Here is a 263350-nt window from a genome sequence, read left to right as displayed (position 1 = left end):
ACTCAGATTATTTTAGAAGTACCTTTATGAGTGTTTTGAAGGGTTTTATCTTTTTTTGGGAGGGGGAGGGAATACCCCAAAATACACAACCAATCATTTCCCAGACTAGAGTTGCCATCTGGTTTGTATTGTTTTGTTTCTCCTATAGCCCTTTATGTTGTTATTTATCTAGACATAAAATTTATGAAAATATTAATGGTGTGCAGAGATATGTTTGTACTGTGTATCTTTTTCCTTTCACTCTTGTGTTTCTGGTACAAGAACTACACTGCATGTACACCAGTGTTGGCAGGTTCTATGGCCAGCTGGTCCCTTAACATGAGAAAAAAAAATTTGTGTATTTATGGAAGAAGAACTGCTCAGTGCAATTATAATCCTGAGAAAACAAGAAAAAGGTACGATATTTCTAATAGCAATGTGAAACACAGGTTGCATTTGTAGTACAAACCTACACTACAAAGTATCTTACCAAAATCCAAGGCCTGTCTGGCTTAGGTTTTCTAGTATTGTTTTTCACTTTTGGTGATAATGGCAGATGCTATTAAGTTTGGATTGTGGCAGAACAAGTAGGAAACGTGTTTTGAAATAAGCAAATTCTTTGATCATCACTGACTCTTCTTTTGAAAGAAGAGGGTTTTATTTGTAGCTGGGGTCTGTTCCTAATGCTTTCACTGTGCCCTCAGCAGAGTGTGTGATCCTGGTGTGCATGCCTTAACACGTTCTGCTGTACAGAACAAACTTCTAAGAACGTTTGCTACCATCAACTGGTGCCTAGTTTGGTATTGGCTGGCTTGAGTAGGTAAGTAACTCATTTTTTATGACTTTTATGGATATTCCTACAGGTTGGAAGTATATTTAATGTGTGCATCAGATTTCCAAATTAGTGATTAAATCTGTAGGTGCACTTGGAAGGCAGTGGTATGCTACTTGGAATAAGGCCTAAATGTTTGTACAACACATAGAAGATGGGAGATAGGTAGAACCTTTTTTTTTTTCATGTTAGGTACATGTCAGATGTAAAGGAAAGATACGTCGTAAATAAATATTCATTGGGCCACAGTCTTCAAACTTATAGAAATAAACCACCTCTTTTTCACAGAAACCATTGGTATATGTAGGGTTTGCTTCTGTTACACAAGTTATTACTCAGCAGACGGGATGTGGGGAAAGGAGAGAAGTAAAAATGGAAAGTCAGTTTGTCAGATCCCTTTTTTCAACACCTATGAACCGTTGCTTTTCTCAGCAGTTCGTAGTTCTTACTGGTGATTCCCATCATAGAGAGAAGCCCATTTTACAGGTTTTACTCTTCCTGTTGTAGGAACGAGCTTATAAGAATCCCAGACTTCTGCAGCAATTCTGAATCACCAAATCACTAGCATGTCCCCACCGACACCAGAGTCTGAGCTTTATGCTCACAACACAGATAGCTTATCTAGGTCTAATGTTATAGAGTTTTACCATGGTGTTTTTATCTTTTAGGATGGAGGAATGTAATTAATCTAACTATATAATAGCCTCTGTAAATGTTAGACATATTATATAGACTGTTTAACGGTTACAAGCATAACTTTGCTAATACAAACTGCATGATAGTAGACAACTATTCCAAAGGTTTTACCAAGTTGCTATAGCAGCATTGCCACATAACCCAATTTGTTGACAGAAGCACTGCAAGTTACTGCTCAACTTTCCATCCTGCAGAACTGTAGACGTGACTCATTTCCACTGAGATGCCTTCTTGCACTTTCTACTTTTGCTCTGAGACTCTCAGTTGTTATTTTCTCTAAAATTTATGCAAATCTTCACCACTGTCATGCTGACTATCCAGACTTTCATCAACTCAGTAAAAGACAGCACATGTCCCTCAAAACCTTGCCACAACAAGAAGGGCTAGTGGATAAAACCAGGCAGAGATTCTTATCTGTGCTGTTACAGCTATTGCCTGTCTGTGTTAGTGCTGGGGTTAATTCTCTCCTCATTAATCAACCAAAACTCTGGTAAAACAAAACAAAACTTACATTCAAGATTAGTCCCTGTATCCGCTGCCTTCTCCCTTTCTCCCTACTATATTTGTGTGCTGTCTGTGGGTATGATTGTTGCAGACTCTTGCACCACAGACTATCACCTGTATTATCTTCTTTTCACTTTCTCCTCACCACAGAAGGCAGCAGACTTGACTTCTCTGAGACATCTCAGGCCCAGCCACCATGGGTTTATGAAAGGCAGGACCTGCTTGACAAACCCGATCTCCTTCTGCAACAAGATGACCTGCCTAGTGGATGAGGGAAAGGCTGTGGATGTTGTCTACCTGGACCTTAGTAAAGCCTTTGACGCTGTCTCCCACAGCGTTCTCCTGGAGAAACTGGCTGCTCATGGCTTGGACGGGTGTACTGTTTGCTGGGTAAAAAACTGGCTGGATGGCCAGGCCCAAAGAGTGGTGGTGAATGGAGTTAAATCCAGTTGGTGGCTGGTCACAAGTGGTGTTCCCCAGGGCTCGGTACTGGGGCCAGTCCTGTTGAATATCTTTATTGACAATCTGGACAAGGGGACTGAGTGCACCCTCAGTAAGTTTGCAGACGACACCAAGTTGGGCTGGAGTGTTGATCTGCTGGAGGGTAGGAAGGCTCTGCAGAGGGATCTGGACAGGCTGGACCGATGGGCCGAGGCCAATTGTATGAGGTTCAACAAGGAGAAGTGCCGGGTCCTGCGCTTGGGTCACAACAACTCCACGCAATGCTACAGGCTTGGGGAAGAGTGGCTGGAAAGCTGCCTGGAAGAAAAGGACCTGGGGGTGCTGGTTGACAGCCAGCTGAACATGAGGCAGCAGTGTGCCCAGGTGGCCAAGGTGGCCAATAGCATCCTGGCTTGTATCAGAAATAGCGTGGCCAGCAGGGAAGCAATTGTCCCCCTGTATTCGTCACTGGTGAGGCCGCACCTCAAGTACTGCGTTCATTTTTGGGCCCCTCACTACAAGAAAGCCAATGAGGTGCTGGAGTGTGTCCAAAGAAGGGCAATGAAGCTGGTGGAGGGTCTAGAGCACAAGTCTTATGAGGAGCGGCTGAGGGAACTGGGGTTGTTTAGTCTGGAGGAAAGGAGTCTCAGGGGAGACCTTATTGCTCTCTACAACTACCTGAAAGGAAGTTGTAGGCAGGTGGGGTAGGTCTCTTCTCCCAAGTACCAAGTGAGACGACAAGAGGAAATGGCCTCAAGGTTTGCCAGGGGAGGTTTAGATTGGATATTAGGAAAAATTTCTTCACTGTAAGGATTATCAAGCATTGGAACAGGCTGCCCAGCTCCTAAGAAGAAAGTTAACTCCATCCCAGCGAAAACCAGGACACCAGTGAAGTGGTTGAGTCACCACCGTGGAGGTATTTAAAAGACACATAGATATGGCACTTAGGGACATGGTTTAGTGGTGGACTTGGTGTGCTAGGTTAACGGTTGGACTTGATGATTGATCCTAAGGGTCTTTTCCAACCTAAATGATTCTATGATTCTATCTCACTGTCCCACATTGCATATATAAGGCCAAGCACATTCATGGTCTTTCAAACATATTCACTTTTTACGTCATTCTTTTGTATTAAACTTCTCTAATTTGCATCACACTCCCTCTGTATATTATGATTGAAATTCACAGGAATAAGAAAAAATTGAAGAATCATGCAATTCATGCAAAACATTTGTATTAACTATAATTTTTCTTCCTCAGTACTTCATTTTAATCCCATTAAATTTCAGCAGAAATGTAACTGGTCTCTTAGTGTACAAAATCATCAATGCATGCTCAAATTGCCATGCATGTTAACTGCACAATTCACACAACAGATGTTTTATGAATCAACTTTGTATGAAGCATCGTAAAGTGATGTCCTCCCCCCTCCACTTGCCTGAATGGACAGAGCCCTGCAAAAACCATTTGACAAATTAGCCATTGCACTCTACTCTTTGTTTCTAATGATTTGTTAAAAAAAAAAAAAAAAGAAATAAAAAAAAGTCTTGAGTAAGCATTAAAAAATAAAAATCACATAGCTTATCCCTTTCTTGCAGAAGCAGGTATGTCATTACCAAAATAGTTTCTTAAGGGCTTCTACTGATGGAATGTCACAGCCTCTCTAAGTGATCCTTTGCAGTGCCTACTGAAGGCTTCTCTTAATATCTGAAACATAAGGTCATTACTTCTTGTCCTGCCCACTGTATCTGTCTGAACAAATTATTTCCACCCTCTCTGCAACAGCCTTTTCTGTGTCCCATCATCTCCCATCCCACCCTGCCTTGCTCTGTCACTCATTTTTAAATTAAACCCCACTCAGTGGGTCATCTTGACACAGGCCATGCTGTGCTGTGCTGTGCTATTGGATCTGCCTTTGGGAGGTCTGGCCATTTGGCTGCTTCCTTTGGTGCTCATGGCCATCAGACAGGATCAAGAAAAGCATATGCTAGCAAGTGACACTTCACAGCATGTCTACTTTCATTTAATCCTTTCCTGGAAAAGATGGGAGAAGGGAAGAGTGCAGGACTTGTCCTCAGTAAAAGGTAGCATTAGTTAAATATGCTTGATTGATAGAGCAAATTTCTGTTTGGGAAAGTTTGTCATTTTTCTAAAAGAATGTGTCTACTCAGGCTACTTTTTCAGGGAAAACATTATCTGCAAGTTGCCTACCATGACATGCTTTGCTTAGCTTTGCATACAACCTAACGTATATTACATCTAAAATACATTTAAATAATCAAAAGCAGTTATAGTCCCAAGTCAATATTGTCCATTTTCACAGAAAAAACCCAACCCTTCGAGACTTTAGCTTTTAATCTCAATTTGTGATAAGAAACTTTAAATGAAAATTCGGTGTCCCAACCAGCATTTGTCAAGACTGTACTATCAGCCATTTGGGATAAACCTGGGTTCTCTTCCAGCCATCAACTACCCAACAGGTCTAAAGTCTTTCTGCTTTATGAAGCCCAGATACATTAATTTGCTGAAATTCTTAGTGGATACTCGGTTTCAGAGATGCATCTGAATAAGAAAGCATTTGGTACTGCCAGTACCAGTTTGGTTAAATGATTGAATGCAAAATTTAGCTCCTGCTCCCTTTGGAGCTCAACTAGTGGAAGGGGCCTAGGTGTTTCCACAGACTACACTAAGATGTTTTCTGTTAGCCCATCAACATGTCATTGCGATAATAAGTCAAGGAGTTTCCTTAAAAAAAAAAAATCTCATAAAGATACTGAAATACTGTAAATGAGAATTTCTTCACTCATATCTGCCAAGACCTTCCAGATGATGAAGACCTGATCCCTTGAAACACCACTGTCACTACTGCTGCCAGTTAAGTATTTTCCAAGTAGCCATACCCCAGCTTTTGTCCAATATAAGACACAGAGATAGTCTTACGGGGGTCATGAAGGTCAGCTTGCTTACAACTTCCTCAAATAGTGGCTTCCTTTTCTGGAGCAGCACATTGAAAGAGTGATTTACAGTGTCATGGTGAATTCCACAGCCACCTAGTAGCTATTCCTGAACTGTAAATTCAGCTTCGATGGAAGGTTAATCTGTTGGTGTTTTATCCTATAAGTTAAAACCCTGCTCTCTGCCAGGGTTATAGAGGTGATCTCATATGTCTGGACATACTGAGAGTCCCTAGTGTGGTTGCTTGCTCAGCCACAGAGTTGACTTCTGCTGTGATGCCTTCATTCCTTTCTGAATTTTATTTTTAGATACGTATGTCCTTGTTACAGCTTCATTGCTACACTTTGGCTAAAGTGTCACAATTTCCTTAAAAAAGCTCAGTTGGAAAGGATTCTGTGGGAAGCCTCCATGGAGGATAAAGGAGTTAGCAAGTGCTGGGGGGGGTGTTTCAAGAATACTCTCCTGGAAGCACACCACCAGTTCATCCCCTTTAAAGGTAAGGGCTTTTGACACTGTCCCACACAGACAAGGAGTCTCTAAACTGGAGAGACATGGATTTGACAGGTAGACCACTCAGCCGATAAGGAATTGGATGGATGGTTGCACTCAAAGAGTTATCTTCAATGGCTCAATGTCCAAGTGGAGACCGGTGACAAGTGGCATTCCTCAGAGGTCCGTACTGGGACCAGTGCTGTTTAACATCTTTGTTGGCAACATGGACAGTGGGATTGAGTGCACTCTCAGCAAGTTTGCCAACGACCACAAGCTATGCGGTACGGTCAACATGCTGGGGGGAAGGGATGCCATCCAAAGGGACCTTGACAGGCTTGAGAGGTGCACCTGTGTGAACCTCATGATGTTCAACAAGTCCAAGTGCAAGGTCTTGCACATGGGTCAGGGCAATCCCAAGCACAAATACAGGCTGGGAGGAGAATGGATTGAGAGCAGCCCTGAGGAGAAGGACTTGGGGGTGCTGGTGAATGAAAAGCTCAACATGGCTTGACAATGTGTGCTTGCAGCCCAGAAAGTCAACTGTATCCTGGGCTGCATCAAAAGAAGAGTGATGAGCAGGTCAAAGGAAGTGCTTGTCCCCCTCTGCTCTGGTGAGACTCTACCTGCAGTACTGCATTCAGCTCTGGAGCCCCCAACATAAGAAGGACATGGACCTGCTGGAATGAGTCCAGAGGAGGGCCATGAAGATGATCAGAGGGCTGGATCACCTTCCTATGAAGACAGGCTGAGAGAGTTGGGGTGGTTCAGCCTGGAGAAGGGAAGGCTCCAAGAAGACCTTAGAGCAGCCTTCCAGTGTCTTAAAGGGAGCCTACAAGAAAGCTGGAGAGGGATTTTTTACAAGGGCATGTAGCAATAGGAAAAGGAGGAATGGTTTTAAACTGAAAGAGGACAGATTTAGATTAGATATAAGGAAGAAATTCTTTACTGTGAGAGTGGTGAGGCACTGGAACAGGTTGCCCAGAGAAGCTGTGGATGCCCCATCCCTGGGAGTGTTCAAGGCCGGGTTGGATGGGGCTTTGAGCAACCTGTTCTAGTGGAAGGTGTCCCTGCCTGTAGAGGGATTTTTAAAGGACTGAGGACATATGTTACCATTGTCTGGGTTGTGTTTCAAAGAACGTCTTCAGAATTTCTTAGTGATTAAGTATTCTTTATTGTCGGCGCCGGGTGTACGGGGGATCCTTCCACCAATCGTACACACCCAGAGGGGCAGATTATCTTATATTTATATAATGAAACAATGAATATTCCATTAACGCCTATACATATTCATCACCTGAACCCGCCTACCCTCGCTTCGTATGCTAATTAGCTTATCAGTCCTTCACGCTTGCGCAGATTCTTCCAAAAATTGTGGGCCGGGGTCTTTAGAATGTGGGCAGTGGTCTATGGGAGGAAGGCCGTAGGTCTTCCTCACGGTGTACTTTTCACCTTAGGTCTCAAAAGTGATGAGTTGGCAGACTTGTAGAAATCTTTCCTGGGGTTTTTACAATACTCCTTGTTAATTTGACTCAAGGCCATCCTGCTGTCCCGTTATCTCCTTGGTAGGGCAGCTTGCTTTGCAGATAGGGAGGACAGCTCCCCTTTCAGAGATTTGCAACTTTCTTGCCAGAACAGTCTATATGATCTTTCAGACATTTTAACCCCTTTGTTGCTATACAATTACAAGCTTATTTATGCATTAAAATGAATATTGATTTATGAGTACAAACTTGACCATATTATTTACAACTTATTCACATCAGTTGGACAACCCAGGCCTGTTAGTTGAAGCTGCAGAGCAACTTTAAATTGTCCTGGGAACAAGCAGTGTGAGAAAGAAAACAAGCTATGCACAAACAAGAAGCCAGGTGCAGAGCAAGTCCTGGGAACCACGAAATCAACACACTCTCATCGGCACACTCTGATCAGGCGCCTGCAGCATGCTCACCGATCAGCGACACGGACGCCCACGTGGCCAGAAACCTTTATCCAATCACCTGTGTGTAAAGTCGTGTGAGCGGTCGGTTTAAGTTATAAATATGACCTGTTTGTTTAATAAAGGGAGCACGGCTCCCTTTATACGGAGCCATATTGGTGTGACTGTCGTGACTTGGCCGACTCTCCACTCAGGACCCTCTTCATCTGGTGCCCGAACAGGGACCCATTTATTCGCTTAAATGCTATTCGCTTAAATGCGGTTTAGCTTAAATGCTGTTCCCTTAAATGCAGAAGTCTCCATGCATCGGACCCGAAGGGAAGTTGTCCGATTAGGGAGCTGGAGGTCGGAGGCGGGCGGAACCTGGAAGGCGAAAAGCGGAGTCCAGAGTTCGGTGTAGAGCTGCAGATTGCACCCCCGCCGGTGGTAAGACCGCATCAAGTAAAACGCGTCAGGACTCTCCGCTAAATTCCTTTCTTTGAGGGGGGAGGGGGCATTAAGGAAGACCGCTTCGAGTAAATCGCGGTGGGGCTCCCCGCTGAATTCCTCTCGCGGGGGGGGGGGGGGGGGGGGGGGGCACTACGGAAGACCGCAACAAGTGCGGCGGAGCTCCCCATTGATATCCTTTATGTGAGAGGGGAGAGCTCTGAGAAGACCACGATGGAATTAAACGCGGCAATTAAACTGTTAACTAGCATCCTCTTTGAGAGAGGGGAGGGCGTTAAAGAGACAGAAGTGGAGACTAGTTCGCTGGAAACGAAAAAAGATTAAGATCCCCGAGCCCGCGTTATTGTTTAGTATTGCGGAATGGAGAGAAGTGGGAAACTGCCTCTGGGATACTACGATCGAGGGAGGCAAAGAAGGAAAAGAAGCTAAAGCGTTAGGAGCTACGTGGCGGTCTATAATTAACACCCTGGAAATTCTGAAGGCGAAAAAAAAAGTAGCAGCAGCAGCAGCTATAGAAGCATTGGGAGGAGATGTGGTAGAAAAGCCAATAGAGCAGAAGGGTGATTCACCTAAGCCTTCTCTCTTGGCTACATTTTTCAGAGTTGGGCATACTCATCCTATGAAGAGTATATCCACCCCTGCGTGTTCAACAGTGCAGGAGCTTTTAGATAAGACAGCGGACAAACCGGAAGTTACTCTCTGGGATCTGTTGTAACTGAGCCAAAACCGGAAGAGGCTGCTGAGCCTCCCCAGGAAGGAGGAGCAATGAGTCATGCTGCACCAATTGGAGCTGTGGGTGGAGCAAGGTCAAAATGGAGGGTGGCTACAGCTCATAGGTCATATCAGGGGGGGCAAAAGCGCTGTCTGATGTCATATCCTCCTCTTCCTGAAACAACATCAAACGAATTTGAAGAGGAAGGCGGGGAGAAACTTTGTGATAACAATACAGAGAAATCTTTACAGGAGGTAATAGATAAATTAAGAAACCTGGAAAAGCGAGTTGAAATGAACCTGCCTACTACTTCAATACCTGTAGTTCCTCCAGTTAGCCCAACTGCCCCTCCGATGCTGAACTTGGGAAAAGATCCAATTCTACAGCGTTGGTCTGGTGGTGTTCGTGATGCTATTTTGGAGGGTGACTGGCAGGTGACTAGCTCGTTAGCTTGTCCAGTTAATAATCTTGGTCCATATACTTGGGAGCCACATGATTGGAAAATATTACAACAGGCAAAGCAAACTGTCACTGCTCGTGGTCTGCATTCAGAGGCTGCGCAACAGATCATACAGTTTATTTTCACAGCAGACGTTCTTTCACCTGCTGATTGTGCTGGACTTGCTTCTTCGTTATTGACTCCTCAATATCTAATGTTTGATAGGGAGTGGAAGAGACTAGCCGTAGAGGAAGCAAATAGACATCAAGATCCAGATATAGGAGATCCGCTTTATGGTATACAGGCAGATATGTTAACTGGGCAAGGACCTTATTCTACTACGCAGGTTCAGTTGCAGTATCCTGTACAAATGCATCAACTTGTTCAAACTTTAGCCCATCGAGCCCTTTTGTCTGTGCCAGACAAGAAGAAACCTGCTTCCTATACCCCTGTTTGTCAGGGGACAACAGAGCCCTATGGACAATTTGTAGACGGTTTGTCTGCAGCATTAAAGGACAATTCTGATTTACCTTTGGACCTGCAGGAACATTTGTTCTGCACCCTCGCCTGTGAAGGGGTTAACCCAAGAACAAGGGCGATCTTAGCAACACTACCCCAAGGAAGTCCTGTCGATGAAATGTTGATTAGAGCTACTCGAGCCGAACGAAATAATCAAGCTGCTGCCTTTACTGCTGCATTGAGGGAGCAAGGGCATATAATCGCAGCAGCCTTAACAAATCATATAGGTGGACATCGAAAGGGGAATAATGGTAAATCAGGATTTGGTATTTGTTATCGTTGTGGTGAATCTGGACACATGAGGCGTACTTGTTCAAAGATAGTTTGGTGTAACAAATGTAACTTAGATACACATGCTACTGCTGTATGTAGATATAACAGGTTGGGAAACATGCAGCACAGCGCATCGGGTCTACGTGCAAAGACACAAGTACAGGCCCCAACAACGCAGATGAGAAATGTGGTTTCTTATACCAGCGCATCCCACCCACCCAGGGTGGGTGCCAGGACGTGGCAACCACAGTAGACGTAACTTTGAATAATAAAAAAGTGACTTTAATTCCAACTGAAGTGAAAGGACCTTTGTCTAACGTGAATTCTCCAGTTGGAGGAGTTTTATTAGGGAGATCTTCCACAGGAAGGCAAGGAGTAATTGATTTACCTGGAGTAATTGATGCAGATTTTACGGGACACGTACAAGTTATGGCTTATGCATTACAACCACCTGTTACTATTCCAAAAGGAAGTAAAATTGCTCAAATACTTCCCTATGAGAGTCTTGTTGAGCATCGACAGTCTTATGAGCAACTCAGATAACAAGGCCAGACATCTAAGATAGGAGGAGCAGACAATATTGGATCTACCAGACCTGGGGTGTGTTTCACATTAGACCTTAATCAAACACCATATCAGAAGATTCAGCTGAAGAAAGGCAGTCAGCAAATTAGTCTGGAACCTCTATTAGACTCCGGGGCAGATGTCACCATCATTAATCAACATCTATGGCCCCAGACTTGGGAACGGCAAGCTCCAATCACCCAAGTGGTAGGAGTAGGAGGTGCAAAAGTCCCAAAACAGAGTAAAGACTTGATTACATTGCAGTTTGAAGATGGCCAGGCTATTGTAACTCGGCTATACGTAATGCAACTCCCACCCACATTATCTGGGTTGATTGGGGCGGATGTTTTGTCACATTTGGGACTAGTTATGACAACTGATCAGCATTTTGCACCACAGCCACTGATCGGCAGCCACCCATACTGAAGATTACATGGTTAACAGAAAAGCCAATTTGGGTAGACCAGTGGCCTATAACAAAAGAACGGCTGCGCATTGCTGAGGAATTGGTGCAGGAACAACTGAGAATAGGTCATATTCGAATTTCTACAAGTACTTGGAATGCTCCTATTTTTGTGATACCAAAGAAAACTGGGAAATGGCGACTCTTACATGATTTACAGAAGGTTAATGATCAGATGTTAGCGATGGGAGCGTTGCAGCCTGGTCTTCCAACTCCTAAGATGATCCCTCAGAATTGGCAAATTGTTGTGATAGACTTGAAAAACTGTTTCTTTATGATTCCCTTACATCCTGATGACACGCAAAGAGTTGCATTCACTCTGCTATCAATAAACTGTGCCGCTCCGGTCAAACATTATGAATGGGTTGTTTTACCACAAGGAATGAAGAACTCTCCTATGATGTGTCAGACTTTTGTAGATTGGGCACTTGTTCCAGTATGACTGTGTTGGCCTCATGTCCTGATCTACCATTATATGGACAATATTTTATTGGCTGCTGAACAAGGGATTTAAGATGATCAACTGAAATGGCTTGTTGACCACCTTCTATCATGTGGTATGATTTTTGCGCCTGAGAAGGTTCAGCGTTCAGCCCCATGGAAATATTTGGGCTGGCTCATCTAGGATGCTCAGATCCGACCACAGAAGGTAACTCTTACTACGCAAATAACAAATCTGCATGATGCGCAAAGGCTTTTAGGAGACCTACAGTGGGTTTGTAATATAGTTGGCCTCACTAATGCTGATTTGCAACCGTTCCGATCCTGGTTGCATGGCACAGAAGCCAACAGTCCTTGAACTTGTTCACCAGAACAGCGGGCTGCCCTGGAAGTTGTGTCCCGCAAGATTCAGACTGGCTGGTGTGGTCGCCGAATGGCGAATCATCCATTATCTTTTTTGGTTTGTAATGTTGCCACTTCACCTTTTGCCCTTATTTTACAATGGCAAAAGAAAAAGGGGGAAAATACGGTGATCATTTTAGAGTGGTTATTTTTGCCGCTGCAACCCAGGCATCGTATTTTAAGTTGTCCTGAAGCAGTAGCGGCCTTGGTGAGAAAAGGAAGAGACAGGATTGTTGAAATTGATGGGACTGAACCAGCAGATATCAGTTTTCCAGTCCGTGGGGATGATTATGAGTGGCTCCTGAGACATTCAACAGCCATACAAGAAATCTTGATGGGTTATACAGGTGTTGTACACAACAACCGGCCAAAAGGACCTCTCTGGAAGATGTTGGAACATTACCAGTGGATTGCGAGACCGTTATGCTCAAAAAGACCAGTTGAAGGGCCAACGGTGTTTACAGATGCAGGACGAAAGATGAAGAAGGCTGCGTGTGTTTGGCAATCCGATAATCAGTGGCAGAAACACGTGATCACCAGGTGTGAATCAGGGGACAACCTTCAAACCTTAGAACTGAAAGCAGTGTGTTGGGCATTGGGAAGCTGGAACAATACACCTGTAAACATAGTATCAGACTCATTGTACGTAGTTGGTGTAGCACAGCGCATTGAAGATGCCTTGTTGAGAGAGACAAAGAACCAACATCTTGGTGAAATGTTTATACAACTGCATAGTACTCTTCGACAGAGAAAACATGAATTTTGTATTATGCATATTAGAAGTCATCAGTGGATCATTGGGTTGGGCGAAGGTAATGCTAGAGCTAATGAAGCAGTCAGCTGTCTGGCAATAACTCCTCCAACAAAGAAGTTTGAAGAAGCTCGTAACAGCCACGAGATGTTCCATCAAAATGCAAAGTCTTTACATCAACAGTATCAAATACCCATAGCAGATGCAAAGGGTATTGTCCGCTCCTGTCCTCAATGTAGTCATCATGGACCAGGTTTAGGGGTGGGCACTAACCCAAAAGGTCTGAAGGCACTTCAGGTTTGGCAAATGGATGTAACACATGTACCTGACTTTGGGAAGCTTAAGTATGTGCATGTCACAATTGACACCTATTCTCATTTTATATGGGCCACTGCACAAACCGGTGAAAAGGCATTACATGTGGAGAGACACTTAATGTCTTGTTTTGCTGTCATGGGAGTTCCTGTAGAAATAAAGACAGACAATGGTCCGGCGTATAGTAGCCAATGAGTCGCTAGGTTTATGACAACTTGGGGAATTAAACACGTTAAAGGGATTCCTCACTCCCCAATGGGGCAAGCAGTTGTTGAAAGGGCAAACCGTACCCTGAAGGATTATCTTCAGAGACAGAAAGCATCGCAAGACATAGATGTAACTAAACGGTTGACTAAGGTGTTGTTTACCTTAAACTCTCTCTCCCTTACGGAGGATAGAGAGGGACCACCTGTTGTTATACATCACCAAACAGCACGAGGGAACCAAACAACTACAGTTCCTGGTTTGAGTGTTCTGTATAAAAATATGGCTTCAGGTGTATGGGAAGGACCTAATCCGGTGTTATTTATCAATAGAGGTTATTTTTGTATCTCAACGGATAAAGGACCTATATGGGTCCCTAGCAAGTTTGTGCGACCTGCATGTCAAGATCAGAAGGCGGAAGAGAAGACTCAGAGCGAGCAGACAGAATAAACTGTCTATGTTGTATGGGATGTAAACTGCGGGTATTATGCCAATGTATGCTATGTGGGGTAAAACGGTGCCGTAAGCCAAAGCTTACATGTAAATGGTGTAAAGAGTGTATGTGTTTGATTAGTAACTGGGTATGAAGCAAGAGAAAACATATGACTAGTGTAATACCATGCTGATTGGAGACAGTATACAACATCATCAGAATCTGTGAAGGCACAGATTTGTGGGGTGGAATGTAAAAACAAACAAACAAAAAAAAAACAAACAGAAAAAAAAGTGGCAATATTAGGACTAAACATGTTTGAGTGGTGGACTTGGTTTGCGGTTTTGATGAATTTTTTACCCATTGGCCAAAGCATTTTTGACATCTTGCCTAGGACAAACATATGGGTGACATGGGCAAATATCACGGGAGTAACAAACTTTTGTTTAAGTCTGCAACAGGCAGAGAACCCCTTTAGAACTTGTTTAATTGGTATTCCCCTGCAAGAGAATGAAACAAATTCTGATGGTTTTTTGGAATGTTAAAACAGTGGATCTGACTTCCAATGAGAATGGTACATGTATGAGTCCAAATGGGCAATTTGTTTGGCCTTCTATGCGTAATGCAGCATGGCAGAAGACGGTTATTGAGAATTTAAATCAGCCACATCATTTACCTTTGCAGGAATTAGACCCATTGGCTAGCATTGTACCTGTTGAATATGTTTATGTTACTGCAACTGATATGGCAGATGTACCCACATGTCATCACCACTTCAACCCGTGAATGGCACTGGAGTAATTTGGTTTGGTGACCCATGGCAGTTATGGCTAACACGTCAAGGTGAACGGGGGTTTTATACAGGCTTTTAAAATCTAACCGGTTCACTTATTTGGGGTTAATTAAAAACTGGGGGTTTCCATATAGATGTATCAGGGGGCTATCAGTTGTCACTGGGAGTCTTTTTGATATGTGGGGACAGAGCGTGGCCAGGGATTCCTTTGTATCCTGTCGGTGGACCATGTTATTTAGGGCGTTTCACTTTCTTTGCTCCACATATGAAAGACTTAGTAAAGATGACTCAATAATCTTATAGATCACGGAGGGCACTGCGCACCTTTGATAAAACATGTAATGACCGAGTCAATCTGCAGTCTGTAACAACAAATGTCTTAGCCTTCATATTTATGCCAGGGGCAATGGCAGCATTAAGTGCTAAGAATATACAAAGGTTAGCGTGCTGGGGAAATAAAATATTTAATCTTACATTACAGATTTTAAGTTCATTATTGTTTGATGTAGATAGTGTTAGGCATGCTACGTTACAAAATAGAGCTGCAATAGATTTTTTTATTATTAGCACATGGACACGGTTGTGAGGATTTTGAAGGGATGTGTTGTATGAACCATTCTGATCATTCCATATCGATGCACAAGAAGTTGTCACAACTGCAGGGAAACATGAAGCATATTCTTGCTGATGATAATCCCTTTGAGGAATGGTTGAGAGGACTGGGCATAATAGGTTGGTTAAAGACGTTATTGACGGAAGGAATACGCTTTGTTATAATCATTGTTGTAATGTTTTTAGTTTTTAGCTGTTTATTTTCTTGTTTGAAGAAAGTTTTAACTTCTATTGTGAAACAGACATGGGTTTTCCAAAAAGCAAAAGTGGGATATGTAGAGGGATTTTTAAAAGACCGAGGACATATGTTACCATTGTCTGGGTTGGACAACCCAGGCCTGTTAGTTGAAGCTGCAGAGCAACTATAAATTGTCCTAGGAACAAGCAGTGTGAGAAAGAAAACAAGCTATGCACAAACAAGAAGCCAGGTGCAGAGCAAGTCCTGGGAACCACGAAATCAACACACTCTCATCGGCACACTCTGGTCAGGCGCCTGCAGCATGCTCACCAATCAGTGGCACAGACGCCCACGTGGCCGGAAACCTTTATCCAATCACCTGTGTGTAGAGTCATGTGAGCGGTCGGTTTAAGTTATAAATATGACCTGTTTGTTTAATAAAGGGTAGCTTTGTAGCTTGTAGCCATATTGGTGTGATTGTCGTGACTTGGCCGACTCTCCACGGGGGACCCTCTTTGCCTGCCCATGGCAGGGGTGTTGGAACTAGATGACCTTTAAGGTCCCTTCCAACCCAAACCATTCTATTATTCTAACGGAAGTAGGCAGATCAAGAGACCCCCCTTGGTTTAACTTCAAGCTTCTGAGTCTGCTCAAAACCAAGAGAAGCATAACAGAGATGGAAAAGCAGCCAAATACCCATTGAGAATAACAAGGGAATTGCCAGATTGTGCAAAGATGCAGTTAGAAAAGCAAAAGCTCAGCTTGAATTGAAATTGGCTAGAGATGACAAAAACTACAAGGAAGTGTTCTGTGCGTACATAAACAAGCAGAAGGAAAATATTTGCCTGCTGTTAAACAGGAGAGGTGAATTAGTCACCTACAATGCTGAAAAGGCATAGGTTCTCAACACTTTCTTCATCTGTCTTTACCAGCACTGTTGGGCCCCAGGCCTTGGGAACAAAATTCCAGGTTAATGCAGGTTAATGCAAACACTGACCCACCGTCAGTGAATGAAAAGTTGGGTTGTGAACTCTTACGGGAGCTTGACCCCTACAAATTGATGGGCCCTGATATTATCCACCCTAGGGTAAGAGAGCTGGCCAATGTCATTGAGAGGCTGCACGCCATAATCTTTGAGAAGTCATGGAGATCAGGAGACATCCCAGAAGACTGGAAGAAGGCTAATGTCACCCCCATCTACAAGAAGGGTTTAAAGGAGGATCCAGGAAATTATATGCCCATCAGTCTTATTTCAGTCCCTGGTAAAGTTAGGGAATGAATCCTTCTGGGGGCTAGCACAAGTCAAATGAAGCACGTGATTGGGAAAAGCCAGCATAGATTCTCCAAGGCCAAATCGTGCTTGACAGTCCTGATTGCCTTCTACAACAAACTAACCTTCTCAGTTGATGTGGGGTGAGTGGTGCACATTGTCTACCTGGATTTCTCCAAGGCTTTCAATATGGTTTCCCACAGCCTCCTCCTAGAGAAACTGATGTGTTACAGTCTAGACAAGTGGTCTGTGTGGTGGGTGGGGAACTGTCTGACAGGCCGCACCCAGAGGATGGTGGTAAATAGCTCCTTTTCAAACTGGCAACCTGTCACAAGTGGGGTCCCCTAAGGATCAATATTGGGCCCAACACTGTTTAATATCTTCATAAGTGATCTGGATGATGGGATCAAGTGTACCCTGATGAAATTTGCCAATGATACCAAACTGAGTGGGGAAGTGGACACTTTGGAAGGGAGAGCCACCCTGAAAGAAGACCTGAATAGGCTGGATGAGTGAGCTAACAAGAACCTTATGAAGTGCAACAAGGAAAAATTTAAGGTCTTGCACCTAGGAAAACATAATCACAGAATCACAAGATGGTCAGGGTTGGAGAGGACCTCTGGAGATCATCTAGTCCAACACCCCTACTAAAGCAGGTTCACCTAGAGCAGGTTGCACAGTTGCATCCAGGTGGGTTTTGAATATGTCCAGAGAAGGAGACACCACAACCTCTCTGGGCAGCCTGTTCCAGTGCTCTGTCACCCTCAAAGTAAAAAAGTTCTTCCTCATATTCAGATGGAACTTCCTGTGTTGCAGTTTGTGCCCATTGCCCCTTGTCCTGTTGCTTGGCACTACTGAAAATTGCCTAGCCACATCCTCTTGAAATTCGCCCTTAAGATGTTTGTAGACATTGATAAGATCCCCTCTCAGTCTTCTCCAGGCTAAACAGGCCCAGCTCTGTCAGTCTTCCTCATAAGGGAGATGTTCCAGTTCCCTAATCATCTTCATAGCCCTCTGCTGGACCCTCTCCAGTAGTTCCCTGTCTCTCTTGAACTGGGGAGCCCAGAACTGGACACAGTACTCCAGATGCGGCCTCACCAGGGCAGAGTAGAGGGGGAGGATAACCTTCCTCAACCTGCTGGACACACTCCTCCTCATGCACCCCAGTCTCTCCACCAGAACTCCCAGGACCTTCTCTGCAAAGCTGCCTTCTAACATATCAACCCCTAGCCTGTATTGGTGTATGGGATTATTCCTCCCTAGGTGCAGGACCTTACGCTTGCCTTTGTTGAACTTCACGAGGTTCCTCTCCACCCAACTCTCTAGTCTAGCCTGTCCAGATCTCTCTGAATGGCAGTGCAGCCTTCTGGTGAATCAGCCACTCCTCCCAGTTTAGTATCATCAGCAAGCTTGCTGAGGGAACACTCTGTCCCTTCATCCAGGTCACTGATGAATAAGTTGAATAGGACTGGACCCAGTACTGACCCCTGGGGAACACCACTAGCTACAGGTCTCCAGCTAGACTCTGCCATTGATCACAACCCTCTGAGCTCTGCCATTCAGCCAGTTCTTAATCCACCTCACTGTCCACTCATCTAACCCACACTGCCTGAGCTTACCTATGAGGATGTTGTGGGAGACACTATCAAAAGCCTTGCTGAGGTCAAGGTAGACAACATCCACCACTCTCCCCTTGTCTACCCAGACAGTCATTCCATCATAGAAGGCTATTAGTTTGGTCAGGCATGATTTCCCCTTGGTGAATCCATGTTGACTACTCCTTATAGCTGCCTTTTCCTCCACATGCTTAAAGATGACCTCCTGGATGAGCTGTTCCATCACCTGGAGGTGAAGCTGACTGGCCTGTAGTTTCCTGGGTCCTCCTTCTTGCCCTTTTGGAAGACTGGAGTGACATTGGCTTTCCTCCAGTCCTCAGGCACCTCTCCTGCCCTCCATGACCTTTCAAAGATGATGGAGACTAACTTAGCAATAACATCTGCCAGCTCCCTCAGCACTTGGGGGTGCAGCACAGGCTGGGATCTACCCAGCTAGGGAGCAAGCAGCTCTGTGGAAAGGGACCTGCAGGTCCTAGTGGACAGCAAGCTCAATATGAGTGAACAGTGTGCTGCTGCAGCAAAGTAAGCCAACAGGATGCTGGGTTGCATCAACAAGGGCATCACCAGCAGAGATAAAGAAGTCATTACCCCACTCTACTCAGCGCTTGTCAGGCCACACCTGGAATACTGTGTTCAGTTTTGGTCCCTGCTACGCAAAAAGAGATGTGGACAGGCTGGAGAGGATCCAGAGAAGGGCCACAAAGATAATCAAAGGACTGGAAAGTCTGCCACATGAGGAAAGGCTGAGAGAACTGGGTTTGTTCAGCCTTGAGAAAAGAAGGCTTAGGGGAGCCCTTATCAATATTCCAGTATTTAAAGGGTGACTACAAAGATGGAGACTCCCTTTTTACAAGGAGTCATATGGAAAAGAGGAGGGGTAATGGGTACAAGTTACTTCTGGGGAGATTCCAGTTGGACACAAGAGGAAAAATTTTCACAATGAGAACAATTAGCCATTGGAATAATCTCCTCAGTGAAGTGGTGAATTCCTCAACATTGGACACTTTTAAAATTCAGCTGGACAGGGTGCTGGGCTATCTTGTCTAGACTGTGCTTTTGCCAAGAAAGGTTGGATCAGATGATCCTTGAAGTCCCTTCCAACTTGGCATTCTATAATTCTATGAACCTTTGAACCTACAGCACAGTTTGCTACCTACCCATCCTGCCAGTCCAGATTGGAAGTCTTGTAGGTAAATTTCCTAGTCAGACTCAGGCACATTGCAGCTGCTGTACAGAGCTCCGTGCTCATCTTTTTCTGGTTCTCTCAGGGAAGTTTCCAAATATTGCTCTAATTCCTTTGAAATATACCAGTCTCCTACCCTAGGTGATGATTGAAATCCTCCGGCTTGACAGGAAGTTTTGCTGCCTGGTATATGATCCCTTTGTTTTAGCAGGAAAATCAGCTTAATTTCTTTTGAAAACAGCCTGACAGTCCTGACACATTACTGTATTTTGACTTTAGGAGTTTAACACACATTATAGGAATTTTCTATTTCTGAAAAACAGTCATCATCAATAAAAAGCATACAGACTCCTGACTTCTGAAAATACTTGCATTGCTCACTGTTTTAGCCAGCTTTGACTCAAAATACTTCCTGATGCTTCCTTGTTGCCTCTTCTCTCAGCTTCTTTGGTTGTCTGACTCCTTAGCTGAGGCTAAGAAAAGTTCAGACACAACAGGCAGCACCCCATACCTACAGCTATCTTTTCTGTGCTTTTCATTTGGGTTGCTGATGTGCCTGCCTGGTAAGCAGGGCACTGGATTTTTATGTATTTGGTTCCATAAGCAGTTTATTATATTTATTGTAAATATGTGCTTAGCTGTTCCATGTTATGCAGGCAAAAAGAACATAGACACAAAAAAGGAAAAATACATGAAAAATAGGGTAAAAAAGTTTTGACTTTGTAGGTTTAAATTAAAATAAGAACCGCCCCAAATAATGCTTTTTTTTTCCTTCTTTCAAAGAGGTGGGGAAAAGGTGCTTATATCAACCCAGCACATTATTCTGCTTCTCTCAGATCTGTTGAACAAAATTTCCCCTCTGTTTTCATCTCCTGCATGCAAATCAGCAAATGTGCAGAATGCTCTGGAGCAAAAGGGCTACAACACAACCAGCAGCTTCTGAACAAAGGACAACAAATCCTCTAGGGATGCCTCTGGGACAGACAGCAAGTGCAGCCACATTTGAGCAAGCTTCCACATAGCTATCAGGGTGTAGCAGTGAGGCTGAGCAGTAGGGACTTTGGTGCAGGATGTTCACACTAGATACTACTTGAGTTGCGCACATTACTGTTCTGGCTCCTCTCACTAAGTGAAAGTTGAAGAGAACACTGTGCCTTTCACTGCTTTTTAAGTCATATTTCTGGTTCCTGAGAAACACTGCTAGAATTACAAAAAAGAACTGTATATTCAGATGCAGAGAAAGATTTAAATTTTCACATTTCCATCCACAGTTAAGGGCTATGATAGCTCTCTTGCAGGGAAGTACAAAATCATTTTGCTTCCCATTTCCTTTGTTTTTTTTAGAGAAAATTCCTGTCATTATTTAACAAAATACAATACAGACTCAGAGAATTTCAAAGGTCTTGTTCTCTCTCTGAAAAACTTAAGTTTGCAAATATCTGCATGACCTTATTTAATATAACTCAAAAGGGGAAATCCATACATGCAGATTACACTTATATCTTGTCAGTGTAGGTCTTCTCCCCTTAGCATTTAGATGCACGTACTGTTTATGAAGGTCCATGTAAGGCAATCTTTTTGACAGCTCTACATTTCCCCCCCAAAAATCTAAAACATCTTTGATGGTTACTACTTCTTCCCATGCCTGCATTTGAAAAATAACAGAAACTGTCAGAGGTATTGTTGCAGCTGAGCTTTGCTTGTGCAAGACCAGGCAATGAGGAAGAAAGTGTGTATAAATTACACTTGTGTTTCTTTGGTCCTAGGATGAGCTGCCAACAGCACAGAGGCAGTACCGGCAGCTACAAGTCCCTGAGAGGTTGTGGCAGACAAGCAACAAGATCTCATGTGGTGTGAGAACCCATACTATCTAGCGGTATTGCAGGTCTTTAGATATAAACGGTTGCACCTGCTTTTTGGCTATGTTGCATAGCCAGAACAGTGGAGATGAGCTGAACAGGATCTAACATAAAACTGTTCATCATTCCCAAACATTTAACATAATGGGGGAAATTAATCCTACTTGTCTGAAGTAAGTGGAGTATAACAAGAAACTAATGCTAATAAGCAAAAATAGAGATTTTTTAAAAAAAATACCTATTATTCTGTGGTATGTTCTCTGCTTAGCACCATTCAGACGTGGTGCACATATACAGCATTATTAAGAAATTGTAAACAAGACAAATTGAACATAGCTTTGCAATGTATTTGGATGGGGTTTCTTGATGGTTGGTTGTGGATTTTTTTAATTGCCTTTTGACATTCAGACCTAATCTTTAATCAGATTTATATTTGGCCTCAAGATCCAAGATTTCTGTAATCAACTAAATTAAGTGCTTTTATTGACATCCACAGTTCTGCAGAGTTAAGGTCTGCAACAGTTTTCCATTCCTTTTTCCATGCAGTATTTCTGTAAAGGCTTTGATTTTTTTTACCTTTGAAATGAACCTCCTAATGAATGTGGTGTTCAGAGCCACTTCAGTACAGCATATAAAAGATGATAAAACAAACTGAGGTTTAGACCCTTGCTGAAGATAAACATTAAGTTAGTCCCTAACTGGTAGAAAAATGAGCAGAAATCAGAAACCTTCCACAACTAAACAACTGAAAAAACACATCCCAAAATATTAATCTTTGACACATTGCTCATTCTTGCAGGGTTTTCTTTAAAGGGATTATCCTGGGAATGCCACCAATAGCATTAAATGATACTTATTTGTGTTACATCTAGTTTAGCCCTTCATATATTTATTATACCTGAAAATGTATTTTCTTAGAGACCTTATAACAGCATTTCTGCATTATCAGTTCATTTTGTTCTCCTTCTTCCTGGATATATTAACCAGGAAAAGGAATTCCCAGTCTGTAACAGACAGATTAATTCACACATTTTACTTTGTCCACATAGAAAAATGCAATTTCTGGATCATTGAGGCATATAGATTATGAACAAGACACTCTAAAAACTAACTATCCAGATGGGGATATACTTACAAAAATCTTTTATGTCAAATTCAGGATTCCAAAACATAACATGTTAATGCAAATTCCAGTATCATCTGAAAGATTAAGGTAGCTGCTGCGATCATTTGCACATGCTTCAAAAAGATTTAAGAAAAAAAAAAGCGTAAAAGTGCATTCTCCAGGGAACAGAAAGTGTATTTAAAAATAAAAAGTGTATTTTTGATTTTTCTTTTGGATTTTTTGGGGGGCAATGCTTTTTTTTTTTTTTTACAAGACACTAGTTGCCATATAACAAGTTATACGTGATGTGACTGCTTTCCCTTCCTGTGCAAGTTCACAGTCATGTTTTCAGGCTATAGTACTCAACACTGTTTTCTGATATACATATTCCCATAGTTTCATCAAAGATATATACAATGCATAACATCTGTCTCTGGGAAAAGTAATGTTTCAAACAGGCAAACTTTTATCTTAAAACAGAAGTGGAGAGGCTACAGTAGGTTTAACCACCTAAGTATGAACTTTAGGTCGCAATTTCTAAACACTCACCTACTGTAAATAAACATTAAAAATACTCTTAGCAATAGGATTTTATTTATATGTGCACATATGTTCACTTTATTCCATATTAATGTTTGACAACTATTTGGGAATTCAAAGGTGCAGCAGCCCTCAGTAATTATATTATTTTTAAAAAGAAAAGGAAGCATATCTACTGAGAAAATAAATTCTCAAATATCAATTTCCAATTTAAAATTTAATTTCAATAGGAAAATATTAAAAATGTGCACATCTAAATTTTTCCATATTCTGTATCTACATATGTACTAATGTACTACACATATTCACAAAATTTAAGTGGCAATATTTCTGTCCACTATTTTCCCACATGTAAATGACATCATATCTTTAAAAATGTCAATAATAATATCATTTAAAATAATATTACATTTATTCCATCATCAACTTTCTGTGGTTTTATTCTTACTTCATCCTTTTTATGTCCACTGAGCATTAACAGGACAGATTCTCCTTGCACTTCCACAGATGTTATGCCAACTGAATGTTGCTGATATCACATCAGGGACACATCTGGTTTACAGCAGCATAAGTGACAAGAGAATCAGGCCAAACATCCCCAGGTAAATTAAAAACTGGTTACATCTGCTCATCTGGACCTGATGAAGATATACACACCACTGTCTACAATCCACTGAATGAAAAACATGTAGCTCACCCCAGAGTTTTCAACCAGTAGCACACTGAACCAAGCTGCCTCCATCCCTTTAATGAATTAGCTGAGAAAATACCCTAAAAATATGGAGAAAACTTAAACATTGTGTACATTACATACAGTATAATACATGATGGTTTAGCATTTGACCTAAACCATTTTCCTGACTAGTCAGAGGACACCTGATAAATTACTGGTAAAGAAAAAACCCCAGTATTTTAGAAATAAAGCTTGTATTTCTGATATAAATGAGAACCGATGTGTTATATGGTATGTACACGCATAAAAACAAACATATTTTCTAGTTTTGAATAGCAGTCTCTAGAGTGGAGAAAATTGTGTTGTACAAATTTAATAAGCAGCTAGATTTCATGTTTAACATTCAGATTAATTTGGGGAGCAAACAAAGGTCAGTGCATCTTTTGACTTTGAAGTCTGACACTCATTCATACTTTTAAAAAAATCCTTCAACGTTACAAGCAATTGATGGCAAGAATGTACTTTGATGCAAGACACATGACACTTGGCTTACCTTCAAAGAGTTGGGGTTTTTTAAATAAATCTATTATATAAATAAATGCATGTTTGTCAAAAGTCTTTTAAAATTACATCAAAACAACTTTAAAACCTGCTCACTGAGGATAATTGAATTCAGTTTCCTGTTTTTAAATATTTAGTTAACAGTTCAGAATATTGCCTGGTGTAGTTTCAATAAAGATGTGTTATGAAGACCCATAAAAGAGTAAATGTCTCCATTTCAATTTATGACAACAAAATTTTTAGAAACAGCTTTCTTGTCTGGACAAGTTCAGTGTATGAGTAATTCCTTGCAATAGCTCTATGCTCTTAATGCAATCTGTAATAAACAATAATCCCCATAAAACATTATTCACAAAACCTGACATTCATGTGACATTCTGAAAAAATCTCCTGCAGAACAGGTTAGCAGTTAATTGAACATAGCCAGTTGATATATCAACTGGCTATTTCTTGTTATCTGTGCATGTCAAATTTTACATTTAAAATTCTCAGGATTTTTTTTTTTAATTTTTTTTTTTCCCCTGGGGGACTCACCTGCCATCATTGGTTGGCTTCAAAGTACAGTTAATTGGAAGATAGTAACTCACTGTAATTAGATGGAATTCATATGAAAAAGTAAACACTACATTGGACAATTTTGTAGAACACCAGAGTAAGCTCCATAAAGAAATACCAATAAAACTCCAAAAAGAACAACTTTATACAAGCAGTTATAGTAACTTTGTTTCAATTAAAGATGCAACTCTCTCTCATTCCTGGCAAGAATAAATTGGTAACAGCACTGCTGCTCCACAGTGGAAAGTATCCTGAGAAATCAAGAACGGCAGAATACAGGGCTGTCATCACTAAGTTCTTGCACAAAACACAGCAATATCTTAAATAAATAAAACAGCAGATAACCTATATTGTATTTATCACAAAAAGGGGATGTGACTTGGGACACTACTGATTCTTCCATCACTGATAATTAGAAAAGGATTGCATTTAGTTACTGTTAACATCTTTCAAGTTGTCTATGGCCAATAATGTACAAGGAGGTAATTTGTAATTCAAGTTTGTCATTTTTTTCAGCTAGCTACAAGCTGACTTCTAAATTTTACATTGAAATATGACTCAAATTTTAAACAAGCCCTCTCAGAGGAGCATTTTCTAATTTTGTGCAACTTTGATGCAGAGCCCAACATAGTCTTATGAAGAGAGACAGTGCATCTTTAAGCTGATTGGCACAGAAATCTCATTTCTTTAGCTGCATTCTATTAGCTTGGCCAAGTTATCTCGTAACTCTGTTAGTTCAAATATTTTTCCATCAAGAATTTCTAAAAGTGTCTTCAAGTTATTGTGAAAAGCTTCTTGCTCATTCTGACTTTTCTCCAGACGTTGCTCTAGATCAGACAGCTGGCCTTCCAGGTCTTTGTTTCGAATTTCTACTTCCTTCAAAGAAAATACATAACATGTTAATGCATTGTCTGCAAACGGAAAGCAGTTTAACATCTTGCTGGTATTCATGTGCTATTTTTGTCAACTGGTTTTTGAAACAATTTGTGATTGTGACACTTTACAGCTTCCACTAAGCCAAAACCAGAACCCAAATTGTTATTAGGATTACATATGTACTACCATTTCCTCCATTTTTCATTCCATTTTAATTCATCTGAAGGACAGAAACTTTTGGACAGGGATAAAATTTAGTCAGTGAACAATGGATGTGATATTCAGGTAAGTTATCACTTCTATCACTCAGAAATATGCCACCTACTGAAAACAGTTTCTCAAAGGTTTACTTATGTTCAAGTATTCCCTTATTTAGACTACACAAACTGCTCAAGTACACAATCCCCATTAAATGGTCTTATATAGAAGCTCATCCAGAATACTGCTTTATGGATGGAGGAGCACTACCTTACTCCTGTCCCACATTATAGGCCTTTTCACCCTGAAAATTAAGACAGAAACATAAACTAGCAAGACTGATGTCAAGGTGAAATCAATTGTAACAAATTTAAACAAGCAAGTGCAAGCTGAATGTCTCGTCTCATTGCACTGTGCCTCGGAGCTCCCACTTGCAAACTCTGCAGTAGTACAGCTGTAGGAGCAGGGAAAGTGCATGAGCTACCAGTGCTGTACAGACAAGTTGTTCCCATACAGTGGGTGCAAAGAGGAAGCAGCAGTAGCATGTTGCACATAGCTAAGGGGATCTGACCCTGAGCAAGCTCAGCTCTCATTCATGAGGAAGAGAAGTCCCCTCACACCAGCCAGTGAGAGGGGAGTGCTACCTGATGAGGCCCCTCAGCTCTGGCTTGTGCATGATGGGAGGGAGGTCATGGCTGCTCTGCTTTGTGCAAACCAGATGCCCTCTCTTTTATCAAATTACTAATGTAGCAGTTGTGAGTCTAGAGTAGCATACTGTTATTTGTCTCATTCATTGCATGTCTCATAAATTCATGCTTAATTTCATAATTTCAGTTATGAAAAACACTATCAAAGGTAGTACAGGGACAGTGTATTTAGTATACCATACACCCAGTACAGCCATTCTCTGGAAAAGTGCATAGTGAATTCCTATTTACATACGTTAACATTTTTTAAACACTGCTTACCTTTATAAGTGGCTTTGTGTCACAAAACTTTAATGGGCCTGCTCCGAGTTTTTACAACAACTAGTTTCACACAGCCATAGGGTGGGTGGTTTGTCATTCCTCCCAGCATGAGTTTTCTTTCTGCCCTTCCACTCTCCCACTGTTTTTGTTATGATTCTTCTGTTTCCTTCAAAGCTAATGAATACATTCATGTTTACATTGGAGAGAGCCCAGATAACTTTAACAACCTGAGCCATACAGAATATGTATTTGGGTAGTCAAGAGTAACAGGTATAAAATGGCAGCTTTGTGTCAAAGTCCATGGCCTTTACATCTGTGAGGGGTGTGATGGCAGCAATTATCAGCTTCTGCACTCCTGACCAGAGGAGGGATGGGGTGATGTGGCCAGAGTTGTGTCAGCTCTCAGACTCTGTGGGATGGGGGGGAAAGCTCTGGGACCCCCAGTGGCAGTGCAGGTGGAGAAGGCAGAGCTTCAGGGACCCGCTTTACTCATAGCTGTAGTTGCTTGTGCAGCTGAACATCCAAGCTGAACTGGAATACCTCCCTTCTTGTTTGTAAATGAGCAAGTTAAAAATTACAGAGATTTGACCACTGGTCTTAAACAGCACAGCTGAGAGCAAGAATTGCCCCTTGCTGCCAGGACCAAGAGAAAAATTAGTTTAATCTGTTTAACACTTGAATAATATAGTTGCCAAAGCATTAAAGGAAGCTAACCAAAAAGACTATTTATAGAAACAATATAAATAAAAATACATACATGCTTATGTAAGGATTAACTATCCCACTGTTGCTATAAACAAACAAGCTAACTGATTATAACCCAGCCCATACACTCTGTAGACTCTCCTTCACTGACTCTACTCCTGCCCTCCAAACAGTACTAACAAGTACTACCCAGTGTAATGACTGCATGGGTTCAAGACCCTCTGAGGCCGAGTGATTGCAGTACAGGAAGAAAAGGGAAATTCAGGGTCATCTCAGCTCTGCAGGAATGACACAGTCCTTTAGCTCACACAAAACTGATTGCTGTTTTTCCACATTTGTTCACGCTTCCTGCTTCTCCTGTCACTGCTCCTCTTCTGCTCACCAAATGCGTGTGCTCTAGGAAGTCTCCTTGCAACTGCTCTTACCCCAGAGATAATTACTTTTTGTAAGTAGGCAAGCCAGTGTTGAAAGGGATCACTTTGGAACAAACCCATGGCTATATATATGGTTTTATTTCATGACATCTGGGCCTGAAGAGCAGTCCATTGGCCTGTAGCTAGCATTGAACATCATCTTTCAGGCCCTTCTCAGACACTCTTAAACTGAGGAATTGTTCTGCTGTGAGCTGTTAGGTGAGAGCACCCAGGTAAAACCAAAAGCTTTATGTTAGATATAGGAGCTTCTAACCATACTCAGAATAAGGTATTTCCCTTTAACTTTCCATTGCTAGTCCTTGCCCTGTATCTCTTCAAACCAGAAGTTACATTCTTTTGTTTAAACTTCCAGCTTGTGTACTTTATTTATATTCCATTACTGATATCTCTTTCCTAATCCACATACATTTAGCTTCCCCAAACACTTCCTCAGATATATTATCTCATACTTTGTTCTATTTTATTTTCCCTAATCTGTGCTTAAAGTATTTAATGAGTTATGGGAAGTAGATCTAACTGAAATATGCCATGAGCTGTTGCTTTTAATTTCTGGAAAACACTTCTTCCCAAATTTTACATTTGATCCTTACACATATTTACCCTAAATTACTATTACTGATTTTTGCAATAGTATTGCATTACAAGTTCATGTTCAGCTCATGCAGTTTCCTATTACAAGTCAGTGTACCTCAAAACTGTTGCTTCTTGATGGGAAGAAAAGTAGAGGTGTCCATGTGATATAATCTATTCCCATAATTGTGTAATTTTATTTTTTGCAATTAATCTCATCTAACAATAATCTAATTCTTCTGACACGTTCAGGCCCTTTACAAGGTTTATTTTACACTGTTTTTTCAAGCTTTTCTAACAGCAGAGACAATAATTTTTCATACATTGTTTTGTTTTAGAAAAGAAATAAATTGTTAACAAGTTATATTTGTTGTTTGCACTGTAATAATCTTTTGTGGAATTCATTGCAAGGATACAAATGAAATATTCAAACCATACACAACAGCTATATTTAGGAATCAGCCACAGTAATAAAGATATCCTGACTTACTGTGAGAGTCACACTGATCATGACTCATTGATAGGCCTTCTCTACATTGCTAATGAATATTAAGTAACAAAGGCCCTGATACTTACCCTTCACACTGATCTTCACTGGAATTTGCCAATGATGGATTTCTAATTCATTCCCTGATATGAGTGTGGCAGAAATGTAATACATTTTGAAATAAAAATTTCTTTTCATAGAGTTTTCCATAGAAGCTATATTCCAAAATAATTTAGAGTTACATAATCCATTTGCAAACACAAGAGGGAAAAAATAAAGTAGAAGAAAAAAGAGCGAGAAGAACAGGACCCTGGAGACAATCACCCTGAAAACAGATGATGAGTCAACTAAGTGAACAGATGTGAGATGGTTAGTCTGGAGCTACAGAAGAAAACACCATTTTACCAGTTTCACAGATGTATGGTGAAGTGGCTCAGGGAAAGCCAGTATTATCAAAGCAGGAAGATTATAGCAAAGCAAAGATTCAAGATCTTTTAGACGGGCTGCATCAGGTCAGTAATAAGCTTTAAGCTGAAGAAAGGCAACTTTTAACTTGGATCCTAAGACAGCTTTACATTTATTTGAACAGAATCATATAGAAACATTTTTAGAAACTGATTGCCTACAACGTGATGTGGAAATATATACATACTATATCCATTTGATTACTAAAGATATAAATATACCAAACGGAAGGTACTGACTTTATATATAAAGTATAATTTTTAATAAAACCTTAGCATTTTCTAATTCTAAAACACCTTTCATCTCTTACTAGTCTCTCATAATTCTAAGGATAGCTAGTTCTCGGCTCATTATTACTTTTCATGTGATCTTACACTGAAATTATTGCATATGCTACTGCTAGAACAATTTACAACTTTCATTATAATCTTCCTTTTGAGTCTTTCAGATAAGTTCCTTTTCAGCTGAAAACTCCCATACTTAGTCTAAAGCCAGCAAAAATTTTTGGAATAGTGGAATAAGCAAGCTCAGGTGTATTCAAAACAATTTTTAAAGAAATACCATAATAACATACTTTTTCCAAATTGACTTAAGAATGTTGAAAAAATAATAAACTCATTTTGTTATCATGTGGTTTATTCTGCAGTTAAAATGAGATTCAAGGAAGTTCCAATTCATGTAATGCATTTCAAAGAATATCTGTTTAATGATTTTTAAGCTGTGGATAGTCTGACAGGGCTTGTTTTCAGCATGATTTAGGTCAAGCCGCAGAACAGCGAGGGTCACCTTCCAGCACTTTGGATTTGGAGCTATTTAATGTCTGAGTTTCCAGTCCTATCAAAACTCTGAAGTCTGAATTCAGAGTTTAAACCCAACTAAGCTTTGGGTCAGCCTTATTCAGAAGACAGGTTTCACAAGGGAGGTGTGTCTGTGCTGGCTGGTCAGCTCAGATGTAGCGAGTGAGGGTATACTGAGGGCATACTGCTTCCGGTAGGCTGAGGTATGTGGCTTTACACATAGTAAGGAAACAACTCAGTAAAAACAATAAAACCACAGTAATTCTAATTCCAAGAAAATGTCAGTGTGTTTTTGAAGTCCGTACTCCACAAGAACTCTTTAACCTTTACTTTCTCAAAGCACATTTAAAAGCTGAATACAAACTCATCCCAACATGATATGCAACCTGACAGTTCAGTGGCGCACAAGACCTATGGGAAGAGACTGCAGTGAAAATGAGACCAGAATTGCCTAGAACATGTATCGATGAAGCACATCTGCTAGTCCAAGCATATTCTGTGGACTTGTAAATGAAATTTGGGTCTGTTTCCTCAGGAAAAAAATAACAACTTATAGCAGGTGGAAATTTTGGTACAAATTCCCCAAGGAGCATCCTGACCCACCATTTCACAACACAATGCAACTTATATATTTATCTGGCACCTTCAGTGAATATAGCATAAGTTGCTGATGTGAATTGCTCACTTGATCATTTTTCCCTTCTGTCTAAATTAAGAAGATGCACCATAGCTCACCTGTAACTTCTGGGTCAGAGAATCTCTCTGTGCCTGAAGCTCTCTGGCACTGTTGATTTCTTGTCTCAATCTTTCTATTTCCTAAGGGAGAAGAAACAACCTCTCTAGCAACATGTTTCCTGGCTTGGCCTCAGTGCAGGAAAGCTGGCTGCTGCTTCTTCTCCTGAGCAAGCCATTGTAATGATATCAAAACTGGCAGTTAGCTACTGCCCATCATAGCACATGAAGTTTAAGCCCCACTTCCAATATTCCTGAACCACAGTGCCAAAACAGCAATTCTATTGTGAATAAACAACAGAGATAAGCATTTTCTTTGCTATAAAAGTCCAAGTCTTTCTCTCCCACACAAAAGATCTGAAGTAATGTTTTCCTAGAAAATTAAGTCCTTGTAATTAGAGAAACAATTTTATACTTTAAATTCTATTATAATTTATCCTCCATTTTTTCAAGAGAAAAATCCAGTTTTCACCTGTGGGCTTCTTATTATGTCACTAGCAGCAGGGCTGAGCATCAAAATATTGCCTGCTTTGACCACTGATTTCTGTAAAAAGAGAGTCTAAAAGAAATGATATCTTTAATTTAGCAAGAGGAAAGTAATAAGGTATAAAAATAACATAGATAAAATAACGAATGGAAGATAAACCTTTTTTTTAGCTTACTTTCAGGAGACAAGAATGGAAACAGTTAACAAAACTAAAAGGTATCAAACTTAAAACTATTAAATACTTTTCCCAGAAGGGCATAGTCACCTCCCAGAACTCCTTTCAGAAAGATCTCTTCACATCCAACAGCTCAGTATAATTCAAAAGTGCATGGGAACCAAAATGGGAAACATTACCATACCAACCTGAGGCTAACCTCTTAAGTATGAGGGAGTTTGGAAAAGTCTTTGCTCCATTTTGGAAGGATATTCTGTAACTACTGTGTCTGTCATGCATCCTCCTCAGAAACACCTAACAACAGCCCCATTGGAGGCAAGACCCTGCAAGATACACTGCCCCTCCAAACATGCACCAGTGCCCACTGTGTCTGTCACAGAGGGCTCAAGTAATCTGGTCTTATACAGGGCAAACAATTCTTCATACATGGCTTCTTCCACCTCCTTTTTCCCATCCATAAAGGGATGATTCTTGATCATTCTGTGGCACAAATCTGCTTTCCTCTAGGACCCATGCCAGTGCAGTTACGCCAATTCCTTGTATTTTCCTGCTGCTGGTCCAGCCCAAGGCAAATGGCACAAAAAATATCATCAAGTTACAGGCTGGGGGGATGGCATGTGTTTAAAGAAAGGGTTGATCTTAGGGTTCATAAAAGTCAGCTATATTAACATAGCCTGGAAAACAGATTGGCCTGAAAAAGACATTGATCTATTACTTGCTCCAAACCCTACTCTCCAGAAAAAGAAAAGCGTGTTTACAACTGCTTCCCTTCTTAGTGAATTTGGATTGCATCAGTGTGATAACTGCTCTGTAGAAACTACATATGCCTCAATGCAGACTTTTGCAGAGAGCTGCTTGGTAAAAGCAAACAGGAAAAAATGATACTTTTGTTGTTGTCCAGATACCCAGCTCTATATTAGACTGATGTAATTATATACATGAAAAAATATTAATCATTTCAAAGAAGCTGAATATGGATTTTACTTCATAACATCTATAGAAAATAATAAGTATTTACCAGCCATCACAAGTTTAATATTGAAAGCCTTTAGAAATGTCGCAACAGAAAAGCCAAGAATAAATGTTAACAAATACCTCTTCTTTTTTCTTCAACGTAGACTCTAACTCCTGTATTGTCTGGTTTAATTCTGTTTTATGTGTGTGGACTGCATTGGCTTGACTGCTCACACACTCTAGTTCAGTCACCTGTTGAAATAAGTAGAAGCAACACATACAGAAATAATTGCAACATATTCAAAGTACTATTACTTTGCATAAATAACTGCATTTAAAATATACCCTTAGTTCTGGGTGACTTATGTTGATTAAAATGGTGAAGGTGTTCTTATGAAGTTAGCATAAAATTCCTTTAAAAGTTTTTTTGCATAAAACAACTATTATTTGCTATGACTTCTAATGTTTACTGTAATATCTTGGAAACAATAAATTTAGTATGTTGCAGGCTGAAAAACATTAATTAAAAGTTATACTTACTAATTATTTAAAAAAATATGAAAGAAGCTGAATTATCATTTCAGACATAGTAATGTCTAGCTGATTAAACACAGATCTGTCTACCTCTCCATCTGACACTTTCTATGTTGCACTTAAAATCTTAATCAACTAAGCCACAATGTTCACCTACTTCCTAGCAAGCCAATTAACATTTCACAGCCTCAATTTCTAACTCAGCATCAGCAGTGTAATAGCAGACACTCAGCCACCAATGTACAGCTGTCAACTTCTTACTTCCTCTACTTTCAGATCTCGTTTCTCAGTCACAAAGCCAACAGCTAATGGCACAATTTCGATTTGTACAGTTCCTCTTTATTAGCAGGTAGCAAATGCATGCCTGTGTGGATGTTTTGCACTAAAATCTTTATTAAAAAACTGTTAAAATAGTAAAAATGCAATAATTCATTTTTTTCCAAAAGATATGTGCCTGTTAATCTTAGTATATAGTCTTCAACAGAGCTGCATCATCTACCTACAGTAACTAACAAATCTGTCCCCAAAACTCCTTTGAACAAAGTATATTTCTGTGCTACCCAATTCTGCAACTAAAACCTTACAGTGTCCAGGTAAACCTTTCTCAGAGAAGTAGCCCCTAGACAGAGGGCATGTATTCTCCAGGACATTTTTATTTCTTAGGTAAAAGAACATCTTAAGGAATCAAGGTTGGTGCCCTCCAGAACCAATGTAGTCTAGCTAGTGAAGCCACTGTGATGCCAGTAATTTCAGACTCTGAACTCTGAAGGTAGATTACTGAGTGCAGGGTGAAGTCAAAGGAAAGCCAAGATGAAATACAAGAAAATTAAACCAAAATCCCTATCAGCTTCTCCTTTCTGAGTCATAGAGCATGAACTACCCCTCTGTAACAGCTATGACAAGTCTAGTTTCTTTGAATGGAAAACATTAGACATTTTTGCACATCAGACTTATAAATGGAGAGAAACCGAGATTACAGAAAATTCTTGGGAGAGGTAAGGGGAATGAGGGATGAGATAGCTTGGTAACATAACACCCCATGCTTCACCCCCAGGAATTATCTTATTGCCTGGAATTGTCTCAAAAGAAATATTGGTGCTCATGGCAAAAAAGTAATAGCAGTTTGCTAAGTTTTATATGCCACTGAGCATTATGACTGGTCTTGGATAATTTTCTCAATTTGCTTCAGTTACACAAAAATAGGTATATTTGGATGATTTGTGACTGCTACCAATTGTGACTATTACAGTATTTGCCACTATAATTACACAAAAAACAAACAAGCAGAATTGCAACACACTGACTGGGATAAACCTATATCTAAATAGTGTCTGATCTAACATCTGATCTAACATCTGAATACAGCAAGAATCACAGAGGCACAGACTAACTTAGGCTGGAAGGAGCCCCTGGTGGTCATCTGGTAGAGGCCCCCTGCTCAAAATAGACCCAATTTTTAAGTCACATTTGGTTGCTCAGGGTCTTGTCCAGTCAAGAACCCTTCACCATTTAGCAGAGCTGCCACAGTTTTACATACATTCCTGTATTTCTGCTACTGCAGCTTTATGCAGAGCTCTAATTCATTCCTAACCTTTTCTGGAACTGTCAAATTTACCTAACTTGTCCATCTTCACCCCTTCTGAAGTTCAACTTGTTAAACATTTCCATGCTTTTCTGCTGAACTGAGTCTTGAATTGGAGGTGGAAGCCTCTGTGAACCCAGGGCTAGGGTTTTTATGGGAACCCAGGGTCAGACCCTCTCCTACCTATTGGTAAAGACGAACATTCCATGGTAACCTCTAATAAGGTCAATCTCTCTTTTAAAGCTATTGCATTTGGCAATACCCGCTGGCTCTTACCAAGTACTGGCACAGTGAATACTCATGAAAAGTGGAAGAGCTCAACAGGAGAGACAGAATAATACCCAGTCCCTGAACCACCTCTGTCCTAGTACCTAGTGCTCTAGAAGCAGGTACAGATGTGTCCCATCCTGTGACTAAGGAAGGGCTTGGGCCCCACTGCTCTCCACATGGTTTCCTCTGGGCTGGTAAACATGCTGAGGATGCACATGTTGGTGTGAGCCTGGAGACCAAAGAGGCTGGTGGATTGAACTGGGGTGGATGAAATGTTATGGCTCTTGGCTGCATGTACTGTTGCTGACTGAAAACACCTCCCACTACAGACCTGCCACCTGTGTAGCTCACATGAACACTCCTCAGAGCGCTCCAGTCCATACTAACTCAAAACACCTATTGAAATTGCTTAAGCAAACACAGCTAATTTTGCTTGAGCACAGTAGAGAGTGCTCTCACAAACCTTCCTGCCAACAGAGGCAACCACTGTCAGAAGGGCAATTAATTACCCACACTAAAGAGGCTGTGATGTCTTACTGTGGTCCAGCTTTTCCCTGGGCAAATGTCCATCTCTTACTGCTTATGCAAGAAACTAATGCATTGTTCAACTATTTTGTTCACTGATCATTGAAAAGTCAGCAACTTGGGGAAAAATGAACAAATTAAATTTAAAAAGTGGGTTTACTTTAATCACAGTCATATTGAAATGCCCATTCCTACAGAGATCTGAAAAGATGTCAAATATCTTCATGATGTTATCTTCTTGAATGTACCTATAAAAAAAGAAAATAGTATTGTGACCCTTTCAAAAAATCTGTAGAATAATATGGGCTGGAAAATGATGCAATATAAAGAATATGCAATTTAATGCATAAACAACAAAAGATAAAGCTCTAGGCAAAAATCTGGATAACATTTACTTGCTCTATTTCCTCATTACAAATTAAATTTATTTTTCTCATGACCAGTGGTCCAAAAGTCATTAAAAATATCTGTTAATGCATTGTGCACAGAAGGGGGCATAAAAGGAAGCTAAAATGCTTTAGTCCCTCCCACATTCAGGGACATCTCCTCATTCAGTGTTTCATGTTTAAGAGCAAGGCTCAAGCAATCATTCAAGCCTTTGCACAACATCACTAAGCAATGTACCTGTGATTAAGCCTTTTTTCCAGTACAGAATTCAGACTGAAAAAAGTCTTTGAACAATAACTGATTAAACAAGGTTCTTCTATTGTGCTATCGTAAGACTGCACTAACTTGCATATCTGAAAAAAGTCTATACTGTGGCTTTGTATTTGAGAATAAAAAAGAAAAAAAAAATTGTTCTTAGCCTCTGCTTCTTTATTTTGCATTTATCATCCAGGTAAGGATTGCACATAGGGGAAAAAAATCCAAAAGGGCTTTTTACTGACTATTTAATGACCTAACTGTTCTAGTATATAGCCATTATTATACTTAACTACATACTCCAATGGAAAATACAACAGCTGAAATAAGACAGCAAGGCAACTTGTTCTGGCAGAGACTAGAACTTCTCAACAGAGGCTATTTGAGAGTTTTCTGGAAATTTTGATCTAGGGTCAACAGCCTATAAATAGAGGAGAATGCTGGCAGAAGTTTTCATTGTTGCAGACAGCTAGCACACACTGGGCTGCTGGGAAGACTGAAGGAGCGAGGCTCTGGGCAAACGAGGAGTTACAGACTTGATGTGAGCTTGACAGAGACTCCGCAAAGCTTCAGAAGACTGAAAAACCTCTCAAAGAAAACAAACCCAATCAAAGCACAAAGAAACCAAGAGAGGAGATTGCACCAAATCTCAGTATAGACAACTGCTTCATGAGTGAAGACTTCAGTTAGACAGAGGCAAAGTGGTGGGAATGAGAGAAATATTTTAAGTGGTAAACCTCCCCAAGCAATTATTGACAGAATGAATCTGAGCTGTTTGCTGCAGGTCGATTCATTTTTTCAAACCACTTTCTTGAGATAAATTTGTACACTTTTGATCTCAAACAACAATATTTTTTATTCAGTGTCTTAAATTCAGTGCCAGCAGATCATAAAATTCCTTCTAAACTTCATACAGAAATTACTTCAACTGCTACAGAAATGCAAAGACAGATTAGAACATATTTTCAGTGTAGCTGTAGCCTATTTTATAGATATACCTGACACTATTAAATTGTTTCCTAAAGATATTTTCATCCCTTATAATTATTCTGGAATGCAATATCCAAGGTCTACTAACCCAGGCTACAGTGCAGAACAGGCAGAGTGCTCACATGCAAGACTAAATTTAAGTATTAATTATGTATTTTTAGCTGGTTGAGTTATATCCCTAAATGGATCATAGCTGTGATAATATTATTTCATCAATAATTCAAGATGAACCTCCTACAAAGAAGAGAGCCCTTTGCTTTCCACAATGTTGCATGGCTCAGCAAAACTGGGAATAACTACATAAATTTTCACATAATTTATGCAGAAGAAGCTTCTCAGTTCTTTGTGGTGGATAGTAAGATGCAAGACAGCATGCAAACAAGATGATCATAAAAATAATTCTAGCATAGCTTTCAAGAATAAAAACTCTGGAAAGATTTTTGGTGCTAAGAAATGTGAAAATGGAAAATGCAGAAAACAAGGAAAATTGATTTTCAAGGTTGCTGCTGAAAGAACAAAAAGCCCACCATAATATTATTCATATACTATGACATACATCACTTCTGACAGCACATTAATTATTGTAATTTTCAAAGATTTACCCATAGATAAAATGATAACCTGGGGGCAGGAGGAGTTTTGTACATTACAAACAATATAGTACTTTTTCCAACTGAGAAAACAATTCAAGATTTTGCTAAAAAGGACACAATTTTCTCTGTGGACATTGATGCTTCAAGCCATGGAAATATCAAAATGTTTTCCACAGTTATTCATTCCTACAGAGATGAAAGAGCAATAATACATCATCTGCTTGATTTTTGTGAAGAAAGTAATGAAACTGAAGTAGGAATGTTTGAGAATATAACAAATGTACTGAAATTGATGCTTTAAGCTTCAGCCATGCATTATTATTTACAACTGATAATGCTAATACAAACTTCAGGCAACATCCCTTTCTCTGCAATCTAATTAGCAAATATTTTTTCCAGCTATCTGGCCAGCTCATGAAATACATACAATAGCAAACAGGGTACAGATATTTCATCCTTTAATATTAAGAATTTAACTCTGGTAATTTCCACATTATCCAATGGAGTTTTGGAATTATAGGATATATTTTATTCTACAAAGCTTTGACTACATAAAAATGTTGCTGCATGTTTGTGTATGTTTTTTATAACTTGCAGATAAACAGATCTTAATGCATTTCTTAGTTTTTTTAGAAAGATTATGAGTATGGGGATGAGGGACCCTTCAGTGAAAACACTTTTTTCCTTTCCCAGAGTGACAGTAGTTTGGTTGGTTGGTTTTATTTCTTTTACAAATTATAATCTTGTATATGACACTTTTGTATCACCCCACATTCAGTGAAAATGAATTCCCAGGAAAAAAAAACCCAATTAAATAGTCTTGGGTCCCTAAATGCAAATCTGCTCTAAAACCAAATCAAGGCAAACAGAAAAAGACAAAAAGGACTTGCCTTCAGTTCACCATCCATAAAAAAAGCTGAATTCACATTTTGATTTCAGAAAAAAAACACCCCATAACCTGATTCACCTGCTCTGTCTGAAAAGGGGCTGTCTTTTTAGTAAACTGCAAGTATTAACTAACGGTTGAATCTTGATAAAGGCTAGATGTGGATTATTCATATTAGGAATCATGCATAGAAAGGAAGCTGAGAGTATATGCTGGATTTCAAAAATCCTGTCCTAAGAAATGCTGATACTCTAATGTCAAGACTGACAACATATACCGTTTCAAAATTAATATGGAACTTATGATAGCTGAAATGGATATCAGAGGAGCAAAAATGTACATCTGAGAGAAAAACACATATCCCCTGAAATAAAATGCTCATATTTTTTTCTTTGGTATCCCCTAATTCCATGCAAAGAAGGTGGTCAGCCTCTGCAATGGTTTCTCTTCTCAAGGATTTTTAAAATATTTTTTTGTTTTCTTTTTATTAGAAACTAGTTCCACTGTAACGATAACAGACCTCATGCAGATAATTACAGCCTGCTCTAAAACATAAAGTTTTTTAAGGCAAGAATGTAGTTTCAAAAATAAAAAATAAAGTCACTGTATTTCCACATCTTCAGAAAACTCGACCATCACAGTTAGAACAATTAGCCTTTCCAGATCTTACTGTGTTGTAGAAAACCCTAATACTCCCCAGAACCTCTCTCAAACATTTAGTCACTATTTAACATTATGACCTCATTTGGTCAAGAACTGCCCCTTTTTTTGCCTTTTTGGGAGTTTCTAGTGCAACAAGAATTTGCTTGCAATTCCACATAAAAGGACTGCATATGTAAAAATATGGACTTAGTTTTCCATTTTTTGTGTGCTCAGGATTGGTCCATCTGTACACACGTTTGTTTAAATTAAATGCATAGAAAAATAAAAGCAAAATGGTAATCCCACTGTTTCGATTAAATTGCCAAGCTAACCATATTTACCCTGCAAAATGCTCATCTATTTTCTTTATTAAACAAATAGTACCAAGCTACTATCTAGCCACGTGCTAATTACGATATCTTAAAAGGAAGTTATACTTGGATACCTTTTTTCTTTAATCAATCAAACCAAATTTAAATATAAATTTGGATTGTTTGGTAGAGGTAGGAAGGACACAGTCTTAAAGGGAAGATGACGAGAGATAGGTATCACATAAAAAAGGTGCATTGCCAAAAAAATTTTTGGATCAAAACTCCATTCATAAATTTTTTGTTACCACACTTTGTCACCTTATTTCATATTTCCACTTTTAGAAAATATCCTTCATTGGTCATATAAAACCAAAGAGTTATTCACATTAGTCCCATAGTGATGCTAATAAGTTGTTCAATAAGCACTGACTTCTCAGCAAGTAAGAGCCCACAATATGGGCTCTGATTCAGCAAGCAACTGCATGTTCAAAATTGAGTTTTAGTTATTCAGTTATTAATACAGCTGGTGGAAATGTGGAAGTGACTGCTAAAGGGTCTGCAAAGATTTTCTATAGAAATTTTTTGGATAATCTGAGCAGATGGCCGTTATGGCATCCCATTCTTGTGGACATTAATAACTGCTTGTATAGATTCTTGTTTTCTTTAAGTAGCACACAAACAGCCCAGTAAAATGACCATGGATTTATTTCTGTATGTTCACACATTTTTTTAATATCCACTTTAAAATTTATTTTAACAGGAGTGAAATTTGGGTCCATTATTTGTCAGGTGGTTTTGATGACTATATAAGATATCCTCATACTTATTTAATTCATTAAATGAAAGAATCAAAATATAATAAACTATTCTTACTTACTTCCTAGGAAATCATGGCAAAATAACAAGAGTTTACCTTTCTGCTCTTTCAGGAATACCCGAGAGCTTGATCACTTGCCTTCATCTCTTGTTATCTCAGGTTTCTTTTCCTGCAGATGAATGATTTTCTAGGAGTGCAGCTCTTTTATTATGCACTGGTGTTATTACTCTGTATTATTGCCCAGTGTCATAGGATGATTTATTTTAGCAGTTAGCATGCAAGAAAAAATGTATAATTTTCATTTTTTACATGACAAAGATGAAACTTTGTGTTACTTTCCATAATTCATATCACCATACAATCCTTTCCTTTCTATGATATCAGGATTAATGCTAGTACCAATGTTATTCTATTTGTCTGAAGTAGCTCAGTTCAGGGTTTTTTTTTCTGTTACCAAGCTGTTCTAAATTCATGAACCCCCTTTGACTTTGTAAAGCTATGCAAGGTGTGTTGGAGCACTCCCCAACCTCATTTAAGGGAAATCCTTGTTAAACTACTTCTGAGCAGATTAGAGAAGGTTGAGAGCTCTAAGTTAAGCTCTTGACTGGGCATCACATCTTCCCATAATTATTATTTTTTTGTATTTTAGAGCAAAAAAACCATACACTCAGTAAACTTTTAAAAAATATGTCTGACAAAATATCAAAGTACAGTATTTCTGACTTAAGCTCACAATATATCAGAAGAGAGCACAAAACTGTATTTTGTTGAGAACATTGCACTCAGCCACACTGAATGTGTACTCCCTTTCTTCTCAGCTCTAGGCATTATTAACACAGAGAACAAATGGAAGAAGGAAGATAAAGGCCTCAGAAAAAGCAAATAAATGTAGATCAATATGAAAAACTGAACTGATAGATGAGGACATCTTATACCTAATCAGAAATGACAAATAATAAATGAAATTAATTTTTAAAAATGTAATCAAAATCAGAGAGGGGCATTTTAGATTTGTTTCTGTATTTTTAAAAGTGTAAACAATGTGATACACAGAAAAACTTTCAGTCAGATTCGAAAACAAGTATAGAATAAAAAATTTTTGGTTTAAAATAATTTAAAACAAATTAAAATGCAAAGTTTACAAGAAATACTGCACAAGCTGAAAGACAGTTTATAATGGTGAATGAGGAAAATGGAAAATAGAACGTTGAGATATAATGTAAAATCAACAGACATTTATAAATAAAACACAACAAATTTCAAACTGTGGAAAAAGGTGCCATAAGGATTCAACTAATACGATGGCATTAGCAATAAAAAATATTTTTTAATATTAAGAGGAAACTTTATGTAAATAAGGTATTTATATGAAGAGAAAACTAAAGATGGAAATAATAATGCGAAGTTTGCTAATCAATATGCATTACTTCCCATACACCACGCTTGACAGAGGATATGAGTCTGCTGTAGTGGCTGTCCTGGTTTCAGCTGGGATAGAGTTAATTTTCTTCTTAGTAGTTAGTACAGTGCTGTGTTTTGGCTATGATGTGAGAACAATGTTGATAACACGCTGATGTTTTTAGTTGTTGCTGGGTAATGTTTATTCTAAGTCAAGGACTTTTCAGTTCCTTGGGCCCTGCCAGCCAGAGGGCTGGAGCGGCACAGGAAACTGGGAGGGGACACAGCCAGGACAGGTGACCCAAACTAGCCAAAGAGGTATTCCATACCATATGACGTCATGCTGAGTATATAAACTGGGGGAAGAAGAAGGAAGGGGGGGACATCTGGCAATATGGCTTTTGTCTTCCCGAGTAACCATTATGCGTGATGGAGCCCTGCTTCCCTGGGGATGGCTGAACACCTGCCTGCCCATGGGAAGTAGTGAATGAATTCCTTGTTTTGTTTGCTTGCGTGCACAGATTTTGCTTTACCCTTTTCCCCCACCTTTCCATTTTACTATTATTATTACTGTTAGTATTATTGTTATTATTATTGTTGTTCTTACCTCTTTATTCTGTTTAAATTATTAAATTGTTCTTATCTCAACCCTTGACTTTTACATTCCTTTTCCGATTCTCTTCCCCACCCCTCTGAGTGAGGAGGAGTGAGCAACTGGCTGCGTGGTGCTTGGTTGCCGGCCAGGCTTAAACCACGACACTTGCAGACAGGTGACTCAGGCACCAAAAATTGTATGTAAGCCTGAAGCACATAATGAGTGAATATCACAATTACATTATATATAAACCACTTAATATATAATTAAATTGAACTAAATATAGCGGCTAGTGTTGGCAGTACCATTCTTCATTTTGGAGGCTAGTCTGTTTTATAAAAGACTATGATCTTGTAAGTGAGTGTATCCCTCCAATGCATACATATCTACATACATTCTTCTCCAGTGAGCAAGATTCTGTGACAGCCAACTTTTCCGTATAAACCAACCACATTAAAATTGAGCATGCAAATTAATTTCCAAACTTGTTTCTCCTTGAAATCAATTTTTCTAGGAGCATTTCTATTCAACTTTTCTTAACAAAGGTTTTCTTGGATCAAAAAACTTTTTTTTTTTCTGAACTGGCAACAGATATGGGTTGCTGCATGGCAAATTCCAATTAGATATTAGGAAAAATAATTTTATAAGAAGGGTAGTGAAACATTGGAACAGGTTGCCTGGAGAGACTGTGGGATCTCCATTTTTCAAGACTTGACTCACAGCCCTGAGTAACCTGACCCAATCCTGGAGTTGGACATAACTTCAAAGCTGGCTGGCCCTGGTTTCAGTGGGGAATTGGACCAGATAACCTACAAAATTCCCCTCCATGCTAAATTATTTTGTGATTCTGTGAACTAAGGATGGGGTTCCTTTCATCTGACTAAAAGTATGTTTATATGACTATCTAGATGATTATCCTATAGGGAAAGACAAGCACTTACAGGAGCAAATTCAACTCAACACCTTATTTTTCTTAGACTGGGATGCTTATTCTTCATGCTTTTGTCTCTCCATGAATTGCAAGAAAAAAAGATGACCATCTTAGACTTGATGTATAACTTCTACATAATTTCAGGTGAGACAGATTCCAAATTGAGGAACATTTTTTTTGAACCAATTGCATCAATTGCAGCTACGTGTTTATACTGAGCTTAACAGATAAAGCTAACAGAAAGATAACATGATATGGTCACTTAACACTGCTTGCTACCACATATACCATAACCAACAGTCTCCAGATCCGCCATTTCGACAGCACATTTTCTATCTGTAACAGAGAAGTATCTGATTTCCAGCTTCTTTTTGAATGGGGCACTATTTCAATTTGAAAGATTAGTCTTCAGCATGCAGATTAGAATAGCTCTTGTATTACACAGTATGGATAACAGGTTCAGATTGATTTATTTTTTTTACATAATCTACATACTTTTGCCTAGAGTTAGTCAAGTCTATATTTTTCTAAAAGCAGTTCCAACAGAGGGCAGTACTCTTGATAAACTATCCTGTTGTAATTTACAGGCATGCCCAGAGAGTCATAGACACAGAGTGTTCCTATATTCTGTGTGAGATATCAACAAGTTCTGAGGTCACAGATTACAGAAACATTTAATAAAGGCATGTCAAAGGTGATCAAAAGAGCATTGTGTAGATGATCCCATGTGATAAGATTTTGCGTTCTCTCAAAAATACAAAATAATTGTAGGAAATTTGCTGGGCAAAGGTTATTAAAAATAATCAGCTGTTAATGAATGTAGCTACAGACTTGGTTACTGCTTCCATTAACTGTAGTATCAGGTACAAGCAAAGTGACATGCTAAAAATTCCTGTATTCGTTAATTGTATTTTCCAATAACAGATTTTAAATAAGATTTTACTAAGAGTGAGGGTAACATCAAGAAAAAGGGAACTTCTACCACAGTGCCTTGCTTGTCTTGTCTGATTGGGTCTCCCCACAGCAAGGCAGGCAAATAATTCAACTGCTGTATTATCTCAGTTTTGCAACAAAAGCTGTTAATACAATTCAGTATGTTAAGACATTTCAGTATGAAGAATGCTACCTCATTATGTCTATGTTTTAGCAATGAGTTCTTCACTGTAAAACCTGAATCTGGTGATCAAATCCACCTGAACTTTTGCACTGTAATAATTATAATATATATGGTTATAATTTAACTAATTTTATCAACAATTACTATTATCATCTATTCACAAACCAGGTTATAAGCACAGGTTAGAACTTCTACCCTTCCAGAGGAGAAGCTAAAATGAAATGACAAAGTGAAAATCTCTCTCTATACAAACACACATGACAAACTTGTTCCTGACTGGAAAATTTCTGAAGCAAAGTAATTTTGTCAGCAACTGCCAATTTCTTGAAATGAAAGCACTTTGCAAAAAGCACCAGTTTTAATTACACTTTGTGTATTTTGTCCAGCCAACTATGGCACATGCAGTTACAGTCTAAGAGAAATTGTCATTCTTCCCTATCAAATCATTTGTCTGGGACTTGAAGATCCTCATCTGCAAGTCAGTCTAGGTATAGGACAGCCCCAACAACCTGCCATTTCCCCAGGTTTCTCAAGCTCAAGGGAATTCTTGCTATTCTTGCAGACCTCCAGGTTAGATGCAGACTTCTGAATTTCTTCTCAGATCAATATGATTCCTGTTCCTGAGATTACTAGCCTCCAGTTGGACAGATCCAGCACAGGTCTGAAAAAACCCTTCAAAATTTGCAGGATTTGGCTAATTGTAATTGCCATATGTTATTTCATTTAAAAGAGTACAGCATATAAAACCAAATTGTCTGACATGTTTGCTTCTTGAACTTTCCCTTCTGTCAGCATATTCATGAAACTAGTCTTCATGTAAACAAGCATATGGGGGTTTTGTTTGTTTTTATATTCTTAACTAAGTTCATCTCCTTGAAATTTTTCTAAGTTAACTGATATTAACAAAATTCATACAACTCCATCAAAGTCATCTTCCCTTCATACATATGCTAATCTTGCCTTCACTTTATACAAAAATATGTCCTAAACTATGATGACAAATTCATATGAATAAAGATTAATAAATTATACAATAGAGACTTACATGTGAAAAGAGAAGAGAAATAAAAATATTATATATTTATTTTCATAATGCAGCCTTCAGCCTTGCATACACTTTATTCCTCTCTCAAACACTTGTATTTCTGTCCCCATTGTGCTCTAATTTCTGGTTTGCCAAATGACCTCTGCAAACAAAATTTACAATGAAGGAAATGGGACCCTGCCCCTCCTATATGAAAGCAGAGGCAGATCTCTAATTGTGTATAATGAGCTTGATTCTACATGCAGTTTTCTTTAGGTGCAAGGATGAAAGGAAGCTGTTGGTCTTTGTTATATGTGGAAACTACAACAGGGTTCCTTTAACTTACAGATCTGATGTCAAGTTTCTATGGGCTCAAATGCTAGAGGGACTAAAGTGTAATGTTATGGAGAATGTCCTGAAACTGATATAATGCAGCTGGTAGCAAATGAAGAGTGAAAGCTGGCAGACATATCCTAAGTATCACAGGTTAGATAACTCTTCCTGCAACAAAATCCTCTGCAGAAAAGGAAACTGATAAAAAAGAGAATTTCCCAACTGAGAAACACCCTGTGTGCTTTAAAGTCATCATTAATTTCTGCTTCAAACGTTAACCTAAAGGCCCAACAATAAGCTTATTTTACTTCATAATGAACAAATACAATCACCAGTACTTCCACCTCAAGGATCCTGGCCGTTTGCCTTGACTTACCCGCTTATGAAGACGTTCTGCTTCCTCCTGATATGCAGCAAGCTGTTGCTTCCATTGTTTTACATTGGCAGTGGACTCCAGCAGGGCTGCAGTGAGCTTAGCATTATTACCCTTGAGTGTGGCCAGTTCTGCTTCCCAATGCTTGCTGATTGTCGAACTGCACAAACAGAATAAGAATGGTCAGAGCCCTCAAATCTTTTTATTTTTTTCTTAAAATGTCCTTTTTTTTTTTTTTCCAAAATATCCAGGAAAAATATAATTATGCAAAAATCCTACGACTGAATGTCCAAAAAAGAAACCAAATGGTCAAATCATCAAAAATTTAAATTCAAAAAATTGCAGTTATTTCAATGTGCATTATTAACAAGTGAGATAACTTAATGAGTAGAATAGATCAAAGTTTTGAGAGAGCAGTGTAATACTTGTTAAAAATAGGTTTTCACCCCATGCTATATACTATAAGGCTATGCATAAGTCTCATTTCAGACCTCATTCTAAATTAGGATCAGGGGTTGGGGTGGTTGTTGGGGTTGTATGTTCCCAGTCACATCACTTGATAAGGGAGATGACACCTTTATATAAACAGTTCTAGTGCATTGAGGGTAAAACATTCAGATCTTTCCTCTCCTTCATAAGTAATATATCTATTTCTATACCTAAATCTGAAGCCAAACAGTAGTTGGTACATCTTGTATTTTGGATTTTTTTATATTTCTTCAGTCACTGTCTTGTCTCTGATTAACACAATATGGAGAAGACTGTAAATAAATTATTATAAGAGAAATGTCTCCTGTTAGCCAGTTATGGAAAGTAGTTTGCTCAGTCATTGAGGTTGTTTTATGTGATTTTGTAAAAAGAAAAATGTATTAAGAAGCTGGACTTTTTTGTACTTTAAGGAATAGATCCTATCTGTCATGTCATGCCAATTAATATAGGCTACATTATGGTAGTTACGCTATTTTCTCCTAAATATGAAAAGACACTACTGGCACCTTATGGAGTACACAAACCTGTTTAACAGCAACAGGCTGGTTGCTGTTCCTTACTTAACTTATGGGAGTGTCATGGTTTAACCCTGGCTGGCATCCAAGTACCACGCAGCCACTTGCTCACCTACCCCACAGTGGGATGAGGGAGATGATCAGAAGAGTAAAAGTGAGAAGACTCGAGGGTTGAGATAAAGACAGTTTAATAGGTAAAGCAAAAACTGTGCACGCAAGCAAAGCAAAGCAAGAAATTCATTCACTGTTTCCCATGGGCAGGCAGGTGTTCAGCCATCCCCAGGAAAGCAGGGCTCCATCATGCGTAATGGTTACTCAGGAAGACAAATGCCATACAGCCAGATGTCGTGTCCCCCCCTTCCTTCTTCTTCCCACAGTTTATATATACTCAGCATGACATCATATGGTATGGAATACCTCTTTGGCTAGTTCGGGTCACCTGTCCTGGCTGTGTCCCCTTCCAGTTTCCCGTGCCCCTCCAGTCATCTGCTGGCAGGGCCCAGGAAACTGAAAAGTCCTTGATTTAGTATAAACATTACCCAGCAACAACTAAAAACATCAGTGTCCTATCAACATTGTTCTCACATCAGAGCCAAAACACAGCACTGCACCAGCTACTAAGAAGAAAATTAACTCTATCCCAGCTGAAACCAGGACAGGGAGTTAACAAGTTGAGAAATGACCCTGAAGCAGGAGCAGAGATTTTTTTAGCATGCCTTCTAATCTATGTAATTAACTAGTCATCTTCAACTGGCTCATTTGTTTTCAGGCTATGCTATGATAAAATGCCTTGTTTAAGCTGAAGGAATTTGTTGTTCTAGGCTGTAACATTAGTTGCAGCATGCCTACTTGTGCACAGAGACATGATGCAGAGATGTATATGGTACTAATGCTAATCTGGGTCTGCGTGCGCAAGTAATACAGTCATGACTGCTCAACATTGTTCTGGAAGAATGTGGCTATATTGCTTTCAGGACCTGAGGTAATGTGTCTGTGTGGAACTTCACTGCTGGATGTCTTTGCATGGACATCACAGCACTCAGAACTAGGTCCAGCTCTCTACTGATTTCATTGCCCAGTGTATCATTATCTGCAGTTGAGTGCTGCAGTGAGATATTTACCTTTCATCTACTAAAAAAATCACAGATTAGAATAACATGTATTTAGCCTTGCAGGAGGAAATCAAAGGCTTATATTTGAGCAAAAAGAATAGGCAGAGCCAGTGGTGTGCCATTTTGCCGCACTTGGAGAGAAAATAATGTAGCCATTTTGATTGATATTTTTGTTAGAGGTATTTACTGTAGCTGCTCTTAATATTGCTGAATAACACGGAGCCCTATTAAGCTTAAGTGATGGGTTGACCTTGGCTGGACACCAGGTGCCCACCAAGCCACTCTATCACTCCCCCTCCTCAGCTGGACGGGGGGAGAAAAATACAACAAAAGGCTCACGGTTCAAGATAAGGACAGGGAGATCCCTAACCAAATACCATTATGGGCAAAAAAGACTCTACTCGGGGAAATTAATTTAATTTATTGCCAATCAAATCAGAGAAGAATAATGAGAAATGAGAGCAAATCTTAAAACACATTACCCTCACCCCTCCCTTCTTCCCAGGCTCAAATGCACTCCTGAATTATCTACCTTCTCTCTCCCAAGCAACACAGGGGGATGGGGAATGGGGGTTGCGGTCAGTTCATCACACGTTGTCTCTGCTGCTTTTTCTTCCTCACATTCTTCCCCTGCTCTGGTGCAGGGTCCCACCCATGGGAGACAGTCCTCCATGAACTTCTCCAGTGTGAGTCCTTCTCACAGGCTGCAGTTCTTCACACACTGCTGCAGTGTGGATCCCTTCCACAGGGTGCAGTTCTTCAGGAACGGACTGCTCCAGCATGGACTCTCCATGGGGTTACAGCCTACTTCAGGCGCATCCACCTGCTCTGGCATGGGGTCCTCCATGGGCTGCAGGGTGGATATCTGTTCCACTATGGACCTCCATGGGCTGAAGGCGACAGCCTGCCTCACCACGGTCCTCACCACAGGCTGCAGGGGAATCTCTGCTTTGGGGCCTGGAGCACCTCCTCCCCCTCCTTCTTCACTGTCCTTGGTGTCTGCAGAGTTGTTTCTCACATATTCTCACTCTTCTATTCTGGCTGCTGTTGTGCAGCATTTTTTTCCCCCTTCTTAAAAATGTTCTCACAGAGGTGCTACCACCGTTGCTGATTGGCTCAGCCTTGGTCTGTATTGGAGCCGGCTGGCATTGGCTCCGTTGGACACGGGGGGAGCTTCTAGCAGCTTCTCACAGAAGCCACCCCTGTAGCCTCCCCTTCTAGCAAAACCTTGCCACGCAAACCCAGTACAGCTTATTAGTAATTACCTGAAAAATCAAGACTCTTGTGTGTTTGATTCAAACATATGGACGCATTGTATCTTGAGTGACTATTCTAATGATATTGCAAAATTTTGTTAATGAACACTACTTATAGTGCCTGATGTGGATCATTGTACTTTAGAAATCTGTGAGGAAAAAAAGATTCTTATTCTAAAAGAGTTTGCAGTTTATTTTAAGCATGCAGAACAAAGAGCTCGATGGGATGCAGAAGTGGAGTCTAGATGGTGATAATGAGCACAGCGATGACTGAATGCTAAGTGGAGAAAAGGATGATTTTTTTAGGTTGGATTTGGAAAGTACATATTATGTGGTAAAACTCTCAGTTAAGAAACATTTATTGCTGAACTGAGATGAGAGTCTGCTTAATGTTTTTCGGATTGTGTTCCTAACACCACTGCTCCTCCTCCTCCTCGCGACTGAAGATTCCCTTAGGAGAATGCCTCCTTTGTAGCAGCAGATATCACGATTAAGAAAACAATAGGAAACAATTCTCTATTGTTGTTTTTTATTTTTCAGAGGAGGTAGTTTCATCATCTTGGGTATTTGAAAATTTTGTCTGTTGAGGAGATAACAAATGGAGAGGGAATCAATTACTGTGTGTAGAATAAGATTTTATGTAATATAAATATAAACTTCTGTGACTATAGTCTCTATTAATTTTTTTCCAGTAATTCTTTCCCTGGTTTGGCAGTTGATGCTTTTATTTTTTAATAATGTTGTCAAATAATTGTACCAAACCTTTATATAGAAACTTTTGCTAAAGATTTGTTAGAAACCTCTTTCAGTTGTGATTCTGAGTTACTGAGCCAGCATTTTTTAAAGGTATGGTTTTACTGTGGTTGATGTTCTTTCACTGTACTAACATGAGTATAAACTCATTATTCTCTTTTTTTTGTTATATAAAACTATTTGCATTTGTTAAGCAATCATTTCCTGATGTTCCTTTGCATTGATGACTGAGTTAGTTATTCAAAAATAAGATTTTAATAGCGGTCTCATTATTTTTCTTCTTTCTTGAAAGCTAGTTACAGATTTTTCATGCTCAATATCTCTATTGTTATCCCAGTCTACCCCTGCTGGCTACACAGTAGCATTAATTAGGTTATCATATGAAACAAACAGCTGTTTTATTAGGGAGCTAAATCTATAGCAAAGAGTCAATGTAAAAAAAAATAAATTATGTAGAATGCATCTAGAAAAATATCTTTGAAAAAATAGGGTTATGAAGAAATCAAATTCCTTATCATGAGCAGACTGGGAGAAGCAACTGGTTGGTGAAACTGTTTGAGGTATGTTCATAACACATGCTTTGATGACCTCATGTCTCATGTCCATTTAATAGGACACCTTTACTACTCTTCAAGCCCACAGTTTAAACCATAGCCCATGCCAAGACAAGTGTTACTTAGTTGTAGTGACAGCTGACATAGGGTTACTTGGTATGCTTTATTATTATTATTATTATTATTATTATTATATAAGGGCATAACTACATAGAATACTTGCAATAAAATATGCTCTCTGCACATACTAAGCTTACTAAATGAGAAGCTACCTTTTTACTTGAGATCCTTTTTAACCTGAAAGCAAGGCTCACTGGAACTAGTTAAATATAATACTGATACAGATCTCTTTTACATATATTACAAGTTACTAGTCTTAAACATGGTAGTGTATCCAGTGATGAGGGTTGAAATGGTTGCTCAGCTCTCCCTTTCTATCTTTTCCATAGAAGTACAATTTGATACTACAGAAATCAGTCAGCTGATAAAAGAGAAATGAACATTACTTCTTGATGCTCTCTGAATTCTATACAGTTGGTCAACATCTTTCTTGAAGTGTGGCTCTAACTGGACATAATGCTCTTGCTTTCCCAGTGCTGAGAAGGAAGGATTACTTCACATGTGTGGCTGTCGCAAAAGGAGTGGTTTAGGTCAGGTCACTTACAAAATCACCACCGAAGGGTTTGAGTGAAATAGATTTAATATGAATTTGTGGAAATGCAACTGCACAAGATTCGATGGCAAGGTTCACTCTATTACTTATTACATGGAGTAAATGTACAGAGATAAATCAAATTGAAATCAAGTCAAAATTGAGTTGGAAACAGTTTATAAAGATCAAAGGTGTAAGAGGGTAAAGGAGATCCTCCCATTGAGTCACGAGGTTTAGAGTGGACCCCCTTGCTTTCTAAGCTCTCACAGAGTTTAGGTGTGACTGGATCTATTCCTAGTCTCAGACTTGGACAACAGATTAGATCTAGAGAAATATAAAGAGTAAGGGGAATTCTACTGTTGATTCACAAGGTTCAGAGTGGACCCCCTTGCTTTCTGAACTCTTAGAAAGCTTAGGTGTGGCTAGGTCCAATCTTAGTCTCAGACTTGGACAACGGTTTGTATCTAAAGGGAGGAGAGAGAGAAAGAGAGAGAGAATGTGTTCATAGGATTTTAGCAGCAAAGCAAATCAAGAAAATTTGTTCAAATCACAAAATAACCTAACTACTTCAAGCTAGCAATGTATATTAGAACAAAGGTATACCTGTTAAAAGTTCCCCTCAAGTTCAGTGAAATACATCTAATGCCTTTTGCATTCCTCAATGGGCGAAGGGTTGAGCCTCGAGGAGCAGGGGTATCAGCCCAGGCCCCATCGTCAGTTTTCTGTGACAGTCCCTCTAGTATTGCAAACTTGCTAGTTCACAAGCTCTGAGCAGCTTCCTGCTCAGAGGGAGATGCTGGTCGCAGCCCGCTGCGGTCCAGGAGATCTCAAAAGGGTCTCACTTTAGGACTGCTGTTTATAAGGCTGTGAGATGATTGGCTTTAGTCATCTGTAAATTTCCTTCCTGGCCACAACCCAAGTCAGTAATTTTCTCAGAAATTCCAAGAACAATGGTATCGTTCCACTCGTGTTACCACTTGGGCTATGATTTGGGCAGGAGTGTTCTGGGGTTGTCAGGGAATAATTGATTGTTTCCATTCTTGTTCCCTGCTTTGACCAGTCAATGGGAGTTCCAGTACAGACAGTGCCATTCTCTGCCTTAGCCGAGTAGGAGTTCCTGATATGGTCAAGGGGCGCTTAACTGCCCAACTCATTACTCAAGGTACCAAGGCCTAGTCAGCAACTACTGGGGTCGTAGAACAGCCCAAAGAAGGGGGAGAAGTGCACCACCACAGTGGCAGGCTATATTTCTCCTCATACACCCAATCATGATGTTTTCTTTTTTGCCAGAGTATGAGATTGTTGGTTTATGTTCCACTTGTCATCTGCCATAATAATCCATATCATTTTCTTTAATATCGTCACCTAGCTATTTTTTTCTTCATCCTTTGTTTGCAGTCACTTAATCTTGTCTACAGGTAGAAAGAACCCTGTATTTGTCCCTATGAAATTGCAACCTGTTTTGATTAGGGTTTTTTTTTGGCCATTTCTGTAGTTAGGTAAGATGATTCAGATGTGCCGCAACATGTTTTCAGCCCCTCCTAGTCTTTTTTATTATTTCAAGTTATAGAAATTTAATTACATGAAAGTAGGTTGTTTCTTTATTAGTACAAATAAGCATTGTATCAGAAATAGCGTGGCCATCAGGACTAGGGAAGTGATCGTCCCCCTGTACTCGTCACTGGTGAGGTTGCACCTCAAATACTGTGTTCATTTTTGGGCCCCTCACTACAAGAAAGACAATGAGGTGCTGGAGTGTGTCCAAAGAAGGGCAATGAAGCTGGTGGAGGGTCTAGAGCACGAGTCTTATGAGGAGCGGCTGAGGGAACTGGGGTTGTTTAGTCTGGAGGAAAGGAGGCTCAGGGGAGACCTTATTGCTCTCTACAACTACCTGAAAGGAGGTTGTGGTGAAGTGGTTGTCTATCTCTTTTTCCCAGGTAACAAGCAATAGGACAAGAGGAAACAGCCTCAAGTTATGCCAGGGGAGGTTTAGATTGGATATTAGGAAAAAAATCACTAAAAGGGTTGTCAGGCATTGGAACAGGCTGCCTAGGGAAGTGGTGGAATCACCATCCCTGGAGGTATTTAAAAGACATGTAGATGTGGCACTTAGGGACATGGTTTATTGGGACTTGGCAGTGTTAGGTTAACAGTTGGACTCAATGATCTTAAAGGTTTTTTCCAACCTAAATGATTCTATGAAAGTCAGCACCAAATGTGCTTTGGTCTGGTTTAACCTCTTTATTTACATGCTTAAAATATCTTTCATTATTGCTCTTAATCAGAAAGATTTAAATATTGATGCTAAAGATAAATGTTTCAGAAAAGTGTGCCCCCCCAAGTATTTGTGAGAGTATATTCCTGTAATTTGCATATTAACGTATCTTACGTATTGTTTCAATTTCTTTAGTCTTGCCAACCTGTAAAAAAAAACCAAACACACACAAACCCAAACAAAACAAACCCCCAAAAAACCAACCCAAACCTAACATATGGTCTTGTTACTTTAAATATTCATTTAATTGAACTTAACATGTAAATACAGAATAAACTATAAAGGTAAATCAATAGTAGTATTACAAAAAATCTTTCAGATTCTCTAATAATGTTCCAAAGTTATTGCTGTGTCTTTGAAATGTAGAAAATAAGTAGTTTTTAGTTTTGCAGTTACAAATTAAATGGATTAACTCTTTTCATCAGGTAAAAAACCCCACAAACAAACAAACATAAAACCCTGCAGAGTTTAGATATATATAGATACACACACACCCCCTTCTGATGAAGCTGGGACAGTGTTTCTACAGAAACCTGTGCTCTTGTTGGAGTGTTACCTGTATACAGTAGCAAAATTGATGGTCTTACTGTTTAGAAACATTCAAGACAGCATGGTATTTCTTCCCTGTAGAGGAATCTTGATCACAGTATGTCCATAGCTTTTAGGAGAACATAGCTTTTTCTGCAGTTCCCCGTGTCCAAAACTATGAGCTTTTTTATCCCTCCCCTCCTTGTTTTTTGAGTCTTTCTGCCACTACTGTAGTATCTTGCTTGATGGCTGATACTCTATCAGCTGCCTCAAGCAATGCTTGTGACAGCAAAGCTCCTGTCTGGCTCCACCCAGTAAGTCAAGTTGACTGATGCCTGGAAAGCCCTTCACTTTGGTGTTCTAGCTACAGTCACACTCCAGTTTCCTAACACTGCCCCCTCTTATACAGCCATGAGTCCTGTTTCTAACTGCACATTTGACCTAGTTCTGTCTGGTGCTTGTTCTGGGCTTAATTTCATTGCCCCTACTGTCTGATTTCCTGGCCCTCAGTATTGTCCTATGATCTTGTCTTTCTCTTTGCTACTATAAATTCCTGCACATGCCTTTTCTTTGCAATTGATACTTAATTCAGTTCTTTTTATATAATCTACCTTAAGTGTCATACTTCTTCAATGCATCTATTGTAACATGTCCTGTTTAATTTTTAACCTGTTCTTATTTGCAGGCAATGTAATAAATGCTTGTTTTTAAAGCAGACATTACAGACATGAACTTGGTATAATGTCAACCTGCTTGTGTATGCATAAAATTGTAACAACTTTATCAATGTTCATGCTTGCAAATCGTACGTGCAAAAGATGAACTGACAGTTGTAAACAGGAAGCAGCCTAGTTGCCTAAACAGAAATACGTAGTATATTTGGGAGTTAGTTATTATCAAAGTATACAAATACATGGAGTTGCAACAACAGTTTTATGAAGTATTTGACAAATCAGTATTTCTTGCCACTTTTGTACTAGTATTGTAGAATAAGCTTTTCAAGCAGCTGTTACTTATATATATTCTTTTGACAGTTAAAAGTAATAGGTTTGGGTTGGTTTTTCTTTGGTTTGTTTCTATTTCATGGTTTTATTGTAAGTTAAATTAGCCTGGTTAAATTAGCTTGTCTGAGATGGGCTTTGTAATTTTTATTTTTCTAAATCTTAGTGTTGTTTGCTACATATGACATTATACACTGTAAATTGATATTTGAAAATTTATATTTTATAAATAATGTTTTATGTCTCTACAGGAGATCTGTATCACAAAGCATAATGAAAAGATCCAGCATCATCACGAGAGTGAGGAGGAATACAAGATGCTCCATACTGTTCAGCTAGTAAGTTTGAGTTTTCTGCTGTTCAGTTTAGCCTTTAGTTAATAGCTTGCATTCCTCATTATACATTAATTAGTAGAACATTCAAAGTGATAGCTGTTTTTAAAAGATAGTGTGTATTCTTGACCTTTGGATCATGGATTTCTGTATCTCGTTATGCTGGTAAGGGGGAGTATATAGCTGTGTTAGGATGACATTAAACCCAAGCAAATAAAACAGTTCATTAATACTGGGTTCACAGTCTAAGTGATTACTGCTAGGGTTAGGCTGCATGCAGTTTGTTATCATGTGCACATAGATGATTCTGGACATCTCTGAGTACAGTCTCAGATATGCTGAAATGAGTAAAGAAACCATACACATTTGTTCTTGAATCTTAATAAGCTTGTTCATTATTTTTTCTCTACAAAAGAAATCACTTTGTGTTGTATAAAGTATGTAGTTCCAGTTGCATGCTCCACAATTCTCTGCACAGCCTCATCACAGAGAATAGGCTAGTTAGTCTGACTGTTGTGTTAGACTTTATATAGTGATAGACTTTATCTTAAAGAATATTCAAATACTGAGCTAGGTCTTGGGAGCTGATATAGTATCAATATTTAATAAAGATCACTGACAAAGATACATTGAAATACAAGTCTTTTTAATTCAGGCTTCAATTAGATTAGCAAAAGAGATTCTATTTCATCCTTATACATTTTTAACATTGATATATTTGTCCAGGAAGTCAGCTGCATAATTTATTTTATGAAAAGGCTACTTGTGAAAGACTGGATGTATTGGTGTACTCTTTCGGGAAGTTAAAAAAACAGATTATTTATTTTCAATTCTTACAATAAGGCAAAGGAATTTGCTATGTGGACTGCAGTCCATTTACCACTCTCTTAAAAATAAGATGACAAAGCTGGAGGACTTTTTTGTCTCTGAAACACTACAGGGCTTTTTCATTATATTTGCCCGCTTGCACTTCATAAAGAACCTTATGCTAATTTTTTTGTCTTCTGTTAATAATTTGACTGAAAATTTCTGCTACTATTGTAAAATAGGTTTTCAGCCACTAGTTTTCATGAAGAATTTTGAAAAGATAATCTCAAAGGTGTCCAAACCTGAAACCAAATAAGAATTGCAATTTCACTATTCTTATTTAAAAACAAATATCCCCCCCCCAACAACCTCAAAACACCCCACTCCCCCCCAACAACAACAACCAAACCCAAAACAGACAAAAAAACCCTTGAGTTTGAGACTGCTTCAGTTTGACCTGATTGCAAATGAAACATGCAGGTATGGTGGTAGAACTACTCTTTCTTCTTGCTATAATCTTTATGCTTCTGTTTTAACTTCTTTGCCCCATTGCTCAGTTTCTGTCTTTTCACCACATGCTTCTAGTCCTCTTCTCCTTTTCCTGTTTCCTGTCTTTACCATTTTTCAGACATGTCCTTTTCTTGCTCTCCCTAACATATCTATACTTTTCTTTCTTGAAATCGCAGGAGTTGGCCCTTTATAAAGGACATCATTTTTTTAATGACAATGATCATCATCTTTTAAAAGTAATACTTAATACTGTGAGTCTTTTAAGAATTAAAGCTGCTGTTTCTGCTCAGGTTTTCTTAATAGTCACCTGTTCTATCACTTTTCCTGATAACTTCCGAAGTTATACATACAATGACTTTTGCCATCTGATAACTACTGTCCACTTTCAATAAATTTGACTGAAACATAGTGTTTTGTTTCAAAGATGTAGTAACTTTGCTGAAGTTTTGAGAAAATGAATGACTATTTGAAGGAGGTAGATCCAAATGTGTGTTTTCACTGAGGTAAAATCCCCAAACAAGAAAATAATATAACTGTCTTAGCTGCAAGGAAGAGCTTCAAACCTTTATTTAAAGATTACAGAAAATCAAGCTGGATTAAATAATGACAGTGTAAGTTAATTAAATATAAAACTTTAGTTTACTAGTGTAAGTTATAATGAAAATGTTTACTTAATTTGCTCAATATTGTCTTCAAAACTTTGTGGCACTGAGTTCTGTGATTTCTTGCACTGTAAAAATTTCAATATGACTTGTTTTAAATGTGCAACCTTGCAATTTGAACTGTCATTTTGTTTTTGGAATGAGAGAAAATGAATACTGGTTTGCTGTCTGGCTAACTTATACAATTGTAAATTTATGGGATTTTTTTTCAGTGTAATATTCTGTTACATCTCTAGTTATTTATCATCTTTCAAGGTAAAAAGTTCCGGTCTTCAAGTGCTCCAGTTCCAGATTGAAATCTTTCTTTACTGAGCTTTGCATTTCTTCAAGGTTATAAAACGTGAAACGCATAATATTCTTTTAAGGGGAAGACAAAGCCAAAGTTCTGAAGGTTAGAAATGTGTTTATTTGAGAAGTAGATTGTTAGGTAATTCCTAACAATTAGTAGAAGAGTTATTTTAATTCAGGTTTGCGGGGTTTTTAAATGATGCTAACCATAGCATTGGATGTGATATTTACATGTTTTACATATATTTTCCCAGAAGCAAGATCAGCTACATGATGAAGAGGAAAGAAAGAGCTCCTGGGTTAGTCAGGAACGACAGAAAACACTGGACAGACTTCGCATGTTTAAACAGGTAACAGAAGAAGAGTCGTTCTTTTCTGCCAATTTCTTTTGCAAAAGAAATTTTCACTCATTCCAGGACTATACTATGCTATTAGATATTCCCTGTCATTGTATAGTGTTCTTTGGAAAATGTACAAAAAATATGTCATTGGTGGTGGTAAATTTCTTTGGACGTTGTGTTCCCAGTGTCGTAATAAGCTTCTGTTTTGCTATCACATCTACACATTGTGACAAGACACATAGCAAATTTTACAAAAAGAAGTATGATCTGAATGGTGTTTCCCACAAAGACCATTATCATCTGACATACCCCCACTACCACTGATTGCAATAACACCTCCCAATACCTGCCCCTTCCTATTACAATGTAAGTATGAGAAAATCAATAGAAGATGGAATGAAGGGGAGAGAATAAGGAGAGGGATGAAAGTGCAAGTAAATAGAAAATATTAATTGGTGAAGACTTGTTTTGTTTTGCTGAATACATAAAAAAATTATAGATATGAGAAGTTTCTTTACTGGAAAGCTGTCTTGTTTAGCAGTACACTCTTCATATCCTTATTGTTTGCAAGGCTTTTGAATTGCATAGCTTCTGTAAATTAAAGCAGATTTACTTATTTTAACCAGCACCTGTTAATGAACTGACTTTATGTATGAGTGTGTTTATATTGATATGATTTCTATTGCTTTAGGCCTGCCACAATTGTCTAAAATGTTTTAGACCAGCATTTCAGAAGCAGTTTTTACTTTTGCATGAAAATGGCTATGGATGAAGCTAATTTGAAAAGACAGATATTGAAGTAGCAATTATAAGAACTACATTAAAAACACTTTGGAAATTCTCAAAATATTTGACATTTTCAAGAGAGGCCTTTTTTAAGCAGTATGATTCATATCTAAGGCCAGCATATTAGGTCAGAGAGGACGTTACTGCAGAGCACCACTGGCCAGTTTTAGAAAAGGGAAGCAAGAGTGAATTTTGAATTTTAGTTTTCAGAAAAAAGTTTCAAATGTACAATCTGGTTCTTAGTGAAATCCTAACTTTAACCCATGTATATCCTTGACTAGGCCAATCACATGTAAATTATGGCTTAACCAAGAATAAAAATTAAGAAAACAGATCATTTTTGCATAATGGTGAGGATATATTTGCTTTGGGTTTATGCCCAGAGCAAAATGAATGAAAAAATTAGATGAATTCTAATGTCAGAATGGCAGAAAGGCAAACCCTAACGACGAGTACTTACTATCTAAAATAGTGTGCTGCATGTAGTTATCTAATTGTAAATAACCTCTTCACTTTAGCGGTACCCTGGGCAAGTAATACTTAAATCAACCAGACTACAACTGGCTCATGCAAGAAGACAATGTGCAGCCAGCTCAGTGTCCTGTGTAGATCAGCCTAAATCTTTGCCAGCAACCATACAAATCCAAGAGAAAAGTGAAGAGGTAGACTTGGAAAATACAGTTCAGCCTTTGCAAGTGCAGGAATCCACAAGCTTCGAACAATTTCAAGTTATCTTGTTACCTCCCAATGGTGTTACCTCTGAACTGCCTCATGTTAGTACTTCTCCACTTGCCAGTAATGAGCTTCAACCAGAGACTGTTACTGTAGTACCGCTTCCACCCCCTTTGCCTCCACCACCCCCACCTCCACTTCCACCTTTGCCCTCCAAGGAAGATGACACCAAATCCTTAAAGAAAAGCAACAGTTTTGTTAAACATCAGAGTGAGGAGAAGGGAGTCCAGCACTCTTCCAGTGTCCCAACAGCACGTCTGTTTGACAGCAGTCAGCTAGTCAGTGCCAAGAAGAAGCTTAAGAAGACCAGTGATCTAGAGGGCTTACACAGGAGGAGAGGTAATGTTTTAATTTCTGTGTATTTAATTGTAATGCATATCAATTCCTCTTTTGAATTGCTATATAGAGAAGTGTATGCTGTGATTTATTTATAATTATTAATGGGAAAGTTGTTAAAACCTTTTCAGTTGACAAATGCTGGCAACTCAAAGAAATGTTAAGATCTGTATGACAGCGTGCGGTATACTTGTTCAGTTAGGCAGAAAACACTTGTGAAACTGATCTTACAATACACCATGTTAGACTAGCTGGAAAATGGAGCTAAACATAGCCTAAAAGTTTACTTTTTCCTATCTTGTTTACAGCTAGCACTGCAAATATTATATGCTTCACCTGAGGGCACAGTGGGTTTTTTTAATAACATAATTTTACATAATTTATGACCTAGTAAAATGATTACTTGTCTTGGGACATAGGAAACCTTGAGACTGCTTTCTTCAAGGTTTCTTCAAGTTTTCATACAAAAATTCACAAACTCTCAAGTCCCCTTGAGAGCTGAGTAAGAATATATACATTTAACTACAACTGAGAATTACATCTATAATCATTCAGCAAAGCATGTTAATAAATAGTTTAAAAGATCAAAAACTTATCTGGAAACTGAGGTGAATGAATAGAGCACAGGGCTGAGCTGGGAGATGTTACACCTTCACTGTGATTCTGTGCTATTTGTTTTTAACTGTTTATCCTTTATCCCATATATAAAATGGGGAGAATGGCAGCCACGTTTGAACAAAATAATCTTGATGTTTCGATGAAACATGCTATATTAGGGCAAAGCTTTTATTTGAAAATCAAAGATGGGATTTTCAAAAGCACTCAGCTGAACTGTTTTACTGGAAGTCACTGAGAAAAAGTACCTCAGGTGTGCCCTGGTTCACACTACTGTAATATGGTTGTAATAACCTTTTATTAAAGCTCTATCTGGCTCTGTCAGTTACAACTACAGAAAACATCCCTCAATTGGCCTTTTCCCTCATCCAGATAAAATCAAAATTAGAACTGTTTTCATCTGTCAGGCAGAAACAAGGAGTGTTTCTTCTAGAATTGTCCTTAAATGACTGAAAAACCTTGAGGCAACTGAGTAGTTGTAGAATTTTTAAGGTCTTACGAGTCTTGCAAGTCGCAGGTACAGTGTCTTAAGTTCATTATCAATTTTGATGCTGCCAATGCTCCATGTTTATTTTTCTGTAGTCTTATTGTTTATTTTTCTGTTATTTTTCAATTTTATATAAAGCATGTGTTTTGTGTGCAATTTGACTATATATAATCATAAAATGACAAATATATAATCAAATTATATCCTCCCTCTTAAGAGTATCATTAATATCTGCAGCAGTACTCTACCTGCTGCTCTGTATTCCCCAAGATGTTCCAAGTCTCCAAGTGACTTCAGAAATTTGTGTCTCTGACAGATGAGTATTTTACAGTCAGTCCTTCCTTTCTCCTTCAAATGTGCAGTTTTCCTCTTATTTCTCTCTTTTCCTCATGTCTATTCCAACTGTCTGGTCCATTAGTTTGATGGACAAAGTCCACTCAAAAATGCAAAACATCTTTTAAAAAATATACAAAAATATAAAAAAGAACCCTGGAGATGGATATTCATCTGTTGATTGATACGTGATGCACGTCGTATGTGCTAGTGTGTGGGAGGTATTTTGAACTGTTGTGCTTTATTATAGTGCATTCTCTGACATAGAGATCTTACCTACTTGTAGCTCTTCAAAGAGCCAAAGCACAATTTTTATTTCTGCAGAGAACTAGTTTCAAATTGGTAATAAAGGAAGGATTTGTGATAAAGTATTAGCTCTTACTTCTCAGTTTTAAATAATTATAAAGGAAGGGAATTTACATAGGCATGTTGTGACTAGGTGCTGGTACATACATGAATCCAGAGGAGCAGGAAAATGCATGCTGTTGCAGTTGACTGTACTGCTGCTTCCCTCACTGGCACATACTAATAATAATACAGTAGGTAAAATCAGCCACAAAATGCAAGCGCTGAGAATGTAGGCTCTTCTCTGTGCTTGCATTTCTGTGACTTCACAGTCCAATACTTAAGATGCATACTCATTACCTGAGTTTAAAAGTCAAGAAATATAAAGTAATATATATACACCTTCATTATGTTGGATTCATTGCAGCTGTCTTGATTTTCTTGAGTGCAAACAGGAAAGCCATCTTGTTCAAAAAGTTCTGCTACCTGCCTGATAGGAGGTTACTTGGTTTCAGAAATTATAATTGTCTGTATAATCCAGTTTTGACCTAGTAATAGGGAAGATAAATTTGGAGGCTAAAACAATAATAGAGCTACAGAATGATAAAATTGAAAATACTACAGTCTCCTTTAAACTTATGGTATGGGACTATCACAGTAATTGTATGTGGATACTTTTTGGTCTGTAGAACCATAGAATCATTTAGGTAGGAAAACACCTTTAAGATCATCAAGTCCAACCGTTAACCCAGGACTGCCAAGTCTATCACTAAACCACATCCCTAAGCACCACATCTACGCATTTTTTAAACACCTCCAGTGATGTCAATTCCACCACCTCCCTGGCGGCCATTTCCTCTTATCCTGTTGCTGTTATATAGGAGAAGAGACCTACCCCACCTGCCTACAACTTCCTTTCAGGTAGTTGTAGAGAGCAATAAGGTCTCCCCTGAGACTCCTTTCCTCCAGACTAAACAACCCCAGTTCCCTCAGCCGCTCCTCATAAGACTTGTGCTCTAGACCCTCCACCAGCTTCATTGCCCTTCTTTGGACACACTCCAGCACCTCATTGGCTTTCTTGTAGTGAGGGGCCCAAAAATGAACGCAGTACTTGAGGTGCGGCCTCACCAGTGACGAATACAGGGGGACAATTGCTTCCCTGCTGGCCACGCTATTTCTGATACAAGCCAGGATGCTATTGGCCACCTTGGCCACCTGGGCACACTGCTGCCTCATGTTCAGCTGGCTGTCAACCAGCACCCCCAGGTCCTTTTCTTCCAGGCAGCTTTCCAGCCACTCTTCCCCAAGCCTGTAGCATTGCGTGGAGTTGTTGTGACCCAAGCGCAGGACCCGGCACTTCTCCTTGTTGAACCTCATACAATTGGCCTCGGCCCATCGGTCCAGCCTGTCCAGATCCCTCTGCAGAGCCTTCCTACCCTCCAGCAGATCAACACTCCAGCCCAACTTGGTGTCGTCTGCAAACTTACTGAGGGTGCACTCAGTCCCCTTGTCCAGATTGTCAATAAAGATATTCAACAGGACTGGCCCCAGTACCGAGCCCTGGGGAACACCACTTGTGACCAGCCACCAACTGGATTTAACTCCATTCACCACCACTCTTTGGGCCTGGCCATCCAGCCAGTTTTTTACCCAGCAAACAGTACACCCGTCCAAGCCATGAGCAGCCAGTTTCTCCAGGAGAACGCTGTGGGAGACAGCGTCAAAGGCTTTACTAAGGTCCAGGTAGACAACATCCACAGCCTTTCCCTCATCCACTAGGCAGGTCATCTTGTTGCAGAAGGAGATTGGGTTTGTCAAGCAGGTCCTGCCTTTCATCGGGTTTGTCAAGCAGGTCCTGCCTTTCATAAACCCATGGTGGCTGGGATTGATCACCAGGTTGTTCTGTATGTGCCGCATGAAGGCACTCTGACATGGTCGTCTCCATAACTTTCCCCAGCACCAAGGTAAGACTGACAGGCCTGTAGTTACTCACAGAGGCAATCAGCTCTGGAGCATAGAATCATATTATCAGCAGGTGTGTTCTGCAGTGGAGTGGGGGATCGCAGCATAGGGGGAGCAGGGGGTTTCCAGAGTTGGGCAAACCCCCAGGGGAGCTCAGAGATTCACCAGGATCTGGCAGCTGGCACAAGGCTGGCATGAGAGCAGCTGACAAGGCATGGGCAGGGCCAGGATTAACAGCACCCACACACACACTCCCACTAAGGGCAGCCCTAGGGATTGCTAGCGATCAGGAGCACTTTGTACAGAGTGGGCAAACAGGATGTGGTGTGTCAGCCAGGGCGTGGTGTGGCAGTTTGTGTGGCAGCTTGCACAGGGAGGGCGCTACTTCAAAGGAGGCACATCCCACTGGCCAAGTGGAGAGACTTCCACGTAACCCAGCAGCCGGGCACCGTTCTGTGACCAACTGCACAGGTCAAGGGTGCTCATCCTGCTTGACCTTCAAGGTAGAATGGTGGGCACTCATCTGAGAGCAAAGGCTGCACCTCCGGCTGGGGGGTCTGCACCATCTACTCTGGCAGGGGGGCAATAATGCAGGAGAATGGAAACTTGCAATGGCAAGGACCTGCAGGAGGAAGAGACTTCCACCGAAGCCTGAGGTGCCCTTGCAGAACCACTTCGCTGCTCTGCAGACTGAAGAGGAAAGACCCATCACATCAGGAGGAACACTGGAGCCGAGTGAAGGCAGCTCAATCTGCTCCCCATGTAATAACCAGTGCAATTAGAGAAAAGGCAATGGGTGATAGCAGTAGGCAACTCTCTTCTGAGGGGTACAGAGGCACCCATTTGCTGACCTGATGCGCTCTCTAGAGAGCTGTGCTGCTTACCGGGGACTGGTATCAGGGATGTCACCGAGAGACTACCAAGCCTTGTACAGTCCACTGACTATTATCCACTGCTGATGTTTCACATGGGCACCAGTGATACAGCCAAGAGCAGTCTGAGGAGTATCGAGAAGGATTACAGAGCACTGGGAGTGGCGGTAAGAGACTCTGGAGCACAGGAAGTTTTCTTTATCAATCCTCCTGGTCAAAGGGAAGGAGTTTGAAAGGGCCAGTCAAATCTGGCAAATCAACAAATGGTTACAGGACTGGTGCTACAGCCAGGGGTTTGGCTATTTAGATGAAGGGACTTGTTTTGAGAAGCCTGGTGTACTGGGGGCTGATGGGGTCCATCTGACAGAGAAGGGGAAGAGCATCTTTGGTCATAGGCTTGCTAAGCTGGTGAAGAGGGCTTTAAACTAAAGTTGCCAGGGGAGGGGAACCTCAGTCCATCCCACTCCTATGAGTTTGATGCCAGTGCCAGCAAGAGATGCCCAGAGCCTGGAGAGGGACTGCAGGTCAGCAGGAGACCACCTGAAGAGCAGCACAAAGGAATTTCAGCCATTCCAGCCAGTAAGTTAGCTTCATCAGGGGCCCAATTTAAATGCCTTTATGCAAATGCACATAGCATGGGGAATAAACAAGAGGCACATGCCTGCAGGGCTACAATCTTATTGGCATCATGGAGATGTGGTGGGATGACTCTTATGACTGGAGTGTTGGAATGGAAGGATACAAGCACTTTAGGAAGGACAGGCAGGGGAGACAAGGAGGGGTTGTCACCCTCTATGTCAATGACTGGCTGGAGTGCATGGAGTTCTGCCTGGGGATGGATGAGGAGCTGACCGAGGGCCAGTATTAAAGGGATGAAAGAGACAGATGACATTATAGTGGGGGGCTGCTACAGGCCACCCAACCAGGAAGACCAAGCAGATGAGGCCTTCGACAGAGAGATAGGAGCAGCCTCACATTCACAACCCCTGGTCCTCATGGGGTACTTCATCCATGTGGAGTGGCTGGAAAAAAATGGACATATTATGAGCAATCCAGACCAAGTAACTTTGTTGTAATAGCAGGCCGAGCAGGCCGAAGCTGTAACAACAGGCTGCAGCTGTTGTGAAGGACATATGCAAGGCCAAGAGAGACAAAGAAACTATGTACTAGCAGAGAGATAAGAAAGTTGGACTATTAAGGAACTGTACGTGGGAAAGAGATAAAGGAGTTGGACTGAAAAATAAGAAAATAGAATGTCAAAACAGAATGTAGGCGAGGAGCATGGATACCACGCTGTGACCAATCATAGAGTGCAGGAGAGTGAATAGACAAGCAGCTTTAGCCTATTAGCAATCTAGAAGCAATGTGTGTGCTTTGTGCTAGTGTATAAATTGCTGTGTATCCCTTAATAAAGTGGCACTAACTTGATCACATTGGTTGTATAAGTTGTGTCCGAGCCTTCCGCGTCAACACATTCACCCCAATATCTGTTGGAGGGACAACACAGCAGGGCATAAGGGAGAAGTTCCTTCTGAATATGAGGAAAAACATCTTTAAGGGTGACAAGAGCACTGGAACAGGCTGCCCAGAGAGGCTATGGAGTCTCCTTCTCTGGACATATTCAAAGCCTACCTGGACGTGATTCTGTGCAACCTGTTCCAGGTGAACTTGCTGCAGGGGGTTGGACTAGATGATCTCCAGAGGTCCCTTCCAACCCTGACCATTCTGTGACCCTGTGATTCTGTAATAAGCAATCCAGGAGGTTCTTGGAATACATTGCTGATAACTTCCTACTCCAAGTGATAGAAGAGTCAACAAGGAGAGGCGCTATGCTAGATCTTGTTCTTACCAACAAGGAGGGGTTGGTGGGTGTCCTGGTTTCAGCTGGGATGGAGTTAACTTTCTTATTAGTAGCTAGTACAGTGCTGTATTTTAGATCTGATGTGAGAACAGTGATGATAACACACTGATGTTTTTAGTTGTTGCTAGGTAATGTTTATACTAAGTCAAGGAGTTTTCAGTTTCTCATGCCCTGCCAGCCAGAGGGCTGGAGGGGCACAAGAGACTGGGAGGGGACACAGTCAGGTCAGCTGACCTGAAACAGACAAAGAGGTATTCCATACCATGGGACATCATGCTTGGTATATAAACTTGGAGGGTTAGCTGGGGGGGATGGTTGCTCAGGGACTGGCTGGGCATGAGTCAGTGGGTGGTGAGCAGTTGTACTGTGCATCACTTGTTTTCCTTTTTCCCTTTTCCTTTGGATTTTACCCTTTTCCCCCACCTTTCCATTATAATTGTTATTATTATAATTGTTGTTCTTACCTCTTTATTCTGTTTAAATTAATAAATTGTTCTTATTTCAACCTTTGAGTTTTACATTCCTTTCCAATTCTTCTCCCCACCCCTCCAGGTTGGGGGGGGAGTGAGCAAGCAGCTGTGTGGTGCTTGGTTGCCAGCCAGGGTTAAACCATGACAGTCCTTTTTGGCACCCAACGTGGGGCTCAAATGGTTGAGATAACGACAGGTTTAATCAGACTGTGTTAGATTAAATTGTTTGCAGTATTCATTGTATTAGATTAATAATAACTGGCTACAATGCTGGCTTCTCTGCTTTTGAATCTGCTGCCCGTGGTCCCATGGGTGAATTGTCTTGTTTATTTACAGTATGTGTTCCCTGTAGTGTTGTTTGTTTCCTTTGGGACCTGGGCAAAAGTTAATATAGTGTTGTACTATATAGTACTAGTTTATAATATGATGGGCTCATTGGTTATGAAACTAATCTGATCTGTGCACTCAGTATTATTGCCTCTGTGTGTCTGGTGGCCAACACCAGTATTGGTGAATGCCAACAACCTTTGACTTTGTTTTCCCAGAGAATCAGCCTATGGGTGGGGTCTACACCTTCCCCTTCTCCTCAGGCCTAATTAATGAAACATTTAGGATTTTAGGAGACTGAGTATCTTTGGTCTGCTGGAAGCTCCATAGTGTCAGTTCTGAACCTAGTGACAGGAATGCGGTTTTCATGTCCTGAATCTGGTGGAATTCTAAGCGACAAACTGTAACTACTACTCCAGTCCCTGCGGCAGCTGCTGCAGCTGCTCCAGCCACCGCTCCACCCTCCATGGCCACTCCAGCTCCTGTGGCAAGCACTGTGGCTGCTCCAGCCCCTGCTCCAGCCGCTGCAGCCCCTGCTCCAGCTGCTCCAGCCACTGCGGCCACTCCAGCCCCTGCATCCAGCAGCTACTCTAGCCCCTGTGGCAGGCATTCCAGCTACTTTGGCCCCTGAAACGAGTGATGCAGAAGACTGACTGGCGTCAGTGTTAGTGGCCCCTGTAGATAAAAGGAAATGGAAATGGAAAACATCTCCTTTGGTAAAGGAGGATGAAGGAGCAAGCTCATCATGTGAAGAAGATAAAGAAAGCAAACAAGAGGTAACCTCTCGATCCCTCTCTCTGAGTGAACTGTGGAAAGATTATGCCCATCAGTCAGGTGAACACATTATCACATGGTTGCTTCGATACTGGGATAATGGGGCTCACAGTATAGACTTGGAGGATAGGACAGCCAAGCAGCTGGGATCACTTGCTAGAGAAAGGGGCATTGATAGGGCAATTGGAAAAGGAGTGCAAATAATCAGTCACTGGAAGTGACTTCTGTCAAGCATGAAGGAAAGGTATCCCTACAAGGAGGATATTACATGACACTCGAGCAAGTGGTCTGCAAGAGAGAAGGGCAGGGTTCCTCAAACTACGGCCCGCGGGCCGGATACGGCCCCCCAGGGTCCTCAATCTGGCCCCCGGTATTTACAGAACCCCCCCGCCCCTCCCCCCTCCGCCGGGGGTTGGGGGGAGAAACCAAGCAGCCGCAGATGACTTCCTGCCACTTCATCCGCGCGCCGGCCACCTCTTTAAAAAGTTTGAGGACCCCTGGAGAAGGGTATTCAGTACTTGAGGGAATTAGCTGTGAAAGAGATGATCTATTATAACTTGAATGATCCACAGTCACCCATAGATCCCAATGAAGTCCGATGCACACAACCGATGTAACGGAAATTGATACAGAGCGCACCATCAGCATATGCCAACTCATTGGCAGTAATGGGTTGGTCAGACACTGCACCAACAATGGAAGAAGTGGTTCATCATCTCCAGGACTATAAAGACAGTGTCTCTACCTCCATCATCTCAGATGTGGAGAGACTGGTCCAGTGGCTTAACAAGAATATGTCCTACTCTCCACCAATACAGACTTGCATCTCAGCTATCAACCATAGACACCCTCCTGTTTGGGAGGGAGGATATAGAAAATAAACGCCATGAGGTACTCTGTGTTTTTATCTGCAAGACCATGGAGAGGACATGAGAAGGTGGGATGGAAAACATACCTCAGTCCTGGAGGCCCGAGTGCGTGAACTACAAGGAAAACCAATCACAAGTAAAGTGTCTTCCAGGAAGGCTTCTGCTCCAGTCTCCAGAGACATTTTCCTAGACAGAGTGATAGGGCTGACTACTCTTGTTCCTGTGAAAAGGAATTCTAACCCATTCTGGCAAGACATAAGTGAGCAGAACCACTCCACACTACATCTGTTTCGCAACACTTGCCATCCTAGTGGAGAGTCCCTAGACCAGGATTAGAGGGACCCTGACTCCAGTCAGATGGAGACCAGGGATAACAGGGTATATTGGACTGTGTGGATGCGATGGCCTGGCACATCAGACCCATAGGAATATAAAGCTCTAGTAGATACAGGTGCACAGTGTACTCTAATGCCATCAAACTATGAAGGGGCAGAACCCATTAGTATTTCTGGAGTGACAGGGGGATCCCAACAGCTAACTGTATTGGAGGCTGAAATAAGCTTGACTGGGAATGAGTGGCAAAAACATCTCATTGTGACTGGCCCAGAAGCTCCATGTATCCTTGGCATAGACTATCTTAGGAGAGGATATTTTAAAGAATCTGAAAGGGTGCCAGTGGGCTTTTGGTATAGCTGTCCTGGAAACAGAGGAAATTAAGCAGCTATCTACTTTGCCTGGTCTTTCAGAAGACCCATCTGTGGTGGGGTTGCTGAAAGTTGAGGAACAGCAGGTGCCAATCACTACCACAGCAGTGCACCAGTGGGAATACCACACCAACCAAGACTCCCTGATTCCCATATATAAGCTGATTTGCCAGCTAGTACTGCCAAGCAGTGATCAGCAGAACCCATTTACCCTTTAATAGCCCCATATGGCCAGTGCAAAAGTCTAATGGAGAATGGAGACTAAAAGTGGACTGTCATGGCCTGAATGAAGTCACAACGCCATTTAGTGCTTCTGTACCAGACATGCTAGAACTTCAATATGAACTGGAATCAAAGGCAGCCAAGTAGTATGCCACCATTGAAATTGCAAATGTGTTTTTCTCGATCCCTTTGGCTGCGGACTGCAGGCCACTTCGCTTTCACTTGGAGGGGCATCCAATACACCTGGAATCGACTGCCCCAGGGGTGGAAACACAGCCCTACCATTTGCCATGGACTGATCCAGGCTGCACTAGAACAGGGTGGAGCTCCAGAACATCTGCAATACATTGATGACATCATCATATGGGACAATACAGCAGAAGTTTTTGAGAAAGGGGAGGGAATAGTCCAAATCCTTCTGAAAGCTGGTTTTGCCATAAAACAAAGTAAAGTCAAGGGACCTGCTCAGGAGATCCAGGTTTGAGGAGTAAAATGGCAAGATGGACATTGTGAAATCCCAATAGATGTGATCAACAAAATAGCAGCGATGTCTCCACCAACTAATAAGAAAGAAACTCAGGCTTAGGTGTCATCAGCTTTTGGAGAATGCACATTTCAAACTACAGTATGATTGTAAGCCCTTTTGATCATGTGACCTGAAAGAAGAATGGTTTTAAATGGGGTCCTGAACAATGACAAGCCTTTGAACAAATAAAATGGGAGATCAAACAGTAGCCCTTGGGCCGGTTCAGACTGGGCAAGATGTAAAGAATGTGCTCTACACTGCAGCTGGGGAGAATGGCCCTACCTGGAGCCTCTGGCAGAAAGCACCAGGGGAAACTCGAGGACGACCTTTGGGGTTTTGGAGTTGGGTATATAAAGGATCTGAGGCCCACTATACTCCAACTGAAAAAGAGATATTGGCAGCTTATGAAGGAGTTCGAGCCACTTCGGAAGTGATTGGTACTGATAAGGGGACCTAACATGTAAAGGGTTTATACAGCAGACATTTAGAAAGCCTGTTTAGCTTGCAGGTTTAACATATAGCTAGTTTTATAATATATTGTATAAGAAACAATTGGACAGGAAATCGCCTCAGGAAAAGTGGAGCCCCTCAAGGCCTTGGTGTTAACTAAAGAGGATGCAGACCAGAACAAACTGCTTTAGTGATGAAAAAACACCAAAAGGTGAAAAGTACACAGCGAGGAAGACCTACAGCCTTCATCTCAGAGACCCCGGCCCATGACGCAGTGGAGAGGAACTTGAGGCACAGACTATGCTAATGATTCCCCAGAACTAATTGTAATAATCCGTCCCTGTCCCTGGAAGTGTATTGCATATGTATCAGGGTTAATGAATATGTAACATTTAGTATAATAAAAGGAACCGACTTTGGGCTCCAAGGTGTGCACGTTTGTGGTGGAGAGATCCCCCGTGCACCCAGTGCTGCAATAAACATACCTACTTTATAACCTCACAGGTTGTAGAGTCATGATTCCACATGTCAGTACTGAAGCACAGCTCCTCTTGGCACCCCAGTTACCAGTGCTGGGCTGGATGTTTAAAGGGAGGATTTCTTCTCCACATCATGCAACTGATACTACATGGAGTAAGTGGATCGCGCTGATTACACAATGAGCTCGGATAGGAAATCCCAATCGTCCAGGAATTTTGGAAATTATTATGGATTGGAAAATTGAATGATGTAATGGACTGTAAAAGACTACACTGAAAGCAATGGGTGGTGGAACTTTCAAACATTGGGATAAACATTTAGTAAAGGCTACCTGGTTGGTTAATACCAGAGGGTCTGCTAGCCGAGCTGGTCCTGCCCAGTTGAAGCTTTTGCATGCTGTAGAGGGGGATAAAGTTCCTGTAGTGCATCTTAAAAATATGCTTGGAAAAACAGTCTGGGTCATTCCTGCCTCAGGCAAAGGCAAACCCATTCGTGGGATTGTTTTTGCTCAAGGGCCTGGGAGCACTTGGTGGGTAATGCAGGAAGATGGGGAAGTTCGATGTGTGCCCCAAGGGCGTTTGGGTTTGGGTGAAAACAGCCAAAAAATTGAGTGATATTAATTGTTACATAATACTGTATATTGTCTTTGGTGATGATGGTAGAATTGGAACCATCTCGCCCCGGAGAGACTGGATAATCTTGTGGCATTCATTTCTACCATTTTTAGATTTGAAGATTTGAACCTTATTTCTCTTCAGCTGCCACACCAACAAAGATTGACTGGTGAAACCAGATCAGCACAGCTGTAATAGGAATAGAACTGGCTTCAACATGGAACACTCCAAAACCTCGTACCATCCTCCTTGCCCAGAAAGACTGTTATAACAGATGGAGCCCAACATCACGGACTAAATGAACTCAGTGGATTTTAGAGGGATGGTCCATAGACTAAGGGAATGATATCTGTGTATTTATACAAAGGACAGGAAATGTGATGATGATGTATTGGAAAATGTAGTATGACATAAATGGTACGGCATAAGGGGTGGATACTGTCCTGGTTTTGGCTGGGATGGAGTTAACTATCTTATTAGTAGCTAGTACAGTGCTGTGTTTTGGCTCTGATGTGAGAACAATGTTGATAACCACACTGATGTTTGTAGTTGTTGCTGGGTAATGTTTATACTAAGTCAAGGATTTTTCAGTTTCTCATGCCCTGCCAGCCAGAGGGCTGAAGGGGCACAAGAGACTGGGAGGGGACACAGTCAGGTCAGCTGACCTGAAACAGACAAAGAGGTATTCCATACCGTGGGACATCATGCTTGGTATATAAACTTGGAGGGTTAGCTGGGGGGGATGGTTGCTCAGGGACTGGCTGGGCATGAGTCAGTGGGTGGTGAGCAGTTGTACTGTGCATCACTTGTTTTCCTTTTTCCCTTTTCCTTTGGATTTTACCCTTTTCCCCCACCTTTCCATTATAATTGTTATTATTGTTATTGCTATAATTGTTGTTCTTACCTCTTTATTCTGTTTAAATTATTAAATTGATCTTATCTCAACCCTCGAGTTTTACATTCCTTTCCAATTCTCCTCCTCAGTCCTCCGGGTGGGGGGGAGTGAGCAAGAGGCTGTGTGGTGCTTGGTTGCCAGCCAGGGTTAAACCACAACAGTGGGGAATGTGAAGCTCAAGGGCAGCCTTGGCTGCAGTGACCATGAAATGGTGGTGTTCAAGATCCTTAGGGCAACAAGGAGGGCGTGCAGCAAAATCACTACCCTGGACTTCAGGAGAGCAGACTTTGGCCTCTTCAGGGATCTGCTTGGTAGAGTACCATGGGATAGAGCCATGGAGGGAAGAGGGGCCCATTCAAGGATCACCTTCTCAAAGCTCAGCAGTAATGTATCTCAACAAAAACTAGCAAAAACGCTAGGATGCCTGCATGGATGAACAAGGAGCTCCTGGACAAAATAAAATACAAAAAGGAAGCCTACAGAGGGTGGAAGCAAGGACAGGTAGCCTGGGAGGAATACAGAGAAATTGTCCGAGAAGCCAGAGACCAGGTTAGGAAAGCTAAAGCCCTGATAGAATTAAAACTGGCCAGGGACATCAAGGGCAACAAGAAAAGTTTCTATAGGTACCTCAGTGATAAAAGGAAGACTAGAAAAACCATAGGTCCTCTCCAGAAGGAAATGGGAGACCTGGTTACCTGGGATATTGACAAAGCTGAAGTATTCAATCACTTTTTTGCCTTGGTCTTCACTGGCACATTCTACAGCCACACTGCCCAAGTCACAGAAGGCAAAGGCAAGGACTGGGAGAATAAAGAACCACCTGCTGTAGGAGAAGATGAGGTTTGAGACCATCTAAGGAACCTGAAGGTGCACAAGTCCATGGGACTGGATGACATGCATCCGTGGGTCCTGAGGGAACTGGCAGATGAAGTGACTAAGCCACTATCCATCATATTTGAGAAGTCGTGCAGTCTGGTGAAGTTCCCATGGACTGGAAAAGAGGAAACAACCCTGATTTTCAAAAAGGGAAATAAGGAAGACCTGGAGAACTAAAGACCAGTCAGTCTCACCTCTGTGACCAGCAAGATCACAGAGCAGATCCTCCCAGAAACTATGCTAAGGCAAATGGAAAACAAAGAGGAGATTGGTGACAGCAAACATGGCTTCACTAAGGGCAAATCATGCCTGACAAATTTGGCGGCCTACGACAGGGTTACAGCATTGACAGATGAGGGAAGAGAAACTGATGTCATCTACCTGGACTTGTGCAAAGCATTTGATAGTGTTCTGCAGTACAGCCTTCTTGTCTCTAAACTGGAGACATGGATTGGATGGATGGACTATCCAGTGCATAAGAAATTGGATGGATGGTTGCACTCAAAGAGTTATGTTCAATGGCTCAATGTCCAAGTGGAGACCGGTGACAAGTGGCATTCCTCAGAGGTCCGTACTGGGACCAGTGCTGTTCAACATCTCTGTCAGCGACATGGACAGTGGGATTGAGTGCACCCTCAGCAAGTTTGCCAATGACCACAAGCTATGTGGTGCGGTCAACATGCTGGGGGGAAGGGATGCCATCCAGAGGGACCTTGACAGGCTTGAGAGGTGCACCTGTGTGAACCTCATGATGTTCAACAAGTCCAAGTGCAAGGTCCTGCACATGGGTCAGGGCAATCCCAAGCACAAATACAGGCTGGGAGGAGAATGGATTGAGAGCAGCCCTGAGGAGAAGGACTTGGGGGTGCTGGTGAATGAAAAGCTCAACATGGCTTGACAATGTGTGCTTGCAGCCCAGAAAGTCAACTGTATCCTGGGCTGCATCAAAAGAAGAGTGATGAGCAGGTCAAAGGAAGTGCTTGTCCCCCTCTGCTCTGGTGAGACTCTACCTGCAGTACTGCATTCAGCTCTGGAGCCCCCAACATAAGAAGGACATGGACCTGCTGGAATGAGTCCAGAGGAGGGCCATGAAGATGATCAGAGGGCTGGATCACCTTCCTATGAAGACAGGCTGAGAGAGTTGGGGTGGTTCAGCCTGGAGAAGGGAAGGCTCCAAGAAGACCTTAGAGCAGCCTTCCAGTGTCTAAAGGGAGCGTACAAGAAAGCTGGAGAGGGATTTTTTACAAGGGCATGTAGCGATAGGACAAGGAGGAATGTCTTTAAACTGAAAGAGGACAGATTTAGATTAGATATAAGGAAGAAATTCTTTACTGTGAGGGTGGTGAGACACTGGAACAGGTTACCCAGAGAAGCTGTGGATGCCCCATCCCTGGGAGTGTTCAAGGCCAGGTTGGATGGGGCTTTGAGCAACCTGGTCTAGTGAAAGTTGTCCCTGCCCATGGCAGGGGGCTTGGAACTAGATGACCTTTAAGGTCCCTTCCAACCCAAACCATTCGATGATTCTATGGTAGTTCCCCAGATACTCCTTCCAGACCTTCTTGTAGATGGGTGTCATATTTGCTAACCTCCAGTCAACTGGGACCTCCCTGATTAACCAGGAATGCTGATAAATGATTGAAAGTGGCTCGGTGAACTCTTCTGCCAGGTCCCTCAGTACCCTTGGGTGAATCCCATCTGGCCCCATAGACTTGTGCATGTCTATGTGGTGTAGCAGGTCACTGACCATTTTGCCTTGGATTATGGGGATTCATTCTGCTCCCTATCCCTGTCTTCCAGCTCAGGGGTCTGGGTGTCCCAAGAACAACTGGTCTTACTATTAAAGACTGAAGCAAAGAAGGCGTTAAGTACTTCAGCCTTTCCCTCATCTTTGGTCACTATGTTACCCCCGGCATCCAATAAAGGATGGAGAGTCTCCTTAGCCCTTCTTTTGTTTTTAATGTATTTATAGAAACATTTTTTATTGTCTTTATAACAGTAGCCAGATGTTCTAGTTGGGCCTTGGCCCTTCTAATTTTTTCTCTGTATAATTTCCCGACATCCTTGTAGTTCTCTTGAGGTGCCTGCCCCTTCTTCCAAAGGTCATAAACTCTCTTTTTTTCCCTGAGTTCCAACCAAAGTTGTCTGTTCAGCCAGGCTGGTCTTCTTCCCCACCAGCTTGTCTTTCTGCACATGGGGAAAACCTGCTCCTGCACCTTTAAGATTCCCTTCTTGAAGAACAACCAGCCTTCCCAAAGTCCTTTGCCCTTCAGGACTGCCTCCCAAGGGATTCTGTCAACCAGGCCCCTAAACAGGCCAAAGTCTGCCCTCTGGAAGTCCAAGGTAGCGGTTCTGCTGACCCCCATCCTTTCTTCTCTAAGAATCAAAAGCTCTATCATCTCGTGATCTCTATGTCCAAGACAGATGCCAACCATCACATCACCCACAAGTCCTTCTCTGTTCACAAACAACAGGTCCAGCAGGGCATTTTCCCTAGTTGGCTCAGTCGCCAGCTGTGTCAGGAAGTTCTCTTCCACACACCCCAGGAACCTCCTAGACTGTTTCCTCTCTGCTGTACTGCATTTCCAGCAGACATCTGGTAAGTTGAAGTCCCCCACGAGAACTAGGGCTAGCGATCATGAGACTTCTCCCAGCTGCTTATAGAATATTTCATCTGCCTCTTCATCTTGGTTGGGTGGCCTATAACAGATTCACACCAGGATATTTGCCTTGTTGACCCTCCCCCTGATTCTTACGTATAAACACTCAACCCTACTGTCACCATCATTAAGCTCCAGACAATCAAAACACTCCCTAACATACAAGGCTGCTCTACCACCTCTCCTTCCTTGCCTATCCCTTCAACAGGAATACAAGTTCCTTCAGAAGAGGAATATGGGTTCATTCAAATTTCTCTAGCATTTCATGATCTATTCAACTAATTAGAAGTTCACCACTGGAAATTTTAAATCTTAAATGAGTAAACTAAAATAATGATAAACCTATTTCATCAAGGAACACTGACTCACATAAGAAAGATGAGAATTCATTTTTGTAAGAATGTCTACTTTTCTGTTTCTGTGATCAGATTTACTTTTCATTTATAGTAGCACAGCAGATCAAAAGATTCCATAAAAAACATGCTAAAAAAATCTAGTTCATTATCATGTTCACAATTCCTCCTTGATGTTCTGATCAAGCAAACAAATATCCACACCAGCAACTTCATGCAAGTGAGTAATTCCATTTAGTAGTCCTGCTATGGCAGGACTAGTAGCTAACTGTGTGTGACATGTACACATGTTTACAAAATGTGCCTTACCACTCATTTTTCCTCACAGAAAAATATTTTATATTGATGTAATGCAACAGATAAACAGCTTTGTATCCAGGACAGTTACAGAATAAGAACTGTTTGGTCACTTAATTTCCTAATTTAAGATGCAAAAAGGGTAGCAAAAGGATTTTTTTTGTCAATGTAATAATTTATATACCCACAATGATACAAGGTAAACTTATAAGCCATGAAGAACCCAGAAGACAGACTCCTAGCGTTTGCTGAGTAATAATGCAAGGGGGATTCGAGACATGTTTCATCTTCACCTTTGCCCAGTGCCTTACTACCCTGCCAAGAAAACAGTCAGGAGCTCTGAAGTTATTCCTTGTATGTCAGCATTAAATATGAAACATGTATTTAGTATTACTGCTATGGCTGCCCTGGTTCAAAAGCTAGAAGGTTTCTTTGGAGCTGCTTATTTTTAAGTTGGTTGTTTTCAATCAGACTGCACCAGCATTATTTCTCAATAGCATTTTTTATCCCTAGAAGATCTACATATGGGCATGAACATGTCTATTGTAATGCAGATGTTATTTCTTTGTGGCATATTCTGTTTTCTTCTACAATTTCTACTGTATCTCATACAGATTGTATTACAGCTCCATAAAATAGAAATGTATTACTTAAATTAATCTAGTTTCGTATCTGATAATACACAATGACTTCCCAACTATTTAGACTTACCTGTTTCTTCTTATAAAATTCCACATTCTCTGATATAAGCACAGCAATGTGATGGATATCACACCAGAAAACACAGAACCAAAGATGTGAATTTTTCTTTCATAAAATCATAATTTGATTAAAATAGCCCATAACCAATCCTGGCAGTGCTGACTTTTTTCAAATACTTTCCTGAAAAACTAAAAAAAAAAAAAAAAGATAATTAAAATTATGCTGTGTGGATTATTTTGATTAAAACTGGACTTATTCGGATTTAAATTAATTATTTTAGGATCATATAAAAGCACACCTACAGCAGGCTGTTCTTAAGCTAAACTATCTGCATTGATGCCTATATCTGTAGAGCTACATTGGTTCAAAATTATCAACAATTCCAGAGGGAACACTGAGAAATATATGGTTCAGGCACAATGAGAATCTCCCTCAAAACAGAAGATGCTGAGGCTAACACCCAGGACAGGGAACACACAGGTCTAGAAGCTGAAAGCCTATGCATGGAGCTCCCAACAACTGCTAGAGCCCATGGTCAAAATTTTGATTGTGAAATAACTGCACTACACTCTATCGAGATACGTGCAGGAGGGCTGCATGTACTTTTTCTCTCGAAAACCTTTTACTTAATTCCTGTTTTAAAGGCTTTTTGTGAAAAGGAATTGATTCTGCCCTCAAAGTATTAGATTGTGTCATAGGAAATACATGCACAGCTCTGTCAGGTTGTTTTAACAGTTGTAAATATCTAAACCAAAATCAAATCATTCTTCATGTGTTCTGACATTATTTGCTCTAGGAAGCACATGAAATATGAACACTTATTTGGTGATCAAAACGATCCAAACTGCAACACAACTTCTGCCAGAACACCTTTCAGTTTCACACCGTGGCACAAAGAGCAGAGTTGTATGTATACATTGGGGAACACAGGCACACACATTTGCAGTCCTGCAGCACAATAATTCAACCTGCACACGTATTTTGTTTTGTTTTGTTCTGAAAGCCATCCATCCATTTGCTGATGCTGTCACAATTTTAACAGTTATTTCTTCAGCCCTGTCAGAATCAACATCACTGACTGCCTGGCACACTCAAAGTTTCAAGGTGGTCTTTCAAAAAAAGAGGCATCCTTAACATATCTGCTTGTTGCCTGTTTCTCACCATGAAAAGCTCCACCAAACTTTTGAAAATATCATAACAGAGGATAAAGCCTGGTCATTTCCCTTGTAAAACTTCTCAACATCTGAAAATAAGATAACAAGTTGCTTTGCAAACATCACTACATTAGTGCCAAATACAAGAGGGGGAATGGGCCTCTAATGGAGAACAGCAAAATATGAGTTTTATTAGCTCAACTAATCATGCTACACAAAAAAAAATTACTTCCATAACAGAGGTTTAGGTCATACTTATTGCATGGAATATTATCTTTACAATTACAACTGTTCATGGGATCATAAGCGCTTGTTAGTGAGTAAAAGCTCAAAACCCTCCCTGAATCTCTGATCCTTGGTGCAGGCCACAGTATCTGTACATGTGTAACATCAGACACATCCACAGTCAGAAAACTACATGGTACTCCATCATTGAGGCAAAGGATTCAAAGTCAGATATTTAACATCTATGGCATCCAATAATTTGATCACTACCACAAAACACTCTTAGAACAACTGCTGACTGGTATCATATGGTGTAAATGTGACACACCCTGAAAAGTCAAGTAGGAGTCAATGATCTTCCACACTTTTAGGCATTCTGACCAATTAACATCAAGCCAATCTCCGTTCTCATTGGGGATTAGTTAAAACTCCAGGAAGTCACTGAGGAATAGCTTTTCTATCTGTCCATCTGTGACCCAAATAGAGTGCTAGAGGCTATAAATGCATTATTATCTCTCTCTGCAAAGTAGGTCACTAAGGAAAGTTAATCCAAAAAGCTCCAGTCACCACATTTAGCCAGTTGGAGAAGGCTTGTGAAGGCAGGGGATGGGAAACATGCATTAATGAGTTGCATTCAGAATGAAGTTACTTCAAGAGATGTCTTCATGAAACAAAAAAAACCCAAAACAGTCCAAATCAAGAGGTGTTTTCTGCTTTTTGAATCAGTATTGCTTATTCGTTTGATGAGCTGTATGCAGTGTCAACGCTATAATAAAAATAAAGTATGTGCAGAATTATGCTTTATTAATATTTTATGGTTTTTAATATTGGATTTGTTGCTTAAAATGAAGTAATTTAAAAATCAGATTTCTTACTCTACTGTAGTCATGGTTTCAAAGAACTACAGTTGCTGTCATGATTTAACCCCAGCTGGCAACTAAGCACCATGCAGCTGTTTGCTCACTCCCCACCCCCTCCCCAGTGGGATGTGGAAGAGAATCGGGAAAAAGGTAAAACTCAAGGTTTGAGATAAGAACAATTTGATAATTGAAATTATCATTATTATTATTGTTGTTGTTGTTGTTGTTATCATCATTATTATCATTATTATTATTATACTGCAATAATAACGTTATTATTTTAAAAGGGAGGGAGAAGGGGAGAAGAATAAAATCCAAAGGGAAGGGAAAAAAAACCCCAAGTGATGCACAGTGCAGTTGCTCAGCACCTGCTGACCAATGCCCAGCCAGACCCCAAGTGATGATCAGCAGGCCCCAGCTAACTCCCCCCAGTTTATATACTCAGCATGACATTCTATAGTATGGAATACCCCTTTGGCCAGTTCAGGTCAGCTGTCCTGGCTGTTTCCCCTCTCCATTTCTTGTGTCCCCCCAGCCTTCTTGCTGGCAGAGCCTGAAAAGCTGAAAAGTCCTTGACTTATTATAAACATTACCCAGCAACAACAAAAAACATCAGTGTGCTATCAACATTGTTCTCACACCAAATCCAAAACACAGCACTGCACCAGCTATTACAGGCCAGTTACTCAAGAGCACGTAAATTCTTTTCTTCAGGTGTCACTGTGATCTGCACTGCAGATTATGGTGAGCAGTACTGTCTTGGGATAGCAGAAATGAAGAGGAATTCAATTGAGTAGAGACTGGATCACTCACTACAAAAAATTTGGCATCTGGTATAGTAACTAAATCCATAAGACTTGACAAATATGAACAGAGCAGAGTCCCTGTAGCTACTGTGCAGATTATAAATAATGGCATGGGCTGGAAGCAGACCAAGAATCTGGTGGAGTGAGCATTACCGATCAGCAGGAGAGGTATGTCAACCAGCTGGTAACAATGCATTAGCTGTGCTGGCAGCAGGGAGTGATCCTTTCTGACAGCCTTGCCAGTGAGCCTTACGAAGCAGCTCTTCATGTTTAAGGAAGCAAAGGGGTTGTGTGAAATTTATTCTGTTACCATAGTAGCTGAGAGCTCTAGTGTAGCAGTGTAGCTTCTCTTTGGAAGCGTAAGGCAAGTGTTTGGGTTTATATAAAACTGGTGAATTTTGCAAGGAATTCTGCACAAGGTCCTTATGAAATCCTCCATACAAAAATAAAGCCACAAAAGTGTTCATCCACAGGGGTCTGAGAACACTTAAGTCCTGGCTGCAATAATGAAAACTGAAAACTGTGCTGTGAAAATAAGATGGTAAGCTTTAAAGGGTGCCTTAAAATAACTCCATAAGCTTCTGATAATGCTGAGGTCCTGGGCTGGAAGGGTGAGATCTCTGCAACAGCCTATGCTTGCCATTGCCTACATTGGAATGATGTAACTGTCCAATTAGATGGAGATGATGACTCTGCAGAGAGGATGAGTGCAACAACCCTCACGGTATTCCTAAAAGCTCCCAAGAAGCCTCCTCTCATTCATGCCAAGAATGACAGTTAAGCTCCTCACTTCATGTACTGATTTAGAAGAAATTTTAAACAGGCATTTGGGGAATTTCACCCCTTTTCAGAGATTTCAAAGGGCATCTGCTTACACATCTATTAAATGTGCAAAATTACATCATGATAGAAAGGTTTTAAACATGATGGTTTTAGAGTTTGTCCTGCTGCTAGTCCAAAGTACCATATGCCCTACGTAATTAAACTGAAATTTCTTCTCTCTCCCTCTCTCTCTTGAACATTCAAAGCAAAATTGGAAACAGAAAGGGGTTTTGTCATTTAATTATACCTAATTAGGAGTCCTGGAATAAGTGGGAAGCTGAAGAAAGAGCAGTGGAGCACATAGCCATCAGGTCCTCTTCCATTCCAGGAAAAGGCAAGAAAGAAGTGTCTTGAGTTGTTCTGCCATTTTAGTCTTCATACAAAGCTGCCTGCTTGTACAGGCCCAGTAGATTCAGCCACTCAAAAGACTCTGAACTTATGTGCATGAGGGGCACAGTCATCTACAGTATAAATAATTTAAGTGAAAGACCAGCAAGAGAGGGAAAGCTATGGTAAGAATGACAGCTTTTGTAAGAAGAAAATTTAAGAAACAAAACAAAAATACCTCTTTATGGCTACTGCTTATTGTCTTTTTATTTGTAGTTGTGATTAACTGGATACATGCAAAAGGAAGTCTTATTTGATAAATTGGAATTTATTAAAAAAAGGGTAAAACCTCTCAAAGTTATAATCAAGAGACAATTACCAGGAAATTGTTTTGAGTTAAATATTTTGAGTGAGGCCAATGAAAACCTAATTAATATTCATAGAGATCCTTATCCTTAATCAGAGTATTCAAAAGAATTTTTACCAAAGGAAGATAGCTCCCCTGGGGAGAGAAGTAGAAACATTAATGGAGCATGAAAGATCTGTTCTTTCCTTTGGGATAAGGAATATCTACATGATCTCAATGGAGTTACATCAGCATAAAACCAGGAAAACATAGTTGCTAATCAGCTTTTGATCAGAATGATGTGCACAGCTTAAATGACAAACTTGGTCATAGCAAAAAAGATGGAGGCCCTTGAAGCACATTGTATTTAAAGTGAGGTGACTAATAACAAAGCTGCACACACCTACTGGAAATTGAAAAAGGCAGCTGAATAGCTTAAATCAGCAGGTGAGAGCATGAATTTTCTGATTCTATCATTTTCTACAAATGTTGAAAGTTTATCCCACTCCAGAATATATTGTTTTGTTTTGCACACCCCTTTGCTCAGCTCAGAGCTACAATATGCTTGAATTCCCAATTCCTATGTCAGTGTAGATTAGAAGATAGAAATGCAGAAGATTTTTCTGCAAATTTGGGAAGAGGGGTGCTATTACAGATTTTCTTTCAAGGCGCTACATATATGATCTTTCACTTGAGTTTAGCCTTTCAGTTTAACCATGCTTTCAGATTCTATATCATCCAAAGCACACATGCAGCCTGTGGACAGAAGAGCTGCCTTTCCAGTTCTGTTACAGACAGTCCTGTTATGAGGCATCTCTTGTCCTATGCTTTGATCAGCTCACTGGGGCAGGGTCAAAATCTTTGCAGACTTGACAGATGAAGCTGGCCAAGAAGTTGAGTAATGGTACAGACTCTTTCAGTGGCTATATTCTACTTAGATCCACCACATAAATCCATGTTCTGTATTTCAAAATACAGACTTTAATTCATCACAGGGCCCATAGAAACCACCACAACACACAGACCACTTTTCAATATGGAAGTTTATCACTGAGGAATAGACTGGAAATTAAATTATTTTAAAGGAAGGAAAATTCCACAGAAATATTCTCTATGGTAACCCAGCACAGTGCTCCTGCAGAACATAACAAAGCCAGAGAAAAAAATGCCTAAGTATGGTGGTATTCACTGCTTATTGAAACACTAAGAGTCAATAGCAATAGAAGAGCTCTTGAAAGGCACTCAATGGGATGCAGAAGATTGAGTATTAACACAAAATTAATGCTTCAGCTATGATCCTTATCAATCAGGGCTTTAGATCCCATTCTTGACCCAAGTTAATGTGGGGGACAAAGAGAAGAGTCAGTCTTCTCCACAAGAAATAACAGTTTCCAAGCTTCTTGTATTGTCTGCTAGCATACACTGGATGTGTTTACATAGGTGACATTTAAACTGTTTCTCATTAAACTTACACAGTTAACAACAGTTTTATGCATGTTTTTTGTACACTGTATCACAATGCAAAAGACTTGTATTTAACCTGAATCATCACAGTAGCACTAAGAAAATCCCTGATTTCTCTGAAGAGGCTCAACTTTTATTTTAATTTTATTCTTTTAAAAAGATTTCATTTTTGTCTTAGTCATTTAATTTTATATAGTAAAGAGACACAAGGTTATTTCTTCATGAAGGCCATGTAGCACAAACCAAAATCAATAACTCTGTCTCATAACTTTAAGCCCTTCACGAGAGCAAGCATAACTAATTAAGTTCTAGCTTTTTTTGCACTAAACATTAAAACCATGTAGACCTAACATTTTATCACATACTCTGAAAAATTAAAAACAATTTGTCCTTGCTCCCTTACTGAAATTTCTTATCAGTATCACTGCAAGTATTTTATTCTCACACCTGTAACGTATCTCATATTTTTCACAACTGATACCCAATAAGTTTTTTAGTGCATTAAATTACTATTGAACACTAGGCATAATTCCTTGGTGTTGCTATGGTGCTGAATACTTCAAATATTCCAAAAAACCTACATTTTCAAAAGCAACCTAAGTTATTTAGGAACTTACATCCAATTTTCTAAAATGAGTAGGTATTTGGCTGTGAAGAAAGTCAAACTGACTTGGGCTGCTATGGCACTTAATCACTTTATGAAGGCAATTAGATGACGTGGTTATCAGCAAATCAGATACCAGGACACGGTGACCTTGATGCTAAAATGATTTGGATTACAGCCACTTTCATTCTGGAACTCATTTGTACGCACAAGAACTTAAAGCACTTTAACTGTAAATTCACACTTTGAATTAGTTTGGATTAATTTTGCTGAGGCCCCTGGCTAGACAAAAGCTTCTGTTTCTTTCAAAAATCCTACCTATAACAACAATGTATGTGTACATTGATACAATCTGCACTCTGTCAGCAATGTAACAAAAGAAAAGATAGTATTCAATTGCTCTACAGTTCTTTCAACTTCAAACGTGCTATGGTAGTAAGGACAAGGAACAACTCTTTTCCCAGTTGACCACATCTCTACCACTAAGTAAAACAGGGCCAAAAAGCCTCAAATTTCTGAAGGCCATACGGACTAGGGAGTTCGCACTCTTCCCAAACTGCAAGGGTCCACACCAGCTGTCAGACAGATCCTAAGCACAGTTTGCATATAGTCAGGTTTAACACCCTTCCATCTATACAGTCTTCCAAAATCACCCTACCAGGCTTTATGCAATCTGCAACCCTCCCATGCCCATTTGAAACACTTCTGGGCATGCAATGCATATCCTTGCTTTTGTGCAATGATAATACCGCTCCAGTGGGTGGCAATGCAGCCCTCAAATCATTGCAGGCATTTGGAACTGAAAAAGGACTCCACACAAAACAGTAACTGTGTCTTACAGCCACAAGGACACTGCATAGGCCCAGAAGAGATCCATTGTCATTGCTATAACATGTAGATATGGTTCAGACCATGGCCCTCGGTGCCAAGGTCTGTTTTATTTAGCCATATAGATGTGACACAAGACTGTTGCAGCTACCGGGGTCAATTCTACAGAGCTCAGCAGAAATCCTCAGCTTTGCAATGACAGAGTAAAGACAGACAGAGGTAAACTGAGCAACTGCAGCCACAGTGAGGTGGCTAAAGGGACCTCTCCCAACCCTGTAGATCTGACATACACCACATGTAACGGGTGGAGATCTTCTGCACAAGCCTCTGTCTGCATTTCTAGGTACTATCATAGCTTAAACTGGAGTGTGTTGTGCCTCTGCTGAAGACAGCAGCTGTTACGAGGGGTCAAATATGAAAGATTTGCAAGTGCTTATTTTAGATCTTAGATGAGCCTTCTGTTGGTGATACCACAGGATATCTCAGTCTCTAAGACTCCTTAATACTGGTTCCTGTCTTACTTTCATAGCAAACACTGAATTTAGCAGAACAATCATTACAGCTGCAGGGCCTCACAACTCCACTATCAGGAACAGGAAGACATACTATAGAATGATCTACAGAAATATGTGATTAGGTAGTTGCATAAAGATTCTGAATTATGACTATTTGGCATCTGCCCAGCTAGTGCATTAGATTCTTTTACAATATCAAATAATAACTACTGGTTCAATTAATTTTTGCATTACAATTGCCAGTTTGCTTATCCCAGTAAATACAACGACATGCATTAATCAGTTAATCATGCAATAATAATGTAATATAATGCAATCATGCAATAATAAATCATGCATTAATCTAATACAGTTAGCATAGGAAATGAACTCAGATTACATGATGACAAAATAATTTTATTCCATTAAGGGAACAGAAGCTATGTGAGAGCATGGCAAATTTGTTTCATTTGTTTCCTGTGATAGCCATACAATTACTTAGAGTCAATAGCCTATATATAAAGCCCAAACTAAACCATCTATGGAGCTGTCAGAAGTACTTTGAAAAACAAGCAGCAAGTTGCATGAACTATGTGATCACAGTAAAACATATTGACTGCATAGGTTTGAACAAAACAACTTGCTAGTAAGTTGCAACATTTATCAGTGGATACTGCCACTCATGTTTTTTTCTATCTGAGCTTTTTAAGAGAATGTAAGTAATAAATTTGTCTTGTTTAAACGAAATCTGAATCCAAGAAAAGACTAAATTTCTTGCACTATGTTGATCCCAGAGTCAAATTTACTAAAAGGAGATTATATGAAAGAGGAAAAAATAAAATTGATACATGGGAAGTCTCTGATACTGGTGCTTTTTCTATGAACTACAGGTTAAAACTCAGAGGAAGCAGTACCTATGTAAGTTTCTCTCTCTCCGCTATTGTAAAAAACACCTGTTTTTCTTTAAGAAAAAACCCAAACATGGCACCTTCCCTTATTTCACTGGTGGTTGCTAGTTCTTATTTATTCAGTCTAGACTTGTGGGAACTAAGCGATCTTATGTTTCCTTCAGCTTCTTTACAGAATAATGCATAGGGCAGATGATTTGAAGTTGGACTTGATGATCTTAAAGGTCTTTTCCAACCTAAACGATTCTATGATTTGGCTCATAAGTCAGCTGGAAGTTTGAAAAAATAATAATTCATAGACCAGTTCTTCCCAATTCAACACTTAATTGAAGCAACAGTTTCAAAGAAGAATATAAAGCTTTGCTCCCCACTTCTCTCCCCTTCAGTTTACAGAACTTATCACAAACCCAACAGGGACGCCAAGAGTATGAAGTTGGATGTGAGTTTTGCTAGTTGTGATTTCACAGACAGCAGAACAGATGCTGAGCTCCCATCCTTTCATGAGACTATGCTTATGTGCCATGGCACTGTTAGAGCATGTTTGTTTTCTAACATTGCGAGCTCTATTACACTTTTCCCGATAAGGCACCTAGACTAGGAAAAGGGTAGGACAAACAGCATGATGTGAAGATATTTAAAATCCAACTTTCCTGAGCCTCCTGCTGTGCTGAACATTAAGCCCAGCACAAATGATTCCTAAAGTAGAATTAAACAAGAATACTAAAATCTCTAGAGAGTACAGAAAGAAGGTGCTACACAATCGGTGTTGTCATGTAATTACATTAGTTATAAATTTCAGAGTATTACGTAAATAAAGTGAACATGTTAAGTCTCACACACAGTGATCAGATCACAATTTATGTATGTAGGAAACTGTTTTAGCTAGCCTTTTAAAAATCAGGTGAATTTAATCTGAATGTATTGCCTACATAAAAAAGCATTTGGCTTCAGACAACAAACCATATCTCATTTCTATACCTATTCTTATTATACTGAAGGAAAGAAAAACTTTTTTTTTTTTTCTCCTTTAGCAAGCTACAGAGTTGGATAACTTACTACAAGCATGAAACTCAACTCAGTTTTAGGGTTTTGGTTTGGTTTGTATTGTCTGAGCCATGTTGTTTAAATAAAATTACTTTCTAATTTCCAGTGTGGTTGCACTCTCCCAGAATGGTTTCTACTAACTTTAATATTGAAACGGAACCTTTTGCATTTCATGACAGGAAGACAGAACATGATTATACTGCAGCGCCACAGAGTAAAATCTGCAAAGGCAACAACTCTACAATCAAAGTTTTTCACAATGAATGGACTACTAATAATGTTTCATTATTGTGTACTTGAGAAAAGATTCCTAGACATCCCAGACATTTTATTTCAGCACTTTCATCCAGCTCCAGTTTTCTTCGTAGAGGAATGAAGCTGGGTTAATTAACATTGATAATATACAACTGTGGGCTGGATTCAGGGGCAGTGGGTTGGCTGATGTAGACAAGGTGCAGTTGTGGCTGGTTCTGTTAAGAGGTTGGGCAGCCAATGAAGAGAGAGCAGCCGAGGAAGATAGAAGAGGAAGGAAGCAGAGAGAGGAAGAAGGCACCTGGGATGAGGAAGGTGTCTGGGAGAAAGCAGCAGAAGGACTGGCATGAATAGTATGTTGGTATGAGATAGTAAAAGACCTTGTTGCAGCTGGCTAGTTTGGAGAGTGCTGTGACAATTGGTGCCCTGTGTAAGGCCCTTCAGATTATGAGACTGAGTGTAATAAGCAGCAACAGCAGTAATGGCTCTGTCAGGGGAATATTTGTAGTTTTGAACAGTAACAGTAGTGCCCAATGTAGCGGAGACAGGTGGGGATAGCCTGCTATACAGATCACATTGAGATATGTGGGAAGAGCCTGGGGCTCTGGATCAGACACTGGTAAAGGTGAGCTGTTGGGATTAAGGAGAAGGAAGCCTGACTGCTGTGGAGTTAAGAGGCTGAGGGTAATGGGCAATAATGGTGTAGTAAGCAGCCAGATGTGGCAGCAGCCCACAGCAGTAGTGGGTCCAGCTAGACAGTGGTGAGGGCTGTGCTGGGGGAAGGTGTGGGAGCAGTGCAGTGCCGTGGGTGGCTGCTGCTGCTCCTTGACCTGGTGGTATTCTTGCTGATGGTTTTTGTGCTTGTTGAAGGTGTCTCCACTTGTAGAAGAAGTGAGCGACCACAAGGATGTTGAGAAGCTTGTTGGAACACAGAGTAATGTATTAGTGCTGTATTCTAGATCTGCTGCTGCTGAAAGCTCACTCAGGTTACTGTCCAGTGTGACCCAAGAGGTGAAAGGGCAAGGTACTATAAGTTCATCAGAACCCCACTCTGAAGAAAACAAAATCCTAGATGTCAAGAAAGCAGATGAGAAGAAAGGTGATCAGCTCCCAGAAGCTGAAAAGCCCAAGATAAAATGGAAGAAGGGATATGTGTATGAGTTCAGGGACAAATTGTTTGGACTGTATGAGAAGTTTTTGTGGAAAAGTTGTGGTGATTGTTAAAAACATAAGGTATGAAATCTTTTTTTTAAAAAAAGAAAGGAAAAAAGGGGAGAATTATAGAAGAATGAAGCTGGGTTAATTATCATTGATAACATACAGCTGTGGGCTGGCTTCAGGGGCAGTGGGTTGGCTGATGTAGACAAGGTGCAGCTGTGGCTGGTTCTGTTAAGAGGCTGAGCAGCCAAGGAAGAAGCAGACAGAAGAGAGTGAGTGCGCCCTGGATGAGGAGAAACAAGGAGAAGGCAGCAGAGGGACTGGCATGAAGAGTATGTTGGTATGTGATGGTAAAAGATCTTGTTGCAGCTGGCTGGTTTGGAGAGTGCTGAGACACAAACCTTTGATGAAAGTTATTTTTTGTATGAGGGATTCATTTAAATGTGAAACACTAAAAAAAAAAGTCAAGTTAGTACTCATGCTATGTATTTTCAATATAGAGTTCTCTAAGCTGCTTTTCTGTGTGTTGTCAAACTTTTTTTAAATATACATTCTCTCAAGAAGTGGGCAAAGGTAATCCATTTGGCTGAATCCTATTAATAAACACATAAGATCAGCAAGTGGCTTCATCAAGTTCCCCATGATTTCTTTGTCCCATGCAGACAACTGGATGTTGGTGATGAATGGAAGACATCAACAGACAGCACAGTTAATTCCTAAGCCAGGCTCCATGCTTGCCTTGGAATGAAAAATATTCTAGGGGACAGAAGTGTTCACTCAGTTCTATTCAATCATCCTTCCTGTGTAACTGCTGAAGGAATTTGTATCAGCTGCTCAAGGTACAGTTGCTAATTCTGAAGCTTTAACTATGGCATGAGAGGGGTAGCAAAGGAATAGGAGCTATAGCCACCTCCTAAAGTCACACTCAGTCTCCCTTTTTAACCCAAGCGGAATTTGGCACAGCAGCACATCTAATCTCATATCTTTAACAGGAAGAGAATCCATAACTTAAATATTTCTTGCTAGCTATCATTGGCTCTGACTTCCATGGTCAATCCTCTAGGAGAAAGTTAGCTAGTTGATTAAAACATAGCTAATTTGTAAGTCCATAGGGGCCTCGTTAACACAACCTGAGAACTTTGCAAGTGGCAAAACACTCTTCCATGGCTCTAAATAGCACATTTTAGGTGAATCCACAATTAATAATTCACCAAAACTGAAATTGGAAATAGTCCATGACTTAAGTTAGGTGCCAAACATCTTGGGTCAGATATAATGTAAATTCCACTGCTCCATATCTAATAGCATCCTTATTAACGCCAGCAGGAATAAAATAAGTTACTAGTTCTTAAGTTCAAATAACTGCAGAGGATGGTGCTAGCCAGACTGATTTTGCTTCCAGAATATCCCTCTTCTCCAAGGAGAGGGGGCAGTTAAGAAGGGAGTAATACAGAAAAAACTAAAATGAATATATAAATCCATAAAGGAAATCAGTTATTTCTCTAGCACGAGTTGATGAAGGTATGCTTATTTATATTCTGCTTGGAAGCTTGAGAAAAATTGGTTCTACACTGTTTCAAGAATAGTAGCTTTTTAGTCATTAATGTTATCGCTATACTTGTATGTTTATCATTAGGCATTCCAAATGGCAGTGATAGCATAGCCACACAGAATATGGATACCCAGTTCTAAGACCTTCTATCTATATATATGTGCAGCTTCTCATATAAGTTCATGTTTCTCGTTATCCACCACTACACCAGAGATGAAAAAATAAGGCAAATAACTTGTTGGTATCAATAAAAGGAGGACTAAATTGGTATCAATTGGATACATTCAATGGAGCTTCAGCTTCACTAAAATGTACTTGGTTACAGAGGGCTTGTTGGTTTTTGGGTGGGGTTTTTTTTCTCATTTTTTAAAAATACATCCCTCAAGTACTCCAATGGGTTTGGCCCCACTACCTAAAAAACTTAGCATATACCCTTTCTCTTAAAAAGAATAAAGCAGACAGATGAGGTACAGCAACACAGAGTTGTTTCAGAAGAGCAGGTGAGCCAACAAAACTGATAACATACCTGGTATGGGGTGCAGGGGCCTACATTTGAAAAGAGCCACCAACTGAAAGGTTTGGGCTTTTTTTTTGTTTTGTTTTTTAGGTGACTTAATTTTAGTTCCTGTATTCTTAGTAAAGCAGGAAATAATTCCTGGTATAGAATCATAGAATGGTTTGGGTTGGAAGGGACCTTTAAAGATCATCTAGTCCAACCCCCTTGCCGTAGGCAGGGATACTTTTCACCAGACTAGGTTGCTCAAAGCCCCATCCAGCTTGACCTTGAACACTTCCAGGGATGGGGCATCCACAACTACTCTGGGCAACCTGTTCCAGTGTCTCATCATACTTATTGTTAAAAAAAAAAAAAAAAAAAAAAAAAATGAACAATTGGAGATGTTTCTTCATTTGAAACACACATGTCAAAAATATTTAAGAAAGTATTGCTTTAGGTTATAGGTTTATGTGGGCTTTAAAAGAATAAAGCTGTACTTTTAAAGTATATTGTTATGAGTTGTATATTACTATGAGTTCTTTTTTATTTTATTTTAATATACCAAAACTGACAAAAAGCCAAGTTTTCACTTGTTTTCTGAGTTGTTTTTTAAAGCTGGTTTTTAGCTTGTGGACTTTGAACTCAAAATCGTTCAGTAACACTTCAATTTCCTGTACTTCTAAGGAATATGACAGAGGCATTTTACCATGACGACAATCACTATGTTACACAAGTTCACCCATGTTCTGTATATTAATTTTACAAAATAATCCAAAATTGACAATAAGTGAACCTTGCGATGAGTAAAATGCACAATAATTGAAATAAGATACTGATGCAGATTATTCTGCAGCATACTTAAAAGTGATCAGGCCACAAATCTTCAATTCTTTCATTTCCTTTCTCTAAAACTGTGTAGCCTTTTCAATAATTTCTATGTGGATAGGAATGTGTACCCTGAAACTCATGTCTAGACTATTCTCCAGTTTTATAGAACCAGATTATGACTACAGAGTCCATTTAGAGACAGAAAATAGTAAATGAACAAGTCTGGAAAAGTTTCTGTCTAACAATAAGCATTATATTTTGTGTCTGTAAATGTAAGTGGACAAAGTCTTGCACTTGAAATGAAGCAGATACATACCAGCTATGAGGAGCTTTTAATCTTCTAACGTTATACTTTTGACTGGCTGTTGGGGCACAATTTGAAGAGGTCCATTTCTGGAGAGGCAAAGCATGTGTGTGTGAAGATGAGTGCAAACTGCAAAATACTCTTACCTGCAGAACAGACTGCCATATGAAAGTTTTGTTACAAATATATAGTCAAAATTCCAGACTCTGAAGAAAGCCTCCCATTTCCTCATTAAGAATTCATCCCAAACTGAAGGTGTGAGCATGAATGGTTTGCATTACCTTTGTCGTGAGATACTTTCATGCATCAGCTTCCATAACCAGTCAGGATGGGACAGTGAAGTTTGAGCAATCATACTTTGTGAAAAATATGTTCATATTTGTCCTGCAAAACATCCCCTCTGTCTATATTTTTCACAAAAGGCTTCTCGTTTCAAGGGTCATGACTATTAGAAAATTCACTCACACTCAGCTCGGGGGTTATATAACTATGTGGGTTTTTTCCTGGTAACTTCAGATATTATTGGCTTTCTGTTTCTGTAGAAGATATTTTTTTAAAAGGGTGACTGAAAAATATCTGTAGGTATGCACTGAGGCTTCCAATCCGAACAAGGCATGACATTTGTACTTTCAAAGTATTAACTCTTCCTACAGATTATTTTAAAATAAAAAGTAATTCCACAAAGTGGCTATTTCTTCTCAATTTTTTTCACTGTTTTTTTTTTTTTCTGGAGAACAGTGCATTGAGACCTGTAGCATTTCTTTGGTGTCTTTTCTCTTTGATCCTAATGACGCTTCTCAGTTTTGAAAAAAATGTTTCAAAAGACATTGGTGCAAGAGGTTTCTGTTACAGTTGGAAATGCTGACCTAACTTCAGCAAAATTTACCCAGAGAGATCTCTGGTATATTATAGACAACACCTTGGACTCCTTCATGGTGTATGGAGAAAGTTCAGTTTGCAGCTTATCCCTACTTACTGGTTGAAAGGTTTCCTATGAGGACTCTCTGCAGTGTCAAAGATGCTGAAAGACGGAAGTATAAGTAAATAAAACATGAGGTATCAACTGTTTACAAAAGATCTATAACTATCATTTTCATTCTCTTTGAAAGGATGATTGCATGTTTGAGCTTAGAACTAAAAAAAAAAAAAAGTCAAATATTCTAAATAATATATGTACAAATCATCCCATAAAAGAAACCTCACAGACGCTGCTCACAAATTTAAACAAGCATACACACCTGGTATCAAAATACACTACAGAAAAAGTTCATTATTCAACCAAATTATTAGGAAAATCTAGAATAAAGAGAATAGGTCCTCCACCAATGCCTAAAGATGACAACAAAAAGTCACTGTGTGCCAAGAGTAGACGCCTAAAAGGAACAATACTTTTCAGAAAACTGTATTATTGAAAATACCTAACAAAATTAATGACTGTGAATTAATGGATGCAATAAAAACAAACCAACACACCCCACAGAATCTGATTTAAGTATCACATACCCTGATTTATAGAGTCAATGTTTACAGTTGCTGAAGTATCACCACACAATCTTTTAATGTCATCCATATTTTGGATTTGTTGAACACCATGAATATATTCTTTCAGAAAATGAAAGTTCCTTCCTTAAGCAAGATAATTCCTTCTTTTTTTATTTTTGTCTTCATTTTTACTAGTTTTTTTTTTTAATTATTATATATGCAATTAAAGGAGGAAAAATTGTTACAAGTTGCATGTTTTTTTAATATAAATTGCACAAGGATTATAGTCCTTTTCTAAGAACATACTTGACAGATATGTTAGAAAAGTGTTCACTTGTCCCCGAGGATGGTATTTATATAATCTAATTTTAAACACCCAGCTCACATTGTCTGAATCATCCCTTGGAGTGCTTGTTAAATAAACAACAGGAAGTAGGTAATTCGCATTCTCCAAACTAGAACTTCCTTAGGTGCACAAGGGAGATGATGATATTACTCTCTTAAGCGTTGGGCTATTTTTAGTTTTGGCTCTTATACATTCCCCCAGCCATTAAAATTAACTCTATTAGTTGCAGAGTTGCTTCATTTTAAATAGATATGCAACACATACACCATGACCATTTTTCTAATAGCAGATACGAGTCCTCTCCACCTCTCCTTCCATTACCAGAGATATCTTATCAAAATGTTACAGTATGAGCTGTATTATGCTGTGTTTGACACAATACTGGTTTAAAACCACTGGTTTATTGCATACTCCAGATTTCCTACAGAATTTTCAGAAATTGTTATGATCAGGAAAATCAGACATGAAAAAATTTACATGAACACAAGGTAAGATTTTTCCTTTCAAATTAATAGTTTCCTAGCAGAAACTTTTATTTTGAAGGGAAATCTACTTGAGCTAAATCCCAGCAACTTAGGCAGAAGTGCAGGAGTTCAGGAAGCAGTAGGAATTAGGTCAGGGAGGGAGGGGAGAACAATCCCTCTCTGTGTGCTTCTTTCTGAGACCACCAGGCTCTTGCTCGTGGACCTCAAGAGGCAGAAGAGCACAGCTAGGACCTTCACAACATCAAACAAATGTTGGCTGAGGTGAAGTCAAGACCTACTTCTAAGTTGCTATATTAACCACTTCTTTGCTTACACTGACAGTGGGAATGTACCACCTTTGGGTTTCTTCTCCAAGTGTACCTCAAGAAATAATCTTTTCTCAACAGAGTAATTGAATTTACCAGAGTTCCTCCAGTGTGCCCTAAAATGTCACAGTTCATTATAGTGCTGTGCAATGTGAAGACAGTTATTGCCTTCTATGTTATAGAGAAACCTTTTTAAAAAGCCTAGCTTTATCAGTCTCCGTTCTAAGAGGCTTTCAAAACCCAACTGGATAAAGCTTAGAGCAGCCTGGTCTGATCTCATAGCTGACCTTCTCTGAGCAGGAGCTTGGATTAGAGACTTCCTGAGCTTCCTCAAAACATGAAATTATCCTGCCATCAGGATAAATAGCATTCAAAAACAAGAATTAAAAAAAAGTAAAACGACTAGTATGAACTACTTGGTAAGGAAGCTATGCATAACACTATAAACAACATCCAAACACTAGGATTTGAGTATAAATTCAAATTACAAAATGCCACAAAAATTATGAACTCAAAACTTTTCTTTAAAGCCAACTTAACAGTTCAGCATGATTCACAAAGTATCTTCACTGTAACATAACTAAAATATTTAAGCTTGCAGAAGTGAGTAGTGGTAATATACAAAGCGAAAAATGTACTAAATGGATTTCTGCATACAACTTTTAATGAAAGCTCAGTGAAGGAACATGAACTATCAGCAAGATTTTTTGTTTTTTCTTTGTTATTACAGCACTGAATTTACATGCAGCATTATTAAATGGTAAGCTATCTAGACAATAAAATACCTAATATATAAGCATCATATGTCCAGTTTCACTAAGGCAATGAGTCAAAAATTCATATTGAAAACCTGTTTGAATACAATAATTTTAATGAACAAGTGTATTGGGTTTGGCTGAGCCCCATAACAGCTGTCATAGTGCTGTGCTTTGTATTGGTACCTAGAAAGGTGGTGATAACACACCAGTGTTTTGGCTATTGCTGAGCAGTGCTCTCACTACTGCAAGGCTCTCTCCAACATTCCCCCCCTCACCACTAGGCTGGGGGTGGGCAAGATCTTGGGAGGGAACATAGCCAGGACAGCTGACCCCAACTTACCAAAGGGATATTCCATACCATATGATGTCTGCTCAGATATAAAAGCTAAGAGAGAGGAGAAGGAAGGGGGGGCATTCGCCCTATTTACGACATTTGTCTTCTGAAGCAACCTCTAAGTGTACTGAAGCCCTGCTTCCTGGGAAGTGGCTGAACATCTCCTGCTGATGGGAAGTAGAGAATAACATCTTTTGTTTTCCTTTGCTTCCATGTGCTCAACCTTTGCTTTTGCTTTATTAAACTGCCTTTATCTTGACCCACAAGTTTTATTATCTTATTTCTCCTCCCCTCCCCCTCCCCCCCATTATGCTGAGGAGGGGAGTGATAATGAGGCTTGGTGGGCACCTAGCATCCAGCCAAGGTCAATCCACCACAACAAGCAACAAACACATTGTCTAATCAAAACATTATGTGATATAAATTCTAAGTTTCATTACATTTAGATGGAACATCTTTACATATTACATGAAAAAATGAGGTAAAAGGTACAAGTCACAGTTGACAGAAAGTTGAAGACTTTCAAGATTTGTCCCAGAAGAATCCTCTTATTTTAAGTTTTGTTTCTGAAAGTTTTTTATCCCACAGTTTCATGAGGTGCCAAAAATGGAATAAAACTTGTTATAAACAAATGTATTCTCTTCAAAGGCAAAAGAGCAAGTTCACCAAACAGTTACCAAAAAGCCCCAAGCAGCAGTTGCAGAGTTCACCTGACACACTATTCAGCTGTAATATTTGAATTTTATTCTAAGGCTAAATAAGCTCAGTAGAGTATTTCTTTGGGCTCATTCAGACCATCAGGAACTAGATACTATGCACCAGTAGGATTAAAACTTACATTTAAAAACCAGGTACAGTCACACTGGAAATGGTTACAGATTTTTTAGCAACTTTATTCTCTCCAAACACCTTTTTATGGTCAACTTTTTTTAGATGGGAAAAAAAATTTAAATCACAATTTAAAGAATGTGGGAAATATTTTTTTAAAAAGGAAGATGTCTGAGGAAACTAAGATAAATACACACTTTTTATTCTTAATTATGTTAAATATTAGATTTTATTAACTAGCTTTTGTTAGAAAAAGCCTTCCTAGACTAGCCATTGTTCAGAAAATCAGACTCGATCAGAGTCTCAGCCAAGACTTTTAAAAATTCTAATGCCAGGCTTAGGTTACATTTTACTTTCATTTGTTTTGGCAACGTTTACTAATGAGAGCAATGCTCAGGCTATATTATAAGATTTGGGAGCTCCAAAGTTCATAATTTGACATTAACCATCATAGTTAGTTTTAAAAAAGCAAGAGGTTTAATTGCAAGATTTTATCTGTCTGTGCAAGGTTCATAACCATTTAATACCCTTATCTCTCAAGCAGTTGACTAGAGTCACACTGCTTGTGAACAGCATTAGGACTTTCCAGATAAGGATAAACTGAAGCAACTAGACTTTTATTCTATTATGTTCATAGGATATGAATAGGATTGTAGACATATACTGGAGAATGCTCATTTCAATACTTACAATTATTAACTGAAATAATAAAAAATTAAAGATCTAATAGCAAAACTCTGGTGACTTAAGTAATGCTTTTTTTCAGCTTTTTGGTATAAATGATTCAGAAAACAACTATAAATAACAAAGTAGTCTACACTTACTCTACTGAAATAACACAGCCCGTAACTAAGACATACAAAGCACAGAGAAGAACGCTTGCAGAAGGGGACATATCTGGCCAGAGTGGATGTGTTACAACAAAATGAAAAGCATGTGCAGATTAAAAATTACAAGTAGTAAGATGTAGACTAAAGCATGACCTCCACACCTCTCATTTTGACCTTGTTAACTCCTTTCAGACCCATACAGACATGAAAACCTCTTCCCTGGATAAATGTCTTGACAACAACTTCCTTCAAAACTTTACCCCTGTCCTGTGCCACAGAGGTGCCTGCACTTGGCTAAGTTTGCCATCCCTCTTGGCAGCAACGCTGTTCCCACCTCACCGGCCATCCACACTGTGCGATGCTGTGGCACTTTGTCCTGCCCATGAAGCTCCAACCTTTGCCCCATGGTTACCTGGGCTCCTACCAGGTGGCCCCACATGTGCCTTTCCCTGTGCTCCAGCCTACACTCCTTTTGGACCTTCACAGGGTAAGTATGTACTGTCACACCAGAGCAGAATATAGCTTTCCTAATGGTGAAAGAAATGAACTTGTTACACTACTGATATTTCAGTGAAACATGGCCAGCCTCAGCAATTCTCATGTCCCCTATAGCTGAACTCATTGGAGGGAAGACCACACCATCTTTTCTTTTGAAAAGCACCTAGCAATTAATCAACAGCTCCAGAAGTAAAGGCAAATATGTAAAAAGCATTGCCATGCACAAGACAACTCTCACATGCCATTCCAGTGTTATCCTTCTCACCCAGAAGCACTAGCTAAACTTTAACTTTGCTGAAACACAGCAGGATGAGGCTCAACGATAAGCAGGAGTTACTAGGGCACAAAGGGAAAGGGTTCTGTGCAACAACTCCTCTCTATCACACACGGAGTGTCACCAATACACACAGCATCAAAAGGGCAGGGAACAAGGAGGACCACAATCCCTTTCTGTACTCCTGACACATGAAAAGGCCAGGGAGTCTCCAATGATCAGCATATAAGGTTTTGTTTAATTTAAAAAAAAAATAATCAGGGCAAACAGGCTTCCTGCAGAGAGCACCTTTCCAGCTAGCACAAGCAACTAGATATGTCTACCTGGTTGCCAATCTAATATTATGGAATGCCTCTACAAAAACGTGCCCATTTAACCATCACTAACACAAACCTGAAGACTTCACTTTCCATCTCTTTCATGCATGTGCTACATAGTGCCGTTTTAGAGAGCCTTCATTACAGCTAACAATTAAATCCAATCAAAGTATCTGGTTTCCAAACTAAGTTCTGTCATCATCTTGAAAAACATAATGGTACCTGGGAAATAACTGGAATCTTTTGGAATATACATTTTTTAAAACGGCAGTTTCCCTCTGATTGAGACAGTGTTCCTTGACACTCACACACATACAAAAGGATACTTTTCTTTCTATACGAAAAAATTGTCAGAAAGTACCTAAAAGCATTTTCTGTCTGGGTTAAATAATAATATATAAATGTCCTCACTTGAGCTTTTTAGTATTTTTTTTAAAAGTAAACTATATGAATCTTCACTTATTTATAATAAAAACCTTATCTAGTCCAAAATTCAACTAATTTCAAAGGATTTGAAAAATTTTGCATTTTCTTCAGTAATAGCTCACTAACAAACTTGAAGCTACTATTAGCAAGACACATGATTGTCATGAGAATCATCATGAGAAGTGACTCTCAAATGTAGAGTAATTGCTGGAAAATCAATTCTAGCTAGTGGTATTTAACAGGACAATAAACTAAACCCTGGCACTCACACTGCATACGTGAATTAGAAAATCATGTAGAAGTTTTGTAAACTCTATTCTACACCATCAAAAATTACAACTGGGTAGTTTCAAAAAATATTTTCAGTCATGGTCAATGCAGAGCTCAGTGTAGTTACTACATTGGTATACCAAAAAACATATTTACATGTGCAAAGCAAGAGGGAAGATCTTGAAGCTGTCATCTTTTTAAAAAAACAAACACTACTCCTCCATGAACTTTATCACAACTCCTTTTCACAAAAATATTGATAGAGAAATCCAACACACAAACAGTAAGTTTAAATGAACTCGTTACAGAACACTGATGTGCAACATTTGTAATACTCCTTCAACATGCACAGAGCTCTCTTACAAAGCACCATGTCTTCTAAAACATGTAATAGATGCACTGGTGACAAATGAAGTATAAAAATAAACACACTCAATCTGCTAAAAAAGTATAATTACTTTTTTCTCATTTGAAACTGCAAATTATTTTTCCAGATATGTTTAATAGTAATATTCTCTTACAAAAATGTTTTGAACAATTCCAATTCCATCTCTGCTCATACCAAATTATTCGCATGACATATCTGACATCCTAGTGTTCCCCAACTTTGATCAAGGGCTCTTAAAACTCTATTTATAAACTGATTCAGACCATGTTTAAAAAAATAAATCTAATATTTCTAGCTTTGCTCTAATTTTATTAAATATTTAATCTACTCTCCATGGTCTCAGTATATAATGTGTTTTATTGAGTGTTCCATTTACAATAATTTCTAATAGGTGATATATACCCATCTTAACTCATTGTTTGTATCATTAAAAGTCCTAGTTTTCTTAAATAACAGAGTACAGTATTCCTAGTGCAATGAATTATAATTCAGTCTGAAGCAGAACTACACTTCTTTCATGTTTCAAAAAAAGTTGAAAATATTTTCAACTGCCAGAGAACTGTTCAATTAAAGGCTGCTTTAAATTTTATAATCTGTAAGTGTTGTAAGAGTCCCTTTTCTTCCAACAACTCATCAGTGAAAGGCTGACATCCAATCCTATCAGTCATTTAAAGAGAATGTGTGCAAAAATAATTTAATTGGAATATTCTAAGAAGCAGTTAACTTTACTAAGATCTCAAACATTGAAATAATGCTTCCTGTTAAAGGGACACCTGCACTAACCAGTCAGTGTTCAAGGGCTTGCTCTCAATCAGCTGATTAAACCATAAAATAACGCCCTCCGAAATCTTATTCAAAGAGATTTCCTCATGTATTTTTGTGAAAACAAAGATTATACTGCAAATCTGAAAGTCAAACTTTAAAAAAAAACAACCCAAAAAACCATGTAATTTAATTCTTAACTTTGCTAGGTGGAAGCCACAACATGGGAGAAGGTCCCTTTAACGAGAAAGGAGATAAGTATCACTTTATCAGGATGTGGGAATGGAATCTGTACCTATGGGTAAATGGCAATGCGTTCTGGGTTGATTCAGCCCTTGGTTCTGAGTTCTGCGTCACTTCCGGCATCACTCTCTCGTCATCTGTCCCATTAATACTTTCTGGTGTTAAAGGAGACTGAATATCCCCTCCAGCTGATTCCTTAAGTAAAACAAACAAATGACACATTAGAATTACCAAGTGACTTGCTTAGGAAGGCTATATATATATATATATATATAAGCACTAACATTAATTCTTAAATGAGATAAGAACTTTAGGCAGTATTAATGTAGAGGCTCACAGATTTCCAGCATCCCTCATAGTCGTATTTCATCATGTGAATTTAATTTAGAAGTGTATTACCACAGGATTCACATTATCCTGCACAAAACACAACTGACCTATGATTTATTTGCAAGTATCCAGCCTCCTGCTTATTACAGACCTCAGCCAGCTACACAATGGGCAACTATTGACACCCAGGATTCTTATCTCTTACTTTATATTCTAACACAGTGAAACAATTCTGACATTTGTTTCAAAATCTAGCTTTCATTTTGTGTATTAACCAAAGTGAACAGTGGAAGAGCCATTGGTGATGCATTCACAGTTTCACCTATAAGCCATCTGTAAAAAAAAAAACTTGCTCAGCACAGTCCTCTTAAAACTTTTGTACATGTTAGCCTGGCCTAGCTCATGGAATTATCTGGGAAGGAGAATACTCCAGTTATACCCAGAAAGCTACTACTATGCAACCGGACACCTGAAAAACTTATGGGCTCTCTTCCTAGCAGAAGGCACTGGTGCAGTTAATCAGCCTTCATCACGCCAACATGTACATTTATGTTTTGGCCAACAAATGCTATTTTCCAATTTCTAGTCAATAAAAAGTACTTCCCTTTAAAAAAAAATTACACTGTGTAGCCCACATCCTAAGTTAGAACATTATAGGTTTTTTAGTCCCTGTATTTGGTTTAATTTCAATATTTTCTTTCCTATTATATACTTTTTTAATGATTTTTGCAGGAGATGAGTTATATAAGCTTAAGTAGCTCATCTCTATTTTAAAATGTCTTAGTAGGTTTTTAGTAATCAAGCAGTAACATTTAACTCTAAGATAGAAGAGTTTCATGACTAGAGTTCAATGGATGTCACGGAAGGGTGTCTATACAGCAGAGGACTGGTTGAATTACAGTATTTCCAAAAGCTAAGCACCTCCTATGGCCACACAGCCTTTTATCAACTGCATGGGAAAGAGGTAAAACTGCTATTTAATGTTATTAAACTGAAGCACAAGCACAGCCTCTGGAAAGCCAGCAGCTCCTCTTCCCAGCTCTTTGTCATTGTGTAGAAAGCTGAAGAACAGCCATCTCAGAAGAAATTGCAAAGTATCTGAAGATGGTCATGATCTTACAAGATCAGGATCTAATTTTGAGCCTCCACTTGTAGCCTTCAACTAGTTCACAAGAATAAAGCTTTTTGAAAGCCAATAATGAATCTGACTGTATATCTATAAGAAATCTTGCCCTTGACTTTGAGACTTAACCAGATGGGAAAACTCAGTTATTTTATAGAAAATAAGATCTGGCTGTCATCATCACCCTCCACAAAACACTGGTGTCGTTTAACCAAAAATATTGTCGTTCAACATTTTCGTTACACTTTATATTAAGCATTTGCAGCACAACAATTGTCAAAATTTTGCTTTTATTCTACTGTATTTCTCACATAGTCAGAGACATATCTCACTCTACAACTTGAATTAGTGGGTAATATGCAGTTATATTAAAACATTTTAAGAATGACTTCAAGTTTATTATAATTAGCATTCATCAAGTTATACAATACATATACACAAGTGTCTCTATTCTGCATCTTCTTATTAAATTCCTACTGATTAAAAAGCAGAAAATAATTATCTTACACTGATTTATTACACAAATATTAAAGCTATTTATAATATAAGTGTAAACTATTTATTTTAGGAATGTAAATATGTAAATTGTTACCTACTTTCCAGAAGAATACTCTTATTTTATACTCAAAACTATTATCTTATGTGTTAATACTTTAGAAGTTAAAATTAAATCTTGATTTTTACAGAACAATTTTACTGAACTGAAACTAAATTAAAATTAAGTGTCAAAGGAGAGCAGAGTTGGCAAGATAAGCAGGCACATGAATTATTTTATACAAATGATGTGGTTCTGTCTATTATTATCCTCTGATTTGACAAACAGTTTCCACTGCCATTAAATGAAAGGTATTATGGACCCAAGAGTTTCTCTGTTATTTCCTCCTCTTCCCAAACTGCACTAGATGTTCTAAAAAACATATACCACAACCCACAAATCTGGCTTGCTTGTATCTTTAAGATAAAATTCCTGCAACAATATTATTAGATACATAAAGCCAGAGCTTTATTAAAATATTTTAAGTATGAATGCATAAAAATTATTTCAGCAGAAGAAAAACAAATGTGCAAGTTCCATCTAGGCTTATTTTTCAGTAAAGTACTTTCATAGACATCTAATTTGAATGAAATTCAAGTGACATGCAGACAAACATCACAATCTATGTAATACCTAAAGGTTCACTCCCTGCAAATTCATGAGAGGCTGATCTGTATGTACAAGAGAAGCATCAGATTCTAGTATGTATTTCTTCCACCAATACAGGTTAATCAGTGTTCTCACACACTCACAACTATCTCTGCCTGGTAAATAATTTATTATGAAGCTGGCTATGAATAAAGTACCAAATACAAAAAAACCAAACCTTCTTACACAGAACAAAACTAATCTTACAAATAATATATTCACATTTTATATTATTTAGAGAGAATAAAAGAATTCTAGAAATGTTTTTGTGAGACATTCATAAGTAATGAAGTTTTTACTCCGGATTATAGCTTCACACATCTACTTCAAATTTTACATAGTTGGTCAGCTGAAAAAGATTTTCACCCCTCCCTCCTAGCTGGAAGAGCAGGTTAACTAAGACCCAACTGTGTAGACCCTATAAAGAAAAAAACTGCTTAAATTGAAAGTCTTCCTGTAAACCAATGACATATTTTAAGGCCTGATTTTTCCCATGTCCCATTTCATGACAGCTACAAATAGATATTTCATACATTTGAGAAGAAAGGATTAATGGCTCTCCTATGGTATAAAACCATATATCATATATACTTTTTTGGAGGATATTGAACTTTAAGTCACTCGCCAGTCCTGGATTTACATATGGACTGAGGATTAATATTTTTCAATGTGACAAGTAAATGTGAGAGTCTGCTGTTTAAGAGTTTTTCAGAGATCTGCACTGTCTAAAGGAGCCGTGGCCTTACTAATAAGTATCCAGGACTGGTGATGCCAAGCAGTATATAAAAATGACAGTTACCTACAATATACAAACTAAGCATAATAGAGGGGAAATCATCAAAAGATGCCTTAAATTTAAAAATCTTATAAACAAAATGCATGCACTCACAAGAGTCTCTAAAGTAAAACAAGCAGACTTCACAGCACAGATAAAGCCACCTTTTAACGGTGACTAAATATATAATAGAAGAAGGAATATGTGATTCTAAAACCATGAACAAACCAAATCAATTCCAGCTTCTTCTTTTATTAAGTATTATACTGTTTTCTCATTAAGTGTTCCATACACTTCCCTGACATAACTGTTCTTCATAGAGCTCTGTTCAGTACTGACTGGCAATAGCATAAGGCTGCCCACAACCGATTCAGATATCTTAAAGTCTTAAATAAATCTTTCCAGTACAGAAATTCACACGATATACCAGAAAGTAACTTTTTCCACAAGGATCGGAAGTAAATTGAGTACTTCCACAGAGAAAAAGCCACCAGATGATAAAACCATGATGATTTTGCCAAAACCAACCCCTTCATAGAATCATTTAGGTTGGAAAAGACCTTTAAGATCATCAAGTCCTTGCACTATAAAAATCTTGTGATACTAAAACTTTTCAGGCAATAGCTATTCCTAATATTATAGGAGTGTCTCAGAATCACAGAAGAAAGAGTTGGATTATTTTGATTTGATGATTTTAATTTACTCACCACACAATTTCAGAAATTAACAGACGTCTTAATATGAAATGACCAGGGTCACAAGAAATATCTGAAGACAGATTCTTGCTTAGAGAAAAAAAAAAAGGCCTGAGGTTCAGACTCCAGTTCTCCAATTGGTTGTGAAAGGATTAAATTCAGTTGAAAAAAGGAGGCTTTGGATGGCTGTAAAATAAGGGATGGGGGTAAGATAAGGGGGCACTCAGATAATCTCAGGGTAGACAACTGGGTCTTGAGAAACTGATACACAGGACCATAATGATAAGAAAGTTACAAGAGGGTGGCAACAATAGCCTCTTAGGATATGGTCTACTGATCCCAGAACTGAGTTTGCCCAGAAGGTCAATCAGTGGGCACAGCAAAGAAGACTACAAGCCTTCATCTGAAGACCCAGACAACCACCCAAAGACCACCAGGGAAGATGACTGTGCATGTGGACCAGGCGTTTGCATATGTTAATGAGTCCCAGGAAATGTCATGTATATGTAAATAAGTTCTCAGAAATCTTGTGAATATGTATAACTTTATGGTGTATAGCCTCTGAAAGTTTGTCAGATTGTTGGAGCACTTATGGAGGAGCTATCCCCAGTGCTACCCCAGTGCTGCAATAAGGAATACCTTACTTAATAACAGTCTGCTGTTATTGAGTTTTATTATATCAGACTCCTTACCCAGCTGCACCTAGCTTCCCACTTTGGTGAGGTTAGAAAGCAAGAGGGGTTGGATGCTGCTGAACTTTATATCAGCTGTAAGACTGCAGGGGTGAGGGTGAAAACCCCACAACCTACACTAATTGGTTCTGCACTTGAACCTAATTAATATTTGTTTAAAAAAGAAAGGAAGAAAAATAAAAGGGGGAAGAGGGGGAACACACAGTTTTCATCCTATTGATTCATGCTGTTCAGTGAACTCCCGATCAGTGTTGTACTTTCAGTGCATAGGCAAGCCTGTAAATGAAAATAGACCACAGGTGACTTGTCACTGTAAGTTCCATGGGTTTATGACATGAGCAAAATAATGCATTTTTTAAAGCAGCACCAAGAGGTATGTAACACATTTTATGTACGTTTTTCATGTATATTTTCCAGTTTTGATATGCAGTAGCTTCCTACCTATTATTAATTTAATGCAGAATGATATCTGCAAGTCCAAGACAACAGAGGGATTGACACTTGTAGCTAACTGAGCTACTGTTATAGAGCTATCCTGGTTTCAGCTGGAAAGTTAACTTTCTTCTTAGTAGCTGGTACAGTGCTGTGTTTTGGCTATGATGTGAGAACAATGTTATCACACTGATCTTTTTAGTTGCTGCTGGGTAATGTTTATACTAAATCAAGGAATTTTCAGTTCTTCAGGCCTAGCCAGCAAAAAGGCTGGAGGGGCACAAGAAATTGGGAGGGGACACAGCCAGGACAGCTGACCTGAACTAGCCAAAGAGGTATTCCATACCATGGGACGTCATGCTTGGTATATATACACCTAGGAGGTTGGCCGGAGCAAGCAGATCATTGCATAGGGACTGGCTGGGAATTGGTCAGTGGGTGGTGAGCAGTTGCATTGTGTTATCACGTGTTTCTTTCTTCCTTTCCCTCTGGATTTTATTCTTTCCTCCCCCCCTTCACTATAACTGTTATTGTCATCACTGTTATTATTGTTTTTTCATTTTTATTCTATTTCAATTATTAAATTGTTCTTATCTCAACCCTCGAGTTTCACATTCCTTTCCAATTCTCCTCCCCATCCCTCTGGGTGAGGGGGAGTGAGCAAGTGGCTGCATGGTACTTAGTTACCAGGTAGGGTTAAACCACAAGAGCTCACTACTCACACACTACTTCCCAATGCCTTTCCTGTCAAAGCTTCCTAAAAAAGCCCGAGTCTTGACTGGCCACTGAAAAACTCTCTCCTTCCTCTTTTATTCCCCCTTTCTGCAAAGGATCACTATGCAAAAGGGAAAGAAGAGCTGTAAAATGATTGAGAAAGGCAACACTGGAATTACGTGCCTTGCAGCCACTTTTTGGCAGATGATCAAAATGACAGCAATTGCTCCTTCAAATGTCTCTAGGGTCCCACCTTCCCTTCCCACTACCAAGCACCTCTTTTCCCCCAGTCATAAATCTCTTCAAATAAGCCCCAGCACTACCGAAGCACTTCAGTCTGCAGTGAAGTCATTGCTTCTCATTCGCTCCAAACTCCCTTCTTTCTGGGGAACGGATGAAAAGCATTAAGTATGTGAAGACTATTATGCTGATGTGTCAGTACTTGCACTAACTATATCTTTTGGAATAATACGCTAACTTATCAGTTATAACACTGAAATACCTATTTCCATTATCTATGTATTTATTAATGGAAATGATGAGAAGTTTAGACAGTCAAGAAAACTAATTAAAAACCACTGCCTTATTTTTTCTCCTATTACAGTAAAGCAAGCAGTTTCCCTTTAATAGCAAAAGCCAACCTAGCACTTGGGCAAAATGCCTACTGGGAAAACAACATGAGATTGGTTCATTGTGTATTCTTGTGGTTTCCACCGACTTCTCTTGGAAGGAAACCAGATGCAGCTTTCTGGTAGCAATAAACCTATCTGTACAGCATGCTGCAAACTGCCTGCTATCATTGTTCCATCAAAGATCAGGAGCATATTGTAGTGCAAAGCACTCAATAGATGCACTGATTCAGTGAATGAAGATGCGCTCCCCAGAAAAAGAAAAGACTTAGCTGCATTAATCCTACTCAGCTCAAGAACCCCTGCTGTAGTTTTAAAGCTGCTTCATCCTCCAAGAGAAGGAATTAGTTTTGTCTTCACTAATGCTTAAAATAAAGCAAATAGCTACACACAGAGCCAGAAATAGTGGAGGGTAGGGGCATAAAAGCCTCATGAAATCTCTTTTTTCAAAGTAAATTCAAAGTATCCATTTTCAAATAAATACATTTTAGGCATGACTAATGTAAATATGACTATATTAATTTATCTTCCTGTTAGGCCTATATTAACCCAGTTCATACTTTGAGATGTCTTTTATAACCTCTTCTTTTACAATATGGCTAACTGCAATAAAACCCCAGAACCCATGTGAATCTGTCATCTTCCTTCAACACGTTTCACAAGTGAATACTACAACAGGAGGAAATAAGTAAAAATAGTTTGCTGGTTTAACTTCAATTTTTGTTGTAATGATTCTTATATAAAAGTCCTTTACAATGCATCGCCTGAAGTTTCATAGATACAATAAGAAAAAAAACCACAAAAGGTCTTTACTATAGATTTACTTACATAACTGCTCACCATCTTTACTCATAACATATTTTCTAGGGAAAACTCAAAGAAAGAGATGGGAATAAAAAAAAGGCCAATTTTATATTAAAACAAGCCCCTTTGACACTTCTGCAATGTATATTAAATGTATTCTTAGACTTATTTACACTTATAGCTGACTGCTGAGAGGATTCAGGGAAACTGTGAAATACTCTATTCATTTTTAATACGTTTGTATAAGATATGGTAAGTAGCACAGACTATGAAGTACTAGGCTTGAATCAGGCAATAAGACTCACTTGAGAGGGTGTACTTCTTAGCTCCATCTTTTCTTGGGATTTTTCCTTTGCTAGTCGTGCAGCTTCTTTGAATTCCTGAAATTTTTCCGCAAACTGAAGGTACATATGTTTAAAAAAAAAGGAAAAGAGAAAGAGTAGGTGTGAAGTAGTCATATTACATGCAGAACAGAATGCTGTACTTAATATTTTACAAAGTAAAATTCTGTCATTATAATTTTTAAATTTTTCTCCTTATTAGATACTCATATAAGAGAGTTTCACAGTGACATACCTTTCAGACATAGTGTACTCTGTTTATATGACAAGAAAATTATGATGCAACAAAGTTTAATTTGTTGCTGATAGTGTTAAAAACCCCACCTCATATACAGTTAATAATAGTGATAAGCTGCCTTGCACAGCTGTTTTCAGATTCAGGTTTTACTGTCTTCCTGACCATGAATGATCTGGTTCTGAAGCCTACTGTGGTCACTATTAGCCTAGAGCCTTCAATGGGCTTCATTCTGTCATGACTGAAACAATACTAATTTCTTCCCAAATTTTAACAGCATTTATAATTTCAGTAGCTAATTAAGAAAGCAGCAGTGGGAATACTGAGTCAAGTTCATTTATTGATTGTTCATTGACATCAATCAAGTTAAAGAACAACTTCATTGAAATAAACACTCATATATACTGAACACTAAATTCAAGAATTTCACATTAAACTGCCATATAAAGCTTGATTTCTGTGCTACACATACCTCTTCCAGAAAATAGCCAAAGCAGCAATTTAGAAATACATGCACCCTTAAACTTGATAGATTAAAACAATTTATTAAGAATAGGGCCTAGATTCTCTGGCTAGAGAAAAATTTAGCTTCATAGATCTCAGCTTGATACTACACTAATTGCTATAGTGGCCAAGCATTCGTTTTTGCTTGCTACTGCTTTTATACATGCTTTTATACAGAACATGATCTTATTATGATCATCTTAAGACTGAAATGATTCTGCATAAACATTGGAAACTTCACCAACAGCTTCTAAATCTCTCCAGCAGCAGTATACAAAGAAATTGTTTTGCACTGCATGTAATCAGAAGGGATGAAGGCTACCTTTGTGTGACACAATCTCCTCAACTATTTTCAGTCAGAACTTCGCTTGCTAACCAAGATCTAAAAATCTTTATTGTCTTTAAACTACTTCTCCTGGTATGCTATTAGTATTTGAGGAAGTATCATTTCTCTCCACTGGTATCCTATATTTCAGCTGTCAGGTTATTTAAAAGCATGTTTCCTGAATATAGAAGGAGACAAAATATACCATCCTGAAACTCTAATTCAGCACCAAAAAAGGTCTCAGAACAGATAATAAAACTGGCAACAGATCACCAGATGATACTCATTTAAGAGCTGTAGATAGACCTCAAAATATGATGGATAACCTATTATTTAAATCAGCTTTAGGATAAGAGGAATGATAAGTGAGAAAACATGATGCTGAGGTTTAGAATGGGTGAAGACATACAAGGCAGTAAATATGATCTTCTGTATCACAGTAGCAGAAACTAATATATATATAAAATAAATAGACAGATAAGTAGATAACATTATAAGAAAAGATAACAAGGCTAATGTAGAGGAAATTTTCAAAAATTTACTAGAATTCCTTGAGGCAATCTCTTGATAAAATACCTAAATAACAAAGATGAGATCTCATTGTATGAAAGGAAGAGTTCTCTGGAAGATTAATTTAAGGAAAAGATGGAAAAACTGTGGAAGGAGAGTCTACAAGAGGATCTCACAAGTACCTGTGATGGTCCTTTTGGCATTTAGCATACTCCTAAGTTATTAAGAATTAAGAATTAAGAATTTGAATTAAGAACTAATTCAAAGGGATAAAACAGACAGCAATCCTGACAAGGAATATTTCTTCCCATACAGAAGGATACTATCACAAGCACAGATTTATATTCTGGTTGAGAAATTAGCCTCAGTTTTCCCTGAATATCATACGACATTCTGTTCCTACTACTACAGCAGCAAGAGGGACTGTGCTAGGATATCCTGATTCTGTGAAAGGAATATTCTTCAACATAGGAATCATCTTTTAGGTATCACTGACTTCAACCTGACTCCTGATGGAACAATCTTGAGGTGTATTTGTGGTCTTACATATCGAGAAAAGGTCTAATGAAAATAAACAAATGTTTAATTAATTTTCTTCTATACTGTTTGCATGTGAGGTTGATTAGAGTGCCTTTATTCTTACACCGGATAGTCTCGCTCTACTAATTCTCACAGTAACAATAATCATCCAGAAAGAGGTTACTGATGCTTCACTCTACCCTAGTAATCAGTTTAGGAGGACAAAGACACATGAACCAAAAATGAATAGTCCAAAAGTCAAACACTTGATATATGCTTTGGAAATCATCTGCTTGTTTAGAGTGACATAGCTAAGCAGACAATAATCTGAAATCAGTTTATTAGAAGGCATGACTTTTATTATCTCTGCTCTAATTGTTTGCTTCATTAACCTGTTGATATCAGTCACAGACTAGACTAACTTTTCTGTGGTTTCAGGCTTTCTTTTGCTCCCTGGAACTTAAAATATTTCATTGGGGCCCAGAGACACTACTGCAAAACAAATTACATACAACAGGGGTGTTCACTTTGATAAACCAAGTACAGAAAAGAAGTTCCAGAATCAATTTTTAAGGCAACTTCTAGAAGCATTCTGTTTCTGAACAAATCCATTAATACAGTTTATTTGATAGCACTATTACTAATATCTAGTAGTACCTTGAGCCCTAAATTAGATATCATGTCCTACAGTGCTAGGTGTACCAAAGAGTGGTCTGGTAATCTTGACTATAGTGCCAGTGCACAGAAGTGGGAATTAGTAATCTGAACAGAGACACAAGACAAGAAAGAGAAGATAGATCTGATTTCTCTGAAGCTACACAGCAGATCCAGGGTTTCTAATTCAGGTTTTCTGATTCCCAGACCGATATATCTACCAACTCCAGTGACTGAATAGACTGTAATCTAAACACAAGTTTCTTTTCCCTCCATCAAAGATGTTTGCTAAATTTACAATAACACAAAAAGTTTCACCTTTATGAATTTTAGTAGCAATGATCATCAATTTTAATTCACATGAAAATCACAATTTGATAATTAATATATAATACAAGGGAAACAGTTTGCTGAAAAGGTCCTGAAGATTCATCACTATAAACTTCTGAAAAGGTCTGTGACTTGGCATTTTTCTCAACAGATCTGTGTATTCTTCATAAATCACAGTAATCTGAGTAATTGCTAATCAAACGTACTTGAGACAAAAATATCTACTGTAACTTTTTTCAACACTAATATAAAATTGTAAGCCAAAGGCATGCTGAAAACTCTTAGACATCAGTTTGAGGTCAATGAAAGAATAGGATAGAAACAACTATAATTAATAAGGAAGTAAGTATCACTTGGGGAGAGCAAGGAAAGAGTGAAGGGAAGGACAGATGAAAAAAATCAAAATATTTTCACTGGCAAGGACAACCCAGTGTTGAAAGGCAGGCAAACACAGGCTATGCATGACTAAAGCATGATACTTTGCCTCCAAAGAAGCATTCCATGATTAAGGAAAACAAGCTAATATATGAGAAGTAAACTAAATTAGGATTTATGCTAAATCCTTTGAAATATTAACAAAAGTTATTACCGTGTTGGTAAGCAAGTGCCTCTAGGACATACACACCAATTTAAATAAATGACAAAGTTTCTAAGTTCACTGAAGCAATGACACATGCATATATTCAATATTAATATCACTCAGAATTTCCTGGGTTTGTGTTGCTTTGTAGAAATGAAAACTATTGGATTATGAAAGGAAGAAATCTTACAAGCAGATGTACTGGTTCTTTTTTTAATGGTTTTCTGACAGGGTCATGCTTATCCTTGGATAGTGATGAATACTTTCTCAAAAGGGCCAGTATAATGTTTTTTATTTAGGGTTTTTTTATAACAAGCCAACCATTATTCCTTACTCAAACATTCATTATACATTTTTTATTGCATTTGGGTTTCCAGATAGTTTGTATATTTCAAAGATAAAAATTCTCTGCTTAAATGTAGAAACATGTTTTTAAACTGAAAATGGAATTCCTCATCTGGAGAAAAACAACATTGGCTTTTACAGGTTCCTGGACTCATCTACCAGAGTAGTATCAATAACAATAGGAATTGTAAAAAGGGTGCTTACAGGAACCATACCATCACTTTGAGAAAAAGGAGTGAGTTACTGCTTTCCTTGGATTAAGGTGGACTTCCCTCCTGTACAAGTAGACCAGAAAAAAAAACTCATAGGGCACTTAGTTTCTTTAGTAATAATTTCAAATTTTGTATTCCAACAGGAAAACGTAGTTTTCTTTTACATTGAATATATTTCCCACTAGTTTTACTTTAAGCCTGCACATGTTGAAATAGCTGTAATTTGATGAAGAAAACACAGCAGAAAAGTGAATGTGGCTTAAAAGACAAAAATGCATCTGAAGACTACCAATAATATTTTTTTAGGACATCTAAACACAGAAGAAACACTACATAGTCTACTCCTTTAAATTCTATCATGAAAAACTGCAACAGAAGAACAACTTTAAAGAAGAGAAACTTAACAAAGCTTAACAAGTGAATACCTAGAAGGTGTGAACAGCATACACTGTGATAGTTTAAATCTCCCTCCTTTCCTCAACTAGTTAAAAGAAAATTCATAGGCAACAAAGTGTTGTAACAATATTGTTTTGTCTTTTTACATTATAAGGATGGATACAGAACATTTTTTGTAAACTATTTTTAAATAACAGTAGTGAGCACTGAATCAAGATACAACCAACAGGAATCAAATACTCTTAAGCTGCTTGACTGGCTGAATAGTTGTCACTGGTCATACTTACTTTTGAAAGGTGATGTTCAGATGAAAATCCCAAGCCATAGACTGTATTTGCCCTGCTGTCGGCCCATTGGCCAAACTTCTGGGATGTTTTAGTAAATGTCATGTTGGGGGTGATAGTGCTATTTATTATTGCCTGAAAAAAAAAGTATAGTTGTAAAAAAGGTGTTCTGTGGTTTTGATTTTTTTCAAAACAACTACTTGATAATTGAAAATGCCAATATTATAGACAAGTATCTGTGTACACTGAATGAGACAAACTTGCAACTAGGGAACAGTTTTCTTCTAATTCAATCACAGCTAAAATTATGAAAGCATATATTGGTATACATGCTTTTAAAGGAGCAAAAGGGTAGGGGGCACCTGTTTGCAATTGCAATGAGTCATTTAATAGTTAGCAAGTCTAAAAAAAAGTCCTTTAAAGCATCCACATAGGTTAATGAGATCAGAATAGAAGAACAAGCGAAGTCTTTTTTTGTCTCACAAGTATATTTCTTTGTCCCCTAAAGCAATGCCTCTCAAGATCCACTGTAAGACCCACAGTTGCGTTCCCCCTGTTGCATATGCAATCCTCACTGGAAAATATGCAATAAAACAAGAAGCACAATTTATTTTTAAGTTTCTGTATTGCAAGTATCTGTTTTTCCTTTATACACACACATAAACATGACTAACAGTGACAGGGTCATACATCAACTACAGAAGAAGAGCTACACTTAGATTTTTTCTCTAGTTCTTGTTACATACAGGATGGAAGAAGCACATCTCCCTGCATACAACTTCTGCTAATGTAAACAAAAAAACTACAACTATATAGTGGTTCCACTAAAACCAACTAAAGTTTTAACATGGATTTCAACAATATTTTCATCACATTAAAGTTTGTCTAACATATTCTAAAACTGTGATGTGGAACTGTCTAATTGACTTAAAGTATGTCAGGATAAAGCCTTACAATGACACCAATGGTTTCCATTTAACTAAAAATTAATGGTTATTACAGTTTATAATCAGCCAATGTGAACAAAAAAGACTAGCCATAAAACCAGATATGTGTATTAGAAGTAAAATGCAGGCATGCTTTCTCATCTGTCTGGTGCTACTAAGAGTTTCAGCCATATTTATTAAATAATTCACAGCCTTTTTCATAAAACACTGGTTAGTAGGTGCTTTGTAATACCCATGTGAAAGAGTATGTCCATAAAACTTCCCAAAAAATAGCATACACTGTGAGCAGAACAGCTCAGGAAGAATCTTTCTTACATGCCAGTTATTGTGCTCCAAAGGTTATTGTCAATATGGGTCCTACTGTCTCACACTAGAGTTGGGAATCTTGAACATCATCGTGCACGTGCTTTGTTCTGCTCCCATGAAACCATAATCCCTGCCTTACCCCCAGCAGTTCAAAGCCAGTGATTACTGTAGAGTCCTAGAGCAGCAACAAAATTCACAGGGTCCAAACCAACTTCTCTGTTGGAGTAAAGAAATCTTAATATTATTCTTTGAGTAGCAGGAACTAAACTGATGTACAGAGAATAACAATATTTTCTCAGAATGATGACAGTGAGAAACTTCAACATCAGAAAGACCAAGTACTGCTCTCCCAAGCCTGAGATCTTCTAGAAGTCAAATCCAGCCTATACTACTTGTGTGAGATGGCCTTCTGGATGGATATTAAAGTGAGTAGTTATGGAGTTTACTTAGCTAGCATCCTTTGCTTCTGCTGAGGTTTAGGTAGCCCTGGAGCACAGATACCACCATCATCAAATTTTCTCTGAATTCTACAGGGTAAGCCTGAAAAATTTACAGCTGAAAAGCCAGCTAAGCCCACAAACAGCTTCCATGTGTATATGCTGATTCTCAGATGAAGTGGGAGAGAGGAGTATTGCAAGAAAGTTCAGAAGAACACATTGTATTGCAACATGTGGAAAGGCAAACAAATATACAGCAGCACAGATGAATTTAACAAAACTGGCATCTTCTGCAGTGGCTTTGGCAGCTCCATTATGCTCACATTAAATTGGAAGAGCAAATCTGGATGTAACTGAGGATATCAAACAGGCAGTTCTCTCCGATAACTTTTACCTCAAAATGAAAGTTTTGGCTACCACTGTGAACAACTTCTGGAAAACTTTGGAATGCCTGAAAGCTTACATTTGAATCAACAAGCCTTATCAGGTCAAGGACAAGATCTGTTGTGTGACTAGAGACTGGAAAACCATCTCCAGCATTAATTGTCCATAAAACTTCTCAGATTTTCATATAGGAGAAGCTGGTCAGTGAAGTCACTGGTAATTCAGTCATCCTCCTTTCTTTAGGCATATGGTTGAGGGCCCAAACAGAGCCAGCAGGCTTGTACTTGCACCAAGGCCTCCAACTGACCTCATGAGAAACAGCTGTCCATGCCATGTAGGACAGAAGAGATAACATGAGACAGTGGAGGTGGACTTCTTAGAAATGAGGTGTTCTGGAGCTCTGTTTTTCTTGTATGCTTCTTGTCTTCTTGTGTACTGTTAGTGCTTAGAAGCCCTCCTTTTGAAATAACTTGGTGGAAGCCCAGAACAGAGCTGTGCAAGTTCACTTAATGCTCAATCTCTCTTGGTGCAGAAGCCATCAACAGTAACATGTTTGAAATTAATTATCCTGGGGAAAGTGTAGAAAAGAGTCTTCCTCCCAACCCAAGCTCTAGCTATGTTGTCTCCTTGCTTAAGCCCTAGTTCCATTGCTTGATTAATTTGAACTTGTATCACAGTTGAACATGCAGGTAATTTTGTGACGGATGTAACTTCCTCAGTGCAGAAGAGGACTCTGAGGACAGGGACTTTTGACCTCCAAGCAACAGGCAGGTTTAAAGCCTGCAGGACTGCCATTTGCTGCAGTGACAGTGGCATATCTGGTTGCAAATTAACCCAGCATAAAACCTTGGAGAAACCAACCGGTTTTCAGCTGAGACTGCTCACTGCTTCAGCTGACCACGTGGGCTGGCTGCACAAGACAGAACACAGAACAGGTTGCCTGGACCAATTGTTCACCCAAGATATCATGGACTTGTCTAGCTGTATGCTGGACATTTTGTCCAGAAGGTTACTGTGAGAGACAGTATCAAAAGCTTTGCTAAAATAATAAAAAACAAAAAAACCCCAAAACAAAACGAAACACAGTACATCTACTGTCTTCCTTTGGCCAACTAGATGGGTGACCTTGTCATAAAAGGAAATTAAGTCACTGAAGCAGGACTTTCCCCTCATGAACCCATGTTGGCTGTGACCAATGCCTGCATTGTCTCTCAAGTGTTTTTCAATAACTCCCAGAATAACTTTCTCCATAATTTTACCAGGCACTGAAGTGAGACGGACAGGCCTATAATTGCCAGGGTCTTCCTTCTTATCCTTCTTGAAAATTGGGGCAACATTTGCCATCTTCCAGTCAACTGGGACCTCTCAAGACACCTAAGACCATTGAAAAATAATGGAGAGAGGTCCTGCAATAACATCAGCCAGCTCTTTCAAGTACCCTGAGATGAATCCCATCAGGCCCTGTAGACTTATGTGCATCCAGCTGGAGCAGCAAGTCTCAAACAAGTTCAGTCAGCTGGGACTTTATCATCCCCCTACTCATGGTCTTCCAACACAGGGCTCCAGAGGTCCCAGGGCCCACCATCAGTGTTAAAGACAGAGGAAAAGAAGGCATTAAATATTTCTGCTTAGTCTACGTCCCCGTTTCTGATGTGACCGACCTCATCAAGCAGCGGACCAATGTTATCCCTGATCCTCCTTTTGCTCTTAATATATTTTTAAAAAGCCTTTTTTGTTGCCCTTTACAGTACTGGCCAGCTTGAACTCTAATCAAGCTTTGGCCGCACAAATTTTCTCCCTACAGTGGCAATCAGTACCTCTGTAGTCCTCCTGTGCCACCTGTCCTTGCTTCCAATCTCCATACATTTTCCTTTTCCACCTAAATTTTACAAGATCCCTGCTCAGCCAAGCCAGCCTGTTGCCCCGTTTGCTTGATTTCTAACACTTTGGAATTGCCTGCTCCTGCACTCTTAAAAAGTGACCAGCATTCATGGACCCCAATACCTTCAAAAGCAAATTCCCAGGGGACCTTATTAACTGGTTCCTTCAGCAGCCCAAAGTCTGCTCTCCCCATATCCAGGGTCCAAGTTTTGCTGGCACTTTTTCTCCTATTGCCAATGATTTGAAACTCAACTACTTTGTGGTCACTGTGACAAAGACAGCCACCAATCACTTCACCTAAGTGTCCCTCTCTGTTTACAAACAAGACCTGTGCTTATAGGCCTTACTTAAAACCTATATTAGCATTAAACAGATTATCATTTTAATTTCTGACTAGTTTATTTTATAAGTCATTAAAATATAAAGATCATCTATTGCAATAACACTGATGGGAGACTTGACTCAGAAATAATATATATTAAGGCTCATAGAACCTACAGACTGGAAAACCACTCTTTTCCAGTCTTCTCTTGGTTTAGATGAGCACAAATTATTGGGGTTTTTCCCAGTCTTGCATTTGTGAAAACATTATCAGAGAGTTAACTAGTACTGCAGGAACCACACTACTTAATCTCCTTTCTTTTCTCAGTGACTGCCAGAGATTGAATGGAAAAGACAGAAAGATTCTGGGAATAATCTTAGTGTCTATCTGCAATGTTACTGGATAAATAACGGAGGCTTCCTTCCATCACCTAGGAGAAAGAAGTACTAAAACACATTTTTCCAAGGAGATATGAAGTGACTACATAATTAATGAGAACTGAAAGCCTTAGCAACAACTGCTCAACGATGTCATGTCATATTGCATAAGAGATTTCATTTTTCAGGTTTTCTCTTGATTCCTAGAGCAGTAGGAGAAAAAGGTTGCATAAAAGATATTTACTCAAGATGTCATAGAAACCAGCCTCAAGTTCTATCTGATTATTTGCATCAGGCTCTCCTTGACATGGGTGATAGGGATACAAATACTGTATGTGACTATAAAATATGGCCTGTACAGTGAACAACTTATGGCCATAGAACATTTTCTGAAGTCAAGTTAGAGGGAGATGCATCATTTCTTGTGCCAGGTATTGTAAGACAAGACAGTAGCTTCAGAAAGCATTACACAACGTAGAAAGAATAAGCAGAACTTGTTTCTATAGGACCTCTCAGCTGAATCTGGCTCATAGACCCTTTGATATAGAATAAGGTGGAAAAAAACCCCACCCTCTCACAATAGATCAAAGATCTCCACAAACAAATTCAAGTGGGAATCTGCGATGTATAGTAACATCTCTCAGAGGTGAGTGAAGATCACATCTTAAAAATTACCTTTTGTTTTCAAGAATAAAGATTTAATGATGTTCAGACAATCAGTAGAAAAGTTTTATCCAGGAATCCTACTGGAACTTACTGACCTAAAGAGGGGGAAGGGTGCGGGGCAGAAATGGATTATCACTCAAATTTCAAGTGTATCTATCTCTCTGGTGAGTCGACCCTGGCTGGACACCAGGCTCTATCATTCCCCTCCTCAGCTGGACAAGAGAGAAAAATATAACAAAAGGCTCACGGGTCAATATAAGGACAGGGAGAGATCACTCACCAATTACCATCACAGGCAAAACAGACTCGACTTGGGGAAATTAGTTTCATTTATTACCAAATTGTTGTCCCATAGGCAAGTTCATTACCCAATATGCAGCACCAATTCACACACCGAGTGGAGGTATTTCTATCCCTTTATTCTAGTTTGTGCAAAGTAGGGAGCTAGGTGGTAACCCACAAATGCCTAGCTTCTCGATTGTCAAAACTTTACACTATTTACACAGTTCAGCAAAGACATCAGCCTTCATTGGTTACAAGTTACATATTTCTCTCATTATTTAATACTCAGTTCCCTATTTGTTAAGCAATCCTCTTGCTTCTTATGTATTAGTCCACATGCTCAGTCTCTACTTCTCTTTGGGTTAGGGGGTTTCTTGAGTCGGTGGTCAATGAGTCAGTGGTCATGATCTCCCCCTGCCGGAATTACATTTCCCCTAGTTAGTGTTTAGTTTTGCTGAGCTCATTTCTTGTGGTAAATTTCCAGTCAGCTCATTCATCATGCGCGGTACTTCCTTCTTGAAGCTCCTTTAAACAAAGGATTTGCCAGTGTTTAACGAAGCACTTAGCAGGGCATTCAAAAATGCTAGTAACCTGAATTAACCATTAACAACTCATTTGTTCTAATTGTTTCAAAGTCAAACTTCTAACAAAACATTTAATTCCCTTATTCATTTCACATCAAAATCAGAGTAATGAGAAATAAAGCCTAAATCTTAAAACACCATCCTCCCACCTCTTCCTTCTTCTCAGACTTCACTTCACTCCTGCTGTTGCCTAAACTCCCGAATGATCGAACTCTGATTTAGTGTTTAACTATATGTTAAACAAGTATGTGCACAAAGTTTAGCTGATCCATCCTCTCACAATGTCAAAATTGATGAATAAAAGGACTTCTAATAAAGGGAGTCAGCCTTGGGAAACAAAGAACAGATGAGGAAAAGAGCATGGTTATCTAAATTATGTAGAAAGAAGCCTCCAAGTGAGAAAGTTCTGGCTGCAAGAGGAGACAAGCTGATAAGGTGTTGCAATCCACTGATATCAACAGAAAATTAGTTGAAAGTAGGACAAAGGTAATTGTGGTACTGGAAGATCCTGACCTTCAATTCAAATAGCCCCCTGAAAGAGGGCAAAACCCCACTTGGGGAGCAGGTGTAGTTAGTAAAAAGCTTCAATAGTGCTATCTGAGGATGTGCACTAATTTGTCTTAGAAGCGAGAAACTTGTAACCAATCCTGTGCATGAATGAAAATGAATATGTAATGTACTATGAATATGCAAATACTCTACTGTATATAATGTGTACCCTCAAGTAGCTTCTTGTGCATGTTAGGAAGAAAAATCCCCCATGCACCCAGCGCTGCAATAAACCAATGTCAGCTTTCTAAACTATCATTTGGTTTGGAGAGTTTTCCTGGTTACGATTTTCAGTAACACCCCCAAGTGGTGCAGGGGGACAGGGAATGGCAGTTGCAGGCAGTTCATCACCCATTATCTCTGCTGCTCCTTCCTCCTCAGGGGGATGACTCCTCACATTCTTCCCCTGCTCCAGCATGGGGTCCCTCCCACAAGAGGCAGTCCTCCATAAAGTTCTCCGATGTGGGTCCTTCCCACAGCCTGCAGTTCTTCATGAACTGCTCCAGCGTGGGTTCTTTCCATGGGGTACAGTCCTTCAGGAACAGACTGCTCCAGTGTGGGTCCCCCACAAGGTCACAAGTCCTGCCAGCAAACCTGCTCCAGCATGGGCTCCTCTCTCACAGGTCTTGCCAGGAGCCTGCTCCAGCATGGGCTCTCCACAGGGTCACAGACTCCTTCAGGGCACATCTACTTGCTCCAGCATGGGATCCTCCATGGGCTGCAGGTGGATACCTGCTCCACTGTGGACCTCCATGGGCTGCAGGGGGACAGCCTGCCTCACCATGGTCTTCAGCATGGGCTGCACGAGAATCTCTGCTCTGGTGCCTTGAGCACCTCCTCCCCCTCCTTCTTCACTGACCTTGGTGTCTGCAGAGTTGTTTCTCTTCTATATTCTCTCTCTTCTCTCCAGCTGAAGTTGCCAGTTTGGGTTTTTTTTCCCCCTTATTAAATATGCTATCACAGAGTCACTGCCACTGTCACCGATTGGCTCAGCCTTGCCAGCAGCAGGTCCGTCTTGGAGCCAGCTGGCACTGGCTCTATCAGACACAGGGGGAAGCTTCTAGCAGCTTCTGACAGAAGCCACTCCTGTAGCTCCCCCCCCCCCCGCTACCAAAGCCTCGCCACGCAAATCCAATACAGTCTCAAGATTTCCTTACTGCAGTCTAAGTGGACATATGCATTGCCATCACTGGCTTCCTGCTCAGCACCTGAGCCACAATAACTGAGCAGCCATGTGCACATCATTCTCTCCAACACACAAACCCACAGGGTGCTGTAAACCCCACCAGCACAGAGGTTTACAAGTAAACCTAGTTGGATCATATATCTATCTACCCTGAGGGAGGGGCATGAGAGCTACAAACCCAATATGGTTCAACAAGCATTTTTGGCAGCTGGCAACATGTAATTTTGAGACATTTTCAATGTAAAAATTGTTTTAAAAGAGAACCACAAAATCATAATTTTATTTCATTTCAAAACTCAGAACTGGAGAATTAAATTACATATCTTTTTCTGCTTTTTAAATTTAATGCCTCTATCTGACCAATCGACAATGTAAGGCATTGCAAGCTCAGATGCCAGTAGTGTTACTGACACCCAACTGTATGCCATACAGCAGAGACACACTGGATGCATTCTGACCTTAAGAATGCTTTATATTTATATTTAGCCCTTTTTACATACTACATTATGTATGTGCAGATGTTTAAAAAATGGGGATATAATTAAAAATTTTTAAAATCTCTGAAAAAAGCTCCTAAAAATTCTTCTATGGGTCCCCCTGCTATTCACCTTGATATGTTTCAGAGCAATGTTGTGATACCTGAAACAATGGCTCTTTCTTAATCATGACTGGGATCTTAGATCTTAGTCAGACATATAATGGTTGGGTGAAAACATTATTAGGATTGCAGCAATCACAGAGAGAATAAAAAAAAAGTGATAGATTGCATTATCAATATATCTTGCCAATAGTACTGCAAATGCAAAGGAAGTGCTACAATAGACAAAAGAGCAAATAAATTGATGAACAACTGCTTGGCAGTGCAATTCAGCAGCCACTTTCTGTTGCAGCTTTGAACAAAGGCAGACAAACCCCAGAGGATATCAGAATAAAGGTTTTGTAAACTGTACAGATCAATTAAGGTGCTACAGATTACAACTAGTAGCCTTGATTTCATATAGCATCTGGTCCCAATCCCAAAGTATTTTATAAACAGTGAGACAAAAGGTATTTTAATTATTTGACAGAACAAAATCATTTGAAGGAGTGCTGAGAAGGTAACAGTCAAGAGTTAAACTTGGAAAAAATTTGGTAGGCTTTGATACTAGAGTCTCAGTCACCTAAAGTAGTATCATATAGAAATCTTTGACAGAAAATTCCTATATACTTCTATATGATAGAAACTCTCCTTCCTCATTTAAAACAGCAATATTCTGGATTTAAAAAAGAAAAAAAACAGAGTAATGTTTGTCAGCTTTCAATAAATAGCCAAGAAATCCTGTGAATACTGCTATGCGCTAAAAGAGTATTTTAGTTCCAACCATCATGAACTGACACCCCTCCATAAACTGCAAATTAAAGTCTCCTGAAAGGATTAAAGCTTTTGGTTACACTCTGTGCATCTTTATTGTCCTTATTGCAGAGATTTCTGACATGTTGTAAGAGTCGGTCTAAAGAGAACAATATTGTCTCAACATTGCCAACAGAGACAAGGAGATGGAATGCAGTATGAGGAGTACTATGCCGCTCCCTGCTACCTGGAACTGAAAGGAACAACTACAATAAGGCCGCATAACAGCTGTCCAGAAGATGGATCACAACCACTGTCATAGCAACGAACCAGAAAACTTGAACTTCAGGTGAACTTTCTTCATTATAATATCATTATAATACAAGAACACACCTCCAGGTCTGAAGCTACCTGCCTCTGAGGCAAACCACACCTCGGGCACTCCTCTTTGGACATGCGTGATAACCTGGCTCGAGAAGGCGGAGACTGGCAACAATCCATGGACCAGAGGAGGAGCAAGGTGTGTTGCTTGGCATAAAAGATGGCTCCTTAGCAACCGAACTTTGGAGATCTTCCCCACCAAGGATCATGATGATCGGAAGGACCGGCAGGACGCTGCCTAGACCTGGGACCATAGGGACGCCTTGGACCCGTGGTGGTAGCTATAATCCTCTTTCCTTTTCTTTTTATTTTACCTTTCCTTCCCTCCCTGTCACTATATCGCATGCCGCTTTACGGGCAAACAATAAAGTTGTGCTGTTTGATCAAAGCATAACCCCTTGGTGTGGTCGCCTTGATTTTTTGCACTTTGAGATCATAGTAAACGAACCATCACAAGTCCACTGAGTGGACAGTGACACATGTCATTTATAAAGTTACTCGGTTTATACCCACTTGGGGTAGAACCTAAAGAACAGTCAAATATTTTCTCTGTGTCTTCCAAATTAATTTCTTAGACAAGGCTTCTTACAATAGCAGCTCAACACATTATATTTCCTAATTTTAAAAAAAACCAAACCAAGCAAAAAAACACCACCCCCAAAAAACCCAAACCTAACCCAACTGAGTTTTGATAAAAGCTTACCATGGAGAGCTTTATTAGGAGGGAATCACCATGTTCTCTACAGCAAAAATTGGAAGATTATGTAACAGAGAAGGATTTACTAAGTGATTACGAGCACTAACCAGGTGTCCTTCATAATGCTGAAGCCAATGATATTGATAACATCATTGAATGCAGATGTGAAAACAGGTTATTGTAAGCCTATTTGTACTTTTTAGTGCATCTCACAGGGAATGCCTTTTTAGACTGCTCAAAGTATTTACTAAGTAACAGGTTATCACTTAAATTCAGCAATAGATTTATCAAAGTAAATATGAATTCATGGAAAATAGTATTTTTCCATAAACACTTAAAATATGTAATGAAGCAATGTACATCAGTAATCTGTTACTCAGATAATGACAAAAGCATATGAAAAGATACATGAAGGACATAAGACTGGAAAATAAATACAAAAGTCTATCAGCAAGCAAGTTCTCTGAAATAAAGCTTACCCTTGAGCCATCCAAACTGATTATCCTGTAGACATTTCTTGTGCTGTCATAGAAATAGGACACAGTAACAGCATGCTTGCTGGTGGGAACCCAGTTCTTCTTAGTGTTTGGATCAATCTGGAAGACATGAGCTCGGGTGCTGAAGATGGGTTGTTCCCTGAAGGGCAGAGAATTAAAGTAATGAATCTGATTTGTATGTAATATTGTTGCACACAAGTTATCTGCCAGTTGTGCCCACTGGGATGTACACATTTCACTTTGCATGATAAATTTTTCCTAAGAACTTCTGTATGTGTTGCTGCATAGAGCAGATAAGTGCATTAATATACATATGCAAGCAAAACGCAAGCCTTCAAAAGCAAAAATCAGCACCCAGCTACAAGTAAAGACAGTCATCTCTAAATATACATTCAGCCCTGCCCCATCACCTCCCCAGCCCTCACCCTTCATCTATCCCTTTAAACTAAACAGCATCAATACATGTATAACTTCATCTCATTACACTGCACATTGCAGAATGTATACTACTTCAAACCCCTCATCTTCTCAAAAATCTTTTAATATTTTGATTATTCTAATTAATGTTTTGCCATAATCTAAAACTGAACTGGCTGATTCAATGCAATTATTCTAAAACTAACATTAATTAGGGTCAGGAACATGTGTTGTGAAACACTCACTCTTTGGAGCTTCACATCTGAACATTTTCATAGCAACACTAAATATGTATGACATACATGGTTCAAAGTTAACTGCTTAGCAAATAAAATTATGTAAGGTAAAAAAAAATACTGAACTTTAGAATTTACAACTTATTTTTCCCCATAATCATTACCAAAACATATAGCATTGCATAGAAATCTAAAAATATTTTTGTATCGCTAAGATAGTTGTCAGTTTAAATTTAGCTACATTTTACTGACAAATAAATTGCTGTATTCTTCAGGGAATGCTACCATCAAATCCCAGAACTTTAAGTTGAATTTAACTTTGTAGGTTTTTGAACTCTTTTGTTTTCTCCCATTCCCAGGATGTGAAGAAACATATCCTTTGTCCCTGCCCTCATCTCCCTTTAAGTAAGAGATAAATTCTTAATAAATTTTTCAGCCCAAATAAAAGCAAAAGAAAAAATTAGGATTTTGGGTACTCATAGTCCAAGGGTTTCAATCTGGCCTTATTACAAAGGGGTACATGCAAACTCTCAGAAATATCTCTACTGCTTGGCAGCAAGAGCAGCCAAGACCAGTTGCTTTCAGCAGCAGAATCATATTACTCAGCTAGGAGTTAAGCCTCCTTGAAACCCATCTGCCAGAAGATGTGGTGTTCTCCTCTGCTGGATGTTGGAAGTGATACAGAACAGATCAAAGAGAACACTGTTTCATTGAAAGCTAAAGGAGGAGGAAGGTAGGCAAGGGAAATTAATGCACATGCTAGTCCTCCATACAAATGTCACTGTATGTCAACTCATCTTCTCCCTCTAAATCACCAAGCTATAGGAGGTTGGGTAGCTGTTTTCCTGATCCCAATCCCTTGCACAAACACAAAGGTTATGCAAAGGTGTCCTGGTTTCAGCTGGGATAGAGTTAATTTTCTTCTTAGCAGCTGGTACAGTGCTGTGTTTTGGGTTTAGTATGAGAATAATGTTGATAACACACTGATGTTTTAGCTGTTGCTAAGTAATGCTTACTCTAAATCAAGCACTTTTCAAGTTTCCCATGCTTTGCCAGTGAGAAGGTACACAAGCAGCTGGGAGGGAGCATAGCCAGGACAGCTGATCCAAGTTAGCCAAAGGGATATTCCATACCATAGAACATCATGCCAAGTATATAAACTGGGGGGAATTGGCCAGGAGCTGTTGATTGCTGCTCAGGGACTGGCTGGGTATCAATGAGCAGGTGGCAAACAACTATTGTGCATCACTTGGGGTTTTTTTTCCTTGGATTTTATTCCCCTCTCACCCCTTTATTACAATTATTATTGTTGTTATTTTTAATACTTTATTTCAATAATTAAATTGTTCTTATCTCAATCTACAGGTTTTACCTTTTTCCAATTCTCCTCCACATCACACCGGGATGGGGGGGGGGGGGGAGAGGGAGTGAGCAGCTGAGTGGTACTTATTTGCTGACTGGGGTTAAACCATGACAAAAGGTGACTTTTATAGCCCTTTTGCTTAACATAACCTTTACACTAATTCTTATTGCTCTTTTGAATCTCTACAATTACTTCTTCAGTCATACCTAAACTTTAGTTCTTGTCTTCAAGAGTAGATACATTTTCCATTTACCTCCCAATTAAGCAAACCCAAATGTAATTTGATGCATATTACCATAGTGCAAGCAGTTCTTTAACTCTGGAAAGTTAAAGTGCCTATCAAAACAAAAGTCTTAGAAGCCTGACAATTATTTGGATGAAGGTTGACATTGGAAGGAGAAAATACAGGTTCTGACAACATTAACTAAAAAGATGAAAGAACTGAATCCAAACCATAGATGCGTGGTTAGTGAATACACATTTGACCAGAAATGCTATTCAGTTCTGTCACAGAACAATCTATCACACAACTGAGGCTTTCAACATACCACAGGTTAGGATTTTCATATGTAAAAGGTAGGCAAAAACTATACAATTAAAGCAAGCAGGACTGTCAGTAATAAGTCCAATTGTTCAGCCTTGAGTCGCTGCTCTCCTTTACTGTCAGCACAAAAATGTTCTATAGCCCCAGCATATTCTTGCTGATTGCTCAACAGTGTTTTGCAAAGACAAACCAGAGCACTTTCTAGGGCATGTGTGTGTCTGGCATAGACATTACAGTTAGGTACAGAACAGCATTAATAAAGCTTACCTGCACTTTTTTATCTCTTCTGATAAACTAGAGTTACAGTCTTTTCTTTCAGTGTTTTAACTGATACTACAGCTTTGCTGAATAACAAGCTATCTACACTCTATGGCAAAAAACATAGCCCCCTTCATTAAACTAGTTGGAAAAATCATGATTATGCCAAATTACTGGGGTAATTAGGAGTTTTTTCCAATAATGATGCTAAGCTTCAGATGCCTCTAGAATTAAACCAACTAGAATACATTTTGACACTTGATGATGAACATTTATACTGATTGTTTCTTCAAACAAATGGAAGTTACACACCTTATGTCTACAGGATGAAATGTGTTATAGAATCAGTCACTGATTTGCAATTAAAGCCCTTTGAAGCTGCTGTACAATTAGGTCATCTGTACTTTTCTATGGCAACATACTATAGAGCTACTTAAATTTTAGATTTACTAAAACATTCAGAAACAAGTAAAAGTTAATATGTAAAACATACAAGATTTACAACTTCAGCTAAACTATCCTTACTATGAGACTTGTTTTTTCCATTATCCACACAGGACACGATGCCCTCCAAATCTGGAAGCTTCAATTAACTCAGTTGAAGTAGTATTAGTTATATTAAATAGGAGAGTAGTTTCCTTTTTCCCTTGCTAAGTGCTCAAACATATATATATATAAAAAATATAAGTGTACTTTTGCCTATATAGTTGAGAGAAAATGAAGAAAAGAACAACTTTAAATAAGAAAAAACAGTCCTGTAAAAACAACTATCAGTTCCTTACTCTTCCTTGTCTTCCTCTCAGCTTTCTCTTACCATTCCTTCACTACCACAAAGTATTTAGTATTCATTAAAAACACTAATAGGATCTAAGACAAGAACTCATCACTAATTACAAAGAGAAGTAATTTATTTTTCCAGAAAAATCCTGATGCTGAACAAAAATAAGCAGAATGTCATAGTAACACAGTTTGACTATTAGAAATGTTTGCTCAAGCATGGCAGAAACATTAATGCTGTTGTTCTTAATTCACTTTGACCATTGTAATGTTGCAGTCTAATGCAGACTAAAAAGAAGCGCTAAGTCCTCCTTGACTTAAGTGAAAATGTGAGGACTAAAGAAGGATGAGAAGTACCACTTAAGGAGGTAGAGTCACAGCAGTTTTTAATCATTGATACAGAAATCCATTCATTGATATGATATGTGATCAGTCCTAGGCTAGGCTTAGGAGAAAAGCCTGTGTCCTAACAACTGAATGAACAGTTTTTTCATCTCCTCTTTCCATTTTGATATCTTAACACATCCTTTACAAAAAATCGCAGACTACTGAATATAAGAACCTAAGGGATCCTTTCTCTACATGTGAGATTAATTAAAGCTTTCACAAAAGCAGCTTAAGTTAGTACAGAAGGTTAGAAAGAACTGTCCTTGCTAATCCATAATTAGCATTTTCTTTTTAAAAAAGTCTTATTCTTTGATGTGTCTGGTACTTCCAGATCATGCCAACAGTAGTGCTAAAGACCTCCTTCCTCTTCTTTCCCCACACTGTTTACCATGACTCCAAAGTTATTTTCATTGCCATAATATCTACAACTTCTCAAGGCCGGGATTCTGTTGTCTTAGTTACTGTAAAAACAATAAGGCCACTGAAAAGAAGGTATGAACTTCTACAACATTAGTTGATGTCCTACTTGCCTCCCCCTTTTGGTGCATTAATGATGCTAAAAAATAAATAAGTTACACACACACATATATTGGGATAAATTGACAGGGTTTTGGTAGTGGGGGTGCTGCTGCACTGTGTAGGAGGAAGCCAGGGACTGCCCTGTGCAGACACAAGAACAGAACAGAATTAGGGCTGGGAAAACATAAGAAAAAAAAAAAAAAGACACAGGGGCTAGAGCAAAGAGCTGCCCAAGCAGGAGCAGAGAGCAGACAAGCAGACATGGGAGCAGGTACAACATTGAGGAGACTGTGGCCCATGGAGGAGTAAAAAAAAAAAAAAAAAAGAGCAGGGAAAAAAAAAGCACCGCCAAGCACTGACCACTTTCTCAAGTGCCCCCCTGTGGCAAGGGGATGGGAGACCAGGATGGGCACAGCAGACCCTGCCATGCAGCATCCTTCACACACAGCACAGGGGCTCTGGCAGTCTCTGTAGGCATCACACACACATTTTTACAGGTAGTAATTTTGCACACAGTGAGTTCTGAACCTCTATAACATCTCTCATCCAAGGTGATTTCTCCCCATATCAGACAACATGAATCCCCTGCGTGATCTCTCAGGCATTTGCTGATTATCCTCAGATTTAGGACAGGACAAAGACCTTTTTGCTTTTTCAAAATGACAGCATGCCAAGACTATAGCTTTCTTCTAATGCCTGGCTACAGTCTTAAAAAATACTCTCCCTGGCTTGTTTTTAAAGCTGTAGCAAGCTTTTGTTACTCTAAGCAGCTTCATGAGGGATCCCTGAAAAGAAATAAGGAGAGTGATTAAAAATGCAACTATAGTCAAAACTAATTTGTCAACTATGGCATCCAAACATGACCAATGGTTTCTCAGGAGTCTGAGTCAACAAGCTCTGTAAACACAATTCAAAGCAATAGAAAACCACAGAATTTTCCTTATTCCTATAAATGCTCTGAAGTCTGATAAATACTGTATACAGTAGCTTGTGGAACAGTATTGCATAACATTGGCTTCTTGTATGGACACTGCTCTGAAATAAAAAAAATCTTTTTCTGGACAGAAAGTCACAACTTGAACAAAATATACTCAGCATACTTATGAAATGAGCACATCTTAAGATATTGCTTTCTATAACACATGCATATAATAAGAACTTTGATGCTTTAAACCAAGCTTTGAGGTAGTAAAAAAAGTAGAAGATACAATTGAGCAACCAGATCAAAATCTCTCCCATACCACCAGCAGTTTATCTAGTTTTACACTCACATTCTTAGACTTTTGCTGTTATGTTTTCAGTTTGAGTAAGGTTTACTCATGGTCAGTAAAAGCTTAGGAAGTTGTTCCTAAAAAGATTGGAATTTTTTCTGTATTCAATTAGAAGTTAATACATATATGCACCTATTTACCTATAAAGTCCAATGCCCTAGTTTATAGAATATGTTTTATAGCTACATAGTACCTCACAGAGCAGTGCCTTCAAGCTGTTTTCTAAACTGTTTTGCTCCCATTTAACAATCAGCTTTTAGCATTAGATCTTTGACCACTTCTGAGTTAGCGTATCATCACAAATAATACCAGAAATTTTTCATTAGCTGAGGGGAGAAAAATGGGCTAGAACCTTTCATTAATCCTATAATATTAAGAAAAAAAAATATACATCTACCTTTGAAAGAAACATCATTGCATACTGTACATTAGATTTTCAAGGAGCTGAAGTTCTGAGCAACTGGTGTTTCAGCTTGAAATCAGATATCATGCAGTACTTAATGGACATAAGATACAGCAAGTCAAAATAAAGTGATTTAATGATCTTCTCATATTTTCATTTATATGAAATTTATGTTTTGTCATGGATGATCAGAAGACAAGGCTTTGCTGATATGCCACTGTTGGGGTCTGCAGCGGGTCTGCAGACAAGTTAGTTGACTTCAAAGACTTAGCCGTGTACCTTTAAGACAGCCACAAGTTGTCAGGTATGTAAACAGGATGTGAAGAACTGGAACTTAGAACCCCAGCATACGGGCACCTACAGCAACAGGAAATAGCAAGCAAGAAGAATACAGAAAGCCTATCAGGGTCTGATACATGTACTGTCCAAAAGATATAAATAATTTTTATAAACAATAAAGGCCATTTTGTCCGAACCCAGCCACACAGACATAGTGTTTTTTTCAGTCCGCCTCGACTTGCATCACCACATTTGGTGACCCCGACGTGCCGATGTGATCCCAGTAAAGAGTATCAAAAAGAGACCCTGAGACTGTGCCGATGTGACCCCGGTAAGGGGTGTCAGGAGCAGATCCTGAGACTGACCAGCGGGTTGCTGGGGAGGCGGAGCCTGGTGAAGCGGAGTAGCACAGCGAGCAGCTGCAAGATCCCGGGAGAACGTGACACCGGTAAGGTGAGCCACCAGGGACAACATGGGGCGTAAGTTATCTAAAGAAGATACCATAGTGCTATCACTGTGGAAATTAGTATTAGAGAAGCGTGGAATTACATTAGATGGGCTTCGGTTAAAAAATATGTTATTGTGGGCCAGAACACATGGAGTGGAAGTGTCCCCTGCGACTGCTCTTAGTGTGTGGACCTGGGACAATTTAGGATCAACACTGTCAGAAGCTCTGGAAAAAGGGGACAAAGAGGCGTCGGGGCTTTTGCCTACATGGGGACTGCTTAGACATGCTGTAGGGGACTTCAAAAATCCGCAAGACGCAAATAGGGGCTTGCAAAATCAGCAAAATGCGACTAGGGGCTTGCAAAATTAGCAAAATGGGAGTGGAGACTTGCAAAGACCGCAAGACGCAAGTGGGGGCTTAAAAAGTCAGCACAATGCGAATGAGGGTACATCGTTCAAACCTCCCCTGTATCCCCCTCCAGAAGAGGACAGACAAGAGGATGAGGGGGTGGGGGAGGGGGAGAGTCTGTGTCCCTTACCAGGTGCCACTCCCCAATGCCCCGAATCCCCTAAATCTCTCCAACTGCATCGACTTATACTGGATACCGATTCCGATTCCGAGGACGACAAGCAGAAACCTCGGTGGACTGATCCCAGCCCCCCTGACTCACCCCAACATTTGTGCCAGCCCACACTCCTTCCCCCCTCGGCTCCGGCCCCCCCGCCCGCGTCCTTGGCGCCGCCGGCCCTGCCTGCGCAGGGTGGAAGTGCCGAAAACCCGGATTCGGGTCCAGCTACGACAACGTTATCAGTCACAGGCAATGAAGAAGGTGGAGGTGGTAAAAATCCAGTTTCCAGTGGTACGGTAATGACGCGCGACCCTCGGCGATTTTGGCAGGCTGTAAGAGATGGGGCATTAAGAGACGGGAACTGGGGTTTAGTAGAACAGATAGGCGGACCGCTCCTTGATCTTCCTACTCCTTCCACCATGCACCGCACGCATATCCTATTGTATTGGGAGATGCGGCTGCTGGTAATCCTCACGTTCATACACCATTTGCTTGGAAAGTAGTGCAGAAAACTGTTTCGCAGTACGGGGTGACTGTGTTCTGTCACGCAGAAAAGCTGTCTATAATCGACTGTATTACAGCGGTTGAAATGTATTTTGCTGTTTAAAAAAAAAAAAAAGAATTGTAGAATTGTACATAACAGAGACAGTGGGTTGTTTTGACACTGATAATGTGCAGTTTTGGCCTTGCTTTGAATGATGTGCAGCTGAGTTCCTGCAGCAAAGAATTAAATAACTTTAAGGGAGTATGAGAAGAAACTAGGATGAGACAGAAACAAAGGAGGAATGTGATCTCACCCCTAGAAGATAAGGAAATAGCATGAACAGTAAAGAGTAGCCTATAGTGAACAGTGCTAAGGAAAGTGTTGTATGAATTTGACTGATCACTCAAACTGTATTCATATGCAGCTTGCTGAGTTAAGAAAAATGTACAGGCTATAAAGATTGAGAATGGGTTAATGGACTGGCTACAGAGTTTAGGAATTACTGGATGGTTAAAAGATTTGTTTCTTCATGGGATAACGGTATTAATTGCCATTGTAATCTTTTTAATGATATTGATCTGTGTGTGGAATTGCTTTATAAGAATTATGAACTGAATAATAAAAGGGGTCTGGATCACTCAAAAACAAAAAGGGGGATTTGTGGAGTGGCTGGAAGACAACGGACATATTATGAGCAATCCAGACCAAGTAACTTTGTTGTAATAGCAGGCCGAGCAGGCCGAAACTGTAACAAGCTGCAAGTGTTGTGAAAGACATATGCAAGGCCAAGGGAGACAAAGAAACTGTATTCGCAGAGGTAAGAGAGTTGGACAGAAAGATGAGAAAAAACAGGATGCCTGCACAAGGGGGGAAGCAGTGTCCACACTGGGACCAATCATAGGGGAGATGGAAGCGTGTGAACAAGTAGTTTTAACCTATCACCTTTCAAATAACAAAGACTGCATAGCGTGTGTATTTTTAGCTGGGGGTATAAATTGGTTTGAGTCTATTAATACAGCAGCACTAACTTAAAAAAAAAAAAAAAAAAAAAAAAAAAGAGGAGGGGGGAATGAAGGGAATGACCCCAGAGGCACAAATAGAGAAAGCATGTTATGTTCTGAAGTTTCTGAAAATCTCTGCCAACTACGCAGTGCCTCCGATTGTGTGACATTTTGTGTCAATTGGTGACAAGCAGCAAAAGCACAAAGGTGTCTTAGTACGCATGAAAGACCCTTGTACCAGGCATTGGTCAGGACCGCATGAATTGTTAGCTTGGGGGAGAGGTTATGCTTGTGTCTCTACAGATGAAGGTCCACGATGGATACCTGCTCGCTGTGTGCGGCCTGAGCTTAGCGTGCCAGACTGTGGGAGCACTTCTGCCGCCAATCAACCCAACAACTAATGTGTGGGTCTCCTTACTGAACCAGTCCTTGTCTGGTGTGCCCTTCCTTGAAACTGACTTGCAGACATTGTTGCAAAAAAGTGAATGTATGCGGGGAATGAAGAATCTTACTGAAAGTCTTGATATTTTTGATAATTGCTTACCTCTGTATAATGTTAACCCAAAAGAAGCCAATATTGTTTGCACTTTGAATGTCGATAGTTGTCTTTGTGTAGATGCTAATGTAATAGGAGGCTATGATGGGACCCTGACACCCACATAAATCAACACGTGAACATGTTGATAAGCATAATGCACTTAAAAGCAATATAACTTTGGATGAAGCATGTAATGATGTAGTTGATTTATGGAACTGATGGGAACGTATTGCAGCGGTTCTTCTCTTATCCGGAGTAACAGCAAGGAAAGCATTAAAGAGTTAAATCACCTTGTTTATTAGGCAGTTAAGAATGTGAGTCCAATTTGCCACCATTACATACAAAACAGAGCAACTATTGGCTTTTTGTTGTTGGCTCAAGAACACGGCTGTGAGGATTTTGATGGTATGTGCTGCATGGATTTTAGGCCCCCCATTGCAGCAACATGTTACCAAAATCTGAGACTATGTCAGCCTTTTTGGCATCAATTCACTCAATTGGCAGTATTGTTTGTTTGCTATTGCCTTGGTTGCCGTCATGTTTGTAAGGGCCCTGCAGAACATGACAAACCTGGTACTAGCTGTTCAAAAAACAAAAAGGGGGGATTGTTTGGGTCTGCAGATGAGTTAGTTGACTTCAAAGACTTAGCCATGTACCTTTAAGACAGCCACAAATTGTCAGGTATGTAAACAGGATGTGAAGAATGGGAACTTAGAACCGCAGCATACGGGCACCTACAGCAACAGCAAATAGCAAGCAAGAAGGACACAAAAACCTATCAGGGTCTAACACCTGCACTGTCTAAGATATATAAATAGTTTGTATAAACAATAAAGGCCATTTTGTCCAAACCCAGCCACGCAGACATAGTGGTTTTTTTCAGTCCACCTCACCTTGCGTCACCACATGCCACAAGACAGCTGCTAGGCTTGCTGGCTTAATCAGTTTTGGCCAACACCAATACTTTGCTTTTCCAAGGGTAAGTTGTAGTCTATGTTTTTAACATTTATTTTTATAAAACAATAGATATTTTGATGCCCGGTGTTGCCTATATTTTGGAAGGAAAGGTTCAAACCCCAGCCCATAAATTCTGTCCCTTCCCCTCCAGCTTTGCCCACACTACAGCATCTATGCTTCATCCACATTTTTTCTTTGCTCATTAGCTCTACATGAACAAGGAAGTTTCAAAGACAGTAGAAATACAGTGCATGGTTTTAAATAATTCCAATCCTATGAAATTACAGATCAGACTTTGAAAATACTGAAGAATTATTCAAATATTAGATTTTTAAACTTCCTTAGATATCAAATAACTTTAGAAGACAATGGCAAATCCCTCACTGAATTGATGAAACTGCTTCTAACATTAAAGGGTATATAAATATGCAAGAGCATTGCTGGACTCCCCTCTTAGTCAAACTGCACTGCACAATGGTGACACTCATGTTAGACTGAGTCATAGCTGGTTTTAGAAGTCAAATTGACTTAGTAGCTTTAGTCTGATGAATAGGAAATCACAACATGCTCTAAATTACTGTCCAAATTGTAAAAGTTGCTTACTATTAGAAATTATTCTGTAACTGGTTCATATAGAAGTCCCTTTAAAATATCTTACAGGAAAAGACTCCAGAGAAGTGGTATTACTTCTAGTGAAGGCAGACAATTATGCATTTAGGTTTGGCCATGGCAACCTTAAATTATAATGTGGTTAAGTACAAATCAATGTCAGAAAAACAATCTGAATACAGGGATTAGGGAAGAGAGATAGACCTGTGGAAAACAGAACAAAAATGTTGCGACGGAGGGAAGACACAGTCACTCAATATGAGTGAGCAGCAGACTTCCTTTATTGTCCCTTACAGTCACCTTTTATGCCTTCTTATAATTAGCTCATACATATTACAAAAGTTAAGCTCATTATTGGTTAGTTGCCTAAATACCAAGCCCGCCCCTAGTTTCTCTTCTGTAGTTTTCTGTTCCCACCTGCAACATTCTTTTCCCACCAAAATCTTCCTGTTATTGTGTAACAAGGACAGCCAAAGACAGTGTATTTTGCTTTACTTCAGATAAGCTGAGAGCGATGTGCATTTTTGTCCAGCCAGCTGGACTATGTCTATGTGACCCTTTTCAGCTAGCCAGTTATCCACAATTCCCCCGTTTTTATTTTGGGCGACATAGGCTTGGTTGACCATTTTCAATAACAGCGTTTTAACACAGGAAAATACACAGCCAACTTATAAAATCTCAGTTCAGAAGTATAATTCCTGAAATACTTGAAAAATAAAGTTAGCTTGAAGCTTTAATTTAGATGCTCTTTCTGTTCCAGTGATATAAAAAGTTTAAAAAATTCAAAGGTAATTTTAAAGTTCTGAACATGGACTAATGCAAGCTCAAAACCCAAAAAGAAACCAAACTGATGTTTGACTAGGAATATTTGCAAATATTTTAGTGGAAAATCCCTGACCATTAACAATTTTCTGTCCAAATAACAACTGCCCTTATGCAACCAACCAGTCCATACATTTTCTGAAGAATACCTCATTGATATCAAAGAATTAACAAAGGGGAAAAATTAGTTCTAAGCTATATACATTCATAAGTGGATTTTTCAATAGTTACATACAGATTTACACACTAAGCCATAATGGCTTGTAGGTGATACACACAAGAAGAGTACGTTGCTTATCTGTCTGAATGTCTATGCTAAATTTGACAACTATGCCACAAGCCAAGCCTACATGGGTGCTGTATGTTATGCACGTTCCTTAACAAACAGAAGTATAATAGACAAATTCCCAAGACCTAGTCCCCAACCTAATTATATTATTTTGTAGCCAATTAAGGAAAATAACACAAATGTGCATATCTACATGTGCACACACCTTTTAGTTCAGAACCAATCTGTGATAAAAGGCCTTAGCCTTATGGCATCATCGAATCTTAACGAGTACAGTAATTAAAAATGCAGTCTTAATGTAAGTGCGATTTATGCTGACATTCCCTCAAATGCTACACGTGAGTATTTCTCACTCAACTGCCTCAAGGTAAAATAGTAGTATTTGTTAATATGTATTAAAAATCATTAATTCTCTACAATAGCAGTTGACTTCCATAACACTATGTAAGCAAAAGAGGCCTAAGATGGGTTTTCTGAATACTAACAATTTATTTTAGACTGTCTAAACTCAGGGCTTGAAAGATTTCACTCTGCCAGACATAGAAACACTGTTGCACTCCAGTTGTGATATCCCTTTTCCCAAGTTGTCACATGCACATCTCGCTCAAGCAACATTATTGTTAAAGTTTCTCTCTGCTACATAAAAGCATATTGCACTTGTAGATATAAAAGACAGCACCCTTACTTAGATTATTACCTTATTACCTCATAACTCTTAGTATACCTTGTATCTCTGATTTCATCACTTCAAAAATTCACCAGAAGCAGATAAAACCACAGCCTCAGACTAAACTACACCTTAACTGCTGATTCAAATAAAGGCATTCTCTTCAGATATGCCTAATGCTTACAAATAATTTGGGCTGGTTTTGATCAAAAAACTATTATTACAATAATGATCAAAAATAATAATCCCGTTTGCAAAATGCCTTTAAGCCAGCCTCCTAGTCCCAACCAATTTCCACATTCAGAATACAGCATAAATACAGAATACAGCATAAATTATCTCCATCAAGGCAAAAAGGCTTCTCTTTAAGCACAGAGATGTTTGCTAGGTCAAGGCAGAAACCCATTTCTTGTAGGGGACATCTGAAGCACTTTTTTTTGGTGGGTTTGTAATGAATTCTGTATTTTTCCTTGAGAAGCTTAAGCTGTTCCTCTTGTTTCAGGAGTGTTTCCAACTCTGATTTGTCGAATAGGTGCGTATTTCCCAAACATATCATACATTTCCTCCGCTGTGATTTCATACGGCAGGTTCCGAATATAAAGGATCCGATTGACCTCTGGGGGCAGCCGGATGTCAGCTCGCTTGGCCGCTTGCATCGCCATGGCGCCGATCGGAGGGGGGGGGTGTGGGTGCCGCCTTGGAGAGAAACCGCGGCCGGGAAGGGGCCTGCCGGGCTGCGCCGCCGCTCGCCGCTGCCGCGGGGGACCCGGATGCTATCCCATATGCTAATAACCCGGGTAATGCCTTTTTACAATCTATGTCCCGAACGCTCAGCTTTTCTAAAAAGCATATGAGCGAATCGTACGTCGCTTGTCTCTCCATACCTTCGTCAGCGCTGTTGCAGCCTTTGCGAGACTTCGGCGACGCGTGGCCAGCGGGACCCTCTGTAGGTGCTCCCGGGCGCGGGGACTGTGCCCTTCCGCCTCCTGCGCTGCTTTCAGCACCGGTACCCGAATCTCCGTCGAACCGTGGCTCGCAGGTTCAGCCCTCTCTAGGGTCCCTGTTCGGGCGCCATTTGTCGCGACGGAGGGAAGACACAGTCACTCAATATGAGTGAGCAGCAGACTTCCTTTATTGTACCTTACAGTCACCTTTTATGCCTTCTTATAATTAGCTCATACATATTACAAAAGTTAAGCTCATTATTGGTTAGTTGCCTAAATACCAAGCCCGCCCCTAGTTTCTCTTCTGTAGTTATCTGTTCCCACCTGTACCATTCTTTTTCCCACCACGATCTTCCTGTTATTGTGTAACAAGAACAGCCAAGGATAGTGTATTTTTGCTTTACTTCAGATAAGCTGAGAGCGATGTGCGTTTTTGTCCAGCCAGCTGGACTATGTCTATGTGACCCTTTTCAGCTAGTCAGTTATCCACACAAAAAGAATAAAGATGTAACAAATACCACAGTACCCATTCCAATGGGAATGTGACAGAGAACTTCCTATTCATCCAATTTTATACCTGCATTATTTTGTATCATCCTAAAGAAACAGCATATCACACCATCCCATACTGTTAATTTAATAGGGAGTTGGTGATGCTGACAACCCCTTCTCCTTTTCTTCACCAAGTGGTTTTTGTTTTGTTTTTTAAGTATTTGTACTAATAGCAGAAGTAATAAAAATTTGTCTAAAACCAAATTCTAAGTCACAGTTGGACCTCCAGTGTCTAACAAAAGCAAACTTCCACCTGAAATCTTCCTGGCTTTTGATGCAGAACATCTGATCCAACAGACTCCCCTGTGACTATTAGGACTTGATCCCTTACTCTCTCAACAAGCACTCTAATAAAGATTTTTTGACCTGGCTCTTTTATTCTCAGAAAACTGAAGTCTGTGAAATGTTGTATTGAGTTTATGTGGCAAGGTTTTGGTAGCAAGGGGGACTACAGGGGTGGGTTCTGTGAGAAGATGCCAGAAGCCTCCCCCATTTCAGAGCCAGCACCAGCCAGCTCCAAGGTGGACTTGACACTGGTCAAAGCTGAGCCAATCAGCGATAGTGGTAGCGCCTCTGGGATAACACATTTAAGAAGGGGAAAAAACTGCTGCACAACAGCAACTGGAAGAGAGGAGTGAGAATATGTGAGAGAAAAAACTCTGCAGACTGGAAAGCTGTGATTTAGAGTGATCAGCTAAGAGCTTTAAATCAAATTACAGTCTTAAAAGAAAATCATAAAAAATAAATGTTTTCCAACAAAATTCCCATAAAAGTGATACCTGAATTTGACTTATTACTTTTATTAATTAGCAAGCAGAAACGCTCTAAAGCCAGTTAGGTGTCATTGCCTCCCCTGATGAGAAGTGATGGCCTGTTACAGTATTTGAAGCTATTGCAAACTCCATGGCTTTGAGACTGCATACTTCAAGTATTGGCTTGACATCTGCAAAGATAATGGGAATTGCAGTAGAGTAAGCACTATTTGGGAGGGAGAAATCACAAGCACACACACATAGAAAACATTCATCTGATGTTTGCCTTGAGACATTAAGAATAAAAATAATCTCAACATGATTAATGTGAAGAACTGAAATGTTTATTTTCAGCAGAACTAGTATTTCACCCAGAGAGCTGGTCTATACAATCTTTATAATGCATGGAAATACTAAAAAAGATCAGTCGCAACCTTAAGGTATTATGAATACCTTCACTGGATCAGCATGGAAATCATCCCCTATGGCATTCAGGACACACATATATGTGTTGCCAGGCCAGAATAGCCAGTTTAAATTTCATGGTCATAACACTACTATGACAATATAATTTAAGCACAGTAGAGATCTCCATGCAGTGCTGCCTGACAAAGTAGTTTATTAACCATTTCAAGCTAATTTACATACAGTACATCTGTCTACGTATTTATACCTGACTAACTTTTTTCAGAAAAATCAAGTTTAGTGTGTAAGCAATGTTGATCTGGTTTTGTTATACTCTACACACTGCTCAGAAAATAGTATAAACTACTTGGCTGCCATTGCTTTCCCCACAAGAAGCATTTCATTTTGCCCTTGAGATAGCAACATGACCAGGAATTGCAGTAACACTAAACTACTGCCAAGAAGCTGTACCTTCTGCTCTATTATCTGCAATATTTCTGTGTCAGATGAGCACAGCTGATAGAACCGTTGCTAAGATAAAGTTTTGGGAGAGCTATCATTAAGCCTCATGGGCAGGGAAAAAGACAAGTTAAAGAACCTGAGTCAGGTCAAATTCAACGGTTAACAATACTTCTGGCTCCTAACAACTTTATAGTGCTAATGTCTTATTACCCAGCTAGGGAGAGAAAACTGAAAAGTTTAAGGACAAGACACTGGTTTGGAAACACCTGAAAAAAGCAAGTCAATAGGTAGCAAGCCAACTTCCACAGAAAGATTTGTCTATCCCATATGCTCAAACAGTATAGATTTTCACATTTTTTAGTTTTTAAAGCTTCAGAATGGCTTTGTAAAAGTTATTACATCCTAGAGTTTAGAATTAGCATGATTTGTTAATTCCCCTACAGCTACAGTATCATCTCTTCAAAATGGGACTCTGCATCCTGAATGATTTAAAGAAACGCATTTAACTAACCTTCAACAAGGGTAAGAGATCAGAGTGGATCAATCAGTAACAGCCAAAAATTAATTTTAAATACTTATTTAGGTAACTACAATGCTAATAAACACATCCTGAAATACTCATCTTCCACAATATTCTCTAGCCAACTTAAGAACCCTAGTATTCTAAATCTGACATCTCAAATTGACACATATCATAACCATCTTTATGAAGATAACATACTAGCACATCTTACAGAAGCTTTGCTGAACGATGAGGAATTACAAGGTAAAGAGTGAAGGGAAAAGCTAGTATGATGGATTTGGATACTTGTCCACAGCACAGAACATAAAGTAGTTACAGAGAGAGTACTCATTAAAAAAAAACAGGAATTAATTCAAGAGATTAAGTTTAACAGGACACCAAATTCTCAATCTTACCAGAACTCATGACTGTGCAGTTTCCATACTGCTTCTTGCATGAAATGTATTCATTCCAGACTGAGCAATGCATCATAGTCCACAAATACTAACCTCTAATCCTCCTGCTAGAAAGTAAAAGCAGTACCAACGACCAGTAAAATAAGGTGACTGTTTGCAGCTTTCAGCACAAAACTTACCTGGTCAATGCATACAATAACCTGGGCTATCAATACACATCCTGAGTATGTTTACTTAATATCTATTTAAGGATTTTTAATATAATCCAAACTCTGCTCAAAGACAACAAATTGCACAATACTGACAAATTTTGCATTTCTCAATACTGGCAATACAAGAGAGACTGAAGTTATGAACTGGGACAGAACATACTGATGTCATATTTACACGAAAATCAATGTTTTCCTATTGAAGAACACTATATTCAGTGTGGTCAATCCAACAGAAAGGCCTCCCACACCAAAAAAAAAAAAAAAAAAAAAAAAGGTATATCACTCAACAGTGATAGGAACTTGTCTTTATGCAACAGGGATGAAGAACTAGGAGAGAGGGAAAGAGACTGGCAGGTAGACAATCAAGAGTGGACATCCTATGCTAGAGTGCCTGGCCTATACAATCCCCAGGGCTTGATTTGTTTATCTTCTCCTGTGATATGAGGGATACCCACAGACACATAGGATACAGTACTAAGAAGAGTGGTTCCTAAACTACTGGACCCTATAGACCATTCTGAAGTTTCTGAAAACAAATTTAATAGCAGCACAGCTTCAGAGACCAGTTACCCACAGCTTGGTATTCACCGCACACACAGTGCATAATTACCTGGCTTGCCTGATGGTATTCAATGAGCCAAGCAGGCTGAACTACACTGGTAGAACAGCAAATTCTTCACTATAAAAAATGAGACTAAGCTACTGCTGGTTTGGTAAGCTGATTTCTCTCCCCCATCCCAAGTTTTCTGTGTTCTGACCATTGGGATCGGTAAACTCTCCACCAGCCAGGTACTACAAGCTCACTGTACAAGCTTATGTAAGATAGCAGTACCCATTAAATATTGAATACAGTACACTGACCCTATTGTGGTCAGGTAAATGTATTATCAAACATTTTGCAACTGGCTTCTAGAATGCTCAATTTTAAGACCTTAGTAGAGCATCAGAAGACTATTTTTATAACTGCGATGTTAACAGTCCAGTACATCTTGGTCTAGAAATAGTCTGAAATCCATGGGCAATTGCATTTAGATGCTAATACAAAATAGCTACTGAAACAAGACCTCTGCTCTGAACATTAGCAAATGTCTGATACTTAACCACAGATCCACAGAGTTGTTGCTGGCCCTGGCTTAGATGCGCTCATTCACTCAGAGAGCTGAGAGCTTATCAGTAACACATGCCTACATTGCTGGTTTTGACCATCTTGTTAAAAGACAGCTTACAAAGGAATGCTATATTGTAATACCCCAGCGTGTACTGTCTAAAGAGTCTTCAAAACTGCAAGTTTTGTCTTCTTGACATTAACATGCCAAGATACTACTTAAGAGTCATGACACCAACTTTATACCCTTTCTCCAAATGATTTTTATAGTCCTTCAGTATTTAGGATTATTTCTGCTCCCTCTACAGATATGGATTTGCACTGTTCATTAAGAAGCTACCATGCTAAAACACTAGCAGTACCGGAATTTATGAAATTGAGAAATTAAGGATTTTTGGTTTTGCAAGTCAAGTTTTTGTTTTCAGAAGTGCTCAATTTAATTCTAGAGAAAATACAAAATGTACTCCTCTTCAGTCATCTGTATTTGGAATACAATATACTTAACTGACATCTACAAACACAATATTGATTTAAAATAAATGAGATTTCCATTATTTGAATTTTTAAAGCTACATAATTCTGTGTCTGCTTAGAAGTTTTAATATATCCCAAAACCACTATAACATCATTTAGCCTTTTGCCAGGTTTTTGAAACACATTATCACTTTCTTGAGTACATAGACAGCTGCAAGCTCAGGTTTATTCTGTTTAGGATTATTATTATTTTTTTCAAATGAAAGGGAAAACAACAGGAAAATAAAAGCTAGCCTAAGACGACATTCCTTCCTACATCTTGTACAGTGAGCCCTAGTGACTAGGACAGAGCCAGATGCAGCTGTTATCACCCTACATACAAAGAAGTTAATAAATTGGAGAATTCCAAGTGTCATTAACAGCTTGAGGAAAGAGACGCTTTTAAGTTCCATATTTCACATTCAAATTCTTGCATGACCAAAGTACAAAGGACATGAGTTATAACTTTTATACTCTGAACTGTTATAAAGTCGTAGAAAAACGGCATCTTGTTAATGCATTAAAAGTCTGCCTCCACCTTGCAGCTAGCCAAATCATACTGGGTTTTCTGTCACTTTTGAACATGAATGAGTTTCCTTTCTATTCAAAGGTTATCAGGCAAGCACAAGGTTTATTTTTTCATCTCACTATACAAATTACTAAGAATACAACTGTGGAAAGTTTTCACAGGTATCTATATCATTTTTATAGCTACTCAATTAGATGTGATCAGGTTCATTTTAAAGATTTTATTCCTTCTAATTTCCTTAAAGACTCAAGTGGATATCCCAATTCACTTAGGGGATCTGCTGTAAAGCAGATTTCTCTAGAGACTTCTTCACTATATTGGGAAATTCACACCTAGTTTTTTTTTTAATCCTCTGAAGACTCCGGAAGAGTTAAAATGAGCCTTCGCTGCTCTTTAAGTTTCACCTTGCCACACCGAGCTTAAAGCAGTCGTTTTCAGGACTGACCAGGGAGAGGATCCTCACGGTGGGGATCTGGAAGCCAAGGCGGCTCTTCCAGCGATCCGATGTGGCTACAGCGGAGGCAAATATCTACACATCACGGTGCGTCCCCCTTTTCTTTCATCAGGTTGATGCACAGCACCGATGGCAGCAGGATTTCTGCTCCTTACGCACCCAGCCAGTAAAATCACTCCCCTCCGCGCGCATTCAGCAGCGCCCGCCTGAGCAGCAACAGCCCGCGCGGGCAGCCGCTTTCATCCCACCGACCCGACGGCCCCCGCGACATCCTTACCCCATGACGGCCGGCGGTGCCACGTCCCCGGGGCGCTCCTCACCGCAACGGCAACTCCGCAGCCCCGTGGCGGCAGCAGTTCGCTGGGCTGGGCTCGCCGCGCCGCCGGCTCGCAGCTGCCTGGCCGAGCGGGGCCGCCCACACACTAGGGAGCGCCCCACGCGGGCCGGGCTCCCATGGCCGCCGTCTCCGCCAGGAGCCCCCAGGCGGCACCCCCAGCCCTCGAGCGGGCGGCAGCTCCGGGGACAGACGGGTCCCCTCCTACGGGCGGACGGGGAGACGCTCGCCTTCTCCGCGAGGTGCTAGCGGCGGCTGCGGCGCTTCTCGCCAGGTGAGCAGCCGCCGAAAGCTCCGTGCGACTCAGAGGCGGAGCGGGATGGGGCAGGCGGTGCGCGTAAGGCTCCACGCCGCCGATTCCCCTAGCACCCCCGCCAGCAGCGTGGCGGGCACCAATGCATTCTCCCAAGGAGGCAGAGTGAGCCGCGGCACCGGCATCGGACTCCCGGCGTGCGGCGGCCGCGCGTTCCCCGCGGGCACCGGGGCGCCGCGCTCCCCCGATCTGCCCACCCCCGGCTGCAGAGATGCGGAGCGCCGCTCCTCCTTCCCGCAGCGGCGGGTCCGCTTCTTGCCGTCACGCCCTTTTCTGCGGCGAGCAAGCGGGCATCGTCCTGGGGCGCGGCGGGTCGGTCACTGTCAGCGGGAGAGGCTGCTGAGCCCGCGCTCCTCTGCGGCGGGGCCGCGGGCTCAGCCCCACTGGTGGAACGAAAGGAGCAAGCGAGCTCCGTGTCAGGCAGTGCCCGACTACTTCAGCGGCCTCGAGATGCTGCCTCTGCCCGCTCGCATCTACCGTCTTACGCCTCCACTCGCCTGTCCCCTCGCGGTGAGCTGGCGCAACCGCCAAGCCTGTAACCCACACCTCCGTCCCACTCCTGGGAAGGGAAGAGCAAGGAAGGGCCCTATAGTCCCACCATGCACACAGCCACAAGCTACTACTCGCAATGGCACCTGCTCAGTCTACCTCCGTCCTTCACCCGAGGAGCTTTAAATAGCACTTGTCACCACGCTCTCCTACGCATCGACGTCACGTACCGCTCACGGCGCTGACGTCACCGGGGTGCGGGGGATGATGTCAGAGTGGTCCACGCTGCCGGAAGCGCTTCTATAATAGGGAATAGTGGCGGGGGGAGGGTTCTGGGCCCGCCGCGGCGCGGCTGCCTCCGTGCGCCTCTCCGGGGCGCTGGCGGCGACCCTATCGCCTCCTCCCGCCCCCGTCCCCTGCGGCGCCGTCTCCACAGCAACACTGCGCGCGCGCGCAGCCGCGCCCGCCCCGGGTGCCGCGGAAACAATGGTGCGCCTTGCGGCTCGGCAGGGAAAACTGGATGTAAGGTCCTGGACCCGAGAACTACGGGTGAAGATTGCGCGGAGCCCACCACGGAAGGTGGCTGCGGCAACTTTCTAGCCCTCTGCCCTGGCCGTGGGAACGGCAGGGTGTCTGTCTCCAAAGACAGCTGGTCCCGTGTCCAAAACACATGCCTGCATCCCCCTGCTTTGCAAACACTTCAAAGCCGACAGCGTTACTGGCTAAAAAGGAAAGAAACACAGCAGGCATTCTAAAATTGAAAAAATACAAAAGTAGATTCCAGCACATCCATGCTAATAGTATTGCAAAGAAACTGCCAGCACCATGAGCTTACCAGATCCTACTGTTTTTGGCTCAGTCCTTCAATGGCACCATGCAAACAGCATGTGTTGCTGCTTCTAATTCAACAGTAGCCCAAGCTCCAGCACTATCTGCTACCTTGCTGGGCACCTACCTCATCTTAGGTTCAGCAAACATTTCCATTACTTCTCTGAGTTTTCCTGAATTTATAAATATTAGGTGTAACTGCTCCTAGACAATGTCAATGGCATTGGGATACCAAAGGTGGAACATGCATCCTAGCTACTTCTAGGACCACTACCAATATTTTCATAGTGTTTTCCTGCTTAAGTGAAGTTGTAGCCACCAGAGGCATATTAAACTATAATGAGTGTGAGAGGGAGATACTAGATGTCAATCCCCACATAAAAATGGAAACTCAAAGTTTCACTAACAGATGTTATGTCACTGTAAAACATGACAAAAACAACAACGGTATGCTCACAACTTTTGCTTTAACAAAAGGTTTGTCCTCTCATAAGATTACTACTACTTGAAACCAAGTGTATCCCAGGAAGAGACTGGAATGAAAGACAGCAAAAGGATTTACCTAACAATGTGTTCTCCAGAGTAAGAACAAATATTTTCAAAAGTTATTTTAATTCATATATGCATGTGTTTTACAGACCCTTGCTTCAACATTTTGACCTATAAAAGTAATCAGCTATAGGAAAAATGAAGATGATAACAAATTAAATAGCAAGGGAAACCTTCTCCAAACAAAAACAAGCATAAAAAACCTAGCATGAAACATTCCTACCAGTAGCAGCAAGGCAGATTGCCTTACAAGAAAGAAAGAAAACAACAGCTTCCTCAGTTTCCCATTTTGTAGAGGAATGAAGGTAGGTTAATTAACATTGATAACATACAGCTGTGGGCTTGCTTCAGGGGCAGTGGGTTGGCTGATGTGGATAATGTGCAGCTGTGGCTGGTTCCTGCTAAGTAGTGAAATAGCTCTAAGGGGTATGTAAGGGAAGGATCTGATGAAGACTGATGTGGAAGAAGCAGAGGGAGGAAGGAGAGCATGTGTTCTAGACATAGGTGAGGGCCTGAATGAGGAGAAGCTGGCTGGAAGAGGAGCCTGGAGGTAGAAGAATCTGGATATAGCAGAGGCAAGAAGCAGGGTGGACTGGTCTGAAGAGCATGAAGAAACAGCATGGACAGTAAATAAACTTTTGAAACCTCATGGGGGATTGGTGGCTGTGCTGGGGTAAGGTGTGAGAGCTACTTATTGAAGTTAAACTGGTATGTGATGGTAAGAGTCTTGTTGTAGCTAGCTAGTTTTGATAGTGCTGAGATGCTATTTCTCATATACTCCTTCATAACCTAAAGTAAAGGCTACAAAAACTTTAGACTGTGGTAACAGTGTAAGGTTTGTTGTGGGCAATGCTTGGAACATGCATGGTTGTGTCATGGTTTAACTTCAGCCAGCAACCAAGCACCATATAGCTGCTTGTTTACTCAGCCTCACCCAGAGGGATGGGAAGGAGAATTGGAAAGGCATGTAAAACACAAGGGTTGAGATAAGAGCAACTTAAGTAAAGCAAAAGCCACGCAAACAAAGCAAAAAAAAAAATCATTCACCACTTCCCATAGGCAGGTAGGTGTTCAGCTATCCCCAGGGAAGCAGGGCTCTATCACATGTAATGGTTACTTGGGAAGACAAATTCCATATGTTTTCCCCCTTCCTTCTTCCCCCAGTTTATATACTCAGCATGACATCATATGGTATGGAATATCTCTTTGGCTAGCTTGGGTCACCTGTCCTGGCTGTGTCTCCTCCCAATTTTCTGAGCCCCTCCAGCCCTTTCACTGGCAGGGCCCAAGGAACTGAAAAGTCCTTGACTTAGTATAAACATCACCCAGCAACAACTAAAAACATCAGTGTCATATCAAGGTTGTTCTCACATCATAACCAAAACCCAGCACTGTACTAGCTACTAAGAAGAAAAGTAATGCTATCCCAGCTGAAACCAGGGCATTATGATAAAGCTGCATTACTTTTCTGGACCACCATTGTCATTTTTTGGTTGAGGTTTCACATGCAGACTCTGAATCATGTGAAGTTCTATGTATGTTCCACTAAAATCAAATTAGATGTACAAGCTTCTAATAGTGAAACTGTTTGTGGTAGTCCCCAGTCTTGTTTGGGGTAAGATAAAGATGCGTAACAGTTCTTCTGTATAAGAGTGAGAGAGACTATGATAAAAAATAACAGTTTAGACAAGTGTAAACAACACAGATTATAAATATATTCCTTGATGTCAAGTAGTTAGCAGCCTAGATTAATTAGTTTTTAAAAGTCCCACATGATGTTTTGCATGCAGGAACAGCAGGTTAAGAGCGAAGAAACTAATGCTCTAAATCAACATATGAATAACTCTGTTGCATCAGTTTTTTCGGCTCAAGCTCACACACTAATGCAAGTGCTTTAGTATTATGTCCAAAGTATTTCATTCAGTTATCACAGAGGTGGCTCCATCTGTCTCTGCCTTTCACCTCGTTCACATATTTGGCTTGCACAAAGTATGATGTTTTCTCACCACATGGGTGCAAAACCAGAACTCCCTGAGACTGAAGATAAAAGAAACCAAACACACACTGAGCCCTTGGGGGAAGAATTGCATGTTCAGCTGAGAATCAGAGGTGTGAACAGATTCAGGGGCAAAGAAAAAGTGCTATCTCCAGAACAACCCTGTGTGGGATACCAAGAATGTCTTTATTGACTTGTGAAATGCCCTGTATATTTCATGCTCCTCTATAATAAAATGAGTACTGGGACAGATAATATCCCAGGTGGGGGAACAGAGCTGTAGGGATGAAGAAAGCATCACTTTAACTCTTATGGCTAATCTTTTTTTCTTCTTAATTTAAACAATGTTAATTGATTATTACAGTTAAGTGCAGCAGCTCCACATAATTAATAACTTCCCTTCCATATTTATTGTTACTGTTCCTCCAGGTCTGACTGAGCCTTTCACTAAGCCTTAAGCTTTGTCTCAATTATACCCTTTTACAATTTTGATCAGTTTCCAGGTTGATTTGGTTGAATTAACATTATTTGTCTTGTGGATAAAGCCTTTGTTTATGCTTCCCAAGCTTACTGAAATCACTTCTCTGTCTTGCCATTCTCTGAATTAATATAAGATGCAAAACCACGGTGACATCCATCAGCCAAGGCTGAATTATGCACACAGATAAAAAGAAAGCAAGCTAGGAGATTAAATGATAGACATTAACAGGAGAAACAACACGCAACCACCTCATCTTAAAGACTGAAGTAATATAACATGGTGTTGTGATTTAACCTGCTTGCCCGCTCCCCCCTCACCCAGAGGGATGGGGAGGAGAATCAGAAAAGAATGTAAAACTCGAGGGTTGAGATAAGAACAATTTAATAGGTAAAGCAGAAGCCACGCATGCAAGCAAAGCAAGGAATTCATTCACCACTTCCCATGGGCAGGCAGGTGTTCAGCCATCCCCAGGAAAGCAGGGCTCCATCACACGTAACGGTTACTCGGGAAGACAAACACCATAACTCCAAATGTTCCTCCCTCCTCCTCCTTCCCCGCAGTTTATATACTCAGCATGACATCATATGGTATGGAATATCTCTTTAGCTAGTTCAGGTCACCTGTCCTGGCTGTGTCCCCTCCCAATTTTCTGTGCCCCTCCAGCCCTCTGGCTAGCAGGGCCCAAGAAACTGAGAAGTCCTTGATTTAGTATAAACATCACCCAGCAACAACTAAAACCATCAGTGTCCTATCAACATTGTTCTCTCACCAAATCCAAAACACAGCACTGAACCAACCACTAAGACAAAAATTAACTCTATCCCAGCTGAAACAAGGGCACATGAAGAAATTTAATAGTGATGACAAGAGGCTCAGCTCTAAATTGGTTGCTTTGGGGTTTTTTTCCCCTGCTGTTTTAGAACGCTTTTCTTTGTCTGAAGCACTCTGATGGAGGCAGTCTTGAGCTGTAGATCATGCTGCCCGATGGAAACTATGAGCAGGTCAATGGCTGTAACATTGTAAGATACCAAGCAATGCCACCATCAAACAAGAGATGGATGGTTTCAGGCGGGGCAAAGCACAGGTTGGTACAGGAGAAAGACTTGTTTACCGCTCTGAAGCAGCGTGTTCCTGGCATATATATTCATAGACAATAATCGAGCTGCCAAACCCTGCTCTGACATCTTTGCCTTGAATGGCCAACCAGCTGGGGCAACACCTATAAATTTGGCAGCAGTATCAATACTTCTGAAAGGAATATTGGGTTGAACCTCCTGGTAGGAAACCTGTAGATGACAGAAACAGATGGCTGTGCCATCTGAATTTCAAGCCTGCTGAGTACTGGCATAGCCATTGGCCTGGCCAAAATCCTTGAACAGCAGAACAGAGCTGGAAAAGCAAGAAGAACCACAAGAGTCTGCATTTTGACTAGCCTTCCATGGTACCTCTGCTTTCTTCATGCAAAACCAGATCTGTATTGGTCGATCGCACATTGGTTATGAGCTACCATTTCTATGGAAAAGACAGACATGCTTGTGAGAGAGACAGGGAAATCCCATTTCTCTAGATAAAGCACTGAAAAGATTTGAACTTCAGTTCCTTGTTCAGGTCTAGTCAGCACATTCAATAAAAGGAATTCTAGCTGCACCAAAACCAAATAGAAACTCTAAGGATGTTTAAGGAACCTCAGAACTCTTATTTGATAATAGAAAAATAAAAATTGGCTTGTTTGGTTTATCAAACTAAAATCTGATACAACATACTATTATGTTCTCCAAATATTTTGAGTGAGGCTAAAACAAGCAGGGGAGCAAAAAGAGCTATTAAAGGGCAAAATACTAAATGGGTATAATCTTGTTATAAATATTTTTTCCTGGCACTCCAAAGGTTGTTGCTCTTCAAGGAGCTGGTAGCTTCAAGAATATCCTTCTAAAATAAGTATTGGGTGTAAAAGAAACAATGACTGAAAAGTAATCACAGGATTCAGATGGCAGCCATCACTGTCTCCATATGGGAGAGGTGAAGGTAGCTGGAAGAATGGAGACATTCTTCCTCCAGCAGCTTGCAACCTGCAGACACCACTTCCTCCAAGTCTCTGGGCTGGAGTAGTGAAAGGGTTAAGACCCTGAAACCAAGGAAGATGTTGTGAGTACCTTAGATACTTAGTTGAACAAAGGAGGCTTTGGATGGCTGTAAAATAAGGGATGGGGGTAAGATAAGGGGGCACTCAGATAATCTCAGGGTAGACAACTGGGTCTTGAGAAACTGATACACAGGACCATAATGATAAGAAAGTTACAAGAGGGTGGCAACAATAGCCTCTTAGGATATGGTCTACTGATCCCAGAACTGAGTTTGCCCAGAAGGTCAATCAGTGGGCACAGCGAAGAAGACTACAAGCCTTCATCTGAAGACCCAGACAACCACCCAAAGACCACCAGGGAAGATGACTGTGCATGTGGACCAGGCGTTTGCATATGTTAATGAGTCCCAGGAAATGTCATGTATATGTAAATAAGTTCTCAGAAATCTTGTGAATATGTATAACTTTATGGTGTATAGCCTCTGAAAGTTTGTCAGATTGTTGGAGCACTTATGGAGGAGCTATCCCCAGTGCTACCCCAGTGCTGCAATAAGGAATACCTTACTTAATAACAGTCTGCTGTTATTGAGTTTTATTATATCAGACTCCTTACCCAGCTGCACCTAGCTTCCCACTTTGGTGAGGTTAGAAAGCAAGGGGGTTTGGATGCTGCTGATCTTTGTATCAGTAGTATTGCTGCTCCTTTACATCAGCTGCCATTTTGTTTAATACCAGATGAGTGTAGGTTTCAAAATTCCTAAAGAAAATAAGGGGTTTTATTCCCTTTGTAGAAGAGGGAGCCAGCACCTCACACTTTCCTCGGGTCTCATACATTGCTGCTATTCTGTGTCTCTTCCTTCCTTCTACTCTTCTATGATTTTTCCTTGCCATCCTTTCTCCTGTCTAATCTCAAATATCCCTACACACACATATGCTTCTTTCAGTGAGTGGGAGCACTTCACCGTTTTCCCTTGCAGTATCTGTGTTTAATTTATGAAGTAGAGAAAAAGAGAGGAAAAGAGTGAATGGCATTGTTTTCCCTGAGCCCAAGGTTTTTGTCTGAATTTTCATCAGTCTAGAAAAATCTTCGCTGTCCCATCAGGTGGTTCTGGAAGGATTCTGGAGGAATTTAAATTCACCATTTTTTCTCCCAGAATAGATGAAGAAATGTAAGTGTTGCCTTATATTCAACTAAATGTGGTACTCTGAAACTAGGACTGGATTTGCTTTTCAAAGCAAATGTATGACATAATTCCCTGAGATGCCTTATGGTTCTGTCACCAAAATCGGGAATCAAACCTCTTAACACCAATGTAGTATTAAGAAGCAGGCACTCCTTTATTGCAGTGCTGGGTGCTTGGTGGAATCTCCACAAATCAAGCACACCTGTGTAGATTTTGCCATTACATTTATACACTAAATTACAAGATCGTATGCTCCCAGTTACAATGATTGGTTAGAAGTTTGCATATAATTGTAATATTTGCTGTGTCATCATTTACTGTTACTATGCTTGCGCAGGGGAAGGGTCTTCACCTGGGCAAGGGTCTTCTTGACCTGTGGGTGTGATTTTTAGTATTATAATGAAGGTAGTTCAGTTCAGGACACCTTAAAAGTAAGTTTTGTTGCGAAGTTAGAAGGCTGGATATCAGCCTTGCCAAGCTGTCCAATAACTCATCCTATACACAATAGAACCCAGGTGCTCTGGTTATGGTCTAGAGAATAAAGACTAAGGGTATTATGGACTATAGCATAGGGATTTCAAGTAACAGTCTCAGATAACAAGCAGTACAGCGATTCATACGTCATTGGTTAATAAGTGCTAAAATAATTCTAACACAGAGGTTAACTCCATAAAATCAAAATGCTCTTATAACTAACTTACATAAAAACAAAATATAGAAAGATTTGGTAAAATCTTAAGATAATCTGCAACATTTCCCCCCTTTGAAAGTTTTGAAAATCATTTCAAGACTTTCATCCCTATTTCTAAAATTTATCTATCAATTTATTTTCACTTATCATGTGTTAGTGGGAGCCTTAGAATCGCTTATTTTTCATCTTGTTGTCTGGTTACTGCTTGGATTAGCATCCAATTAAAGGCAGTGTTGCTGTTTATTTGTTTCTTTAGACAATAATAAATCAGAAAAGTTGTCAAAAAGATTAACAAAACTAATGCAGTGTTAATCAGTGATTTAATCTATGAACTCAAATTCCATCCCAGTCCACTGAAAATTTTATCTATCCAATTTTCTTGTATGTTTTGTTGAAGTTTTTGGGTATCAGTTTTTATTTTCTCCAATAAGTTTAAATCATATTGAGTCACATTTGGGATATGTATACAGCAGTGGTCCACTCTGTCTTTTAGATATCCACATATACCAAACCGAATTCCAAATTATTTTCTTCTTTATAGAGTTTGGTTATTCTTTTTATATTTTGTCTCTGTAATCCATATATTGGTGTTGGTTGTAACAATCTTAGGGTAATAACACCATCCCTTATTATTTCTTAAACCTTCATATAATCTGGGTTTTGTTACAAATTGTCCTTTATATTCCCAAACGGTTGAATATATTGGTGATTCTTCCCCAACTTTAACCTTTTGTAATTCCTAAGTCTCTCTAGGTTTCTGTTTCTAAGTCATTGTCCCATTTTTATATTTTAATTTAGTCAGATTCATAGTTAAAATTTACCCATGGAATTTGCTCACCCACTGCCCTTGGTATTGGTAAACAAGCTGTAATCTATGACACATTTTTCAAATTAGCAAACTCCTTGATTAATCCTAACATTAAATTTTCTTCCTGAGTTTTCCTTGGGAGATATATTAATTGTTCTGTTTCTTTTTGTCTTTTACTTCTAATTTTTCTCTACCTAAGATCGGCATCTCCATATCCTTTTGACACTTCATTTTTTTTTGTCTCAAACCAGGCTCCCACTAACAATAATTCCAGAATATGTATTAATTCCACAAACATTACAAATTGATATCCAAAATTAGACATATTTCAGGGTCAATTTTTGAAGTTTCAGCATCCCTTTTAACAATCATCCATGCTGGCGGAGCTTTCTTCACTCTAGTATAATGTATCCACGCATCCAACTCAGCAATTTTGATGGCGGTGAATGTAGTTAGCAACACCTGGAAAGGTCCTTTCCAACATTCCTGGAGAGGTTCAGAAGTCCAGGTCTTTACATAAATATAATCTCCCAGTTGAAAATCGTGTACTGGGTTTTCTAAATACAGTGGTCTGTTCCACACAATCACACTCCGAAGTGTAGTTAGAGTTTTTCCTAGAGAAAGCAGATAGTTATATACATCTTGATTCCCTTTTAAATGCATGTTTATATTTGGTTCAGGAGATTCATAAGGTTTTCCATATAATATCTCATAAGGACTAACTGATGTCTATGCTTTTGGTTGAACCCAAATCTGTAAAAGGGCCAATGGAAGAGCTTGAGGACATTTTAAATTGGTTTCTTGACATATTTTACTAATTTGCCTCTTCAATGCTTGATTCATTCTTTTTATCTTCCCACTAGATTGCGGCCTCCAAGGTGTATGTAAATACCAAGTAATTCCCAACACCTTACTAATATTCTGTACTACTTCTGCAATAAAATTTGGACTTCTGTCGTATGAAATCCCAATAGGTACTCCAAATCTCTGAATGATTGCTTGTAACAAGCATTTAATAACTTCTTTTGCTTGGTTGGTCCAACAGGGAAAGGCTTCTGGCCATCCTGAAAAAGTATCAACCCCTACCAGAATGTATCGATACCCATTTTGTCTTGGTAATTCTGAAAAATCTATTTGCCAATAATCTCCTGCTTCCATTCCTGATCTCAATGTTTCCATCTGTGCTTTTTTTTTTTTTTTCATTAACGGATTATTTTTTAAACAAATTTCACATTTTACAATTGTTTTCTTTGCCATTTCTCACATCTTTACTGATACAATTTGCCTTTTCAGGAAGGTGATTAATGATTCTGCTCCTCAATGACATTCCCTATGTTTTATCTGTATAATTTCTCTCATTAAAAGTGGTGGGATCTGCAACAGTTCAATATTTCTAACTTTGTTCTGTTGCCAGTGAATGCTGGTTTTCTGGCACCTGCTTCCAACATCTCACTTTCTTACCACCAGAAACAGGTCATATATCTCCTACACAGCTCTGTGGCACTACACTCCTACAGGAATTTTTCAAAGATACTGAGCCCTGAGTAATGCTTTTGTTACCGAAATCTCGGAATGAAGAACTTATTGACACCAATGTGATGTAGATAAGCAGACACTTCTTTATTGACGGCCGGGTGCGTGAGCGAGTCCTCTCACGATCAATGCACACCAGGTCCCATAATCAGATTCCATATATAGAACTTATTCATACATATTCATTAATTATTCATACATAATCATAACATTTCCCGTAAATCATTTACATACTCTCCTCCTATATCCGATTATGCGCAGCAAAGCTTAGAAAGGTCTAGAAATGGGTCTAGGGTACGATTTGGGTAGGTGGTATATGAGTCGGTGGTCGCGATCTCCCCCTGCCGGAATTACCTTTTTACTAAAGTTCACAGTTTCTTGGCAGGCACCTACAAGCTGTTCCAGTCGACTCTCCCCAGTTCCCATTAATCTCATATTCTGACATTTCAATGCACCTCTGCGTACAGAAGACTGGTTAAATACAATGGAACCTTCCAACCCTAGAGTTATTACAATAGTTCCAGGCCCTTCTTCTAGCCTTGGTACAAGACGTACAAAAGATTCCATAACGTCTCTTATTGCGTAGATGCAAGTTTCCTATAATTTTTTTTTCCTTAGCCTTCTACATTTTAACTCTATTATATGATTTTATAAAATCAATTAATTAATCAAATAGAATCAATCGATTTTAACTTATTAACTAATCGGTAACATTTCCCCCCTTTGAAAGTGTTGAAAATCATTATTTCAATACTTTCACTTTATTCATATATCTTTTGTTTCAACATATTTGGGTGATGGATCATGTCTTGGTGAAATAGTTGGTACTTCTCTCATAATCATACGACTCACTGCAATTCTATTGATAAACTGTTTCTTCAGACATGCATATATCAGCATGCTCATCAAAAAGACAACTAGTAACAGAAACAAAGTCTTAATTATAGATTGTATCCAAGAGCTCAAATTCCATCCCAATTTGTTAAAAATTTTCCCAAGCCGATCTTCTGACATATCCTTTTGAATTGTTTTAGTTTCTTTTTCATTTTTTCCTAATAGATCTAGGTCATGTTCCACATCCTGAGTGACATTTGGAATGTGGATACAACAGTGGTCCAGTTTATCCTTAAGATATCCACACACTCCATGTTCTTTAAGTAGGAGCATATCTAGTGCCATTCTATTTTGTAAAGTCATTCTGGAAGTTGCCTGTAGTTGTATATTTAATTCCTTAAACCCCTTCTTGGTAACATTTGCCAATTTTTCCACTTGACCAGTTAAATGATAGAGCCATGCTCTGTTTCTATATGAAGCTATAGGATTTAAAAGTGATTCCAGTGCCCAACCAGTTTTCACTCCTGTAAATGGTTCATTCCAAATATCATCATTTATCCCTGATCTCTTTATTCGTTTTAATTCTAGATTCTCTAGAGATCCTTTAAATGGTGATTTCTTCCAAATCGGACACAAGGTTGGCATGCCCAATGTGATTTGTTTTACCTTACCGTCTAATGGTAGGTGTGTTGTCCAGGTTCCATCACTTAATGCCCAAACTAAATGTCCTGGACTTCGAATAGAAGATTTTCTACAACTAAACAAAGTTCCTCTTCTGACTGTAAAGGCGCTGGTTAAATTGAGAGTATTCTTAAGACCTCGACAAAAACAACCATATTTCAAAGCAGCAGCCAACGGAGGAATTCTTTGAATTACTAAGTCTGCATTATTACAATCATACACTTTTTCACATTTGCACCATGGCACTATTTTATTTTCCTTCTCTCCCGATGTAGTTGACCTATCATCTACCCAGGGTAATACTGAAAAAAACCTTTCCATCCCAGGTAAAACACCAAGAAATTCTTGCTATATACTGAAAATGGGAAAATATGGACATAGACCATATAGAGTCCCACTGGTCTACTAATTGGGTGCTCTGGCCAGTTTCGTTACACTTCCATTTCATAACACTTTTGCTCACGTTGATTTTAAATTGTTCATCATAAGAACACCATCCCACAGTCTTAAATCTTCCTATTTTGGTAAAAACATAATTTAACAATTTTTCACAATCCGCCAGATTACCTGGAGTTTTCCACTGTTTTCTAGTGACTTTTACTTGCTCATACCATTGAGTCACTGGCCTCTGTTCACAATAATTGGTGGTTTCATTTTTATGTTCCAGGTTAGTCAAATTCATAGTTAAAATTCCCCATGGAATAGGTTCACCTACTGCCTTCGGTATTGGCAAACAAGCAGTAATCTGCGTGATGTTTTGTAAATTGGAAAATTCTTTAATCAATCCTACCATCAAATTTTCCTCAGCCATTTGTTTGGGAATGTCAATCACTTGTTCTGTTTCTATTTGTCTTTTGTTCCTGTCCACCAAGTCAGCCCATGATCCCACCAACACTACCAACCAAAAGAAAATCCAAAAACCAATCATAACCTGATATGCAAAATTAAACATGTTTCAAAGTCAATTTTAAGTCTCTGAGTTACGTTTCACAATCTTCCACGGAGTAGATGCTTTCTTCACGGTGCTTTCTTCACTCGAGTATAATGTATCCAAGCATCCGATTCTGCAATTTTGATAGCTGTAAAGGTGGTTAGCAGTATCTGGAAGGGTCCTCTCCAACGCTCCTGCAAAGGTTCGGAGGTCCAATTCTTCACATAAACATAGTCTCCCGGCTGGAAATCATGCACTGAATTTTCCAGAGATAAAGGTCTATTCCAAATTACTGCACTCCGAATTGCAGTCAAAGTTTTTCCTAGAGAAAGCAAATAGTTATATACATCCTGCTTTCCTTTCACGTGTATGTTCGGATTTGGTTCTGGAGGCTCATATGGTTTTCCATATAATAACTCATAAGGACTGACTGAGGTTCCACTCTTTGGTTGTACTCTGATTCGTAATAATGCCAATGGAAGTGCTTGAGGCCACTTTAAACTGGTTTCTTGACAAATTTTACTTATTTGTCGTTTTAACGTTTGATTCATCCTTTCCACTTTCCCACTAGATTGTGGCCTCCAGGAGGAATGTAAATCCCAATTAATACCCAATGCTTTGCTAACACTTTGGACTACTTCAGCCACAAAGTGTGGACCTCTATCAGAGGAAATTCCAATAGGAACTCCAAATCTCGGAATTATTTCTTGTAATAACCATTTTACAACCTCTTTTGCTTGTGTAGTGCGACAGGGAAGGGCTTCTGGCCATCCTGTAAAAGTATCAACCCCTACCAGGATGTATCGGTACCCATTGTATCTAGGCAACTCTGAAAAATCTACTTGCCAATAATCTCCAGGTTCTGTACCAGATTTCAGCCTACCCATTTGAACCTTTTTCTTAATCACTGGATTATTTTTCAAACATACTTTACACTTTGCAGTTACCATTTTGGCTATTCCTAACATCTTAACTGATATTACTTGCTTTCGTAAAAATGTTACTAAGGCTTCTGCCCCCAATGACATTCTTGATGTCTCATTTGAATTATTTCTCTCATCAAAGGAGGTGGAATTCCTACTTGTCCGTTAGGAGTTACCCACCATCCTGCTAAGTTTTTCTTAGCATTTAATAACTGACCCAATTTGTCATCTTCTTCTGAATATCTCGGTTTTTCCCTGGGAAGGGTTACTGTTTTAGAAGGAATTATTGCCATTTGCAATGCTTGTTTCTTTGCTACCCTTTTTGCAGTCTTATCAGCTAAATTATTTCCAGCTATTATTTTTGTATTCCCACTCTGATGTGCTTTACAGTGCATGATTGCTACTTGATCTGGCTTTTGAACTGCTTGCAATAATCGTAAAATCTCTGTTTGATGCTTAATATTTGATCCTTGAGAGGACAATAACCCCCTCTCTTTCCACAAAGCTCCATGGACATGCACTACCCCAAAGGCATATTTTGAATCAGTCCAGATATTTACTCTCTTGTCTTTGCTTAATTCTAAGGCTCGAATTAAAGCGATGAGTTCTGCCTTTTGGGCTGAGTGGTACTCGCCAATGCTCCTGCTTCTATAACTGTAGTCTCTGTTGTTACCGCATATCCAGCGTATCGAACTCCTTGTTCCATAAAGCTGCTTCCATCAGTATACAGTTCCCAATCTGGTTGCTCCAATGGCACATCCTTCAGATCTTCACGACTGGAATAAACATACTCGATGGTAGTCAAGCAATCATGTTCCAGTCGTCCTTCTTCCTGTATGGAACTTAAAAACACTGCAGGATTTACCAGGTTAGTTGTCTTTAAAATCACATCATCTTGCTCAGTCAATACCACCTGGTACTTCATCATTCGGCTGGGGGACAGCCAATGTCCCCCCTTCTGTTCTAGGACAGTTATCACCATGTGTGGAACATAGACTGTTATTGTTCTTCCCAAAGTCAATTTCCGAGCTTCTTGTATGAGCATCACTGTTGCGGCCACTGCTCGAAGGCAGTTTGGCCACCCTTCACTCACTGTGTCCAGTTGTTTAGAGAAATATCCGACTGGTCGTTTCCAGCTTCCTATCCTCTGGGTTAACACGCCCGGTGCAAGGTGTTGCCTTTCATGTACAAACAGCTGGAAATCTTTGGTTGGATCCGGCAGTCCCAAGGCAGGTGCAGACATTAAGGCACGTTTCAACTCTACAAAAGCCTTTTGTTGTTGTGGGCCCCATACAAAGGGAGGGTTCTTTTGGGCCTCGTACAGCGGTTTAGCTATTAGCCCATAGTTCATGATCCAAAGGCGACACCACCCAGTCATTCCCAAAAATGCTCTGAGTTCATGAATATTTCTCGGTTCAGGTATACCACAAACAGCTTCTTTGCGATTTTTTCCTAATTGCCGTTGTCCTTTTGAAATCTCAAAGCCCAGATATATCACAGCCTGGCAGGCTATCTGGGCTTTCTTCCTGGACACTTTATATCCATTTAGTCCCAGGAAATTCAAGAGGTCAATAGTCACCTGTATACAGGTAAGTCTTTCTTCTGTAGCTATCAGTATGTCATCCACATATTGTAGGAGTAAATGTCCAGGTCTTGGTTTGTCCTGTTTCCAGATTTCAAGTTCCTTAGCTAATTGATTTCCAAAAATAGTTGGACTGTTTTTAAATCCTTGGGGTAATCTAGTCCATGTCAGCTGCATCTTTCGCCCGGTTTGAGGATTTTCCCATTCAAAAGCAAACAGTTTTCTGCTTCCTTTTTCCAAAGGTATACAAAAGAAAGCATCTTTTAAATTAAGCACTGTAAACCACTGATAATTTTCCCTCAATGCTGTTAACAGTGTATAAGGGTTTGCTACTACAGGATAAATATCCTTGGCTATTTGATTTACTGCTCTCAAGTCTTGCACCAGCCTATATTCAACCCAAGGGTTTTCTGACTGGTAAAATAGGAGTATTATACTCAGATTCACATTCTTCCAAAATTTTATACTCCAAAAATTTATCAATCAATTTCTTCAATTCCTGTCTCACTTCTGGTTTGATTGGATATTGTTTAATTCTCACGGCTCCTGCGCCTTCCTTCAAATCTATTTTAACCGGTTCTGCTAGTTTCGATTTGCCAGGAATATCTGTCTCCCATACAGTAGGGATCACTGCCAAATCCACCTCCGGTGGAATTTCTTGTTCCTTTACCTTTTCTTGTATCATCAAAACTTCTCCCGTTTTTGACTCGGGTATCTTCAAAAAGAGTTCTCCTTCATCAAAAACAATTTGTGCATTTAATTTAGATAATAAATCTCTTCCTAACAAGGGTACCGGACATTCTGGTACATACAAAAATTCATGTGTAATTATTTTATTTCCAAATTTCAAATCTATGGGTTGTAGGAATGGCCTGTTTTCTTCTTTCCCTGTTGCTCCTTTTATATTGGCTGTTTTTGTTCCAATTTTTCCTTTACAAGTATTTAATACTGAAAATGTCGCTCCCGTATCTACTAAAAATTTAACTTCTTTATCTCCCAGCTTAATTTTAACCAGAGGTTCAGCTGGGTTCCCCTCCGGTCCCCTTCAATCATCTAAAACCATTACTTTGGCAAGGTCGTGAGAAGCACTCCTGTTTCTGGGGCAGTCCTTTTTCCAATGTCCTTCCTCTTTACACAAGGCACACTGATTTATTCCTAAGAGGGTATTAAATTTCCGATCACCACAATTCATATACCCTCCTCTTCCATTAAATCCTCGTCCTCTTCCTCTGCCCCTTCCTCTATCTGTTGTTCCTGCTATTACTGCCAATAAATCTATTCTCCTTGATCTTCTTTCTTCCTTTTCTCTGTTATTATATACCTTCCATGCCACTTCCAACATTGCATTTAAACTCCTTGAATTCTCTCCCTCCAGTTTCTGGAGTTTTTTCCTTATATCTGGTGCCGATTGTCCCATAAAGATCAAAGCCAATTGTATCTGTGCTGCCTCTGTTTCCACTCTCAAATCAGTGTATTTTCTAGCAGCTTCCTTTAATCTTTCCAAAAATGCTGAGGGAGATTCATTTTTATCTTGTCTTACTTCATATAATTTAGACCAATTCAAGGATTTAGGCATGGCATGTCTAATTCCATATAAAACCCATTTTTGATACCGCTTCAGTCTTTCTCTATGTGCCACATTATTTGGATCCCACTGTGGATCCCCAGATGGAAAATTCTGTTCTATTGTTCCACCTGTTATGCCACTCATTACATCCAACTCTGCTTGTGTTTTGCCAGCTTTTAATACCATTTGTTTCTCTGTATCATCTAACAAATTATCCAAAATCACCTGTAAATCACTCCAGTCCGGATTCTGTGTTCTAATTATAGTATCTACCACCTTGCCCACTTTTTCAGGATCTTCTCTATAGTTTCCTGCTGCCTGTTTCCAAGTCATCAAATCCGTAGCTGTAAAAGGTATTTTCACATAGACCGGTCCGTCACTGCCAACTCCCTGTCGCAGGGGAGCTATTGTATGGGTCTGTTGCCGAGTTCTCCGTGAAACAGGAGTATGAATTACAATCTCCGATAATCTTTCTCCCACATCTCCTGTTCCACTGCTATCCGGTTCACTCGCTGGTTCTTGTATCCTTACTTCTCGACCCTGATTCATTTCTCTCCTAGGAGGGGATATATCTAACTCTGGTCCATCGTCATTCTCAATAACAATCCTTTTCTTCAAACAACCTTTCCCAATTTCACAAGTTGAACAACACTTTTTCACTTTCTTATTATCAGCGGTTACAGCCATTACTAAATTATCTCCAATAGTTAACTTACATTCCTCCTGCCAATCTTTTCTTTGTCTCAAGTAAAAGAACAAATCCACATATGGCATTTCACTCCATTTCCCTTCTCTTTTACAATACAACATTAACTGCAAAATAGTGTTATAATTCAGTGTCCCGTTCATGGGCCACTTTTCCTGATCTTCTAATATATATAGTGGCCACCAATTATTACAATATTCAATCATCTGGCTCTTTGGCAAATCCTCATATAAATCCCCCCAATGCGCCAGTAAACATCCCAATGGAGAATTTTTTTGGATTTTATCATTTAACACAAGATTACCCAAGCTTTTACTTTTAAACAACCGAGTTAACTTAGTTGCCATGGTGTAAATACCCACAGTACAATACACAATTATTCAACTCTATCACTCCGATCCGCGGATCCACACTTCACTCTTACAGCCACACTCACACTTTCCCACAGTTACTTTAAACAAACATATAACACAATATTATACCTCTTAATTTTTCTTCTTAATACACAAACTCACAGAACAACAAAGAAAACAAACATATAACACAATATTATACCTCTTAATTTATTTTTTTTTTCTTCTTAATACACAAACTCACAATACAACAAAGAACACCAAAAACAACTTCTAACTTCTTGTTAGAGGCACTACCTTAGAGAACACTATAGCATATAGTTTCTCTTGTCTACACTTTTGTCCAACCCTGCAATAGCTTTCGCTTATGTCTTACGGGCAGACTCCTAGTCCTACCCTGCGCAGCTCTTTCACCGCGTCTGACAGGTAGACTTACTCAGTGGGACTCCAACCCACTGGTGGGACTTCCTCCCACTCTTTCCCATACAATTATTATAGTGGGACTCCTACCCACTTCCTCTAGTGCACTTACTTACTACAATTAAAAAAAGAAGTGTCTTACCCAAAAATCCAGGGAACGTCGCGAAGAGCCTTATGGATCGGGGATCGATGGGTATCCCCGAGAAATCCTCGGTGCCGGCTGGAACCGATCAGGTCCCCGACTCCTCCGGTCTCCTTCAGCGAGGTCCCATCTGGGTCGCCAAAACTGTTACCGAAATCTCGGAATGAAGAACTTATCGACACCAATGTGATGCAGATAAGCAGACACTTCTTTATTGACGGCCGGGTACGTGAGCGAGTCCTCTCACGATCAACGCACACCAGGTCCCATAATCAGATTCCATATATAGAACTTATTCATACATATTCATTAATTATTCATACATAATCATAACATTTCCTGTAAATCATTTTCATACTCTCCTCCTATATCCGATTATGCGCAGCAAAGCTTAGAAAGGTCTAGAAATGGGTCTAGGGTACGATTTGGGTAGGTGGTATATGAGTCGGTGGTCGCGATCTCCCCCTGCCGGAATTACCTTTTTACTAAAGTTCACAGTTTCTTGGCAGGCACCTACAAGCTGTTCCAGTCGACTCTCCCCAGTTCCCATTAATCTCATATTCTGACATTTCAATGCACCTCTGCGTACAGAAGACTGGTTAAATACAATGGAACCTTCCAACCCTAGAGTTATTACAATAGTTCCAGGCCCTTCTTCTAGCCTTGGTACAAGACGTACAAAAGATTCCATAACGTCTCTTATTGCGTAGATGCAAGTTTCCTATAATTTTTTTTTCCTTAGCCTTCTACATTTTAACTCTATTATATGATTTTATAAAATCAATTAATTAATCAAATAGAATCAATCGATTTTAACTTATTAACTAATCGGTAACACTTTAATTTCTTAGTCAGGTTTATTAGTGGCTGCAATTTCCTCCTGTGTTTTTTCTGACCATAGAGAAAGAACAGTTTATGCCAGTAGACTGATTATGTCAGCTTGCCATTTCTAACTACTCTGGATTTATCTAGGTACATTACTCAGCTTTTCTTACCCAAATCCTTGCAGATATTTTTGTAGTTTCATCTGAAGATGCTGAAAATACTCTAAAAAATCAGTGTATATTTTACTTATGTGTTTTGAAATGTAGCAGTAACAGCATTGTGGATCTGAAACCTCTTCAACAGCGTTCCTTTATTGGCAAAACTGTACTTGCATACAGTCTTCTTTTCTAGTCTGTCCTCTGTAGATCACATCTCAGAAACTACATACTTATAAAAAACCTTTTTCAGTCATATTTACATTATTGACAATATGGTCTGTGTTTTCAGATAGAGTAAGTCATAGCAATCATATGGCATTTTTATTTTTGATCATTCCTGCCAAACAAGATGTTTTGCTGATTGACTGGATACCAAGCAAAAATGGACTCCAAATCAAATATGAGAATAAATTAAGTTTATTATATTACAATATAGTAAAGGAAAATATCATGCAATATGTTAAAAGGAAACAGTACTAATTGTTATGCACAATATGATATGAGCAATAGGAGCGAAGCATCAAATCATTACTGCAAAGTGTTACAGAGACTAAGAAAAGGATACATCAACAATTAACACCTTAATAAAATCATCCAGGCCCACACTTTGGCTGGGAAGCCCCATTACACCCTGTGCCAGGAGTCTCTCAGTAACTGGGAAATTCCTACACAGTGCATCCACCTGTAGGTGAGGCTTCTGGCCCAGTCCCAGAGCTTGCCTGCCTTTATACTTCAGCAAAACCAAAACCAGTTTACACACCTAGTGTATGCAAACTAAGTTTGTGCCAAATGCAGGCGTGTGCACTGTCTCACAATGCCTAAGATCCACACACGCCAGGGACATTGGCTAGATGCCTAAGTGTGGTCGAGTTACTGTTGGGACACAGCTGCACATAATATTTACGTCTGTATGGTCCTGCTCACATCTTGCTTGTTCAGGGGGCTCAGAAAAACATCACCTGCTCTTTAGAGTTGTCCTTGAGCTCCCCGAGTTCACTGTCCAAGTTAAGCAATCCCTAATTAAAGACAAAGGCTTTTTCATAAGCAGTAATCAATTTAATAAGTGTTCACCACACAAGACCAAGTTGATTTCTAGTAGAACTCCTAACAAATTCCAAACATTATCCATGATTTCTGTATCCATTCTTCCTATTATTCCTATATTTGAAATAATAGGTTAATATTTTTATGATTATTTCTCAGGGTCTGAAAGCTTGTAGTATATGAAATACTCATTCACTAGTGAATATAAGATTGCCTTACAATAATTAGCTTCTGTTTTTAGCAGTTTTTCTTTCCTACTTATTTTTTTTTAAATTTTCATAGACATTCTAACAATATAATCTCTCTGAACATTTGAAGAAACTGCTTAATTTTCTGCCTGAGTTTTCCTTCTTAGAGATGAATTTTTCTGAGATTTTCAAAAAGTCATATTTGGAGAAAATTATGCTGTATTTCTGTAAATCCTTCCATAAAGAAAATCTGGAACTTTCAACTATTTCCACAGAGTTTCCATGCATCTGGACTTCAGCCATTGCTGAGAATGAAGTCCTGGCATATACATCATTTTTTGTGTGTGTAAGAAAATTTTGCCTAAGCTTCCTTTGAGAAGCACTAATGTATTCATGCTGTGAAGCAGAAAATTGAAAATTGGCCATAAATATTCTGAATAACTTCCCCCCACACACACACACAACTTTTAGTCTTCTTCTATTCCTCTGGCATGTTGGTCCAGTTTACACCAAGCTAAACTTTGAAAAAATAATTATTTCTCACACACACCACACTTGGGAAATTTACTTACAAATCTCTAAATATTGCTCTAGTGCCATTCTACAGCTCAGGCTTAAGAGAGATGACTTTGAGACTGGAACCAGCTTGACAAAAAGTCAGACCAGCTTTTAACATTATGGGAAAAGAGTGAGAAGTCCAAGCAGAAACCATGACTAAGGGCCAGAGAGAGAAATGTCAGGTAAAGGAGTGGGAATCAGTGAATCGAGAATGAAACAGAGATCAGATAAAGACCTGTTGTCTCACAAATAGAGTTTGTTACCTGGTGTCCAAAGAGCCAATCTCACACACAGAGCCGAGATATCTTTTATTGCTTGTCTGCGCAGAGATGGGTGCTAGGTGATAATCCAAAAGCTAGCACACCTCTTAAGACATAGTAAACCACTTTATAGACTTTGAACAATTGTTTACAATTATGTTTAGTCACACTTAAATCTTATTGGTTCTTACAAGCCTCGTCTTCATTTAAAGGTACAGGGTTTGTTTTTTTTTCCACTGCCTACATTCCTCAGTAAGGGGCTTTTTTAGTAGGGGGCTTTCTTTGCTCGAGGGTGGATCTTTTAGTATGCTAATTAGGATAGTTTACAAATAGTTCAAGTAATTTTCTGTTTAGTCTCATTGACCATTTGGTTCTGCTTGAGCTTGTCTTGTTACTTCTTGTTAACTGTATTTTGTTAACTGTAAGAATTTAACTGACATCCTCTGTTTTTCAAATCCTTTCTTGTTTTTCACTATAGATATTTACTTTTTTGTTCTTTTCTTTTTTTCTTTTTAAAGTTATTGCATCACCTTTGGAGCCCTGTTTCATTTTCTCTATGACACTGGCTGAAAATCTATCTGGCCTGAAAAATGCCAGATTAAAACTGAAGGCAAGAAGGTGTCTGCAAATGTAAAATGGAGAAAAAATAGTTTATTTGAATTACAACTCATTAAAGAACTTACACCAAATACATCTGGGAAAATGATGGCTGTGAATAAAAGCAACACTGGGGATTACTGCTGCAGTAGATAGAAATGTTCCAATTTTGAACCTATACCTTTTGATTAGACTTCTGTAACTGCCTTCAGCAAGAGTATGTATGGGTATTCCATGCACACAGATGTCTCCATCTCTTGGCTGCCTGCATCTTAAAATGAAAGTCACTTTTATAACTTGCTAGTAACATATATGCTAGGAACTTGAGAGAGAGGCCTGGGTTTTCAGAACCAAAGTACATAGGTCTAACTCCCTATAGGCTGCTTTACATAAATGCTAAATAAAAAACAGTGGGGGTTTTTAGTTATACCTATTTTAAGGCTTCATAAAAAAGCCCTGAAGAAAACAAATGTACACATATTATAAAGTTTAAACTTGTTAACAAAAATGTTCTGATTTCTTCAGTAAAACCTCTTAAATGCTAGAACATTTTATTTCAAAGTTTTTATGGTACATAAAAAATGTTCCTCATTCTGCCAAGTGTAAAACAAGCCCTCACTTTACCCCTTCCCTCTCAAAGATGGAAGCTTCAACAGTGTCTCTGTGTATGCATAAACTCATTATTTCTGTACCTACTCAATGCCAAGAATTCATTTGGAGTTCTGGAGAAGGACAATTTCCTTGTCCTAGTCTGGAGAAAAGGAAGCTGAGGGGAGACCTTATCACTCTCTACAGCTACCTGAAAGGCAGTTGTAGCAAGGTGGGTGTCAGTCTCTTCTCCCAAGTACCAAGGGATAGGACAAGAGGAAATGGCCTCAGTTTCACCAGGGGAGGCTTAGATTGGATGTTAAGAAAAATTTCTTCACCAAAAGTGTTGTCAAGCATTGGAACAGGCTGCCCAGGGAAGTGACTGAGTCACCATCCCTGGAGGTATTTAAAAGATGTGTTCAACATGGCACTTAGGGACATGGTTTAGTGGTGGGCTTGGTAGTGTTAGGTTAACAGTTGGACTCAATGGTCTTAAAGGTCTTTTCCAACCTAAACAATTTTGATTCTCCTGAGGAAGGAATCAAATCTTGATTTGGCTCATATCTTCTGAACTCTCAATTCTTAAAGATGCAAGCATTTTAGCCCATTCTTGAGTTCTGGTTTATCTTAGCACACCTATGATTTCTGGTAAACAAATCCTAACTTAGTTATTAAAATATTATCTTTACAACACACTTCTGAACTGTAGTTCAATTACAATCAGTCCACTTTAGAAAGCAAAATAGTGTACTGTTGTTTCTATCTTTGGGCTTTAGCCAGAATTGGTTGTCAGCGGAACATTGTGAGTTGTAACCTCTTTGTTTTATTACTTTGTCAGTACATAAAGGCCGTTAGGCTTTTGTCAGACAAAACACTTGCAAATAATGACAGATGAGGGCAGAGAAAAGACATGCCGTGAGGCCTGAATGTTGAGCATCAGAACTAGGCTGTTGCACAATGGAAAAAAAAAAGATGAAATTTGTTTAATTAAGAAAGTTATTAATTTTACCTTCAGTATTTACTTGCTAAACTTTTGAATCTTGCTTTTAATGTGCTGGATATTTACATGGACACCTGCCAAATTTTAGTGATTGATTTGTGCTTTTTTAATATGCATATGAATGGTTTGGGTTGGAAGGGACCTTAAAGATCACCTAGTTTCTTAATGTACATTTGATTTAAGTTCTTTGTATTATTATGCAAAATCTTGTAATGCTTTCCTGAGGAAATTTGCTTTTTGCCTAGTACATAACATTTATTTTAAACCAAAGTCTCTGGTTTGGCTTCTGTCCCAGAATATCCTGATTTCTAAACAAACTGCAAAGTATATCATATAGGTTTCATGATTAAAAAGCTGCAATCTTCACTGTGGATCCTGCCCCATATTAATCCCTGTTATAGCTCCAATTATTTAATTGGAGTTACATTTCTTATTTTAATATATTTGGCACGTTTCGTCTCAGTACAAAGTATGAAAATGGAATATTTAAAACGAAGCACTGTACTGATACAAGTTTTGTTATTTCAGACCTGGCCCTGAAGACTAGTAACATAATAAATGTTCATACACTACAGCTGGTTTTGGAACTGCAAAATGTTTCAAGTAAGTTGAATAATTTCCCACTAGGGAAAGGATGACTACACAAGTACGTGTTTTTAATCACCCTTAATCAGGTAACACTTTTAAAAGTAGTATCAAATGCTCTATCATAAGACTGCTTGCTGTGGTAAAACGTATTCTAAACATACACCTGTCTCAGTTCCCATAGGTCTTGTCTAAGTGCTAAGAGATATAGAAAACAGTCTATAGACTTTTTAAGATTAGACAAAGGTTTCCATAGAAGAAGAGAGGTTTTGTGGGAAAATCACAGAAGATTGGTGAGGAGGACTGTAAACACACTCAAGCGACTTGCAGCTGGTGTGTAGGAAAACATATATATATATCTCATACTAATCATTGTTTAGTCTTGTGTGCTTGACAAGTAGAACATATGTTTAGATAACATAGGCCTGTGATAGACTTTAAGGCACCCTATCAAACATGCTTGAGATTCCTGCCCTGCTGTGGGAAAGAAAAGCTGCGCAGTGGTAAACTATGCTTGTGTGAAACCCTGAAATACAGGTGAACATAGCAGGTTCAGCGATCTTCTAGCATGGACTGAGCTTCATGGTACCTGCATTCCTACTTGTGTGCCTCTGCCTGGGTGTTACTTCAGGGATCCCTAAGTTGGCAAGATAACAAAAATTAAATTTACTATTTGCATTTAATCCATGGTTTTGTTGCCAAAAATTGTAACCTGGAAAACCCTCCAAACCAAATGTTAGTTTAGAAAGCTGACATTGGTTTATTGCAGTGCTGGGTGCATGGGGGATTTTTCCTCCTAACATGCACACCAAGTTACTCGAGGGTACACAGTATATACAGTAGAGTACTTGCATATTCATAGTACATTACATATTCATTTTCATTCATGCACAGGATTGGTTACAAGTTTCTCACTTCTAATGCAGATTAGTATGCATGCTCAGATAGTACTGTTGAAACTTTTTACTAATTACGCATGCTCCCCAAGTGAGGTTTTGCCCTCTTTCAGGAGGGCTATTTGATCTCCCACTGCCACAATTACCTTTCCCCTAGTTTTTGCTGAGCTCGTTCCTCATGGTGAACTTCCAGTCAGCTCATCTATCTTGTGGGGGTGCTTCCTTTTGAAGTTACTCTTTTGGACAAAGGATTTATCGGTGCTCAACAAAGCGCTTGGCACTATATATACAAAAATACTTATAACTTGAATTAACAACTGATTTGTTTCAATTGTCTTAAAGTCAAACTTGTAGCAATACAATTGATTTTATTAATAATTTCTTTAATAATTTTATGTCATTTCCCCTCTTGAGGCTACATGATTTGGTAATTCAGGAGTTTAGACAACAGTTTTGTGGTTGTTCCTGCATTCTGCCTGTGCCAGCTCACACACTTTTTCTCCATTTTTTCTACTTGAATTATTGAATGTTGAGCTACTTTGACCAAACTTCCCAGCACTATTTAGCTTTAGACAGCACCTAAACCTGGAGTACTTCAGCTCTAAAAGTTTCATAAAACTGCAAATAGCATCAAACGGAAACTTTAATGTTGCATAATTGTTTCCATTTTATGATAGCGATTGCAGCTGATGTATCAGAGACCTTTTTGCTAATGACTTCAAATCATAGAATCATAGAATGGTTTGGGTTGGAAGGGACCTCCAAAGATCATCTAGTACAATCCCTCTGCAATGAGCAAGGATATCTTCAACTAGATCAGGTTGCTCAGAGCCCCGGCCAACCTGACCTTGAATGCTTCCAGGGATGGGGCATCTACCACCTCTCTGGGAAAACCTGTTCCAGTGGCTCACCACCCTCACAGTAAAGAGTTTCTTCCTTACATCTAGTCTGAATCTACTCTCTTTCAGTTAAAAACCCTTACCCCTTGTCCTATCGCTACAGTCCCTACTAAAACATCTGTCCCCATCTTTCTTATAAGCCCCCTCTAAGTATTGAAAGGCCACAATAAGGTCTCCCCAGAGCCTTCTCTTCTCCAGGCTGAACAACCCCAACTCTCTCAGCCTTTCCTCATAGGAGAGGTGTTCCATCCCTCCGATCACTTTTGTGGCCCTCCTCTGCACCTGCTTGATCAGGTCCATGTCTTTCCTGTGCTGAGGACTCCAGACCTGAACATGATAGTCCAGGTGGGGTCTCACAAGAGTAGAGTAGAGGAGCAGAATCACCTCCCTTGACCTGCTGGCCACGTTCCTTTTTATGCAGCCAGGGATGTGATTGGCTTTCTGGGCTACAGGCACACATTGCTGGCTCATGTACAGTTTTTCTTTCACCAATACCTGTGGAGTGGCTGGAAGACAACGGCCATATTGTGAGCAATCTAGACCAAATAACTCGGTTGTAATAACAGGCTGCTGCTGTAACAAGCTGCAGGTGTTGTGAAGTACATGTGCAAGGCCAGGGGAGATAGGGAGGCTGTGTGTTTGCACAGAGATGGGGGAGTTGGATGGAAAGATGAGAAAAAACAGGATGCCTGCACAAGGGGGGAGCAGCGTGTGGGCACCACGCCGGGACCAATCATAAGGGATGTAGAAGTGTGTGAACGAGTGGTTTTAGCCTGTCAGTTTTTGCATAGCAAAGCCTACTTAGCGTGTGTATCTTTTGCTGAGAGTATAAATTGCTGTAAGTGTTTTAATAAAGTGGCACTAACTTGATCACATTGGTCATATAAGTTGTGTTCAAACCTTCTGCGTCAACAAGTGGCGCCCGAACAGGAACCCTCTTGTCCATGCTTCTAGGAGTGAAGAGACGGCTCAGAGGGGGCGGAAGAAGCCGGCCGTAGCAGGCACTGCCCTGGTGCCTGGGAAGGCGTGCGCAACCGTTGGAATCTCACCCTGATCAGGTGAGCGGTTGGAGAGGAGATGGGGTCCACGCTAAGCAAAGAAGAAGTGGTAGTGGTGAAGCTCCTCCAACATATCCTTTCTAAGAGAGGGTTATCTTATGATGAGGGAAGCCTGAGAAAGTTGCTGTCATGGGCTCGGCAGCGAGGACTGATCCCCTCAGTGAGTGCGGCTTTTGAGTTAATGACTTGGGATAAGATCGGTGCGGCACTGTGGGAGGACATTAGTTCAGGCTCTAAAGAAAGTTCAAAATTCTCCACAATGTGGAGGTTGATTTTAGAGACTTTGAAATAAATGAAAGCGGTCGGCAGACGATTGTATGATGCTGCCGCAGAGAGGGACTCCACGTTGGGAATGCATTTAGGACCTTGGCGGCAAATTCTACTCTTTGCCAAGTGTGGACTAATTCTACTAACGGTGCTAAACCAGAGGAAGCTGTAAATTCCACCAACAGCGCAACTCTTCTCAACACACTGTCAATGATGGCGATTTCGTCCACACCTCCTCTACCCCCAAAGCTTCTGTCACTGATTGCAGCGACCCTCACAACACAGGACCAAGCACGGGAACAGGACAACTCGGACAATGATTCCATTGACACTAATAAACCTTTTGATCCAGGTCCTATAGATCCAGAAAAGGAGCTAGACCTTCCCCCCCCCACTCCTCCCCCCCGCATCTCTCTCGATGCATTGACTGTATTTTCGGGGAGGGTGAAAGGGGGTCTGAGGGGTCGGTGGCAGGAATGCAAGTGGGAAGCGCTTAAGCGAGGGGATTTGGGAGTCGCTATGGCATGTTCAGTATTTTGTCAGATAAATCAACTTCCAGAATGGCCGCCTGTGCAATATGTGGCTTTTTAAAGAGTTAAACAAAGCAGTGCAGGAAGGGAGGATTCATAATACATTTGCTATGTCCCTTCTTAAAGTGATGGCAGAGCCTTATACACTCACACTGCATGATTGGAAGTTATTGCTTTGTATGGTACTAACTGATACAGTATATGATGTGGTTATCTGATTTTTGTGAGCTATGTGTAGGGGCCTTGACTGAAAACCTTAATCGGGGAATTGCTGTTAACTATGAGCAGTTGGCTGGAGAAAATAATTGTGCTGATTCTGTGACTCAGGCAAGGTATCCCAGGGACAACTGTTTGCAAATGAAGGAGATGGCTATTAAGGCAGTCCGGATGCGGGAGTCTTGCCACAGTCTTGCAGGGTCCTAAAGAGTCATATACTAACTTTATTGATCAGCTTCAGAATATTTTGCAACAACAAGTCGAACATGAGGAAGCTCAAGGGTTGCTTTTAAAACAACTAGCTATGATAATGCCAAGGAAAATTGTAAACGGGCAACTTTCACAATCGCAACCCCAACATGTGTCAAATGATTATAACCCAGAACTCACAGCAGACTATAACTCTCAGGCTGAGTTCTGGAATGCAGCATAACACATTTATTATTTTTTTTTTGCTTCTCTAATCTCTTCTGTAGAGTAGGGCACACTCTTAACTTGCTTAGTGATAAATAGATGTCTGCATGCTTCTAGTGATATATAGCGATGTAACTGCATGAATGATTTCTGCCCTGAGCCTGGTGGTGCATGCATCTGAGGTTTGTGTCCGAGCTCAGAGATGTAAATAGGGGCTTCTCTGTTACGGTAAAGTGTCTTTGGTTGCTTAAAAAGAAAAAAAAAAAAAAAAGGGGGAATGAAGGGAATGACCCCAGAGGCACAAATAGAGAAAGCATGTTATGTTCTGAAGTTTCTGAAAATCTCTGCCAACTACGCAGTGCCTCCGATTGTGTGACATTTTGTGTCAATTGGTGACAAGCAGCAAAAGCACCAAGGTGTCTTAGTATGCATGAAAGACCCTTGTACCAGGCATTGGTCAGGACCGCATGAATTGTTAGCTTGGGGGAGAGGTTATGCTTGTGTCTCTACAGATGAAGGTCCGCGATGGATACCTGCTCGCTGTGTACGGCCTGAGCTTAGCGTGCCAGACCGTGGGAGCGCTGCTGCTGCCAGTCAACCCAACAACTAATGTGTGGTCTCCTTACTGAACCAGTCCTTGTCTGGTGTGTCCTTCCTGACTTGCAGACATTGTTGCAAAAAAGTGAATGTATGCGGGGAATGAAGAATCTTACTGAAAGCCTTGATATTTTTGATAATTGATTACCTCTGTATAATGTTAATCCAAAAGAAGTCAATATTATTTGCAATTTGAATGTCGATAGTTGTCTTTGTGTAGATGCTAATGTAATAGGAGGCTATGATGGGACCATGACACCCACATAAATCAACACGTGAACATGTTGATAAGCATAATGCACTTAAATGCAATATAACTTTGGATGAAGCATGTAATGATATAGTTGATTTATGGAACTGATAGGAACGTATTGCAGCAGTTCTTCTCTTATCCGGAGTAACAGCAGGGAAATCATTAAAGAGTTAAATCACCTTGTTTATTAGGCAGTTAAGAATGTGAGTCCAATTTGCCACCATTACATACAAAACAGAGCAACTATTGGCTTTTTTTTGTTGTTAGCTCAAGAACAGGGCTGTGAGGATTTTGATGGTATGTGCTGCATGGATTTTAGGCACCCCATTGCAGCAACATGTTACCAAAATCTGAGACTATGTCAGCCTTTTTGGCATCCATTCACTCAATTGGCAGTATTGTTTGTTTGCTATTGCCTTGGTTGCCGTCATGTTTGCAAGGGCCCTGCAGAACATGACAAACCTGGTACTAGCTGTTCAAAAACAAAAAGGGGGAAATGTAGAATTGTACGGAACAGAGACAGTGGGTTGTTTTGACACTGATAATGTGCAGCTTTGGCCTTGCTTTGATGATGTGCAGCTGAGATCCTGCAGCAAAGAGTAAAATAACTTTGAGGGAGTATGAGAAGAAACTAGGGTGAGACAGAAACAAAGGAGGAATGTGATCTCACCTCTAGAAGATAAGGAAACAGCATGAACAGTAAAGAGTAGCCTATAGTGAACAGTGCTAAGGAAAGTGTTGTATGAATTTGACTGATCACTCAAACTGTATTCATAAGCGGCTTGCTGAGTTAAGAAAAATGTACAGGCTATAAAGATTGAGAATGAGTTAACGGACTGGCTACAGAGTTTAGGAATTACTGGATGGTTAAAAGATTTGTTTCTTCATGGGATAACGGTATTAATTGCCATTGTAATCTTTTTAATGATATTGGGCTGTGTGTGGAATTGCTTTATGAGAATGATGAACCGAATGATAAAAGGGGTCTGGATTTCTCAAAAACAAAAAGGGGGATTTGTGGAGTGGCTGGAAGACAACGGACATATTATGAGCAATCCAGACCAAGTAACCTGGTTGTAATAACAGGCTGCTGCTGTAACAAGCTGCAAGTGTTGTGAAGGACATGTGCAAGGCCAGGGGAGATAGGGAGGCTGTGTGTTTGCACAGAGATGGGGGAGTTGGACAGAAAGATGAGAAAAAACAGGATGCCTGCACAAAGGGGGAGCAGCGTGTGGGCACCACGCCGGGACCAATCATAAGGGATGTAGAAGTGTGTGAACGAGTGGTTTTAACCTATCACTTTTTGCATAGCAAAGCCTACTTATCGTGTGTATCTTTTGCTGAGAGTATAAATTGCTATAAGTCTTTTAATAATGTGGCACTAACTTGATCACATTGGTCGTATAAGTTGTGTTCGAGTCTTCTGTGTCAACAAATCCCCCCAAGTCCTTCTCTGCAGGGTTGTTCTCAATCCCTTCATCTCCCAGCCTGTATTGATACTGAGGGTTGCCCCAACCCATATGCAGGACCTTGCATCTAGCCTTGTTGAACTACATTAAGTTCATGTGAGCCTACTACTCGAGCTTGTCAAGGTCCCTCTGAAGGGCATCCTGTCTCTCAGGCATGTCAACTGCACCACTCAGTTTACTGTCATCTGCAAATTTACTGAGGGTGAACTTGATCTCACCACGTTGATGATGAAGATATTAAATGGTACTAGTCCCAATACAGACCACTGAGGGACACCACTCATCACTGATCTCCATCCAGACATTGAGCTGTTGACCACTACCCTCTGGATGCAACCATCCAGACAATTCCCGATCCACCAAACAGTCCATCCATCAAATTCATATTGCTCCAATTTAGAGAGAAGGATGTTGTGGGGGACCATGTCAAAGGCCTTACAGGAGTCCAGATAGATGACATCCATAGCTCTTCCCTTGTCCACTGATGTAGTCACTCCATCATAGAAGGCCACTAGGTTGTTCAGGCAGGATTTACCCTTGGTGAAGCCATGCTGGGTGTCTCGAATAACCTCCCTGTCCTCTGTGTGCCTTAGCATAGCTTCTAGGAGGATCTGTTCCATGATCTTCCCAGGCACAGAGGTGAGGATGACAGGTCAGTAGTTCCCAGGGTCCTCCTTTCTACCCTTTTTGAAAAATGGGTGCAATGTTTCCTTTTTTCCAGTCACCAGGGACTTCACCTGACTGCCATGACATTTCAAATATCATGGAGAGTAGCTTGGCAACTACATCAGCCAGTTCCCTCAGGACTCTGGGATGCATCTCGTCAGGTCCCATAGACTTATGTATGTTCAGGTTTCTCAGGTGGTCTCAAACATGATCTTCTCTTACAGTGGGAGGGACCTTGTTCCCCCAGTCCCTGCCTTGAGGTCCATCCACTTGAGAGGTGTGGGAAGAGGAATTGCCAGTGAAGACTGAGGCAAAAAAGTTGTTGAGTACCTCAGCTTTCTCCTCACCTGTTGTTACCGATTTGCCAGCCTTGTTCACTGGGGGGTGTGTGTGTGTGTGTGTGTGTATACTTTCTTTGACATTCCTTTTCTGGCTGACATACCTATAAAAACTCTCCTTATTATTCTTTGCGTCCCTTGCCAAGTTCAGTTCCAGCCATGCCTTGGCCTTGCTGACCTCATCTCTACACAACCAAGCAGTGTCCCTATACTCTTCCCAGGATACCTGTCCCTACTTCCACTGCCTATGCATTTCCTTCTTGCTGTTTGGTTTGACCAGCAGGTCTCAACTCAGCCATGCTGAACTCGTGCCTTCCTTTCCTGATTTCTTACACATGGGGATCAAGAGCTCTTGCACTCTATGGAAAGCACCCTTGAAGATCTGCCAGCTCTTTTCTGCTCCCTTGTCCCTGAGGGCAGTTTCCCAGGGCGTCCCATTGACTAACTCCTTGAACAGCTGGAAGTTTGCTTTCAAATTCAGGGTCCTGACTTTACTCTTCACCTGTCCCATATCCCTCAGGACTGTGAACTCCACCAGTGCATGCACGATCACTGCAGCCCATTCTGCCTCCAATCCCGACGTCTCTGATTAGCTCATTTGTGTTGGTGACCAACAGGTCCAGTAATGCATCCCCTCTGGTAAAGGCTGTCTATTACCTGGTCTAAGAAGTTATCCTTGATGCATTCCAGGAGTCTCCTGGATTGCCTGCAGCTCGCCATGCTACTTTTCCAGAAGATGTCAGGGTGGCTGAAGTCCCCATGCCAGAAGAGACCCTGAGAGCGTGATGCCTCCTGTAGCTGGAGTAAGAAGGCTTCGTCAATAGGCTCCCCTTGATTGGGCGGCCTGTTGTAGACACCAACCACAAAGTTCCCTTTGTTGCCTTGGTCTCTAATTCTTGCCCATAAGCTTTCAACCTGCTTGTGGCTATTCTTCAGACAGCTCTTCGCAGTCTATCCATTTCTTGACACAGAGGGCAACCCCTCCACTCCTCCTTCCTCACCTGTCCCTTCTGAACAGCCTGTAGCCATCGATAGCTGCACTCAGTCATGGGAATCATCCCACTAAATTTCAGTAATGGAAACTAGGTCATAGCTTTCTAGCAGCACAGAGGCTTCCAACTCCTCCTGTTTGTTGCCCATGCTGTGTGCATTGGTGTAGACATACTTCAGCTGGGCCGTTGGCTGTGTAACCTTTTTAGAGGAACACCCCTTAATTCCTTTGAGGTATTTCGCCAGTGTTCCCCTCTTGGCTCCTGTTACCTCAGGAGCCCCTGGCTCATCTCTATAAGACTTCAAGTGTGCTCCACTGTACCCAGAAAGTCTCAGAGCAACAGGCCAAGGGCCCTCACTAGCACCACATCCCTCTAACCTTGGTTTGTCAACCCATGGCTTGTCACAGGTGAGTTATATTATCTCCTTCCCCCTTCAAGTCTAGTTTAAAGGTCTGTCAATCAGCTCCACTAGCTTGTGGACCCCTCTTCCCCCACTGAGAAAGATGAATCCCATCTGAAACCAGCAGGCCTGGTGCTGTGTAAACCATCCCATTATCAAAACCCCCAAAATTCTGGTGGTGACACCAGCCATGGAGCCATCTATTAATAGACTGGGTTCATCTGTTTCTTCCAATGTCTGCAACTGAAACAGCAGAGGAAAGAAATACCTGTGTGGAACTGAGCCTCTGCTTCTATTATAGATTGTTAAAGAAAATGTATTTTGAATTAAAAAATTTAAAGTGCTGAAGCTGCTAAATGGCAGAATCGGGCCTCGTCCCTTGTATAGCCCTAATCCAAGGCTTGTTAAAAACTTAGTCAAGTTAATCAGTGAGAGAATAGAGAAACAATAGATGATCAATTTGTGTACACAGGTGCTCTCAGAAACACAGATGTTTCTGTATATGTGTATAAAAATCAGTATATGTGTATAGGAATTGTTTGTTCAAAGACTAAGTGTGCTTGAAGGATTGTGTGAGTTAAAGCAGGCAGAAAGAAGATCATGATCCGAGGAGGACCTTGGAGCCAAGGCAGAGGCTGGAACTGAATAGATGGATCAACTGGGACAGAGTTAGGTGATGTATTCACAGAAGTGACAATACCAAAGGAAACTTCTAAAAACTTCGGACATTGACTAATGATTTGATAAGTGTATATAAGCTGTGCTGCATCCCTTTGTTCTCTGCCACTCACTGAGGTGTTGGCCTGCAGGAGCAAAATCACGGACTCAACGACATATCAATATGATCCTAGTTGAAGCCACTTTACTTAAGTTTCTGCAAACTTATATACAATGTTAATATTCATACACACATCACACCTTAATTCTATTGGTTACATACACTGTTCACACGCTGCTATACAGATACTAATGTGTTAAAAGCATACAGGCGGTTAGTCTCATTAAAATTGTTGACATTCTTGCGGTCATCAGTTCCCAGCTCAGCTCCTGTTTTTCTGCCTGCTTAACTGCCAAAGATCCTGTTTTCTTTGTTCCAGGTGTCTTTCTCACACAACCTTGCGGCCTTGCTGAGCAGATAAAGCTTTTAATCATATCAAGCTGCTAAAGCAAGAGCGACTTTTGATAGGCCAGGTGTCCCTTTTCTTCCAAATACATTGCCACAGTCACCAAGAAAGGAAAATCTGTATACTTATACATGAACAAATCTGATATGGGAAAAGTGAGACATCACATGCATGCCATTTTCACAAGCAGAACTGCAATTTAATGAAGAACAGCTTCTACAGAAACAAAAGTATTTTCACTAATATTGCTATCAATGGAGTATACTACTGAAATGGAGGACATTTTTGTCTTTTAGAGTGGTACAGCTTAGAAATAGCAGGAAGAAGTAGGACTTGCTAAACTATTATCTGCACTACAGCTAAAACGCTATGTTGCAAATCCTGATTTAGGATCCTGCCAATTATGCCAATTTGTTGCAAAATGAGTGGTTTAGGTCAGATTGTTTAAAGAATCACCACCAAAGCAAAATAGGTTTAATAAGAATCTTTGGAAATGCGACTGCACAAGATTCGATGGCAAGGTTCACTCTATTACTTATTACATGGAGTAAATGCAGAGATTAATCAAATTGAAATCAAGTCAGAATAGAGTTGGAAACAGTTTATAAAGATCAAAAGCATGAGGGTAAAGGAGATCCTCCCATTGAGTCATGAGGTTTAGAGCAAACCCCCTTGCTTTTTAAACTCTCATAGAATTTAGGTGCGGCTAGATCCAACCTTAATCTCAGACTTGGTCAATGGTTTATGTCTAATGGGAGAGATATAGAGAGTGTGATAAAGAATAAGGGAGACCCTTCTGCTGAGTCACAAAGTTCACAGTAGACCTCCTTGCTTTCTAAATTCTCATGGAACTTAGGTGTGGCTAGATCTGATCTTAGTCTCAGACTTGGGCAATAGCTTGTATATAAAGGGTGTGGGTGTGTGTGAGAGAGAGAGAGAGAATTTTTTCACAGTTCACAATTATCCATAGGATCTTAGCAACAAAGCAAATCAATAGAATTTGTTCAAATCACAAAATAACCTAATTGATTCAAGACTGTAATACCTATTATGACAAAGGTATACCTGTTAATAGTTCCCCTTAAGTTCAGTGAAATACATCTAATGCTTTTTGCATTCCTCAATGGGTGAAGGGTTGAGCCTCAAGGAGCAGGGGTATCAGCCCAGGCTCTGTCATTGGCTTTTTGCAGTGTCCCCCCTAGTATTGCAAACTTGGTAGTTTGCAAGTTCCGAGTGGTGTCCCACTCAGAGGGAGATGCTGGTCGCAGCCCACTGTGGTCCAGGAGATCTCAAAAGGGTCTCACTTTAGGACTGCTGTTTATAAGGCTGTGAGATGATTGGCTTTAGTCATCTGTAAATTTCCTTCCTGGCCACAACCCAAGCTGATAATTTTCTCAAAAATTCCAGGAACAATGGTATTGTTCTACTCATGTTACCACTTGGTCTATGATCCAGGCAGGAGTGTTCTGGGGTTGTCAGGGAATAAATGATTGTCTCCATTCTTGTTCCCTGCTTTGACCAGTCAATGGGAGTTCCAGTACAGACAGTGCCATTCTCTGCCTTATCCAAGTAACAGTTGCTGGTATAGTCAAGGGGTGCTTAACAGCTCAACTCATTACTCAAGGCACTGAGGCCTAATCGGCAACTACTGGGGTCATAGAACAGCCCGGAGAAGGGGGAGAAGTGCACCACCACATGCTACTGGCACAGATGAACATGAACTGAACAGAAAATGGAGTTTCAACAAAACTGTGTAGTGTAAACTGTGTAACTAATCTAACATCTCTGAGCAATGAACACACATAACTGGGATGGGAAACACTTTATAATGATACTGGTCCCCACATATGGAGGTTTTTGTACCTTGTCAAGTGAAATGAGCTGCTGTTACTAAAAATTTCTTTTCATAGAAATTACACTCTTCCCATTTCTCCCCCTACACTTACAAATCAGACAAACTTACACAGACAAGAAGGCTAAAAGATGGAAAGTCTGGTAAAAGCTACATAGAAACAAGGTCATTCAAACTTCTGAACAAATAAAAATATCAGTTTAACAAGCCTAGGACTCTAGAGAATACCTTAATGATAAGATAGTCTCCCTTCAAGAGCTCTCACAGGTGTTTCTGTGACTTAGCTTCTGGACTGCTCTCTGAACCCTCTCAACTGACAACACAGGAGGCCTGAAGAAATTAGCCTCAGTATCTCCTTCCCTCACCCAAATTAATTTTTACCTTCATCTTGGTTGCAGCAGCATCTAATGTTGTGACTTCATGGTCTTTATGTTCTCCAAAAAGCTTGTCAATAACAGATATTGGACATTTGCAGTGGTAACAATATGTGTCTGCTTGTGTTTTCTTCAGTTCTCTTTGTGCACTCTCAACTTGAGGAATGTTTGTTGCCAATTTTTCAGGATACAACAACACAAAGCCTGAATCTTCAAGCTCAACAGGTGTTCTTTGCTCTGGCTCAGTATCAAATTCATAACTATCACCAACATGCTCAAAAAAGTCCCTGTCTTCAAATAATAGCTCCTTGTGTGTGAATTCAGATGATATTACATCTTGTAAAAGTTCTTCTTGTGTAATCACATTGTAGTCCATTGACTCAGTGAGATCTTCATAAACATCAGGGTGCTGCTCCTCTCTTTACAAGTCTAGCTTCTCTGTTTGCTGAATGGTAGGGACACATGAAAGATTTTTCTGGGTATACTGATCATCTTCACTATCTTCATCAGGAGTCCTGACACATGGGACATATTTTTCCATTTGAGGAACTGCAGTTATTTCATGCTGTTCTTCCTGCTTATTACCAGCTTCTTGACATGCAGCTCCCTGATAATCCACTAGTTGACTATACTCTTGATGACTTGACTGCTCTGGCAATTCCTCAGTTGTTTCTACAGGTACATTTTCTTCTCTTTGTTCAGTGGTATCACTTCTTGCACCTGAAAGAATTACTTTGCTTCCAAAAGGAATGGCATGCATTGGTTTACAAATTGTTGCTTGAATGTCACCATCAGTCTGGACTTTCTCTCCACAACACCCCTTTCTGGCAAAATCTCAGTTCTGACATGTGAAACATCACCAGACACTTGCTTGTGTTTGTCCTCTGAACTCTGAAATGAAATTCCTCCACTAAAAGACTCATCTTCTGGTATCTGATCCTTTTGAGGCCCTATGGACTTACTTGGAATTTCATCTTTAAGAATGTATTTTTCAAAATATATTCCAATTTCATTATCTGTGTCTGAATTTCTACTAGGGAAAGACACATTAGAATTACCACTTTCCTCATCAGAAGGAGTCTCATCCTTTGTCTTTTCTCCTACTGCTTCTGCATAGAGGTCCTTGTATAAAAATGACAGAGCAGGTGGCTCCTCTAGAAGCTCTGGATTAACTGCAGCAACAGTGGTAGAAAACAACAGAGATTGTTCTAGCACTCCTGAATCAAAGAGTGGGGTCCCTGGTGACTTCTGTCCATCTTCTACATTTGTAACTTTTTTACTGCTAATGTCAATTGATTTCTGCAGAGGTAAAGGTTTTAGAGTATCTGCATAGGACTGCATTTTGCTTTCTCCTTTCACAGTACCATAAAGGACTTCACCTGGATTCTCAAGTAAGGAAAACTCCTCTTCCAAAGTATCTACCTCAGCACTTTCTTTAAAAGATGTGGCTTCTTCCACAGGTTCATTGGGATTTTCTGTCACAGGAAACGATGAATTTGGTCTTTCAAAATGTGGCTTAATTGGGGATTTGTCATCAATCAAGGTATATTTTTCAAAATAATCCATATTGGCCATACCATTATTAGGATCCAATACTGCATTATTATTGTTTTCTGGCAACATGAAATTTTCTTGTGTTTCTTCAGTTTCCTCAGCATTATCATTTTTGACCAATTACTTTAGCTCATGGTTTGCAGGCTTTCCCAACACAGTTTTCTTAAATTTCTGTGGTTGTTCCAGAAGCTAAGGCTCTATGGCCATCATCAGCTAATTCACTTTTAAATGAAGGATTTGTTTCCAAGTATTCTAGTTTATCTGACATGTGTTTACTTCTTGATCAACAGAAGAAATATGTGTAGGAGCATGAATACTGAGTATTTCATAACCTTTTGAAATAATATTAAATAGTTCAGTAGGTTCTGGAGCATGCTGACTGTCTTCTACAGTGCTCACGTTCCATTTCTTCTTCTCTTCTCAGGTAATGTTCAGGCACTTTAGACACTTTGTCTACCTCCAGATGTTGCACTGCTTCCATTTTCATAGGATTTCCAGTACTAGTTTTGTCTGGACCAGGATTATCTACTCCCAGAGATGGTAAATCATACTTTTACACTCTGTGACTAGTTTCTGAGGACACTCTGTGGGAAATTTCACTTGACACTGAATCAGAAACTCTAAACATATCTCTTTTATTTGTAGAATCATGAACTGTAAGTTCTGTGCAGCTTCCAGGTGGGAATTGTTTTGATCCAAAATCAGAAGCTTCATTTGGAGAAAGTTGAATTCCTTGCTTGTCTGTTTCTGTAGCTTTTACTGGACTAATTGAGCAAGCTTTCACCTCTTCTGCCAGCCAGCTAGCTAGCCCAAAAGATGGGATATCTGGGTTCTGCTTTTCATCAGAACTAGAGCAAACAGATTTCATCTCTGCTGAAGAAAGGCTGCTCCATTCACCAGAATAATACTGAGTTTGGTGTGTCACAGTTTCCTAAATATCTGATGAAACAGCTCCCAGATGCTCTGAGGATATGTGCTTTTGCTCTGCAAAATGTGGTTGCATTTCATGACTCTCCTTCAGTATAAATGCCTGAAACTATGTTAGATTGCTTTCCAAGCATGCCTAGTACATCAGATAAAGATGATGGAATATTTTGTTTTTCTTCATCATCAGTGAAAGCTACTGATACTGACATTTCAGGTAATGTATGAAAAGGTACAAATGAGTCTGACAACACTGCTTGCCAGTCTGCTACAGCAGTCACTTTTGACTCTGTGGTCACCAACCTTGGTACTTTCTGCACATCACATTGCATTTCTTGTTTATCCTGCTCAGTAGGGAATTTGGGGGGACTTCTTAGTTGCTCTGATGACAAATATTCTGTGTCCAACAAATGATCTTGAGATTCTTGCTCATCTTGGTCTTGAGTGCACATTAAAGACATACTCTCCAACTGCACTGTCTTCAAGTTTGCTGGTTTAGGTGAATATTGTTGAATTTTTTGCAATTCTTTTTCATCATGTGGTAGAATTACATGTTTACACTCTGATTGTGCAGACTGGGGAATAAGTAGCTGCGTGCTTTGCTTTTCTTGTTCAGCAATGGACCATGTGGGAACCAAATACTGAGAGGTAGGTTTTGAATAAGGTGGAATTTCTTGTTGACATGTATCATCAGCTGAATAAAATAGGACTGAAGGTTCAGACTCCAGTTCTGAAGGTACAGTTAAATAGTCTTGACTTTCTAGAGTTTCTGCTTTATCTATAGAATATGATAAATTTAATTGTTCAGATTCTAATTGTATAGCTGTGTGGAAGTAATGTGGATTCTTTTCTCTCTCTGTTTCAGGTAAAATTACATGTTCAGCCTCTGACTGTGCAGCCACAGGCAAATGTGGATGAACATTTGTATTCTGTTTCTTTTCTTGCAAAAAAGAAACCTGACTCAGGCTGGGCAGTTTCTGACTGTTCTGTTTTACAATGGGTATAAGATAAATCTAAGTGCTTGGGGGACAGGCCTCCAGTTACAGGTGAAGACTTTGGACTTCCTTCTATTTTTGTGTCAGAAACAGAATGTGAAACACCCAAAGGTACAGACACTATTTGCTCAGGAAGAGATGAATATGGTTTAATTTTTTGGCTCTCTGCTTCCTCAGTGGAAAAGGATAAATCTTGTTCAGTTTCCAACTGAGCAGTTAGAGATGAAGTAGCCCCACTATCTTGCTTCTCTGAACATCCTGCTCTCAGTGGGGCTGTTTGCTTTGTCAGTAGAACTTGATAAATATGATTGTTCAAAGTCCGGTTGTGCAGTTTCCTGCTTCTTGATCCTGCCAAAGGTATATGATACAGGTGTTTCTGGCAGCTCTGTTTCAACAACAGAGTACTGCAAATTAACACACTGCAGTTAAGGTTGGGCCCCATCCCCCCACTCCAGTTCATCTGCGAAGTATGACATTTCTGGGTGCTCCATCTGGGCAGCCTGTGGCTGCTTTACTCTGTTGTAGTAGTACAATAAATCTGGTGGGTTTATTCCGCAAGTCTCTGGTTTGCCAAGAGAATATGACAAATCTGGATGTTTTGATTTTAGTCGTTCCATTTGCAACTGCTCTGCTTTTCCTGTGGAATATGAAAAATCAGAAGGCATGAACCCTGCTTGTGCAGTTTCCTGGTTTTCTGTTTTGCCAAGTGAATGTGATAAACCTTGTTGCACTGTCTAACTGTGAAGCTGGTTATGCTTTTCTTCACCAAGGGAGTGCAAAAAGCCAGGCTGGGCCATTCTCTTTTCCTTTAATTTGCCAAAGGACTCCGAAAGCTCTGGCTGTTGCAGTACTATTTGGCCAGGTTGTGGGTGCTCTGATTTCCCAGCCGGATAGGGTAAATCCATTTCTTCCACCTCTGGTTGTTCAATATCATGGTGCTCTTGTTGGCCAATAGAATATGACAAATCTGGATAGTTTGATTTCTGATGTGTAGCTTCGTCTTATTTCTCTAACAGGAGAAGATAGCCGTGGATGTTGCAACTCTGGCAATACCATTTCTTGTTCTCTTTTGCCAGAAGAATACAACAAACCTGTATGTTCCAGTTCACCTTGCACAGGTTGTATTTCATCTGTTTTACCAAGGGCATATGTTAAATTTTGTTGTCATTTTTGTTGCTTGCCCATTTGTGTAGTTTCTTGTGACAGTGTTTTGCAAATGGAATATGATAAATTGGGAAGTTCCTGCTCTGGACGTGCTATTCCTTGTTGCTCTGTTTTTCCAATGGGATGGAGTGTTACAGGCTGCTCTGATTTCCATTGCATAGCCTACATCTGCTCTAATTTCCCACTGGAATATGACAAATCCAGATGCTCAACCTCTGGTTGTGCTGTTCCTTGCTGTTCTGTTTTGCCAGTGAAATGCAGCAACTGATGTTCTGCTTCCACTTGAACAGTTTGTGGTTGCACTGTCTTGCCAGGGCAAGATGATAAATCTGGTTGTCCTAACCCAAGTTGTGTGGTTTCTTGTTGCTGTGTTTTATCAGTGGAATATGATAAATCTAAATGCTCTAACTCTTGTTTTTCCATTTCTCATTGCTCTTTTTTGCCAGAGGTATACAAGAAATCTGGGAATTCCCCTTCCAGTGGAGCCCGATTTGGTTGCTCTGCTGTGCCATGAGAACTTGACATCAGCTATTCCAATTTTATTTGTACTGTTTCCTCTGGGTGTAATGCATAGCTTCCCCTCTCCTGTTTGAACTCCATTTGTGCACATTGTTTTTCTTCACTAACAGAAGAGGGCAAATCAGAGTGCAGTACTTTGCTCATGGCATCTGATGTCTGGATGCTCAGACTCCAGTGGGGCTGCCCGTGATTGCTTTGTTTTGACAAAAAAAAATTGCAACAAAATACGTTCTTGCAACTGTGGCTGTGTTGTTTTATGAGTTTCTGCCATGCCAACAGAGAATGACAAATCTGCATATTCTGATTTTGCTTGGGAATTTTGCAGTCATTCTGTTTTCTCCATAGAGCACTGCAGCTCAGGGTGTTCTGCCTGCATTTCTGCACTTTCCCATTGCTGCTCTTTACCAAGAGATGATGAAAATTCACCTGGCTGTTCCAGCTCTGGTTGAACCTTTTCTTGTTGCTGTACTGTGCCAGTGGAATGCAATTGTGGCTGTATTTTATCAATGGAATATGATAAATCAAGATGCTTTGGCTCTGGTTCTGCCATTTGTCTTTGCTCTGCTTTTCTATTATGAGATGATGCATCTGGAAGTACTAGTTTCTCTTTTGCAGTTTGTAGATACTCTGCTCTGCTGACAGACTGTCCCTCATCAGGGTGTCCCAAGGCTGTATGCTCCATCCCTTGCTGTCCCACTTTGTCAGCCAAGTCTGTGTGGCCTAGCTCCAGCTGGGCAGGTGGGAGTTGTTCTGCTTTGTCATGGACTTACAACACATCCAGCTGTTCCAACCTCTGCTGGGTTGTTTCCTGCACTTTGTCAAGGGAACATGCTAGAAAAGGGTATTCAGGTTTCAGCTGTGCGGTACACAGTCTTCCTTCTTCCTGCTTTTAAAACAGAATAAGGCAAATCAGGATGTCTCTGCCCTGGTTCTGCCATACCCACAGAATGGGCCAAATGTGGAATTACCGCATCTGGCTGAACTGTTTTCTGTTCTGCTTTTACAAAGGGGGAAGTTAAACCTGTTTGCTCCAATTCTTGTTGTACTCTTTGTCATACCTCTGCTTTCTCCAGAGGATATATCACATTAGTGTGTTCTGTCTCTGGTGGGGTCATTTCATCATCTGGCCTGTCAATAGAAAATGATAAATCTGGTTGTTCCAAGTTCTCTTAGACATATTATAATTGCTCTGTTTTTCTAGGAGAATATGATAACTTTTCTTGCTCTAACTGCTGTTCTGTGGTTTGCTGCTGCTTTTCTCTGTCAACAGAAATTTTTGTGTTTCTGATCCAACAGTACTACTTCTTGTTGGTTTGTCTCATCAGTGTAATGTGACAAATCAGGATATTTCATTTCCCATGGTGCAATTTCCAGCTCATCTGCTTTGCCAAGGGAATATGTCAAATCTAGATGTTTTGATTCTATTTGTGCAGTTGCTTGAGAAGCTCTTTTTCTGGCCACTTTAGGCAATTTTTAATGTTTTGGCTCAAACTCGAGTTGCTTGTTCTTTGGCTTTACCAAAGAAAAATGATAAATCTGGATATTTTGAATTCAATTATGTAGTCTCTTGGTGGGGTTTTTGGCCATCAGAACATGACAAATTTGGGTATTTAGATTCCACTTCCATATTTTTATCTAGTGCTGCCTCACCTGGAGTTCCTGGTGAATCCAAATATTCCAATTCTTGTGTTTCTCCCATGGAGTATGACAGCTCTGGATGTTCTGACTCCTGCTCTACAGTGTTGCCTGGTTTTGCTTCACCACTATCACATGGAAAATCTGGATGTTCCATCACCAGTGGTGTAGTTTCCTGTTGCTTCAAACTAAATGGTAAGGTTGGATGTTCCAACTTTTCTTGTTGTTCAGCTTTGTGAAAAGAATATGACAAATCTGGATATTCTGAACTAATTCCCATTTCCAGTGGAGCTTCTTTTCCACTGGAAGATGGAAAAAATGTTTGCTCCAGCTCTGAACATACTATTTCTTGTTGCTCTGTTTTGCCAGTAAAATATGAAAGAAATGGTTGCTCTGATTTGTGTTGTGTCATTTTCTGCATTTCTGTACTTACATAAAATGTCTATTCTGGATATGCTGGCTCCATTTGCATTTCTTCTTGTATTTGTTCACTGAAAGAATGTGGCAAAGATGGATGCATTGACTGAGCTGTTCCTTGCTGTGCCAAATTCATTTGGTCTACATCCTGTGGCTCCTCTTTCCCCTACGTTGCTGATAAATCTGAATACTGCCATTCCATTTGCATAGCTTTTTATTGGGCTGTTTACTGCTGTTCCAGCTCTCTTTGTACTATGTCTTGTTGTTCCAATCTGCCAAAGGAATATGATATATCTGGCTGGGCCAAACCCAGCAGTGTGGCTTCCTGTTGCTGACTACCAGCAGTGGAATAGGAGGGAAGCAAATGCTCCTGCTCCATTTGTGCCATTTCCCAGGGCTTTTCTCTGTCAATCAAATGTGATGAACCCAAAGATCCTGACTCTGCTCTTTCTTGCATTACTTCTCCAGTGGTAAATGAAAAATCCCCATTCTCTTAAGCTAGTTGTACATTTTCATATTGTTGTGCTTCATTAATGACACATGATGGCTCTGGACATTCTAAGTCTTTTTGTACAGCTTCTTATGCTGTTTCTCCATGGGAATATGGAAAATCTGCTTGTTCCAATTTTGGCTGCAATATTTCCTGTTGTTCAATTTTGCCAGTGGAATATGATATATCCAGCTGTTGTACCCTCCCCTGTGAGGTTTTATGTTGCTGTTATTTTCCAGTAGAATATGACAAAACTGGATGCTCTGACTGCAGTTGAGTAGTTTCTTCTTGCACTCCTTTGGCACAGGAATACAGCTTAACTCCAGGTTGTGAATCCTGCTGTACAGGCTGTGGTCGTTCTCCTTTCTCACTAAAATATGACATAATAGAATTGTCCAAATCTACTTGTGCCAATTCTTGCTGCTCTGTTTTTTTTATTCATGGGATATGGTAAATCTGAATGTGCTGTTTCCAGATACCCAGTTTTCTGTGTCTCACCTCTTCCAGAGGAATCAGATATATCTGGATGTACTAATTGGAGTTCTGTAGTGTTTTCTTTCTCTATTTCTTCAATCAAATATGATAAATCTGAAGGTTCCAATGCAAGCTGTGCTGTTTCTTATTGTTCTGCTTCTTCAGGGGAATAAGACTGGTTGTTCCAGTTCAAAAGGAACAGATTTTTTGTTTCTCTGTTTCCCCCCTGTAAAATAAAAACTCCTGATGTTCCATCTCCAGCTGTGCATTCTTTGATTCCACCATTTCTTCTCTGGAATATGAGAAACCTGGATGCTCCGTCTCCAGCTGTGCAGTCTCAAATTCTTCTGTTTTTTTCCATGGAATATGAGAAAATTGGCTGCTCTGTCTCCAGTTGGGCACTCTCCGATTCCTCTGTTTCTTCTTTGGAATATGAGAAATCTGGACACTCTATCTCTATTTGTGCACTCTCTGCTTGTTTGGTTTTTTCAATGGAAAAATCAGGATGATCCAAATCTACTGCTTTATTTACATCTGAAGTTTTCTGAGTTTCTTGTGTTTCTGTGCAAATAGGATATGAAATGCCAAAATATTTAGAATCTATCTTTTCAGGAATAAGTGAATTTAGTTTAATTTTTGCTCCTCTGTTTCCTGAAGGGAGGAGGAAAAGTCTCATTCAGACTTTGTTTGCTTCTCTAAGTGAATATTTTGCGTTTCTGGTGGTGGGGCATTTTGACACACTTTTTTTAGCAGAATGAAATAGAGCTGAATGCTCAGTTTCTGACCATGCAGTTTTGATGAGTGGCACTCAGTTTTTTGCTTCTCTGTTTCATATACAGACTGTGGTAACAGCATGTAACCAGACTCAGATTGTGCAGTTTCTGATGACTGAGGAATAATCTGTGGCATATGAAGGCACGGACTCAGGTTGTGGTGCAACCAGAGACGCTTTATTGTGCAGAGAAGGTCATATTTATACCTCTGAGTCCAGATACAAATTCCAGCTGTATGTACCACCAGGCTCAGGGCAGAAACCATTCATGCAGTTACATAGCTATATATCACTACAAGCATGCAGACACCTTTTTGCTACTAGATAACCATGTTTATCTTTCTTACTCTCCTTCAGAATACCCAACTGTTCTCTCATCTCCTGCCAGGTCAGACATTCTCCATCCTCCTCTCATATATCTCTCTTCAGACATTCTCTATCCTCCTCTCCCACAATCTTCTCCTGTCTTGTTTCAGGTAGAGTGGAATACTTGGATTTAGCTGATGGAGGACTAGGCAAGTAAGACTTCTGTGCTTCCCCCTCCCAGGATGTTCTGACATCTGGCAAAATAGGTTAGGTACTTTGTCTATCTAATTCATTAACAAAATCTGCTGAAACAGACTGTAGTGCAGGATTGGGCTGAATTTCCTGCTCCATCAGTTCATCCAGAAGATCTGATGCTGTCAGCAGGGATTGGTCTGGTTTCTTGTTTGCAGTTTCAACTGAAGGAAGCAGCACTCGCTTTTCTGATTTATCATCAGACTCTAATGAAGTGGATGCTGATTGTTCTGTTATTGCTGTTTTGGCCACAGGTGAATAACTTTGCTGCTCCCTGGCTTCTTCAGGAAGGCAGGACTTCAGTGACTGTCCCAATACCTGATTTGGAGTCTCCAAAGGAGATGGTCTGTCTTTTCTTTCTTCATGCTGATGATCTGTTTCTGCACCAAAGCTTGAAAAACTGCTTGGTTTATTTTTCATTTTAACGGGTTTAACATTTTCAAATGAAACATCATCTTTAGTAGTAAGCCAGTTATCAAGAGGCGTTGTTGGTGAAAAATTGCTTTGATTTGAATGTGCTGCAGGTTGCTGTCTTTGCTCCATTATCCCCGATGGTGTTTCAAAATTTCTACTTGCTCTCTGGAAAGGTTTTGGATGTGTTGCTTCTGAAAGTGAACTGAACTTCTGCAATCTTTCTTTTGCTGATGCTTCAAGGAACTGTTCAGAATCTCCTAAAACTGAGCTACTTCTCTGGATTCTAGTTTTCTCTAGTGTTTCAGGGGCTGGCCCAGTCCCTCCAAAAACTGAGTTGAACAGCTGGATTCCAGCTTGTAATGGTCCTCCAAGGATCAGTCCTACTTTTCTCAGTCTGCTTTCTCTAAATATTGATATTTTTACTGGCTCTTCTGCAGTGGTCTCTAGACCTTCTTTGTCATCCAACATTTCCTCATCTGTATCTTGTGCTTCCATCTGTTCAACGTTTAACACTGAGCTCTGCACCTCTCCTAGAACAGTTCTTGGTTCTTGCCTTTGCATTCCAGAAGAGTCACGTTTTTTATTGCCCTGGCCTCCCATCAGATTTGTAGGCATCATCACCCTATTTAAAGATTTACGTTTCCTTTTCTAAACAATCTTACATTCATCCATACTAAAGATCACTTTTCCTGGAGGAGAACCTACTGGTGAACTTTCCATACTGTAAAAATTAGAAGCTGTACTAGTTTCTGACACCCAGGGAGTAAAATATCTGCTCGAGCTGGTTTCGCAGGTTATCCCACTATCTTCACTTTGAACTGTTACCATAGAAAAGGAAGTGCTGGAAAGCTTCCGCTTCCCACCGCTCTCGCCTTCTGTGCACATGTGCCTGCAGTGGACAAACGACCCTGTCAGCCTCTTCAACACTGGCCCAAATCAGGTGCTGCCTGATCTAGGAAACTAAAAATCACACACCCTTTCCCCATGTCTGTCTTTCTTTGGTTTGGCGAGGGTATAGCAAACTTTTTCTTGGGAAGACAAATCCCCAGTGCTCCTCTTCCCACACCCTTCTTTCCCATCATCCCATTTGGTATCATTCAACTTCGCTCTCCTGGATAATGCAGCATCCCCTGGGTGGCAGGCAGACCCTGACGTTCGGAATCATACTTTACAACTTGAGGAGAGTTATAAAGCAGGTATGTTTATTGTGGCGCCCGGCGCAAGGGGGATTGCTCCTCCTAACTTGCACACTTAATTTTACTCATAATACATATTTATACAGTGAGGTTGGTTAGTTCCGCCCAAAGTCTACACATACTAACTAATTATTGGTTAGTTGCTTTCTCACCTCAATTTAAAGGTACAGTTCATTTTAAATTCACTACACATGCTCCCTGAGCAGGGGATCCATACTCTTCGGGGGGGTGATGGTGGTGGTGGTGGTGGTGGTGGTGGTGGTAGTGGCGGCATTTGAGTAGGAGGTCTCAATCTCCCACTACCACAATTATTTTACTATAGTGTCCTTGAATCTTATCACTTCAGTAGTTTGTTTTAGCATGTCCTAGTCAGAAGGCTCCTTATTTACATTCTTGTGGGGCTCATCTACATCTGTACTAACTGTCCCTTCTTGAAGTCCTGAGTGGACCGAGCTCCAGACCTTCATTCGAAGACAGTGAGGCTCTTGCTCCTGTGTTGATGTTTCTGTTATCTATGCAGCTCCTGTCTGCAGCAGAGTTTTAGGTTTCTTACTATATTTTCTTGCATCAGCCCCTTCTCCACTTTGCTTCCCCTTTCATCCATTTCACCACTCATCCTAAGCCAGACTTGGCTCTAAAAATTCCACACCTCTCTGATCTTCTTGAGGAAAGACTGCTTCATTTAAAAAAAAAATATTCCAGAACTCTAGGACTTTCTCCCCATTTACTGGTCTTTTGTCATCACTAAACGAATAGATAAAAACAGCCTCATACTCATTCCAGACAAACCAGCTACCTGCAGAGCCATTTTTAGGTAAGCCCTGCACAGAGACGCATCCTGAGACCTCCCCACTGCAAAAGGAAATCAACTAGGAACGGTCTGAGAGACAGAACCATGTAACAGCAGCTCACGTCACCACAGTTGTTAGAGACTCGGATATTCCAGTGGGTACATAAACCAGTTAACTAGTAAACTATCTTCCTATAGCTAGACTTTAATCTCTACATTATCACAAAAATTAAAACCTATTAATTTCATACATTTCCCTTAAAATACACAATACGTGCTTTCAAAATATTTTCCCTATTTAGATGATTAATTCTACATGGAGCTAGAAACAAAAGACATCTGCCATAATCCATCAGTCTCATAGTAAAATGCCCAAAGGCAAGAAAATATTGCATGAACACCCTGAAGATCAGTGGGCTATTTGTGCTGACAAGGACATGATGCCTTATGCCATCTTTATAATAGTTTCTGATGCCTCATGTTAGTCTCATTACTTGCATAATTACCTGTGTTAGGAAACCAAATTATTTAAAGATTGCATTTAAAAGAGTAATAAAGATGTGAAACCTGAATTTTTCTACTTTTTATGTGCATGCATCATAATTTTGGGCCAATTCATAAACTCTGCTGAAGCTTTTGGGATTTTATTGAACACTCCAAAGATACTTATGAATTAAGTGGCACATCCTCTATAGGAAAGCAGTTCCCATTGGACAGGCGCTATTTTCTGTTAGTCCTCAGAAGCACTGTCAGTAACTGAGGGGGCCTGAGGGCCGATAGGAGGAAAACAAACCTAACCCTAACATGCCACCAGAGCCCCATATGCAGGTGCCCACTCACACTCAGTGGGGAAGAACAGGTTGCAGATGCCAGGCTGCTCAGCTGCATGGTGAAAACTGCAGCAAAAGCCATGCCAGGCTCCATGGCTGCTACAGAGGGACTGATGTGGAAGCAGAACAGGTCCATCAGGGCTCAGGGGGGGTAGAGCATGAAGGAAGCAGGGTCCCAGGGGAACACCAGGACTCTTCTGTCACATGAGTGCTTGCTGACCTCAGGCCAGCCATCTTGCTGCCTAACTTTTTTATAAAATAGGAATGAGGATATTTAGCATGCTTGAAAGAAATGGAAATAGGAGTTTCTGCTGACTGCAACATTGCACAACTAGGTGCTGTTCAACTGCATGCAGAGGAGGAAGACAAAAGCAGCAGAGAGCTTAGGGTTGTTAAAAATAAATCAATGACAGCAGGGTCCAGGACAGGCTGTCTTCAACCAAGTTTGCATATTGGTTACATTTCCTCTAAGCTACATTTTCAAAGCACAAAAAAAAATAATCTGTTCTGCAACAGTGGTGTCACATGAAGGGGGGGGAGGAAATCCTCTCAACCCCAGGTGTCTGATCTGTCTATCAGCACCCCAGGAAAGCCAAGACCCTTGTGCTTGACCAGTCTGTCAGCATCCCATTACAGGGTTCCTTCACTGAACAGTCGCACTGGATCAGAGGGCAATTTGACTGACTTGTTCAGGGAAACACACCAACAGCATAAGGGGGACCCCTCAGAGGGTCTTCCCACTTTGTTTAAATGTGTTATCTGCTGCCAGCAACTGATAGCGCCCACAAAGGACTCACACTAACAGTTTACAGAATAACACTCTTTATTATAAAATTGTGATAAGTTATGATTAGTGATTGCTGGTGATAGGGACTGTCTGCAAAAACAAGCTTGAAATGATACACAACCAAACCCTTAATTACTAATGACAGCTAGAATGAGTTAGTTATTTAGCATGCATAAGTCAAAGTTCCTACCCAATAGACATCCCTATGGGGGAGAAGACAGGTTCAGCCCATCAACTGATCCTAGAAGTTACAATGGAGTCTTCCCTAACTTCTCCCCTCATTCATTCACTTTTTATACTTTACTCTCAGGTGGAGCTTGAGTGATTCTAGTCATACATTCTTTCATTATTGATTAATGTAAACTTATCTCACTTTCATTTAAAGACATAGTTGATAAGAAATATAAAGCACATGCTCGGTGAGGGGTGGTTGTGCCTTGGAGGTGGGTAACTTTGGGATGGAGGTGTGCATTAGTATTATAATGAGATTATAGTGAGCAAGGTTCATCTAAGGAGAATAGTTTCGCCACAGTTGTTGGCCCAGCAACAGACATCATCTCATTTATTTTCCATTTGACAGCCACTATGTAGCTTATCAGCTGTATAGTACCATCAAGTTCCCAGTCCTGCAGGGAGTACAGCAGAGCCTGGCTTTGGTTTCTCCACTCCACTCCACCCTCCACTGCTCCTCCAGGACAGCAGGCCATGTTGCCTAGGGAACCATGGTGGAGTAGATTCCATGCATGCCAACCATCTGAAAGTGGCAACTGTATATTTCCCTAAAAAGGTTGTTATAATACTACAACTTCTATTATGTCTATAATTTCCCCCCTGCAAGCAATTTTCCCACAAGGGGCTTGAAAACCTGTTTGTCAACAAATAATTAGCTTACAAAGTATGTCTCAGGGGCTCAGTCCACTTGTTCTTGCTTAGCCAGCACCTGCTAGGAGTTCTGCCCAGGCATTAAGCACAGGAGAAGGCCTTAAGCTCAACAACCACACTAACATTTGCAACAAAGTTTAAGCATTTATAGAATCAGTTTTATTTAACTTTACTAAGCTATTTCTGAGCACTCAGTGCAGTTACCACATCTGTGCCAAAACCAAAATTTTACATCTCCATTAGCCTAATTAATCAAATGGAGTTAAATTGACTCAGTTACCACTGAGAACAGCTGTTAAAAGCCTGTTAGACTCTAACCTCTCTTATTAGTAAGACAGTTAAGGATAGAGATAGATTCTGCAATTCTTAATATAACTGAGATCTAAAGGGAATGATTGCTGTGATTTAATTAAATGGTGAGATGCAATGCCCAAGTTTGCATTGTGGAAGCTGCCAGCCAGAAACAAGACCCAGCTGCAGCCTGTAAAGAAGCCACCCTCCCAGCACAAGCAGTAAATAACTGTGAGGCTACATGTATTTCCCTCCCTTTAAGGAAAAGTTAGCCATTCGCACTTATGTTTTACAATTTGAGTTTTATTATTAGCCATTGCATTATTAGTAGAATGCATTAAAAAAATATCCAATTGGTTGTGTTTTAGCTTTCTGCAGTGAGTAGCTCCAGTCCACCGACTTCAGCTTATTTTCTCATAGGACTGCAGCTAGACCCATGCACAAGTAGCATTTGCAGTCACATAACCTCTCTCTTTGCCAGTATAGGACCAAAGAATCAACATCTCCCTCAGGAGAAAAGCAGCATTACATACCAGGGATGTTCTCCCACTTCTTTGGAAAACTAGCTCTCTATTTCCACTGCAAGGAGATTTTCCTACAGTCCCGGGCTATGTTTCTATTTGAATTTCATTCCCATAACACTCAGCGTGGCTTAGGCTGCACAGAGTCCCCTCACCTCTCTTCTGCCATCTTACTCTCTTCCAGTGACCATCAGCAAAGTTAGAAAGTGCTTTGAACTATGATATACTCCAAGAGGTTTGTAAACGCAGGATGGTTCCACAGCACTGGTTTTAGGAACTGTATGACCCTAATTTCTTTAAAATGTGGTTTCTGAAAATACCTTAAATATCAACATTAATATTTTTGGTTCCTCCTACAGTATCCACCCAAAACTGATAGGTTTTACTCAAGACAAGGAAGAAATCTTGCGGCGAATGAAGAGACGGGACGCAGCTTGATGCAAGCAAATGTCAATTTATTGTACGGAAGCACGCGTTTTTATACACTTTCAGAAGCTGCGCATTTTAAACAGATTGGTTCTTGAAGCTAAGCATTGCATACTAGGCAATCCCTGATTGGTGGTTAACTACCAGCAATTAACTGCAAGGTGTTACCTTTCCTTGGCACCAGGCGCCATCTGTCTCCCACTCCCCTGTGCTCTGTAAACATGTCTCATCATGTTAATTGTTGTCTAGACAAGCTGGAGCACATTCCCCTCAGCTAACTGATTGCCACGCATGGTCCTAGTTTCCAGCCCGCTCCTGCATCTCCCCCTTCCTGTTGCACAAAAAGAACCTTTGAAACCGAACGAGTAAAAACAAGGTGTAAGTAATAGAACAAACAAAAAAGCAACTAAAGCATATATAATCATCTTCACTAAACTTCTTAACCATCCTGAAATACCCCAACCACTAAACAGTTTATCTAACCAATCCCAAGTATCACTTTGTTGAAGATGAGAAACTCCATCCTTCAATCTTTGGATGCTAGCATGAATTGATTCCGAATGATCTGAAAGGTTCATGCAACACATCCCTTCAAACTCTTCACAACCATGACCTTGTGCCAGAAGCAAAAAATCTATTGCAGCTCTATTTTGTAATGTCGCATGGCGAACACTATCAACATCTAATAAAAGACCAGACAAGGCACTGCTTGTGGCATTAGTTTGTTTGGCAAGCCAACATCCAAGCTTATTTAATGTTGGCAGAGCATTTCCTGCAGCAGCTCCAGGCAACAAAAGAGATGCAGTAAAGCGTTGGCCAAAGGACCAAAATTGTATGTTATCATCACAATCGGGGGCAAATGCATGAGTGCCACGCTTTGTCCTTCGAGAGTAGCAATGTTGTAAAATCATAGATGTGTTAGGAGTCAGGACGGAAAGTCGCCCTAAACTACACGGACCTCCTTTTATATGAGAAGGAATGACAGGCCATGCTCGATCCCCACAAATAAAAAATACTCCAGCAGGTAGTGAGAGCGGAGCATTGCTAGATTTAGACAAGTTATTAGCAGTGTAATTACACCAGATACTTGCATTTCTAAAAACAGGATGAATAGGGGAAACGTCCCATGCCCTAGATTGAGTCTTTCCCGTGTAGTTAAATTTTATGCAAAAATCCATTTTTACAGAACCAAGAAGTTCAATTTCTTGTGGTTCCAAAGTGGCCAGTGGGAGATGGGGTGTCCATACATCCCAATTGTCTGTCACATTTTTTGATACGTTTTTGGGTGGAAAAAGACTTTGAAGGTTTCTAGGTATAGGCCATTCATCTAATGGTAAGCCCACAAGACATGTGGAAAAAGGCTGATCCGGAGTGGCCATAGCAAGACACAGAGTATCCTGTCCAGTCAAGTTCGCCAACGTGACCCAAACTTTTACCTTTGGTAGAAAAGGGGGATAAGAGCTACCTTCAATAGGCCAAGGTCCAGATGTGAACATCATTATCCATATTAATGACAATGCTTGTTTCTCCTTTTCTTTTTCCATCATCGTTTTACAGCCAGCCATTCTTCTGGTCGTACTGTCCACGACCGAGGCACTGCAATTGATTGTCCACACTCTAATCCTATAATAATATTCTTGTTAATAATATAAATTCTGCTTGCTAATATAATATAATCAAACAACAACCATGCAGTAGCCCGTACTTCTAGGCTTTAAATCAATGATAAAAAATTTACAAAAACTAAGTTTGGCAAAATCTCAGAACCTAATCCTATAACTCCCTCTAATTCCAAAAGAGGCTTTCCCATAAAACATTCAGCCCACTGTATCTGATTAAACCTTAATAGTTGATTGTAACACCCAGAACACATCCAATGACCCCATCTGTCCCTTAGTCTTACAACTCGCCAGCGATCCTGATCACAGAGTTCACAGTGAATCTTGATCCACAGTCGACAGAATGGTCCATGTTCATAGCAACATAACTGTAGAAATCGAGATGCTGTCCAATCTGGTTCGTGACAGTGTCGTTGAAAGTCGATGTAAGGGAAGATAATATCTGCTAGTGGTGCCGTCAGTGCGTTGGGGATCTGGTCTGGTCCAAACGTATTACCCTTGTTAAGTGGTTTGATCCAGGGTGATAGTGTTCGTTCTAGGCGCTGTTTCTGGATGTCGGACCAATACTGGGGCTTTAACCCGGGCCTCGAAGGAGGTATTTGCAGTAAAATGTCGAACTATCGGTGGGTTGTTATCTGCAACATAAGCGGAATCAGTAACAAGGTTGAGTGGTACATTCCATTTTCGGTAAACGCGAACAACTGCATTCAGTTCTACTATTTGAGGTGAACTGGAGACTGTCTCTATGTCCGAGTCCCATTGTCTCCGTTGATCATCCCACCATAGAAGAACAGATTTATGTGATTTGCCTGATCCATCTGTAAACACAGTAAGCGCCTGTAGAGGTTGATCGCTTCTTTTGGGTTTTAACATCAGACGAAAGTCAATATTAAACAGTTTGTGTGAAGGAGGATGAGAAGTTATTTGACCTGTATAGTCGGCAAGTGCCATAACAAAGGTGTCTGATTGCTGATAAAGCCATTGTAAGTATACTGTTGTTATTGGTAGACAAATACAGACAAAATCCTTCCCTGATAAGGTTAACAGGCGTGATCTAGCTTTAACAATCAGAGAGGCAAACATTTCATGTTGTGTCAAAATAGTTTTTGTAGACTGGTTAGGTAAAAAGATCCATTCAATAATTAACAAGGGGTCTGAGCTCTGAAGGTCCCATTGAAATATCAGGGCATGAGGCTGTCGTACAGGGTTTAAAATAATCAAGTAAAAAGGTAGTTCAGGGGCCCATCGGTGGGCCTGTCGAGAAGTGATAGCTGAGGCAACCTTTTGTAAAGATGTATCTGCTTCAGAGTTAAGATTACGTGGAGAGCAAAGATTAGTGTCCCCTTTTAGTAGGTCAAACAAAGGACCCAAGTCTGTATTAGAAATTCCCAATAATGGTCGAACCCAATTTATTGTTCCCAGTAATTTTTCTGCATCATGCAGGTTCCTTACATTGGTATTGATCTGCAATGGTTGAGGAACAATAGTTTGTGCTCTTATTCGCCAGCCCAGATATTTCCAAGGGGGAAACTTCTGGACCTTTTCTGGTGCTATACAGAGACCTGCCGAATTCACGGCATCTGTGACAAGGGCTACAGCTTTCTCCATGACTTCGTGATGTTGTGCTGCCACTAAAAGGTCATCCATATAGTGATACAATAACACAGTAGGCATAGCATTTCGGACAGGACTGAGTATTTTCGCAACATACCACTGACACATTGTAGGGCTATTTTTCATACCTTGTAGCAGTACAACCCACTGATATCTCTGCAACGGAGCTTGCATGTTGATGCTTGGAATTGAAAAGGCAAATTTGGGGGCATCATCTGGATGCAACGGGATACTGAAAAAACAATCTTTAAGATCTATGACAGTTAGATGCCAATGTCGAGGGATCATAGTTAGGGACGGGAGCCCGGGTTGGAGGGCTCCCATATCTTCCATAGCGTCATTAATTTTTCTGAGATCATGGAGCAAGCGCCACTTGCCAGTTTCTTTTTTAATAACAAAAACAGGTGAATTCCATGGGCTAGTAGAGGGTACAATGTGTCCTTTGGACAGTTGTTCTGAGACTAAGTTTTTGTCGCGACGGAGGGAAGACACAGTCACTCAATATGAGTGAGCAGCAGACTTGGTTTATTGTGCCTTACAGTCACCTTTTATGCCTTGTTATAATTAGCTCATACATATTACAAAAGTTAAGCTCATTATTGGTTAGTTGCCTAAATACCAAGCCCGCCCCTAGTTTCTCTTCTGTAGTTATCTGTTCCCACCTGCAACATTCTTTTCCCACCAAAATCTTCCTGTTATTGTGTAACAAGAACAGCCAAGGATAATGTATTTTTGCTTTACTTCAGATAAGCTGAGAGCGATGTGCATTTTTGTCCAGCCAGCTGGACTATGTCTATGTGAACTTTTTCAGCTAGCCAGTTATCCACAATTCCCCCGTTTTTATTTTGGGCGACATAGGCTTGGTTGACCATTTTCAATAACAGCGTTTTAATACAGGAAAATACACAGCTAAGCACTACTAAAACTATTACAATAATGATCAAAAATAATAATCCCGTTTGCTATGAGATTGTATCTTTGCTGTCAAAAGTTCGAGTTTTTCACGCGTGGTCCCCTGTATGTGGGATCGGAACAGATGTCGAATAGGTTCCAGAACAGGGCCTATCGCAAGGTGCAGCTGAAGCAGCGTTCTCGCGTCGAGCTCCTCCAGCGTGCTCTACAGCAGGTTTTATCCAATGGCTGGGAACCCAAATAGTACCTGAATCGGTAGAAATACAGACATAACCATGCCCCACATAAATCACCTCCACAGGACCTACCCATTGTCCTGGTTTTGCATCCTTATACAGTACTTTCATGTGTGGTGGCCTGGGGGGTTCTGAGCCAGCGTGGTGCCTTATTATAGGTGGCTCATTACTGTCCCCAAATACACACAAATGATTAAGCACAAAAAGAGCCTTCTCTACCCTTTCTCTTACATCCTGAATCTCTTTGAACTTTTCTATATAACGTTTTAGTGTCCCGTTAGCCCGCTCTACGATTGCTTGTCAAGTTGGAGAATGAGGGATTGCAGTAATATGTTTAATATTCCACATTTGCATAAAGCGTTTAAGTAGTCCGCTACCATATGCAGGACCGTTATCAGTTTTAATAGTAATAGGCACCCCTAAAACAGCAAAGCAACTAGTTAAATGCCGGCGCACGTCCCGGACCTTTTCCCCGGGCTGTGGTGTGGCCCATAACATATGGCTATAGGTGTCTATAGTAACATGCACATATTTCAATCGACCGAATGCAGGAACATGAGTAACATCCATCTGCCAAACATCATTAGACTTTAGTCCTCGCGGGTTGACCCCGCAACCGAGCCCTAAGCCTGAGTTATGGTGACTACATATAGGGCAAGCCTTCACAATGGCCCGAGCCTCCTCCATAGAGAGTTTGTAGGCTCGTGCCAGCCCCTTCGCGTTTTGATGGAAGATCGAATGGGCTTCTCGGGCTCGTTGACAGACGCAAATGACCTTGTTGATACTGCTCTTTAACCAGTTCATGCGCCTGTTCTAGGCTTTCCCTTTTTAATGGCCACTGCTCTATCCACACTGGTTCTTCTGTCTTCCATCGGAGTGGGATCAGGAAAGTCCAAGCAATGGCCGCTCCTAGAAAGGGAGGTCTGAAGTGAGGACCATCCCCATTTGGGCCAAGATATCACGGCCTACCAAAGCATGCACCCCCTCAGGCAGTGGAATAATTGAGACACAACAATTGATAACTTTGTCAGCTATAGTCCATCGTAGAAGGGGGGATTTGCGAGCGAGGGTCAATCCTCCTACTCCTGCAACTGTGGCATTGGTCGTACAGGTTGGCCAATGCGCCAGCCATTTGTGTGCACTGATTATAGAGACATCAGCGCCAGTATCCAACAGCGCAGTAATCGAGAGTGTCTGGTCTCCATACTGCACTGTTACCGATCGCCGTGGTCGTTGACCCAAGCCAATAGTCAATAAAGCCATTTGTCCCGTAGACCCAAAGTTACCTTGTCCTCGAGGTTGTTCTTGCAATGGTTGGAGGGTGCCTGCAAGATGCGGTAGTGGAATCAACTGGGCTATCTTGGTCCCTTTAGGTATAAAGTGTGGATAACTGACTAGCTGAAAAGGGTCACATAGACATAGTCCAGCTGGCTGGACAAAAATGCACATTGCTCTCAGCTTATCTGAAGTAAAGCAAAAATAACTGTCTTTGGCTGTTCTTGTTACACAATAACAGGAAGATTTTGGTGGGAAAAGAATGTTGCAGGTGGGAACAGATAACTACAGAAGAGAAACTAGGGGCGGGCTTGGTATTTAGGCAACTAACCAATAATGAGCTTAACTTTTGTAATATGTATGAGCTAATTATAACAAGGCATAAAAGGTGACTGTAAGGGACAATAAAGGAAGTCTGCTGATCACTCATATTGAGCGACTGTGTCTTCCCTCCGTCGCGACAAATGGCGCCCGAACAGGGACCCTAGAGAGGGCTGAACCTGCGAGCCACGGTTCGACGGAGATTCGGGTACCGGTGCTGAAAGCAGCGCAGGAGGCGGAAGGGCACAGTCCCCGCGCCCGGGAGCACCTACAGAGGGTCCCGCCGGCCACGCGTCGCCGAAGTCTCGCAAAGGCTGCAACAGCGCTGACGAAGGTATGGAGAGACAAGCGACGTACGATTCGCTCATATGCTTTTTAGAAAAGCTGAGCGTTCAGGACATAGATTGTAACAAGGCATTACCCGGGTTATTAGCGTATGGGATAGCGTCCGGGTCCCCCGCGGCAGCGGCGAGCGGCGGCGTGCGGCCCGGCAGGCCCCTTCCCGGCCGCGGTTTCTCTCCAAGGCGGCACCCACACCCCCCCCCTCCGATCGGCGCCATGGCGATGCAAGCGGCCAAGCGAGCTGACATCTGGCTGCCCCCAGAGGTCAATCGGATCCTTTATATTCGGAACCTGCCGTATGAAATCACAGCGGAGGAAATGTATGATATTTTTGGGAAATACGGACCTATTCGACAATTCAGAGTTGGAAACACTCCTGAAACAAGAGGAACAGCTTAAGCTTCTGAAGGAAAAATACGGAATTGAGTACAAACCCACCAAAAAAAGTGCTTCAGATGTCCCCTACAAGAAATGGGTTTCTGCCTTGAACTAGCAAACATCTCTGTGCTTAAAGAGAAGCCTTTTTGCCTTGATGGAGATAATTTATTCTGTATTCTGTATTTATGCTGTATTCTGAATGTGGAAATTGGTTGGGACTAGGAGGCTGGCTTAAAGGCATTTTGCAAACGGGATTATTATTTTTGATCGTTATTGTAATAATAGTTTCTTGATCAAAACCAGCCAACACTATTTGTAAGCATTAGGCATATCTGAAGAGAATGCCTTTATTTGAATCAGCAGTTAAGGTGTAGTTTAGTCTGAGGCTGTGGTTTTATCTGCTTCTGGTGAATTTTTGAAGTGATGAAATCAGAGATACAAGGTATGCTAAGAGTTATGAGGTAATAAGGTAATAATCTAAGTAAGGCTGCTGTCTTTTATATCTACAAGTGCAACATGCTTTTATGTAGCAGAGAGAAACTTTGACAATAATGTTGCTTGAGCGAGATGTGCATGTGACAACTTGGGAAAAGGGATATCACAACTGGAGTGCAACAGTGTTTCTATGTCTGGCAGAGTGAAATCTTTCAAGCCCTGAGTTTAGACAGTCTAAAATAAATTGTTAGTATTCAGAAAACCCATCTTAGGCCTCTTTTGCTTACATAGTGTTATGGAAGTCAACTGCTATTGTAGAGAATTAATGATTTTTTAATACATATTAACGAATACTACTATTTTACCTTGAGGCAGTTGAGTGAGAAATACTCACGTGTAGCATTTGAGGGAATGTCAGCGTAAATCGCACTTACAGTAAGACTGCATTTTTAATTACTGTACTCGTTAAGATTCGATGATGCCATAAGGCTAAGGCCTTTTATCACAGATTGGTTCTGAACTAAAAGGTGTGTGCACATGTAGATATGCACATTTGTGTTATTTTCCTTAATTGGCTACAAAATAATATAATTAGGTTGGGGACTAGATCTTGGGAATTTGTCTATTATACTTCTGTTTGTTAAGGAACGTGCATAACATACAGCACCCATGTAGGCTTGGCTTGTGGCATAGTTGTCAAATTTAGCATAGACATTCAGACAGATAAGCAACGTACTCTTCTTGTGTGTATCACCTACAAGCCATTATGGCTTAGTGTGTAAATCTGTATGTAACTATTGAAAAATCCACTTATGAATGTATATAGCTTAGAACTAATTTTTTCCCTTTGTTAATTCTTTGATATCAATGAGGAATTCTTCAGAAAATGTATGGACTGGTTGGTTGCATAAGGGCAGTTGTTATTTGGACAGAAAATTGTTAATGGTCAGGGATTTTCCACTAAAATATTTGCAAATATTCCTAGTCAAACATCAGTTTGGTTTCTTTTTGGGTTTTGAGCTTGCATTAGTCCATGTTCAGAACTTTAAAATTACCTTTGAATTTTTTAAACTTTTTATATCACTGGAACAGAAAGAGCATCTAAATTAAAGCTTCAAGCTAACTTTATTTTTCAAGTATTTCAGGAATTATACTTCTGAACTGAGATTTTATAAGTTGGCTGTGTATTTTCCTGTGTTAAAATGCTGTTATTGAAAATGGTCAACCAAGCCTGTGTCGCCCAAAATAAAAACGGGGGAATTGTGGATAACTGGCTAGCTGAAAAGGGTCACATAGACATAGTCCAGCTGGCTGGACAAAAATGCACATTGCTCTCAGCTTATCTGAAGTAAAGCAAAAATAACTGTCTTTGGCTGTTCTTGTTACACAATAACAGGAAGATTTTGGTGGGAAAAGAATGTTGCAGGTGGGAACAGAAAACTACAGAAGAGAAACTAGGGGCGGGCTTGGTATTTAGGCAACTAACCAATAATGAGCTTAACTTTTGTAATATGTATGAGCTAATTATAACAAGGCATAAAAGGTGACTGTAAGGGACAATAAACGAAGTCTGCTGATCACTCATATTGAGCGACTGTGTCTTCCCTCCGTCGCAACAATAAAGAGTGGGGGAAACAGCGTCTGAGCCATAATATGAATTTCTCCGTGAAAGTCCTTATCAATCAGTCCCACCAAAACATTGAGTCCCAACATGGTGGCTGATGAACGCCCTATGAGTAATGCTCCAACAGCTTGTCCGCTTATACAAATTGGTCCTTGTATGCCAGTAGCAAGTTTTGTAGGCTTTGAGTCCAATAGGGTACAATCTACTGTTGTTGCCAGGTCCAAGCCGAGGCTTCCGCTGGTTGCGGGTCGGAGAGGAAAGGATTTTATGCTGCTGGGTAAGCAGCCGCTTTTTGTGTCGGCACGGGGCGGCTCTTCTCGCTGGGTCGCCCATTTCCCAATCAACATCAAGCAGCTTCGTTGTGAGTGTCTGAGCGGCAGTTTCAACACCATACGGAGTTGGCATTGCAGTCCCGTCTCACATGTCCGGTGACACCGCAACGGAAGCACCGTAGACGAGATGGGCCGCGGGCATTTGATCACCCAGCAAAGGCTTGCAAAGGAGCAAGGGCTGCCAAGACCTGACTTTGGGTAGCCTGCGCCTGCTCCTTTAAAGCACTCCCTAGTTCTTTTATTGCCTTGACTAACATAGCCTGGGGCCTGACCGGCACTTGTGCCATTCTTTCCAAAGCTTCTTCTATGGTCCATGTCCCTGGTAGCGTAGCTAGGATGTTACGTGTGGCTGGGTTACAATTCTTTATGGCACACTGCTTTAAAATGGAGCCTTTGAGATAGTCTTGCACCCCAGCCACCTGTATGGCGTTTGCTACACGATCGATAAATAACCCAAATGGCTCCTCTCTTCCCTGCTTGATTCCCATATATGGAGGGATTCCCCCAGGTTCCTTTATACGGTCAAGCGCTAGTCTAGCTAGCCTCATCGCTTCCTTTGCCTTATCCGGTCCCATCAGTGCCTGAGCTTCGGTTCGAAAATAGGGTCCTAAACCCATCAGCTCCTGTAGAGTAACCCCATGCAGTGGGTCCCCTGGCTGTCTAACCACTGCTATCGATTCCTGACAAGCAGCCTGCCAATGAGCGTTAAACAGAAGCTGCCGATGTTGGCTCAAGATTAACTTCATTATACTGCGTATGTCACTCGGGAGTAAGATATTAGTTCCCCAAATATAATCTAACATTTGCCTGGTTGGTTCCCCTTTCAAACCTGACTCACTCACTGTAGCCCGTAGCTGAGTTAATAATTTCCAATCTAAGGTAGTGATAGAAACCGTGATATTCCCCTGCGCATCTGGCTGTGAATATGTGACTGGGAAAGCCTCATGCACGATTCCTGCGGCAAAATCGCGTTCACCCTCAAGCATAGTGCTTTCTGCTATCTGCTTCCAGACCTTTTGCCTATTTTGGGCAACCTGAAGACATTCTGCAAAAGGATTCGTACATTCCCTACTCTCTACCGGGTTTTTACGGTCTATGTCCTCGCTTACGTCATCATTCCCCGACGGAGGGGCTGAGGGATTCGAAGAGGGCGGCGACGGGAAGGGCGACTGGTCCCACCTTCCCGCAGTCCCCTGTTGAACTGTCAGCGTATGCGCCGAGGGAGGCAACAGGCAATCGGGGGGGGGGGGGGGGGGGGAAGCCGATTCCCCCTGCCGTGTGGCTATTGCAGTCCCGCTTGCAACTCCCAGTCACTCAGAGGCAGCAGCAGCCGCTCTCTGTTCGGCTTGATGTTGCAAAAGGGCATTGGTGACAGCTTGCCACGGTTTCATCAGTTTTTTGGCAGCTTTATTGTCGGCTATTACTTCGGAAAACAGTGTGTCCCTGTTGCAGAATGGCTGTGTGATCACGGCCACGACTCCCTTAAAGATCTTTGTGAAACAAAGTTAGCGTAAGTTAGCTGAAGCAGGCCTTGCAGCTATGCTGAGGCATGCTGATAAGGAAGCTGAGAAAAACACACTGATCTTGTGCCTAATGTTGTAAATAACTTTGAGGAATTCGCGTAGACAAGAGAGAAAAAAAAAAAATGTAGCTAGCTAACTGCAGAAACCACAAGTAGGAGGACGTATGAAAATGTAACCTTTAGAGCTTAGCCAATCAGCAGATGACTAGTAGGCATAATTAACTGGAACTGTATACAAGACATAATCGCGCCGTAATAAATCGAAGCTTGCTTTATCACTCATATTGAGTTTGCCTGCTTGACTTCCCTCCCCGTCGACAAGTGGCGCCCGAACAGGGACTGACGCCTTCATTATGTTCCCGTGAAGAGAGGACCCCCACTCCTCCTTCGGTGGATGGCGTGCTCGTTGAGGCCCCGGTTGCAGCGTCTGGGAAGCGGGGAACTGGCTCCGAAGACATCGTTCGCCGTCTCCCCGCTTGGACCTTCGGCAATAAGGTGGGGTCTGCCAGCCGAGAAGGAGGCTACCTAGCGAAATCGCTGCTCCGGACCAGACAATAGGGAGGTCGCGGAAATCCAACCTCGCCGGACAAGAAGGGGGGCGAGACTACAGAGTGCGCGCATCATGGAAAGAGAGGTAGCCTTTGAATTATTAAGATGCTTTTTAGAAAAGCGGGGAGCAGGCCCTTTAAAAGATCTGGCCGGATTAATTACTATGGGAAAAGCGAAAGGGTTTTTTACAGACCCCGAAAAAATGTTTGAAGTAGAGGAGTGGCGTGTGTTTGGAGACTGCTTGTGGGACTTAGTTATAGATGACGATAAGGCAGCAAAAAAAAAATAAAAAAATTAATGAAATCATGGCGTGAAGTAAAAATTGTATAAAAAGATATCAAGCAGAAAAAGCGCCTTGCTGCGGCAGCAACAAGCCGACTTGCAAGTGCAGATCCTAATGCAGGAAAGATTATGCCATGTGAAAATCACATTCCAATACCCCCTTTATCACAAACAGTGCTCTCTGTACCACCTATAGAGCCCACTGCACCACCTCCAGACCCTTCGTGGCCCCCCCCCCCCCTCCTCCGGCGCAGTAGCCTCGGGGGGGCCAGAGGGTGGAGACACATCTGATGAAAGTGCTGCTGAGGAAGAAAATAGCAGTGGGAAGTCAATACAAAATTCTAAAAAAAAAACCAAAACAAAAACAAAAACCAGTAAACAAACTGTTGTGTTCTACGCGCATTAATTGGCAAAAAATAGCACAAGAAGCGGCTGCTCAGGGAATATTTGATATTGCTGAGCAAGTCAACCCCCCACAAGCTTTCCCTGTAACGTATCAGATGAATGCCACTAACCAAAGACAGGGAACCTGGGAGGCTTTGATTGGAAAATATTAAGTCAGTTACGTAGTACAGTGAATGAGTCAGGCCTCCACAGTGAGCCCACCAGATATACCTAACTTTATGAAAGGGCCGTTATTGTGCCAGTGTATTCTGGAGAATAGTAACAGTTACACCAAAGGCATTTTAGTAACCCTGCCCTTAGATTCTTCTGTAGAAACAATGCTAGAGCGAATGAGTCGGGTGCCAGTAGGTCAGCAAGCCTTGCTAGTGGAAGCAATCCAAGCAGTAGGGAGAGATTTAGTGCAAGCCCAAAGTCAGGCTTTTGCAGCGCTTGCACCTCTGCGCCCCCGAAGCCAGCGACCACCACGCGCCAAGACTTCCTCTGCTATCGATGCGGGAAGCCAGGACATACCCGTGACCGATGTCGACAACGTCAAGTGTGGTGACAAAATTGTCAGCAACGAACCCACAACACCAACGTCTGTCGGCAGACGGGAAACGGGAAACCGAGCGCGAGGAGCCGCAGCGCGTCGACCCCAATCGCTACTCCTGTCACCTTCACGACACCCCCTCCAGGAGAAGTGACCAACTCTTATCAGCAGACACCGTGTTACAACCCGCCACCTGAGGGAGCCTCGGCCTGGACCTGGCAACAGCAGTAGATACAACATTAATTGACAACCGACCACAAAAAAATCACAACTCATGTCCGAGGACCTCTGATAATTAATGGACAAAGTTATGGTGCTCTATTATTAGGGCGGTCTTCTGGTAGTTTAAAAGGGCTGTTGCAAAGTGTGTTGCCTATAGTAATAAATGTTATCATTGCACTCATATGTTTAAGCTGTGCTCTCTCTTGTATTCGAAAATTACTCGAGCGTGTAACTGCACAAGTTTTGCTTGCGCAAAGAGAAAAAGGGGAAATTGTTGCAGAATGGCTGTGTGATCACGGCCATGACTCCCTTAAAGATCTTTGTGAAACAAAGTTAGCGTAAGTTAGCTGAAGCAGGCCTTGCAGCTATGCTGAGGCATGCTGATAAGGAAGCTGAGAAAAACACACTGATCTTGTGCCTAATGTTGTAAATAACTTTGAGGAATTCGCGTAGACAAGAGAGAAAAAAAAAAATGTAGCTAGCTATCCGCAGAAACCACAAGTAGGAGGACGTATGAAAATGTAACCCTTTAGAGCTTAGCCAATCAGCAGATGACTAGTAGGCATAATTAACTGGAACTGTATATAAGACATAATCGCGCCGTAATAAATCGAAGCTTGCTTTATTACTCATATTGAGTTTGCCCGCTTGACTTCCCTCGCCGTCGACATGTCCCCATAATTACACCACACTGCATGCTCGAAAACCATATCCGGATTCCCAAAATGACCCCTCACTACCCCATATGCTAATAACCCGGATAATTCCTTTTTACAATCTATGCCCCAAATGCTCCGCTTTTCTAAAAAGCATTTGAGAAAATCATACGTCGCTTGTCTCTCCATACCGTCGTCAGCGTTGTTGCATCCTTTGCGAGACTTCGGCGACGCGTGGCCGGCGGGACCCTCTGTAGGTGCTCCCGGGCGCGGGGACTGTGCCCTTCCGCCTCCTGCGCTGCTTTCAGGACCGGTACCCGAATCTCCGTCGAACTGTGGCTCGCAGGTTCAGCCCTCTCTAGGGTCCCTGTTCGGGCGCCATTTGTCGCGACGGAGGGAAGACACAGTCACTCAATATGAGTGAGCAGCAGACTTCGTTTATTGTACCTTACAGTCACCTTTTATGCCTTCTTATAATTAGCTCATACATATTACAAAAGTTAAGCTCATTATTGGTTAGTTGCCTAAATACCAAGCCCGCCCCTAGTTTCTCTTCTGTAGTTATCTGTTCCCACCTGCAACATTCTTTTCCCACCAAAATCTTCCTGTTATTGTGTAACAAGGACAGCCAAAGACAGTGTATTTTTGTTTTACTTCAGATAAGCTGAGAGCGATGTGCGTTTTTGTCCAGCCAGCTGGACTATGTCTATGTGAACTTTTTCAGCTAGCCAGTTATCCACAAGTTTTGAAGTGTGCGAAGTTTTTCCAAAGGAAGGGGCCATTGATCCACCCAAATAGGAACATCAGTTTTCCAGGTTATTTTTAGGGTGTTGCGCACTTCAATGGCCCCATCTAAAAATGTGTACGGATAGACATTCCCCATTGTGACAATACATCACGCCCCCACAAAACCATAGGGACAGGCAGCACAAAAGGTTTAACAGAAGCCACATGTCCCTCTGGTCCTTGAATTTGAATTAGTTCCAAACTCTGACGACTATTACCGGTCCCCTCTATCCCAGCCAATGCCTGAGAGACATTAGTCAGTGGCCATTGCGGAGGCCATTTGGCTTGAGAAATTACTGTGACATCAGCTCCAGTGTCAATGATCCCATTTAGTGCTATTTGTTGGTCATTGTAAATAAGGGTACACTGATACATAGGTCGCTGTGGAGAAATAGATTGTACCCACAAAATGTGAGGTAACCCTGTAGATCCAAAACCTCCTCTCCTCTGCGGAGGGTGATCAGAGGTAAGAGAGCTTACCCTTGCCGGAATCAAAATCAATTGCGCTATTCAACTACCTTTAGGTATCGCACAAGGTGGAAATGGAGTCCATGCCATAATTTTGATTTCGTCCACACTGTCAGAGTCAATAACACCTGGTAAAACAAATAGACCAGACAATGTTGTGGAAGATCTACCAATTAATAGAGCTTGTGTATCGGGGGGTAATGGTCCTTTGACATTTGTTGTTAATAAATGAACCGAGGAAGCGAGCAACGTTACTGTGTGGGAGGTTGCCAGGTCCAATCCTGCGCTGCCTGAGGTTGCTGGACAGAGACTTGAGGTGTCGGTGCTTCTCTCCGAGCTTGTTGAAATGTCAGCTGTGGCACTTGTGTCTGCGCGCGTCGCTGCCCCGTGCTCCATGGTCGGTTTCCCTGTATCGGTTGTCCCTGGAAATCATACTTAGTTCGACATTGATTAGCATAATGACGCCCTTTCCGACATGTCGGACAAACTCCAGGACCAGGAGGTTGTTGTTTATTCCCCGCAGCCCGCGCAAGACAATTTCTCTTTAGATGACCAGGCTTACCACAACCATAGCAATTCCCCACACCACGCATTGTTGCAAAAGCAGCAGCCATAGCTTCAAACTTGTGGTCAACCACACCGATTCGGTTACATGCTTCCACCATTTCCACCAGAGTGGGGTTACGGTTAGGAAGAGACTTCAGTAGCCTTTTACAATCAGCATTAGCATTTTCAACAGCTAGTTTTGTTAGCAATATATCCCGAGCTTCCGCATTATCTACTTGACGTTCCAAAGCCTGTTTTAGTCTATCAATAAACTGCATATAAGGTTCTCGAGACTCCTGAGTGATGTTAGTAAAAGCTTTTTGTGGCTTTTGTACGTCAGGAACCTGGAAAAAAGCCTTTTTCGCCTCTTCTCTAATTGCCTCGAGAGCCGCACGGGGACAGTTTTGAGCCTGCGCTACAGGATCAGCATGTGCACCGGTGCCTGTAAGATGTTCTATTTTTAGTGCAGCTAATGCAGGATCATTATGATTAACTTACGTGAGCAGGAGTGCTTGCAGTCCTCCTCTCCAATGTGACTCCCACAACGTGTACTGAGTCGGGGTTAGTAGCAATCGTGCTAAAGATTTCAAATCATGAGGAGTCACGACATAAGTATCAAACACAGAAGATAATAGACTTATAAAATAGGGAGAAGAAATACCATGTTCTGTAACCGTGCGGCGCAGTTCTTTAACAACCGAAAAAGAAAGAGCCTCCCATCGTGCTCCCCCTGCCCGACCCTGAGAATACAAGACTGGAGCAACTATAGTTTTAGCCATTTCTAAATCCCCCTCCTTTAAGGCTTGTTTCTTTATTTTTGTCCACACATCACGTAGATCAGGAGGGTATAAATCAGGTTCTTTTTCAGGGTCTATCGGTCCTGGGTCAAAGGGATCTTCTTCTGGCGGATACTCCACTGCATTGACACCCAGGGGTCTAGAGCACTGTGACTTAGAGGCTGATAAGGAAAGAGCTATAGGAGCTTGCGACTCCTCCTCCTCTCCTTCCTCTGGCTTTTCTTCCTGTGCTTTCATAGTCTCAAAAATAACTCTCCATGAAGAGAGCAGACGGTGGGACTCAGTATTGCCTTTTGTCGCAGAATCCCACAATTTCACCCCTGTGTCGTCCCAAAGTTCACGCGTAAAAATTGTAGATGCAGTCACTGCGGGCATATTTACTTGCACCCATTTGAGCATTGCTTTAAGGTCTTGCCCAGAAATACTTTTCTTATGTTTATTAAGAAGACCTTTCATAAGCTCATAAACGTCTCCTTCTGGGGACGAAGCCTGATTCCCCATTACAGATTTCCCACAGCTCACCTCTCAACTCCGGAGGGATTTCTGGCCAGCTCCTGCTTCCTTTCAGCAGATCATTTAAAGTTCTGTGGGATTTGCTGCAAGTTGCTCAGATAGGCGATTCGAGATCCCTTCACATCAGATCCTTAAACGGATCACGTCGGGGTCACCAATTTGCGGCGAATGAAGAGACGGGACGCAGCTTGATGCAAGCAAATGTCAATTTATTGTACGGAAGCACGCGTTTTTATACACTTTCAGAAGCTGCGCATTTTAAACAGATTGGTTCTTGAAGCTAAGCATTGCATACTAGGCAATCCCTGATTGGTGGTTAACTACCAGCAATTAACTGCAAGGTGTTGCCTTTCCTTGGCACCAGGCGCCATCTGTCTCCCACTCCCCTGTGCTCTGTAAACATGTCTCATCATGTTAATTGTTGTCTAGACAAGCTGGAGCACATTCCCCTCAGCTAACTGATTGCCACGCATGGTCCTAGTTTCCAGCCCGCTCCTGCAAAATCTTACAACCCGATATGTGCAGGTGGACTCTCAGGCCTCACGGTCTCCTTTTGAAACCAACAGCATTGGCACGGCCAGAGGAATCTGTAAATGTGGATCAAATTGCAGATGCCTCCATATCCTGCACAGGACCAAGCACATGCCACTGTGTCTCATTATTTTCCTGACAGTAGGAACACAATATTAGGATGACAGTTTCTGTTCAAGATTGGGGCGGGGGGGGGGGGGGGGGGAGAGTGATAAAATATTCTTCATTCCACCCAAAAAAATCAGCCACACCAATCCTGACCAGTGGTGTTGAAGTGCATAGAACAATTTTTTTTCTTTTGGGGGAAGAGCCTGAAGAGGGAGGGACAATTGGGAAGGAAGAAAGGGCAGTAAAAAAGAACAAATTTCAACGCAGCACTATATTCTTTGACCATTTTCTCTCTGACAGGCAAATCTGCAGAATGTTTAAGATCAGTATGTGAGAGAGTCAGCCAGAAAGGGAGCAGCAGAGGGAGATGCCGCTTGAGCTGGTAATGCCAGAAGATCTTTAAATAGAAAAGCTTTCAGGGAACTCAAGGCAGGCATTTAATGCAGAAAACTTAATTACAGCCACATCAATCTGAAACACCCACACCCCAGACACCTTCCCACATTTTTTATCTGTGGCAATTGGTAAAGGGAAGTGAGGAAAAGGCACTAAACCCAGTGCTGGGCCCCAATCCTGGCATCTCGGAGGCTGGTGCTGTGAAACAAGGCTGCCAGCTTCCCCTGAGGCTACAAGTCCTTGGGGGAGACAGTACCTGTTAGTCTGCTCCTCTGGGTCTACAGCCGCCACCACCTCCTCCTCTTCTTCTTCAATCTCTATGAAGGACAAGGCCTCAGATGCCCCGTTGCACTCAGTGCTGTGGTACCCCTCCATGCCCTTCCCAGCTCGGGCTGTCGCTAGTGGTTTTTACCCCTGGCCCTGTCCTCCCCACAGTTGCCTGAAGCAACTATCATCCCCAGCAGCTCTCACTTCTGACTCAGGGCAGTCTTTAAATAGAAGACAGCGAAGTTACAGCACCAAGTCACTGCTGGTCCTACCCTGGGTCTTAGGGCACCAGGACACGTTGCAAAACCTAACAGCCATCTATCTGGGCTGCTTGGGCCCTTTACCTGCTCATAGCTGCTGCTGAGGTATTTTTACAACAAAAGACAGTGGAGCAGGGCAGGGAGGAAGGAGCTGGGGCCCCAGCGGACTTTCCAAAACCAGCTCTAATGAATTCAAGGTGGGTGGCACACATGAAGTAGGAGAGTTATCTTGTGCCCCCACAAAAAGGTGTATTTAGCATGTTCAAAAGCAAGTTCCAACCCCGAGCCCACCAGGAGACTTGGAGTGCCTCAAGGCAAGGCTTATTTGAGCAAGAGAGGTCTAATACAATTACTAGTGGATGAGCCTAGGACACTAGCCTTTAATAATTAATACCATGCTATAAGAGGTATCAGACACACTGTAGCTTTTAACACACAGGGAATATCTAAACCCCCAAATTTGTCAATGTGTTAAATCACGGGACATTTCAAATGTCTTCTTCCAGTGGACTTGAACCAATTTTGATTTAAATCAAACTATGTAGTATTCAGGTTAAGCCATGTTTTCCCTTTATTATTCTGCTTTTCACACAAAATGCAGTGCTTTTCGCAGACAAAATGCAAATATGTACTAGCCAAAGTAGTGACTTTTTTTTTAAAAAATAATTTTTTAAAAGAAAGAATAAATAACTTCCAAGATATTTCAATTATAAAACACTGTATAAGGTTTTAAAATATTTTTTTTTCTTCAAAGAGCTGGTTATAAATCAATCAGCAAACTCTTCCTAGTGTTATAAGTACAGAAACATCCAAGCAGGTATTTCTGAATACAAGCTCTCTCTGCAATGCTAAATTAAAATTCTACTGACCAATTCACTTTAAAGTATTTCCTAAACAGCATGTATAGAAAAAAACCCCTGCCTGCTCTCCTGACCTACCCACTGAGGTACACAATTTACAGCCATTAGTGGATTTCTTGCCCTGGATACCTGCTCAGAGCAGATGAAAATCCAGGTCATTAAGCCTCTCTGCTTCAGACTATGCAGAACTGAATCCAAAGTTAAAGTTCAGCTCGTACTCCCTCTCCCCAAACAATTTATTTTGTGGTATTTTATCTGAAATTTTTTGACAAAAGTTACAGCCTACCATTTAACAAATATCATTATGTTCACTTGTTTTTGTTCCAGTTGTCTGGCACTTCCACAAAAAGCAGGGCTGCTTGTTTGCCTTCACAGAAAAATAATATAATATGACATTTTGTGAAATTTGTTTTCTGAATCTTTCAGATTTTGGGTTGGGTTTTTTCTTTGTTTTGGGGGTTGGTGGTTTGTTGTTGGGGGTGGGTTTTTTTGTTGTTGTTTGTGTTTATTTTTGTTTTTTAATGTGCAAGAGCCCTGCCACTTTCCATGCTCTTGCCAGATTACCCACTAGCTTCTTTTGCTATAAGTTAAACCAAGTCACCCCATCTTGCACCTTGATCAGCCAATGCTTCTTTTTAAAAGACAGGTCATAGTGCTACAGATCTTGGCTTATATTAAAAACATCACTGAGCTGGTGGGTCAATTTTTACAGAGTTACATAGAAGTATCAGTTGTTGGGGTTTTTTTAATTGTTTTAAAAAAAAAGATAGGAAGAAGCAGTTTCAAACAAAGCGATATTTTAAGGTGTAGCATATGTTGACACCTTAGGTAACGCAATGCAAACTTGTAAGAGATAGACATGCATAAAACTTTGTGCCTCACATACAGCTCACTCGAAATACATTTTTGCCAAGTTCAAACATGTAGGTCCCTTATTAGCTGTCCTATGTAGGGAAAGTTTTACATTTTGTAGACAAAGAAATAGCCAGCATCTTTAAAAAAAACCCCACAAAACCAAAACAAAAAAACAGCCCTCTCCCCAAAATCCATGTAGAACATTTTTTAATGCAGACATCATCCTGTACTAAATGCTTTTGGTTGCATTTTACATAAAGCAGGACAAAGTGAATGTTTCACCAAGACCAAATCTACTACCTTCTAAAGGTGAGAGACAGGGAGGGGGGACATATACGAAGGGAGAACATTTTAGTAGGCTGTTAGTCAGATTAAAACTGTTTAATATGCAGAAGGAAGCTGTTTTAAGAAGCAAGCCAAAAATCTTAGGCTAGATCATGAAGTAATAAGTAACCTCACAGCAGACAAATAGCTTACAGTTCCTAGAACTTCTAAACAGTAAAACTTGAAATAAATTAGAACTTAAAGTATGCACAAAAAAGAGATAATGCTTGTTATTTTACAGTTAAGGGTTTTCACAATATAGTTAGAAATAGCAATATATGTAACGTACCTGTATATATATGCAGCACAGAATAGCCATATAGAAGTTTATGATTTGCAATAGGGGCCTTATCTTTACATACCACTTTCTTTTCTACTTAGAGGAAATGTTATAAATATCCAGTACAAAATAATATAAAACTGGAAAAAGAAGGTGTATTTTCCATATATGCACTTTATTCCACTGAACATCAAAGATCTTAAACAAAAATTGAAAATATGGATTTGACATCAACAATAAGTACAGTTTTAACAATTAATTGGTCTTCAATAACAAATACACAAGGCACAAACTGTGCTACAGCAGGTCTAAAATATCAACATATTTTGAATTTAAATATGTAATCTTGAAAAATTTAGCTTTTCAATTTACTGTAGCTAACCAATTTACAAATATTTACACAAAATCAAGATACAAGCTCAGCTTATTGTAGCAGTGGTAGGGTTGTGGCTTTTTTTGGGGTTTCTCCCCCCCTCTTCCTTAAAATAGATATCACTACTTTGAATATGTAAAAGGAAGCACTAAAAGTATCTTACCTGCTCTGTGTGAACATGAAGCATTTACATATATTGATTTGTCCTTTTTTTATTTCAACTTCTTTGTAGTAGAACTGCTGCTTGAAAATTCCAGTTTAGATTACAGTTCTTGGTATCCAGAACACTACCAACTATAATCTAGCTTAATTTTCATAAGGTTTTGCTTGTTGTTCCACATAAAAGGTAAATAAAACTGGAAAATGCCAAGTTGAGTAAAAGTGTGTACTGCATTAAGCAGATATAAAGCGTGGGCTGTCTGTTCATCAAGTAGTGTGTTCTGTGTGTAATGCCTTAAGGATACAGTCAGACAGACACACTGTTTAGCTCTGAAATTCTTCATTTTGTGGTTAAATGTGTCTGAATTAATGATTACACAGAAACAAGTTAGTATATTCCCATGCTTTCTTTAAAACAGATTTATTCTTGTGGTCTGCTGTTTTGAGTCACAACAGTTTCTTCTAGAAATCAACAATTCAAGCTTTTTCAGAAAACACATAACTTTGAATGAACACCTGTATTAACAAACGTCAATAATAAAATATGCAATCATTTCTATAAACATTTCCTTAACAAAAGTTTATGACGTTTTTCCCCATAAAAGCCATGGAGCAACTGCATCTTGATTTTGATACTGTTTCTTTATTTCAGCAGGATCCAATAAGAAGAAAATGGAAGAAGTTGGTTGTCTTTTCCGTATGGTTATTCTTAAAGGTAATATACAGTTCAGGTCTTTGTCGTCTTGTAATATCTGCCAAAACTGGGGGGAAAAGTACAACGTTTTAGAAGGCTAATCTTCTTTGCCATTAATACTTAGATACCATTTTAAGTAGTAAGCCTCACAGATCCACAAAAATAAGGTTAATATTTTTCCCCTTCTTGATTTTTAAAGAAAGATTAATCCAAAAGGTACACAAAATGTGATGAACCACTGAGAAAGGTATGTCCTTTCAAGAAGGGAGTGCATTTATCGAGACTGAAATGTTAACATTTTTTAATCATTACACTGATATTCCGACTGCAAAATAACAGCCTCAAATTCACACATGTCAAAGTTGCCAATACAAGACATTATATTCTGACATTTCCAGAGCTTAATTGTGTCTTGAAAATAGGTTCTTTCAATTTTCTTCTGAATTTTGTTCTGGATTCCAGGATACACCTGTTTGGCCAAACACCTGCAAATAACTGCACTGTCCCTCCTGTCTTTATGTAGAATTCATTTAAACCACGATGTGCAATAAAAACCACAGAAAGAATAAATCTCCCAAAAGCAGCAAGACATATTTCTTAGGCTTCTTAAAGTGCAAGATATCCATAAGTTCTTGTAGTTTTTAAGCAACTGTCATTCCTTATGGTTCCTAGTAAAGAGAATTTTTTTTCAGGGCTATAACACTTCAGTACACAGGCTTCCAGACAGCTTGGACCAAACAACTGTTTTTACATTTTTTAAAAAATGAAAACTCTGAAAAGAGACGTTTACTCTGATTTCACAGAGAAACATAAGAGTCCAAATGCTACTTTGTAAACCATTGCTTTAGCAGAGTCACAAAATAAATTACGTAAAAGTATGAACAGTTAAGTATTTTGCATGCTAAGACAGCTAGATAGAAGGAAACTGACATTTCTGAACAGAATTAAAAAGCAGAAAAAGTTACCCTTTACTGACTATATAAAGGTGACACTTTATAGCATTTTTTTTATTACAAATATCTGGCATTGGTTTCCTTTTTGTTGGAGAAACCCTCAAAGTATTTAAGGACTTGATTAACTGGAGTAAAGAGGAGTCTCCAATGATGGCATAAAAGGAAGTCTAACTGGTTAAAGGCGGAAGCCAGCTCTGCACACTAATCCCTAGTCATAAACTACATTCTGAGATCTCTGACTACTCATAAAGCCAGAATTTGAGCTCAGATATATGAACATAATTCCAAATGCAATGCCTATGATAAGAGACAAGCATACAAGTGAATTGGCAACAAGGATTTTTAGAAAAAGGATGTTTAACCAAGGCCTAAGTCTTAGCTTGCTTCATTCAAAGTTTCCTTGCCTTCTCCACTACCTGAAATAGTGAAAGCTCCAGTTTGAACTACTCATGTTCTAAAATTGTGTGATCTCCCTGAAGAAAAATAACAAATTGATTCAGTTGTCAAAAACCAGCAGAAATCCATTGGTGGCAATATTATAAGAGAGGGACAGTAAGAGGTATAAAACATTGTTTATTACCAGTCAAATTAATGTAGGAAGAAATAATGAAGATAAAGTTGTGATTCTAAAGCTATTAATTATATTTTCTTGTGCATGTAAAATTGATAATTCTAAGATAAAGGGTCTAATACTTCAGGTACCCATTTCAACTGAAGCCTGATGCTTAATAGCATACAGACATTAATACTCTTATTAAATATTTTTTAAAATGTTTGTGGAAAACTAAGTTTCTGTCATATATGTAGTACAAAGTATAAACATAAGTATTAGAAAGAGGTAGGTTCAATGACTTCCACTTGTTTAACTATCTTGAAAACCAAAGTGACTGGAAAAGTTAACTCTGATGTACTTTTTGCCTTCAGAAACTCATCTTTGATAATATCAAACTTCTGTTTTTCATGTACAGCTCTAGCAGTGTTTGTCCCATCAAAGGGCTCTGCAAGATCAAACACAAACATTAAAAGCATTAAAAAACCAACAAAAACCACCAAAACAAAAATGCTAGAACTGTACTTGCTCAGTGAAGACAGCAATCAAGCAAAAACACAGAGAAGTCAACATATCATTGCTTCCTAAGAGTGTTTTGAGTTACTGGTTCCACTTTGCTTCTCAGTCTTTATTTCTACATAACATTCATCCAGAAAAGCCCCAAACACTGAACACGCTAATGGTATGTAATCCATAATAAAGTCAGGTTATTCTTTCTATCTAAACATGCTATGATTGTGCTGAATTCATGCATCAGTAGTTATTTGTTACTGCTTAAGTCTGTGATGAAATATCAGAATATGATTTTGCATATTAAAATGTTTTGAAACTTACTACACACATCCCCCTTGGAGCTGTTTACTTTAGATTCATCTCATTCAACAGCTTCTCAGTTAAATACAAGGAGTATAGTAAAATATTTACTATAATTTTTAATGTAAGTACCACTAACTGCTGTAAAAATAGATTTTATCAGTTCATAGTTATTGTAGAATAACTAAGTTAACAATTTGGGGCTTAAGCCCTTCAAAAAGACTAATTTTTGCTAACACAATGAAAAAATGTTCCAAAGTACTAATTGAAGGATTAAAAAAGTAGTCCTTGCTACTAATAAGGTTGCCAACATTAAAGTAACAAATACTAGAGAATTATGATGTAGAGACTATGCATTACAGTGTTCTACAATACAAATTTTATATGGGTTTTTTTGCCTTAGAGAGCTGCTTAAATATGTGGTGTATTTCACGCTGGCAGGATTCATAAAAATCCTCAAGGGCCATCAAACCATAGAAATATTTGCTAGATCAGGTAGCTTTTTTGTTTATTTGGTTATGAATTCCTTTTATTCACATAGGGACATATAGTCAAATAAAGCATTAAACAGACATCAGAAGGGATTATGCCATTACAGAGACTGGGACTTCAGTTTTGCAATGTTCCATGACACTGGGTTTGTTACTGAAAGTTATTTAAATTCAAAATTAAATAAATTGTTTCAAGCAACAAATGTTTTGGGCATGTTTCTAAAAGATTTTTCTTCAAACTACCTATAAAGATTTTTTAATGGATGTTCACAGGCAGATTTATTTTACTTTAGAATGCATCATACATTTAGATTGGAGCAGAAAACTGGCCATCAAATAAGAAGTACCTAGTCCTCTAAAACCAGTCACATAATTTGACACAGTGACTTACTGCCAGTAAGAACTCCCCACTCCTTATTGTGTGAAGCAGTACAGCATATGTGATGTCAACTGTTTCTTTAATGCTAGGACCTTTATGTACTTTGTGCAGCTTTGCTTTAAAAGAAAAACAAAATTCTTAATTTGACAATCTTCTAAAATGGGGGGGGGGGGGGGGGGGGGGGGGGGGGGGGGAGAAGAGGTGCTCTTCCTGGTCACAAAAATTGACTCATTTCTTCCCTTTATTCTTCCTGCATATTTACTGACTGTCAAGAGATAAACTCATTACCTAGAGCACAGCAAGAATGATTTTGCAATCAGCTACTATTTACAACACTACATTTCCTAACCATCATGACAGTGAGAGTCCATCATAAGTTATTTTGTTCACACACAGACACAAGAATATTAAAAAGTAATAGAACTTTAACACATGCTTAAGGGAAACGCTAAAGGGGATCATCTTTCCAAATGAAAATACAAGAAATCATAAAACTTCAGAACTTCTGGAAAGCAAGCTCTGAGGAATTACTTTTAGAATTATTTTTAACATGTGAATCTGAAAGATTTAAAAGTACAAGCATGAATCAGGTACAGCTCAGACAGCTTCTGATCCAGTTTACCTAAATGACTATCAGTTTGTCTCACAAAATTGCCAAGTTTCTAGCTTTTCCAAACTGTGTCTTTTTTCAACAGGATAATATATTATTTGATATAGAGAAGAGTGAAACTGAAACCAGAGTAGTCTCTAACAATTTTGAGCTTCTGACAAGGAATGTTCACAAACATTAGCTAAAATCAAAGTTATCTGTATCCCTATAATAGTAATAGCCTGTTAGATTTTAAGCTATCTGAAAAAGAGCATCTTTACATTTGTTTCTCAAACAGCAGAAATACAATGAGAATCAGTCTTAAGGCTGATAAAAATTAAAACAGAATTTTTTTTTCTTTGAGTAAGCCTAAATATAAAGCTACATGTAGAATTATGGCAACTTGCAGATATAGGCTTCTCAATTTATCAAATGTATTCTTGCATATATTTTTAATATTTTAAATATAAGTTACTGGAATTTTAGTCCACTAAACTGAAAATGTGACAGACTTGGAAGCCAAAATATGTTGACATGTTTAGCTAGCTTTTAAAAGTTTCTTCTCAAAGTACACAGAAGTTTATCTACATACTTTGTTAAACTAGTTCAGCTTAATTCCTTTATAAACAAGAAGCTTATTTCAAGTTGAAATAGGAAGTTTAATTTTTCCTTTCCAATTTAGAAGTAAAAACGTGGTATGCAAGGATAAAACCCACTCTTAAGTCTTGAAGCACATAGTAACATGAAGGAGTCAGATGTGCCACCTATAGGTAATTTTGCTTTTTTAATAGTTCAAATGCCAAAACACACTCTTAAAAGTTGTATGTAATTAAGCCCATTTAATATGCATTCTAAAATGCCTGTTTTGTATGTTGATATTCTATTTTCCAAGCTGACAGAAGGCAAACCTAATTATTCAACCACTTTGTAACATAAAAATATTGAGAGCTTGAAACACACAGGTTCTCCCCTCCCCCCCCCCCCCCCCAACCACAGTAGATAAGCATCACATGATGTCAGCAGACAGCTGCCCAGCATTCTCAGCTCCCACAAGAGATCAGAGCCTTGGCAATGTCTGCCCTGCACTATTCCAATCATTTCAGCTGCACAGATACTCTCAATTACATTTCTCAACTCTGACACTGCAGAGTCAAGCATGCAGTCTTCTTCACAGGTTTCAGCGTATTTTTTCCCCTATGACCGGTAGTTCATTCTTTTTCCAAGTCAAATGAAGAAAAGGAATCCCATCATGTGGTTTCACACTGTCCATATGATTATAGCCAAGTTGGTGAGCTCCAGGCCACATAACACATTTCACCAGTAGGTAATTATTCTCTGCACAGAGCAGCACAAGTGCAGGAAGTTACATGTGCACACACACAGAGTGCACTCCCACCCCCCAGGAATCTTTAGTAGTGTCTGTGCCTAACCACAAGACTCCTGCCTTATTCCTCCCATGCATCCCAGAAAAGTTTTTTCCAGTCTCTAATAACTATTTCTGTACAATTTGGATCCTGTCCAAGTTTTATTCTTTTATCCTAAAACTTCAACCCTTGATATAGTGATCCTAATAGCCTCCCATTTATTTACAGCCAGGGCCCAGGCCACCTCCCCCCATTTCAAAACTTCCCTCTCCACCCCAGTGTCCTAAACCACCTACTTCTAATTCTGCTCCTACTCCACCTTGGTTCCCTATCAGTGGTCTCTTGTCCAATCAATTCCCCTTCATCTGCTGCATTCTGATTCTTGCTCCCCTTTCTTATCTCAGTGTTAACTGTTTTCAGTTACAGGGTAGCTCTCAGTCCTTCCCTGCTTCTCTTTTCATTCTCCTCTAACATCTCAATCTGTCTCTTAGACTATAATTTTCTCTTTCAGTGGTCCAAGCTTCATCTTGTACACATGCTAACTATTCACCTTCTCTATGTAGACTCCCCATGGCATTTGAAAGGCACTAAAGAGCACATGAAGCAGGTTTCCTGTATCATGCTACTGCCCAGTTCAGCCTGAACTAAGGCAGCTAAGATATGCAAATCCAAAAGGTAGCCTAGATTTACCCTCTGTGGAAACTACGTTCACCAGACAACCAAAAATAGCAACCCCAAGGGGATCAACAAACATGTAATCTAGTTACTGCTAGGACTTGTGATGCCAGAGCATTACTAGAACAAAGAATATTCTTAGAGAGGAATCTGAATATGTGCACACTGTTTTTTCAGGAGCTCCATCTTGACAAAACTGAAGACTACTTCTGCAGAGCAGGAAAACACACACTACTGCCGTTCCTCGTCAAAGTCCTAATCCATGTTCCAAAATAACAGGACAATAAGTCCTCTTGAAGAAAGAGTCAGAACTATTTTTAAACACTACAGAAATTAAAGCTTCCTTCTCAAATGTTTTTTGCAAGACTATTTACATTGCTTAAATGTCATTTTCTATGTAAATATATTACACACACATTATTAAAACACTACCAAGGTAAAGTCTAATTGACAGATTCACATATTCAGTGTTTTAACAGTTTAAAATTATAATGCAGCTTTACATTTTACCTTCTACACAAATAAATTTGTTTCTCCATTCAAAACCATCAGGTCATGGAACAGCTTTGGCCTCACGAACTGAAATAATTTGATGGTTCCAACTAGGGAAAAGGAAAACAATTCACAGACCTTTTAAGTCTTGATTCTGAATTAATAACATCAGTTTACATTAAAAAATTGTCAAATTGCTATGTCATAAGCCTAGATAGCACAGTACTTTATAATAAGGAATAATTTAGAATAAACAGTAATTCACTATATAAGAGTAAGGAACGATGGGTAGGAAACAAGAAAAAGTTTTCCACAAACACAAAAGTATATTTACAAAAACATCTGCAAAAGAGAACATGAGAGTTTCTATGAATAACATATTCATGACAAAATATTTTTCCCCCCTTCAAAAAACATCAGCATGGACATCTACATTTATTTCTAAGTTACAAATAAATTATAGCGTCAAATTTATCTTTCAGCATTTTCTGTGGGGAAAAGTAACATAAGGAGTTTAAGTGCAGATGACATCACATGTTGCATTCTATTAAAAAAATAATCAACAAGATATATAAAGATAGCATGCTTAAAGGCCAGCATTCCTAGTGCAAGGAAGCTATGAGAAAAAGTACTAATACTTTGTGTATGGTGAATCTTCTACAACTGCAACAACTCAAATGCAAATTTGAAGAAAGCCTATTACTTTCTGCGCACAATTTTACAAGAACAAAACCATAGGAAATGATCACACAAATAGGAACAGCAGTGCAGTTTAGAGGACAATCTTTATGATGCTTAGCATAATGCTATGCCGAACATAAATGGAAGCCAAAGCAGCCACTTGCTTTATGTTCTTTGTTCTAAGCTTTATACTCCTAACCAATTCTAATCAGCCAGTTTTCAGCCGCTCTTAACTAAACCAGGAAACTACCGTATCAGCAAAAGGCCTGGATCACCACACACCAAGGAGCTTGGCTAGGTGCATCAGCCACCTGCAGAACGCCTATAAGTATCAACTGTAAATCAAAATACAGTCTGTAAATCCTCAGTTAAATTTGGAAGAACTCTCTGCTCCCTAGGCCACAGATTAGCTGTCATAACTCCATTAAGTCAGTGGTGATAAGACAGTTTACAACAGCTAAATATCTGTGTCTACGATTCTACAGGTTAGCTTGGAAACAGCTCATGATTAAAGCCACTTATGAAAGTTAGCTATAATTTAAGAATACAAGTAGGACCATTTTTAATATTTCAAAAAGGTGCAAGACACAGCATATGAAGCGTAGTTTAGGATACCTCAGTTTACTTATTCACCCACTGCTTTGCATATTTAACTTCTCTTGATATATTCTTTAGAAAATTAGTACAGATGATAAATTTTCTAGCATTCAAAACTAAATACAGTTTTCCTTCTAACCCATCACTCTCCTTAATTCCCATATTAGACTACTTCTGCAAGAATAAGAGAAGTTGTGAACGTGAAGCACCAAATACTTTCCTATCACATCTTTTTAATAAACTACCATCAACCACAAGCTTAATAAGAAATTCAGATGAATTGCTAAAAAAAAAATAATAATAAAAACATAGCAGCACAAAAAAAAAAAATAATTAGAGCATCAAAGAAGCTTAAACTGCAGCTCCAGAACATTGGTCATGAGCAGAAGCTGCTTACAGTGCTGACAGTTCAACTCTCCTGCCTTGTCTAAAATCTTATTTTAAAAAAAAATAAAAATCAGAGATATCCAGGCCAGTCAGTTACACAACAAATATTCGATCTCTGGTTAAAACAAGCAGTACTGTTTTACTTCAAACATGTAATTCTTCTCTTAACTTCTTTCTTTCTTTCTACCTGGCTTAATTTCTCAGCAAAACCTAAATGTGTTTATTATAAACTGATTTAGCAAGAAGCAACAAAAAAAGTTACGTTTCTAGCTATTTAAACAGCTTTGCATTTAGACTTGAAAACTACTTTATCTAATAGCATCATTAAACCTTCACTTGGTACCAAAATCTGAGCTAGAAATTGTCAACAGCAAGTTATTCGTGCATTGATTTTAACCATTTTGGCTTGCACATAATTATTACCAATGCAAAGTTAATACTCTCTGCATACACATTTTTCAATCCATAAATTAACAATAACCATTTGAACAGCTTTCTCAATCGTCAGTTATTTCTGGTATCACTGCTCCTCATGAAGAAGGCAAGAATCTGAAAGAAAAAGACCAGGGACTTCCAAGTGTAAGTCTGTATGAATACACTACAAATAAATGTAAAAGCTTATATTTTCCAGAGTATTCTTATAAGCCAAAGCTACTTGCAGAAACACATTAAGATGGGTACAAATTACGAGTATATTCAATTAAATATAGTTCTATTAAAAAAATCACTTTATTACCTGACCAATTCTGCCCTGAAGAGAACCACAAACAATCGCATTTTATGTTTTGTCATAACTGATTTCATCATTTCCACCAAATACAACTTAATCAACAAATGATCTTAAACAACCATTACATAACTTCAGACAATAAATCCAAGAGAAGTACAGTCCCAAAGGACAGTATCTAGGCCCCCTATACCAAAAAAATGGGATTGATTGCACAGAACTATCTTTGAAGAATGGCATGTGCAGGCTGAGAGCTTATGGATTAAAATTAGAGACCAAGCCAACAAAAGAAATTTTGTGGCTGGTATCTACTACAGGCCACCTGATCAAGGAAAGGAGGTTGATGAAGAGAGAGTTCTTCAACTGCAGGAAGCATCATGCTCACAGGCCCTGATCCTGATAGGGGACTTGAACCACCCAGACATCCACTGGAAAAGTGGCACAGAGAACTGCAAGCAGTCCAGGAAACTACAGGAGTGCGTTGAGGACAGCTTCCTAGTACAGGTGAAGGAGAGCCCAACCAGAGGAGACGCACTGCTGGACCCCTTGCTCACTAATGCAGAAAAACTTATCGGAGAGGTCAGGATTGGAGGTAGCCTGGGCTGCAGCAATCATGCCCTGGTAGAGTTCTCCATCTTGAGGGGTACAGGATGAGTAAAAAGTAGAGTCAGGACCCTAAACCTCAGAAAGGCAAGCTTTCAGCTGTTTAGAGTGCTAGCGCACAGGATCCCATGGGAAACTGCCCTCAGAGAGAAAGGAGCTAGTGAGAGCTGGAAAATATTTAAAGACATTTTTCTTAGGGTGCAAGAGCTCTCAGTCCTAATGTGCAAGAAGTTAGGCAGGAGAGGTAGAAGACCAGCTTGACTAAGTCAAGACCTCTTAGCCAAATGAAAACACAAAACCAAAACACATAGGCAGTGGAGGAAGGAATATACGCCCTAGGGAGATTATAGGGATATGGCCTAAGAGTGCAGGGAGAGGATCAGGAAAGCCAAGGCACAGCTGGAGCTGAACTTGGCTAGGGATGTGAAAAGTAACATGAAGGGTTTCTTCAGGTACATAGGACAAAAAAAAGGAAGATGAAAGAAAATGTACTCCCCCAACGAGCAAAATGGGAGAGCTGGCTACAACCGGTGTGAAGAAGTCTGAGGTACTCAACAAATTCTTTGCCACAGTCTTCAGTGCTCTAGCCATGCCGCCCAATTCACAGAATCCAAAGGCAGGTACTGAGAGAATGAAGAACCACCTGCTGTAGAAGAAGATGAGGTTTGAGACCATCTAAGGAACCTGAAGGTGCACAAGTCCATGGGACCTGATGAGATACATTTGAGGGTCCTGAGGGAACCAGCAGATGAAGTGGCTAAGCCACTGTCCATCATATTTGACAAGTCACAGCAGACTGGTGAAGTTTCCAGCGACTGGAAGAGGGAAAACCACCCCCTTATTTCCCTTTTTAAAAATGAAAGGCTTGGGGAGTTACAGGCCACTCAGCCTCACCTCTGTGCTCAGAAGATCATGGAACAGATCCTCCTGGAAACTATGTTAAGGCATATGGAAAACAAAGAGGTGACAGCCAACATGGCTTCGCTAAGGGCAAATCATGCCTGACAAATTTGGCGGCCTTCTACTACAGGGTTACAGCATTGACAGATGAGGAAGAGTGACTGGTCATTACCTGGACTTGTGCAAAGCATCTGATACTGTCCCACACAGCAGCCTTATCTCTAAACTGGAGAGATATGGATTGGATGGATTCAGTGGATAAAGAATTGGCTGGTTGGTCACACTAAAAAAGTTGTGGTCAATAGCTCAATGTCCAGGTGGAGACTAGTGAAAAGTGGTATCCTTCAGGGGTCCATATTGAGACCAGTATTATTTAACATCTTTATCAGGGACACAGACAGTGGGACTGAGTGCACCCTCAGCAAGTTTGCAGAGGACTCCAAGCTCAGTGGTGTGGTTGATTCTCTAGAGGGAAGGGATGCCATCCAGAGGGACCTTAACAGAGAGATGGCCCTTGCAAACCTCATGAAGTTCAACAAGGCCAAATACAAGATCCTGCACGTGGGTCAGCAATCCCAAGCACAAATACAGGCTGAGCAATGAGTGGATTAAGCAGCCCTGCAGACAAGGATTTAGGGGTATTGGTGGATGAAAAACGACATGAGCCAGCAATGTGTGCCTGTAGCCCAGAAAGCCAATCACATCCCTGGCTACATAAAAAGGAACATGGCCAGCAGGTCAAGGGAGGTGATTCTGCCCCTCTACTCTACTCTTGTGAGACCCCACCTGGACTATCATGTTCAGGTCTGGAGTCCTCAGCACAGGAAAGACATGGACCTGATCAAGCAGGTGCAGAGGAGGGCCACAAAAGTGATCGGAGGGATGGAACACCTCTCCTATGAGGAAAGGCTGAGAGAGTTGGGGTTGTTCAGCCTGGAGAAGAGAAGGCTCTGGGGAGACCTTATTGTGGCCTTTCAATACTTAGAGGGGGCTTATAAGAAAGATGGGGACAGATGTTTTAGTAGGGACTGTAGCGATAGGACAAGGGGTAAGGGTTTTTAACTGAAAGAGAGTAGATTCAGACTAGATGTAAGGAAGAAACTCTTTACTGTGAGGGTGGTGAGCCACTGGAACAGGTTTTCCCAGAGAGGTGGTAGATGCCCCATCCCTGGAAGCATTCAAGGTCAGGTTGGCCGGGGCTCTGAGCAACCTGATCTAGTTGAAGATATCCCTGCTTGTTGCAGGGGGGTTGTACTAGATTACTTTTTTAAAGGTCCCTTCCAACCCAAACCATTCTATGATTCAGACGTAAAATACTAGTTCTTCCATGAAAGGCAGAACTAACAGAGCCCTATGTTGGGCTTATTTAACTCATCCTTATTCCTACCTATAATGTTGTTTCCATCAGCAACCTCAAAGCAAAGATAACTTATACTGTGATATATGATGTGGTACATGATACTATTTGTTCTCAATGGCAGGCTGTCACACACACACAAACATTTAAATCCCATGTTCTGCCCACCTTTTCCTCCACATGGGTACTGAGTTTCTCTTCTCCAGCCAGTTTCCAGTTTTTATGAAGCTACCATAATTTTGGTATCTTCAAGACACATACTCCACTCCTTTCAAATGGGAATTATAATTACCCGGAATACAGAGATGGTCAAGTAAACAGTACAACTAAGTTACTTCTGTAGTAGAAAAATTTAGAGATAATATAGATTGCTGCATTAGGTGCGTCATTGCCTGATATAACTTCTCAGCTATGTAACATTTTCACCACAGGAATACTAATGATTATTTTTTAAAAAAAATAATTCACAGGGTCTTTTTTTTTTTGTTTTTATAACAAAATATTACCAGTCAAATATTTAAAAGGTACTTAACACTGGAAAAAAACCTAACTAGATATTCTTTTACTGTTTGAAAAAAAAAAAAAAAAAAACAATCTTTTCTTCCCTTTACTTCAGCAACCAATCTGTCTTCATTCACCACTTTTCAAGCTTTGTTTTAACCAGAAGCTTCCCCATGCCTCTGCAATTAAATTGAGGTAACATTTTTTCCCCTTATATATGATCATCACAAGAGGTAACATTAATATATTGCCATCAGTTCAAGTACTGATACTGCAGCATTGTTAGTCTTCATACTTCTTAGTATATCCTGCATATCTAACAGCAGGCAAAAAGAAATAATCTTCCCTTAAAGTAACCCAACACAGGGACCAGCTACTCATTTATGCAGAAATCTGCTCTTGATTCTGTTTCACAAGCACCCAAACCAGGAAGGTCAAATTACATATTTTTCTTGCATTTGGGCAAGGCCTTCCTTGCTAGTTTGCACAGACAAACCAGAAACAACTTCTTTAGTGTAAAAGATATTTACTAAATCGACCTCTTTCATATATGAAGATTAACAACTCATTATACAGATGAGTAGTAAAGGATGCATCTAGTGTCCCATATAAATTAGGAACTTGAGGATATTCTCCAGCAACATCCAATTCACCTCTTCAGCAAACAGCAGTTTGCCAGCTAAAAAGACAGTACTCAGGAGAAACATTTAGGACAAAAGACTATTCCCTTATCTGCAGAGACTGTGGAAGGAAAATCCTTTATGAGAAAATTTCTCAGAATCAGGCTTAAAGCATGCAAAAAGTGCAATTAGTTCATGAATTGCCACAGGACATATGGATTTAGTTCACATATTCCACATGTGGTACATGCCCCAGCAATGTTTTAAAGATTTCATGATCACTCATTTCTTACATTGAAGTAAAACATGAACACTTCAAAAATAATAATGAATATCCAGCAGTTACACATTTTGTTCTCCTTCCAGGAAATGGATACGATGCACTACATAGGACAGAAACATGTATGAACCAACTACCTCAGAAACAAGTTCTTAAGGAGATCTTTAAGCTTAAGTACAGCCATTTGGTGTTTCACATGGACAAGCAATCTTTATAAGAAACTCTAGTGACCATTTGGCAAAGTGCTCATAATCTACAGCTTTCTCAAATTCACTCACAATTTTAGCTTCTATTTCTCTTCTACAAGGAAGTCCAGATGCCAAAATTAAATTCAAGATTCTAGCAAACTAACAAGGTTAGTGAGCCAACTATATTATGGGAGAAGTCCTCACTAGATATGGCCTATATACTTTGACTATAATACAAGTGAAAAGAGCCACCTGGTCAGTTATCTGCATTGACTTGGCATGACAGAAGACAAGTGTGGCTATTAAGGTTCGAATAATCCCATATCACAATCAATACCTTAACTACACCTAAGAAGAATAGATCTTTCTCATACAGACATATGCAATTTTAAAATAGTGCAATATAACAAAACCCAGCTATTTTTAAAGGACAAAGCTATCTAACTTTCAGCAGCTATTTTACAGGATAATCTGTTTGGCTAAGCAAAAGATGTCAGACACTATCAACATTCCTATTGTCCTTTAGTCTTTTCACCCATTTCCTCTCTATCAGTTATCACTCCTATATTACTGTTATTCTCTTCTCTTCAAGGGTCATAAAGTGTTGATATATTGAATAAAAGGAATCAAAATTTTACATATTCTAAAACACTAAGATGAGCTTATTACTTACTCAAATTCTGTGGCATAATATTTGAAGAAGCCTATTAGCAAATCTCCAAGGCTTGATCCATTTTTTGAGAGATAATGAGGAATGGTACGTGGAACTTTATGAACAAGATGCAACTGCATAGTAGGATTAAAACATTCCTGCCCAAATAAAATCAGAGAGTATATATATATATATATACACACATACACACACAGACTTAATCTAGGTGCATATATTTTTTCACAACAGAAAAGCTGCCCATCTGCTTATTAGAGGTTCAAGGACACATGCAAACAAACAGCTCTTTCTCTTGCACTCCTGTTGGATGCTAGTTACTTCCCACGAGCTCAGGTAAAATCATCTTGCACAGGAGCGTCCGAGACCATCCCTTGCCTTCTATTTGCTAAATAATTTTATCATGGGAGAATCTGAGCTGGACTTGTGTTTACATGCTAGTAAAACCACATGAACGGAAGCTGAGTAAGATAGCCTGCACTGAGCTGGCTGCAGTCAAACCAAAATAAGAGTAGGTGAAGCTAATGCACTTATTGCCAAGTTCCCATAACTGTGGTACAGAAACTCTCAATCTGAAAGAAAGGCCCGACTTATTTTTCCCCACAGCACAGAGTTAAAATTAGATGTCAAACCCAGTAGCTCCAATATGAACCTGCATCCTCCCACATGGTGAGTTCAAAGACTGCAGTAGCACCTCTAGCAAACTTACCTGAAAGAATAAGTTATACAGAAAACCCGAATACACAGAATGCAGCATTTAAGCTGGAGTATGCTTTTCTTTGGGGGAGAAGAAGGAGTCAGCTTTGTTATAAAGGAAAGCCAGCTTTAAAAGGAATCTACACAAGACTAAATTAACATGGTTTTAAATCTGCTATACAGTTTGGGTGTCCATCACATCCTTTAGGTTCTCCTCTATGTACCCCAGTCTCTCAGAAGAATATATATCTTCTATTGCTAGCTAGAGAAACTATTTTTAAAACCTGGTAATACCAGGATACTACATTTTACAGCAATGTATTTTAAGGAAAATAAACCCAAGACACACAAATACAAGTTCTACATCCACATAAGGACATACATCTACGTAAATGTAGGGACCCATTCAATCATTACTATCTCCCCTTCCACTCCTTTGTTATTTTAAGGAATAGTATCAATATCACTTTATAGTACTAGATTATCACTGGAACAGCTATACACTGTAATACTATTTCTACATTCACAGCAGGCTCTGAGAAAAGCATGGATAGCAATAAAACCAGTAGGATTGGAAAGTTTCAGACTCCTGTCCTCTTTTGCCAGCTCTAGCAAGGCTTCCTGGAACTTTGCACAATACCTTATGGGAGAAAAAGCCATTCTTCTAGCTGTGAAAAATTTAAGGTCTTGTTCTCACATGATATAACTTTGCATATAAAGTATTATTATAGTTAGCAGGGCTCAGAATGTAACAGTTTACAATCCAACAGAACACACCAAAAACATGGAAACAGACATAAAAAGCAGATACGCAGCATACATATTGTGGATAACTGGCTAGCTGAAAAGGGTCACATAGACATAGTCCAGCTGGCTGGACAAAAATGCACATCGCTCTCAGCTTATCTGAAGTAAAACAAAAATACACTATACTTGGCTGTTCTTGTTACACAATAACAGGAAGATCGTGGTGGGAAAAGAATGTTACAGGTGGGAACAGATAACTACAGAAGAGAAACTAGGGGCGGGCTTGGTATTTAGGCAACTAACCAATAATGAGCTTAACTTTTGTAATATGTATGAGCTAATTATAACAAGGCATAAAAGGTGACTGTAAGGTACAATAAACGAAGTCTGCTGATCACTCATATTGAGTGACTGTGTCTTCCCTCCGTCGCAACACATATAAAGATCTAAGAGGGAAACAGTTGTTCATAGATTATACAATATATACAGTTTTAACCCTAATGTTAATCAGATAGGTTACTGAAGTGAAAGTCACTCCTTGCTCACACCCACAGAAAGTTGTGGAAGAATCACAAATAAATTAATTTAGTATTAGCAGTATAACAGCTCATGAGGAAATGGGCATGGGGGGAAAAAGGAATGAGAACAATGGCTGCTGTCCTCCAACAATACAAAACAGAAATGCAATGAAACTACAACAGATGTCTACTAATGCCAATAAGTTAATATGGGAAGAGGGAGGGGTATTTCATCTGTCTGAAATACAGTTTCTTATGGAGGAAAATTACTATTACCAGATTAGAGTTTTACATGTAAACCCAAATAAGTATTCAATATATCAATAACCACAGTAGATTAAGTTCATTTCTTAACAAAGCAATCACTCGGTGTCCACTGAACAAGAGATCAGACCAGCCACAGGATACCTAGGCTCATTTTTCTGCTTTGCCACAGAAACCCCATGAAACTCTATTAGCCTCCCTCTGCTTCCGTTCACCTATTGTAAAACAGGAATAACAATACTTCCTGCTAGAGGGACTCAGGGAATAACTAGATAAACAGAACAAGGTACAGATTATAGATTCTGCACATAAGGGAGGTTGGTAATAAAACAGTATTACAAAGCATCCTTCAAATTAGCTTAGTTTCAAGTAGGCCTTCCTGTAAGTTTTGCTTTTTTAACTTGCTCTAGAAGACAAGTAATTCAACTTCTTTTAAAACTAGTCCCCAATTTGCTTGCTGCGTCTTTGCCTCATTCCATCTTCAGAAAAATGGAAAATTCAAGATTTCATTGAGAAACAAATATAGATGAGCTATCCATTATTTCAAAATGCCACAGAAAAAGGGACCCCCAAATTTTTTTTTCCCCCTGCTAGATCTCTAATCTTTACTTTGGTTGACTGATTTCTCAGGGAAACATTAGCATTCAGCAAGATGTTTTATATTCAAGCTACATAATGCTTATGCATATTCTCATTCCAACTTACACACTGGGAAAGGAACACAAGCATACATACAAAAAAAATATCTTTAAATTTGAATATCTTGATGTATGAGTTTAACTCTGTACAAGATTCTTCCTTCAAAAAAAGTTTACAGTAGTAACATCAGCACAGTATCTTGCCATTTTTTATAGGTATCTAGTCACATGCATAAAACACCCTTCTCCAGTCTTACAGATGAAGATTTAATTCATTTTTATACTTTAAACAAGTGCAACTCAAAGGGTGCAGCAAACTGTCTGTACAAGGACTGACTCCCACACATGAAGTAGCTACAGTAAGTACCATCCCATCTTCTGTCTCATCCCTTTGTAAGATATGGCTGCTCATGAAGCAGAAAAATCCACTCATGCTAGAGTCCACGAAGTTCACAATCCAGAGCACTAGTTGAGACCCAGCTCCATCTGGATTTAAGCTAATACACCAGTCTCCAGCGTTCCAGAGCAGCCCGAGGCACATGTTTCCCTTCTGACTCCCAGTTGCAGCAATGTTCACCTCTGGCAAATACACAGCAAGACAACCAGAAGCAATAGTGGACTAAACCACCACAGGTTCTCCAGAGCTTATCTGTGAAAGTCATAACACTTAGGCAAATTCTATATAAGCTTCAGAACTGATCAACTCATTTTTGTGGGCTACTCATCTACCCCATCTGGCTCCAACACTCCCCCTGAACTAGCAGTTGAAAAACATCAGCTCAGTGCCAGCTGGAGACTCCCCCATGGCAAGAGAACATACAGGTGGTCAGATCTGGTGACTTTACAGGACTTCTCACCCATCACATCTCCAGTAGGGATACACCAAGTCACAGAATCTGCCTTTTGTTTCTCACTTAAGGTAAGCATGTCTCTCTTACACAGCACCTACAATTTAAAACAAGCAGTTTCCTTCAAAGCACAGAAATATTTTCAAACTGCAGGAGCTGCAAATTTCATTTGGAAAAAAACCCCACACCAACCACCAAGCAGAAACACCAAAACCACCCACAAACCCAACAGACTGTAAGTAGGGTGGTTTGTTTCAGAAAGGGAGAAGCAGCATTTATGTGTAGTATTAGGACAGAGACACAGCTTTGACTAGCTACAACCACAAGAAAAATACATGGTTTCTTTGGATACTGACATTTGCCCATGTTTTCTATTTATTACTGCAAGCTACAAGACCAGAATAGTTTTGGTGTGTTTCCGATTTTCATTTTAAAATTTTTTTGCAGTATCAATATTCAGAAATTGTAACTTTCACCGCACATTTTAAGTGATTGCATTCCTAATGAAGACAGTAGACTAAAAATATATTTGCAAATTTCTAGCATAATTTTTTTTTTTAGTATCCTGATCCATAGTTTTAATTTGGGTTTATAGTAAGCATGTATAAAATATTATTTTTATTCTAGTTGTAATCCTAGAATATTTGTCCATACTCCAAAAGGCAAGATAGATAACCAACAAAGAAATCTATGTTGAAACAAGGTAAAAATGCTATTCCTACAGCAGCGTTCTAGAAACGCACGAACCTGCAAGTGTTTTACCACTGTCACAGGATACAAGTTAGAACTTTACATTTAGTACAAATTCATCAGATTTTTCAGCTTATGGTATTGTATGCTTACTTTAATGATTTAAACCATTAATATTAGTATAGTACTTTGAAGGCATTTACACAGTTCAAACACTACAAATATAAGTGTTTGAATTATTACTACAAAGAAGTCAAAATTACAGATTCTTACAGTTGTTTTCTTTAACTTACATGCTACACAAAAGATACTACAGCATATGAGCTTTAGGTAAATATAATTAGCAAATTTAGAAATTTAAAATCAATCCACCAGATAAAGCTAGGTGTACAAGAAATGAAAGACAGCTTCAAATGCTTAAAGCACTAATAATGAAGAGATTAGAAGGTACTACCTAAGCAGGGTTACAAAACAGAAATAAAACAGCTTACTATAGCTCAAAGCTTTCTTCTACATCTTGACTATTCTAATCACCCAAGATGGCTGACACCACAGTTCTTTCTCCCTAATGTACAGTGCCATCAAATATTCCCATTTCAGCATTATAGGAAGTATATGCAAAAGAAAGAATGACTTTCTGATACTACTAACCTCAGCACAATTATCAGCAACAGTAAAAAAAAAAACCAACACAAAGTAGACAGAGACAAACTATAGTAACTATGAATAAAGGGAAAAAACAAATTTAAGAAGTGACACATGAAAGGAAAGGAAGAAGAAATAAAGCATTCCTCTAAATAAATTATAGCATAGAACTATTCAGCAATAGCTCTTTTGTCCTCAGACAAATATTTAAGACAGTAGCTGTTATTTCTAGGTAATCTTCCTTAGATTAAGGCTCACTAATCACAGTCCTAATTCTGCAGAGGATCAAAGCACACCAATTTACAGAGTCCTCTGGAACTCAGAGTATGATCTAAAAATAACAGCAAAGTCCCCAAAAGGGGACAAATCTTGTTGGATTGAGGCCCAATTTTGTGAGGTCTGAAAAGTCTCCCTAAAACATATCATTCACTCCCTGCACCCAGAAATATCAAGCAACTCAGCTATGGGAAGGTATAGAATTCTGAAACACCACAGTTGGATGGAAACAACACTATTTAACACATTAAGAATTGAGCGTCAAAGTTACAGATGACAGGGATATTTTCAGGCCAGCATAAAGAAAATTATGTCAGCAGCTCTCATTAGCACTCATTTCCCACTGTGTGTGAAGTCTTCTTACATATAACAAACTTTTTACTAAAGAAATTATAAAAAGCAGCAAATAACTTTTCACACTTCTGTTTAGTGTATCAATGACCAAGCTTACAGACTGTGTTTAACTTAAACCATTAGATATTTAAGAATTCACATATTTTAGATAAGCAGCTTAATTTACTACACATATGTGTATGAGAGACACTTATTGGGTAATTTTTTTGGAGAAATGGAAGGATAGGTTCAGGTAGGGCTATAAAAAAAGTTGAAAATTGCTATAATTCATGTAATTCACAGGTAACTATCATATCAACTACTGAAATTCCATCTTAGAAACATTTAAGAACTTCACTTCCATGCATTTTGTAAAATAAGTTTTCCCACAAATCTTTCTTTCTATTACTATATCTTGTATATCGTAGTATAAGGAGTTAATTCAGCTAAGGGAAGCTGTTACTAGGATACTGCTATTTGTAGAACACATGAAAAATTCTACAGCAGCTGGGTACAACTTGACTCTTAAAATTAATTTTAATTCACAGCTATAAGAAACTCATCTAGATTCCCTAAGGGAAAATCAGAGCTTTTTTTTTTTTTTCCTTACATCTAATATGACTTTGTCACAGCACAGGAAGTCTCCAGATACTGCATAAGTACACATTCTTCAGCTGTAAAGTATTACATACCATCTCCAAAAGTAACCTAAAGATAAAAGTAACATTCAGCAGCAATTGCTAGAAACATCCCCATACAGTCTAATGCTGTTAGCTAGTCTACTAAATGGCAAACAGGTTATAAAGGTCATACAATTGTTTAGTTTATTTTGTGTTTGTTAGTATCATTAATGTCTATAACTTATGAAAGTCCTGAACAGGGAAAGCATATATTGCACAATACAAGTAACGGGGTGGGGGGAACACACAACCCTTCTCTCCCAGATTAGATGGTGCCATAGATAGGAAAAAAAAAAACAAACCCACCACCTAAAATATTCATATCCTACTCAAGCTACAGAACTGTTAAGAGCACTCCTCATACTAAAGCTTCAACATCATGTCTTCAACATGTCTTTAAAGAATTGGTCTACATCATTCACTAGGGAGAACAAGTTCAGCACACAGGACTGACTTGGGACTTAATTCACCCTTCAGACAAGGTCTCACAGGGTAACAGATGTTACAAAATACTTTTTCCATAGGGACTAAGAATCAAAACAGCATAATTCTCAGAACATGCTTGGGATATCTTCAAAGAGTATACTATATTAACTAGCAGGACTACTAAGAATATGATCACAGCTGCTTTAATAGCTTTATTTTGTTTGTGGGTGTTCAGAAATATGAAAGAGCATCTTATTTCTACAAGATCTTGGATATTTTCCAAATATCTGCCATAATGAAAGAAAAGGCAACAAAATCTGAGCAACATGAGCAATCAAGGTATTTCATCTGGGTCTGCGTAATTACTAGGAGGATAGAGTTAAGGGGGAAAAGAAGTTACCCTTTACCACTAGCATTTGCCACGCAAATTTTCCTTTTCCTACTGTACAAGATAGTTGGACCTGTTACCTGCAGGAAAGTTCACGCACAAGATGCTGATGCATCTACAAAATAAACTCAAGACACACTAACCTTAGATTCAAAGGCTTCCATACAAGTATGAGAATATGGAAATGGATTAATAAAGGGAAAAAAATGCCTAGTGAAGACAGGGACACCGTTTACTGCTAAAGAAAGCTCCCTCTGCCCAGTAACATCAACAAAAGCCCTATTAGAAAATTCTGTGACTAGGACACAAGCTGCTTTCAGTAAAAGAAAAAAAAAAAAGTTAAAATCTTTATGAATAAAACATCAGAACCTAAACAGCTAGTGCTAGATACATGTCCAGTGCCACATTTCAGCCTTTTTTAGCAGAAAAGACTGATGAAGCACTGATAATAGCTCCTCTTTGGCCTGCAGACTGCTGATCCTTCCCAGGCAGCTGACTGATCAGTTTTACATGAAAGGAATTATTTGAACTCCCCCCCCCCCCTTTCCCAGACAGCTGTGGCAGCTGCCACAGATGACTACAAATGCCCTCATGCTTGCAAGGTTGTTAACACTGTAGCAAGCCTACACATTTATACTTGTAACTCCTACTCTCTTCCCTTTTGTGTGTTACTTTTATGTACAGCTCAGTAATTGGCTATTCATGACTGCACACAGCACCCAAAACAAGTCTCTAGAGTTACCACAATGCACAGAAATTTATTTTCCAAATCCATTTTCAAAGCGAAAAGGCCCTTTCCCATTAAAAAAAAAAAAAAGTAACACTATCAAATGCTTATCAAGTCACTGTTGAGATGGTCACTCATTACTAGACCACATAAAGATTCTTTTTCTCCTCTCCTGCATGTGCTTCACCTTTACATAGCATCCAGTTGCTCCCAACATTTTCAATCTTATAACTAATAAAAATAAAAAGTCCAAATTGATTAAAGTTGCTTGTCACTTCACCTCCTCCAAATCAACAATTTTTGTTTGCTTGGGATTTTTTTTTTTTGTTAAGGATCAATACTGAAGTACTCAGTCACCTACAATATGCTTTCAGAGCTGTGACAACAGACCTGGACGCATTTTCCTTGCTTTCCACATAAAAAAAATCCATAGAATTTCACCATAGTAGGTGTAGAAAAGACAACACAGTCATTGGATAGACTAGCTTATGTCCTACTATCCTTGTGATTGGTACATTAATAATGAGCACACATCACAAGTGTCAAAATTCAGAAGTAAACCAGCCAACTAGATCCCAAACAGACAAAACACCCACCCTCCTAGGTCTTCTACTACAGATACTGTTCTAGCTGGTGGCTGGCTTTCAGCTGAGTCAATTATCATAAAGGCTTTCCACCCTAGTACAGGGTGGGTGCAGTGCAATCTTGAAACTAATAAATACTTGCTGTAGAGCAGGCAGCCAACTATCGACATTCCAGGCCAAAGAAGCTGTCAGAGAAACTAAACATTAATCTTTCTATTAGATTAAAAAAAAAAAATTAAAACCTACACAAACTGACAAAGGGAAAAAGTCTAAAGTGAGAGCATACACAACTTGTCCACAGATATAAACATAAAGTGTTAAGAACCAGCTGTCATTAACATGAACAATGAACACATTACAAAAAAATAAAACAAAGATGTAGAATGAATACAAGCAGCAAGATACACAAGTCTATATATGAACTGACAGGAATTAAGAAAATACTTCTACAGGCATGTTACTCCACAAGATATACAAGGGGTTCCTTGCCTTCCTTTCTGAAGCCACTTATCCCCTAATAAACAATCAAGATATTCATATTGAGCTAAATGATTCCTTAAGTCTTAAGCAAAAATTGAAAACTACCAAAAAAAAAAAAGAATCAAACATGGATTTCTTTTAATAATAATAAAAATAAAAATAGGGAGATAAGCTCATTTCAATCTATTCTTCAAGAACATTTCTTGACTGTATGGCTTTCTTGAATTCTCAACAAGGATCCTTAGTTTCTCGGGTGAAGTCATCCAGCTCCATACAGATGTTCAATGTTTCAATATATTAAAGTCACAATAAAAGTTGACTGCCAGTGGCAGTCAAATATCCCAACTTCTAATAGCGACTGATGTTGAAGACCTTACAGAATGGAGTAATCATTGGAAACATCTAACCACATGGTAGTGCATTCTTGCACACACGTCCCCAATGTTCAGTCCTTCACTCAGAGCACAGATAAGCAACCCCACATCATTTGTTGTCCCTTTGAATTTTCTTGGAAGCTCCCAAATAAATATAACAATTTCAGTGGTTTGGGGTTTTTTGGTTGGGTTATTATTTATTTTAGGTATTTCCCTTTGTTAAAAGGCAAAATTTTGTTAACTAGAGCTTGAGGTTTTTTTATAGTTACATTGTGTCCTGCAGGTACAGAGATTTATTTTTTAAAGCTGGTAACTACCTCCAAAGAGAATAAGTCCACTTGTTAAATAAAAAAGCAGCCCTAATAAAATGGAGTAAAACCACTTAAATGTCAGATTTTTTTTTGTGCGTGCAAGATAACTCCTGCCAGTGTTTAATTTTCATTAAAGAGGAAAACTACACAAATAAGAACTTAAAAAGGGATGGTTTCAACAAGAAAAAAAAAATACTTACTCTGTAAATAGTGCAAAACCATCAGCACAAGACTATAGCTGCTTAAAGTACCACGACTGGCATCATTTATGTCATGATAACTTGCCCACTTCTTAACCACCAGTACTAATGGACTAACTCTATTCTCAACTGCAAATAAAATAAATGCTTCTCAAAAAAAAGCACATTTAACTAGGCAGCAATCAATCAATATTTGTTCCTACTTGATCAGCATAATACAAAAGGTAACCTCAGAACATGGGAGTAAATATTTTATAGAATTTACTTAATTATTCTACAACGACTATTCATCTTATAAAAATCAGAAAAATATATTTGCATTTGAAAACAGTCTGAATAGTAAGATCCACAGATACATCACAAGGTATGCCAGGTAACTTGCAGATAAGACAAAACTGGATGTGCCAATCAATGAAGCAGTGTCACATTCTACTTTAAGTTCTCTCCAGTTCACTGAACTAATTGCCTAAATGAACTTGCTGCCAGGACAAACCAAGTCTAAGTTTTTCTTATTTAGATTATATAAACTTTGAGGGCAAGGAAAAAAATTCTTCTGGTTGGAGGACACAGAGCTCATGCTTACATTTTCTTCAGGATCCATGAAAGCAGTAATCCCTGCACCAAAATATTAAATTTGCCTTGCCCTCAATAGCTTTTTTTTTGGTAATGAGATCTGTTAGATACAATAACACATTAAATCAAGATGTGCTTTTCATGAGTAAAGACATAAATAGTCATATTCCAGCTATGACCTTCTGAATTTCTGGGGAATATAGATAGCCTTCTAATGAAGGCTGTAATGTGTTATAGGGAGATGTCACTCACCACTACCTCCTAGGGACCTTACAGCATTATTTATTATTTGCAGATACATGGAAACAGATCATGAGCTCTGTCAGCTGCCTTACAATGCCTCATATGTTTTGGAATATCTTTTCTAACTTGACATCACTGGACAAAGTTTTGCATTCCACACATCAGGACAGGAATACATCCAGAGGTAATTACTTCATCCAGGACAAGAAACATTCTGCAATAGCACCAGTTGCTGCATTCTCCATTGTTCTGAAAATCCTACCAAGCATGAGATTTTCCTCACAACCTATTCGCAGCAGCTCAGCACACATGCCCCTGAAAGTAGTACTCTTCTTGGAATGAATGTCCTAGATCTGGAAGACCTCTGCAAAACAAAACTCTTTACCACCAGTCACCTCATCCCCTACGTTATACACCAGTGGTTGAACTAAGAGATATGACTACTACTACACTAACTGTGAGATGCAGAAGAATTACTGTACAGACATCATATGAACATGCATTAAGTGAAATAGGATTTTTTCCATGACAGAAATACAAATAGGCTCAAATTCCGAACTGGACACTTTTCTTCTATTGTGCCACCAAAAAAAAATATCTTTTTAGTTGACCTCATTCCAAGATAAGGTTTTCTGTTTGCTAGTACCCATAATTAGTATATAACAAAGTGTGCAACACGGCCAGTAAACTTTTCCTGACACTCTTTCATCAGTCAACAAGCTACCTCCTCAAGAAGATGCTCAGCAATATTATTTGCTCAAAACTAAAAGGTTCAGCTTCCACTAACTGAAATATCCCAACCATCAATTGCTAATTTAATTGCAGACATGCCTCCTTAGTTGACCAACTGATAACACAACAGCATCAACTTTAGTTGATAGCTCTGCTTAACCTACCTACATTTTCCCCTTCTGGGGGCATTCTGCTTCGCTTTGCCATATCATCTTTGAAATTTTTTTTTTAATTTTTTTTTTTTTTTTTTTACAGTACCTATGCACCAACATAGAAGGGCTAAATTCAAAAAGACAGAAGAACATCCACAGAAATATTTATGAATATTTTTTATCATGCTCACTAAGATAAGCAGTCCCTTGTTTGCCTAAGCATCTAATTTGTTCTAATGGAACAGAGATACCTCTCATGTGGAAGATGTATGGGCAATTTAATTTTTTGCTCCTGTGCAGGGTGAAGCCCTTCAGCCACATAAAATTTAAGTGAGCAGGATAATACTTTTAATGCTATCCACCCTGGTTGATGATGACTTCTAGAAGTATGTCAAGAGACTGTCTGATAAAAGTTTCCATTTGCTTTTCATTTGCCTGATGTCACCTGAGAGATTTTGTTGTCCAAAGACAAGATGACAGACTATGCTTGATGTAGCTTGCCTATTTAGGAAGGTCTCACACATTGAGGAGATAAGTTTTTTCAATCACAAGTCTCCCTTAGTTACCAACTCACTCCTTGGTGGTGAAGGAGTGGTACCACTTACAGGTGGTAAACTAAGCAGCACAGATGGCCTAGAAGTAGCAGCCTGAGGTCCACTCCTTATGTATTTATCTGCCAAATGACATCGTGATGCTAAGTAAGAAGAGCTTAGCACAGCATTAAGAGTGCTGTTCTTATTACTTCCCCTTTATAACTCTAAGTTTCAGGAAAAGATAGTGAAACAGATTCCTGAGGAGACACAAACCAGTTTTATTTTATGGTTAATATAAGAACTGAAGCAGTGTTATGGATTTTCCAAGGAAAGACTCAGTAACAGCACACAGCCACAGCTAGCTATTGGTCACACATCCCTATCAGTGGCTGTAACGAAATAAAATAAACTGGAGATTATACAAGATAATCATTAGTATAATTATCTGTAGAAGACTGAAGCAACCCTTGTAGTAGATATGTGGACCTTAATATGAAGGATCTTTGTTATCTTCTGAATATTACAATATTCAATTAAAAACTTAGCAGATATATTAGTTTTCTACATATATTTATAGAGGACAACAAGAAGTTATCTTGAAGCTAACGCAGTTAACTAGGTAATTATATATATTAACCTAATCAATTTTAATAGTCTATAAATACCAAACAACAAGTTTAAAAAGCAGAGTTTATAGAATATACTAAAAACTTACTGTATGCATAGGTTCTCAGAAGGAATGTATTTCTTATTCCTATGACATTGTTTACATTCAAGTCAAACTCCACACAGCTGTTGATGAGAAAAACACCTGAGCATCAGATATTAAATTTCAGAATATCTATTACCTAGAGGTAGAGAAATAATTTTTTAAATAATACTCTAGAAATTTTCTTCAGTTTTGATGCTGTGATTTCTACTGATTTTGTTTATAGTACTTTAATTGTTTATAGACTTGAATTCCATTATCATCAAAACGTAGTTCTTGTTTTACATAGAAGATACATGAAAATCCAAATCTAGGCCTAAGGACATCAAATAATTTTTGGATTTTTAACAAATCTTTCTCCCAACTAGACAATACACAATTTACTATGGACAACTTTCGATGCCAGGAACGATTCTGAGGTATTAGTTTAGCTAGTCACGCCAATGAACTGAGAAGAATAACTGGAAGAGGTCAAAAGGTAAGAATCTCTTTTCTGCAATGATGGGCAGAGATAAATCAGAAAGCATTTTTAAGTGAAAACCATTTATATAGTAAGTGGCACGTGTGAAAAGACTTCTGAATTGTTTCAGAGCATGCAATTTTTAACAATTGTTTCATACCGTTAACAGCAAATAAGGTCAAGGCAAACAAGCACTACCTGCTTTATTTATATCCCCCAAATTGAACTTCATACTGCATATAGAGCTTAACTGCTCACAGTACTCAAGAAACAATATTAATAGTCAGTAAGCCATAGAAACATTTTAACTCACAACAAGAAGAGCCTATTATTGACAAAGTAGTAGCTATTTGCGACGAGCGAGGGGAAGCAAGCGGCCGACTCAATATGAGTGATAAAGCAAGCTTCGATTTATTACGGCGCGATTATGTCTTATATACAGTTCCAGTTAATTATGCCTACTAGTCATCTGCTGATTGGCTAAGCTCTAAAGGGTTACATTTTCATACGTCCTCCTACTTGCGGTTTCTGCGGATAGCTAGCTACATATTTTTTTTTCCTCTCTTGTCTACGCGAATTCCTCAAAGTTATTTACAACATTAGGCACAAGGTCAGTGTTTTTCTCAGCTTCCTTATCAGCATGCCTCAGCATAGCTGCAAGGCCTGCTTCAGCTAACTTACGCTAACTTTGTTTCACAAAGATCTTTAAGGGAGTCATGGCCATGATCACACAGCCATTCTGCAACAGCCATTACCATTTTATATGTCCAAGTCACATTCACATAGTTTGCCTGAACACTCCTTTGGATTCTCTTGAACTGTTATAAGGGGAACATAGGCCTAGAATTTATTAAACATTAACAAAAACTTTAAGGTGAAAAAGGAGAACACAAACTGAATGCTTTCTCCTTTCACCAAATCAAAATAAGTAGTAAATAGCAATTTTCAAGTATATATGGACCACTGACAACATTAAAATCCAGACACAGAGATAGCACCCATTGAATTCTACCACCTTCTCTCAACAGCCAGGCATCAAGAGAATTGGCTTTCACAGGAAACTTGTCACATTTAGTTTCTGGTTTTGGCCAAAACAAGCTTAGTCCCATGGGTACAGAATACCCAAACCATTTTTCAAGACCTCTGTGAAAAAAAATGAATGGAGTGTGCATGTATGTGTGTATATATATATATATATATAAAAACATATATGAGCCTAGGAAAGACAGAGGCCAATAAGGATTGGGAAGAAACAGATACTTTAAATAAAAAGTCAGAACACAGATGGAGATAACAGGGTACATAAGAGAAAGATAACTGGAAAAGGAAAAAAACAACCCAAACAAGAAGCCCCTAACCCAAAGTCATGTCATTTTCCCTCTCCTCCCCTCTTCCAAAAAAACAATATAGAAAACCAGATGGTGAACAGCACTTTTTTCCTCTAAAAAATGCAATAGGCAGCTTCTAATCCAAGATTACACTTTAATTTAGTAGGAAATAAAGAATTCTTTAAATCCTGAAAGGTATACAAATATCACGATTTTTTTTTTTGCAAGTGACTGTAGTATAAGACTATAAATGCCTCCAAAGACATCCTCTGACATAATCACTACCATACCTAAAGTTTCTTTTTAAAGTTTATTTTCTGATGTTAAATTGGAAGAAAAAAAAATTTGCTATAGCTCCATGATTTATTCAAGATTTTTACCAGGAATTATCATTTAACTTCTCTATGAAGACTATCATTGTTACATGTAGCTAAGCCACATAACCCAAATTTTAGCTTGAGAAGTTTAATGCTTTCAGAAAGCATGGGAGAAACGACCATCTGTACTGTTAGAGAAGAAAGTTATTAGATAAAAATTATTCACATATTTAAAAGATAGGCAAGTATACAGAAATAAATATGGGATTAAGGTGTAAATTAAAAAAAACTACATAGCAAAACCCTATCAAGCATTATATAATCTGAGATGCAAGAGCAGCTTAAATGGATTATATTTATTAGTTCAAATTGTGAACATGACAGAATCAGTTTTATCACAGTAGGGTTTCTGCTGTGATAAAAGCATATAATGAATTTAGAAGTATGTGGGCAGGATAAAATAGATACAAGAAAGTTGTTCAAAAGTCCTATTTACAAAGAACAGTCAAACCATGTTATTACATGAAGGTGATGCATTTTGTAAGAATTGTGTAAGCCCATAAATATAGGAAGATTTGAACGTTACTCAGTTCTAACTAGTTTGAGTGCTTTACACATTTTTTCCTCTATATCAAATATTTATCACACAAGAAATACATTGTTCAGTCCTAGTACATGCCTCTGGATTATTTATTTTCGTGTCTTCATAATGAAGATACAATGAATACAGTAACATACAACACATCCACTTCTCTCCAGTTACTTTCCCCTTCTAAAAAAAAAAAAAAAAGGGGGGGGGCTACAGAATTAGCACCTAACACTGTTAGTAGTACATGTAATACTACACTGTTAAACACAGAATATCTTCCTGGAAGGCAGCAGAATACACTCTGCTAAAATGAACAAAAAATTTTAATCAAGAAAACAACGTCATCACAATAAACTAAAGTTTGTTTCAGTGTTGTTTGTATAGTGTAAGAGCTGTGAATTAGTAGCTTAAGCATCTCAATAGTTAAGATGCTTGCACAGAAAGCAAAATTATCTTTCACAACGATTTTCTTCCTACCACTGTTTGCCTGTCATGAACCATCTGTCAACTAGAATCCATTATGTACATATCACCCACAGAAATACGATTTACTACTATTAATTCACGTCACAGAAGCTAAACAGCATCTCAACCACAAGAGATATTTCAGGCCATCAAGGAAGTAAGCTGACCACCACTGCATGCTAGCTGTACAAATTTGCAATCCAACTACAGTACAACACAAAGCACAACTTCAGTGGGACTACTCATATGGATAGTACATACATAGATGCTTTCCTGTGTCAGAGTTTAAAAAACTATGTCGAACAAAATACTTGCCTGACTTTATCCCTGAACTTCACTATTGGCACTTTTGCTCGAATCAGCTGAGGTCGTTCAATGTAGCTTGCTGAAAGGGAGAAAAATATGCAATCAAGTTTTTTTAAGATCAGCATCTTACATGAGAGATCCTTAAGTAGAGTCAAGCTGACTGATCTATAGTAAATAGTAGCTTATTAAATTTAGCAAAAATATTCTCAGAAGGGCTGTGCTAAAGTAGCCTTTAGCAACTGCAGCAAAAATCCAATCTAGAAAAGAGTGGGGAAAAACAGAAAAGCACTAAATATTAGAAACACACATTAGTGGAAGATTTTTTTGTGTGTGTGAAATATATTCAAGAAATTTGAACATAAGGAATGCAGTTCTACAATGCTTTCACTGAGCAGTACTTGTAACGGAAGCCCTGAATAATTAAGGTGCAAAAATAAGGGAGCAAAAACAGACCCATCCAGGATGGCCAGATACTTAAGCCCAGCACCACATTGTAGCAAGGGGCATGTGATTAGCTGCATATTTGTTAGTCACATCTAGGCTGCTTGCAGTTGAAGTTCATATTTTTTAATCAGTAAAACGTATAACATAAGCATAATCAGTGCGTAGTGATAATACAGTTAAGACTTCAAGAACTGTTTCTTTGACTAAAGTACATATCAAGAAAGACATTTCCTATCAAATTACTACTGAAGACAGGACACCACTTTCCAAAAACAGGATAAGTTTTATTTGCCTTTTGCTTTAAGGCCAATAGGGCATGCAATAAATACACAATCACAGGACTGCACCTCAGATTACTATCCACAAAGTATAGATACACAGGCTCAATGTCAGGCCATCTAAACCCAAACACACTAAGATCTGCCAGACTCATACGGTGCCACCAAATGCATCTTCACACTCTAGCTCCCCAAAACTACTGCATCAGTCTTATTAATTGCAATTCCCCCATTCTTCACAATATCTCAGGCTACATATAGTAGTTGCCCATAATCTTGAGCAAGGAACGCACCCAAGAAAGTAATGGAAAAGACAAAGAAAAGCAGAGTGCATAGGTTACAGTATATGTATTTGGGCAAAAAGCACAGCTTTAGTAATTTCTTATATTGCAAGCTACAGGATCACTTGAATTTGACTATATCTAACACTACATGTTTTCCCCTTATTTCCATAAATTAACCTCAAGTTAACATAAGTATGACAAAACTAGGATTAGTGCAGATTAAAAATAACTTTGAACATATAACTGATCTTTTTTTTTTTTTTTGGGGGGGGGGGGGGGGGGCGAGATCTTTCTATCAGTTTGGATAGCAACCTCAATTAAACAGTGTCAGCTCTACTACATTTGGATGATAACTTCAGTTCTGTTAAAATCCCACTGTGCAATATTCAATTTAAGAAATTTTACTTTTTTTTTGTTGAGACTTTTTGAAAGTGTTTTATGGATATGCACATTTGGACAGATTTGACTTGAGGTAATTCTTTACTAGGATCATACAATGCATTCAAATCCAAAGGAACACAGAGACTGGTATAAAAAAAACCCCAAAACACCAAATGTATTTATTTACTAATTTTAAAGGAAGAATCTTACAAAACTCCAACCCACATTCACTGAACATACAATCTAGTACAACTTACACAAGCATCTCCTCTTTCTAGCTGCACCTGCAAACACATCCAAGTACCCCTCTTCCAACATTCCAGAACATTCTGAATGTGAAGCTATAAAGCATGTAGAGCACTCTGCTTTCTTTCCTTTCACTACCAAATTTAAGACAAAGATGCCCAACACACAATCTATGGGAGGCAACTGTGGATATCTATCTACATGCCATAGCAATTCAACTTTTCTCACTATGACAGTTTCTGAAGGCCTCTTGAGAAATTAACTGACCTCATTCTAGTAACTATCCACTTCCAAATACATCCTTGCCTGCAAGTGCATCCCAACACTTGATGGGTACCTGTGCCAAATTGGGGGGGGGGGGAAGCCACAAAGAAAACCCACCAAAAACCAACCAAACAAAAAAAAAAAATCTAGTCCAACATAGTCCCAAATCTGTTTCCTAAGGGTGAAAGAGAACAAAGAGGATGTTAGAAGGTAGCGACTTGCTGCTGGTATCACTCTTTCTTGGCTCACCACTGATGACACTGTTAGCAGAATCTCTATTGTACACAAACATCAGATCATCATATATACCAGGGAAGAAACAGTCACAAACACAGGATGTGAAATCCTGAAATACATACAGGTTGAATAAATGCCTTAGTAAACTGACTGAAAACTCTCTTGACTCTGATGCTATAACCAGAGGGGCCACACCAAAGAACATGTAAAGAATTCCACGTAGACACGCCAACTGTGGAGCAGCTATGATAGTCACAGATACCACTTCAACTGTAGTGAAAAAGAATATAATCATTTCAAAGACTACTAAACACCATTTAACGAATAACCCATTCATGCAGAATTTCAGATTAAACAGCTTAAATCTCTCTTTTCTTTTGCAGAATAAAAAATTAAGCAATTAAAAAAAATATTAATCCCAAACTTAGTATATGTCAAAAAGATCTTTGGCATCCTGCACATGTAGCCTGGTCTCATCAATAGGGTTATACTATAGAAAGAAAAATTGGGTGACACAGAAGTCTGAATCCAAAGTTGTAAAGAATCTAGGAGGGTACAACCCAGCACAGGATGAATTAATTGTTGACATTTGGAATTCACTCTCTTTTCTTGCGAAGCAAGATCTTTTTGCAAAACCATGTCTGTGACTAAACAGAAGTGTTTTCTTCCACTCATGTTAAAGAATATTTTATAAATTGAATGAGGACTATATATACAAGCCTTAGAGAACTACATATGTTTTATTCTGTGTCTTATTAAAGGTATGTAGTATATAATAAGTTGTCAGTAAGCAACAACTAACTAACATATATTGCTCACATCATATGATAAACGTAATCACGTACCAAGAGTATCTACTCTAAACCAGTCTGAATAGGAGCAGTATGAATTAGGTTGTTGGGTTTTCTTTTTTTAAATTTTATCTGACTACATTTTCAGCTGAGAGGAATATTTGCATGTGAATATTTTAGGTAAAGACGACATTCTGAATACTTATGCGATGCCATTCTAAACTCATTAAGTTTTATCGTCACCATGATTAAAGCAAACAGGAGTATAGTTAATAAATTAACTTTTGCATCTATGGCAGGAAGTTGAGAGATAACTGTATAGTTGTAAAGAATTCCCCAGGGAGGCATGTCAAGCTTGAGAAACAGTATTTCCAGGTCACTTTATTACAGCCCTCCAACTGTTTTAACTCATTTACAATGTTACCATGAGCGAGACAGAGGGAAGAAAAAAGGTTGAAGAGGATCTTAACCCTAGCCACATAGAAATACACAGAGAACAAAAGGTCCTTTTTTAAACAGAATGTTTTTCTTTCCATGCAATGTTTGGAAGAGATATAGATGTATGTCCATACCACCATGCAGTATTTTATATTCTCACCTACCTGTGAAGTCCTTCAAGGTCATTCATTTCAGTTCAAGTTCCCTTGCTTGTCCGAGCTGTTGCACATTCCCCTAGACAACTGTTATGCAGATTCTATTCAAATCTCCTAGTCTCAACACTACAGCACCTCTCTGTATAACTAAGAGAAAATAAGCTTTTTGTTATTTATTCAAAGAGTAAACACCAGTCAACTTACTACTGCTAAGTTGTTGTTCAAATTGTTCAATGTTGTTCAAATGAATCCTGCCTAGACTGGATGAATCTAAAGAGAGTGATCAGTTTCAGGTTTACTCTCAGTATTGAACTCTGTTCAATATGTTATTAACAGTTATCACCCCAAATTCACATTTCTAAAAGATGTTGACTTAAGCATACAGTTCTGTGGGTGTTAGCCAGTATTGTACAAAAAATAGATATGTGCAAGTATCTGAACAAATACATGGAAACTACATGTACTCTGCTAGTCTTTGATACAGAAGACTTATTACTACTATTCTTATATCTCTCTACTCTAGGAGAAACACAATACATTTAAGATTAACAGAACCCATAAAGACAGTGAATAAATATCAGAAGTTTTTTTTCCTATTTTAACTCTGTGACTAGACTATTAAAAAAGAATGCATCTTAATTTCAGTCAGTATTCTACACGTAGAATGGCAACACAGAAAAGCTTCTGTCTATAAGACTTTAAATCTGATGGGCTCAAATTCCTTGCTCGCACTTGTTACCTTTTGCAAGCCTGAAACAGAAATAAACTGGAGTTTAGATAAAGTTTGAATCCACTTCCCAGACCTCCCAGAACAAAACAGTTATCTAACAAATCACTGTATAGAGAGGATAAGAGAGATGGCACTTAAAGTTCTGAAGTTGATTTACCTTAAAAAGACAAGACTTTTCTTCAGAATGCTTTCCAATTTATCACTCAATCATGGAATTAAGGCAAAATAAACAGAGAATCACACTCTTCTTATAGCCCTTATTTTGGAATGTATAGGAAAACCAGAGTGCATAAACAAAGAGGAAGATGTTAGGAAAGGCACAGCTAGAAAAGAAACTTCTCCCAGTTTCCTAAACTGCAGTGGTCTGGGAAAAGGCTAGAAAAGCTCTAAAACATTACCTATGCTACAAGTCTCCTTATAAAAAAAAAGTTTGTTTGGTTTTTTTTTTTAGCCCTTTAACTCTTTCACAAAACCAGCCCAAGAACTTTTAAATAACATCTTTCTTGTTTCTCATACATCTTGGCACATGTATTTAGTTAGCTTTCATGTCCAGCCCAAACTATGTTTATTTCTGTTCTCATGTGAAGCAAGGAACATGTTTAATGACAGCTCACACACTTGTTGAGAACATGCTGCAGTCTTTCCTCCACAGCAGAAAGAACAAACTACTTCACTAGTACAATTACTGGACAGCACAAAACCTAAAAATCATCATCAGAAGCAGTTTCATACCTTTTAGGTTGTTAAAAAGCACATGCAATAAAATACAGAATACTGTTTGAATGAAATGAATTCTCAAAGCAGCTTGGTACAGACAAATCTTACACTTGCTTGTACACAGCAGCAGCATACATGCACTCACGATAATCCTTTAAAGGCTGCAAATCTAGAATTCTGGTTCAAGTTGAAGTAATGTCTCAAAAGTATTACATTTTTTGTATGCTTTCTCTTTAAATATATCTAATTGTAGATACCACATTTTCTGATTAAGTAGCAGCTAACTTCTGAAGACATTAGAAGGTAGGAAATCTCTTAAACAAGAAATTGCATTTCTATTTAAAAAAAAACCTTAACAGCCAATTTGGAGCTGAACGAACAGATATTTCTGAGCACGTAAGCCTGACTCCACAAATCCACAGGAGTGCCAACAGGATACCACTGAAGCATACTGCTAAGATCATCTTCCCAGAAGCAGAGAAAAAGCATATGAATCTATTAGCTTCTGAAATCTAGCTTAGGGAACACCCCCACTCCCCTCCCCCCCCCCCCAAAAAAAAAAAAACAACAACCCAACAGCCCACAAGCTAATTTGAAATTTTGGATGACAGCAACTGTATTTGCCTAAATAAGCTTTAACATACAAATTTTCAGTGAACAAATTTTCAGTGAACTAAATCCAAATGGAAAGACCCATATGGAAAATCTTTTTCATTTTCAATCAGAGGAATGTTTTCAAACAACTGTTGTCTATCAATTTTATCCACAGAACATCCATACACAGATACAAGGATAGATGGCTAAGTACAGGAATTCATACCCATAGCGATATTAAAATTACAAAGAGATTATCTAAGGTCTACATACCACAACCAAAATAGTCTGACAGGAGCAGTAATAGCAGCAGCATTTTGTCCTGTCTCACCTTCCACAGAGCATTTTGATTTAGCTGACCAAAGGCACTTGCAAGATAACAAAGAATTTGGAAAGCATCAGAAATGAGCAATGGCACAAACAAAAACCTTCAGGGATCACTCCCACATGACCATCATGTCTTTCCGTTACTGGCAAACGGACTTGATTTTGTCAAACTGTCACAGAACACAACCTCTTGAAAAAAACAAAACAGAAGAGGATGAGAATTTATTTAGATGCTCCCTTTTTGGTCCCTGAAAATACAATTATTTTATCACTGTGCTTCTCAGCACTAGAATGACTTGCATCCTAGACATATTCAGACTAAGTTCTGGACCACTTATGCAAACATCAATATTTAATGACTTATTGCTATTGTATATCAAATGCCTTTTCTGAGATGGATATATCAAGTCTTGAGTGAGTTGCTGAAATCTGGGTATGCACACCTGCCAGTGAAGACATTTTGAAGTTTGCATTAAAATTTATGGTTGTTCCTTTTACCATTGCAGGATTGTTCAGAACAGCAATATAAGGAGTAACATCAAAGAATATATCACAAGTCCGAGAACTAGGGGGACACAGTCATTGATAAGTGATGGGATCTTTTATAAAACAAAGGATGGCACAAAAATCTCTCTTATGTAAGAGGCTTTCACTTTTAAGTCAAGAACTGCCCCAGTGAATTCTCTATCTGAAAGGAGCCTAAACAACTTATAAAGAACTATGAATTGACCTGTTTCTCCTATGCGTGCTAGTACTGTCAACATTTAATATTTTCTTCACTAGGCACCTAACTTAACGACTTCACTGGCATCAAGTCATCGTCCCTGTCCTGTCTCATGTGTCCGCCCCTGCCCCCCCTCACCACCCCCCCCCCAAAAAAAAAAAAAAAAAGTTTTACAGTGTATTGTGAGTAACATCTTATTTTACAAAACCTTAGAATATTGTCCCCAGGAAGGCACTTCAATCTAAAAGACTGTGAAATCTGTTAGTGAAACCTTACTAAACAGAAATCCACTCCCTCTCACAATTGTGATCCAGTATTCAAAAATCATTTTAGATGCTACCTGTTCTTGAAGTCCACTAGTTTGGAAGGCAACCCTTACATTTTTTTCTAATTATTATACATCAGCACCAAGATAAGTAACGTTACTAAATATTTATAGCTTTTCTCCAAACAATACTGTGATTAGAAGCTAAACAACATGCAATTACATAAGTTTCTTACAACTGTACATCAAAACTTCTTCCAGAGTTGCCAATAATCTTACCACCTCACTATAGCCAGGAACTTACAAAGTTTAGTAGTGAACAGTTTTTGGATTAAGAGGAGTATATGCCTTGCTTCAGTCTTCTGATTTACCTGAAATATGATATTAACAAAAAAATTGATATCACCCATTTAAGTGTTCCTTGTTCTTATATAATAGACATGCTTTACTTTTCAAATAAAAAAAAATTCACAATAAGATATGTACATTAGTATGAACACATTCCTTGGTCTACAGATACATTTAGCATAGCAAAAGCCTGACAGAACAATTAATCTTCAACATGCAAACTAACTGACATTTACAAATCACATAACTTGAGGGAAAGCTAGCCCTACTTATACAAAAATGTAATTCCTTTTCAGTGTTTCAATTCTTTCAAAATTATGCTCTAGATTCTTTGTTATCTCTTTTCTCTCAACTTAAATTCTAATAAACATTTTCTCTCACAAAAAAAATACTTAAAATATTTTGCATATCAAATTCCTCCTTATGTCTGCTCACTAAATTTAGTGGCTATGAATCTAAAGAAATAAAAAAATTGTACTTGTTAAAAATTGTTCCTGCATCTAAAATGTTCTTTAAACAATTTTCTTTATGATCTTAGGCAACTTACCTCTCCATTTTGCTGTTCTTTGTTCACCTGTTAAATTCACATTTGCAACATTATTGGACCCACAGTTCATAAGTATTAAGTGAAAAAATATGTTACTAAATCAAAATTATTTGAACATTTGTTTCTCATTTTAAAATCTAGCCTTATAAAAATACATACATTTTAAAAATATATTTTGGTTTTATATTTTTTTAAGATTACTTACTGGTTTTTCTTTAACAACCAAGCACAAGTCACCATCACTGCTACGAGTGCCAAACCCATTCAGTGAGGACCCAACCAAAAAGAGTCTGCTCTCTGTAACAGAAGAATCATGGAATAAAAACTGGTGTGACATCACAGTTTAAGAGGAAGGAAGAACTGTGAACTTCAACATTCAAGCTGATATTAAGCAATCAAAATCAAAACATACGTGGAAAAATAAGCCGAATTTCTCTCTGGAGTTCTGTTCTGCAAAGTTCTTTTCTGTTCAAGTCACAGGTCTGTTGCTGACATGCTTGAAACAACTCCAAAACCTGCCAACTTAGCTAGACATACACATTCAAAAAGTAAAGAAAAAGGGAATTGAACAATCTTTCCTGACAGAGATGCAATTACATCAAACATAGAAGACTGCATTAAAGAAAAAAAAAATATTCACGCAATCTATTCCACTGTAGAGTTTTACCACACAAATTCATATTGAACACCTTCCTGGAAGAAATTTCTGCAAAGTTTTTAAATTTAAATTTGTTCAATCTGTTATAAATGTCTATCCACAGAAAATTATTGCCCCATCAGTATCTGCAGCCTTTCATGGAACAAGCAACAAAAGACCAGATATATCTTCTGCCGACAGACACATAGATTTCCTGACATTAGCATGAAAAGCTAACACCACCCCTATCCCCACACACACACCCTCCACCCCTACCCCCCCCTGCCACCCCACCCCCCATCAAAACGCTCCAAACCCAAACACACGAGAAGACTATATAAGACCACAGTGGCAGCCACATTTATTAATATTCCTTCTAACGACAGCTCAGCAATAGAGACCCCATGACACTATCAAAGAACCTTGCAGAAAACGTTGTGGTCTCCCACAGCACCATTGGACCCTGCCTACTCAGAAGGCAGACGTAAAGCACAGGCATAGAAGGATATTACCTTATCTTTTGCCACAGGGAGCATGGTTTCTGGAAATGAAGTATCTTGCAACAGAGGGACACATCCAGTTAAATCTGGTATGTAATGCACATGGAACAGTGGAGACCGAATTGAATCTGGGAAGGAATACTGATGTTGTTCTGGTAAATGTACTGCTTGGTTAACTACAGTTGTTTCATGATGAAGTGAATGAAACCGCTGTCGTTTGACATCATATGGAACACTTTGTTCACTTGGTCTCCTAAGAAAAAAAAAAAATAAATCACGTGACTTTCACTAAAAGCAAGTATTCTACAGGACAAAAAAAAAAAGACATGCCCATCCTAGGCATTAGGTGAAACAAACCTGGAATGGGAAAGAGAACAAACAAAAAGAGCATAGATACCCTTGAAGTGAATTGATACAACTGCTTTACAAGAGTATCTACATCAACCAATTGAAACCTAAGTGGGAAGTTCAGTTAAATAGGACAGTTAAGAAAGATGAATGCTGGTTTTTTTTTTAAAGATACATACAGACTATGCAAGTGTACTTTTCTTTAAGATCAACAGAAGTGCAGTGAGAAAATTTTGTGAGTTCTGAATACCCAGTGATGAATAAGTTCAATAGTGGGGAGGGGAGAAAAAAGCAGCTTACCACAATAGCCATTCAAAATGTAGCATTAGTCTGTGTAGGGTTAGATTTAGGTTGTACAGACAGTGAAATGTGTAACCTGGGCAAAAAAAGAACCACTATTCATTTGACAAATCAAACTAATTTTGATTTAATTAGAAAAATTAAGCTACACAGGCCATAAAACTAATGTCTCCTCATTAAGTCATTTTTCACAGGAATTCAAATATATTTGAAGAGATATAGTGATCTTACAGACAGTCCCTTGGCATCTGAACTCTTCATTAAGAAAAATTTGTACTGAAAGCTGATCAGTAATCGAATACTGTGGTCTATCCACAGTAAAGAATAAAAGAGAACATTCATATTTTGTTTATACATCAAGTATTGCATACAAGCTAACCAGTAGGGGGGTATTCACACATTTTTTTAATTAAAAAAATCATTAAATCAGGTGTTCATATGTATCCATGAATGAACTATTAATAAAACTAGTTATTTCTTGTAGTCAGGAAATCTGGCACAGCTTTTGGGGACCTGGACAGATAGTATTATTATACAAACACAAGTTTATCTTGAGACCTCAAGTCACCATTTCAGTTTTCAAGTCAGAGAGAAGTTCTGATAACATCACTCACCCACAGCCTTAAAAGAGCTCATAATGTAATGTTAAATCAAAACATGATGTTGTTTCAGCTTATTTTGACTGAAAAACACTTACATAGGCACATCTTCAGCAAAAATAAGAAGAGTTGACTCAAGATCTAAGGATTAACTAGTTGATTGCAAATCTCTTAATACAACATAGCTTTCCATAAACCAGACTGGTCAAGAGGAAAACATGCATACAGGATGAAACCAGGAACTTCTTTAGTTCACGTGACTTATATACTCAACTATAGCTTAACACAATATAGTTAACTGTACTTATTTTCTCATCTGTTACATCTGGAAGAGAAATAGCATACAGGAAAGTTTTGAAGACAGATCACATAATGCTTCATTCCCTACCAGTTCATTCACAGATCTATTAAAAAACTGTGCAAACATACATCAACTTCTGAACTGATAAGAAAGTAATTTTTTTTCCTAGATTGTGTGGTTTTAGTTTCTCTTACCAATCTGAAATTCCTCATTCTGTTGCAACTAAGGTAACAAAGAAAACTATGTAAATTCAAGTAAGTTTAGTTTTTTGAAAAGTAGAAAAATTACATTTCCATAAAATTCCTCTTAAAAAAAGAACTTATGTATGCTTGAATTTAGCACTTCGTATTTGAAAAATAAAACATCATATGATTAAGAAAATCAGGAGAAACATCTAGCATGTCATCAGAAAAACATCACAATTCCCATAAAACACTGAAGGGGCAGTCTTAGCTTAACAAATTGACATGAAGAGAACACTCACTTTATTGACACAAACCCTCTTATAGTCAAGCACACACAGACTATGATCTATTACAGTATTAAAATAAAAATATGCAAGTAACAGCTCTGTAAGGCCACAGCTGTTGGAAAATAAAAACTACACATTAAGTCATTTATGAGTACTAAAATTCTCAAAAGCAGATACATGAAAGCTTTAAAGATCCATGACACTGCCTGTTTCATCAAAAATGTTTTATTCAGTATTTTTGCAATTTCTAACAAAATTCAAGCTGCACAAGAAATCTACGTTAGACAAACTTCATCACAGGTACATTACAACCAGAACTAGTCACACACAAAGAACTTACTTTCTTCCTCGGAATGACACGGGGGCTGCAGAAATACATACTGGAATGCCATTTCCATAAGTCAGTGGCTGCAGCGTAACATCTGGAATAATTGCACGGTTCCCACTCAGAGCCCTGGAAAGACTACAAACCATAATTGTTATTCATATAACAACTAAGATGCTTTCTTGGAGTTGGTGGTTTTTTTCTTAAGTAAATATTAAACTCAGTAAGATCTCCCATTTTTTCCTTAAAAGCAATACATCTGTCCTTTCTATTCAAAATGAAGAGATGTTTTAGTATATATTGTATTTTTAACAAGAAAAAAAATGGTCATTCTTTAGAGCACACACATAAGAAGAGGTTAACAAAAAAATATTAACTTAAGGCAGCATTAAATTTAAGAGCCTAGAGAACACCATCATGTCTTCAGACCTAACCTCAAGAATAAAGTTTCTTCCCCTTCTCATCTCCTCCCTGGTTTCCCAAGTAAACAAATACAACTGAAGATCCTTAAAACTGAACCGTGGATTATTAACACTAACCACTGCAATGGCATTACATGCATTATGCACAACGCAGGAGAGAATTAATGTGGCGTACGAGACACGGACTTTGCAAGGGTTGTGAAGCAAAGACATTTATTGTTAGTTAGTTATGGCTTTTATAAGTTCATACTCTGTATGTGCGCTGGTAAAAGCTTTATTATTGGTCAAACTATTGTCCACATGCCCAGCCGCTGTTCACTATAGGTTACTCTCTGCTGTTCATGCTGTTTCCTTATCTTCTAGAGGTGAGATCACATTCCTCCTTTGTTTCTGTCTCATCCAGGTTTCTTCTCATACTCCCTCAAAGTTATTTACCTCTTTGCTGCAGGATCACAGCTGCACATTGTCAATGTCAAAACCTGCTCTCTCAGTTCCCTACAAATTAAGACTTGCAGCGTAGCTTATGAAGGCACGGACTCAGGTTGTGGTGCAACCAGAGACACTTCATTGTGCAGAGAAGCTCATATTTATATCTCTGAGCCAGGATACAAATTCCAGCTGTAGGTACCACCAGGCTCAGGGTGGAAACTGTTCATGCAGTTACATAGCTATATGTGGTTATAAACATGCAAACACCTTTCAGCTAGATAACCAGGTTTATCTTTCTTACTTTCCTTCACAATATCCAGTTGTTCTCTTATCTCCTGCCAGATCAGACATTCTCCATCCTCCTCCCCCACATTGCAGGTCACCAACAGAAGTGATACAGCTCTGTTTTTATAAAACACCTTCCTATTTGTTTTAAAAGTTTAACGCAGTCTAATGTTAAACACAGTGGGGAAAAAACATACTCTATAAACAGAAATATTTCTTTCAAGAGACAGTTATCTGTTGTTTTCAACCCAATCCCCACTATCGAGTCTTACTGTACTTACGTTGCATTCTGAAATCTGAACATCTGAAAACTGAACATCAATAATTTGCTGGTGAGAAAGAAGAGTAGGTGGTATATTTAGAGGAAGCTTATTGAAGAAATTACTTCGCTGCTGATGTTTTGGAGGGAAGGGTGGACAACCCAAGTTGGAAGAATTTGGGAACACGCTCCTTTCTACTTGAAGTGAACATGTAACCTTTTACCTATATTTTAAAAAATAACACAAAATTAGGCAACAATAAACACTACTAACCTTTTAAAATTCTGGTTTAAAACCTGAAATAATCTAGAATATATTTACACAGATTGCTTAAAAGAATTGTGACTATGGGCTAGTTTTATCTCCTTTCAGTAGGAGACACTAAACAGAAGTACTATATTTTCTAATTTTCACAATTGCTACTTGATTTACTTATTCTTAAAAGTAAGTTTCGATTTTGTCCCATCCATTTTAAGTTGAATTTTATGAAAGCTACATGAAATAAAACATAAGAGTTTTCATCTCAAGGAAAAGTAATGTATTTTAGTAGAATATGTTTCCATTTCAAATGTTCCATGATGTTCACAATATAAGGGAAGGAACAATTGACTTCGTAAGAACATGAAGATGCAGCTGATCAAAAACTACAATCGAAATTAGAGGTTTTTTTCATAACATAAGCAAAGCAGCAGACAAATGGTGACAGCAATTGGAAAGTAATCTACTCATGCTTTAAGAATATCATATGTGTGGTGTTATTTTATGTGTGTGCTTACAGAATGGAGTCTGTGATAGTAAATCTGCATTTTTCTATTTTAAATTGGTTCCTGTGCAACTGACTGCTGTCTGATCTTGTATTATATGCAGTACACATTAGCAGAAAGGGTGAATGAAAATCTTTAACCTATTGTAGGGGCAAACTGTGTTGCATCCATTTTACAAATCATCAGTATTTCACCTTAAGCTCAACTTATATGTCAGAAACAATAAAAATTCAGATTTTACATGGCAAGACCGCATTAGAAGATGTTTTAAACCAGTTATCAATACTATATATATATATATCTTCACTGCAATGAAAACCCAATATTAAAGTTTCTTCATTTTTTTTAATTCAGTCTTAAGAACCATGCAAACAAAGAAGATGTATTACTGAAACATAGTTGTTCATGACCAATCTCAATACTTTGCATATAAATATTTACCCTATTAGTGCAATACAGGGATACAAATATAAGAGGAAGAAGGTTTTTTTCAAACATCTGGAACATTTAGAAGTTGTAAGAGCAATGGCAGCATTTCCCTAATTATTACATTAAAAAAAAAACTTTTTATCAACCCAATGCTGCAGTAATACATTTGGGAAAAGTGCTAACAGACCCATGCACCAGCATGGAAATCCTGTCACCGTACAGTAGTCTAACTTTGGAATAAAATTCAAGTATCACTTTCAGGTTCTCTCCATTGCCAAACTATATATATAAAAATTGTATTTACAGTTATATTAACAGACATTCTCTCGTATGCCGAAATAAAATCAGTTATTCCTAACTTTATTGTAGTAAGGTCTCTTTGTTTCTATGGCCTTGAAGTAGTCTTTCACCTACCACTATGGACTCCTGCCCTATTTTTTCCCTTTCTCAGACCGCTCCAACTGTCACTGCAAGCAGCATTAGCATAGAACATATGCAAATAAATTCCAAGGAATTTGTTTGCTCAGGTATGACATTGTTCCTTACTTCATGTGATAACAACCCATACTAGTGAAAATTTGGTACTACCTACATTGACATTGCTGTACTAGCTCCAAGAAAAAGCTGTCAAGATAATTGTTCTTAGTTTTCTCTCTCACTTTTGTTTGGAGGTGGGGGAGAAGCGTTACGTATTAGTGAAAGTTATTTTTAAGATGCTTGCTTACAATTCTGCTGTAGAAAGAAAACAAATCATGTGACAATAAAGTCACCCGACATTTACATTTAGCCTGAATAATATTTATGTGCAGTCCAAAAATCATAAAACATTACAAACCAAAACACACAGATACAGAAACACCAAGTCACTTTAAAGAAGGAGGCGGATGTAGTAAGGGCTCCAGTGACAAATTCATAACTTCTAACA

At 39.6% G+C, this 263350-nt stretch overlaps 2 protein-coding genes and 1 pseudogene across 4 annotated transcripts; all 3 read right to left on the bottom strand.

The window, feature by feature from the left end:
- Positions 1-23347: 23347 nt before the first annotated feature.
- Positions 23348-145372, bottom strand: LOC101920632 (homer scaffold protein 1). Of its 3 annotated transcripts, none has more exons than XM_055792959.1 (9): positions 145220-145372; positions 124153-124309; positions 113348-113479; positions 108415-108507; positions 100785-100927; positions 46158-46314; positions 32733-32843; positions 30979-31059; positions 23348-25619 (listed from the first exon to the last, which is right to left on the bottom strand). In XM_055792959.1, exons 3-9 carry the CDS (start codon positions 113447-113449, stop codon positions 25431-25433), a joined length of 876 nt encoding a protein of 291 aa, XP_055648934.1. In that variant the 5' UTR covers positions 113450-113479; positions 124153-124309; positions 145220-145372; the 3' UTR covers positions 23348-25430. The 3 variants fall into 3 exon arrangements, with proteins under 3 accessions (XP_055648934.1, XP_055648932.1, XP_055648933.1); XM_055792957.1 differs by lacking the exon at positions 145220-145372 and adding an exon at positions 144131-144241; XM_055792958.1 differs by lacking the exons at positions 30979-31059; positions 145220-145372 and adding an exon at positions 144131-144241.
- A 36028-nt stretch (positions 145373-181400) lies between these two features.
- On the bottom strand, positions 181401-192230 carry LOC129783210 (cardiomyopathy-associated protein 5-like; annotated as a pseudogene).
- A 24532-nt stretch (positions 192231-216762) lies between these two features.
- Positions 216763-261451, bottom strand: LOC129783208 (poly(A) RNA polymerase GLD2-like; the record flags this gene model as incomplete). The annotated part of the gene is given in 16 exon segments (XM_055793084.1): positions 216763-218605; positions 220410-220489; positions 224863-224954; positions 232359-232495; positions 238217-238266; positions 241059-241063; positions 242174-242306; positions 245126-245202; positions 248594-248663; positions 255764-255830; positions 256560-256651; positions 256767-256881; positions 257504-257744; positions 259852-259974; positions 260356-260370; positions 261285-261451. Coding segments are annotated over 16 exon segments (1644 nt in total), but the record flags the coding sequence as incomplete, so codon positions are not given.
- Positions 261452-263350: the final 1899 nt, after the last annotated feature.

Source organism: Falco peregrinus, chromosome W (assembly GCF_023634155.1).
Source record: "Falco peregrinus isolate bFalPer1 chromosome W, bFalPer1.pri, whole genome shotgun sequence".
Classification (NCBI taxonomy): Eukaryota; Metazoa; Chordata; class Aves; order Falconiformes; family Falconidae; genus Falco; species Falco peregrinus.
The sequence above is the reverse complement of the archived record's forward strand: the minus strand, read 5'-3'. Positions and strand labels throughout refer to the sequence as shown.

What these genes read in the sequence shown, in the direction of transcription:
- LOC101920632 (XM_055792957.1), bottom strand. An exon ending in CAGAACGTCTTCATAAGCGG is followed by an intron (nt 32,844 to 46,157) that starts GTAAGTCAAGGC and finishes TTATTTCAACAG; the next exon opens with GTGACTGAACTAGAGTGTGT. An exon ending in CGTTGAAGAAAAAAGAAGAG is followed by an intron (nt 31,060 to 32,732) that starts GTATTTGTTAAC and finishes CTTCTCCCTTAG; the next exon opens with GAAATAGAAAGATTGAGACA.